At 56.7% G+C, this 276,089-nt stretch overlaps 9 protein-coding genes and 3 long non-coding RNA genes across 24 annotated transcripts in view; 8 read left to right on the top strand and 4 right to left on the bottom strand.

The window, feature by feature from the left end:
- Nucleotides 1-1,251: 1,251 nt before the first annotated feature.
- LRRC47 (leucine rich repeat containing 47) lies at nucleotides 1,252-16,624 on the top strand. Its single transcript, XM_007980843.3, has 7 exons — nucleotides 1,252-1,890; nucleotides 9,566-10,027; nucleotides 11,673-11,789; nucleotides 13,086-13,201; nucleotides 14,411-14,513; nucleotides 15,254-15,343; nucleotides 15,518-16,624. Exons 1-7 carry the CDS (start codon nucleotides 1,276-1,278, stop codon nucleotides 15,764-15,766), a joined length of 1,752 nt encoding a protein of 583 aa, XP_007979034.1. The 5' UTR covers nucleotides 1,252-1,275; the 3' UTR covers nucleotides 15,767-16,624.
- Nucleotides 16,625-20,880: 4,256 nt separating this feature from the next.
- Nucleotides 20,881-24,067, bottom strand: SMIM1 (small integral membrane protein 1 (Vel blood group)). 4 transcript variants are annotated; one of them, XM_007980848.3, is made up of 4 exons: nucleotides 23,958-24,067; nucleotides 23,583-23,700; nucleotides 21,368-21,552; nucleotides 20,881-21,049 (listed from the first exon to the last, which is right to left on the bottom strand). In XM_007980848.3, exons 3-4 carry the CDS (start codon nucleotides 21,475-21,477, stop codon nucleotides 20,923-20,925), a joined length of 237 nt encoding a protein of 78 aa, XP_007979039.1. In that variant the 5' UTR covers nucleotides 21,478-21,552; nucleotides 23,583-23,700; nucleotides 23,958-24,067; the 3' UTR covers nucleotides 20,881-20,922. The 4 variants fall into 4 exon arrangements, with proteins under 4 accessions (XP_007979039.1, XP_007979040.1, XP_037841075.1 ...); XM_007980849.3 differs by having other exon boundaries at nucleotides 23,904-24,014; XM_037985147.2 differs by lacking the exons at nucleotides 23,583-23,700; nucleotides 23,958-24,067 and adding an exon at nucleotides 22,932-23,174.
- Nucleotides 24,068-24,488: 421 nt separating this feature from the next.
- CCDC27 (coiled-coil domain containing 27) lies at nucleotides 24,489-44,953 on the bottom strand. The gene is given in 13 exon segments (XM_007980845.3): nucleotides 24,489-25,378; nucleotides 26,900-27,004; nucleotides 29,673-29,885; nucleotides 30,513-30,590; nucleotides 33,957-34,087; nucleotides 34,314-34,680; nucleotides 35,076-35,165; nucleotides 36,349-36,498; nucleotides 40,544-40,701; nucleotides 41,872-41,982; nucleotides 43,202-43,328; nucleotides 44,647-44,911; nucleotides 44,913-44,953. Coding segments are annotated over 13 exon segments (1,959 nt in total). The 3' UTR covers nucleotides 24,489-25,255.
- A 4,842-nt stretch (nucleotides 44,954-49,795) lies between these two features.
- LOC103225732 (putative TP73 antisense gene protein 1) lies at nucleotides 49,796-56,829 on the top strand. Its single transcript, XM_073008032.1, is given in 5 exon segments — nucleotides 49,796-51,278; nucleotides 51,280-51,487; nucleotides 51,490-51,548; nucleotides 56,677-56,711; nucleotides 56,793-56,829. Coding segments are annotated over 5 exon segments (669 nt in total). The 5' UTR covers nucleotides 49,796-50,948.
- Nucleotides 51,440-82,481, top strand: LOC119619344 (myo-inositol 2-dehydrogenase-like). 3 transcript variants are annotated; one of them, XM_073007907.1, is made up of 6 exons: nucleotides 51,440-51,548; nucleotides 74,570-74,685; nucleotides 74,949-76,650; nucleotides 77,504-77,622; nucleotides 78,879-79,035; nucleotides 79,582-82,481. In XM_073007907.1, exons 4-6 carry the CDS (start codon nucleotides 77,506-77,508, stop codon nucleotides 79,728-79,730), a joined length of 423 nt encoding a protein of 140 aa, XP_072864008.1. In that variant the 5' UTR covers nucleotides 51,440-51,548; nucleotides 74,570-74,685; nucleotides 74,949-76,650; nucleotides 77,504-77,505; the 3' UTR covers nucleotides 79,731-82,481. The 3 variants fall into 3 exon arrangements, with proteins under 3 accessions (XP_072864008.1, XP_037841076.2, XP_072864009.1); XM_037985148.2 differs by lacking the exon at nucleotides 74,949-76,650 and having other exon boundaries at nucleotides 77,489-77,622; XM_073007908.1 differs by lacking the exon at nucleotides 74,949-76,650.
- Nucleotides 82,482-85,021: 2,540 nt separating this feature from the next.
- On the bottom strand, nucleotides 85,022-167,129 carry TP73 (tumor protein p73). Of its 2 annotated transcripts, XM_007980854.3 has the most exons (14): nucleotides 167,028-167,129; nucleotides 139,637-139,734; nucleotides 138,890-139,010; nucleotides 109,216-109,458; nucleotides 94,942-95,128; nucleotides 94,162-94,277; nucleotides 91,369-91,478; nucleotides 90,820-90,962; nucleotides 90,414-90,502; nucleotides 89,186-89,307; nucleotides 88,485-88,633; nucleotides 87,114-87,252; nucleotides 86,635-86,728; nucleotides 85,022-85,462 (listed from the first exon to the last, which is right to left on the bottom strand). In XM_007980854.3, the coding sequence occupies exons 2-14, from the start codon at nucleotides 139,699-139,701 to the stop codon at nucleotides 85,127-85,129; spliced, it is 1,914 nt and encodes a 637-aa protein (XP_007979045.2). In that variant the 5' UTR covers nucleotides 139,702-139,734; nucleotides 167,028-167,129; the 3' UTR covers nucleotides 85,022-85,126. The 2 variants fall into 2 exon arrangements, with proteins under 2 accessions (XP_007979045.2, XP_007979051.2); XM_007980860.3 differs by lacking the exon at nucleotides 86,635-86,728 and having other exon boundaries at nucleotides 85,346-85,462.
- LOC119619345 (uncharacterized) lies at nucleotides 124,239-127,884 on the top strand. The gene is made up of 4 exons (XR_005235750.2): nucleotides 124,239-124,521; nucleotides 124,628-124,779; nucleotides 124,991-125,046; nucleotides 126,007-127,884. It is a non-coding gene; the product is annotated as an uncharacterized lncRNA (long non-coding RNA).
- LOC140709306 (uncharacterized) lies at nucleotides 152,349-157,507 on the top strand. Its single transcript, XR_012089802.1, has 3 exons — nucleotides 152,349-152,453; nucleotides 153,402-153,554; nucleotides 157,344-157,507. It is a non-coding gene; the product is annotated as an uncharacterized lncRNA (long non-coding RNA).
- LOC140709305 (uncharacterized) lies at nucleotides 158,188-160,992 on the top strand. Its single transcript, XR_012089801.1, has 3 exons — nucleotides 158,188-158,292; nucleotides 159,243-159,388; nucleotides 160,896-160,992. It is a non-coding gene; the product is annotated as an uncharacterized lncRNA (long non-coding RNA).
- A 2,473-nt stretch (nucleotides 167,130-169,602) lies between the features above and the next one.
- On the top strand, nucleotides 169,603-190,701 carry WRAP73 (WD repeat containing, antisense to TP73). Its single transcript, XM_007980866.3, has 12 exons — nucleotides 169,603-169,780; nucleotides 172,259-172,411; nucleotides 173,226-173,342; nucleotides 180,808-180,880; nucleotides 183,060-183,163; nucleotides 183,965-184,051; nucleotides 184,701-184,835; nucleotides 184,921-184,998; nucleotides 186,546-186,651; nucleotides 187,683-187,808; nucleotides 188,338-188,529; nucleotides 188,857-190,701. The coding sequence occupies exons 1-12, from the start codon at nucleotides 169,712-169,714 to the stop codon at nucleotides 188,997-188,999; spliced, it is 1,383 nt and encodes a 460-aa protein (XP_007979057.1). The 5' UTR covers nucleotides 169,603-169,711; the 3' UTR covers nucleotides 189,000-190,701.
- Nucleotides 189,855-194,785, bottom strand: TPRG1L (tumor protein p63 regulated 1 like). The gene is made up of 5 exons (XM_007980867.2): nucleotides 194,484-194,785; nucleotides 194,248-194,339; nucleotides 193,874-194,050; nucleotides 192,326-192,479; nucleotides 189,855-191,554 (listed from the first exon to the last, which is right to left on the bottom strand). The coding sequence occupies exons 1-5, from the start codon at nucleotides 194,682-194,684 to the stop codon at nucleotides 191,360-191,362; spliced, it is 819 nt and encodes a 272-aa protein (XP_007979058.1). The 5' UTR covers nucleotides 194,685-194,785; the 3' UTR covers nucleotides 189,855-191,359.
- Nucleotides 194,786-194,893: 108 nt separating this feature from the next.
- LOC103225737 (uncharacterized) overlaps nucleotides 194,894-276,089 on the top strand; it is a 133,178-nt gene continuing 51,982 nt past the window's right edge. For 5 of the 7 annotated variants that reach the window (XM_037985154.2, XM_007980871.3, XM_037985150.2 and 2 more), the window contains exons 1-4: nucleotides 207,594-207,984; nucleotides 216,576-216,710; nucleotides 224,031-224,140; nucleotides 238,089-238,193. In XM_037985154.2, the coding sequence (XP_037841082.2) occupies nucleotides 207,854-207,984; nucleotides 216,576-216,710; nucleotides 224,031-224,140; nucleotides 238,089-238,193 (481 nt within the window). In that variant the 5' untranslated portion in view covers nucleotides 207,594-207,853. Of the gene's footprint in view, nucleotides 195,613-207,593; nucleotides 207,985-216,575; nucleotides 216,711-224,030; nucleotides 224,141-238,088; nucleotides 238,194-276,089 lie in introns of those variants that run through there. The other 2 variants (XM_037985151.2, XM_037985152.2) reach the window with 2 other exon arrangements.

The following is a 276,089-nucleotide window of genomic DNA, read 5'->3' on the forward strand; positions in this document are numbered from 1 at the left end:
AGATCGCGCCACTGCACTCCAGCCTGGGTGACAGAGTGAGACTCCGTCTCAAAAAAAAAAAAAAAAAAAAAAAAAAAATTAACCGGGCATGGTGGCGCGCACCTGTAGTCCCAGAGGGAGGCTGAGGCAGGAGAACTGCTTGAACTCAGGAGGCGGAGGTTGCAGTGAGCCAAGATGACATCACTGCACTCCAACCTGGGTGACATAGTGAGACTCTGTCTCAAGAAAAAAAAAAAGAATTTTGGTTTTGGTTTACACCACTCAAAAGCGCAGAAATTCCAAAACAAGCCGGCCAGGGCACAGTGGAGGACAGGCTGGCTCTTCAATCTGCCCGCATCCCACCCTGTGAAAGGAAAATAAATCTCAAAACCCCACAATCACTAAGTCAAAGGAAAAAGTCAAGTTGGGAACTGCTTCAGGCAAATCGGCCTCCCATCTTATTCCTAAATAAGATAGTTACAAATATATATATTTAAAGCTACACACCTCCCTCACAATTTGCCCACAGAGAAATTCCCTGTGGGCCTCAAGATCTTTACCCTAAAACAGTTGTGTTGAATTCCACCCTGGCAATGCAAATTGCTAGCTTCCCTTCACAGATGCGGGACAAAGGACTGAACTCAAAGTCATTCCTCTGCTCACCTGGACAGAAGCATTTCTGATCGCTTCCTTTGTTCTATCGTTTATGTAGAAATGCAGACTCAATGAGCCAGACTAAAGCATAAGCGACTATTCCCCTACCTGCGTCTCACACGTATAATAAATTGCGTAGTCAGTGAAAGGCTGATCAAAGACTCAAAAGAATTCACCCTCCGGTCTCTTCTGTACCTGTGACCTGGAAGCCCTCTCCTGGAATTGTCCTGCCTTACTGGACCGAACCAAGGTACACTTGCAAGTGTTGATTGATGTCTCACGTCTCCCTAAAATGTACAAAACCAAGCTGCACCCCATCTTCCCTGGGCACCATCGTCATGACCTCCTAGGGCTGTGACAATGGCGTGTCCTTAACCTTGGAAAAATAAACTTTTTACATTTCATTGAGTCCTGTCTCTGATACTGTTGGGTTCATAGCCCCCACCCTCACCCCGCTCGCGGGCCTCTCCCCAGCCTCTCCCCGGCTCCACGCAGGACACGCCCCTCCCCGAGATGGCACGCGCGGCGGCACTCTAGCAGCCAGGCGACTTCTCTATGGGCTTTCTCGGCACAGGCCGGAAGTGGCGCGTGCTGCCCCGGAAGCACCTTGGTGGGTGGGTGCCTGCCAGTAGCTGAGGCGCCATGGCGGCGGCGGCGGTGTCCGAGGCCTGGCCGGAGCTGGAGCTGGCTGAGCGGGAGCGGCGGCGGGAGCTGTTGCTGACGGGGCCCGGGCTGGAGGAGCGAGTGCGGGCGGCGGGTGGGCAGCTGCCGCCGCGGCTTTTCACCCTGCCGCTGCTGCACTACTTGGAAGTGAGCGGCTGCGGGAGCCTGCGCGCGCCGGGGCCTGGCCTGGCGCAGGGCCTGCCGCAGCTGCACAGCCTCGTGCTCCGGCGCAACGCGCTGGGGCCCGGCCTGAGCCCCGAGCTCGGGCCGCTGCCTGCCCTTCGGGTACTCGACCTGTCGGGCAACGCGCTGGAAGCGCTGCCGCCGGGCCAAGGCTTGGGCCCCGCCGAGCCGCCGGGCCTTCCGCAGCTGCAGAGCCTCAACCTCAGCGGCAACCGGCTGCGCGAGCTGCCAGCCGACCTGGCGCGCTGCGCCCCGCGCCTGCAGAGCCTCAACCTTACCGGCAATTGCCTCGACTCCTTCCCCGCCGAGCTCTTTCGCCCCGGCGCGCTGCCCCTCCTCAGTGAACTGGCGGCTGCTGACAACTGCCTCCGAGAACTCAGCCCCGACATCGCCCACCTGGCCTCGCTCAAGGTCAGCGGGAGCTGCCCGGGCGGGGCGGGATGGGGCCTTGGAGTAGCCCTGGAGAAGGAACCCCTTTCGGGACCGAGCCCTTCCTAGTGACGCCCCCTGGGGCAGTGGGCACAGGGAATTCCTGCAAGGCTGAAAGGAGCCAACTGCGGGGGCATCACCCCTGGGAAGTAGTTGCCGCCTTCCAACTCCCCCTTCTCCTGGCCACACCAGCATACTAGGTGGTCTCTGAACTCCCCTCATTCTGTTAACAACTGGACTTTTACACGTGGTACGCTATTTTGTAATTGTTAGCAAACTTGGCTTCTCCCGTAGGTCGGGCGTCGAAACCTGTCTTTTTTGTATCTAATACTTGTGAAGTGACTGGAGTCTTGTGGTGAAGGGGGCACCCTGGATTTTGCATAATGCTACATGCTGTGATCTCAAAGATTGTATTTCACTTCATCCTAATAGCATCATCCTAATAGCAGCTTTCCAAGGTAGGGGTGGTTATTGCTGTTTTACAGAAAGTCAAAGGGCTTGCGCAAAGTAAGCAAGTAACTTGGGTTTTTCTCCAGACTAGATTGTCCAAGGTCTGTTTACCAATTAATCTGGGATCCCCAGGCCCCGGGATAATACTTGGCCTATAACAGGTTCCCGTTAAATCTGTTGCCTAAAAGATAGTGGGGAAGCCACATGGCAGAACCACAACCTAAACCCAGCCGGATGGTCTCTGCATCTCTGCATCTTCTCTTTTGGTTTCATCCTTAAGGCAGTCCTGCATTTCTTCCTCCATTTTTCATCTTTGAATTTATGAAGACATTTCCTTTTTTTTTTTTTTTTTTTTTTTTGAGATGAAGTCTCTCCCAGGCTGGAGTGCAGTGGCGCAATCTCAGCTCCCTTCAACCTCCGCCTCCTGGGTTCACGCCATTCTCCTGCCTCAGCCTCCTGAGTAACCGGGACTACAGGCGCTGCCACCATGCCTGGCTAATTTTTTGTATTTTTAGTAGAGATGGAGTTTCACCATGTTAGCCAGGATGGTCTCGATCTCCTGACCTCATAATCTGCCTATCTCAGCCTCCAAAGTGCTGGGATTACAGGCATGAGCCACCACGTCCGGCTGAGTTTTATTACTAAACCAGTTTCCCCAAAAATTTGGAGGCTGGGGTTTTTCAAGGATAGTTTGGGGGAAGGGGAGGGTGGCTAGGCAATGGGTGCTTACTGCTGATTGGTTGAAGTGCAATCATAGAGGTGTGGGAAATGGTCCTCCTGCTCACTGAGTCACTTCTGGGTGGGGCCACAGGAGCTCATTTTGGTTTCAGGTAGTGCCATTGATCAGACATGCAAAAAACCTGAAAAAGACAGCTCCGAAGGCCAATCTTAGGTTCTACAGTACCGTGATGTTATCTGCAGGAGTAATTGGGGAGGTCACATATCTTGTCATCTCCAGAATAATGACTGACAGTCATACATGTTTGCACTTTAGCAGAATTCAGGCTCCTCCATCCTCCTAGCCTGGTGGACCCTCATTAGCTTTACAAAGGCAGTTGAGTTTTACAGAAGGACTATTATCATTTAAACTATAAATGTCTCCCAAAGTTAGCTTGGCCCAAGCCCAGGAATAATTAAAGGTAGTTTGAAGGGCCAGGCCTGCTGGCTCATGCCTATAGTCCCAGCACTTTGGGAGGCTAAGGCAGGCAGATCATCTGAGGTCGGGAGTTGTAGACCAGCCTGACCAACATGGAGAAACCCTGTCTCTAGCTGGGCGTGGTGGCACATGCCTGTAATCCCAGCTACTCGGGAGGCTGAGGCAGGAGAATCGCTTAAACCCGGGAGGCGGAGGTTGCGGTGAATCAAGATCATGTCACTGCACTCCAGCCTGGGAAACAAGAGTGAAACTCTGTCTAAAAATAAAAATTTAAAAAAAAAAAGGTAGTTTGAAGGCTGAAGATGGGGATTGGTTAGATCAGATCTTTTCCACCACCGTAATTTTGTCACTGTTACAGGTTTTGCAAAGGTGGTTTCATTGGCATTTCCTGGAAGAGGCGAGTTCACTGGCATTTTCCTTGGTCCTCGGGGCTGTAGGCATCCCTCTAGGACAAAGGTGTGATGTTGGGTACAACACGGTCTACCCCCACTTTCCCACCTGACAGATACTTTTGGTTTTCCAGAGTGTTGATGTAGGCCTGTATCTTAATATTGTACCTTACATCATGTAAGCACCCAGTCAGTTACAATATTTCTTTTCAAATTCATAGATGTCTTTCAGTATTCAAGCTCTTAAAGTGTTGTGGGCTGGGCATGGTGGCTCACGCTTGTAATCCCAGCACTTTAGGAGGCCGAGGCGGGCAGATCATGAGGTCAAGAGATCGAGATCATTCTGGCCAACAAGGTGAAACCCTGTCTCTACTAAAAAATACAAAAATCAGCTGGGTGTGGTGGTGCATGCCTGTAGTCCCAGCTACACGGGAGGCTGAGGCAGGAGAATCGCTTAAACCCAGGAGGCGGAGGTTGCAATGAGCGGAGATTGCGCCACTGCACTCCAACCTGGGTGACAAACTGAGACTGCGTCTCAAAAAAAAAAAAAAAAAAAATTGTGTTTACAGCTCTCTCTAGCACCTGCCCAATAAAGCAGTACTCTTTGTGGTGCCCAAAACAATGTCATTCAAGTCAAAGAGTGTGTCTTGTTTTCTAAATCCCAAAAGAGGTGACCAAGTGCCCTTTCCCCTGGGCCATTCTGTTCCTAAATTTTAGGCTTCCAGTGGCTAACAGGAGACCTGTTTCTTGGAGGGTCATGCAAGAGCTATTGGAATCCTTGTTGGACTCAGATGTCCTTTTGGGGACCTTTCTGAGGAGTGGCTACCAGAACTGTGCCCAGCAAGTAGCTACGCACACTGGAGTTTTGCACACAAAGGCGAATGCATTTGATGTCCTTCCTGGTGCTGTGGGGAGATGGGGAGTGTAGAAAACCAAAAAACTGAGCTCAGAAACGGAAGGCAGGCTGGGTGCAGTGGTTCATGCCTGGCATCCCAGCCCTTCAGGAGGCTGAAGCGGGCAGATCACTTGAGCCCAGGAGTTTGAGACCAGCCTGGGCAACGTGGCAAAAACCTGTCTCTACAAAAAATAGAAAAATTAGCTGGGTGTGGTGGTGTGCCCCTGTGGTCCCAGCTACTCAGGAGGCTGAGGTGGGATGAACGCTTAAACCCGGGAGGTTGAAGCTGCAGTGAGCTATGATCACACCACTGCACTCCAGCCTGGGCAACAGAGCTAGACCCTGTCTTAAAGAAAGAGAAAGGCCAGGCACTGTGGCTCACGCCTGTTATCCCAGCACTTTGGGAGGCTGAGGCAGGTGGACCACCTGAGGTCGGGAGTTCAACACCGTCTCTGCTAAAAATACAAAATTAGCTGGGCATGGTGGCGCGTGCCTGTAATGCCAGCTACTTGGGAGGCTGAGGCAGAAGAATCACTTGAACCTGGGAGGCAGAGCTTGCAGTGAGCCGAGATGGCGCCGCTGCACTCCAGTCTGGTCAACGAGAGCAAAACTTCGTCTCAAAAAAAAGGAGAGAGAAAGAAGGGGGAGGAAAGGAATAAAAACAGAAGGCATGGGCTCCAGCCCTGCCTCTCTGTGACTGCGTGCCGTTGGCTCTTGAAAGCTCTTTGCTCCTCGGTAGGAAGACTGGGAGGGTAATGCAGTACACGAAGAGGGAGGGAGACCGGAGGTGGTGCTGGTCATCGTGGCTGCTTGACTCTGAAACCATGAGGCTTAAAGCAGCAGCAGCCCTGCACCCTGGGCTGGCTCCGCTGGACAGTGGACGGTGCTGCAGCTCTTGCTGCTGGTCGCTTGTGTGGCTGTGCTCAGCTGGCATGGGCTCAGCGCTGGGCTGCCGGGGTGGGTGGGCTTCTCCATGTGTCATCTCGGGGCCTCTCCCTCCCTTTCTGTCGCAGGGCTCAGGGCTGCTCAGCACAAAAGCAGCAGCTGCCAGCTCTTCAGGCATTGACCTGGAACGTGCCTCCTGCCACTTTCCTGCGTTTTGTGGGTTAACTGAGTGCAAGCCCAGTTCCGGTTCATTGGGAGGGCTGGCTCTTTAGAGGCCGCCAGAATAACAGCACAGAGGCTTCTGCCTGTCCTTCCCCCGCCCAGAGGGACGAGACTGCAAGTGGAAGCAGCTCAGCCTGGTTCCTAGTGCTCATCCCCACACCCATTCCCCAGGGAGCACCCCCAAGCCTGGGCTGGGACCTGCAGTGCAAAGGCTCTGATCCTCTTTCCTCCCAGCCACTGGGGACGAGGCCTCTGCTGTCCTGTGGCCTCACCTGTAGCTCTGCCTGCGTGGGAGCCTGGCTTCCCCAGCGTGCTGGCCTCAGAGCCACGTGACTTGCTGAGCTCTGAGAGCACCTGGCTGGCCCTCCCCGGCTGCTTCCCGCTGCTGTGGCCTGTGGGGTTCAGCTGCCAGCGCTGTGGTGAGCCAGGGATGGGGGCACGTCACACCTCTCCTGGCTGCATTGTAAGTGGCCATCACGCAGGCCTGTGGTGCTGTCCGTGTGGGAATGAGGGATGGGTGGGACAGATGTTACCTGAACAGCTGATGTGGGCGGGACGGTGCCTTAGTAAAGATGTCCTTTCAGGCCCTGGGCCACTCCCCTCCCAAGTTCAAGCTGCACAGGAAGTTCAGCCTCAACGCGAACCCTCCTGAAGCCAGACGCTCTCCCCTCAGCTTCCGAGTTTCTCAGTTGCTGCCGGAGGGAGTGGGGCTCACTCAGGGACTGGCGCTCTTTGTTGGATTGGTTTATGTAAGCCTGTCACCACCATGAAGTTAGGATCCTTCCCCAGCAGCAGGTCCCCTGCAAAAGCCATGGGCCCGGAAGGCAGCCAGTGTGCCAGGCCAGAGTCAGGCCCCATGTTGCTGCCATCAGCTTAGCCCCTGCGGGGGTTGTGTTTCCTGCAGAAGAGTGTCAGCTCCAGGTGACAGGTGATGGCAGTTCGTCCCATCGGGTGTCAGGACGACCCCCAGCCACCCCGTGTAACTCATCCTCTCTGGAGCCAGTGTGCACCTCACATCCTTGTGGGCGCTCCTGCTTACTCCCTCGCACAATTGAAAACTGACGCTACCCTCATCCCACCCTTCATATGTGAAACCTCTGGCTTCATTTCCTGCTGAGGCTGCCACTGGGTGCCCAGCGCTGGGCTGAGGGGCCAGCGTGTGACCTCGTCAGCAGGGCTTCGCATTTCTGACAAGGACCCCCCAACATCTGCGGCTTTGCACCCCACCCAGATGGTGACTCTCTTGCCCTCCCTCTTGCTTTCCTTCCCCCGCTTCCCTTCCTGTCCCCCAACTCCCACAGAGCCTCCAGGCAGGTCCTGAGCTGCTCAGATGCCCTTTCTCTGACGGTCTTTGCCTGGAAGGAAGACCCTTCTCCGAGTGCCCGCCATTGTCATTTTGGGGACTTACTGCAGGCTGTGGGCTGAACCTGGCTGTGGCTGCAATGGGCGCCTCAGTGGGGCCCTGCCTGCCTCCTTTGCCTCTGCTGCTGGTCCTGGGTCTTAAGGAACTTGCTCTTCGTCAGCTGGGGGAGAGGCTCCACTGCGTGTTTGCAGGCAGTAAGGAGGTTTCACTTGAGGGGAACTCTCAAGCTTTTTGACCAGAGCCCCTTAGGGCAGTGCAGAAGCCCACAGAGCAGAACCTCAGGTGCCCGCACCCACGACCTTCCAACCTGAGAGCTTCCCGTGGCCTCTGCCAGGCGAGCTGTGCCCTGGGCTGCTGGCCCAGGCTGGTTCTAACACTGGAGCCAGGGCTCTTGACAGGGAGGTGAGGAGCTCTAGAAGCCTGAGCTCACGGCCGCGCTGTTCCTGCTGCTGCAGGCTGGCAACAGTGTTGGCGATACGGCTCCTGGTACTTTGTGAGACCACCTGGATTCCAGGGGTAGATTGTCTCCCGTCCCATGTGGGGCTGGAAGGGAGGTCTGGGCTGGAGTCACCAGTACAACCAGTCCACACCAGCCCAGCCCATCCTGTCCTGTCTGGAGAAGCACAAAATTGTGGCAGTTCTGTTAGAGCCGATGGACGCGTAGCTCAGGTAGTGCTCAGCAGCTGAGCTTGGTCTCAGCCCCCGCCTCCTGTTCTTCCCCAGCAGGCACCACTGCTGCTTAGACTGCCCCTTCTCTCCTGGAGGGCACTTGATCCCTTTTATTTTACACACGCTGTTCCTCCTTGACTGTTAAGTTGTCCACTTCCTCCCTGGGTCTCTGCTCTCCCTGTGGGAACTCGTCCAGTGCACCCTCCCACGTCTGAGCCGTGCCGCCCTTCCCGCTTGTGAGCACCGTCGCATTTCTGAGCCATGCTGCCCTTACCTGCCGCTGAGCAGCTTGAGCCAGAGGATTCCGGCAGGTTCCTTTTTTCATTTCCTTCACAACTTGGGGCTTGAGAAATTCCATCACCCCTGCCGTCCATTCCAGGCGAAGCAGAAGGTGTCCTCTGGGTAATCAGCCCCTCCCATCTCTGTTCAGAGTCAATCAGGTCCAGCCCCACCTGTCTCCTCTACACACAGTGTGACTGGGACTCACCAGCCACACCAGCCAAGGGTGAGTGCTGGCTTCTGGGGGCCCACATGCTGTTGCCTCCTCTCTGGGGGCAGAGCCGGCACCCAGGCTGCCAGAGACCCCCGAGGGTCAGGCCTTACATCCCAAGCAGGGTCTTCCTCCAGCCCTAGAGGAAGCTGGGACAGAAGAGTTTGCTGGCAGTGCCTGCTCCTCCACCCCGGTGAGGCTGTGGGGCCTGGGTACCAAGCCAGGAAGGAGCAGAGTGGAGGCGGATGGGCCCCTTTTGCCTGAACCCGCAGCGGCAGCCTCATGTCATGGAGGTGGCTGCCCTCACACACACGTTCCCTGCACTGCCCAGACCCTGGGAGAGACATCCTAAGAGTGCATCAGGTGCCACTGTACCCCACTGTACCCCTTCCATCCTTTCAGTGAGGTCACCTGCACGTTTTGCCAAAGTCTGATAAGTCATGGTCATAGAAAGAGCTTTCCCGTGTGCCACAGGGCTTCCTGGGCATCTGTGTGGCACACAGTGGTGGCCCCGATGCACCTGCCCTGGGTCAGACGAAGGCTGAGAACCCATCGCCATTGAAGTCGGCTTTCCCCTTTCCTTCCCCCTGAGAGCACTGTGTGTGTCACTGCGGGCAATTTTGTACTTCAATATGAAGAAGAATGCTCTTGAGAGATTTTGCTGTATTTTTTTTTTTTAGCTCATTTAATTAAAAAAAAAAAAAAAACACCACTTTGGGGAACCCGCTTCTCACCTGAGCAGTCCTGGCTAGGTCCTGACACGAGGTCACGTTTCACAGCCAGACATTCCTCATCCCTTGTCGCCTTTCTGTTCTCTAACCTGATGATTGATCTGCAGTGCTGCTGTAGTTGTTGAAGACGGTAACATGTTTGAGTCAGAAACTTTTGCAGAGATCACTGTTAACCATGGCTGACAGCTTCCCCTCGGAGGGGCTCCTTGGATAGTGCCTTTGATGTGGGGGTGTACAGCTGGGGAAACGACTCATAGGTGAATAACTTGTGGTTCCCCAGGGACTTCCCCACAGACAGGCCAGTGGTGGCTCTTGTGAGTGATGAGTGGTCCCCCTGCCTCTGGAGCTGACCCTGGACTCTTTTCCCAGAGTCTGGAGCTCTGACGCATCCTCATTTCTCTTTGCAGACGTTGGACCTTTCCAACAACCAGCTGAGCGAGATCCCTGCGGAGCTTGCGGACTGCCCCAAGCTTAAGGAGATTAATTTCCGCGGGAACAAGCTGAGAGACAAGCGCCTGGAGAAGATGGTCAGCGGCTGCCAGACAAGATCCATCCTGGAGTACCTGCGCGTCGGAGGCCGTGGTGGCGGGAAGGGCAAGGGCCGTGCTGAGGGCTCGGAGAAGGAAGACAGCCGGAAGAAGAGGAGGGAGAGGAAGCAGAGGCGGGAGGGCGGCGATGGGGAGGAGCAGGACGTGGGAGATGCCGGCCGGCTGCTGCTCAGGGTCCTGCACGTCTCTGAAAACCCCGCACCCCTAACAGTCAGAGTGAGCCCCGAGGTCCGGGATGTGCGGCCCTACATTGTGGGGGCCGTGGTGCGAGGCATGGACCTGCAGCCAGGGAATGCGCTCAAGCGCTTCCTCACCTCACAGGTGGGTGCCCATGGGGTCCTCAGATGACGAGGACAGAGGTGTGGGATGCCGCAGGCTGGGACACATCCTGGGGCGAGTGTGTCCGAAGGAGCAGCAGTGGAGTGTGGAGCCCAGCCAGATATATGTGTGCCTCAGTTTCCTCAGCTCCAAAGAGGGAATAGAGCAGGTTCTGGCTCAGGTGTTGCTGAGGAAGGGGTGAGGCCTCAGTCCCCTCCAGGAGGCAGGTGTCCCCAGCTTGGAGATGGCCTCTTCCCAGATGCCCGCAGCCTGGCCTGGTTAGTCCTAGTCACTGGGCCTATCCCTTGCTCCTCCACATATGGGGTTAATGGTTTATCCTAATTTTTTTTTTTTTTCCCAGGAGTCTCGCTTTGTCTCCACTGCTGGAGTGCAGTGGCACAGTCTAATCTCACTGCAGCCTCTGCCTCCCGGGTTCAAGTGATTCTCCTGCCTCAGCCTCCTGAGTAGCTGACATTACAGGCGCCCGCTATCATGTCCGGGTAATTTTTTTGTATTTTTAAAAGAGATAGGGTTTCACCATGTTGGCCAGGTTGGTCTTGAACTCCTGACCTCAAGGAGTCCACTCGCCTCAGCCTCCCAAAGTGTGGGGATTATGGGCGTGAGCCACCACACCTGGCCTATCCTGATTCCTGGATAGCTTTATTGTAGTTAAAAATCAGGGTTCCAGCTGGTGCGGTGGCTCATGCCTGTAATCCCAGCACTCTGGGAGGCTGCAGTGGGTGGATCACCTGTCAGGAGTTCGAGACCAGCCTGGCCAACATCATGAAACCCCATCTCTAATTAAAAACACAAAAATGAGCCCGGCGTGGTGGCGAGCGCCTGTAATCCCAGCTACTGGGGAAGCTGAGGCAGGAGAATCACTTGAACCTGGGAGGTGGAGGTTGCAGTGAGCTGCGATCATACCACTGCACTCCAGCCTGGCTGACACAGCAAGACTTCATCTCAAAAGAAAAAAAAAAAAGGAAAAGAAATCAGGATTCCTTGATTTTTTGATATTTTGGTGGGTCTTCTGACTTCTGCAGTAAATGACACATTTTGTTTTATGTAAGATAGTATTAAAGTCATCAACTCTTGCCAGCACATTCTTCTGTGAATTGTTTAGGTTTTGGCAAGACTAACTTCCCAGTTTGTTGTTTTTCTGTGACACCTGACCAACTTTTAAAATATAAACCACATCTGTGCCCAGGGGAAAGTCCCGTGTGCCCCTCAGTGGCAGTGACGGTGCATGGCGGGCCGAGAGTGACTGTCATGAGAGTCCTTCTGCCTGCAGTTTAGGGAGGAAGGGAACAGGCACCACAGCCAGGGCTTTAAAACTTAAAGCTTAGCCTTTATTTAAAGTTCAAGATGGATTCTTTGAAATCTCAAATATTACGTCTAGAATTAGAGAGGGAAGAAAGTCTGCTGATTGATAGGCTAAGATAGTTTTCCTGATGGTGATTCCACAGTGAGTGCCTGGCTGGCCGGGTGGAGAGGAGTTGGAGGGGAGCCCCGTCTCGGAAAGGGGTGTGGCGGGGTTTTGAAGACCTTGGACTGGGAGGGTTTCCTGGTGCACAGCCCGGCTGAGGGTCAAGCGTGAACCCCTCGCTGGGCACAAAAGACCTCGCTCATCACTGCTCCTGTGTTGCAGACCAAGCTCCACGAAGATCTCTGTGAGAAGAGGACGGCCGCCACCCTTGCCACCCACGAGCTCCGTGCTGTCAAAGGGCCCCTGCTGTACTGCGCCCGGCCCCCGCAGGACCTCAAGGTGTTACAGCCTCCTTTGCAGGGTCTGCTCAAGGGTCTCCTTGGTGTCGAAAGACGCTGTGCTGATACTGGAGCCCGAACCTTTTCTTTTCTTTTTTTTTTTTTTGGAGATGGAGTTTCGTTCTTGTCACCCACGCTGGAGTGCAATGGCATAATCTCAGCTCACCGCAGCCTCTACCTCCTGAGTCCAAGTGATTCTCCTGCCTCAGCCTCCCGAGTAGCTGAGTTTACAGGCATGCGCCACCACGCCCAGCTAATTTTGTACTTTTAGTAGAGATGGGGTTTCTCCATGTTGGTCAGGCTGGTCTCGAACTCCAGACCTCAGATGATCCACCCACCTCAGCCTCTCAAAGTGCTGGAATTACAGGCGTAAGCCACCGTGCCTGGCCTGAACATTTTCTTTCTTTTTTGTTTTGAGACGGAGTTTCACTCTTGTTGCCCAAGCTGGAGTGCAATGGCACAATCTCGGCTCAGCACAACCTCTGCCTCCCTCGTTCCAGCGATTCTCCTGCCTCACCCTCCCAAGTAGTTGGGATTACAGGCATGCACACCACGTCCAGCTAAATTTGTGTTTTTAGTAAAGACAGGGTTTCTCCATGTTGGCCAGGCTAGTCTCGAACTCCTGACCTCAGGTGATCCACCCTTCTCTGCCTCCCACCGTGCTGGGATTACAGGCATAAGCCACCGCGCCTGGCCTGAACATTTTCTTTAGAGTAGAATCCGATGCTGTTCTTGCAAAGACATGAAATAATGAAACAGGCCACGTTTGCAGTTACTGGAAGCGGTGCACAGCTGTGAGAGGACTCGGTGGAGGAGCAGTCGTGGGAAAATGGTTTCCTTCACTCGCTCGCTACCCTTTAATCAGAAATCTTGGTCTTTGTCCCGACTGTAAAACCCCGTGCTTGGGGTTGGCAGTAGTGTGAGTGGCTGTATCGTGGTGCCATCCTGGATGTTGAATTCTGTGCAGTGCATGCGGTCCCGGCTGCTCAGGCTTTCTCTCCTCATTTGGCCTTGTGAGGATGGCAGACCTCTGGAAACGGTTGTGCATGGCTGGGTTTGAGGTCAAGCCCTGCCTCGGTAGGATCAGTGTGTTTGGGCGCCAGGTCTCCCAGGGATGCTGCGACCGCAGCCTGCAGGCAGCTTCTTGCTGCGTGGTCCCGTGGATGCTCCTGCCTGCTGTAGAGATGAATGAGGGTGGCAGTCGGGAGGGCTCGTGGAGGCTTAAGGCTGTAATCGACAGGACGGGCGAGTTCTGTGGCTGTGACCCTAGTGGAGTTTATGGGTTTCTGCCCGATAGATTGTTCCCCTGGGGCGGAAGGAAGCCAAGGCCAAGGAGCTGGTGCGGCAGCTGCAGCTGGAGGCCGAGGAGCAGAGGAAGCAGAAGAAGCGGCAGAGTGTGTCGGGCCTGCACAGGTGGGCAGCGCGCCTGGTGGGGTGGGGCCGGGCGTGGGGGGTGCAGCATGCCAGCCTCCACTGAGTGAGTTTGTGCTCCTCAGGAACACCTAATGCTACCAGAGCCGGAAGCTTCTTACAGGGTAAACAGAAAAAAAGAAAGCATTCTCTGCTGAAAGGAGACGTTGTGGAACCAGTCTGTCATCTAGATGGCCCTGACGTGAGGGAAGTGGAAGGTGTTAGGAGCGGAGGTATTGGCCATTCCGCAGGAGGCGGGTCGCCCTCGGGATGGGACAGGACAGGATAGAATAGAAAGTAGCCATTAGGAAACGGACACCCCGCGCTGCTGGGTGTCCAAGTCGGGGTCCTTGGCGCTGCTCTAAGCAAGATGATCATCTATAACTAGCCCAGCGATTTCTGTAAGCACAGGCTGCAGAATACTTTGTTCTCTGAGGCTTGTTATGCTTTGGCCCTTGATATTACACTTCATTTGTGGAAAGAACTTTTTGATTCGTCCAGTTTACCCTTTAGGTATGTTTTCAGGTGTGTGCCTTTTTTTTTTTTTTTTTTTTTTGAGATAGAGTCTCACTCTTGTCGCCCAGGCTGGAGTGCAATGGCACGATCTCAGCTCGCTGCAACCTCCACCTCCTGGGTTCAAGCGATTCTCCTGCCTCAGCCTCCTGAGTAGCTGGGATTACAGGCGCCTGCCACCACACCTCGCTAATTTTTGTGTTTACTTAGTAGAGACAGGGTTTTGCCATGTTTGCCAGGCTGGTCTTGAACTCCTGACCTCAGGTGATCTGCCTGCCTTGGCCTCCCAAACTGCTAGGATTACAGGAGTGAGCCACTGCGCCCAGCTGTGCCTTTTTTCTTTTTTGTTTTTAAGATGGGGTCGCGCCATGTTGCCCAGGCTGGAGTGAGGTGGCCAATCATAGGCACAATCCCACTACTGATCAGTACCGGAGCTTTTTGTCCTGCTCTGTTTCTGACGTGGGCTGGTTCACTCCTTCTTAGGCAGCCTGGTGGTCCTCCGCTCCCAGGAGCTCAACATAGTGATGACGGACTTAGTGTAGACACGCCATGGGCGCAGCACAGCCCAGCACACTCCTGGGCCCATGCAGCCCTCCTGTTTCAGCCTCCCGAGTGCTGGGACCACAGGCACATGCCACCACACCCTGCACAATATATCTTTCATAGTTAGGCCTATCATTTGTATTTCTTCCCACACAGATACCTTCATTTGCTGGATGGAAATGAAAATTACCCGTGTCTTGTGGATGCAGACGGTGATGTGATTTCCTTCCCACCAATAACCAACAGTGAGAAGACAAAGGTAGGGTGGCATGTGTGTGAACTTGGTGTGTCTTCTAGGTTGTTCCCTGTAGAATTAACACAAGTCTGCTAGGTGTGGTGGCTCACACCTGTAATCCTAGTGTTTTGGGAGACCGAGGTGGGCGGATCACCTGAGGTTGGGAGTTCAAGACCAGCCTGACCAAAACGGAGAAACCCTGTCTTTACTAAAAATACAAAATTAGCCGGGCGTGGTGGTGCATGCCTGTAATGCCAGCTGCTTGGGAGGCTGAGGCAGGAGAATCGCTTGAACCCAGAAGGTGGAGGTTACAGTGAGCTGAGATTGCGCCCTTGCACTCCAGCCTGGGCAACAAGAGCGAAACTCTGTCTCCAAAAAAAAAAAAAAGAAAGAAAAAGAATTAACACACACAAGTGTCTGCTGCATTGTGAGGTCTCCTTGTGTACAATAGAAAACGCAGCCCGGAGGGGACAAAGGCCCTGGCTTCTCAGAGCCGTGGCTCACTGTTCATTGCTCATGCTCGGTGCTGCGCAACGTCCTGGGATGTATATTTTTGTAGAGATGGGGTCTCGCTGTGTTGCCCAGGCTGGTCTTGAACTCCTGAGTTCAAGAGATCCTCCCACATCCACCTCCCAAAGTGCTGGGTTTACAGGTGTGAGCCACTTTGCCTGGCCACATAGTTTTGTAGATTTTTCCTCAGAACAAATGATGCAGTTGCTGATGTGTACATTTGATAACTGTCTTTTCTGAAATCTTTCTTTAAGGTTAAGAAAACGACCTCTGATTTGTTTTTGGAAGTAACAAGTGCCACCAGTCTGCAGATTTGCAAGGATGTCATGGATGCCCTCATTCTGGTGAGTGCCTGGTGGCTCCTCCTGAGAAACGCGTTTTGAGCGTGAGTGGTGCTCTGCTCTGACTTACCACCCGTCCTGATTGTCTCTTTCTTGCGTACTGCATTGGCTGACAGCAGCGTGTCTTCCCTGGGTCACCTCTCATCTCCAGGTTAAAGAGGTATTTTTCATTTGCAGAAAATGGCAGAAATGAACAAGTACACTTTAGAAAATAAAGAGGAAGGATCACTCTCAGATACCGAAGCTGATGCAGTCTCTGGACAACTTCCAGATCCCAGAACGAATCCCAGTGCTGGAAAGGACGGGCCCTCCCCGCTGGTGGTGGAGCAGGTCCGGGTGGTGGACCTGGAAGGGAGCCTGAAGGTGGTGTACCCGTCCAAGGCCGACCTGGCCACCGCCCCTCCCCATGTGACTGTCGTGCGCTGACGCTGGGGCCGCCTGTCCAGCCTGTCCGCGTTTGTTTGGCCTGTTTTACTGAGGTTTCTATGTGGCAATGCTGAATTATCCATTAGATTTTCACCCGTTTTTTTTTGGTTGGTTGGTTTGAGATGGAGTCTCACTCTGTCGCCAGGCTGGAGTGCAGTGGCATGATCTGGAATCACTGCAACCTCTGTCTCCCGGGTTCAAGCGATTCTCCTGCCTCAGCCTCCCGAGTAGCTGGGACTACAGGTGTGTGCCACTAGCCCAGCTAATTTTTGTATTTTTAGTAGAGACGGGGTTTCACTATTTTGGTCAGGATGGTCGTGATCTCTTGACCTCATGATCTGCCTGCCTCTGCCGCCCCAAAGTGCTGGGATTACATGATCCTCCTGCCTCAGCCTCCCAGAGTGCTGGGATTACAGGTGTGAGCCACTGTGCGTGGCCCACCCCAGCATTTTTTAAGATGTATGTATTCGTTGTTCTGTTTTTCCAGGTGATTCTGTCGTAAAGTGATGCTATGTTGTTGTTACAACACCAAACTGATTTTACGGTTTTTATGGAATTATTCAGATGTCAAAATTAACTGTTCAAAATGTTCTGAATCATGTAGCTACGTGGCAGGTAACTGTCTATGGGAGAAAACACTGTACAGTCATGCACCACATAACAGCGTCTGGGTCAGTGATGGACACTTCCCTGACAGCGGGCCCACGACATTCTTGTGCAGTGTTTGGAAGCCTGGCCTGGGCTCTTGGCGTTGGCCTCTTGTAGATCAAGTAGGGGAAGTGATTGATGTTCAGTCATGCTGCTGGGACACTTGCTTTTCCAGATGAAAAACACATAAATAAAACTACACGCACCATTGAGGCTTGTGTAAGGACACTCTATGATCACACAGCAGCGGCTGAGCACACATTTCTCATGTCACTAAGCAACACATGACTGTCACTGGTTTGGAGACCCGAAAACTTAGGAAGCTAACCAATGTGCATTTCCTTGAATGGCACAGTCAGTTTCTATGACGCAGCATCTTTTAAAACCATATCATGTCAGGATGCAGCTTGGCTGGGCAAGGACATTGGGTTTTTCAGCTGGCAGTGATCATCATCTTGGGGGAAAGTTTTAATGTGACCTTAGAATTGGCAGAGTTGCATCTCTTCATAGTGCTGCTGGATTGCCTTGTGGGGGTGGAGATGTGGAGACCCCTCCAGGCGAGCAGCCCGTAGGCCGAAGGCAGTGGCAGCCCCTCACGCTGGCTCAGCGGGGCCGAGCAGAGGAGCGCGGCGTCAGTGGGCTTTTCATCGTATGCACGCTAGTGCCACAGTGACAGGCAGTTGGAGCCCCATGAGTGGACCGGACAGCTCTGCTTGGGAAGCATCAGCAGTCGTCAGCTGAGGGACAGATGGTAGCAGTAGCTGGAGGACGCTTAGGTTTTTGAGCCAAAAATCTTCGTTTGTGCACCAGATGGATGGGTCCTGGGCACCTTCTGTTGTAGACATTTCCGTCATGAATGTCCAGGTCAGACCCCCATGTCCACGTCTTCATGTATGTCCAGGCACATGTGCGTGCACACCACTCCCGGGAGTCAGTGTGCTTGGCTCACAAGGACCCGGCCAGCCACTGCGATGGCTTTCACAGACCCTACTGCTTTACGGTCTGGGTGCCATGTGAGAAGCGGACTCATCAGCTTTATCGAACGACACCATTTGTTCTCTGTTCAGTGTCTTGATTTCTGTGTCTGTAGAAATGACTGGCGATTTTGGGGAGCATCTGCAAGAGCCCCACAGCCCACACACCTGTAGTCGTCAGAACCAGAGAGGCCCAGGGCCCTGTGCAGTGGGCAGACTAACAGCTGGGGGACTCTTCAGAGCCTTGCAGGATGCGGGCCAGGCTGCCTTGAGACCTGGACCCACTTATCTGGTCACTGCCAGGCCTTCCTGTCTGGCCCACTGTGGGAGGGAGGGGACTCCAGACAGGATGAGGCCCACACAGTGCCAGCCGGACTGCTGTGGGTGTGTCAGACTACTGCCTTGCCTTGTGTCCCCCAAAACCGAATTTCCTGCTGCTCTGGGTAGTCAAGGCAGATGCCACAGTTGGCCAGGAGCCTGCCTTGTTGGAGGCTTGAGGTGGCACGGGGGCTTCCCCAGGCCAGGACTCTGCTGGGGCTCTGGGGCTGGGGACCCCACACAGTTGCTCGGAGAGGTGATTTTGGGCTGCCATGGCAGAGGCTGCCCTTTCTCTGTATGGCCCGGCCCAGTCCGGGAGGGAGGGAGGGGAGGGAGGGATGCTGGAGCTGCTATCTTGGCTCCCAGGGGCTTGGTGTCCATGCTGTAGCACATCTGTCACTGTGTGGACAGATGAGGATGAGGCTGCCACGTGCTGTGCCCTTTCCTGATGCAGCTCGTGATGCGCGAGATGCTGGAAATGTATTTAACTCGCAGCGCAGGTGTCTCTGATGTTTTCTTCACCCCATCCCACCCCCCCACTCACTAATAAAAACAGCTCCGCTCCTGGCCCAGCAGATCCTTTCCCACCGGCGTTGCCAGAGGCTGTTGCTCAAAGTGTCACAAACTCACTCTAGCCCAGTGGTGGCTTCCATGTGGGGAGGCTGAGGGCCTCCTGTGCCCACCCAGATCTTGCCAGCAGGGAGCACGAGGCACCTGCCACTGTCACGGGGAAGCTAGTACCCTTGACCAGGGGTCCTGGGAACCGGCCCCACCCTGCTGGGTCCCTGCCTGGAGCACGAGATGGACCAGAGGTGTCAGGCTGCCTGGATACGTCAGGTGCACACTCAGAGGAGCCCAGGCCTCAGACGCACCCACAGCAGATCCTCCTGTTCACAAGTCTCTGGGAGGGGAAGCTAGGCGGCCACTTAGCAGGGTCCTGTCCCATTGTCTCCCCAACCCTCCCAGAGCTGTAAGGACACTGCCCAGTTCAGCCTAGGTCCATGACCCTGGGATCCTGGGGCCGGAGCTGCTGTTTCCACCATGGCCACTTAGGGGACAAGTAGTGTGCCTGAGAGGCAGCTGTGGGTAACTTGAGTGCCCGGCCCAGTGAGCACCCGTGGGTGTCTGCCTGCAGCCTCCCCTGCTGGGGCTGGCAGGGCTGCTGGTGGAGCCCCTGGCTGAAGATGCTGGGCCCCTGCCAGGGTGGAGCCAGACGCAGCCAGCCAGATCTGGGGCAGACCCTGACATCCGCCCGTGCCATCTGCTGCTGGCCCCTGACAGGGCGGGGAGGAGCATTTGTGGGGGTGCGTGGGCATCACTGGCGTGTGGGACCCATGGCAGAAGCACCAGGGCCACTAGAACTGGGACAACTCCCGTCCCCATCCTGTACCCTCGCCTGGCTCCTGGGCCGCACCAGTTCTTGGGGACGCCCAGCCCCAGGACCCCCAGATCAGAATGCTGCCTTCTGGGGCCCATGCAGCCAAACTGCAGCAGCCCCAGGGCAGTGCTGTCCTGTGAAGCTGGGCTCCAGGGAGGGCACCAGCTGGCCACTCCCCTCCCTCCTTGGGAGTGGCAGGTCAGAGGTAGGGATCTCTTTTTGAAGACTTGTGCTGAGATCCAGGCTGTCATGGCTGGGGCAGACAGCAGCCCATCCAACAACAGGCTCCCAGGAAAGCATCATTGCCTCACACCCCAGCCCAGGACAGGCCCTTGGGCTTCCTCCTCAGGTTTGGAGCCAGGAGGCTTGGGGCAGTGTGCAATCAGCCTTGCAGCTCCACCTGCCACCGTTCTAGCCCCAGGCAGACCTCAAGTGGGCCTGCTCGCCCAAAAGGCGGATGGTGTGGAGTCTGCCTCCCCACCAAGACTGGCCCAGCCCCTCCTGTTTACCTGACTTGATGCGTTCTGTGGGACCTGACCTGGGGCAGGCGCAGCCTCAACCCTCTGATAACCTCATCTGGCCCTGTGGCCCCCTTCCCTGTGCCCGTGAGGATAGTGGTGCCCGTGTCTCCCACCCCCAGCCCTGTGGTGAGGACCCCTTTCCCAAGATGTTTCTGGCAAGGCTTTTTGGGGTCTTTTGTGGTAGGTGAGAGCTGAATACATGACTCGGGAAAGACCTACAAAGAGAATGGAGGTTGGGACCAGAGGCTGAGACTGGAGGCCAGGATGGGGGTGGAGGGGAAATGGGACTGAAGTCCCTGGGACATAGCTGAGGTCCAGCCACATCCGGGTCCCCAGGCCTGCTGTGTGTCCTCGCCAGAGGGCCCAGTTGGGAGGGGTGCATTCCTACAGCCACATGGGAGGGGGCCTGCCCTGGGGACACAAGCCGTTCCCACAGCCTTCCTGGATGTTACGCCTGGTCGGGCAACTATGGCAAAGGCTGTCGTCCACCGTTCATTCAACAGACGCTTAATGCCTCTGTACACAGGCTTTCGGCCCACAAGGAGTACTTGGAGGGGCCAGGCCCGTCCCTGGGGAAGGGAGGGTAGACCTGGGTCCTCCCTGGCAGCCACCAGCCCTAAGAGGATGTACCCAGCCCCTGCGTATGGTGGACTGCCTAGGAAGAACTGTGCCCACTTTACTAAGGAAGACACGGTACATCTGAGACAAGGGCAGAGGACACATAGCCCTTATTGGAGCCATCCTTACAAAACCAGGAGTCAGAAAGGCCCAGAGAGGACAGGGGCCTGCCCAGGCCACACAGCTCTGCACAGTGCTGCCATGGAGGAAAGCAGCAGGGAGGATCCCACCCTGGGGGGCTGCCAGGGAGGTGGGCTCAGTTTGTCTGCCCAAGGAACCCCTCATCCTGGCCTTGACAAGGGAAGGGGCTGAGCCCTGGGTGAAGGGAGGCTGTGGTTGGGGGCTCCAGGCCGCAGGGCCCAGCGTGGGTGTGTCCTGCAGCTCCTGCTGAGGCTGGACCCAGGCCTCCTTGCCACGTGTGCCCAGCTGTTTGTCTGTAGGTCCTTTGAAGGACTGTGTGCCAGGTGTGTGGTACGCCCTCGTGTGGGGCCTGTGACAGCTGTGCACCTGGTGTCTTCGTGCGCGTAGCTGCCAGCGCCTGTGCTGTTTGCTGTGTGTGCCGTGGGGTCCATGTCTATGTGGGGGTCCATATCTATGTGGGGTCCATGTCTATGTGGGGGTCCATGTGGACAGGGATGTCTCTCCAGGCCTGTGCTCTCACATGTGCAGCCAGCCCCCAGCATGCACGCGGGGCAGCATTTATTTGCACTTGTGCACATAGTAGCCAGTGAGGTAGCCCAGGATGAAGATGATCCAGAAGAGGGCCACGCCGCCCAGCACTTTCATGGCGATGCCCAGCTTGCCCGTGCACAGCTTCTGGGAGATCCTGGGGTGAGAACCAACTGGAGGTGAGCCCCAGGCCAGGGCCGCGTGAGGGGCCCCTAAGTGGACTGTGGCCATTGGTGTGGGTCAGGGGGAGGGGCCTGGCGCTCTGCTGGAGTGAAGAGGAAGCTCTCCCCACCCACAGCCAACCAGAGGGAAGGCCAAGGGCTGCGGTTTGCTGAGCCGCTGGACCGTGGGCTCCCTGCCAGGATGGGGTGGAGGGTGATGGGGCTGGCGGCAGGGGTTAGGGCAGGCGTCTCTGTGGTTGGGCAGGTTAGGCACCGGCCTACTGTGGCTGGCAGGCCGCCCCCAGGCCCCTTACCTGCGGCAGCATGAGGCCTCTTCTGTGCTGGACACAGCCCCTAGGCTGACTCCATCCCTGCTGCCGTCCTCCCACCTACTATAGTGGACTTGGCTCTCCTGGGGCTGCATGCTGTGGGGCTGCAGCAGGAGACGTGGGGCCTTCACAGTGGTGAGATCAAGACAGGTGGCAAGGCTGTGACTTCACTGTAAAACAACCGAATGGAAGGCAGTAGTCAAGACCCCCTCTGGGGCTGCTGTTAGGGGAGGGGCACTAAGGGCCAGGGCCTGGCTCCCTCACCGGCTCTGTCACCTGACTTAACAGGCGACCTAGACACAGAGTGGTTGAGTCATTTGCTCAGGGTCACACCGGGAGGATGGGACCAAGCCGCTGGAATTCCATCTCAGGCCAAGCCCTAACCTCAGGCATGTGGGAGGCCAGTGTTTCCTTCCAGCACGCTCCAGGGGCCTCCCTTCCTGGGTGCTTTTATCAGAGAGCCTGCACAGCCCGCCACCCTCAAGAGACAAGGACATTGTGGCCCAACCCAGGATGCAGCCCCTGATAACTGTCCCCCTCCTTAACCCTGCCCGATAAGGCGCCTGCTGACCTCTGGGGAGGCTGGCCTGGGGAGGGTGGGATGGGGCAGGGCAGCAGGTCCAGGGCAGCAGGTCTGGAGCAGTGGCTACAGCTAGACCGGTCCCTGCCTGGGGAGGGCAGTGGCAGCAGTTGTGTCCTTGGCCTCTGTGGGTTGCAGGCCCTCCCCCACCCACACCTCTGGGAGGGCTGGAGCTTGGGGGGCACGATGCACTGAGCACAGGGCCGGGGTGGATTCAAGGCCTCAAGGAGTCCCTAGAGAGACAGGAGGGTCGTGGGCTGGGTGGCTGCAGGACTGCCCAGCACTCAGCTCAGTGCCTGGCAGCCCAAGTGCCCACAGAGACCAGGAGACCGCAGGGACTGAGAGGAACTCCAAGCACTAGCACAGCTGCCCGGCCAGCCTGAGCCAGCCCAGACTCTAATCACCTCCTTTACCCTCTGGCCTCTGCTTCGACCTCCTATTTACCTAAGGGGAAGGGGGTACAGGGGTTGGAGGGGGTGCCAGAAATTGACAACCCACCCAGGCTGTGGGACTGGGGTTAGCTCTCCGGTCTGCTGGGCCCCCAGTGTCTCTTCTCAGCATCTGGCCCCCAGGAGTGGGGTCCTTGGGCAGGCAGTGGCAGGCCCCTCATTCTAGGGGCTGAGGCTTTGCTGGGCCCCCTCCAGCAGGGAAGGCTGACCTTCCTCCCAGGTCATCCGCACAGAGGTCTAAAGACACAAGAGCCACTCCCCTGCAAGAAGCCAGCTCAGAAATTCAGGCCCCAGGCAGTTCTGAGACTCCTGGGGCACTTCCGTGTCTGCCCTTCCCCAAAGCCCAAAGAGGCAGAGGGAGCTGTCTCAAAGCCATAAAGTGTGCCTTCAGTGGGAGCCCGGGCTCAGTGCAGCCTGGCACTCAGGCCCGGGGAGGCCCAGCCTCTACTGGAGTATGGGTGCTGTTTTCCCGGAGCATGTGGAGGCGTCAGCCGCCTACCCAAGGTTCACGCCCTCTTACCTGGTGTGCAGAATTCCAGTCTGGTCCCAGCAGCAATGTGCCAGCCCCAGTTAACAGCCATAACCGGGGTAAGACAAGCTTAATACCGCCACCCCTGCTTTCCCAAGTCACCCAGCTGTGGGCCAGGAGCCAGGGTGCAGCAGGGGATGGGGAAGCTTTTGCTTCTGTGAAAGAAGCAGCAGCCACCTCCTTCTTCTAGCCTTGACGGGATGGCTGGAGCTGCAGCAGCCACCTTGCAACCTGACATCCACGCAGCATTAGTCCCAGGAGTGCTGAGTCTCCAAGTCCACTGCAGCAGCCCATCATGGGCCTCCCGGTGGGAGGGGTCAAGCCCAGTGTATTCAACTCTGGGATCCTGGGTTCCTGTCTTGCTGACCTAGATCGCGTGGTTCCCAAGTCACCCCGGTGGACAAAGCCACCAGAGCCGGCCCTTGAGGCTGGCCTCCCTCACTTGCCCAGTAAACGTCTCTCCACACTCACGTGAGAGTCACAGCTGTGGCGGCACAAACCCATCAGGGACGCCCCTCCAGGCCCTGGGAGCCTCCCAGGTCCTGGCACCTCCTGGGGGTTTGTGAGTGCAGGAAGATCCTAGGTACACAGCGGCCCCTGCATAGACCTCTTCACCACAGCGCCTCAGGGCCCCACACTTACCCGGACAATCTTGCCTGAGGGCCGGGGCCTCTGTGCCAGGTTGAGGTCAGAGCCTGGCCGCGGCCCGCACCTCCCAGAGGGGCAGGTCGTGGGCTGAGGTTCGGTAGACGCCTCGAGCCTAAAAAAATAACCGGAGAAGCAGCCTTGCTAAGGGCTGGGAAGGGAAAGTGGCTGGGGTCGGGGGTCCCCAGCGGCCACCAGGAGCCGGGCGGGCAGTTCCGGGCCTGGCCCCGCTCCGCGGATTAGGCCGGTGGGGGTCAGTCCAAGGCACGCCCCCAGCCCCCGCCAATTCTCAGCCAGCAAGGCCGCGCACAGGCCCACCTGCCCACTGTGGCCGCACCGGGAAGCTGCAGCCCGGACCCCAGCGCGCCTCACCTGCGTCCGCGCGTCTCTGGGCTCCGCAGGGGCCGGGCCTGGGCAGGGGGCGAGGGCGGGGGCGGGGCCACGCGAGGAAGGGCTAGAGCCAGCAGCCGGGAGGCACCTGGTCCGGAAGGGGGCGTGGCTAGAGTGGTGGGCGGGGCCATGCGGGGAAGGGCTGGAGCCAGCGGCAGGGAGATGTCTAGTCCAGAAGGGGTCGGGGGCGGGGCGAGAGGGGGCGGGGTCATGCGGGGAAGGGCTGGAGCCAGCAGCGGGGAGGTGCCTGGTTCAGAAGGGGCCGGGGACGGGGCGAGAGGGGGCGGGGTCATGCGGGGAAGGGCTGGAGCCAGCAGCGCGGAGGTGCGTAGTCCAGAAGTGGCAGGGTGCTGGGCGAGTGGGGCTGGGGCCTGAGGCCGCCCAGCCCCGGGGCCTGGAGGTGCAGGGGGCCGGACAGGGTCTGAGGGCTACACTTCCCGCCCGCAGACGGCCCGCCCTCGGGGCCTCCAGGGTCCCCGACTTCCTTCACCCCTGCTGGAGCCGCTACGATGCCACGAGCCCCCCAGCCCCGCGGGGACCCGGCTGCAGCGCCGACGAGACTACGGGAGGCTCTGGGCGCGTCTGGGTCTGAATCTTGGGTATGGAAGACTCGGTCGCGGGGACCGTCCCCCTCCGGGGCCTAAGGGGCATGGCGCCCGCACGTGGCCCACGCTCGGTGCTCGCGGCGGGAAGGGAAGCGGGTGTGGGTGGGGAGCAGAGAAGGGCGATGGGGAGAGCCCCTTCCGATTGTGTTCAGGCGCCCAGAGCCTGCGAGGCGCCGGGGAAGCGTCAGGGACCACAGACACCGTTGCCGTCCGTAAAACTTTCCTTCCAGGACCAGGGGGATGGGAACAGAGCCCCCCACCCTCACCATCTTCCAATCCTCCTGCAAGAGAGTGCCCCAACCAGGAGAGGGCCAGGACAGGAGGTCACAGACCCCCTCTGTTCAGTAGGTGTGTGGTCTGTGCTGAGTGCTGGCTGGACACCCCGGCTGAGGCGTCTGGCAGCCTGGGGCCTCATGGGGACCTGTTAGGAGCTAGGGGCACAGGCTGGTGTGCTGACCCCCAGTGAGTGAGCTTTGGAATGGGGAGTGTCGTAGTAGTTCAAGGTCGCAGAGGAGAATAGGCCCCCACGTGGATCCCAGAGAAGAAAAAGGTGGGACAGTGCCAACGCCGGGTTTAATTCTAAGTCTGAGAACAGGACTCATGGTGGGGGCGGGTGGTTCTGGAGCTGGGCCCTGGCCTCTGCTGGGCTGACCGTATTTGGGCGCCTGGCTGGGCCTACTTGGAGGTCCCCTTCTTGGTTTTGCTGGGCAGGAAGGCCTCTGACTGTTGAAGCGGGGGCACTTTGACGCCTTTCTGCTTCAGCTGATTGTGGTAGTCGCTTCTCTCTGAGATAATTCTCTACACAAGAAACACAACCGTGGAGGTGGCCTTCGCAGTTCCTCACCTTGGCCTTGAGGCTGGTCTGCCCAGTTCATGCCAGCTGCCCGGGACACCACCCTCTCGTCCTCTAGAGGGGCTCGCTGCAGCAGGGGTGTGCTGGTGAATACTTACAACCGGCTCTCCAGCGGGGAGGAAAAAGCAAAACTACGCTCGGCTTTGTGGCGTTGCCAATTTCTGAGGTGGGAATACTCCCACGGCGGCTGATTTTCAGCCACGGAAGTGAAGCCACAGAACGCGGAGCCGGGGCAGGTGCACACCACCAGCCCACAGAAGCCTGCACTAAGTCCCCTCCTCAGCCCTCTTAGAGTTGTGAGGAACCCCAAACTCCTAGAGACCTTTGAGGTCGTCACATCTGTCCCTCAAGTCCTTTCTGTCCTGTGCATAGGGAACGTTGTCCCCACCCCTCTTCCAGTCTCCTCTCTGGGCCGTTGCTGGTTTGTGTCAGGTTATGGCAAACAAGCAAAGGTGCTCTTCCCTGGCTGCTGTGCAGTGGGAATCCTCCCTCCATCCTCTGTCTTCCCTCTTCTCTTCCTCTTTCCCTCCCCTTCCTCCTCCCCTCCCCCAGACAACAGTACCAAGGCCACAGAGATCTCTGCCCACATTACAGCTCTGCTGGAAAGGCACTGTGTGGGGCCCACCTGCTCTGCAGAGGAAGGGAACCAGGCCCCAGGAACGTGGGTGCTGGAAGGTCATGGGCACACACTGGGGTTTAAGGGCAGCCCCAGAGGGCAAAGTGTGGGTCTTGGGACCAGAAGCAGTTGCTGGTGAGAGGTGACCCCTGTGTAGCACATGGCCCCACACAGAGCCACAGCCGGTGCCTGACGCCCAGATCTCTGAGTCTCACGACACCTTGCAGGTAAGCATGCGCTGTCCGTCACAGAGGGAGGCATCTATGACTCAGAGAAGTGACTGTGTGGCCCACAGCTGGTGGGTGGTGACCCCCTCATGCCCAGTGACCCCAAGGCCTGAATTATTTCTCCTATACCCCTCTACTTCTCCGAGGCCCCTGCTTGGGGACCCCTGGTCAGGAAGGAGCCCAGGAGGCTGTAGCCAGGGTGGGAAGAGTCTGCGCCAGGGCCCTGGATCAGTGGGTGGGGATACCAGCGGTGGGACCAAACTGGACAAAGCGGGGGCTGGGCTCCTGCTGCGGGAGAGTCTTCATGACCCGAGCGGCTTGTTCCCTGTCCACAGCGCTCAGGATGGGTTGTGGTGGTTACTGCTGGTCTCTGATGCCCCTCCCCCTTTTTGCTGAGAGTGGGTAAGACTCCCATGCCATGTCCCCACCCACCTTAGGATGATTTGGTCCCCTCTGCCTGAGCAGAGAGAAAGGGGGGTCCTGGGGTCCGGGTGAATAGGTGACACAGCTAGGATGAGAACACAGTCCCTTGAATCTAACCTAGGCCCCCGCCCCACCCCCTACCCCAGTTGTGGCCTAGGGGGATGGGGCCCGGATGGAGGCAGCAGAGCTCAGGGGTGTACCTGCAGGGCTTCCAGGATGTCATTGTCAGAGATCTCGTTGGCCAAGGACTTGGTCCCGGTGATGCTAAAGGTGGCCTGGATGATCTTATTCCTTAGCCTCTCGAGCTATGAGCAAAGGGACAACATTGTCACTCATCTTTGCCCACGAAGGCACCTGGCCAGTGGGCTGCACCCCCCAGCACCTTATTTTTTATAGGCCAGGAAGGAACTTTTCATGGCTTTAGAAACTGGAAACGGGGGCCGGAGGAGTCAATGTGGGCTGCCTGAGAGCTAGGAGGTGCCGGATCCAACCCCTGACCCTGCGCGGCCCAGCCCCAAAGCCCAAAGGCTCTTTCACACCACCTGGGCTTTTCTAATTGGAAAGTAAAACCTACCCACACACACACACACACACACACACACACACGCACACACACTTTTTTTTTTTTTTTTTTTTTGGAGACGGAGTCTCGCTCTGTCGCCCAGGCTGGAGTGCAGTGGCCGGATCTCAGCTCACTGCAAGCTCCGCCTCCCGGGTTTACGCCATTCTCCTGCCTCAGCCTCCCGAGTAGCTGGGATTACAGGCATCCGCCACCTCGCCCGGCTAGTTTTTTGGTATTTTTTAATAGAGACGGGGTTTCACCGGGTTAGCCAGGATGGTCTCGATCTCCTGACCTTGTGATCCACCCGTCTCGGCCTCCCAAAGTGCTGGGATTACAGGCTTGAGCCACCGCGCCCGGCCCACACACATATTTTTAAACCAAGAAACCAAAATAGTACAGAAGCTGCACGTAACCCCTGGACCTTCCTCCACTGCCCAGGGGAGCTGCAGTGAGTGGACTTCCTGGCCCTTGGCGACACACTCACTTTAGGCATTTAACAGTGTGCTGCTGGCCCTTCCTCCTTTCCATGCTGACTAGGAGGCGTCTGTGCCACGGACAGCAGCATTGAACCTGGCCCCTGCGCACAGACCCGGAAGGCGTTCCAGTCTTTTGCTGCCATGAAGATCCTTGTCTGCCTGTACACTGCAGCCACCTCCCCAGAGGTAGCTAATCATGCCTCCCAGGAAGCTACAGAGGAAATCCCTCCAATCTGCACCCCAGGAGCCTCAGAAAGAAACCCCTGGAGTTATGCAGCACGATCAGCACCCGTTCCTCGTCCAGAAACCCTGACGACGCAGAGGTGCCCAACGGGAGCCAGGCCCGAAAGGCTCAGCTTTGCCTCCGAGTGGAAGCACATCCACACTGTCACTTGGACAGGTTTAAGTAACAGCAGGAATGTCATGGGCCCCTGGCCTGTGTGAGGAGTGGATTCCTTTCCTTCTTTCCAGAATTTATTGAGTGCCCACTTTGTACAAACATCGTGCCAAGTGCTGGAGGTCCTGAGGCCACAAGGGACTGGGCCTCTGTTCTGGGGGTGCCTCCCCAGGGTAGAGGTTGGCAGCTACCCAGGGTGTCCAGCCTCACTTCCCCACATCCGTGGGGCCTCACCATCAGGCTTGGCGCTAGTTCCTGCTCACCCGGACTTAGCTTCAGAGTTTTTCTCAGCTCAGCTTTCCAGGCTCTACCAGGTCAGTGCACGCTGGTGCACAAATGGACACACCTAGACCGCCTCTGGTCTAATGCTTTCACCAGGACTACGGCTGGATCCCAGACTGTTTTATCAAGGGATACCAGGGGTGGGTGCCACAGTCTGACCCAGCCGGAAGGAGGCAGGCTCAGGCAGGAAAAAGAACACAGTTGAGCTGCTGTTGGCATTCCTGGTGGGAACATGACTTCAAAAGCCTCCATACATGACCTTGACCTTTGCTTAATTTTGGATTCTAAATCAAGGTCAGGGCCAGGCATGGTGGCTGACACCTGTATTCCCAACACTTCAGGAGGCCAAGGCAGGCAGACTGCTGGAGCCCAGGAGTTCGAGACCAGTCTGGACAACACAGTGAGACCGTTGCTACAAAAAGTTTCTAAAATTAGCTGGGTATGATGGCACAGGTCTGTGGTCCCAGCTACTCAGGAGGTTGAGGTGGGATGGTGATGGCTTGAGCCTGGGAGGCCGAGGCTGCAGTGAGCTGTTGTTCCCCCACTGCACTCCGGACTGGATGATAGAGAAAGACCCTGCCTCAAAAAAGAAAAAAAAAAAGGTCAGCTCTTTATTGATTTCCTTTTTGGCATGGGGCCTTCACAAGCAGGGTGCGCTCTGGCCTTGCTCACGTTTAATGTGACGCCCCAGTGGGGTCCTGCAGTTAAGACTGCCTGGTCCAAATCCCAGCACCACCGCAAAGCAGGTCTGGGGTCCAGGGGGACTGTTCATCCTTTCCTGCTTGTCTGTTAAGTGAGGATCATGATAACTACTTCATAGTTTGGTTAAAGGAGCCACATGACTTTGATACCAAGAAGGTACTTAGAATGGTGCCTGGCCCAGCAAGCACACTATGACTCAGAGAGGGGTTGATAACACCATTCCTCTCAATCCAGGAGCCCTCCTCCTTTCCAACCAGTGAGCCATCCCCTTCACAATGCAAGCCAAGACCCGCAGCCCTGCCTGCGGGGCTCCGCCCACCACTGCCATTGACGAATGCTTCTAGGGTGATCCGTCGCACCCTCACTCCATCCTCTACCCACGCTTCTTGAGCGTCAACTCTGTGTGGGTGCTGGTGTACATGGCAGAACCAGCCCAAGCCCCCGTGTACTCAGAGCCCAGTTCTACCTCGGTGGGCAGTGGGCAATGGGCAGGGGCCCGGGTGCTTGGCCACCAGCTGCTGGGACAGACCCTCAGGAGGAGGGGCTGGGCATACCCTGGACTGGGAACTTTCCAGGGCCACGCGGACCTGCTGCTCCGCCTCCTGAATCATCTCCTTCTTGCTCTGCAAATCCTCCTGCAGCTGCTTCCACCTCTGCAGGTGGTTCTGGTCCAGCTCCACCTGCTCCTGCAGCTGGCTGACTTTGCTGTCCAACTCGGAGATGACGCGGTCCCGCTTGGTGAGCTTTCTCTCCAGTTTCGACACTTGCTGGGGACATCCGGGGAGGACAAAGAGGCGGGGTCATTTCATCCAACCTGAGTACATGTGATACCCGTCCACTTTTTCCTAAAAGATGGCCGGCAGCCAGGTACAGTGGCTCACGTCTGTAATCTGTAATCCCAGCACTTTGGGAAGCTGAGGCGGGTGGATCATGAGGTTAAGAGATCGAGACCAGCCTGACTAAGATGGTGAAACACCGTCTCTACTAAAAATACAAAAAATTAGCTGGGCGTGGTGACACATGCTGGTAGTCCCAGCTACTCGGGAGGTTGAGGCAGGAGAATTGCTTGAACCCGGGAGACGGAGGTTGCAGTGAGCTGAGATCACACCACTGCACTCCAGCCTGGTGACAGAGCAGGACTCTGTCCAAAAAAAAAAAAAAAAAAGGCCGGCAACTCTTGCTGGGTCCCTCCAGTCCAGTCTGGGCCCAGCGATTGCGAGGAGCTTTCTGTGCAGACGTGGGGCCCAGAGACATGTCGAGTGGCATGCTACCTAAGTTAAGGGACTCTGGCTGGGCTGTGAAGATGCTCCAGCCCCGTCTTGCCCTTCACTGTGTTGGGACTTACAGCAAGAACAGTGGCCTGGCTGGCCATGTAACGACACCCAGGCTGTCACCTGTCGGAGGAGCTGGTTGTCCTTCTCAATGAGCCCCATCATCTCTTGGTGTTTCTTATCTTCTCGGAGGTTGGAGAACTGGAAGGAGACAGAGGGGTTGGCATGGAGGTCTCCCAGGTTGAAATAACAGACTGAACACTGGCATCTAACTTTTTCCCTTCCCCAAAGCTCCCTAAAATAATAGCAGCGGGATTTCTATTGAAGGCAGGGAGAAGAGGAGAAGAAAGAGGACTAAAAATATTTTGGAGAGTTTGAAGATGGCTGAGTGGTATCTGACATCCCAGATCCAAAAAAGCCAAGTAGCTGGCAGTAGGGAAAGCAGAAAACAAGCCCAATTCACACTTGAGTTCCTTAAAGTCTCAGACATTGTTGGCCCAGGTTCTTCTAAAGATGGAGACTAAAATGAGGATGACTGGTGGAATGTTACTTCAGAAGTGAAGAGCCCTAGGCCATGGTGCAGTGGCTCACACCTGTAATCCCAGCACTCTAGAAGGCTGAGGTGGGTGGATCACTTGAGCTCAAGAATTTGAGAGAAGCATGGGCAACATAGATCCTGTCTCTACAAAAAATAAAAACATTGGTTGGGCGTGGTGGCGTGTGCCTGTGGTCCCAGCTCCTCAGGAGGCTGAGATGAGAGGATCACCTGACCCTGGAGAGGCTGAGGCTGCATTAAGCTGTGATCACACTACTGAACTCCAGCCTGGATGACAGAGTGAGAACCCATCTCAGAAAAATAAAAATAATAAAGGAAACAAAAGAAACTGTCCATTAAAATGCCAAAGCAAAGCACACTGCTCTGCCCAGGGAGCATGGAGTGGTCACCTGTGTGCTCAGAGTCCAGTCAACTTGAACATTGGAGCAAAGCTCCCAGATGAATGAGAGACCAAAAGCCAACTTCAAAAGGGAGCTTGTGACCAGGCGCGGTGGCTCACACCTGTAGTCCCAGCACTTTGGGAGGCAGAGGTGGGCAGATCATGAGGTCAGGAGATAGAGACCATCCTGGCTAATGTGGTGGAACCCTGTCTCTACCAAAAATACAAAAAATTAGCTGGGTGTGGTGGCGGACGCCTGTAGTCCCAGCTACTCAGGAGGCTGAGGCAGGAGAATGGCGTGAACCCCGGAGGCGGAGCTTGCAGTGAGCCAAGATTGCACCACTGCACTCCAGCCTGGGTGACAGAGCAAGACTCTGTCTCCAAAAAAAAATAAAAATAAAATAAAAGGGCCGGGCGCGGTGGCTCAAGCCTGTAATCCCAGCACTTTGGGAGGCCGAGACGGGCGGATCACGAGGTCAGGAGATCGAGACCATCCTGGCTAACACGGTGAAACCCCGTCTCCACTAAAAAATACAAAAAATTAGCCGGGCGAAGTGGTGGGCGCCTGTAGTCCCAGCTACTCGGGAGGCTGAGGCAGGAGAATGGCGTGAACCCGGGAGGCGGAGCTTGCAGTGAGCTGAGATCCGGCCACTGCACTCCAGCCTGGGCGACAGAGCGAGACTCTGTCTCGGGGAAAAAAAAAAAATAAAATAAAATAAAATAAAATAAAATAAAATAAAAGGGAACTTGTAGGAAATAGGAGTGGTGCAAGAAGTTAGAAAACTAACAGTATGATGAACGCTGTCATCGAGGGAAGAGAAGATACTGCAATTGTGAATCCAAACATGAGTGAGCTTCGAAAAATGAAAAATGGAACATTCAGGGAACATCAGAGTAAAATATTATAACAAAATGAAAACTCAAGAGCCGTTGATAAAGTTAAGGAAATCTTCAGAAAGTATCTGTAAAAGACAAGGAGACAAAAAGGAGGAGATAACAGATAAAACAAGAGCAGGACAGGAGGTCCAATCGCCAAATAATTGAGAGAAGGACATGAAAAAACAATAAAACCAAATAAAATTCCAGAACTAAAGGACATGAGTTTCCAGATGGCCCCTGAGTGCTCGGTACAACAGATGAAAATACGTCCTCAATAAAGCATAACTCTGGGTGGTTTCAGATCACCCGGGACAAATACAGATCTTACAACTCTCCAGAGAGGAACAACCATCCCACAAAGAACCATGAACGTCTTTGGACCTCTCATCAGCAAACCTGAAAACTGTAAGACAACAGAGGAATGCCTCTGTGATGCTGAAGGAAAATGGTTTTCAGACGGGAATGCTATATCCAACCCAGATGTTGCAAGGGTGTACAGTAAGGACATTTGCCAACATATCGTGTCCCCAAAACTTTACCCCCTTTCATCCTTTTTTTTTTTTTTTGAGATGGAATTTTGTTCTTGTCGCCCAGACTGGAGTGCAATGGCACAATCTCGGCTCACTGCAACCTCCTTCTCCTGGGTTCAAATGATTCTCCTGCCTTGGCCTCCTGAGTAGCTGGGATTACAGGCACCCACCACCACACCCGGTTAATTTTTGTATTTTTAGTAGAGCCGGGGTTTCACCATGTTGGCCAGCCTGGTCTTGAACTCCTGACCTGAGGTGATCCACCTGCCTCAGCCTCCCAAAGTGCTCAGATTACAGGTGTGAACCATCGCGCCTGGTCTCAGTCATCCTTTTTGATAAAACTACTGGAGGATGTGCTCCACCAGAAATAAGTGAACTGGGCAAGAAAGCAAAAGATATGGGATGCAGCCGTTTTCAAGTTGTGGTTTATGAATCTTAGTACTGTTCTGTAAAACTTATTTGAGTGTGTGTGTGAGACAAATAACTGTCCCGATGATGTCAGTGCAACATGGTTGTGAGAGGATGATATGGGGAGCAGGGTGGATGGAAAGGCTGCCCTTGTGTGTGCTGGGGGGTGACAGGGGAGGAAAAAAGGAAGCATTAAATAATGTTAAGATGGAGAAAAATCTAGAACGGGCATTATGAGCATGCTATTTAGAGATATGGAGATAGATTCATAAAGAATGTGCTGGAAGAATTTAAAATGATGCCTTAGGAGAGGGCAGATGACAGGGAGGAGGTCAGAGGCTCCTGGTTTTCATGACAGGCCTCGTGGAACTATTTGATCCTTTAAGCGATGTGCATCAATAACTTTGATAAGAATAAAAACTTAAAACACTTAACAAAAACGACAAGAGTGGGCTCAGTGGAGTAGCAGTCTCTCTAAGCACAGAGAGCGCCTTCTCACCCCCAGGACTCAGGGGCCAGGAGATGCTTGAGGAGAGGCCAAGAGCACAGTGGCTCAGGAGACAGCAACACATGCTTCCAGCCCAGGGGCAGGGCAGAGCTGTGGCTGGACACATGGGCTCCAGCCTCCCACACACCTGGGGGAATCCTGGCGGGGCCGCTATCAGCCACACAACCCTGGGCCAGCTGCCTGGACGCCCCAGGCTCAAAGTCTCCATCAGTAGATGGGACGGGTGGCGCCTGCCCCGAGCTGCTGGGGGTTAATGAAGTCTGGCCCGTGCTCACGGAGCGGAGGCCGGTACTAAGCGCACGGCCACCTTGTCGGTCATGGCTTGTAGCTGCTGCTTCCGCTCTCGAAGCTCCTTCTGCAGCGTCTCATTTTCCCTATTGATCTTCCGCAGTTGGGATTCTTGGAAATCCAGTTGTTGTTGTAAAGACGCAATCACTCCTGGGCGCAGAGGCAGAGGCGGTGAACAAGAGCAAGCAGGGGCAATGAGGGACCGGAGAGGGCCGGGCCACCACGCCAGCTGGGAGGGCTCTGCGAGCCTGGGTGAGGCTGCTGACACCTGCCCCTGCTCCAGCTCACTGACCAGAGCAGGCAGCGTCTGGGCGTCCCAGCTCCTGGGCCAGGACCCGCTGAGTGGCCAAAGCCCAGTCCCCTGCCAAGGCCCTACCTGTTGCGAGGGAATATCTGGTCCTGGTGGCCTCCAGGTTGAACTGGAAGTCCAGGATGACCTGCTCGTACTCCTCCAGCTGGGCCAGGAGCTCCTCCTCAAACGACTCGGCCAGGGAGGAAGCACTTCTCCTGGGGATCTCCTCTTCCTCTGGCAGCTCCCTTTCCTCGGAGTCCTCATCCCTGTCCCCTTCCTCCTCTTCCTCCTCCTTGCGTCCCTCCTCATGTACAGCCCCCATCTGGCTCACACCTCCCCTGGCACCCGTGTCCTCCACCCCCTTGGGCTCCCCTTCCAGGCCCTCGTCCTCCTCGCCACCTCCCAGGTCCAGCTCCTTGCCCCTCTCCGGTGCTGCAGACTCCTCCTGCATCTGCGAGATGGGTAGGGCAGGGGCTGGCCAGGGCTGCGGGGCACCCCCAGGGTGGGGGACTCTAATGCTCATGGCGGGGGCACCGGGGAGGACGCCTCCTTCCAGGCTGCTGCAGGGTCCAGGGAGCGGGGGAGCATCCGCCTGGCAAGGTCACCAACAATGGCCCAGGCACTGTGGCCTCAGTCATGGGTCCTCCCTCTGTCAGGAGACTGCACCTGACCTGTGACTTCAAGGCGTTAACAACCCACCCACCTCACCTGCTCCCCTGGAGTGGGGGCACCCCAGGTCAGGGCTGCAGTAGGGACACTTGGGGCCTGGGCCTCTTAGCTGAGCAGCCTGGGTGGCTTCTGGGCCAGGGTCCCCCACTGCGTGCCCGCTCTCCAGGCAGCCCGCACCTGCTGCCAGTGCTGCAGCTCCTCATCTCTGGAGAAGGCCTTCAGGAGGCTCAGCCTGCCCAGCTTCAGCGAAGCATCTGAGAGCCGCTCCTGCAAGATGCCCCGGGGACCCTCAGCTTTCCAGCCCCTCCTGCAGCACCCGAGGAACGGACCACTGCCTGTCCTGGAAGGGACAGTGGCCTTTCATGTCTGGGGAGGGGACCTGCATCCTCCTGCCAAGGGGCTGGGGGATGTGGGTGCTGTGGCAGTGGAGGGCACAGGAACCTGTGGATGGGCAACCCTGGGGGGCAGAGGCGCTCTAGGCAGCCCCAGAGCAGCCCCCGGCAAGTGGCCTTGCAGTAAAAGACAAGGCCTTGGAAGTCAGGGAGCCAGCCTTAGACATGCCCACAGTGCATGTCGTTGCCTGGGTGCCCCACCCTCAGACACCCACCAGTAGCCTGGGGAGGACAGAGAGTGGAAGCCCCTGGCTGACCACCTTTCCCTGCCCCTGCCCTGTGTGTCTAGGCAGCCTTCCCTTGAGGCATTTAGGGCATTTGGGATGGTCAGAGGCCTTCCCCCTGGTCCCTGCTTCATCTCTGGCCCTCAGCATAAACTCAGGCTGTCTCCTCAGGTATGAAAGAAATCAGGTCTTGGGAAGATCAGGTGACCACCGCTGGGCACAACACAGACCTGCCACATCCAGTCCTCTGCCCAGACCTAGAGGTGGAGTAGCATTCCCACCCCCACCCCAACCCCATCCCCAACCTCACAGCGGGGCTCACAGCCAGAGAGTAGGGAGAAGGGATTCCTGGCCAGGGCAGGGTAGTCCAAGCTACCACTGCCCACGATGCACACGGCCAGGCCTGGGGAATCTGCCTGCAGGGTGGCCTCCATGACCCAGGATTTCAGAGGTTAGCTCAACCCTCATTTCATAGATAAGGACTCTGAGCCCAGACAGCGCCATGCCTTGCCCCAGGCAGAAAGCAAGACAGAAACCAGGTGCAGGTGCCTAGACATCCGCTCACAGCTCTCATTTGTCATTTTGCGCCTCTGTTTGCCTCTCCCCTGCCTGTTGCATTGGCTCACGGCTCTCATTTGTCATTTCATGCCTCTGTTTGCTTCTGCCCTGCCTGTTGATCAGAACCCTGAGAACTGGTCCATGTTCCAGCGAGGACCTGGTAGGATCCAGGGGGCCTGGGGGTTTGCCAGGGGTCTGTGTGTCACCAGCAGTTTTGGATGCTTTGGAAATGACTGTCTTAGAGCTCTGCACTGTGCCCCGCTGGGGCTGGCTCACCCTCCTGCCTGGAGACATGGATGCCTCTTGGCCTTTGCCTTTGAGGAGGCATTTCAGCTGCGTCTTCAGGGCCTCCCTCTCCTCCTGGAGCAGCAGGATCTCCTCGTCTTTCTTCTGAACCTGTATCTCCAGCTCGGACAGGCAGTGATCCTGGGCAGAAAACCAGGGGCAGTCCCCATGGGCCATGCAGCCACACAATCTTCCCCCAACCTGCCTCCAGCCCCCCCAGAAGGAGCAGATCTGCTGTCCTGGGACCCCAAAACCCCATGGTCCCAGGGATTTCAAGATGTGTACTGCAGTAAAGAGCTAGCACTACACATCTGGAGACCAAGATGTGCCAGCTCTTTGCTGCAGCCATGCCTGGCACCTCCAGCGCCTCTGCACCCATCCTAAGAGCAGATCCTAAATCCTCCTCCCAGGAGTTGCAAGGCAGCTTCCCTTTCAGACCTGGCCCGTGGTCTGTCCTTGCACCCCGCTATACCACAGGACGCCAGTCTTCTTTGCAGTCCCCACGCTTAACCGGTAATACCCTCCAAGCTTCCCTAGGGGCTTGTTGGGGAGCTCCTCAAACTTTTGTTCTCAGAATTTCAACTCCCTCAATTCTTCAAACTTAAAGACAAAAATAAAGATGTTTTCAGGCAAACAGAAATTGAAAGAATCTGTCACCAGCAGATCTGAACTTAGAGAAATACTAAAGGGAGTTCTTCAGGTGGAAGGAAAATGATCCTAACAGAATATTCTGGAAGGAAAGATAACTAGAAGTTCCCCTAAATGTTTGGAAAGTAAGTGATAGGCTTCTGTGTCGCCAGTGGGTCAAAAAAGAAGTTACAAACAAAGCTAGAAACATTTTAAACTGAATGAAAATGAACATCAGGACACATCAAAGCTCGTGGGATGCAGTTAAAGTTGTGATTAACGACAAATTTACAGCCTTAAAATGCATATACCGGGAGAGCAATGGAAAATCATTGATCCAAGTATCTATCTTGGGAATTCAGAAAAAGAACTAAAAATTAATCCTACAGAAAGTAGAAGAAAAGGAATAAAGTTAGGTGTGAAAATTTATGATATAGGGAGGGAGAGAGGAGCAAGGGGGAGAGAGAGGAGAGAAGGATAAAGCAAACGTGGCCACATTTAACATCCGGGGAATGGAAAGGTACATGGGAATCTTTATAGTATGGATTCTTACCCCTTTATGCCTGCAATACAAAGTTAAAGGGAAAAAATGTGCAGAAATCACATTTTATCACCCTGGTCATGGTCACCTGAGACACTCTCACGTCTCAAAATAATTCAAGGACTGCTGGAAAGGAGATCTGATTTCCTGTTGGAGCTGCCGAGTTTACACAATGCCAGCTGCAAACTTGTGGCAGGTGGCTCTCTTGCCACCAAATGAGAAGAGTTCATCTATGACAGCCCAGATGAAGGCAGAGATGAGATAAAGGAAAGCCTGACGAGCCCCTTGGAGCTTCTGGAGGCAGCCAAGCCTGCAGCCCTTCCCTTGGATGGTTCATGCACATGACCTGGTAAATCCCCTCCCTGCTGCCTGCATGAATAACAACAGCGTATCTGCCTGACTTTTGTCTAATGGTACACTCAGGCCATGTCTCAGAAATGAAGTTGCTTGATTAAAGGGTAGGAACACTTTTAAAGCAGTGAAATCTCTAATAATGTACAGGTAGAGTAGGGGGAGTAAACAAAATGAATATCATGGACCCACAGGAGCAGGAGCTGGGACTGTCAAGCCCCCTTGTGTCTCCATGCAATTATATGACCCCTCCCCCCCAGGTCTCTGTGCCCTGCACCAACTCGCCAACATTTTGTGACTCATGTCCATAATTTTCATCAAAACTTTACCAGCTTCAAAAGAATGCAGAGAAAGGAAACAGACACTAGAGAAAAATCAACAAAATCTAAAGCTGATTCTAAGAGAAGGTTATTAACATTGATAAAACTCCAGCAAGACCAATGGGGAAAAAGAGAAAGGAGGCACAAGGCAGCCACGTTGGAAATGAGACAGGCTGTCCTTACGCTGCCCACGCTGCTGCATAAAGGATAGTAATTATCCTTGTACTATGTACAGCCTTAGGCTGATAAATTAAAAAATTTATATGAAATAGATGCATTCATAGAAAGACACAGAGCACAAAACTGAAATGAGGAAAAAGAAAATCTGGATATGTTTCAAAGGAATTGAATTTGTGATTTCTTTTTTTTTTTTTTTTTTTTTTTTTGAGATGGAGTCTCACACTGTCGCCCAGGCTGGTTGATCTCAGCTCACTGAAACCTCCTTTTCCTGGGTTCACACGATTCTCCTGCCTCAGCCTCCCAAGTAGCTGGGATTACTGGCACCTGCCACCATGCCCAGCTAATTTTTTTTTTTTTTTTTTTTTTTTGTATTTTTAGTAGAGATGGGGGTTTCACTATGTTGGCCAGGCTGGTCTTGAACTCCTGACCTTGTGATCCGCCCGCCTCAGCCTCCCAAAGTGCTGGGATTACAAGGGTGAGCCACTGTGCCTGGCCTAATTTGTGAGTTTTAAAAGTGCTCCTGCGGGGGCCCAGTGCGGTGGCTCACACCTGCTATCCCAGCACTTTAGGAGGCCAAGGCAAGAGGATCACTTGAGCTCAGGAGTTCGAGGCAAACTCGAGCAACATGGAGAGACCTCGTCTCTACAAAAAAAAAGGAAAAAAGTTAATGGGCATGGTGGCATGTGCCTGTGGTCCCTGCTATTCGAGAGGCTGAGGTGGGAAGAGTGCTTGAACCCTAGGAGGTCAAGGCTGCAGTAAGCTGGGATCACTCCACTGCACTCCAACCTGGGTGACAAAGTAAGACCTTATCTCATAATAAATAAAATAAATGAAAACTAAAAGTGCCCCTTTAGATGGAGCCTGCAGTGAGCTCTGATCGTGCCATTGCACTGCAGCCTGGGCAACAGAATGAGACCCTTTCTCTAAATAAATAAAGGCCAGGCGCAGCGGCTCACCCTGTCATCCCAGCACTGTGGGAGGCCAAGGCGGGCAGATCACGAGGTCAAGAGATTGAGACCATCCTGGCCGACATGCTGAAACCCCGTCTCTACTAGAAATACAAAAATTAGCTGGGTGCAGTGGCGCGTGCCTGTAATCCCAGCTACTTGGGAGGCTGAGGCAGGAGAACTGCTTGAACCCGGGAGGCAGAGGTACCAGCGAGCTGAGATGGCGCCCCTGCACTCCAGCCTGGCGACAGAGCGAGACTCCGTCTCAAAAATAAATAAATTAATTAATAAAATAAGAGTGCTCCTGTGAGGAGTCTCCGGACACAGACTCCTTCAATGGCGAATTCTTCAGAATTTAAGGAAGAAACGGCATCAATCTTATACAAACTCTTACAGAGAATAGAAAAAGAAACAAGGTGCCGGGTGCAGTGGTGCTCCCAGCACTTTGGGGGGCCATGACGGGTGGATCACTTGAGCCCAGGAGTTCCAGACCTGCCTGGGCAACACGGGGAAACCCCATTTCTACAAAATACAAAAGTAGCCAGGTGTGGTGGTGCACACCTGTAGTCCCAGCTACTTGGGAGGCTGAAGTGGGAGGACTGCTTGGGCTCAGGGAGGTCAAGGCTGCAGTGAGCCAGGATCACACCACCACACTCCAGCCTGGGTGACAGAGCGAGACCCTGTCTCAAATAATAATAATAAAGAAAAGAAATAAAAAGAAGAAAAGTAACTGTTTTCCAGCCTTTTCTTTCATTTTAATGAAGCCAGAATAACTGTGATACTAAGATTTGATAAGGGAATTACAAGACAGTGAAAATATAGGTCAGTCTTTCTTATAAATATAGATTTAAAAAGTGACACTACAATGAATCAACTTGTACAGAAATCAAGCTGGTTATTCCTGTTATGATTTTTATTTAGAATACATTCTCTGAAGTAGAGTCTGTGGGTGCAAAGATGTGTGAATGGCTGGAGGTCATGCGTGCCAGTGAGTCTGAGTTCCATGCCGGCATAACTGCCACCCACTGGGGTGAGGATGGACAGGAGTGAGGAGCTTTGTCAAAGCAGGGGGTCTGGAGGTCATTTTCAGCCATGGGGACCTGCTTGATGCAGCTAACCAGATACTAGAACCAGAGCCTGTCAGGGGGCAGGGCTGTCCTCCCAGCCGGAAGCAGAGCGAGGGAGTAGGGAACTGGGATTTGCACCCTCTCCGCCAGTACCTTCTCATGGATGACTGAGAGGTACCAGGGCATCCTCCTTCTCGAGCAGCTCTGGGATGCGACTGAGCTGCTGGTGACCGGACTCAAAGTCTGGGATTTGCTCTTCTTCCTCAAGTAATTGAACTCGCAGGCGCTCTTACTGAAGGGAAGGAGGCGCCCTGTGGCGACAGCAGGGGCCGAATGAGAAGCCAGACCCTTCCCTGCCGAGCCCCTCTGGCGTCCTGGACGACAATGTCCACCCTTCTGAGACTTCCCTCGGAAACCCCCGTCTGCCCAGACGGACTCCCATCTGTCTCCTAGCTCTTGTCACCTCACTTTGAGGACACAGTGTGATGCTGCTGTGAACACGATGGGGCGCCCACACCCAGCCCAGTGCATGTGCTGAGGGAGTGAAGGAAGGTGTGGAAGCTCCGGCCAGGACACCCAGGACAGAGGAGCCAGAGCTGGGAGTCAGGACAAGGGGGTCATCCTGATGCTGTCCCTGCATACCTGGTTGCTTGTCCCCTCCTGGGGCCTTAGTTTCCCCCCCTTTTTTTTTCTTTTTCTGAGATGGAGTCTCACTCTATCTCCCAAGCTGGAGTGCAGTGGCACGATTTCAACTCACTGTAACCTCTGCCTAACAAATTCAAGCAATTCTCTGCCTCAGCCTCCCAAGTAGCTGGGATTACAGGTGCCCGCCACCATGCCCAGCTAATTTTTTTTTTTTTTTTTGTATTTTTAGTAGAGGCGGGGTTTCACCAGCTTGGCCAGGCAGGTCTTGAACTCCTGACCTCGTGATCCACCCGCCTCGGCCTCCCAAAGTGTTGGGATTACAGGCGTGAGCCACTGTGCCCAGCCCAGTTTCTCCATCTTTAAACTGAGGGGAGGGAGGGGATTCTCCACCTTCCTGAGCCTGAGGGCATCTGGTCACTGCAGACTCTAGGTTTCCTCCAATTAAGGCAAGAAAGGAAACACGGTGCTGTGAATTTCCTCTTGGTAAATGGAAACACGCACTCCTGTCTGCCGGAACAGTGTCCTGAGGGGTCTCTACCCACAGTGAGGGATGCACCCATCAGCCTCTGGGTAAGGGCCGAGGGGACAAAACTTTCAACTACGATTTTTCCTAAAGACAAGGGGCCATGGTCCTGGGGGGAACTGCAGCCTAAGCTGTCAGGCAAGGCAGGGCTAGTTCTGCATAAGGGAGCCCGGGGGCCTTTCTGTGTGACTCCTCAGGAGGCAGGCAGTCCTGGAAGGGAATTCCACATGGCATGAGCAGCGACCCTGCAAGAAGCAGGCCTCGAGCTCAGGGGCCCAGCAGGTGCAGGCAGAGGTCCTAGGGGCTCCCTCACCATCCAGGTTCATGTCCGAACCCCGCCTGGCCAAGAGCAGGTCCCGGGTGCCCCTCCAGGTCTCTGAGCTGTTGTCAATCTCCCAGGACAAATCGGTCTCGGTGGGTGAACCTGCAGAGTGTTAAAGATGCCATCTGGTGACTGCTGTGGTCTCATCTCCCCAAGAACTCCAGGGCGGACTCTTATTTATCCTTAAGCACCAGGTAGGGGCACAGGTAGCTTTTTTTAATGGATGCATGGGACTGAGCAAGGGGCTGAACCAAAGGGTGGGCTTCATCCTCCTGCCTGCCCTGGTGTCTCTGCCTCAACAGACCCAAGTGTGGCTGAATTTCTCTAGCTGATGCCCCCTGTCCCCTGGAGGGCAGACCCCATTTTCCTTCAGTAAAAACGTGCCCTCCTAAAAGTCGAACAGAAGCTCCCTCACCTCCAGACCAGCCCATCCAAGGCAGACCCTGTTTCCCCTAAACCATCACAAAGCACCCCAGTGGCAACTGCCTACGAGCAGTATGTAGACGCAGACCCCATGCCCAGGACACCGTGTGGCCCCTCAGCCTCCCCAGAGGCCTGCCCACAACAATCCCTGGTCCTGGAGCCCTGGCCGCTGTGGAGACCCCCTTGCTGAGGCGGGGGGGGAGGGGCATGAAGCCTAGAAAGGTGGGGGCCCTGCTTCTGCCTGGTGCTGGCTGAGATTCGTGGATAGCACGGGACCCCCTCCCCACAACCCCCACCTTGGCCTGGCTACTGGTCACAGGAATTAAGCTCAAGCTCGCCACCCCTAAGAATGGTGCCTTGTGTGGGGACATGGAACCAGTCCAGGTCCAGGAGCAGATGATGGGATAAAGCCTTGGCTCTGGGCAGCGTCCCCCAGGTGACCACGGAGCTTGGCAGCTGCCTGCTCTGAGCCTCCTGTTCTCATCAGAGCAGTGAGGGGTTGGACTGGAGAGCTGCTGGGGCTCCGCAGGGGCACTGTCCCTAATGAGCTATCTGGCTTTATGGGATTCTTTCCTGAAGCTTCCAGAATCTTCAACCATCTCCACTCCCCTAGCCCCTGACCCTACTGAATTTTTAGTGGGTGAGACAATAGAAAAGCAAGAAGTCTGGGGAGACAAATCATAATCACAGTGGCCAGGAGAAGCGGGCCTCCCTCCCCTGCAACCTCACTGCTGCCCTGGCTCCCTGCGCACAGGGCGGATTTCCAAAGCAGCAGCTGGGGCCACCGTGGAGGCCAACTCTGGTGGCTGCTCGCAGACTGAAGGGTGCAGCAAGTCCTCCCCAGGCCCCTCAACTCTGATAGGCAGTTTCACAGGCGGCCCTGGTGGGGGGCTCTTACCACAGCGGGACATAGATGTGGCCCTGGTGCTGAACTGGGGGCAGTGAGGACGCCTGGGGAAGACCCTTCGAAGTTCCTCCATTTTGGACATGAAGCTGGTGAGGCTGGTGGCATCCTTGGGTTCACTCTGGCAAAGCGGGGAGAATAAGACAGGTGCAGAAGGCCCCTGACTCTAGGCCAGCCCATCCAAGGGCAGACCCTGCTTCCCTAAACCATCACAAATCACCCCAATGGCAGGTGCCTATGAGCAGTATGTGGACACAGATCCCACACCCAGGACACCGTGCTGCCCCTCAGGCCTCCCCAGAGACCTCCCCACAACCACCCGCTGGTGCGGGAGCTCTGGCTGCCCACTGAGAGCCTCTTGGGGACCCTGAGGCCTAGATAGATGGGGGCTCTGCTTCTGCCTGACTGACAGCTGAGATTCACAGACAGGCTCCCCTACACCCACATATGCTGCTGGTCACGGGCACTAAGCTACTGTCCCACTGAGGTTGAAAGGGCCTGCGTGTGTGCAGGCTGCAGCGGTGTGTCCCCTCCGTTCCCTCTCCAGCACACTGGATACTCAGCAAGAGCCACGCAGACCCACTTTAGAGACCATAACCTGGCCGGGTGCGGTGGCTCACGCCTGGAATCCCAGCACTTTGGGAGGCCAAGGTGGGCGGATCACCTGAGGTTGGGAGTTCGAGACCAGCCTGACCAACATGGAGAAACCCCGTCTCTATCAAAAATACAAAAAAAAAAAAAAAAAAAAAAAATAGCCGGGTGTCGTGGCACGTGCTTGTAATTCCAGCCACTTGAGAGGCTGAGACTGGAGAATCACTTGAACCCGGGAGGCGGAGGTTGTGGTGAGCTGAGATCGCGCCATTGCACTCCAGCCTGGGCGATAAGATTGAAACTCCATCTCAAAAAAAAGAAAAAAAGAAAAAAGAAAAAAAGAAACCACAGTCCACTAGGTCCAGGCAATGCATTCAGCCAGGAAGCTGCCAGGAACTGGGGTGACCATCTCGGGCTCCCCTAATACACGGTGGCACAGTGTACCTGTCCGGCTGAGGTCCCCTTCCACATTTTCTCCCCTTCACTCTCCTTTTCAAGATGCACGTCGGGAGTCTTGGGGCAAACTGTGCATCTTCTCCCCTTGGCCAACCAGAGACACCGGGAGCCAAGGTCTGCAAGAGGGGAGGACTGGCCCAAAGCAGCTAACCCAGAAGAAGCCAGTGGCACGTGGGGACTAAGGCACCAGGCCCTTCAGAAACGGAGAGGACCTCAGGGCTCTTTCCACCACTAGCGCTCAATTCGTTGCCTGCCTGGAATCCCCCTTTGGTAACCCATCACCAGAAGGCCTGTGGAATGCTTTGTGGGCTGACGGCTCCATGGGTCCTTGGGGAGGAGGAGAAGCAGGTCACCTCAAGGCCCGTGGCAGCCCTCCTCCCAGGACCCCATACCGTCTTCCTGTAGTAGCGGCTGATGGTCTGGACTGACTTGCTGAGCGTGTGTGGCTTTTGGCGCAGTTTCCATTCTGGGCACTGGGCGTCCCGGCTGGCCACGCTCTGGAGGAGCGCCAGGCCCCTGGCCATCGAGCTGGACATCAAACTGTGCCTCTCAGATGGGCTGGCCTCCTTAGGTAACATGAGGCAAAGACCAAGTGAGCTTTGCTGCCTGAATGTGGACCTGAATGAGGACAGGCCCAGCTCTTCCCGTGGATCTCTTCAGCCTGGCTTGGGGTATTGAGGGGAAAATGGCCTCGAACATGAACCTGCTAGCTGGTCCAGTGGGAGGAGATCAGCTTCCAGAGCTCCAGGTCCTGTAGGCTCCTGGGAGCAGTGGTGGCATCACAGATGTCTCCATAGAAACCGTTATGCAGCAAAAGGGCCCCACGGCTGGATGTGCTGGAGGCCAGTGCTGTGACATCAGGTTTTTGAGAAGAGCAAAGCTCAGTACTGAAGGTTGGCTTCTGGGCTGGGTGCGGTGGCTCACTCCTGTAATCCCAGCACTTTGGGAGGCCCAGGTGGGAGGAATGCTTGAACCCAGGAGTTATTTATTTATTTTTTTAATTAGCCAGGCATGGTGGCACGCACCTGTAGTCCCAGCTCCTCAGGAGGCTGAGGTGAGAGGATCACCTGAGCCTGGGGAGGTTGCGGTTGCAGTGAGCTGTGTTCGCGTCACTGCACTCCAGCCTGGGCTACAGAGTGAGACCCTATCTCAAAAAAAAAAAAAAAAAAAAAAAGTAAAGAAAAGAAAAAAGGAAAAGTCAGCTCCCAAGGACAGAGGAGTCCAGCTCAAATCTGTCTCCACGTGCTGGCTTGAAGACAGTAATTGTATTAGAAAAGGTTTAGGGGGTGGGTTCTGGGATTAGAACCATTTGGTGAAGAAATTCCTGGAAGAGAGAGAGAGAAGTCTGGCTCCCTGGGAATGATTTTCCAGGCTTCAAATGCCTACCTCAGGACATCTCTTAAGGAGAGAAAGACAAAACCCCTACTTGCAGAAGCCTTGATTGGGGTCTGAGTGGGAAGAAAGCCTTCTCTGCTTGCTGACTGAAGGAAATTTGAAGGGAACCTGCCCCTCCACGCCTGTGGGTATTTCTCGTCAGGTGAAGATGAGAGACTGAGAAAAGAAATAAGACACAGAGACAAAGTATAGAGAAAGAACAGTGAGCCCAGGGGACCGGCACACTCAGCATGCGAGGCCCTGCACTGGCGCCGGCCTCTGAGTTCCCTCAGTATTTATGGATCACTGTTTTTACTATCTGGGTGAGGGGGGTGTAGCAGGACAACAGGGTGATGGTGAGGAGAAGGTCAGCAGGGAAACGTGAGCAAAGGAATCTGTGTCATGAATAAGTTCAAGGAAAGGTACTGTGCCCGGATGTGCATGTAGGCCAGATTTATGTTTCACTTTACACAAACATCTCAGTGTAGCAAAGAGTAACAGAGCAGTATCGCCGCCAGCATATCTCGCCTCCAGCCACAGGTCGGTTTTCTCCTACCTCAGAATAGAACGAATGGTCAGTTTTCCATTGAGACATTCCATTCCCAGGGACGAGCAGGAGATAGAAACCTCCCTCTTTCTCTCCTCCTCCTCAGCACAGACCCTTCATGGGTGTTGGACTGGGGGATGTAGGGTCTTTCCTTTCCCACGAGGCCGTATCTCAGGCTGTCTCAGTGGGGGCAAACCATGGACAATACCCGGCTTTCTCGGGCAGAGGTCCCTGCGGCTTTCCACAGTGCATTGTGCCCCTGGTTAACAGAGAATGGAGAATGGCGATGACTTTTACCAGGCATACTGCCTGCAAACATATTGTTAACAAGGCACATCCTGCACAGCCCTAAATCCATTAAACCTTGATTCAATACAGCACATGTTTCTGTGAGCACAGGGTTGGGTCTAAAGTTACAGATTAACAGCATCTCAAAGCAGAACAATTTTTCTTAGTACAGATCAAAATGGAGTTTCTTGTGTCTTCGTTTTCTACGTAGACACAGTTACAATCTAATCTCTTTTCCCCATAGAAATTCATGACCCCATCCTTTCCAATATGACTTTATAAAAAATATTTACCATCCAAAAATCTCTTTCAGTTTTTTGCATCTAAATATAAAAGTACAAAACAGGCCTAGTATATATTTGAATTTTTTACCTACAGTCATATACCAAATAATGAAATTTTGGTCAATGATAGACCAAATGACAGACCAATACAATGGCAGTGTCTTAGGCATCTAATACTGTATTTTGGCCGGGTGCGGTGGCTCACGCCTGTAATCCCAGCACTTTGGGAGGCCGAGGCGGGCGGATCACAAGGTCAGGAGATTGAGACCATCCTGGCTAATACGGTGAAACCCCATCTCTACTAAAAATACAAAAATTAGCTGGGCATGGTGGTGGGCGCCTGTAGTCCCAGCTACTCGGGAGGCTGAGGCAGGAGAATGGTGTTAGCCGGAGAGGCGGAGCTTACAGTGAGCCCAGATTGCACCACTGCACTCCAGCCTGGGCGACAGAGTTAAGACTCCGTATCAAAAAAAAAAAAAAAAAAAAAAAGAATCTGATAGTGTATTTTCACTGTACCTTTTCTGTGTTTGGGCATGTGTAGTACACACATACCATTGTGTTCCAACTGCCTACAATACTCAGGAACATGCTGTACAGGTTTGCAGCCTAAGCAACAGGTATAGCATATAGCCTAGGGGTGGACTAGGCTGTAAACCACCTAGGTTTGTGTGAGCACACAGTATGATGTCTGCAGGATGATGAAATTGCCTAATGATGCACTTCTCAAAACATATCCCTGTTATTAAGTGACACATACTGTGTTTTAATAAGAAATAAAGCACTCTTAACCAGCCTCAAATACTGAGAAAGAATTCTTGCTTTGCCAATTTCTCTTTTGGCGATTATTTTGTAGTCTTCCACATGCAATTTCTAATTGTTTTGGGGACTTGGACCATACGAAATGTTGTCACATTGGCCTGAGGTCCAGCGTGTTTGAAAATCACATGTATTGTGCTTTGTTTTTACATTGGTCTCTGAAATGCTGTTCAGCAGACTCCTCGTCTATTAAACCACTCAAGTCGATTTCTGGTTCAGTTACCAGAAACTCATGGTGACAGTTTGATCGATAGAGAAGCCAATATTAAATAGAAAGCTTATCTTGGGACCGACATTCAATCTATACAAACAAATCAAAGCCTCTAGTCTTGTCACTTCGTGTGAAAATGGCTAGATTTCCCCCAGATCTAGAAGGTATGTTTGGAGCTGGCTTAAATGCAGGCCAGTGGCTGTGGGCGGAGGATTACCTAGGTGCTGAGGCAAGAAACTGAAGGCACAAACTGTTTCAGTATAATAAAGAAAATAGAATAAGAATAGTCATAATATAAATTAGATATAGAGATGATCATGAACAATTATCAATCATTATTATAAACATTTTAATCATTAGCTTTTAATATTACTCTTTGTTGCATTACTAACATAACCTAGAAGTAACCGGCAGGTATAGAGTCAGGTGCTGAAGGGACATTGTGAGAAGTGACCTAGAAGGCAAGAGGTGAGCCTTCTGTTACGCCTGCAATAAAGGCCGCTTGAGGGCTCCTTGGTCAAGCGGTAGCGCCAGTGTCTGGGAAGGCACCTGTTACTTAGCAGATCACGAAAGGAAGTCTCCTTTCCTTGGAGGAGTCAGGGAACACTCTGTACCCCCAGCTTCTTGTGGAAGGCTGGATATCATCCAAGCCTGTCCGCAGTCACCCAGAGGCCTAAACCCCTCCCTGTGGTGCTGTGCTTCAATGGTCACACTCCTTGTCCACTTTCATGCTCCTCCCGTACTCCTGGTTCCTCTTTGAAGTTCGTAGTAGATAGAGGTAGAAGAAATAGTGAAAATCTTAAAGTCTTTGATCTCTCTTGTAAGTGCAGAGAAGAAAACGCTGACGTATGCTGTCTTATCTCTCTGCTTAGGCTACCTAAAAGGGAAGGGCCCCCTATCCTGTAATCATGTGACTTGCTTCACCTTATCAATCACTTATAAGATTCACGCTCCTTACCCTGCCCCCTTGTCTTGTGTGCGATAAATATCAGTGAGCCCAGCCATTTGGGGCCACTACCGGTCTCCGCGTCTTCATGATAGTGGTCCCCCGGGCCCAGCTGCTTTCTCTTTATCTCTTTGTCTTGTGCCTTTATTTATTACAATCTCTCGTCTCTGCACACGGGGAGAACACCCGCTAAGCCCCATAGGGCTGGACCCTACAAGTGGCACCCGAAAATGTATCTCAGAAGCGAGGCAGCCCTGGAAGTTTGGCCATTGCAGGGGGCAGAGTGTGTGTGTGTTAGCTACAGGTATCTCCTGCTGCGTCCTCATTTCCCAGAGCAAGGAGTGGGTGGGCCAGTGTGAAGTGAAGGTGGAGTGTGAAAGGCACATGTGCGTCTATTTGCTACCTAGGCCTAGGGGTCGTGTGAGCTCGGCATCCCTCGCCTGGACCCACACCTCCCACAGGTGTTGTGTCCTTGTACTAACGGAAAAGCAGCCTGGGCCTTCAACTTGCGCCTGTAGTCCCAGCTACTCGGGAGGTTGAGGCAGAAGAATCGCTTGAACCTGGAAGGCAGAGGTTGCAGTGAGCCGAGATAACGCCACTGCACTCCCACCTGGGTGATAGAAGGAGACTAGGTCTCAAAAAAACCCAAAAACCAAGAACCAAAAACACAACAACAAAAACTAAGTGGAAAGTCAAACACTAACAAGCCTAAGATTTTTGGTTACTGTAAAAAAAAAAAAAAAAGTTGTAAATTGCAAAGTCAATTTTATTTTCTTAATAAGAAAATAAAACCCTCTTGCCAATCGGGAAAATCCTGTGGGGAGAGCGACTCCACTTGGAGATAATGGGCCCAGAGAAACCGCCTAAGGTGGGGCGGTGAGCACCTGGGTGCAGGTGCATCTGAGACCCGTCAGATCTCCACGCCCCGCGCAGGCTCCGCCCCCACGCCCAAGACCCCGCCCCTCGGTCGGAGCCCCGCCCCGCTTGAACCTCCTTCGACTTGGCCCCGGCTCTGCACCGAAGGTCCCACCCCTGTCCTCGCCCTGCTCTGCCCCCGCGCTTCCGCATCCGGGTTGTTGCGGGATCTCACGGGCTTTAAACTGCGGCGCCGCGGCGCGCGGGTGCGGATCCCCAGATGGGAGCTGGGGATGGGCCGGTTGCCCGGCGGGTGGCACGTTGCCGCCTGGGGCCCCGGAGACCTTCACCCGGCCGCCTACCCAGGCGGGCCGGCCCTGCCCGTCCACTGGCCGCCGAGAGTCCCCGGCCTTGGGCCCCCAGGGCCGCTGACTGGCCTCGGTCACCTCTCGGGGAAGACTCCCGCGTCTCCATCTGCCCCCGCAGGAAGGGACCCTCTTCTCGCCCGCGAGGCTTCTCCAGGTGGGATCGCCCTGGCCCCTGGCCCTAAGGGACCCGCCCCCTCGGAGACCACTCCAGCTCGGAGGGACCCACTCCAGCCACCGCTGCACGCGGGAGCGCTCATCCTTCCCACCTGCTCAGTCCCTCCTCCTTCTCCTGTGGGACCACCAGAGACCCCAGCTCCCCGCTCCCCAAGTGTGGGGCCTCCGACGCGAACGCCTCTGCTCGCAGGGCGGTGAGCGCAGATCCCACGGGGCCCTCGGTCGGGGGTCAAGGCTGCCTCCGTTTCCATCCCGGACCCGACAATGGGCCGGAAAAAGAAGACTTTGCACGACTGCGCGGCGGAGTTCACCGACCTGGTGGTGAAGCAGCCCCTGACTGAGCACAGCGACTCTGGGGACATGTCTGTGGTGGAGACCCTTTCCTGCAGGGCCTGCGAGCTGCCTATGCGCGTGCCCAGGGACCGCATCCTGGAGCACCTGTCCTCGGACAGGCACTGCAGGAACCGCAGACTCATCCGCAGCACGGCCTGCGGACGCCCATTCTCGTGTAAGTGTCAGTGCCAATGCTGGTATTTCAGGAGACATCCCAGCGGGCAGCCGGCTATTTTAGGATTCTCTGCCCTGCAAAAGTTTCCAAAGTATGTGGACAGGCCGCCTGATGACACGACGTTTACAGGATCTGCTAGTGGCTTGCCCACCTGGGGAGTAACCCTGTGAAGTCTTGCAGTTTTGTTAAAGTGTGCGTGGCCACCCGCATGCTGCCTTATCACAAGCCAGATACATACTGGTCTGCAGGGTGACTCCCCACTCTTGATCCTCTGAGATGATTGTGGACTGGGTGCTGTGAGTCCTACCACTTTGTTTAAATGAATGTGTCTTTTGTCCAGCTCAGCCGCCTCGGATCTCATTGCCACCGGCCTTCCCGCACACCCTTGCCACCCGCCTTTGCTCCCTCAGCCTCAGCCTCAGCTCATTCTCTCAAGCAGTCCCAGCACTGGCATGGTACCTCCTCCCGCCGTGGGCCGCACGTCTCTGCTCCCTGTCAACCCTACTGCCATCAGCATCACCACAAGTGACTTGTCTGCCCAGGAGGATGCAACACCAACTACCTCCACCGGCCACCTTTCAGTGTTTTCTGCTTTCCAAGTAAAGACACCAGCAGTGCCCTCAGAGCGGACCAGCCGGAGATTTTCCGAAACCTCCCTCCCATAGGGTGCTCCGTGGAGGAGGCCTGAGATGCTCTCACGACTTTGGAGCCAGGGTGGCCGACCACCTTGGCCTGGCCATCTTTGGGGTGGGCTTTGGGAGCCCAGCACTGCTGCCGAGTGTGGTGGATGAGAACGGCTGCTGCTTGCTGTACGTGGTGGAGGACCAGCTGTGTGGCGTGGAGCGAGCCTTCAGGGCTGAGCATTTGGGCAACACCAGAGTGGTTCAGGAACAGGATGCGGACATTGTCCTCAACGACCAGCGGTACGGTTTCAGTTGTCAGCAGAGGTTCACTGAACACCTGCTGTGTGCCGGGGCACCGTCCTGGGGGCTGGAGAAATGGCTCTGAATGCTGCAAAACCCCCATCCTTGTGCTGCTGAATTGGGTGCAGAGGCAGCTGAGTAGATCTCAGTACATCAGTAGCAATAAACTCTGTGGAGAGAACTTGCGCCGTCGGGAGAGGGAGGCTGGTGGGAGTGCTGTTTTAGGTGAGGTGGCTGGGGAAGACTGAGGAGGGGGCATTGGAGCAGGGACCTAGGTGGGTCAGTGAGATGGCCATGGGGGTATCTGGGGATGAGCACACTCTACAAAGAGGACACTGAGTCTTCTCCAGGCCTTGATGTAGCCGAGTGGCTGTACCGGCAGGAATGGAGTGAACTCAGGGTGAGGGCTGGGCAACAAGGTCCCAGGCTCAAGGAGCCTGGGGGCGACCCAGAGGCTTTGAAAGCCACCAGGGGTTGGTTTGGTTTGAAAGCCACTCAGGGGGCGGAGGAGAAGGACGCAGGGACACCAGTGAGGGGTATTGTGGGGCCAATGAGGCATGTTGGGCTTGGACCAGGGCATCAGTGTGGCTGGATTTGGGATATTTTGAATGTACAACCTTTGCGATGGGGTCCTGGCTTGCTCCCTTCACTGGAGCAGCTGGGTGTGACATGTCCACCCTGTTCAGGAGCAGTGTCTCCAGCAGCTGGAGCAACATCTCTACTTGCTGCTCACAGGGTGTAGACGGGCCCACAGCAAGTAGATGGGCTCCCGGGCAGCCACCCAGCCCTGGGGTCAGGTGCAGCCCCTGTGTTGAGGCCTGGGCTGGGCACTGCCTGGTGTTTCGCAGAGCTGACCAGTGCTGCTCACAGGACAGGCCTGGCTCACCTTTGGCATGTCCAGGTTTGGACCTGCTCTTAATAGCGTAGTAAGGGGAGCATTTGACCCCAGCTTGTTAACGTACGTGGAGGGCTCTGAGCGTATCAGCTGGGCAGTGTTGTATCTCAGCAAAGCCTGTTGTCACTGTAGAAGAATGTTCGTGAATGTTATCGCTTTGTGTGTGTTTTTGGAAAGTTGGCAAGTTTTATTTTATTTATTTATTTTATTTATTTTTTGAGACAGAGTCTCACTCTGTCGCCCAGGCTGGAGTGCAGTGGCACAATCTCGGCTCACTGCAAGCTCCGCCTCCCGGGTTCAAGCGATTCTCCTGCCTCAGCCTCCAGAGTAGCTGGGACTACAGGCGTGCGCCACCACGCCTGGCTAATTTGTTTTTTTTTTTTTTTTTTTTTTTTTTGAGATGGAGTCTCGCTCTGTGGCCTAGGCTGGAGTGCAGTGGCCAGATCTCAGCTCACTGCAAGCTCCGCCTCCCGGGTTCACGCCATTCTCCTGCCTCAGCTTCCCGAGTAGCTGGGACTACAGGCACCCGCCACCTCGCCCGGCTAGTTTTTTGTATTTTTTAGTAGAGACGGGGTTTCACCGTGTTAGCCAGGATGGTCTCGATCTCCTGACCTCGTGATCCGCCCGTCTCGGCCTCCCAAAGTGCTGGGATTACAGGCTTGAGCCACCGCACCCAGCCGCTAATTTGTATTTTTAGTAGAGATGGGGTTTCACCGTGTTAGCCAGGATGGTCTCGATCTCCTGACCTCGTGATCTGCCTGCCTCAGCCTCCCAAAGTGCTGGGACTATAGGCGTGAGCCGCTGCACCCGGCCTGCAAATTTTAGTTTCAGTTATCTTGTGTGGCATCTGCTTTAGGCAGGTTTGCACACTTCACTCGGGTATCACATTCACAGAGTGCGCATATTCACACATGAGACACACAGCAAAGTGCCCGAGTTAGTGTGTTTTTACGAACTGCATGCACCTGTGTGGCCAGCCTGGAGATCACAGTCCTTGGAAATCCCTGGGCTCCTGTCCAGCCCACACCTGAGACTGACCTCTGTAGGCTGAGGAAGGGGAGATAGACTCATTCTGAGGATCGTTTTTTTGAAAGAGTCTTGCTTTGTCACCTAGGCTGGAGTGCAGTGGCGCGATCACAGCTCACTGCAGCCTCAACCTCCTGCGCTCAAGTGATCCTCCCACCTCAGCCTCCTGAGTAGCTGGGACTACAGGTGTGTGACACCAAGCTTGGCTAATTTTTTTTAGTATTTTTTTCTAGAGACTGGTTTTTGCCATGTTTCCCAGGCTGGTCTTGAACTCCTGGGCTCAAGGGATCCTCCTGCCTCAGCCAAACCTCAAAGTGCTGGGATTACAGGTGTGAGCCCCTGCATCTGACCCTGAGGATCTTAATAGAATTTGACTCACGGAAGCCTATTCTGTGACTTGGCTGGAATCTGTATTTTATTCCTCAAAATTAGCAAGTTAAATTCTGAAGTAAGTCATACTGGAAATGTTTTCACAATTTACTTTGTTGAGGCCTTTTTCTTGTGTTATTCTCGTGCCTGAGATGGTTTATAGAGTGGTGTTAGCAGCATGGATTTTGAAATGTTCTAGGTCTCAAAGCACGCTCTTAACATTCCGCTTTATTCCTGCAGCGTCTCTGGAGTAGTTGTGTGCTCCCCGCCGGAGGCAGCTTCTGAAATCGTGATGCGTGCTCTCCGAGCAGTACGGGCCAGGCCACTCTGTCCACCCTCATGGTCACACACTTGTGTTTCTAGTGGGCAGTACCTGTCCGCTGATGTGGCCCTGTGTCTGGTGGGTTTGCATGAAAGGAAAAACTACTGGGAAGTCTGGGAAGGGCCCTGTGGTCTGGTTAGCATTCCTGGATTGTGTTCTTGAAGATGTGGGCTCCTGGGAATGCTAATTGGTATCATACTGGGGAAGGGAGAGTTTGTTCTTCAGGACATTTGGGGAATAAAAACAAGAAGTTAAGTAGAAAAGGTAACTAACATGGCCTCCCCAACTTTATATGTTATATTTTTATACACCTAGAATCTGGCGTCTCCCAATCTCTGATGGAGTCTCACTCTGTCCCCCAGGCTGGAATGCAGTGGTGCAATCTCGGCTCACTGCAACCTCCACCGCCGGGTTCAAGCGATTCTCCTGCCTCAGCCTCCGGAGTAGCTGGGACTACAGGCGCGTGCCAGCACGCCAATCATTTTGTGTGTCTGTTATCTGTTACTGTTTTGGTTTAATTGTGGTAAAATCCACATAAAATGTACTTTTTTTTTTTTCGGAAATGAGGTCTTGCTCTGTCACCCAGGCTAGAGTGCAGCGGCACAATCTCAGCTCATTGTAGCCTCAACCTCCCAGGTTCAGGCAATCCTCCTGCCTCAGCCGCCCCAAATAGCTGGGACTGCAGGCGTGTGCCACCACGCCTGGCAAATTTTTATTTTTTTTGTAAAGATGGGGTTTCATCATGTTGCCCAGGCTGATCTCAAACTCCTGAGCATAAGTGATCCTGAAGGAGGCCTGCCCCTCCACACCTGTGGGTATTTCTTGCAAGGTGGAGACGAGAGACTGAGAAATGGAAATAAGACACAGAGACAAAAGTATAGAGGAAGAAAAGTGGGTTCAGGGGACCGGTGCTCAGCAAGTGAGGACCTGCACTGGCGCTGCTGGTCTCTAAGTTCCCTCAGTATTTGTTGATCACTATCTTTACTATTTTGGTGAGGGGAATGTGGTGTGACTATAGGGTGATGGTGGGGAGAGGGTCAGTAGGAAAATGTGTGAACAAAAGACTCTGTCATAAATAAGTTTAAGGAAAGGTGCTGTGCCTGGATGTGCACGTAGGCCAGATTTATGTTTAACTTTACACAAACATCTCAGTGCAGTAAAGAGCAGCAGAACAGTATTGCCGCCAGCATGTCTCCCCTCCAGCCATAGGGCGGTTTTCTCCTATTTTAGTAAAAAGAATGTATGGTCGGGTTTTACACCGAGACATTCCATTCCCAGGGACAAGCAGGAGGTAGATGCCTTCCTCTTATCTCAACTGCACAGAGGCCTTCCTCTTGCACTACTCCTTCTCAGCACAGACCATTTATGGGTGTCAGACTGGGGGACTGTAAGGTCTTTCCCTTCCCATGAGGCCATATCTTAGGCTGTCTCAGTGTGGGGGAACCTGGACAATACCCAGGCTTTCTTGGGCAGGGGTCCCTGTGGCCTTGCACAGTGCATTGTGTCTCTGGTTAATAGAGAATGGAGAATGGCGATGACTTTCACAAAGCATACTACCTGCAAACACATTTTTAACAAAGCACATCCTGCATGGCCCTAAATCCCTTAAACCTTGATTCCATACAGGATATGCTTTTGTGAGCACAGGGTTGGGACAAGAGTTACAGATTAACAGCATCTCAAAGCAGAACAATTTTTCTTAGTACAGATCAAAATGGAGTTTCTTATGTCTTCATTTTTCTACACAGACACAGTTACAATCTGATCTCTCTTTTCCCCACATGATCCACCTGCCTTGGCCTCCCCAAATGCTGAGATTACAGGTGTGAGCCATCACGCCCGGCCTAATATACCATGTTTGAGCGTAGAGTTCCGGACATCACGCGGGCCTAATGTACCATTTTTAAGCGTAGAATTTCCAGCCATCACGCCAGCCTAATGTACCATTTTTAAGCATAGAGTTTCCATGGCATTAAGTTCACACTGTTGTGCAGCCATCACCACCCCGTCCATCTTCCCAAGATGGAGTTTCACTCTTGTTGCCCAGGCTGGAGTGCAATGGCACAATCTCAGCTCACCACAACCTCTGCCTCCCGGGTTTAAGCGATTCTCCTGCTTCACCCTCCCAAGTAGCTGAGATTACAGGCATGCGCCACCATGCCCAGATAATATTTTGTATTTTTAGTAGAGATGAGGTTTCTCCATGTTGGTCAGGCTGCTCTTGAACTCCCGACCTCAGATGATCCCCCTGCCTTGGCCTCCCAAAGTGCTGGGATTACAGGCATGAGCCACCGCGCCCAGCCTCTACTTTCTGACTCTGGATTTGACTGACCCAGGGACCCCACAGAAAAGGAATTGTGCGATTGTTGTCCTTTTGTGACTGGCTTATTTCACTCAGCACAGTGCCCTCAGGGTTCATCTGTGTGGTGGTGTGTGGCGGCATTTCCTACCTCTCTAAGGCTGAAGAGTCATCGTGCTGTGGACATAGCACACTTTGTACCTCCACTCGTCTGTAGGTGGACGCCGGGGTTGCTTCCGCTGTTTGGCTTGTGTGAGTAATGCTGTGAATGCAGGCGTGCAGCTCTGTCTCTTGGAGACTTCCCATGCTGTTTGACCTTTGTGTCGGTTCCAGGGCGCAGCAGTGTGGGAAGCAGAAGCTGCTGAGGTGAACCACTGCAGAGAGGATCATTGGAAGGACCGGTGACGGGGCTGTAGGTGGGGTGGCCACAGAATGCACCTCTACTGTGTCCAGGAACGCAGGCAGCAGGAGGCTGCTGCCGGGACTGTTGGTTTTGAGAGCCACAGCCCGGGGCCAGGACAGCACAGCTGCTTTGAGGGCAGTTGGTTACAGACACTGGGGTGCTGTGGAGGTGACTCCATCCTCCTCAGAGCTGCCTTGGCACTTGTGTCCAGAATCAGCCTCTTGTTCCTCCACGGAGCCCTCTGCCCTCTCACCAGTTCCACCTCCACTTGATTGCCGTTGCTGTCTGCTGGGTCTGGAATGAGGTTGCGGGAGTCCTCCAGCTTGTTCAAAATTGTTTTGGCTATTCTAGAACTTTTGCCCTTCCATATATGTTTTCGAGTCCCCTTGTTGGTTTCTACAACTAACATCCTGCTAGGATTTCAGCTGGGGTTGCATTGGATCTGTAGAATTGCCTGGGAAGAATGGACATCTTCACAGAGTTGCCACATCTCTGCATTTATTGAGGTCGTCTTTGGTTTCTGTGATTAGTGTTTTGTACTTTTCAGTGTCCAGATCTTATGTTTGTTATTTTGATGCTTTTTTAAAAATTTTTTTGAGATGGATCCACCCACCTCGGCCTCCCAAAGTGCTGGGATTACAGGCGTGAGCCACCGTGCCCGGCTAATTTTGTATTTTTAGTAGAGACAGGGTTTCTCCACGTTGGTCAGGCTAATCTCGAACTCCTAACCTTAGGTGATCTGCCCGCCTCGGCCTCCCAAAGTGCTGGATTACAGGTGTGAGCCACCACACCTGGCCTATTTTGGTGCTTTTAAAAGTGGTACTGTTTTAATTTTCTGTTTCCAGTTGTTTAGTGCTACTATCTAGAAATATGATTGACTTTTATATACTGACCTTGGGTTCTGTGACCTCACTAAGCTCATTTATTAGATTTCTTACATTGTCATAGACTTATGATCTATGTTGGTGGTCATCTTTCCTGTGAATAGTGACTACTTTCTTACTTTTACTCTCTCTCTCACCTGCCTGTCCTTCCTCCCTCCCTCCATCCGTCCTTTCTTCCTTCCCTCCCTCTTGCCCTCCCCTTCCTTCCTTCCCAGTGTGGCTTTCTCTTTCTTGCCTAATTGTACTGGTGAGGACCTGCCATGTGATGTTGAATTAGAGTTATAAGAGCCTTGTCTTGTTCTCAATCTTAGGGCGGAAGCATTCAGCCTTTCATTATAGGTCTGAGTTAACATACGTTCTATTAGGTTGAGGAACTCACTTTCTGTTTCTAATTTGCCAAAAGTTTTTTTTTTTTAATTATGAATAGATGTTGACTTCAGTGAGTGCATTTTCTGCATCTGTTGAGATGATAAATGATTGATCTTCTGATGTTGAACCAACCTTGCATTCCTGTGATAAGCCCCACTTGATCATATTGTCTTATTTTTTTTCTACATTGTTGGATTTGGTCTGCTAATTGTCATGTGCGTCCGTGTGAAGAGACCACCAAACAGGCTTTGTGTGAGCAATAAAGCTTTTTAATCACCTGGGTGCAGGCGGGCTGAGTCTGAAAAGAGAGTCAGGGAAGGGAGATAAGGGTGGGGCCGTTTTATAGGATTTGGGTAGGTAAAGGAAAATTACAGTCAAAGGGGGGTTCTCTGGCGGGCAGGAGTGGGGGTCACAAGGTGCTCAGTGGGGAACTTTTTGAGCCAGGATGAGCCAGAAAAGGAATTTCACAAGATAATATCATTGCTTAAGGCAAGGACCGGCCATTTTCACTTCTTTTGTGGTGGAATGTCATCAGTTAAGGTGAGGCAGGGCATTTGCACTTCTTTTGTGATTCTTCAGTTACTTCAGGCCATCTGGGCTTATATGAGCAAGTCGCAAGTCACAGGGGATGCGATGGCATGGCTTGGGCTCAGAGGCCTGACATTCCCGCCTTCTTATATTAATAAGAAAAATAAAGTGAAAATTTTTTGGGGGGTGGTATGGAGAGAGAATGGGCGATGTTTCTCAGGGCTGCTTCAAGTGGGATTAGGGGCGGCGTGGGAACCTAGAGTGGGAGGATGAAGCTGAAGGGAGATTTTGTGGTCAGGGGTGACATTGTGGGGTCATTAGAAGACACGTTTGTCGTATAGAATGATTGGCGATGGCCTGGATGCGGTTTTGGATGAATTGAGAAACTAAACAGAAGATACAAGGTTCGAATAAAACAAGGAGAAAAATGGGTATTAAAGGACTAAGAATTGGGAGGGCCCAGGACGTCCAATTAGAGAGTGCCCAAGGGGGTTCAGCATAATGACTTGCTTGGTTGGCAAGTTTTTGGGCTCTATCCTTCAGTTTTTTTGTGTTGTCATACACCAGGCCAGATCAATTTAGGTAAAAACAACACTCTTCATTTAAGAATATACAGAGTCCTCCTTTTTCAGCAGTGAGTAAGTCTAGGCCTCGGCGGTTTTGGAGGACAACTGCAGCTAAAGAGTCAACTTGGGCCTGGAGAACTGATAAAGTTTGTGATATTTCTGTGATACTAGCAGAGAAGTCATTAGACAGGCTACGGAAGGTCATGACAGAGGTTGAAATGCCTGCTATTCCGGTACCGAGAGCAATAGTGGAGGCAGAAAGTCCTAAACTGACCAGCAAGGGAATTAGTGGAATAACCTTTTTTTGTTGTGTTGGTGTCATGAGGGGAACAGGGAGCTCTTTGGTTCCATTTGCCAATTGAATTTTGGGAGTAAGGAAAACTAGTGTGTATGCGCCTGTCCAATTAGCAGGTAGACACATGTAGGTAGGGGATCCACAGAGGAAGAGAAGACCCTGTGTGAGGGAAAACTGGCCAAACCGAGGAATTATGTCTGACAGAAGGGAAGAAATGACCGCAGTGGCCTTCTCAGACCCTGTGGGAAAGGCCTCTACTTATCCAGTGGAAATGTCTACCTAGACTAAGAGGTATTTTAGTTTTCTGACATGTGAGTAAAGTCAATTTGCCCGTCCTGGGCAGGGGCAAATCCCCGAGCTTGATGTTTAGGAAAGGGAGGGGGTCTGAACAATCCCTGAGGGGTAGTAGAATAGCAGATGGAACACTGAGGAGTGATCTCCTTTAGGATAGATTTCCATGATGGAAAGGAAATGAGAGGTTCTAAGAGATGGGCTAGCGGCTTGTAACCTACATGGAAGAGGTTATGAAATGACGACAGAATAGAATGGGCCTGTGAGGCTGGAAGGAGATATTTTCCTTGGTCTAAGAACTATTTGCCTTGTGTGGGAAGAGATTGATAGGTGGAAGTTTCAGCGGGGGAGTAGGTGGGAGTGGCTGATGTGAAGGAGGAAAACTACCTTGAGGGATAGAAGTTGGAACGCTAGCTGCTTTTTTTAGCTAATTTATCAGCATAAGCATTGTCCTGAGCGGTGGGATCTGATGCCTTTTGATGGCTGCTTTTTTAGCTATCTTATCAGCATAAGCATTGTCCTAAGCAATCGTTGGGGGAAGAAAATAGATTTTGGAAGTTATGGAAGTGTAGAGAGTTGAGCATAGTTTGTGATTTTTAGGGCCTCTAACAGTATTAAAGCAGTGGCAGCCTCTGCGTGCAGACGTGAGGGCTAGGCTAAAACAGTAAGGTGGTTTGGACAGAAAGGCTATAGGATATGGTCCTGGCTCTTGTGTAAGAATTCTGACTGCACTAACGATGCCTAGGAAGGAAAGGAGTTGTAGGTGGTTTGGACAGAAAGGCTATAGGATATGGTCCTGGCTCTTGTGTAAGAATTCTGACTGCACTAACGATGCCTAGGAAGGAAAGGAGTTGTTGTTTTGTAGAAGGGATTGGGATTTGGGAGATTAGCCGGACACGATCAGCAGGGAGAGTAAGTGTGTATTTATGAGAATTATGCTGAGATAGGTAACAGATGAGGAAGAAATTTGGGCTTGACTGAAGTAGTGGGGGCTGTCCGTGAGGCCTTGCAGCAGTACAGCCTAGGTAATTTGCTGAGCCTGATGGGTGTCAGGGTCAGTCTAAGTGAAAGCAAAGAGAGGCTGGGATGAAGGGTGTAAAGGATTAGTAACGAAAAGTATGTTTGAGATCCAGAACAGAATACTGGGTTGTGGAGGGAGGTATTGAGGATAGGAGAGTATATGGGTTTGGCGCTACGGGGTGGATAGGCAAGACAATTTGGTTGATGAGGTACAGATCTTGAACTAACCTGTAAGCCTTGTCTGGTTTTAGGACAGGTAAAATGGGGAAATTGTAAGGGGAATTTACAGGCTTTAAAAGGCCATGCTATAGCAGGCGAGTGGTAACAGGCTTTAATCCTTTTAAAGCGTGCTGTGGGATGGGATATTGGCGTTGAGCAGGGTAAGGGTGATTGGGTTTTAATGGGATAGTAATGGGCATGTGTTTGGTTGCCAGGGAAGGAGTAGAGATGTCCTATACTTGTGGGTTAAGGTGGGGGGATATGAGAGGAAGATGCAAAGGAGGCTTTGAACTGGGGGAAAAGGCAGCAATGAGGTGTGGCTGTAGCCTAGGAATAGTCAGGGAAGCAGATAATTCAGTTAAAATGTCTCGGCCTAATAAGGGAACTGGACAGGTGAGGATAACTAAAAAGGAGTGCATAAAAGAATGTTGTCCAAGTTGGCACTAGAGTTGGGGAATTTTAAGAGGTTTAGAAGCCTGGCCGCCAATACCCACAACAGTTATGGAAGCAAGGAAAACAGGCCCTTGAAAAGAAGGTAATGTGGAGTGAGTAGCCTCCGTATTGATTAAGAAGGGGACGGACTTACCCTCCACTGTAAGAGTTACCCAAAGCGTCTGTGGTGGTCCAGGAGGCTTCTGAGGAGATGCGGCAGCGTCGATCTTCAGCCGCTAAACTGAGAAGGTCTTGTTATGCCCAGACCGTTTATTCCCCGAAGAAGACCACCAGAGTCCAGAGTCAAAGCTAAGCAGCAAGGATCTTTATTACAGGTTCGAACCTGGAACTCTCCCTCGCTCGCGAAACGAGACGGGCAGGAGAGCTCCCCCACTGAGCTCCAAGCAGTGTTATATAGTCTAAGAAAAGTGGGCATAGAATTATTATACAAATCAGATATATGATTGGCTAGTGTTTGAACAAGGCGATTTGGCTAACTATGATTGGTTCCCGCCATTTCTGATATTTCGGTTCAACCTTTGAGGCAGGAGAGCAGGTTTATGGCAGCAATAGTTTATCTTACTTAAAACACATCTTGTGACCTTGCCTCAGAACTTACAAAATTTCTGGTACATGCAGAAAAACAGGTACTCACGAAATCTCTGGTATGTGCAAAACAAAATCTCTGGTATGTGCAAAACAAAATCTCTGGTACGTGCAGAAAAACAGGTACTCACAGAACTTATGAAATCTCTGGTATGTGCAAAGATTAGAGAGCAGAACAAAAGGGTGTAGCGGGGGGTGGGCGAGTACACATCTATCTTTGTGTCCTTTCATTTCCCCCTCGCATAAGTAACTGGATGTCCAATCTTGGATTTCCAGAGTTTTATTATGTAGCCTCACTTTCTGGGTGCAGGAGAGGCTGGTGATGGCTACGGAGGACCATTAGTTGGATGGTATCAAACCTTTCTCTGACAAATTGTAAAATTTTATTTATCACACAGGGGCCTATAGTGAATAGAAGTAGTAAAGACATTAGGGGGCCTAAAAGGGGTGCCAGAAGGGAAAACATTGAAGAGCTCCACCAATTGTTAGCGGCTGTAGTGAATTGTTGCTTTTTCATTTCTAAGCTTAGTTTGTGTAGGCGTTGGACTCTTTCCTCAACTAACCCTGACTCATTTATATAGAAACAGCATTCTTCCCTGAGGAACATACAGGTACCTCCTTTTTCAGCCGTGAGTAAGTCTAAGGCTCTGCGGTTTTGAAGGGTGACTTGTGCTAGGGAGGTGAGCTGCCACTGAAGGGAGGCTAGGGAATAGGCGGAGTCTTCCATAGCAACAGAGAATTGTTGTAACAGCTTGTCGTTTTCTATCATGGAGTGTTGTAGGGCCCCTCCTGCTAACCCCGCTGCGACGACAGAGGTGGTTAAGGATATTCCGGCAATTAGTGGTAGAAAAACTGCTCGTCTATGTCGCGCAGTTTCAGTTGGGGCAGTCCCTGCCCAGCCTATGAACTCTGCCGGAGTTAGCAGGGTCAGTCGGGGGACTAGTGTAACAGGGATGCACAACTGTCCATCAGAGATGCTTTTGGACAGAGTTTTTAACAGAGTCATATTACACCATAAGAACACACCAGGGGGAGCATATATGGGGCTATTAGGGTATGTAGCCGATTGGTTGCAGAAGCTGTTGCTAAGTGCAGAATAACAGTAGGGATATTTCTCTTGGTATGGGTCACGGTACAGGGCCACATCGGGTATTGTGACTGTTCATGAATTAAAATCTGTATAGTTTGTGGGTGGGGAGGAAAGGGGAACAGCGGTTAATGGTGGTCTTCCTAAGGTTGCACACATAAAGCAAGAGGACAGATCGCCTAAACCGGTGAGGTTGGCGAATGCTAGCCCTTCTTGTAATAGGGTTAGCCAGGAGAAGGGCTGCAAGTCTTGTGATAGCTTGGTTTCCTGTCTGTGGATTTGTGTATGGATTAAGGGTTGAATCTGGACTAGACTCCGCCACAAGTACACGTGGCTACTAGGCCAGCTACTACTGGAATCATAGTAGACTGCCCCATGTTGGGGCGATGTCCACCGGGAGTGCCCTGGATCTGTTATTATCCAAGTGTATATGTTAGGAGTCCCTGTCGGGTAGCGAGTCCTGAGGTTAGACTTTCTCGGGTATTCGTCCCATACCCTGGCTGAATGCATTTTACAATAGTGGTATGGGCAACCTGCATTCTGGTGCCACCAATAATTCTTACAATTATATTCAGTCTGATCATATTCAAAACAGATCATGGGTATCCCCGGTTGGGCAATTTGGAACTTAGTGAAATTGAGGTAAATTGGAGTATTGCACCCGGAGGGGGGGCAGTCTGCACTAGCTAGCAGTTTACCCACCTGGGGGGTTTCCCCGGGGTGAGTTTTGTTCTCATAGAGCCAGAACCTCCAGACATAGGGATTAGACGGCGCAGTAGTGAGGAGAGTCAGATGCATAAGGCATAAAAGCATAGGTAAGCTAGACATGGTTACGGCTATGGGGATGACGGTGCAGGGTTAGCTTTAAGGGATTGTTCTTAGCTTTGTCTACAGTCCATGTAACCGGTGCTCCAGACAGCTCGAGAAGGTCGGATGATGGGTCCACTGGCTTGACGTGTGTATAGTGGATCCACGAAGCGATGCCTTCTACCTTGAGAGCGGTGGGAGTAGTTAGGAGTACTTGCAGTGGTCCTTTCCACCGGGGTTGAAGAGTTTCTTGCCGGTGGCGCTTGACTAGGACCCAGTCTCCCGGCTGGAACGGATGGGGTGTCGGCGGAGGTCCTGTTTTGTACAGTTCTCGTAGTCTGGGCCAAATTTCCTGGTGAATTTTCTGTAAGGCTTGTAAGGAGAACAAGAGCTCAGAGACATTTTCAGTTTCAGGTTTGAGTAAGTCATCTTTTAGACTGGGGACCAGGGGTGGGGGTCTGCCATACATGATTTCATATGGTGTGAGGCCCAGTCTGTAAGGAGTATTTCGGGCCCGGAACAGAGCGTAGGGGAGAAGTACTACCCAATTAGCGCCAGTCTCCATGGTCAATTTAGTTAAGGTCTCCTTTAGAGTCCGATTCATCCTTTCTACCTGTCCTGAGCTTTGGGGCCTATAAGCACAATGTAATTTCCAATTTGCCCCAAGAATGGAAGCCAAATCCTGACTTACCTTAGCAATGAAGGCTGGTCCATTGTCTGACCCAATTTGGACGGGAAAGCCATACCTGGGAAGGATTTCTTCCAAAATTTTCTTTGCTACAACCTGAGCAGTTTCTCTCTTAGTTGGGAACGCTTCTGTCCACCCTGAAAAAGTGTCTACAAAGACAAGTAAGTACTGATACCCATATTTTCCAGGCTTTATCTCAGTAAAGTCTATTTCCCAATAGATACCAGGCCTAGTTCCTCTACACCTAATTCCTGCGGCGGTCTGGGTTTGGGGGCAAGCGTTGTTCAGTTGGCAGGCTTTGCAATTTGTTGTGACATCGCTGGCCAGTTCAGCTATGCGCCTGATTCTGAACTTGGCGTGCTTGATTAAGTCTATCATTCCCGGGCACCCAGGTGAGTTGTGCGATGGATGTGTTCCAACACCTGCCGTCCTAATTTCTCTGGCAGGATAGTTTGGTCATTTATATCAGTCCACCACCCATTTTTAACCTGTTTTAGGGGAAGCGTGTCCATCCATTTGCGATCCTGTTCGGTATAGTCGGGAAAACATGGCAAATTTTGCGGGCCAGGATCGGGGAGCTGGAGCGCGAGGAGCTGACTGGGAGCTTTTGCTATGCTCCTTGCGGTTTGGTCGGCTAAGAAGTTGCCTCGAGCAATTGGCGTAGTTGGTTTCTGATGCCCAGGGCAATGTACGATAGCCAATTTCTTTGGTTTCCACAAAGCAGTTAATAGAGCTAGGATCTCTTGCTTGTTTTTTCTTTGCCTTCGGCTGTTAATAGTCCCCTCTCTCTGTAGATGGCCCCATCTATGTGCGCAGTAGCAAAAGCATAGCGGCTATCCGTGTATACTGTTAGTTTTTTCTCTGCCCCTAGGGTGAGGGCCTATGTGAGTGCTATCAGTTTGGCTCTTTGGGCCGATGTCCCTGGAGGCAAGGGTTCTGCCCAGATTACCTCAGTCTCTGATGTTACAGCCGCTCCTGCATACCGCTGGCCTTGGTGGACGTAGCTGCTGCCATCAGTGAACCAGATGAGTTCTGTGTCGGGGAGCGGACGATCTTGCAGGTCCTCTCGCACCCCATGCACCTGAGCCAGTATCTCAGTGCACTCATGGGACAGGGCGTCCAAGTCTGGATTTGGCAGCAGTGAAGCAGGGTTTAAAGAGGTTGGGGGCAGAAAAGTTATTCTGAGGGGGTTTAACAGCAGTCCTTGATAGTGGGTGAGCCGGGCGTTACTCATCCATCGGTCCGGCGGCTGCCGGAGGACGCCTTCAATGGCATGCGGGGTTATAACACGCAACTCTTGCCCCATGATAAGTTTATCAGCGTCTCGGACCATTAGGGCAGTCGCCGCGATTATCCGCAGGCAGGGTGGCCAGCCAGCAGCCACTGAATCTAATTTTTTTGACAAATAGGCAACTGGCCTCTGCCAGGGGCCTAGGTACTGTGTTAACACGGCTTTTGCAACACCCTTACTTTCATCCACGTATAAGTGGAAGGGCTTGGAGACATCAGGGAGCCCCAGCGCGGGAGCTGATAACAAGGCAGTTTTGATTTGTTGAAAGGCCAGCTCAGCCTCTTCTGTCCAATTGAAGGGCTGCCGTTCCTTTGTTGCCTGGTATAGGGGCTTGGCTAACTCAGCAAATCCGGGTATCCATAACCTACAGAACCCTGCCGACCCCAGGAATTCTCTCACTTGCCGTGTCGACTGGGGTCTAGGGATGCGTAGGACTGTTTCCTTTCGGGCTTTGGTTAGCCAGCGTTGCCCCCCTTTTAATAGGTACCCCAGGTAAGTTACCTCCGACTTGCAGATCTGAGCCTTTGTTGCTGAGGCTCGGTAGCCTAGCTCCCCCAGAGTCTTCAAGAGGTCCTCAGTCCCTTGAACACAAGTTTCCGGGGATCTGGCCGCTATTAAGAGATCATCAACATATTGCAAAAGAGTTATTTCAGGGTGTTGCCACCGGTACTCACCCAGATCTTCATGAAGGGCTTCATCGAACAGGGTTGGCGAGTTCTTGAACCCTTGTGGCAGCCTGGTCCATGTTAGCTGACCGTTGATGCCCCTCTCAGGATCCGTCCATTGAAATGCGAAGAGTTCTTGACTTTTGGGAGCCAGAGGAAGGCTGAAGAAAGCATCTTTTAGATCAAGAATGGTATACCACTGTTTTTCGGGATGTAAAGCACTCAGAAGGGTGTATGGGTTGGGCACAGTGGGATGTATGTCCATGACCCTTTTATTAACTTCTCTTAAATCCTGTACTGGCCTGTAGTCCGTACTGCTGGGTTTACGAACAGGTTAACAGTGGAGTATTCCAGGATGAGTGGCAAGCCCGTAGGACTCCCTGGTCTAGGAGTCGGCGGATATGGGGCGTAATTCCTTCTCTTGCCTCCAGGGGCATAGGATATTGCCGAACGCGAACCGGGTCCGTCCCTGGCTTAACTTCCACAAATATGGCAGGTCGATGTTTAGCTAGCCCTAAGCCCCCAGTTTCTGCCCACACTTCAGGGAAACGCTGGCGCCAAGAGTCAATTTCCTGATCGGGGGGCCTTTGCTCTTGATGGAGTCTGTACTCATCTTCTAAGGTGACAGTCAGGATAGATATTGGCCTGTTTTGGGAATCAGTTATCTTGGGCCCTTCTGGCTCAAAGTGGATTTGGGCCCCCATTTTTGTCAGCAAGTCCCTCCCTAGCAGAGGGCAGGGGCTCTCTGGGATGACTAGGAAGGAATGGGAGACTTTTCCCGTTCCTAAGTCTACAGTCCTCTGGGTTGTCCAGGGGTATTTTTTGATGCCTGTGGCCCCGTGCACCCAGGATGTTTTCTTAGACATTTTTCCAATTGGTTTGGTTAGGACTGAGCGTTCCGCCCCAGTATCGACCAAGAAGCGAACTGGGGACCCCTCCACTTGCAAAGTTACCCTGGGTTCGGGGAGGGGGTCCGAACCCCGTTCCCCCAGTCAGAGTCCTGGGTAACGAGTACGGAGGTAGGGTTAGCTGGTCTCCGTTTCTTTGGGCAGTCTTTAATCCAGTGACCACGTTCCTTGCAATAAGCACACTGATCCTTTTCTAATCCTTGCCTAGAGCCTTGCTTTTTCTGCTTTCTGCTTTGGCCATTCCCTGCCTGGGGGAAAGCTGCTACTAAGACTTTGGTCATTTCTTTGGTTGCCTTGAACTGTTTTTCTTCTGGAGTATCCCTATTATTATAAACTCGCTGGGCCATCTGAAGGAGGTCCTGAATCTGCTTTCCCTCTAAACCTTCTAATTTCTGGAGTTTTCTTTTAATATCTGGTGCTGCCTGGTTTACAAAGGACATTACTACTGTAGCCTGATTTTCCGGTGCTTCCGGGTCCATAGGGGTAAACTTTCTGAAAGCTTCCATTAATCTCTCTAAATACACAGTGGGGCTTTCTGTCTTACCTTGTAACACAGAATATACTTTAGCCAAATTGGTGGGCTTGCGAGCTGCAGCCCGGAGACCCGCCATTAGAGTCTGGTGATAAATGAGCAGTCGTCCCCTACCTTCTGCCGTGTTGTAGTCCCATCTGGGCTGGGTCAAAGGAAAAGCTGCGTTAATGAGGTCAGGATTTGCAGTTGGCTGGCCGTCATCTCCTGGAACCAGCTTTCTGGCCTCAACTTGGATTCTTTCCCGCTCCTCCGTTGTGAACAGGATTCGGAGGAGCTGTTGACAGTCATCCCAGGTCGGCTGGTGAGTAAACATGACACTGTCTAACAACGAGGTTAGATCTTTGGGATTATTGGAGAACCGAGCATTTTGGGACTTCCAATTGTATAAATCACTAGTGGAAAAAGGCCAATACATGAGACGGGAGAGCCCGGTATCATCGAGCGATCCTATTTCTCTGAGAGGCAGGGCTACGGTGGAGTCAGGGAGTCGAGAAACTTGGTCCCACAGTACGCGGCCTCGCGTTCGGCTGGCCGGCCCCCCCGTGTTACTTTCGCTCTCGGCTGCTTCCGCTTCTCGGTTTCCCCCTACGGAAGCACCACCCTGGGGGACTGGGTCCTGCGGGATAAGGTGCGGATATGGTGGGGGAAGTGTGGGTTCTAACGTTAGGGGGTCCTGGCTGTCTGGCAGCACAGGGGCCGAGGGAGCAGAGGGAGTCCTTTGTCTTGTAGGTCGCATTACTAGGACCTTGCAGGGCTCAGCGATGAATGGAGTTACCCAGGGCGGTGGGTTTTCCACAAGATCCTGCCACACTAGAATATAAGGAATTTGATCAGGATGTCCTGACTGCCCTGGCAGGAAAATCTTAGTTTTTACCTTAGTAGTAATAGAGAGACAGAAAGTTCCTTCGGAAGGCCACCCTAAGCCGAAAGAGGGCCACTCCGAACGGCAGAAAGTAACTAGCTTTCCCTTCTTTAGTTCTACGCTTAAGTTACGCCCCCAAGCCTTCACATCCTTAAAATTGGTAACAAGGAGTGAGAGCAGCGTGCTCTGGTTGTTGCCCATCTTTGGACTGCTCCTACAAAGAGAAGGAGGGACGAAAATGAGTGTGAAGCAGAGGGGAGTATCTGACAGGTCCGGTCCTGGAAGGGGAAGAAAAGGTTTTATGTTTCGTTTTGGACTTACACTTAACAATAACGGACAGACAGTGAGAAACGATGAGCCTTCGCGAGCGCGTGTCGGACTTCCGACCTGAGTCAGACGGGACAACCAAGGATGGAGGCCCCCAGATGGGCACTGGGGGACGTCTCCCACCAGTCCCGAGTGGCTGTCTTTTAGCGCGTCCGCCAAGACCGTGCCACTTACAAAACAGACCAATACAGATTACAGATTACGGATTTCGCGAAATTTCAGGGAGACAGACAGAGACAAAGACAGAGACAGTGACAAAGCCGGCTTACCTACAGATTAAGATCCATTGACTTGGGGGTCTGGTGGGCTTGGGGGAAATCCCGGATGAGCCCCCATTTGTTATGCCCAGACCGTTTATTCCCCGAAGAAGACCACCAGAGTCCAGAGTCAAAGCTAAGCAGCAAGGATCTTTATTACAGGTTCGAACCTGGAACTCTCCCTCGCTCGCGAAACGAGACGGGCAGGAGAGCTCCCCCACTGAGCTCCGAGCAGTGTTATATAGTCTAAGAAAAGTGGGCATAGAATTATTATACAAATCAGATATATGATTGGCTAGTGTTTGAACAAGGCGATTTGGCTAACTATGATTGGTTCCCACCATTTCTGATATTTCGGTTCAACCTTTGAGGCAGGAGAGCAGGTTTATGGCAGCAATAGTTTATCTTACTTAAAACACATCTTGTGACCTTGCCTCAGAACTTACAAAATTTCTGGTACGTGCAGAAAAACAGGTACTCACAAAATCTCTGGTATGTGCAAAACAAAATCTCTGGTATGTGCAAAACAAAATCTCTGGTACATGCAGAAAAACAGGTACTCACAGAACTTATGAAATCTCTGGTATGTGCAAAGATTAGAGAGCAGAACAAAAGGGTGTAGCGGGGGGGGGGGGGGGCGGGTACACATCTATCTTTGTGTCCTTTCAGTCTGGAAAGGAGTCAGTCAGAGAGCCTTCGGCCAGAGCTCCGGGGGCTCTGGGAGTGGCTGCCTGGCGAGTTGAACAGTCTGATTTCCAGTGGGGTCCTGCTCAGATGGGACACGGCTTAGGAGGAATCCCGGGCTGTGGGCATTCCTTGGCCCAGTGGCCAGATTTCCGGCACTTGTAGCAAGCTCCATGGGGAGGAGGTTCTGGAGGAAGCCCTGGCAGCTGCAGTTCAGGCGTTCGGAGTTGTGTGCTGGAGATGTGACTGGGGTTTGTCTCACAGTGGAGGCAAGGAATTGCAACTCAGAAGTAAGTTGCTACTTGGCTGCCTCTATTATTGTACACCTTGAAGGCGAGGTTCATTAAGTCCTGTTGTGGGGTTTGAGGGCCGGAATTTAATTGTTGGAGCTTTATTTAATGTCAGGAGCAGATTGGGTAATAAAATAAAATGCTTTTTAAGAATAAGACCGCCTTCTGACCTTTCAGGGTCTAGGGCTGAAAAGTGTCTCAGGGTTGCTGCTAAACGTGCCATGAACTGGGCTGGGTTTTTTATATTTGATGAAAAAGAGCCTAAACACTAACTGATTTGGAAGAGGTCGGATAAAGAAAAAGGAACATTAACCTTGACTATGCCTTTAGTTCTAGCCACTTTTTTAAGAGGAAATGTCTGGGCAGGTAGGGGAGGGCTAGTCTCGGAAGGAAACTGTAAGCCAGACCGGGTGTGAGGAGGGGAGGTGATAAAAGGATTACAGGGTGAGGGAGTGGAGGCTGAGGAAAAATTGGGACCTAGCTCGGCCTGGAGAGGAGGGGAGAGGTTGGATGGGTCTGTAGAAAAGGAAGATTAGAAAGACTCAGCAACGCTTGGGGTTGGGGCTAAGGGGACAGGCGGGAGGGAAAAAAGGAAGATTTGGGACGAGTCGCATTGGGAACAGACACTAGGGAGGGACCGATGTGTAAAAGAATGCCTGGACGTCAGGCACCTCAGACTGTTTGCCCATTTTATGATAAGAATTATCTAGATCTTGTAGGATGGAAAAAATCGAAAGTGCCATTTTCTGGCTATTTGGAACTACTGTCGAGTTTGTATTGGGGTTAAGCGGCATTGAAGAAGAAAATAAGGCATTTAGGTTTTAGATCAGGTGTGAGTCAAAGAGGTTTAAGTTCTTGAGAACACAGGTTACGGAGAAGAAGAATGGAGGGTGGAAGGTTGCCCATGGTGAAGGAGGCAAGCCCAGAGAAAAGAGAGTAGAGACACAGAGAGAAGGAGTTCAGGGGTTCTTGCCCTCCAGAAAAGCAGGAAAGGGGTTGGGGAGCAGAAATAAAGTATTGGGGCACAAAAATATGAGGGGGCGCAAAAATAAGAGGTCGGGGTACTTGCCCCTCCCCCAGAAAAGCAGAGAAGGGGTAGAAACAGGGAGGGTCGGGGTTGGGGTGCTTGCCCCTCCCGCAGAAAAGCAGGACTTGCTGCTTAGGGTGAAGGACCAAGGCAGGCGTCCCTGCAGCGTGGTCAGACACCCCTGAAACGTGGGTGAGTAATCAGAGAGGCATCCCTGCAATGATTAAACACCAAGGGAAGGCTGCCTTCTCCAGTCCGTGACCGGCGCCGGTGTTTTGAGTCCACGGATAAAATGTGTCTCCTTTGTCTCTACCAGAAAATGAGAGGAACTGAAATTAAGAGAAGGGAGAGATTGAAGAGTGGCGCCAAGATTGAAAGGAGAAAGAGGTTGAGGGATAGTGAGAGAGGTTGGAGAAGACAGTAAAAAAGGGCCGCTTACCCAATTTAAAATTGGTGAGATGTTCCTTGGGCTGGTTGGTCTAAGGACTAGAGGTCGTAGGTGGATCTTTCTCACGGAGCAAAGAGCAGGAGGACAGGGGATTGATCTCCCAAAGGAAGTCCCCTGATCCGAGTCACAGCACCAAAATGTCATGCGCGTCCGTGTGAAGAGACCACCAAACAGGCTTTGTGTGAGCAATAAAGCTTTTTAATCACCTGGGTGCAGGTGGGCTGAGTCCGAAAAGAGAGTCAGGGAAGGGAGATAAGGGTGGGGCCATTTTATAGGATTTGGGTAGGTAAAGGAAAATTACAGTCAAAGGGGGGTTGTTCTCTGGCGGGCAGGAGTGAGGGTCACAAGGTGCTCAGTGGGGGAGTTTTTGAGCCAGGATGAGCCAGGAAAAGGAATTTCACAAGATAGTATCATTGCTTAAGGCAAGGACCGGCCATTTTCACTTCTTTTGTGGTGGAATGTCATCAGTTAAGGCGAGGCAGGGCATTTGCACTTCTTTTGTGATTCTTCAGTTACTTCAGGCCATCCGGGCTTATAGGAGCAAGTCACAGGGGATGCAATGGCTTGGCTTGGGCTTAGAGGCCTGACACTAATTTTTTATTAAAAATTTTTGTGTTTGTGTTCATGAAGGATATTGGTCTGTAGTTTTTTTTGTAATGGCCTTACCTGGTTTTGGTTTCAAAGAAATGCTTGCCTCACAGACTGAGTCGGGAAGCATTTTCCTCCTTGAGTTTTCTGGAACTGTCTGTGCAGAATAAGAACTGATTCTTAAAACTTTGAAAACCTTTCTTAGCTCCCCAGAATGTACAGAAACAGACCTGGCTCTGGTTTGCTGACCTGGGATCTGGCTTCCTGAGGTAGAAGCTTAGGTCATTGCAACTTATTTTTATCTTAAGCAAAATATTGCAATATTCCATAAAAGGAACTTTGCTTAGGCTCCTAAGTAATAACCTATTTAGGAACTACAGGCTGACAGTTACTTGTGGGAAAGAATTTTTGGAAATGATTCAGGAGATCCTTCCACAAGGCCGCAGATAGGTTTGTGTTGCACAAGCAGGGAAAATTACTTGACATCACTTCCTCTGAAGGTGCCGCCACCTCTAGTGACTTATCTCTTGGCTGATTAGGGACAGGAAGGCTTAAATACAAAATGGGACGTGGCGTTTCTCAAATGGATGTTGACGGCCTCCAAGACATTGATGGTGTCCTTTGAGATCTGTTAAGTTCTCAACAAACAGGTCATAATTTGGCATTTCCATCTGGTAATCTAAAAGAAAGAAACTAGGCACATATTTTGGTCATTTGAATGGAGCCATCTAGACTAGAGATACTGGGACCCAGCCCTGGCTCCCCTCCACGCCCCTACTTCCCACTCAGTGTCTGGGTTCACGGAGCATGCTCAGTTACAGGCCCTGGCTCTCCTCTCCCCAGGTCCCCGCTTGGTACCTGGGTTCACGGAGCACACTCAGTCACAGACCCTGGCTTTCCTCTGCTCCCCAGGTCCCCACTTGGTCCCTATGTTCATGGAGCGTGGTCAGTTACACTTCACAGCCAGTGAATTACACGGCTGTGAAGTGTAACTGAGCCACTTCACAGCCAGCAGAGCCATGTAATTCAGTGACCAAAGCGGTGTCTGTTGACCCACCTGTATCAAGTAATACACTTTCATTGTCTTGGGCTTGTGTTGTGAGTGATGCCCTGAAGCCCAGGAAGGCATCTGCGGCAATTTGAATAGGGAAGCGTGAGGGGGGATCAGAGTCCTCTGCGGGGTCCATGGTCTCCGAAACAACTACGTGGAGGCTGTTGGGGGCACAGATGCTCTGCTGGGGCTGGTTAGTTGCAGCAGAACATCATCTTCACTTCAAAAAAGCATGGATTTGGATTTACTTGGTTTTGTGGTTTTATTCTTAATCTAATACATGATTTTTGGTTTAATAGTTATATAAAAGGAATTGATACCTGATTTTATGTTTATACATAGTTAAGTAGCACTATGTTCAAAATAATTGAAGTCAACACTGGGGAACCATGAGAATTTTGCTTTCCTTTAAAAGGTATCTGTATATTATTCAAGTTCGAGGAATACTGATAGGAATTACATCTGGGCTGGGCGCAGTGGTTCACACCTGTAGTCCCAGCGTTTTAAGAGGCTAAGGCAGGAGGATCAGTTAAAATCAGGAGTTTGAGAACAGCTTGGGCAGCATAGGGAGACCCTGTCTCTACAAAAAATAAGTAAATTGGGCGTGGTGGTGCGCACTGTAGTCCCAGCTATTCAGGGGGCTGAGGTAGGCAGACGTGGTGGTGCGCGCTGTGGTCCCAGATATGCGGCGGGCTGAGGTAGGCAGGAGGATCACTGGAGCCGGGAGCCTGAGGCTGCAGTGTGAGTGATCATCGCACGCCTGCACTCCAGCCTGGGCAACAGAGCAAGACCATGTCAAAAAAAAAAAAAATTATATCTGTAGTTACAGGTTTGAGATGAACGTGTTCCTGTTAGTGTGCCTGACTCATTGTGTCACCAGGAATCAGAATCTGAATGGCAGCTACCAGGCTTAGGGGCAAGTTGGGACTTTTGTTCTGTGATGCTCTCTTCTCGGAGCTGTGACCTCTTGGTTTTCATTTTACAGTTTCCAGGGAAGGGGGTGCTTTGCGAGAGGCTGCCGAGTTTGAATTGTCAGGCTGCCCAGTCCTGCATCGACGAAGCCGACAGACGTGGAAAGCCTTTGGTCTGTGGATTTTACAAGTAAGGACAGTTTCCTTGTGATTTTTTTCCTTCATTTTCAAATAAAACTATGCAAAATACTCAGGGTACTTTGTTTTTAAAAAAAAAGCTAACCCGCAATCTCTAAATGAGATTCTCATTTCCAGAAGAGGGAAATAGGTATTGCCACTGATTTTTCTCATTTGCTGGTCTTGTTCTAAAGCCCTGGTGACAGCGGGGTGTGCAGGGGTGCAGATTTTGAGTGGGTCCTGCTGGTTCTCAGTTATGTCTCTGCCAACTGCCAGCTTGGTGATGTGGGCGCCTTGGAGAACTCCTGAGCAGTTCCATCGTTTGCAAACCGCAGATTACATGGGTGACATTACTGGCCACTGACCGGAGTCTGGGTGGCCCCTGGTTGCTGGCACCTTGTTGGGTTGGCATCTGTTGGTGAGTAAGGCCGCGTGGCCTTTGCCGCATGGAGCTTACCGTCTGGAGAGGAGGACAGATGAGAAACGAGTAAATAGATAGGTCATCGCGGCAGGGCTGGTGTTTGAAGGGCTCTCGGTGGCGCTGATTGCTTCCTGCTCTGGCTCCTGCCCAGGGCACAATGGCTGTCGTGAGCATCAGTTTACCTGCTTTCAAAAGGGCTTTGAGGGACGTGGCCCAGAAGGGACTTTGGTGTCAAATTTGGCTTCAGGAGCTCAGCTGGCTGCCCCCGTGCCCACGCGTCTCAGGGAGAATGGGCTTCGGGGAATGGGCTCGCCTGCTTCGTTTCCCAGCTCCTCTCCCAGGCGCTTTGATCCGGCTTTCCAGTTCTTGCACAAGCAAGTTTGTGTCGGCCACGCCCTGGGGAGGATCCACAGGATCACCGCCATCAGCAGCCTGTTCCCAGCAGCCTCTCCGGCTTCCCTAAAGAGGGCAGGTGGGCATCCGCGTTGTGGGGAGGATCCACGGCATCACCGCGGTGGGCTTGGCTGGAGTCCCTCTTTTGGTCTGCCCAGTGGTCACTCATGTGACTACAGCCAGGTGGTCAGCGGCCTGCCTGGAACAGGCCCACCAGGGTCACAGGGCCAGGCCCTGCTGTCACCTGGGTTCTCTTCTGTGTCGTCCCCATGCCTCCTCAGGTCCCCACAGCAGCGTGGCCACACATTTGATGGCCTCAGGGCACCAAAGCGGAAACACTCAGACGTCCTGAGGCTTGGACCAGGACTGACGTGGTACCCTTTACACCACCCTTTGTGTACTTGGGCAAGTCCAGGCCCAGCGGTGCCAGCGCTGACTCCTCTCAGCACCCGCTTCACTCTGTCTCGTCAGCACCCCCTTTTGGCACCACCTCCCCCATCCGCCCAAAGTTCACCCACCCACCCTGCTCCACTGGCCACCACTCCGATCCCAGCCATGTCCTCATCCTGGCTGTGGCCATCTGCCTGCAATCTCTTCTCTGTAAGACCTCAGTTGGACCAGGTGCCTGCCTGCTCTGAGCTCTCCAGAGCACAGGTGGAGGCCGTGGTCTCCACCGACCCCGTGGGCCTGTCACTGGTCGAGGGTCTTGACTGTACATTGTCCAGGTTCTTGGTGTTTTGAACAAAGAATTGGACAAAACACCCAGCAAAGCAAAGAAAGGATGAAGCAACAAAATAACAAAAGCAGGTATTTATTGAAAATGAAACACACTCCACAGTGTAGGAGTGGCCCGAGCAGCAGCTCTAGGACCTGGATATGGAATCTTCTGGGACCCAAATACCCGCTAGAAGTTTCCCATTGGCCACTTCGTGCTCACCTCATGTCAGTGAAGTGGTTGCAAAAAGCAACCAGTCAGAGGCTAGGGTGAAGTTACAAAGTTATCCTTGTTCGCAAACTAGAACTCAGCCTGCAGTCAGTCTGATTGGTGTGGACCGGGACCATTCAGAGGCTGAACTGAAGTCACAAAGTTGCAAACGAAGACTTGACCCACAGTCAGTCTGATTTGTTGCAGACAGCCAGTTTCCCATCTGCCAGGCAGAAGAGGTGAGGGGGTTTGCAAAGGCAGTAGCCTCTGGTCCTTTTGTTACTTAGGAGTGTAAAGTTAGGGTTTTCCCTTCAATATAGTTCAAATAAGTTTTGGGAAACAGCCTTAGGTTCCCTGCCTCCAGACCCTCATCTCCCGCCTCAGGCCTACAGGTGCCGCCCCCCGCAACCCCACTGTCCTCTTGTCCACTTCTCGCTCTTCCTCAGAAGGCCAGACAAGTACCCGTCTGGGGCCTGCTCCCCAGGTGGGGACATGGGGACTGGCTCTGCTAGGCTCATGGCTGTACCTCCAGGGTCCAGAAGGTGCCTGGGCCCGGGACTGCCGGTGCCGTAGAAGCTTAGCAAACACGGAACTGGACCGCTTGCTGGGCAGCGTCCCCATGCCTCTCAGGGACCCATTTTGGAACAATTTAGAGTTAATTTTCTATTAAGGACCAGTTTCTGTGAAACTGCTTGGCTATGCCTTTCGTCCACTGCTTCAGTTAAAGCAGTGAGTTCAGGCCAGATGTGGTAGTAATCCTAGCACTGTAATCCCAGCACTTTGGGAGGCCGAGGCTGCGGGATCACTTGAGGTCATGAGTTCGAAACCAGCCTGGCCAATATGGTGAAACCCCTACTGAAAATACAAAAAAATCAGCTGGGTGTGATAGTGGACGCCTGTAATCCCAGCTACTTGGGAGGCTGAGGCAGGAGAATTGCTTGAACCCGGGAGGCAGAGGTTGCAGTGAGCCACGATCGTGCCACTGCACTCCAGCCTGGGCGACAGAACAAGACTCTCTCAAAAAACCAAACAAAGCAGTTTATAATTTGCCTAAATTAATTTTTGTATCATCTAAAGTTTTCTTCTGCTTAGATATGGCTGCCTTAAAAGATGCAGACACTGTTATGATCAGCATGAAGTTTCCCTGTGGGGCTGTGGTCAGCGTGGACATCAGCCAGCACCATACAGACAGCTGTGACCAGAGATTGGAGGTGACCCCCTGCCCTTTTCCACCCCTCGCCAGTCCACTGTGAAAAGCTGGGTTCGTTCTATGGGTTAGATGGAGGTCGTCAGCCGGGTTGATTGTGCGGGTTAGAGAGAGGTCGTCACCCGGCCACCCTCAGCTGGGTCGATTGTGCGGGTTAGATAGGGGTCGTCACCCGGCCACCCTCAGCTGGGTCGATTGTGCGGGTTAGAGAGGGGTCGTCACCCGGCCACCCTCAGCTGGGTCGATTGTGCGGGTTAGAGAGGGGTCGTCACCCGGCCACCCTCAGCTGGGTCGATTGTGCGGGTTAGAGAGGGGTCGTCACCCGGCCACCCTCAGCTGGGTCGATTGTGCGGGTTAGAGAGGGGTCGTCACCCGGCCACCCTCAGCTGGGTCGATTGTGCGGGTTAGAGAGGGGTCGTCACCCGGCCACCCTCAGCTGGGTCGATTGTGCGGGTTAGAGAGGGGTCGTCACCCGGCCACCCTCAGCTGGGTCGATTGTGCGGGTTAGAGAGGGGTCGTCACCCGGCCACCCTCAGCTGGGTCGATTGTGTGGGTTAGAGAGGGGTCGTCACCCGGCCACCCTCAGCTGGGTCGATTGTGCGGGTTAGAGAGGGGTCGTCACCCGGCCACCCTCAGCTGGGTCAATTGTGCGGGTTAGATGGAGGTTGTCACTCGGCCACCCTCAGTTGGGTTGATTGTGCGGGTTAGAGAGAAGTTGTCACCTGGCCACCCTCAGCTGGGTTGATTGTGCGGGTTAGAGAGAGGTTGTCACCCGGCCACCCTCAGCTGGGTCGATTGTGCGGGTTAGATAGGGGTCGTCAGCCGGGTTGATCCTGCTGGTTAAATAGAGGTCATCACCTGGCCATCCCCAGTCGGAGCACATGCAGCACACCTTGTGCACAGTCAGTGCTCAGTAAATATTTGTTTTAATTTTCTGGTGAGAGCCATGTCTTCCAGGTTTTGAAGAGAGTTCATTCTCTGGCCTCTGGGCCTCCAGGAGCTGTTTTGTGACGGTGGCTTTCCTTTACATTGGCTGTTGCTCTATAGAAGCCTGTGCTTCCTTGGCCGTTACACGGAAAGCCGGTGTTGGTCACGGTGTGCCATGGGAAGTGATAATGACGGTCCTGGAAGGCCTGCGTCATGTGTCACCTGCCCGCCCCACCCCCACCAGCAAAAGCCCTGGTGGTGTTCAGTCATCCCCTTCCCCTCCCCACTTCCCGTGCTCGGCCTGGTTAACTCCTGTCTTGCAATGGCTCCCAGGTGCGTGGGTCCCAAGGCGCGCTGCAGATGGAGAATCAGAATCCCTTGGGCATCACCGGGTGGGGCACGTCCCTGTCCCTCGGCTCCCAGACCCAGGCTAGCCGCTACCAGGACTCGTATCGAGAGCTCTTCAGACACTTTGTCAGAACCCTTAAAGGTGGGTGACGTTCTCAGGAGGAACCTGGGATGTCCCGATGCTCAACGGGTAGATGCCTTCCAGGCTGCAGTCAGTGCAGATGATATGCCAATTTCAGGTGGAAAATTGCATTCCAGATGCTGGGTTCAGATTTGAAATTGTCCATCTCAGTGATCATTTGCGTTGCTTGTACTTTAGGAAGATTCTGAGAGATGCTCCTTTGGGGTTCCGTGCATGTAGTATGTTGCCTGATACGTCCTAAGAAATCTTCTAGAACTCCGAGGTTTATAAAATGATGACTACTTCTGAACTCCTGAGAGCTAGTGGATACCACGTGTCCTGGAAGATAGGACGCCTTCTACCCTCTGTCAGTCCTGGGGGTGACTGGGAACCAGGGAGGTGGAACAGAATTCCGGGACCTGGGTCGGGCTTGTCCAAGAGGGGCTGGTGGGTCTCTCTAGGACCAGTGTCCCACCCCGAGGCCAGTGGCCCCTTCACATGTCCCAAGAGGAATACTGTCTGGCTCCGATGTGTTGGGTTTTATCCTGAATCTGTGCACATGTGCAGGGAAGGAACCTCCTGAAATCACCAAAGAGCAGTTCCTCAGGGCCTTCCGGGCGGCCGCGGCCGCGGAGCAGTCGTGGTGGAGCCGGTCAGCTGTGGCCCTGCCCTGCGAATCGGCAGAGGCCTCCGTGGTGAAGACAGAAGCTCCATGAACCAACCCGAGGCTGGAGCCAAGATCCTGCCCAATATCCAGTTGCCTGTTTCTCTTCTCACTGTTACTGAGAGAGGGAGATAGAACCTTCTGGCGATCTTGTCCTCACTGGAGACTCAGAACGGGAAGCATTGGGAAACCATGTGTGTTTCATTTCTGGTGTGACCAGGCTTTTCAGGATGTGACTTCAGACCGAGGACACAAGTTGGGCTTGCTTAGCTGTTTTGTGTTGCGCACCGGCCGCAGAGATGCTCTTCCGGTCAGAGTTCCCTTGGCAGGGCCTCGGAGGCCTCTGGTTGGCTGTCTCAGGAAGAGGGCAGGTCAGGGATTGGACAGTGTAAATTGACCCAGAAAGCTGCGGTATCAGCTTTTCTGTGGCAAACAGGGCCGAGGGCTGGTGAAGCTGTTAAGACTAAATGTTGCATGCATGAGGCAGACTGCAGGCCTCCTTAGGCCTTTTTTGGGGTAATTACATCAGTATTTAAAAATATTTTTTTTTGTTTGTTTTGAGATGGAGTCTCGCCCTGTCACCCAGGCTGGAGTGCAGTGGTGCAATCTCGGCTCACTGCAACCTCCGCCTCCCGGGTTCAAGTGATTCATCTACCTCAGCCTTCTGAGTAGCTGGGATTACAGGCATGCGCCACCATGCCCGGCTAATTTTTGTATTTTTAGTAGAGACGGGGTTTCACCATGTTGGCCAGGCTGGTCTCGAACTACTGACCTCGTGATCTACCTGCCACAGCCTCCCAAAGTGCTGGGATTACAGGCGTGAGCCACCGTGCTCGGCCTAAAAACAATTTTCTTGAAGAATCTGATTTTGTGCATAGTGATGACACAGCACCATTTCAGAGAAATAGGAAATAGACGTGTGTGGTATGAGAAGCCCATATTCTGTTCTTGTCGCCTGAATCTAGGCTTCCTCTCTGGATGTGAGCGCAGGAATGAACGGCGGCTGTTTTCTGCCCAAAGGGGTGTGGAGACCTTTTGGAAACAGGCCTTCTCCTTTCCGTTTTGCAGCCAGGCGGTAGAAACCTTCCTTCGAAGGGTAGTGCCCTGGGGAGCAGCAGACCTGCTCCGAGTCCAGCTTAGCTTTCCAAAATTCTGTGTGGAACCTACTGGAGATGTTTTTATATATTTGAAAATAATGGCGTGTATTTCTCATGCTATAGTTAAGAAAAATAACCTTTTAAACAAAGATATTCAAACTCACCCTTGTGCCAAAAGCGCTCACGTTTCTGTGTCCATTCCTGAAAGGGCGTTTTAGAGTCCCCGTTTCTACGTTCTACATGGCACCCTCTTGCCGAGGGAACATCCCCAATCCCTCCACTTCCCGTCTAGTTTGAGGCCTCAGCACTTTGGTGATCAGAGTTCTGTGGCTGTGAGGGGCTGGGTCCACCGCCGCCCATCCCTCCTTGGTGGATGTGGGGACAGGTAGGAGCCTAGGGAAAGGGGTGAGCGCTAGCCAGGAAGGTGGGGCCAAGGCCAGGCATGGCGCCTCACCTGCACCTCACCTCACCTGCACCTCACCTCACCTGCACCTCACCTGTGGGGAAACTCAGCGGAGCTTCCTGGCGGCATCTTTCCCTTTTGCCTTGGTCTTTTCTGTCTTTGTTTAAGGCCAATTTCTAAAAAGACTGAGGCCTCCTTCGAGGTTGAAGAGATTTCTAGAGCCTTATTTTTGCTGTGACAGGACCCTAGTCACTGTTCACAAGTCTGAAACCAAGAAACCTGAGAACCAAGAGAACTGAAATGAAGCCTCTGGTCTCTTGAGCCAGCACGAGGCTCTCTGCTGCCTTTTGTTTTCTTAGGTTTTGCTGAGAAACGAGAGTGCGTTCTGTGTGGGTGTCTGTGACACCTGGAGACCCTGCTTGGCCTAGCTGAAGTCCAGAAAGCCTGGGCCCCACAGGGCTTGGATGAGGGCTCAGGGGCCTGCACTTCAGGAGGCCCGAGAGGCCCGGTCAGTCCCATGAGGCTACTCGGCTTGGCCCGCAGGTCCTCCGAGGCACAGGGCAGAGGGACACCCCAGGGACCCATCAGACTCACGACACAGAGAAACTCAGGTGGGCTACCAGGGCCGGCCACAGAGGCCACAGGCTTCCCGCCTGTGAGGAGCCGCCCTGTATGTCTGAGCCCCTCGGAGATGGAGGTTTAGTCATGAGAACCAGTCATTGGAACATAACACTTTATTATGTTACAAAAACAAAAATCCCCACCGAAACACAGCTAAAAAAATAACACATTTTCCCAAGATTACATTACCAAAAACAGTTGTTACGTCATTGGAGGGCGTCCGTTAATACTGCTCGGGGAAGCACCAGCCTACACGGACACACAGATGGGGTCGCGTGTCCACCCTAAAGCATTAAAGTGCTTTAACTGGTAACAGAGGAGTGGATGTTTGTGCATTGGAGACACTGACTGTTCCGAGTGACAGGTGTCTCTGTGCCAGGATACTGCGAGTTGGGCCCCTGGGTACAGCAAGGGCTTCCCAGCAGCCCAGGCCTGGTGGGAACGCTGGGGGGATGGGGGAGAGTCGCTGTTTCTGACCAGAGTGACTCGGACGGACGTGAGCTGACCTGCCTGGTGAGCTCCTCCTGCCTGGCCTCTCTGAGCAGACTCAGGACCACTGCCCGTCCCCCTCAGCTCCAGGAGTGCCGGCAGCCTCCCTCCTACCCCTGCACTGCCGGGAAAACCATCTGCCTTCAAGATTTATTTGTTGATTTGTTTAGTTGTATAAAAAACATTGCTTAAAGGATTCTTGTTCCTGGGAATTTGCATTTTCTCCTAACCACGGCAAAGTCTCGACTGTGTTTACTTTCACAGCTGCTTCTCCAGCACAAGGAGGCTGCGCGGGCTCGCTCTACAGGTGCAGCTGGGGCCATCTGGCTGCTCCGTGTTCTGACCAGCTTCTTGGACGTCTGGCTGAGGTTCCAGTGACAGCTGCCCCTGGGCCTCTCCCTGCTCTGTGCCACCCACCCCCCCAGCAGCACACTACAGGGGCTCTTGGGACAGCCTCACTGGACTCAGGGTGCACAGGGAACATGCCTAAGAAACAAATCAACAACCCCCTGGAATTGAAGCGCATCTGTGCTGGGCTCGGGAACCCCGAGTGTCGGGATGGGCCCCCGCGGCTCTAGAAGCAGAGCATGGGGCAGAGTGGGGCTTCAGGAGGTGGACTCGGGTAGCAGGTGCCCAGCCCCCAGGAGATGGGCGTGATGCCTGGGGCACGGGTCTTAGCCTTTCTGGCCTCAGCTTCCTCATCTACGAAATGGCAGTAAGATGGAGAGCTGAGGTGACATGCAGCTGGGGTGGCTGCGCCACCCTGGGAAAGCCCTGAGTCCGCTGCTGCTGCCCCTACTGACTGATGCCCTGGGTGTGGGCACCTTTCTAGGGAGATGGAACCCCAGAAGCTGAGCAGCCAGAGCCTGCCCTTCGGCTAGAAGGAGCTAGAAGGAAGGGCCGGGCTCTCGCCCTGGCTGCAGCCAGATCCCCTGAGAGGCGGCAGCCCCGTTCTCGCTGCCCCCACAAACGTGCACCCAGGCGGCTGTGCCGTCAGTGGCCCCCGGGGCGGTGGACAGTGTGGGAGAGGGACGTCTGCATCTTCGTACACCAGGCACCTGTGGCAACACCAGTCGCTGCTTTTAAATAAGGGGAGGCTGGTGACAGTGATGCCACTCAGCAAGATGGAGTCCTGATCTGGGGATGGGGGCTGTGTCTAACCTTGCCGTGCCCTGGGGGGCTTAACTGCTTCTGGGAGATGTTAGTGGGGGAAGCTCCTAGCCCTTAGGAGCTGATGCCACACATACCCTAGGCAGAGGTGCGGAGCTGGCCGTGTCAGAAGGGGCCAGGCAGCCTGCACTCTGGGTGGTGTCTCAGCTTACGTGAGTGAGGCGGTCCTGCAGAATAGTGTGCTGGGAGCAGAGGCCACTCCCAAGTCCAGCAGAGAGAGTCCCCAGCCCCCGGCACAGGCAAGATGCAGTTAGGGACATTCCCTGAAAATACATGGTGTTTCAGACGCAGTCACTTGGCTGCTCACCACTCTCCACTGGCCCACCTGCCTGGAATGAAGGGCCTTGTCACACCTGTGAGGCTTCCCAGGGGCTCCGGTTCCTTGTCCTGGAGCTGTGCTCCGGGATGGTCAAGCTCCAGCCACCAAGGCTCAGGCTGCTCCTCGTGGATGGAGGTGGCCGCAGCAGGGGCCTGTGCAGACACTGCCTCCCTGGGGCCCACTAACTCCCTGGGGTGCTCCACGAAGGCCTAGACGCCCCCTGCACCTACCTCAGTCTGTTCCCTGACCGCCGCCGCCGCCCCCTGGAAAAGAAAGCAGCACCCTCTGGACCTGGCAGTGGTAGAGAAGGTGGCCGCGGCAAGGCAGGAGCTGCCCCCACGGCAGAGCGTTCCTGTGAATTTGCCCTTCCCAGCGTTCCCTCTAGGCTTCCTCCCTGCCCGGCCTTCCTGGGGACAAGTCCCGCCCACCTGGCTTCTCACTCAGCTTCCGTAGCCTGGCTCACGGGCGCTAGGTTGAGCTGGAAAGGGAATGTTGAGAAAGTTTAAAAAAAAAAAAAAAAAAAAAAAAAAAGCTGACCCACCATGTAGAAAAGGGTATCATTTTATCAAATATTGACAATTTCCGGTCCTCTAAGGACAGGCTGTCCCTTTCTGCCCAGGGTTCCCCAAGGAGAGGTGACTGTGGCCAGGCTGAGGGGCACTGGCTGAGGCGGTACCAGATGCTTCCCGCACCTGGGAGGGGTTGCGCCTTCCCCAGTTTTCTCCAATTTCAGCAACACTTTGGTGGTTGTTAGGGGCAGGAAGGAGGCGGTCCCGCAGAATACAGTGTGCTGGGGGCAAAGGCCACTCCCAAGTCCAGCAGAGAGAGTCCCCAGCCCGTTAGGGACATTCCCTGAAAATGCACGGTGTTTCAGACACAGTCGCTTGGCTGCTCACCGCTCTCCAGAACCAAAAGATGTCGCAAAATACTTTTTGGCAGTCCACCAGCGAAGAGGATTCTTTCCTCTGGAAGGACCTTGCTTGATCGGCAGATGACAGAGTCTCTAGGATGAGGCCTGGAGGTCGGAGCTGACACTGCGGTCCCCACCCACGCCTGCCATGGAGCACGCCCGGCAGTGGCAGGGCTGAGAGTGGGCCGGCCCCTGCCCCGCAAGCCCAGCATTAGGGCAGCTCCAGAAGGTTCTGCAGGTGACTCAGGCTGTCCGCAGGCGGCTTTGGTGGCTGGGCCTCTCCTGGGGCCGGTGAGGTGCCGGGGCATGGGCCGGACCTTGCCTTTCCCCGGGCACAGCCTGGAGGCCCTGCCTCCGGAGGCAGTTTTGGACACAGGAAGGAGAGCGAGGCGGCCTGGGTCTCTGGGCGGTGGCACAGGCTCTGGCTGGGCCCGGCCCCTCAGTGGATCTCGGCCTCCGTGAACTCCTCCTTGATGGGCTGCTTGCGGGCCTTGCAGTCGGGCAGGTCGAAGCCGAAGTCCGCCCACTCGTCGGGGCCGGCGCCGGGGCCGCCGCGGTTGGGGATGGTGATGGTGTGGCGCACGCGGAAGTGCACGGCCTCCATGACCCGCTGGCGCTGCAGCTCCCCGGAGCCGCCGATGGAGATGGCGGCCGCGTTGCTGGAGCGGAGCAGCTGCTGCGCGGCGGCGCCGTAGTCGTGGCCCTGCTTCAGGTCCTGCAGGCCCCGCCAGATGGTCATGCGATACTGCTCGGGGATCTTCAGGGCCCCCAGGTCCTGCGAGAGGCCGGCGCGTTAGGGGCAGGGGGCAGTGGGGACAGGGAGAGCAGGGAGGGCCGCCCTGGGCCTGGAGGTCTGGCCACACCACACCCCGGCCCCCACACCCCTAACCAGAGTAGGCAGGAGAGGGGACGTGGGGGAGGGGGAGAGCCCACCAGGGCCCCTCCTGGCCTGTGTGGGGCCTGGGCCCTGACCTCGGAGCATTAGACATGGAGCTCCCTGAGCATCTACCTACCTGGCCCTGGGGGAGGAACTGCCTCCCAGCCTCAGGGCAGGGCCCTCCTTGGTCTCCATGTCCCTGCCCCTCGGAGCAGATCCCCAGCTCATCCGTGAGCTCCCAGCACCCTCTAGGCACCACACGAAGCACACACATGCAGGGGAGGCAAGGGTTAACACGTGACCTGGAGCTGGCTCAGCGTACTGGGGACAGGCTGCAGGGAGGGCGGTTAGTGGACACAGACGAGGCCACCCTCTGCACGACGGACAGTTAGGCTGAGCAGCTGGCCCCAGCTCGCACTGACCCTCATCTGTCTGCAGCCCTGGGCTGGGGATGGTCTGGGACGGGCCTTGGACCTGGGCTGCGGCACTGGCTGGGGGCGGGTTCCCAGCAGAGGGCTTGCTCTCCCTTGACTGACAGTGTCCTGTGGTTCGCACTGTCCTAGGCTACGAGCAGGCTTTGTACACCGCTAGTCTCACTTAACCCAAAGACAAGCCGTGGCTGTTTAATCATGGTGCCTGCGATCAGCTCCCACAAGTGCCAAGAGCTATGTGGCCTCAGGTCAGGCGCTTGCCTTCCCCGGGTCCCCTTTCCTCTGGGTGTAAATGGCACTGAACTGGACTGACTCCCTCGGGGCCTTACATTCTTCTGTTTGTGCCTTGGAAACAGCCCATCCCCTAAAATCAAAGGCACACTGGCTGCTGGGAGTCCGAAAAGGCCCAAATGACCAGTTCAGCATCCAGAGGCCTGGGCCTGTGTCCCGCGCCGCCAGCTGCCCGCCTGGCTGCGCCTGCCCGAGCTCTCTAGAGTCGAGTCATCACATCCACTTGCCCGTGGGAGAGGGTTTCCAAGTTTCCCAGCCACGAGAGCAAGGAAGAGAAGGCTCTTTGCCCTCTGTTCAGGGGCCCCTCCAGCTACTGCCTGTGCGGAGCGGGGGTCGCCCGGGCGTTACCTCGATGGTCAGGTTCTGCAGGTGGTAAATGCTCTGTAACCCCTGGGACGTGAAATACTCGATGCAGTTTGGACACCCCAATCCTGTTAAAAAACTGCAGAGAGAATTTGAGAAAGGAAGCAGCATTAGCTTCCGAGCACAGGGCTGTGCGATCCCTCATCTCTGGGAGTGGCCTGGCTGGGGTGGAGACTGTCACTCTCTCCCTCCAGCCCACAGGTGGCCATGGCATCCCTCAGGGAGGGGACGTGCTCAGCTGGGGACAGGTCAGTGAAGACCCGGCTTTTGGTATTTTTCCTCTAAGTGGACCATTTCCCCAGCATCGTTGATGCTCCTAGCCTGACTGCCCTCGCCCGCCTGTCTGATCTGGGGTTGCGAGTGGTGAGCACACAGGGTGGGGCAGGGCAGCTGACATGGCCAGAAGGACAGAGGTGAACGGACAGGGTGACAGCGCATGCTCAGGCCCTCGGCAGCCCACACACCTGACGAGGCTGGGGTCGGCGTGGTAGGGGGGTGGCGGAGTGCAGTGGGACCCCGAGACCATGGACTGGGTGCCGTGGCTGCTGGTCATCTCGCCGTTGGCTGGCACTGCGTGGCCGTGGTTGTTGAGCATCCCAGAGCCTGGGTGAGAGGCAGGTGGGGCATTCAGGGAAGCCAGGCCAGGCGTCCAGGTGCAGGCTCCACCCAGGCTCCAGACACCTCTGGACACCAGGGGAGCCACCCCAAGGCCTGGCGATGTGATGCTTGGCATCGCCCCAGCCAGCTGGAGGCTTGAGCAAGGGCTGAACACCTGGGGCCCTGTCTCCTTGCCCCACCTAGTAGGGACGGCGATGACTGTGCGCACAAGGCACTGGGTCGTAAGGGCAATCACGGCTGGCACTGGAGTGCTCCCCACATCCCGGGGCCTCAGGAGACACCCAGGGGGACTGGAGTGCTCCCGCATCCCGGGGCCTCAGGAGACACCCAGGGGGACTGGAGTGCTCCCGCATCCCGGGGCCTCAGGAGACACCGGGGAGGACTGGAGTGCTCCCGCATCCCGGGGTCTCAGGAGACACCCGGGGGGAACTGGAGTGCTCCCGCATCCCGGGGTCTCAGGAGACACCCGGGGGGGACTGGAGTGCTCCCGCATCCCGGGGCCTCAGGAGACACCCAGGGGGACTGGAGTGCTCCCGCATCCCAGGGTCTCAGGAGACACCCAGGGGGACTGGAGTGCTCCCACATCCCGGGGCCTCAGGAAACACCGGGGAGGACTGGAGTGCTCCCGCATCCCGGGGCCTCAGGAGACACCCGGGGGACTGGAGTGCTCCCGCATCCTGGGGCCTCAGGAAACACCGGGGAGGACTGGAGTGCTCCCACATCCCGGGGCCTCAGGAGACACCTGGGGTGCTTGCTCGCAGCACTGGGAACATGCCTGGTCCTGCCCACATGAGGACCTTCCAGGGGAAGGGGGCCCAAACTCTATTCAGTGGAGCCCCCAGCTTGTGCTGGGGTCCCTGAGGAGGTCTTGCACCATTTAATCCCCACAAGGAGTGAGCCTGGTACTTCTGTGGCCATTTGTCGATGGGGAAACAGGCTGTGTAATGTTAAGAGACTTCCGCAAGCTTCCTTGCCTGCCAAGAGGTGGTGCAGGCGTGTGGGTTCCACGCTCTTAACCATGCCCCCTCCACCTCCCACAGTCAGGAGTGGGCAGAGAGGGCTGTCCGTGGCTGCTGCCCAGAGGGTAGAACTGCTGGAAGGAGCCAGCCACAGACACACCTGCCCTGCGTCCGGAGCTGGGTGGAGTGCCCTGAGCCAGGCGCCCCCAGTGGGCCTCCCCGCCCTGCCCATGGGCCCCCACTGCCCAAGGGACTCACCCACAGGTCCCAGGTTGGGTGTAGCTGCCGAGCTGTGCGGGGGAGGCTGGCCCACCAGCTGGTTGACGGAGGGCAGCTTGTTCATGCCCCCGTGCACCTTGTTCATGGGCGAGAGGACCGGCCCGTAGGATGGGGGCTGTAGGTGACTCCTGCTCAGAAGCAATGGCTTGCATGGGTGGGAAGCAAGGCAGCCTCGTGCCCACCAACCACCCACGCCCGTGATGCCCCCATGCTGCGAATGGGTGGAGACTGAGGTCAGAGAGTGGCTTTGTCCTCCTCTGATGTCAGAGAGTGGCTGGAGGATGGCCATGCACAGCCACTGGGCCTGCTCCTGAGAAGGACACTGGCCATGGCGGGGCCGGTAGGCAGGGGGATGACCTGTGCCACTGGAATTGGCCTCTGGTCTTGGTGGGTCATGGTCACTCTGGCCACCCCTCCTGGCCTTTCCACCCAGCAGACATTTACAAGACCCCTCAGTGGCAGAGGCATAGCAAGGGCCATGGCCTAGGGTCCCAGGGCAGCCCCAAGTCCCACCAGGCTTCCTGGAGGAGGAGATGTGGGGTGGGCCCCTGAGCTCTGGACCCTGCTGCCTGTCCCTGGCAGATGATGCCTTCTGGAGGGGTGTCTGGTCCTCCTGGCCTTCTCCTGCGGGGTTGAGCCATGAGCTTCCCCACACCGATGGTGGGCTGGGGTTGACTCACGGCCTCTGTAGGAGCTGCTGCTGCTGCCGATAGGAGTCTACCAGCGGCTGCGGCACCAACTCCATCAGCTCCAGGCTCTCCTTCAGCTTCATCAGGATCTCGAAGTTCTCACGGCCTCGCACCTGAGCACAGAGGAGCAGATGCTCTGCCCACATGCCCCAGACCCCCGTGGGAGGGAGGCGGGCGGCCGTAGCCTCAGGAGGACCTGGGCTTGGCAAAGCATCTGTCCTTTGTGGGGGTTCCCCGGCACCCCAGAGGCTCAGGATCCCCTGACCTTCTTTCCTCTTCCCAAGAAGCAGCTCTAATTAGAGCCCATGACTCGGTGGGCAGGTCTGTCCCCAAGAACCATGCCTGCTCCTTGTGGTCCCTAAGCCTCCCTCTTCCTCCCCCACCAACAGATACTGTTTTTTATTTTATTTTTTTAAAAAAAACAAGTATCTCTCTCTCTTCCTTTCTTTAGACAGAGTCTTGCTCTGTTGCCCAGGCTAGAGTGCAGTGCAGTGGCATCATCATAGCTCACTGCAGCCTCGGACTCCTGGGCTCAGGCAATCCTCCTGCCCTCAGGTGATCCTTCTGCCTCAGTCTTCTGAGTAGCTGGGACTACAGGTGCATGCCACCACCACACCCAGCTAATGTTTGTAGAGATGGGGTTCTCGCTATGTTGCCCACTTTGGTCTCAAACTCCTGGGCTCAAGTGATCCACCCGCCTTGGCCTCCCAAGATGCTGGAATTACAGGCATGAGCCACCACCCCCAACTGGGGCTCATTCTGGAGCTCAAAGACCTGAAAGCTCACATCACGGAAGATGAATCCTAGCCAAGCCTGTGCCGATTTAATTCACCTGTTGCAGGCCACATGTGAGAGGCACACTCAGGGGGTCTATGGCCACGGGTCCTGGCCAATGTTAGGGTCCTGGATTCCTGCTGAACTTCTACCCCGGTGGACTCCGCACCACCCCACCTGTGCTATGTACACATGGCTTCATTGTAAATGGCATGACACTGGGTTTTTGGGACTGAGGGGACTCTCAGGGATGCCCTGCAGTTGGGCCCTGCTGGTCTGGCTCTTGCAGGCAGGTTCTGCCCTCTGGACCCTCTCACGCAGGGCTGGGTGCCTCCCGCCCCCTCCACCATGGTCTCCAGGGTGTCTCCCCATGGCCCAGCCTGGGTTCAGCAGACGACAGAGGTGAGGCAGGTCTCCCAGCCGCTGTACGGGAGCACACACTCACCTGCAGGTAGTACGTGTCCTCGTCTCCGTGCCGCCGCTTCTTCACACCCGGGCCCAGGGCGGGGACAGCAGGGGGACTCTGCTTGAAGGCTGGAAGGCCAGGCAGGGGGGGTGGGGTGAGGCCACCCTCCGGGAGGAGGGAGACCTGCCCCACCCTTGGGGCCAATAGATTCTTCAGGTGGGTCCAGTGGTGAGCAGCCCACAGGGATGGGCAAACCTGCAGTGCCCCCCAGGCCTGGACAGGTGACTTATTTGGGGGCTGCTCTCAGGCTCCGTCAGGGAGGATTCTGGGTCTGGGGGGCCGTTCGGGGGCTGGCCCTGTCCCTGGGGCACGGGCTCGCACTGTGTCCTGCCAGCGTGTCCCGTACCCCTCCCACAGCATCCAGCTCCCCCCGCCGGCTGCTCACCGCGCTTGCTGGCAGCCCCGTTCTTGGCGGAGCTCTCATTCAAGGCCTGCTGCTCCCGGTAGTGGTCCTCATCGGCTTTTCGGTCGCGGCCAGGACAGGCGCAGATGCGGCCCTCGAAGGACCGGCGGCCCAGCACCTGCCCACTGTCGGGTGGGCACAGCCAGAATTGTGAGCTCAGTCCTGCCCACCCTCAACCTGCCCACCTTCCCTGCCCACCTCGGAGCCTGCAGGACCAGCCTTTCGAGCCCTGAGTCACCGTGGAGCACCCAGTGCTGGCAGTGAGTGTTCCCACCAGAGGGAGCCAGAGGCTCAAAGCTGGGAGGCTGCCCTGAGACCTTGCCCGCCCGGGACTCCCGCCTCCCTCCAGAGGCCCAGCTCCTGCCCAGGCAGGCCCTTCAGGCCAGAGGGCAGTCCCTTCCTCCAGCAGCACAGCCCAGTCTCTTCCCCGAGCTGGCCTCGGCATACAGGTCTCCATGATAGCTCCCCTTCTCCCGCTAGCCGTGCTTGCCCAGCCCTGTCCCACCTCCACCCCATGTGCCTGGGACTCACTCCCGCGTCTCCAGGGTGATGATGATGAGGATGGGCCGTCGGTTCATGCCCCCCACACAGCTGCTGTTACACATGAAGTTGTACAGGATGGTGGTGAATTCTGTCCCCACCTGCACACGGGGGAGCAGGGAGAGGGAGGGGCTAGCATCAGCACGCATCCCCAATCCACTAAGGTGGCAGCCCCCAGCTCCATGTCTGGTTCTGGCTCAAGGTAGGCAGGGGGATGCCCTGCTCTATAGTTTTTGCCCTCTGTATATCTGTCCACTCATCCATCCATCTACCCACCCACCCCATCTATCTATCCATCCATCCATCCATCCATCCATCCATCTATCCATCTATCCACCCATCCATCCATCCACCAACTCCATCCATCCACCCACCCCATTCATCCATCCATCCATCCATCCATCCACTCATCCATCTATCCACCCATCCATCCATTTACCCATCTGTCTATTCATTCATCTATCCATCCATCCATCCACCCACCCACCCACCCCATCCATCCATCCATCCATCCACTCCCCATTTATTATCTATCCATCCATCCAACCATGCATCCATCCACTCATCCATTCAATATCAATCTATACATCCATCCAGCCACCCACCCCATCTACCCATCCCTCTACCCACCCATCCATTCAACATCCCTCTACCCAACCATCCATTCACTTACCCACCCACCCCATCCATCCATCCATCCACCCACCCACCCACCCACCCCATTCATCCATCCGTTCACCCATCCATTCACCCATTCACCACCCCATCCATCCACCCACTCACTCACCCCATTTATCCATCCATCCGTCCACCCACTTACCTACCCATCCATCCATCCATCCATCCATCCATCCATCCATCCACCCCAACCACCCCCATCCATCCACCCATTCATGAAGATCACTAAACACCAAGCACTGGGCTGGTTCTGGGTTCTGGGAGGGCTCAGACCTGGTCTCTGCTCTCAGAGCAGCACAGAGTCCTGCGGTCTGTTTGCCCCAAGCTTCTCCCCTGACACAGGCTGGAGGTCAAGCCCAGATGCTGGGTGTGAGTGTGTGTGCCTGCACAGATTTTGGGGGCCTATGTGTGTGTTGCATGCTGTGGGCTCATCTGGCCAGAAGGAGGAACCAGAGCTGTCCCCAGCGAACCCACCCCCAGCACACTCCCGTTTCCCAGGGATTTTGCAGTACAGCTGAGACATGAACCAAAAATCTGTTGTTTTGTTTTTTGTTTTTTGTTTTTTTTTTGAGACGGAGTCTCATTCCGTTGCCCAGACTGGAGTGTGGTGGCACAATCTAGGCTCACTGCAAGCTCCACTTCCCAGGTTCACACCATTCTCCTGCCTCAGCCTCCCGAGTAGCTGGGACTACAGGTGCCTGCCACCACACCTGGCTAATTTTTTGTGTGTTTTTTTAGTAGAGATGGGGTTTTACCATGTTAGCCAGGATGGTCTCGATCTCATGACCTTGTGAGCTGCCCACCTCGGCCTCCCAAAATGCTGGGATTACAGGCGTGAGCCACCACACCCAGCCGTGAACCAAAACTCTTGATCTGAGTATCCCCAGACCACAGTGTGGGCAGTTTTCACATCACCCTGGGGACAAATACATAAGCCATTCGGGGTTTGGGAAAATCTTGGCCTTTCTCAGAACTGCTGTCACACGGCAGCCACCAGGGGGCGAGAGAGCTCTGCCTTCCTGGCAGGCCGGGGCAGGTGAGGGTGGGACATGGGTTTCAGGGAGCCCTCCTGGGCCCTGGTTCTGCTGTCATAAGGGGCTGCTCTTAGAGGATGGTGGGATGGGGACCTCAAAGGGGGCCTAGGTACAGGGTAGAGGGTTGTGGAGGACCTGGAGACTGGGTACAGGGACAGGAGCCTGGGGTGTCCTGGGGGCCTGGTACAGGGATGGGACCTGGTGAGGGAGGCTGGGGCTGGGTACAGCGTGGAGCCTGGTCTCAGAACCAGGTACAGGGAAGGTGGAGGCCTGCCATTGCCTGCCTTTCCCTGGGGGCCTGGTACCCACTCCTCACCTGTTCTGCCTCTGCCCCACCATCCTGCAGCAACTTCAAACCCTCTGTTTCCCCCTACCCCAGCCTTTCACACCAGTTGGGCCCCACATCAGCTCCAGAATGGTGTCCCAGAAACTGCTGCTGCCTTTGGGCCAAAGGTCAAACCCCCCAGCCTCTCCGTGTCCCCCTCCCTCCAGCCTGCATGCCCCCCAGTTCCCTGCCGCCCCCACCCACATGGTGTCCAGCGGGGCCTCCTGGCTCTCCGCCCTGCTGACCAGCCTCAGCCTCCTGCAGGCCGCCTCTCCTGGGCCCCTGGCCTGGCCTAGGAGTCTTTCCACCATCCCTCAACGCCCTTCGTAGAATCTGCCACCTCTTCAGGCACTGTTGCTGGTTCGGTTCTGTCCCAGCCAGTCCAGGGTCTAAATGGGCAGGGACCTCCCATCTCCTGAATCCGTGTCTGGGAGCCCCAAGCCAGAAGCAGTGTTGGGCACCAACAGAGGGCAAGGCTGAAGACCCACTCCCCACTATGGAGCTGGGCACACTGAGGCCCTGAGAGGGCCCGAGGCGGATGCGGGGCCAGAGCACCAGTGTGCACAGTGGGGCCTGTGTGGGTGAGGGAGTCCCTGACGCACACTTAACACAGAGCAGGGAGCCCCGGACAGACGCCGTGGGATGGGCAGATCAGCCAACTGAGGAGGGACAGGGGCTGCCTCAGGGGACCCCACACCCCGTACGGCTGACTGCAGGGCCCTGGGCACAGCCTGGCTCCCGGCCTACCTGTGGTGGCTCATAGGGCACCACGACGCTCTGCCTGCCGGTGACAGGGTCGTCCACATACTGCGAGAGATTATTGCCTTCCACACGGATGAGGTGGCTGGCTGGGGCAGACTGTCCTGCCGGGAGGGGGCAACACTTCAGAGAGGTGCACAGAGGTGCCCACCCAATGCCAGGTGCAGAGAGGTGCCCAGCCCTGTACCAGGCAGAGAGGTGTCCACCCCTGTCAGGTGCAGAGAGGTGCCCAGCCCGGTGCCAGGTTCAAAGAGGTGCCTGGCTCCATGCCAGGCACAGAGAGGTGCCCACCCGTGCCAGGTAGAGAGGTGCCCAGCACTGTGCCAGGTGCATCGCAGCAGAACTGAGACCACCAGGCCCAGTCCATGGGCTTCCAGATGAGGCTCAGGCCGGCTGGCAGCCCTTGTGCCTGGGGATGCCTGCCCAGTGGCTCTGCTCCCTGATTCTCCTGCTAATCCATGGGGTAGCCCATAGGCCTTGCCAGGCACACTGGAGAGAGGGGCTATGGCACATAGGATCTCTGGGGCCCCAGAAGGCCGCTGCCCCTCAGACTCTGCCCAGACCACTTGCCCCTGCCCAGGAGCATGGGACCCCCAGGCCCCAGTCAGAACTGGGAAAAAGGGGGCTGGGGGAGGCACTGAAAGCCCTCCCAGGGGAATGCTAAGCCCATGCCATCAGCCCCACTCTCTCCCAGTTAGGCAGCCCCCAGCTGTGCTGTGCAGGATGCTGGGCAAAGTGCCACCGGAGGGGAGGAGCTGGGGGCCTCACCTTCGTTGAAGTCCCTCCCGAGCTCGTGGTTGGGGCAGCGCTTCACGATGTCGGTCACGTGCTCCGCCTTCTTGTAGACAGGCATGGCCCGGATGGCGGTGCCCGGGGGCGGTGGGGCGGACACCTTGATCTGGATGGGGCATGTCTTGGCGATCTGGCAGTAGAGTTTCTTCAAGAGTGGGGAGTACTGGGGTGGGGGAGAGGGAGCAGGTGAGACTGGTGGTCCCTACTGCACCCCTGTCCAGGCCACCCCCCATCGGGAGCCACGTTCTCCCCACGGGAGCCCCCTCCACAAACCCCCGATGAAGACTGCCCCGAGCAGCCCCTCTGCTGAATCCCTGCAGGTGTCTGTCCTTCAAGGTGCGAATCCAGGCACGGCTGCCCTGGCACCCACTCCACAGCCATCGGGTCATTTGGGCTCCATGACAGCAGGGGTGTGAGTGCCGGTGGCAGCCAGGTGGAGAGGCTCTAGGTTTATGGATGGGGACAAGAAAGGCCGGGAGAGCAAGGAGGGGCTGCTGGAGAGCGAGAGCGGGAATGGGGGCTGGGAGCCAGGCCTGCAGAAGCCATGTCCCCGACTGCAGTGCTTTGAAGAGGTAGGTTTGCAGCATTGAATCTGTTTTTAAGACCAGAGCTAGGCTTCTCTGGCATTTGCACAGAGCAGGTGGTTAATGTGTGATGGGCTGGGTGCCCACGATGCATTCAGGCTTCCATAGAGAGCTCCCTGGGTTGGTGTGTGAGTGAAGGCCTGTGAAGGTGTGAAGGCCTCTTATGGCCTCAGCAGCCCTGGTGACTCTGACGCCCTCTCCACCACGTCTGAGCAGCCGAGCCAAGCCCCGGTATCCCCAGCTTGGGACTCAAGGAGCTAAGAGGTCCGTCCGGGGCCGACATGGGTCCTGCTGTGGGAGGACTGGATGACATCCTTCCTGATCCAGCCCCTGCAGAGGCCTCCAGCATCCTTGCCCCACAGGGCCTGGCTGCCCATCTGAGGACCCAGGCCGGCCCTCATGAGTTCTAAAAGGGATCCCGCTGAGGCTGCTGCAGGGGCGTCCACTCACTTCCAAGCTGGCTGATTTGCCAAGTGTCTGGCTCCTGGGCACCTGCTGGGAGTCCTCATGCCCTCTCCCCACAGGGCCATCAGGAATGCTCCCCGGTCTCAGGTTCAGAGAATGACTTCTGCTCCCACCCCGTGCCCTCTGCGCCCCTCACCAGCCCCCGATGACTCAGAATCACAAGTCATTGCAGCCGCAGGTGCCCTGGAGAATGTCCCATCGCACTCCACCATGGAACAGTTGGGGAAACTGAGGTCAGACACAGGGAGCTACTGGCAGAACCAGGGAAGCCCTTTGCCAAGGAAGATAGGGAGCCCTGACCCCCTGACCCCCACTGACCACCCGTGCTGCCTCTCAGGCCATCAAGGGACACGAGGGGCTCTCAGGAGCCACATAGGTCCTTGGCAGGTGCAGGCACACAAAAAGCGAGGAAGGAAAAAGGAGGAAAGAGACAGGGGAGATGGCGCTGATGGAGCCTGCGAGCCATGGTGGGTGGGGCCTGGGTCCGCAGCACCCTCAGCGCCCCTGTCTCTGCGCAGTAGGATCAGTCCCCTCTTTGATGAGTTACTTGGGATCCCCGAATGGGACCCAGCCAGGAACGCTGGCCTGTCCCTGCCGTGGGTGTGAGGGGACTGGAGGGACAAGTGGAAGGGGGTCTTTCAGTGGTCTCCTCAGGATGGGAATTGGATACCAAAGGGCTGGCCCCTCCTAGATCCTCCATCCATCTGGAGCCCCTGGAGCTAGAGTGGCTCCACTGCCCCTGCCTGCGACCCCCGCTTTGGGCACAGGGCCTTAGGCAGGAAGCTGCCCATCCCCAGTCCTGTTAAAAATGCAGAAAGGAACCATCATGCACAACCCTGCAGGCGAGGCTGGGCGCTGTTTAGAAAAGCAGGAAACAGGCCGGGCGCGGTGGCTCACGCCTGTAATCCCAGCACTTTGGGAGGCCAGGGCAGGCAGCTGAGGTCAGGAGTTTGAGACCAGCCTGGCCAATACGATGAAACCCTGTCTCTACCAAAAATACAAATATTAGCCAGGCAAGGTGGCGGGCGCCTGTAGTCCCAGCTACTCAGGAAGCTGAGGCAGGAGAATTGCTTGAACCTGTGAGGCGGAGGTTGCAGTGGGCCACGATCTCATCATTTCACTCCAACCTGGGTGACAAAGCGAGACTCCATCACAGGAAAAAAAGAAAAAAAAAAAAAAGAAAGAAAAGGAAAGCAGAATCAGCCTTGCAGAGCCAGCAACCCTCAGCCTCAGCCCTGTGTGGGCGACTGCCCTGGACAATTGGAGCTGCAGCCTTGGGCACGGCAGGAAGGACGGCAGTCCCCTTGTTGTGGGGTCAGTCTGGCTTCCCTGGAGGTGACTGCTGACGTACAGTGTCCCCACCATTACAAATGCCTCCTGTGCTCCCCACAGCATCACTTGGGAGGATAAGCGGGTAGCCCTGTCCCCAGGGCACATGGGAACGGCTCACAGTTTAGATCCTCTGAGACTTAGACCCACAGGAGACTCAGACAGGGCTCTCAGCCCGACCTTGGAGTGGACTGTGTCCAGACACTGGTCTCTTGGACAAAGGCCCTGCCTGAAGCCACACACCACGCGTGGTCTCCATCTGTGCTGGTTGGGGACAGAAAGAGGAGGGGCCATGTGGTGGCAGGCTCTTGTCTGCCAGTGTCCCGAGCAGGGGAGAGGAACACAGGGCCTGCAGCTGTGTCGCCAGGCTTCTCTGAGGCCAGGGCAGCCTGCAGGGCAAGCTGCCCATCGCTGAGCATTTATGGAGCACCTCTTGTGTGCAGAGAACACAGGCCCCCCTGGAGTTCAGGCACCTGGCTCTGTCCCCCGCGTCTCCTCAGTAACGTGTAGCAGCTGGAGGTATGCAGTTGGTACTCAATAAATGCCATCCATCCTAGCCGCTCCCTAGGGAAACCGCAGACCAGGGAGGGGGTGACAGACCCCCCCTTGAAGCAGACCCTGGCTGGGGTGGCTCAGGTTAGAGTCTCAGGGGCATCAAAAGGAGAAGAGCCTCTGAGGTCTGGCCTTGTGGGTGGCAGTTTTGGCTCTGTGCTCTTCTGCTGGGACGCCTCGAGCCCCTGCACAAGCCTCTCCGCCTGCATCTGTGACTCACTGCGTGTCCCCTGGGAACACAGTGGCCTGCAGGTGTCAGTGGCTACTGCACCCTTGTCATTCTCAGCACCAGGTGAGGAGGTGTTGGTTGTGGGGGGCTGGAGCTACACATGCCCCGCTCCCCTGCAGTTCCCTTTCTGGGGCTGAGTCTCCCGAGGCGTCTTCCACCCTGGTGCCCCAGTCCACGGCCTGAGGTGGGGGTCATTAGATCCACCAAGGAGCCCCAGACACTCAGGGGGAGGGGAGGCCGCCTGGGCTCCTCAGTCGGTTGGACAGAGATGGAGTAAGGCTCTGGGTGCAACCAAGCCTGAGGGCAGAGGCCCCGGCAGCCCCCACTCCCTGACAGCCCCGTGGAGTCTCCACAGCGTGGGGGGTTTCACAGCTCCTGCCTGGCCCCTGCAGCCCTTCCCCTAGGCCCCTGCCCCAGCACCCCCGGCCATAGTCCTCTGTGGAGCCTTAGCTCCCGCCCACCCGCCTGGGCCTCAGGGTCAACCGTGCTCCCATTTCGCAGACCTACGCAGCAGCGGTCTCTTGGCAGCGCCCTGCTGAGCCCGCCCCGCTCCCTCTGGGGCTCCAGGCAGGGTGAAGTGGCGATTCCTGCTCTGGAAGCTGAGTGGTGGGGCGTCCCAGGGCCAGGGCGCACGAAGTGGGTGCAGGGTCCAGTGCGTGCTTCTGTCTGCACTGTCTGAGGGACTCCCGTCTGCATGAGGTCTTGGGGGCCCAGGCGCGGGGAGCACTATGGACGCCCCGCCCCGGGGAGGGGCTTGGGCGCGCCGGGAGCTGTCCCTGGTACCTGGTGCAGGCGGCGCCGGACCACCCACCCCGTGAAGTGGGGGCTGGGACTGGAGTGTGGAGTGACCTAGCGCGGGCAGGTCTTCCACCTGGGCCAGTGGTGGAGGGAGGCCCAGGCCTCAGGGTGGACAACAAGGAGGCCACTGCCCTCAGGCGATGTGAGCACCTCTCCTCCCCTCTGGCCAGTAAGGCCACCAAGGTCCTGGGCCTGGCTCTCCTCCCCACAGGGGTGTCCCCAGTGCAGTGCTCACATGGCCTTCGGGGCACACATGCCTGGCAGACCTCACCCTGGCACCAACTGGACCCCAGGTGCCCAGCCTGGCCAGAATTGGGTGACCTCGGGGAGGGATGTCTGTGATGTCCCCTGTCCTGGCAGCATCTGGGGATGGGACACAGGTGGCCACAGGAAGGAAGGGAGCCCTGAGAGATCCAGGTCCTTCCAGAGGGTGGGTGAGCCCAGGACGGCTTGAGCGCTCCCCCAGCTCCTTCCTCCTATCTCCCCAGCAGGCCTCTGGGCTTCAGGCCTGGGATTGGCCCTGTGGAAAACGGGCAGGGGAGGAGGACTCCGGTGGAGCCTATTCTATAGGAAAGGTCACGTGGAGACGCTCCCTCTCTGCCGCCCCCCTCCTACCTTCTCCTTCCCTAGAACCGCTAGATGGATGTGTTTCAACAGATTCTGAGCTGATAAAATCGTATTTATCTTCGGCTGTTGACACGGAGCCGCCTGGACTTGCCTGCCCAGGGTGCATGCGCCGTCCTGCTTGCAGGAAAGGGTTTGCCCAAACGCCACTGCACCCGTCCCTCCCCACGCTGCCGGCTCCTCTCCGACCCTCCTCTCCTTCCCCTCCTCCCCCGCCCCAGTCCAACATGGGCCCGGCCTGGCTGGGAGCCCTGGGCCTGGCAGGGCTGGTGCGGGGGTGGGCGAGGGGCGGGTGCGGCGCGGGGCTGCTAATTTCCTCATGCCCGCTCCTCGCTCCCCGGCAGCTGGGTGCCCGGCACGGGCAGGTTTGGGCAGGAGGACAGCGGAGAGGTGATAATAACTTGTCTGTCATTTTCCCGGGACGTGTAGCATCTTGCAAACCGCAAATACCGTTAACCAGTGTGGGTGAATCTGTTGCGACAGATTCTGGAAGATGGGGCCTGCGGTGGGGGCTTTTATTTTTTAAATGATTTTTTTTATTGCCCACTTTTATCCACTTTCGTTGCTTGTGTGTGCATGTGTGTGTTTAGGGGCGCGTTGCTCTCCTCTCTAGGGTTACAGGCCTCTTTGAGTCCACCCTCTGCCAAGGCCATGGACCCTTCCTCTCCCTAGAAAAGCTCTTGGAGCTAAGCCACAGAACCCTTGCCATTAAATTCATGGGTTCACAGATGGACCCCCCAAAACACGTGCACGAGCCAGGGTCAACAGCCTGTGGATTAGGGTCCTCCTGGGTCCCTTTCTCCTTCTGAGAGAGGAAGCATATCCTCGGGTGGCAGCCACAGGGCCCCCTCGGTGACAGCCCCCTTCATGGGAGGCTGTGGCCTTCACTGGTGCACAATGTCACTGTCACCCTCAGAGAGCTGCTGGGAGCACAGGCTGGGCTCTGACAGATGTCACAGGGCTGGTCCCTCCCTGCCCCAGGGAAGCCAGCAGCCTGGGGAGGGGGAAAGGACACATGTGGCAATCGCCCCTGTTTCAGGACACCCTGGTGTGAAGCTGGGGCTCCCATGGTCAAGGCAGTGACAACTCACTCACCAGGACACCCACAGCCCACAGGCCAGGCAGATGAGAGGCTCAAGCTAGCTTCAGAATGCCTGTGAGGCCACAGCCAGGGCCAGGCCCAGCACTGCCCAAGAAAACAGGCTGCTGTGAAAGAGCTCCTGGCTGGGGGCTGCCGGCGACAGATGTGTCTGCTGCCAGCCGGGGCTCCCAGGCCAAGAGCTCTGTGGAGGATGAACCAGAGGCAGAAACATCCTCTGCAGATGCCAAGTGATCCTCAGCCATGACGGAGGCCTGGTAGAGCCCCAGAGGCTGTGGACAAGAAACCGCTCCCTGGGGACGGCAGGCCAGGGGCTAGAGGGACCCTCAGGAGCAGGCAGCCTGCCCCACCGTGACCTTGAGCCATGTCCTAAACAGGTGAGCAGCAGCCACACGGGGGACTCTCACGGCCTGGAAGCGCAGCTCCCTGGGAGACACTGAGTGCACCCGCTTCAGCCAAGGCCCAGAGGCCACGAGCCCCCAGACCACAGGAGCTGAAGCCAGCTCGGCCCTCATCCCATGTACAGCTGCCTCTAGGGATCTCTGTCCTGGGCTATGATCAGGGTAGGGGAGGGAAGCAGGTATGTGCTGAGCCCAGGACAGACTTGGTGGCTTTGTCTCCAGTGCATAGTGAAGGCCCAGGAGTCCAGTAGGGGACGAGGGCCACAGCCAGAGGAGGTAAGAGGGGTCTAGTGTGAGGGGAGGCTGGGAGGCAGCATTTGCCCCAGGCATCTGCCTCTGCTGGTGTGGAGACCTGGGGAGACGGTGAGCGCTACCCACCTGCTGGGGAATGGGGCACAGCTACGCTGCCTTCTCCATGGGGCACCCAGGTCCACCCTCATGGCCACATCCACTGCCCATTGGTGCCTGCGCTGTGCGGGACCCTCATCCGACCTTGGCCCTGGGAGGTCAGGCACTGTCACTCCGTTTAGCGACCCAAACCTGCCTGCTAAGCTGGGGTGAACCGGCACCCAGACCAGAGCTGTCTGACCTCCAAGCTCCATCTCCCAGCCCTTTGTCACTGCCAGGCTTGACTTGGGGCCTGGGTTCGGCGTCTGGGCAGAGACCTGCCTTAAGCACCCCTGGGTTCCAGAAAGACTGGGCACTACAGAGGTGTCAGGTGGGACACAGGCTTCATACCCCGTGGCTGGGCCTAAGCTCCTCAGGAGTAAGGGGAACAACAGCCAGGGGCCTCACTTGCCCTGGTCCTGCTGGGGAGGGGTCTCCATGGACAATAGAGACTGAGACTCACACAGACTTCCTTGTGTCTGGCTGGGATTGGGTGGCCCGGCCTGGACAGCTCCAGCCTCTGCTTTGCTGCCGAGATGCTGTGTGAGGAGCTCAGGGCCCAGTCCACACCCGGTCGCCGCTGTCCTGATTCACAGCCGCGGGTGCCCGGGTGGGTGCTATTATCACTGTCACTCTGCCCAAGCCCAGGAAGGAATGAGCTGCCCAGGCAGGGTGAGGAACTCCATCTGCTCTTATTCCAGGACCCAGGTACCCCCTCTGGGGCCTTGGGGACAGAGGGGGTGGCAGGACAGTGCCCTGGGACCATGGAGACAAAAGCTGGGCTTGCAGAGGGCCCTGGAACGCCCACCAGCAGCTGCCTCTCTGCTCTGAAGACCCAGAGTGTTCAAAGCACTGCACTCAGCCTCTGCCCCCAGCCGGGACCAAGCACAGGGTCCTCTGCCCACAACTTGCTTTTTGACAGCGCCATCCTGTTGCCTGGCCTCTCCTCTGGCCTCTGGTAAGGACCTAGCTAGCGGGGCTGTGGGCCAGGCCCTGGAGCTGTCCCGCACTGTCCTGCAAGAGGCCCAGCAGGTTGGCAGCAGACCTGCTCTGCTCACTGCAGAGAGGGCCCCTTAACTGCTGGGGAGGAAACCCCGCCATCCTCGCCTCCACCCTGACTTGTGGCTTTGAGGAGAAGCCAGGATTAACCCAGCCTTTTGAGGCCCGGCTTTGTCAGCTGTGGGGATTGGAAGGGTGCCCCAGGGTCAGTGGGTGCCCTCTGCTCACAGGACACCCACTCTGGTCGCAGCTTCCTGGGACAGCCTTGGGGGCTGGAATTGGTAGCAGCTGGAGATGGCCGGGGACAGTGGAGGGAGGGGAGTAAGCTGTGGACATGGTGGTAGGGCGGTCCCTCTTCAGTTTTTAAGGTAATAGTTGGCTAGAATCTAGGTTTTGCTAAACTTTGTAACTCTTCAGAGTTACAAATGCCAGGGGCAAGGAGAATTTTGGCCTCTAAATCTCTGACCCCCTGCAGAGAGTGGTGTCTCCCCAATGCCAGGTGCAAGGAGTTGGGTGCCTCACTCCAGTGGCATGGCTGGGGGAGGGGTGGGTTTTCAACCCTTGGGGTGGCCCTGGGCTTTAGGGAACTCCCCTGTGCGGTTTCCCCATGGGATCTGACTTCTGCTTCACTGAAGCCTGGAGTGCTGTTTGCTTCTCCACAAGAGTCTTTCTGCCCTAAAATGCGCTGCACCGCTCACAGCCTCTGCAGCCCCGTCACAGCCCCCAGCTGTGGACACCAGCCTCGGCCGCCACGTTGTCTCTGAGCCTCACACTGTCCGCCTGGAGTGCAGAGAAGATGCTTTCCTTTCCAGCCAGGACACTCTGGAATTGTCTGACCCCCTCTTCCTGGGGCCCTTGGAAAAGGGACAGAAAGTCTGGAGGTGGCTCAGGGGCTTCTCTACCCAGAGGCAGGGGCTGGGCCTCCAGGGTCCTTCCAAATACCTTGAGTGTAGCTTCTACTTTTGGAATCTCAGAAAATCCCAGAAGTGACCACTGGCCTGGGGTAGCAGAAACCCACCAGACCGGGAAGCAAAACTTTAACTCACTGCCCAGCTGAGCCCCTCACCTTGCCCCGAGTCCCACGCGGCCCGAGATCCAGGTCACCCAGGACCGCATCTTGGTGTCAGCACTAGGTCCAGGAGAAGCCGGGGACAGTCCTGCCCTGAGGGCCTCTCTTTCTCCCTTTCAACGGGAGCTAGTGGTACTGAGGTCAGGCCTGGGAGGGGCGAAGGAAGAGGGGGCAGGGAGGCACCAGGAGAGGCCGGTCCCCAAGCCTAGCTGCCTGGCTTCTCGCCCGTGAGGCTGGCCAGCCTCGGAGCAGTCCAGTGATAGAGTGTTCCCGAGGGATTTTCCTTTGTCAATAAAACCAAGCAGTGAAAGCAGACAGGGATGGACTCTCCACCCCCAGTCCCAGTTTGATTCACTGGCAAACAGCAGTGGAAGGCTCACGGAGGCCGAGGCACAGCCTGGGCTCCCCCCACACCCTGCTTGGTCCAAAACTTTCTCCCCTAGGGACAGGCAGGTCCCTCTGAGGGGTCAGCACCTCCTTATCGCTGGTTCCCCTGGGGGCCCTGACGGTCATACAGACCTGCCTATGGTCCCTAGGGAAGTAGAGGGTTGGACAGGGGGCAGGGGCTGCTCATGGGGACCTGTCCAGGGACATGCAAGGGCCGGGGGAGCCACCACATGGGCTGCAAGGGCAAGGTTAGGGGTCTGGCTGCTGGGGCCAGGCCCAGCTCCGCCCTCTGCTGACAGGTGACCTTGGTGTGCCCTCTGGGAGCCTCAGTTTCCTCATCTGTAAAATGGGGAGCGTGGGAGGCCCTGCACACAGGGGCAATGTTGCTGCCAATGCTACTAATCAGATGTGCTGGGTCCACAGGGCTGTGGACTGGAAACAAGTCCTAGAAAATAGATGATTCTTCCTGAAACGTAAATTGGATCATGCCTCTCCCACAACAGTCTCACGCCTATGGAAGGGAATCCTGTTCCCTGAGGGGTTCTCTCTCTGTCTCTTCCAAGAACCAGGCAGTGTGGGGTGGGGCAGCAGGACCCAGGGTCTCAGAGCTGGGGCCTCCGCAGCCTCACTCGGGGCCTCCAAGGCTAAGTTCTGTGCCCTCCAGGGCCCAGGAGTGAGTTCCTCTGGCTGCTCCAGAAAGTGGAGAGAGAAGAGCCGACCGGCCCCGGAGGCACCGACCGCAACCCGAGCGGGCCTGCTGGAAGCTCCGTCCCTGCCGCAGATCCCTGCACCGCACGATGTGAACAATTGCTGCAATCTCACCCTAAGTACTCTTGTTTCCCCTAATAATCCACGTTTCATCTCCACAATAAACATTGTTAGAACTCTTCCCTCAGCTTTACGCACATATAATTGCTTCTGGTGCCAGTAAAAGGTATTAATTCCACTCATGCATTCCATAAACTTTTAGGATAACGCAATTGATACCACGATCGTGTTGGGACACCTCCGCTATTATTCTCCCGCTTGCAAGCCTCTGAGGCGCTGGGAAGGTTGCTCCAGACCCATTAGTGTTGACTCAGCCTCATTCTCCCCAGGAATCCTGAGCAAAGCCTTTATGCTTCCCTGAGCATCCTTCCATACGTCCCTCCTGGGGGGGGCTTTCCTAGACGTGGAGTCAGCTCTCCCCCAAGACGAACATGTGCGCGCACGCACACACACACGCACACACACACGCACACACACACGCTGAGTCTGAGAGCAGCTGGAGGGCACTCAGGGGGCTGTGTCCAGTCCCCTGTGTCCATCTCTCTGTCTGGAGGGATACTGGGGCAGCTGGCCATCGCACCTGTGTGTGTCCTCATCATCCTGCCGCAGCAGCCTGCCTCGTGGGCTGTGGGTGGTGTCACTCAGCATGCCCTGAGGTGCCCATAGATGCTGTGCTGGGCCAGGGCTTCCAACCCCACAATGCTTTCCTGCCTCACCTCAGAACCCTGTCCCCAAACTTCCCAAATACCAAGGACAGCCACCTTCCCCGATGAGGCTGAGCTGGGGGCAGAACGGCTGAGCTGGGGTGTCACAGCATCCGATGCCCATCGCCTTGGGCTGTTCCAACAGCTAGAGGAACTCCTGTTCATTCTCCTCCCTGAGGGCCTCCTGGAATCAGCTGTCTGAGCCACTGCCAACCTGCAGGGCTCCCAGGACAGGAGTAGCCAGCAGGGCTCAGAGGCCAGGCCACACCCTGCTGAGAGCTCTGCCCATGCTCTGACCCCACACTGTCCCACAGAGGGTGTTGAACTGGGAGAAGGGTACTGGTGTCACCATCAGCACTGCACTCACAAAGAGCACACGTGTGTGGAGCGCTCCCCAGGCACCCTGCCCTGCCCTAAGAAGTCCCAAGAGCCAGCTCCTTTGTCCCTACCATGGCTGGCAGGCCACACTCTCTCTGCAGGTGAGGATGCCAGGGTAGAGGGGCGAAGGAGCAAGTGCTCCCAGGCAGACCTGGGATCAGGACCCCAGCAGGTGCCAGCTCCACCCTGCAGGGTCCCTCTCACCAAACGCCAGCCTTGCCCTGTCACTGGTCACTGGTTACACTCTCGTGGCTAAACACAAATCCTTCCTCTGGCTCTCGGTTACCCATGACCCGCCTCCTCCTCTGGCTTTCCATGGGTGGGAGCTCTAGAACCCTGGGCAGCGACGGGGGGAGGCCTATGCATGTACATGCATGGCTGTGTGTTTCCATGTGCCTGCATATGCATAATGGACTTGTGTATCCATGCGTGTGCATGCATGTGGGAGGGTGCCATGTCTGTGTGTGTATTCACACATATGCACAGGCCTGTGAGCCGCAGCCTCCAGACCCCTCAGTGCCCAAGGAGATCTGAAGTCTGAGGGAAGCTGCTTAGGACAGATGGACACCCCCGGGGCTGGGGAGACCCATCGTGGGCCTCAGCAAAGCTGAGGTCAAAGACCCCAGTAGCAGCTGTGGTCACCTGGGGACTGGTGAGGGTGATTTTCCTGACTGGGGAGAAAGGAGGGCAGCAGCCAATGTGGAACTGTACTCGAGAAAAATAAGAATTATCCATCAGTTACCAGCCGGCTGGTGTGCTGGGAGCCCAGGGAGCCACGATGCAGAGGCCAGACGCAAGCCCAGGCAGCAGGTCTGGGCAGTGCCCGCATGGTGGGACCCCAGAGCTGGGAGCAAGTGGGCTGCCTGGAGGCCCTGTCCCACACTGTGAGCCGACCACCTGCCTGCCCCTTCCTGGGCAAGGGAAGAAGCCCTGGTGGAGGGGGTTCTGCCCCCAGAGAGCTGAGGTGCCAAAAATCTCATTATCAATGTGTGTTCCACCTCTACCCCCTGGATCCACAGGGCTTCGGAGGAGGAGCCCTGGGTGCAGGCGACAGCATCTTCTTCCCCAGCTCGTGCCCCGACCCCCAGCCCCAGCATCCACAAAGCCCAGCAAGGAGGGAGCGAGGAGGCGTCGCTGCTCCTCTCCTGGGCACCAGGCAGAGCCTTCCCCTCCCCCGGGTGCAACTGACCAGCCAGTCCCGCAGGGCAAGGCCACCCCGTCCTGCAGAACAAGGCAATTGAGACAAAACCATGAAGTCCCTTGAACCTGATGCCACACACCTGGCAGACACCAGGTGTGTGGCAGACGCCCCAGGTGGGGGAAGTCAGCCAGCAGAGGGGTTTGCTCCTGTCCTTCCAGGAAGATCAGCGCAGACCACATGCAGTGCATCCCAAGTACAGTGGAGACCCCACCAGCATCCCCAGACCATGGGAGGAAGGGAGGCAGAGCTCCCACAAGCTGCCTGCCAGGACTTCAAGGGGACACTCTCTGGAAACCACCAGCATCGTAAACCCCAGGGCAGGAGGTCAGTGTCCTTAGAGGGGAGAGAGTGGACTTGGGCAACAAGCCTGAGCGTGGGAGAGAAGCAGTGGAAAGGCTCCCGCTGCTGGAGTGTGCAGGTGAGGATGCCTTGGGGCCTTCTGACCTGGCTTCAGGTGGCCTCACCGGACCTTCAAGTGGGGTGGAGGGATAGTCCTGGTCTCCCTTGCCCCACAGGCAGGTGCAGCTGCCACAGAACCACTCATTTGGGAGGCCCAGGCCAGCATGCCCACCACCACCACAATGAAGACAACACATGGGCCTCCTGCTGCGAGCTAAGCGCTGTGCTGACCACGGCCCCAGCCCGGTCTTCCCATCCTTATCTCCACCGTGCAGTAAGGAGCGTGGAGGGGTAATTTCCAAATGGAGAAAACGGGGCGTTAGGGCTGGGGTCGGCATTCCCTGCCAGATGGGGGTGGGAGGCCCTAGAGGAGGTGCCAGGTCCTCTGCCCCTTGGCCCAACAGCCCACGGAGCCCCTTCCCATCAAGCCCAGGGAGTCTGGCCTGAGCCTTCTCTTAGCCTGGAGCCAGCAGTTGGGGAAGCCCATGGCTGGAGTGAGAATCAGAAACAACCGCAGGTGGGGGCGGGCGGGGCCTGGAACCCAGACCCCAGACCAGCCCAGCAGGACTGTCCAGCTACCTGCAGAGCCTGACAGGCTACCTTAGGCTCCGCCCTGCCCCTCGGCCCTCCAGGAGCGTGGGAAAACCGCAGCTATGGCCGGCAGCGTAGTGGGACCTGATTCTTAAAGCGGAAAAACCCGAGGGGCCCTTTCTCAGCACTCCCCACAGTGGGTGGGAATGCAGCCGCCCTGCACGGACTTCAGGGGACCAGCATTGAGCTGTGCCCAGGGGAGGCGGGGCCTCGTGGGGGAGGGGACGTTGCCCAGTGGGCCGGACCAACCATGTGTCCCATAGAGCCCCTCCTGCAGCCATGGCCCAGGTGTCCGGGCAGGACTCACTTGCCCCCTCCTCGGTGCGGGAGGGGAAACCCAGAGAGCTCTTGGGGCTGCTCTTCCCGCCCAACCCCTGCGTGCCCTCCACTCCTGGCTGGGGTCATGCAGCCTTCACCTTGCCCCTCCCGACAGACCCCCGCCCCGGAAGCCGTCTGGGCAGGGCAGCTCAGTGGGTAGGAATACAGATGCAGAGGTGCTTGCCCCTACTTACTATGAGCAGAACTCTGGGCGAACCACTTCCCTCCCCACGCCTCAGCCTCCTTGGCTGTAAAAGGGAGCAGTGATGGAGTCAGCCCCGTGCGTTGTTGGTGGGTGCAGGAGTTAGCTCAACTCAAAGCCCTGAGCACGGTGCCTGGCTCGAGGAGAGTGGCCGTGTGCACAGGTGATGTTATCAGAGTTAGCAAGATCCCCACCGTGGGCCAGGCTGTCCCCAGGGGCATCGCAGTGAGGACCTGAGTCCTCGGCATGGTGGTTCCACCCCATCTCCTCGGCGCATGCCAATTCCTGGAAATGACACCCCAGAGACAGTGCTGGCAAAGCCCAAATCCACCCACCCGCAGATGCGTCTCGCTGCCTGGAGGAGGCAGGTTCTGCAGACCCTAGGCTGTGGGCCTGTCTTGGACAGACAACTCTTGGCAGCAGAGCCCCTGCCTCTGCCCAGGAGAGGATTTCAAACCAAAGCCCCTACCTGAGCATGCGGAAGCCGCTGGCCAGTCTTGGCGGAGACCTCAGCAGCCGGGCCAAGCCCGTCCCCTCTGGGGCCCTTTGGAGGCTAGCTTTCTCTGGCCACTCACGTCCAGAGGAGTGGGCACACCCAGACTGCCCGGCCCTGAGACCCGCCTCCTGCCCGAAGCTCCTCCCGGCCCGGGCCAGGTGGGAGCCCCGAGCAGACAGTGGGGCGAGCTCGGACCTCTTGAGGTGCGGGGAACGCAGCCACCTCCTTTCCAGCCTGCAGCCCACAGCCCGCAGGGAGCAGGGGACTCACCGTCCAGGTGGCTGACTTGGCCGTGCTGGACTGCTGGAAAGTGACCTCGAAGTGGTGGGGTCCGGGATAGTCGGTGTTGGAGGGGATGACAGGCGCGGGCGACATGGTGTCGAAGGTGGAGCTGGGCTGTGCGTAGGGTGAATGGGTGGGTACGCTGGCGGCGTGCTCCGGGGTGTACGGGCTGGCCGAGGCAGCGCGGCTGCTCATCTGGTCCATGGTGCTGCTCAGCAAATTGAACTGGGCCTGGCGCGGGAAAGGGGAGGAGGGAGGGGAAACACACACAGTCAGTCGTCCTGTCCCGTCTAGGAGGTGTCCTGTTACAAGAGCCTTAAAGGGCCAGCGGCTCCAGTCATCCCAAATATTTCCCCGGGTCTCTCCCCCATCCCAACAGGCCACTACTTGTGTTGGGATAAACTGACATATTCACCTCGCCCTCCCCTCCATCAGCCTCCCGGTGCCAGGGTTTCTGGGGATCCACCCAGCCGTTGATGAGGCGGAATAGACTCTCTGCACACCTGGAGGGGAGGCGTTGGGTGGGGGAGGCTCCCAGGCCCTGATGCCCACATGGGCTTCGCTGCACGCTCTGGGCAGCACGCTCTGGGCAGCATCGGGGTCTGGACCTCACAGCTCAAAGTGGGGAGATCCAGCCCCAGGGAGCCAGGCAGCAGTGAGGTGGGCCAGGCACAAGTGGGCCCTGAGTGCAGGGTGCGCACACCTGGGCTTGGGTGCGTGGGTGCCCCTGAGGTGCTGGAGACCAGATTCGGGCCCCCACTAGGCCTGGCCCTCCAGGTGGTGGGATAGGGTGGGGGCTGCTGTTCAATGGCTGAGCCCAGTTTTCCCAGGTGGGCGGCCTCGTCTCCCGGTGAACGGCCTCACCCCCACTGGAAAGGCCGCTCCGCGCTCAGGGGCCGGCGAAGCCCCCCCCCGCTGCCCCCTGGCCCGGGGTTCTCTCGCTGGGCCCCTACCCACAGCTCCCCCGCCAGGACCACACACCAAGAAACGGGAACCCCTGTGAGTGCGTCCCCTGCGCCACCCTCTGTGGGCCGCCGGGACCCCAGCACGGATCAGCCTCTGCCAGGAGCTTAAGGGAGGCCCCAGCTGAGGGAGGGGGTGCTGGCCCGGCCTCAGTGTCTCAGATCCAGGGCAGGGCTGACCTCACTTGGTGGGCCGCCGAGGAAGACCCTCTTTCCAAACCCGGAGGTGGGTACTGGAGGAAGACTGCAGACGCATAAACAGCTTTCCCGTGACCCCCGAGGTTCAACGCAAACAAACTCCTTTACCCCTCTCCCCGGGCCTACGGTGGGCACCGTGACTGTCCCCATTTTACAGGTGAGGAACCTGAGCTATGGGGCTGGAGACACGATTGGCCCCAGGGATCCAGTGGCCCCAGCCGATGGCACAAAGGTCACCAGCAGCCAGCAAGGTGCAGGCTGAGACCCCTAGACCGTGAACTGGGACTGCAGAGCAGGAAGGGGCAGAGCCAGGCATAGGCGGGCGGGGGGGGTCCTTCAACCTGTGCTCCTCTTTAGAGAAGCTGTGGCGTGCTGTGAGCGCACTCCCCCCTCCCACCAGCCTGCCCCCACCAAGCCAAAAAATAAAAGGTGCATCCCCCGCACACGAGGGTTTAGGGGCCTGGCCAGGACTCCCAGGCTCAGCCCCTTCCTGCACCTCAGCCTTCTCCATCAGAGGCGGTTACGTTTAGTGACCCAGAGGCCCTCGGCTCTGCAGGTCCTAGGACACACATCCACTGAGGTCCCTGATGAGGGCCACAGCCCCCGGCCCCTCCAGCATCCGATGGAGAAGGATACCGGGCAAGTCCAGAGTTTGCGTCCTCTCTGAGTCCTCTACTGAGTCCTTCACTGAGTGCTGTCCAACATGGAGGCAGCTCAGCCTGGGACGCTGGAGGGGCAGGAGACAGGGAACTGGTGCTCACCAGAGCCATCACCACTGTTCCCAGGGCCACCAAAGGCCAGGCAGGCACTTTCCCTGGGTGCTCCAGCCCAGGACAGCTAACAGCCCCCAGTAGGCCTGAGCCACCAGGTCCGACCTGTGTCCTAGCTCCAATGCAAGGGTCTTGGCACGAGGCCTCGGCTGAAGCTGCCATCATCTGGCACCATTAAGCTGGCTGTGAGCTGTCAACCTGGGGAGCCCACCCATCAATGGAACGGGAACCCCTGCAGCACGGGTCCTGCCCACCTCTCTGGCACCAGCGCAGCCTCCTTCCTGGTCTGTCACACCCCCACAGCCTTGCTACCTTCCTGCACCACAGGTCCTTCCCGGGAGCCCAGGGTCCACTGAATGGCCAATGGATAAAGAAACTGTGTGTCTGGACAGTGGCCTCTTCCTCGGCCATAAAGACAGAAGGAAGCTCCCACACGCTGCCACGTGGACGAGCCTTGGAAACATGGTGTCACGTTAAAACCATCACGGGGGGACGCCTGTAATCCCAGCACTCTGGGGGCCGAGGTGGGAGGATCTCTTGAGCCTAGGAGTCTGAGGCTGCAGAGAGCTACATCACGCCACTGCCCTCCAGCCTGGGAGACAGGGCAAGACTTTGTCTCAAAAAACAAAACAAAACATAATATCCCAGGGAAGGGTGACCCTCACCTCTCCCGGCTCCTGGGCTATCGTGAGGGGGTCTGGGGAAGCAGCCACCGCCCTGCTCAGAGAACGGTGTAGAAAGGCCACTCCTGCTCCTCCTGGTGTCTGGCTTGGGGAACCTGCCACCCTGTGCACCAGTGAGCTGCCAGTAGGCTCCTGGCAGACAGGATGGACCCCTGCCTCAGCCCCACACATGGGAGGTTGGGTGATGGTGGGGGTGACACAGGGCAGTGCCAAGCTCCGGCTGCACAGCACAGGCCCCGCCCCAGAGTCCTTGGTTCCCAGACTCCTCACCAAGGCCCAAGAGGTCTCCGAGGTGTCTGAGACCTGCTCCTGACTACAGGCCCAGGCCCTGCCTGGAAGCCTCCACTTGTGGTCTGCACACGAATCCTCACCAGCCCTGTCTGGGCTCAGAGGTCACTGTTCTGAGGGGTCAGCCCTGGCCACACTGGCAGGAGCAGCCCCCAGGCCTCGGGTGTTCTCTCGTCACCCAGTTTGAGCATCTTAACAGCCACTCTCTGGAAGGCCAGGCTCGCTTGTCCCCCACGGCTTCTGCCTTCCCTACTTGAGCGTGAACCCACGAGGACCCTGGATATGGTGGCCACTGGTCACACAGCGTTGGGGTGTGTGAAATGTGGATGGAGCCGAGCCCAGTGTGTGAGTGCACCCCGATTCCAAGGGCTCAGGGCCACGGAAAGAACGGAAAACTCCTCACTCACCATTTCCTATTAATTACAAGCTGAAACCATCACAGTTAGGGGTGAATACAGGAAATAATTAAATGACTTCTGTCAGTTCCTTTCCATCTTTTTGAATGCGGCTACTAGAAAACGCAGAATTACACACGTGGCTCAGAGCCAACACCGTCAATCAGTGCTCCATTAGAGCGGCTGCTTGAGAGGCTCGCTGAACAAGTGAGCTGGTAGAACGAACGAACGAACGCAGGACGGCTCCCCCAGTCTAGCTGCCCAGGAGTGAGTACGGGACACGAGCCGGCCCCTCCCACCACTGGGTACTGGGTGCCAGCCTGCCCACCACCCCCATGGTGCCCTCTCTCTTCCAAGCAACCAGCGGTGGCCTTCCTGGAAGGGTCTTTCCTGTTTTGGGCCCTGGGATGGCCTCAGGGATGCAGGACTTCCCCACTCCTGACTCATGTGAGTCCCCTGGGCAAGAACATCCCGGGACTCGAGGGCTGCCCAGCTGAGCCTTCTCAGGTCAGGAAGGCAGGCAAGGGCAGGCCCCAGGGTCCCCCCCAACCGCCGACTCCCATTCCTGCTCCATCCCTGAGAACAGGACAGCCAGTGGGGCAAAGAGCCTGCGCCTCCCTTGTTTGGGAGAAGCAGGACGCAGACCCACGGCAACGTGGTTCATATTTTAACTTGTCCACATTCTTGAATGATCTGAGGAAGGTGCCAAGGAATTAGTCATTGAGGCAAGAGGAGAAGAGCTGATAGGATCTCTGCACCCAGCACAGCCCAGCGGGAGTGAGCCGGGCCCTTGCAGCAGGCAGCCCCACGCGGGAATTCTAATTAGTGGATAAGTGTCCGGACAGCAGGCCTGAAGCCCTCTCAGCGCCGTTCTCTGGCCGGGAGCCCCAGGCAGGCTCCCTTAGCAGGGCTTCTCCAGGCAGGGCCCCGATATCGGTCTCTCTCTCTGGTCCTCTCTGATCCTCAGGCTCAGTGACACCGGCGGGGGCCTCTGAAGCCCCCTCCTCTCCAGGGTTACTGGGCCTGTCCTCGTGCCCAGGGGACACTGTCCTCTCCTCCTGCTTCCAGGGGACCTTGCTCCCTGCACGCTGGCCCTGCCTGTGGTCACCGCCCCTGTCGCGTCCCCAGTGGGTGGCAGAGGCTTTGCAGCTGCAGCTTTGAGTGCAGCTGGGAACGCAGCGTCTGGGGAGTGTGGGCGGCTTTCTGGGTCACTGACCTCCCCCTTAGGCCTCCCCAGACCCTCCACAGGCCCCTCCACCTGGCTCGGAGGATTCTGGTTTTCCCTTTTGCTTCCTGCCTGGCAGCAAGGAGCTTTGCCTGGGGCCTGGCTCCTGCCCGGGGTCAAGCTGCTGAAACAGGCAACCCTGACCCTAACACAGGCCTGCACGGGAGCCCAGGGTCTCCCAAAACCAGAGGGCCCCCGGAAACCGCAGGGAGGAACCCGGGCAAAACCAGGACTTTTTTGGTTTGTTTTGCTTTCAACAAGAGCTCCCAAGATAGTGGGCTAATTAGGACACGCCCGGCCCGCGGCGGCCACAAGTGCCTACATGTGTGTGCAGGGCTCCTGGGCCTGACCCAAGGAGTGCGCGGGAGCCAGGGAGCCAGCGGGTGGCCTTCCCGCCTGCCTCCAGGCCTCGGACGCACCAGGCCCTGCTGGGGCCCCAGGGCCTTGTTGCGGGGCAGGAGTGCTCTGCCAGGGCAAATCCGGCAGCCCCCATTCACCCACCCAGGGGACCTCGTCTCTCCTTCCTGCAGATGGGCTGGACACCTCCCTGGGTGCACCTGCACTCGAGATGAGCTCTGGGCTGGGGGCTGGGGGCCAGGGCCGGGGCGTGGGCAGCAGGCAGTGGTAAACGGAGCTGCTCTCTAGCCTTGGCCAGTCACAGGCATCAACACAGTTCCCAGACCTCACTGGTTTGACCCACCCATGCCCCTGGGGTGGCAGCAGCCTGGTGACCTTGCTCCAAAATGAGGCATCAGAGAATGAGGCCACCCAGTATCTGGGCCCCCTCCAGGAGGAATGTGGAGGGTCCCACCTGCCCCTGGCCTGCCTGTCTGAGAGCAGACAAGAGCAGTGTGGGGGAGGCCAGAGGTCAGCCCAGCCCTGAAGCCCCGTCCTGCTGGCTGGACACCCCAATCCAAGCCCCGGCACTTAACGTCAGCCAAGCTGGGGATGGTGATGGCTGAGGTCTGCAGGTTCTCACAAGGTGGGCAGGAAGTGGTGGCCAGGGCTGCCCATCCCAGAAGAGCAGGTTCTTCTGGGTCTACTGATGCCCCCGTGCCACCACCCTGGGAACCAGGCTTCTCTGTCCATCCAGGAGAGGGGCAGGAGAGACCTCCCAGGGACCCAAGGGGGCCAAGCAGGGCTCTGAGGTCAGGAGTCCTGGGGCCAAGTCTCAGCTCCACCTGTGTGTCCACTTGGCCCATCACTCCACCTCCCTAGGACTTCGTTTTCTCATCTGCAAAGTGGGGATGAAATCAACGTGTACTGGCCAGGCACAGTAGCTCATGCCTATCATCCCAGCACTTTGGGAGGTCGAAGTGGGCGGATCACCTGAGGTCAGGAGTTTGAGACTGGCCTGGCCAACATGGTGAAACCCTGTTTCTACTAAAAATACAAAAAAAAAAAAAAAAAAAAAAAAAAAAAATTAGCTGGGCGTGGTGGTGTGTGCCTGTAATCCCAGCTACTTGGGAGGATGAGCAAGGAGAATTGCTTGAACCTGGGAGGCAGAGGTTGCAGTGAGCCGAGATCATGCCACTGCACTCCAGCCTGGGTGACAGAGCAAGACTCTGTCTTGAAAAAAAACCAAGAAGAAATCAACATGGACTTCATAGGATGGTTGTGGGAATCAAGAGGGTCCAGAAATACAGTAACCTGAGACTTTTCATCAGAAGTGACTCTCACCCGGGAGGCCTCCTGGAACCAGCGTCCAGGAAGCTCCCGTGCACGAGGCGTGACCTTCACACCTTGGCACAAAAATCCAGCTAGGAGGAACTGCGGCTGGGCAGGCTCCGCTGAGGAACAGGGACGGGAATCCAGATTCACTACTCAGAGGACGGTCGCTAAGCCCCGGGCACAGGCATGGATGGGGAAGAGCAGGTGCTCTCAGGGGTCAGGGTCTCTCCTGTTCCCTGAGGTGTCCAGGCAGCCAGCACCGAGAGGACGCCCAGAAACTCTTGGTTGGATGAAACAAACCCTGAAATCCACGCGGGCCGTGCAACTGGGGAAGTGGCCATGGTGTGCTACTGCCCGCCATGTCAGCCAGAGCCCCAAGCCCAGACAGTGCCCAGGGTCCAGGCTGCCTTCCCCAGAATGTGGAGGGTGGGGACAGCCCCTTGAAAGACTCATTGTCCTCACCGGCCAGGAGCTGGAGGGGAGCTGGGCCCCATCGTCACCCTCCTGCCCCATGGGTTCCATCCTATTTCAGATTAAGTTGGATTTTGTGGTTTTGTTAAAAGATTCCCATTGCACCTGTTGACTGTTTAAAATGTGTAAACCGTCTCAAGTGATTTTTTTTTTTTTTTTTTTTTTTTGAGACAGAGTCTCGCTGTGTCACCCAGGCTGGAGTGCAGTGGTGCGATCTCGGCTCACTGCAACTTCCACCTCCTGGATTCAAGAGATTATCTTGCCTCAGCCTCCCCAGTGCTGGGATTACAGGTGTTAATTTTTGTATTTTTAGTAGAGACGGGGTTTCACCATGTTGGCCAGGCTGGTTTCGACCTCCTGATCTCAAGTGATCCGCCCGCCTCAGCCTCCCAAATCCCAAAGTGCTGGGATTACAGGCGTGGGGCACTTGAGTGATTTTATTTACACGTAGATGGGAAATACATTTTTTTCAAGTTTGTGTCCCTGTTCCCCCCCAGTCCGCTCCTCTCGCTTCCCGGTATCTACAGCGCCTTTTATCAGGGCCCAAGATATTAAGACAGAATGCAAAGCAAGGGCATGGGCGGTCACGGCTGTGCCGTGGGATGACAAAGGACAGATGTGGTACTGTCCAGAATGGAACGTATTTTTTAGTGGAAATGATAACAGAGAAACCTGCCAGCAAAATTCACAATGACTCTGGCCACGTCTCCAAAGGCCATGATTTCAGCTGACTCCTCTGGCGGAGATGTGGGGCGAAGGCACCTCCAACCTGGTCCCTGCACTGGGTCCAGCAGGGGTGGGGGGGGGAGGGCGGGAAACAAATGCTCATTCGGAAACCATTGTCTCTGCCACAAGTACAGAGGCACGAAAGATAGAGCTGCTGCCCTCAGACAATAACAGCTTCCTGAGGGATCCCATCCTGTGGGGGAACCGAGGCCAGGTCTGCTGCCAAGGATGGGGCCGCTTCCTGGGGCCCTGGGCTTGGCGGGAATCAGGAGACTGGGACCTGAGCCCACGGTCTGTCCATGCAGTCTCCTTTCTCTGTGGAAATGGAGATTCCTCTGATCCTAATCAGTTAGGATCGCAGTCAGAGAGGGAGGCATGTGAAAAAGCATAGTAGGGACGTCAGCTGAAATCCTGATGCCCCGCTGGCCCCTCCCCACCTCCATCTCTGCCTCCCTGGCTCCTGTCACCTCTCTAGCTCCTGCACTAGCGAGAGCATCCCTGCTCCCCGCCCGGCATTTATCCCGCACACTCTTGGTCCGTTTTGTTCAACCGGGACGGGAGCTCTAGACAGGGCAGAGACACGCTCTGCTTCATCCACCACTGGCAGCCACAGTGTGGTGCATGGTGGACCCGCAACAGACATTTCCAGAAGGCAGCATGTTTGAGGGCTGGAGTCTGGCATCGGGGTCTGCCTGGAGTCTCCTGAGGGGTCAGCTGGCCTCCCTCTGGCCTCCTGGCCTTCTCCCTCCAGCCTGGACGGGGCTCTGAGCTGTGACCCCAGCCCCTGTAGAACAAGGAGGTCCGTGTCCCCGCTCCCTGGAGAATATTGAGACCAGACTGTTGTGGTTTTTGAGAGTATGCAGCTCCTCAAACTCCCTGATCTCTCGCGGGCATGTCTGAACTTGGGCCCCAACCTCGCCCAGGGGTGAGTGACTGACAAGCAGCCTGGGCTTCGGAGGGAGAGAGCCCATCCCACCGAGGCAAGACCTCCATCCTGCCGGTACTTCCCACAGCATCTCCCGGAGCCCGTGATTAAACGGATGGAAATGCCAACAAGATTCGACATGCGCCTGGGGGGAAGCCTCCCTCTCCTGACAGTGCACACAGCACCCTCTGCTCTCACCCGGGGCTGAGGTAAGGCCTTGCCCAATCCCGTGCCAGGGCCATGTGGAACTTTCCACACCTCACACCGGAGAAACGCGCCCCCAGAAGCCCCGCACGGCTGCCCAGACGTGTGTCTGCAGGACTGCGAGGCCTAGGGCCACCGCTGCTCTCCTGCCTGCACCTGCCTGCAGCGGTGGAGCCCGTCTGTGGCACCCACTCTGTGTTTAGCGCCACCCGCGGGCCTTGCAGATGCGTCTCCCTCCACACCCCCAGGTGACTTCAGATGACTCCAGGGTAGCCTGGTGCCCCCTGGGCCTCCAGGGACCCACATTTGAGCCGCCCACTGTGGCCTGGTGCAAGGGCCTCGCCCCATCCTCTCCTCAACCCTCACTGCCTTCCACCTGCTAACCACCCTGGAGTCCCCTCACGGTGCCTCCACCTCCTCCCCCAGACCCTTTTCCACACCCCTCAGCTTCTGCCCCCTGCCTCCCAGATCCTGCTCAGAGCCCACCTCCCCTGAGAAGCCTCCTCCAGAGGCCTAGCCCAGCAGCCCCTCCCTTCCAGGTCGCAGCGAAGGGCAGCCTGGACCCTGAGTGTCTGTGGGAGGCCCCAGTGGGGTATGCAGGCCACACCCCCTCAAGGCCCTGTGCTGCTGCCTATGCGAGGCAGGCGGCCCACAGGATGCACAGACTTTATTTAACCACCTGAACGGGCTGGTCCAGGGCCTCCCACCCAGAGTGCCGAGTGCCTGGGAAGACAAGGGGGAAGGTACAGCTCACACAGGCTTCTCTCCCCTCTCCAAACCCTGCTGCCAGCACCCCGGAGCCCAACCCAGGTGTCAGCCCTGACATCCTATGTCCTTGAACACACGCCCGTGCCCATCCACCTGTCCATCCATCCAACCGTCCTGCAGATGTGAATCAGGCCCCACCTGTAACAGCCTCCTGCCGTGCTGGAGACGCTGACAGGTGCTTAGCAGGGCTTCCTGGACCCCTCCCAGCACACATTAGTGGCTGAGCCGAGAATTTGAATTGTGACAAGTACAGTGCAGGGCGCAGGGAGGGGAGGCAGTTACAGGGCGCAGTGCAGGGCACGGGGAAGGGGGGGCAGTTACGGGGCACACTGCAGGGCGCAGGGAGGGGAGGTAGTTACAGGGTTCAGTGCAGGGCACGGGGAAGGGGGGGCAGTTACGGGGCGCACTGCAGGGTGCAGGGAGGGGAGGTAGTTACAGGGTTCAGTGCAGGGCGCGGGGAGGGGAGGCAGCTACAGGGCGCAGTGCAGAGTGCGGGGAGGGGAGGCAGTTACAGGGCGCAGTGCAGGGCGCGGGGAGGGGAGGCAGTTACAGGGCGAAGTGCAGGGTGCAGGGAAGGAGAGGCAGTTACGGGGTGTGCCACCTCCGATGGCCCTAGGTGACAAGGGGACATTGGAGCAGGAGCCCAAAGATGGAGAAGACAGTCCAGGACGGCTGTGGGGGGCCATTGAGGCAGAGGGCAGAGGCCCCGGAGCCAGAGACAGCAGCATGCTTGCTCAGGAATCTCCCAGCCCTGCTCTGCCTGTCCCCTCCCCAGTTAGTGGGCTCAGGAGTGACAGATGGTCCCACCCAGTGTGCTGGCCTCGGTCAGTTCCCACAAAGGCAAGTCAGCTCTTCACACCCATTTCCTAGGCTTGACATCCTGGCACCCTCGCAGGTGCAGGGAGACGGCAGCTGACACGAGATGCGGCCCCGGCCCTCCATGCTGACAACAATAAATAAACCAGGCAGCGAACGTGCAGGGGCTCAGGATCAAAAGTGGTCTCGGAAACAGAGTTGGCCACAGGGGCCAGGGCTGGCGTCCAGGCAAGGACGGGCTCAGGAAAAGGTGAAGGCGGTCCTGCAGGAAGGGAAAGATCTGCCCCAGGTACTGAGCGGGCCTGGAGTGTTTTCAGGCTGGGGACCAGCAGGGCAGAGAGCCTGCAGCCAGAGGAAGGGCCGAGGGCCCGTGCAGGGAGAGTCGGAGCCCTGGAGGACAGTGGGAGAGGCGGTCGGAACTGAGCAGAGACGTGCGGGTCTGCAAAGGGCTCCCTCTGGCTCTGGTGTTGAGAACACAGGGCGGGTATCAGCAAAGGCAGCAACTGTGAGATGTGTCTGAGCAGTGGGTGTGAGGTGGGCTGCGGGTGCGCGGTGGGCCGCGGGTGCGAGGTGGGGTGCGCGGTGGGCCGCGGGTGCGAGGTGGGGTGCGCGGTGGGCCGCACAGGGGCCCTGGCTATGTTTGCAGGCAGGATTCACAGGACCTCAGGTGTGTCGAGAGTGCCTCCAGGGCTCTGGCCTGAGCAAAGGGGAGAGTGGATTTCCAGCTAGCTGAGATGCGGCACCGTCCCCCATCAGGGGAAGATAAGGAGTTCAGTTTGGGTCTAGCAAGTTGAGGTCCAACTAGGCTGGTGATTGCGGGGAGGCCCAATGGGGGATAGAACGACGGAGACAGAAATAGCAGCTGGAGGAGGGTGGCAGGGGGGCCGGAGGCGGGCGTGCACTAGGCACAGCTGGCAGGTGAGCAGGGTGGCTCCTCTGATCCCTGGATCTCCAGCTAGGACAACTGGTCCCTCCCCTGGCCCCAGGTGGCCCGAGCCCCACCGCTGCTTGGGGTCTTCCAGGACACAAGTCCTGGAGAGGATGCTGGGGGCTCCCTGGGCCATGCTCAGCTCTCTCTTGGGAGGACGCCGGGGGCTGCTGAGGCTGCACTCAGCAATCCCATGAGCCGTTCCCAGTCGGGCCCTGCCCTCTCCAACCATGGGAACTCAGCAGCCTCTGGGTTGCCAAGCCCAGTCCCTTTTCTGTTCTCCCAGCTGGCCCCTCGTGCCTGGTCTCTCCTGGCCTTCCAGGCTGCCCCTCCGCATCTCCCCCTCTGCTCGGTGTCTCGGATATCGGAGTGCCCAGTGCTCGGCTCCAGCCGCTGTCTCTCCCTGCCTCCGTGCAGATCCCCCAGAGCCCTGACTGTAAGCACCCATGCCCAGGACTCCCTGGAGGTCGTCTCCACAGCCTGCCTGCCCACAACAGCAACTGAGTGTACACGTGGCCGCTCCTGCAAGTGTGGCCCCAACTCCTTACCCACCTCCCATCTGGACCCTGCCAGCCTTTCCTGCCTTGGGGAGCAGTAGAGCCCCCTGCAAGGCTGCAAACAGAACCTCAGCGTCTTTCTGGAATCCTCCCCTGTTCTTCCTCTAAGGTCACCTTCAAACACGACCCTACACCTGACCACCACCCACCACCTCCTCTGACGCACACAGGTCTGAGCCACCAGGTGGTCACACTTCTCAGGCCCCTGCCCTGCTGCAGTTCTGCCCATCTCAGGGCAGAAAACTTGGGATCCCCCCACCCCTCCCCTCATATCCAGCCCACCAGCAAATCTTGCCCAGAATCCCACAGCGTTGCACCACCTGGCCAGTGGGCTGCCCCTCCTCTGGATGGCCCCAGCTTGTGAGCGGCTCCTGGCCTCGGCCCTGCCCCCCTGTGGTCTATCCCCAGCACTGCAGCTGGGGGCCCTCCCAGAACGTCTGCCAGCTGCATCCCTCGACTCCATAGCCCCACGTACACAGTAGGCGCCTAGTAACTTTGCTGCACTGATTGGCTTCCCCTGGCCCCAGGGCCCTGTCCTGCCCAGAGGCTTCACTTTCTGCAGGAACACAGCGGGCACCGGCTCCATGGGGCACACAGGGGGTCCAAAGCTCTGGACCCGTCCATGCTGCTCCTTGGCACAGGGGCGGCCACGTTCCCGCAACGGATGGATGCCCGCCATGCGGAGGGGCAGGGTGAGAACAGGCCGAGTCCAAGGGTGGACAGCCCAGGCGCTGCAGCGAGACAGGCTGGAGCCCCTCCATACAGAGGGTGCAGGAGAGCCAGGGGTGTCTCCCATCACCCCGGCTAACCTCCTGAGACCCTAAAGCAGAAGAATAGAGGCCCCAGGTGGAAGTGGGGGGCAAGGGGCCATGAGCTGGAAATCTGGGAAGTCAGGGAGACTCCCAGGTGTGGGTGGACAGCGCCCAGCTCCGACGTCTTCAGCGCTCAGCCTCCTCTAGAGGGGCCCCACGCGTCCAGCTGTTGGCTCCTTCCTTGCTACAGGCAGGAGAAGTGGGCAACGTCTCTGTGTCCACCTCAGGGTTGGGCATTGATCAACCCCAGTGTGTGGGAGCCGCAGACTCAGAACGTGGCCTTGTTTGGCCAGAGCCACCATGGGATTATCCAGTCCCCCATGCGGAAGGACGGTGTGGAAAGCAAGTGAAGAGCATGGCTGGGATTGCGGGAGGAGGGGCTGAGGCTGCATGGCTGCGATTGCGGGAGGAGGGGCTGAGGCTGCAGCTCTCCAGGCCAGGCCTCCCTGCACCCCCATCTGCAGCAAGTAACCAGTGGCTCCCATTGGTCCCCATAGCCGAGCGGCTATGGTCAACTCTGTCCCAATCACAGAGGAGATTGAGGCTCAGAAAGAGGTGTCACTGTCCAAAGACTCAGCTTGCAGGTGCCAGAGAGACAGACTCCGAGCCCACACCTGGAATCCTGTGCCAGGTTGGGGGCAATTGGTGGGACCAGTTGAGGGCTCAGATAGTGTCCTGCAACCCAGACGCCTCTTCCCAGGGCCAGGCTGGCCCAGCGGGCTCCAGAGCAGCCGCTGTACTTTGATAGGAATGACCAGGGCCGCACAAAACCACCAACTCCAATACAACTCTATCCGCTCACTTTGGGTTTAAAACCCTTTGGGCAGAATACCATTTTCTCTCTCAAAACATGTTCCTGCAGTACGATGAGGTCATGAATACTCTCTCTGGCACAGAAACAGGGAAACTGAGTCACCACCCAGCCCATTAGGATGGCCCCGCCTAGCCTGCCTCCCCCGAGAAGGAAGAGGTGTTGGAGATACGGCTGGCTCTGGGTACTGCCTCCACCTGCTCCTGGCACTCAGCCTCACACACAAAGGTGCCCAGTTGACACTTGCTGATGGGACAGATCAACAAATGAACAAACGAACCACAGTAGTCCTCAGTCTAAAAAGAAACACAGTGATGGCACAGCTGGCCATTGCTGACGCCCAGGGCACTGGGCAGCAGCAGCCGAGTGGACACCAGCAGCTCCTGCAGGCAGAGAAGATCTGCAGGCCAGTGCAGCAGGGTTCCACCTCCCCACCCCTCCCGGGAATGGAGTCTGCGTGGCCGCATACTCAACCTTGGTGGAGTCCCCCAGAGAGTGAGTCACATGGCGACATCTGCTCCATTCAAGGGAAAAGATTGTACCAGAGTCCCCCCAGGTCCCCAGGCTTCTCGGCTGGCCAGGCAGTGACACTGGCCTCTCCACCCGAGGCTGTTCCAGGTGGTCCAGCAGCCAGGAGACAGCCCCTCCCAGCTCACACACCTCCTGAATCAAGAGTCTGGGGGTACAAGTCTGCCCCCCCAGGAGCCCCAGGCCTGCTGTGTGTTTCTAATAGCAATGTGTTGGTGGATACACATATCAGTGAACAAGTGGGTGACAGCCAGACAAGGGAGAGAGGGACACCCCATGCCCGATGTAGCCGTTGCCTGCTCTGGGCTGCAGTCCCAGCTCTGGGTTTCAGATAAAAAGATCACACAGGCAGGTGGAGAGGCCATGGTGCCACCAGACTCGCATGCATGGAGCCAGCATCCGGGCATGCTGTGGAGCTGGGTCACCCACACCCTCACCCACCCTCTGGGCCACACACACATTGCCTCTCTTCTCAAAGCCTTGCCTGGGAACACACAGCCACAGGCACGAACATACATGTACCCATCACAACACACACACAGAAACACATGAGCACCTACCCACCTAAATCACACAATCACCCCTGCAGTACCAATCCGCACACACGAACACACACCACAACACATATGCAAACAAGTGTACACACACACACACACCCCCCAGCCTGTACACACACCCATAACACACACACATCTGCACATATCCTCACCTGCGTATTGCATGCACATCCACACTGAGACACACACATGCACGCACACCAATACCCACCTGCCGCATGCACACTGGTGTGCACACTCACACACATTGCTGTCACACACACCCTGGTCACACTGCCTGGAGCCCACGGCTCCAAAGGCCTCCGTCCCTAGATCTTTGTGCCTCTGCATCCTGGTGCCAGCAGAGCTTGGGGGCACTTGGACTCTGCCTGCCCGCCCACTGTCCCCCGCCCATGGCTGAGTTTCCCATGTGGCAGAGGTCCCCACGGCCCCAGCTGTCTGCTTCCCTGGGAGGAGGAGCGGCCCTGCATGGAGCAGCTGTACCCAGCCTTCCACCTTCTCAATTAGCAGCTGGTGCCTGCCTGGCAGCAGGGACCTGGCAAATCTGGAAGTGAGGCCAGGTCCCCAGGGCTCAGGCTGCAGGGGCCAACCACAAGCTGCAGGCCCTTCCCTCCCCTCTGCCAGGCCAGCTGCCCACTGCACGGGGGACGGCGCGTGAGAGGCCTCGAGCCCAGTTTGCCACAGGTCCTGGCCCTGCAGCTCAGACCCACGCGGAGAAGAGTCCGTGAGGCTGACAAGAAGCCCCGTCTGCCACTGCTGTCAAATGAGCACATTCCCAGGTGAGGGTGGGGCAGCCTCACACCCAAGCCCAGGAGAAAGGTGACTTCCAGGGCGCACTGAGCTCCTGGCGGCTGCAGCAGAGCAGCGCAGCTCGGAAGCTCTGAGCCCGGACCGAAGCCAAGGAGCATCAGAGACCCCCAAGCACAAGGCAGAAGCATCAGCAGCCCCATCGGCACAGACCCGGCCTCCTCTCCCTAGCTGTGGGTCCCTGCCCAGCAGGTGGGCACAGGCTGTTGGAGCCCGAATCTTCCCTGCCTCCATGCCTGGGACCTGCCTCTAGCCCCTCAACGCCTCCCTTCCTACCTCTGCTCTCCCCAACCGGCAGCAGACACCGGGCCAGGAAGGCAGGCAGAAGGATGCCCCTTTGAACACCCCACCGCAGCAAAATCCCCTGCAAAGTCCCTGAAGAGGTCCTGTGAAGGGCACGTCACACCTACCGTGGCGAGGTGCCGTGCGGGGTCACCGACGTACAGCATGGTAGGCGCCGGGGGGTCTGCACACGCCGGGGAACTGGTGTCCCGTGGGACGAGGCATGGGTCTGGGCGGCCCGAGGGGAAGGGTCAGGGTCGTGGCCGCCCGGCAGCGTGGACCGAGGGGGAGAGACTCGGCAGCTAGGGAGGCGGGAGCCGAGGATGCTCGGGAACATGCGGGCCGTTTGTTGGCATTTTCGCTTTTCCCATCTCCTCAGTTCTGTCAACTGGCTGAATCCAACAACAAAACCCGCGGCCCACCCCTTTATTCCTCGTGAGTATTCATCCAAGTCCGGGGCAGGCCTCAGCTTGCCCAGTGATGTGTTGGACCGCACCAAGGAGGCTGCGCGGGGAGGGCGAGGACGCCGGTCAGCGCCGGCTCCATAATTAAACCCACCAGGGCTCCTTCCGAGATGCTGCCTGCCTGGGGAAGGCTCGGGGGGCCCCAGGCCCTCACCCAGCAAAGCAGCCTCTGTTCCCAGGCATGAGGGCTGAGCCCTGGCCCTGGAGATCATGGTAGGCAAGGCTGGGCTACCCCAAGGGGGAGAGATGGTGTCACCTCCCTTGGCGACCCAGGTGGGGCGCATCTCCCCCCTGCATGGGGAACTCGGTGGTCCGCCGGGACAGTCCAAGGCCTGCATGGAGAGGAGGGGCTCTCAGGAGGCTGCAACCCTAGACCCCCGAGGGACACAGGTGACAGGAGTGAGCAGCCCTTGTGGGGCCTGCCTTCCACCGCCTGCCCAAAGCAGGGGTGAGTCTAAGAGCCCAGAGCCGTGTGTTTGGAGCCCACCCTGGCACTGGTCAAGCCCCTAGGAAACAGGGACAAGCCACTGCTGCCAAAGAAAAGCCCGGCTGTGGGGCCCACTGTGGGCGTGGACGGCCTTGGCACAGCCAGTGAGGTGCAGTGGCTCTGCAGTGGTGCCCCACACCCGACTAGTGGGGCCTTTAAGGTGACTGCCACTCCCTGTCAGGCTGTCTGAATTTCCATTGTATTTCAGCTGTCTTTGGTACAAAGTTGCCCCTGGCAGAGGGGCCCGAGTCCCCCTGGAAGTAAGCAGGGCATCCATGCCCAGACAAACCCGGGGACTGGGGCCTGCGGACTCGCACTTCCAGTCCCCAGGGCGCCATGGCTCCCACGCGGGCTGAGAAATCCATGCGGAGACCCTTTCCTTCCAACCTTTCCTGCCAAATTCCCAAATCACCTGCCTCCTTTCTCTTATCTCCATCTCCCCAGCTTCCTTCCTCCCTGTCGTCCCCAGCGATAGCCGCAGGGGCCTCCATCGCTCCCCACCCCCACCTCTAGGAGACCGGAGAGAGCTGGAGGAGGGCAGGGGAGGCTTGGACTGCAGCTGCCTGAGGAGCCCTGAGGACCCGCCCTGCCCCACCAGCAGGCCGGGCTGAGGACGAAAGGACGATTCCGGGTACTGTGCCCCAAGGGGCTGGGGCCTGGAGAGCCCAGCAGCGGGCGAGTCTTGGACGCCCACCTCTTCCTGTGGCCGAGGATCTCAGCCCCCAACAGGCAAGGCGGCAGCACTCAGGAGGAGAGAATCGAGAAAAAGACAGTTTTGTTTGGTAGACCAGGTTCAGGAAGGGCGTCTCTGGGAAGGCCCCTGCAGGGGATCGGCTGGGGCCCAGGCTGGAGGTTCTGGGGAAAGCAGCAGCCTCCTTGCAGGAGAGCCCAGGGCGAGCCCCCGGAGACTCCTGCTGGGATGGGAGATGCCCTGGGGGTGGGGGTATCTTCTGCTTCTGAGCCTGGGACCCTTCTTGGGTTCGGGGTGGGCTCCCCAGGGATGGAGAGACACTCAGAGCCGGGCGGAGGCGGGGCCTGGGTTCCGCTCCCCACCCACGGGGCACAGTCCCAGCCTCTGCAGGCAGTGCCCTCAGCTGCCACAGGGAACGATGGATTGAAAAGGAGACTCAGGCCAGTCCCGTGCGCAGGACCAGACGAATGGTTTTATAAATAGGCAAAAGGAGAGTGCCAAGGGGAAGGACATGAGGAGGGAAGACGGCCTGGCTGCCTTCAGCAGGAGCCCCACCCATGCCCAGGGCACCGTGCCTGAGACCCCGCATCTCCCCACCCTCACCGTCTGGGCTGCAGTGGTCACAGCGTGGCTGAGCTACATGTTTCCAACTCGAAAGCACCCCAAACCACTGGCCTCTGCCCCCGAGGAGCACCCAGCTTTCTGCAAATGTTCCCAAGGCCCAGCCTTGCAGACGACAGGGACAGGGGACCTGGGGCCACCCTCCCTTGGCTTGGCCCTTAGCGCCTCCTCTAGGTTCCCTCCCAGCTGGATCCTCCATTCCGCTTTCATTCTGCTTCTGACTCACTAGGGATTCTGCCCCGCTGTTTCCGCGGGACCCTGGGCCGCAGGACAGGTGGGGAGCCACGCTGCCGCAGCCCACGGTACTCTCCAGGTACCGCATCCGTGCCAGAAGGGATGGGGGACTTTGTTTTCTGGTGCCTGCGATGTGTCAGTTCAAGGCCAAACTCGTAGAACAGCGTCCCCTGGGCAGCTGGCTTCATCCCACCCACGGAAGAGGCCGTGGAAGCTTCCAGGCTCTGAGACCCCGGTGTAGGGGGGTCCCACTTCTGCGCAGACCCAAAGTGCTTTGTCATGAAAGCTCACCGAAGGAAAGCTGCGTGGGGGCTCTCTGTGAGGGGGTAATGGGTGGGCTGGGGTCTCAGAGCTGACCCTGGCGAGCTGAGCCCCCTCCCTACTCCCACGCCTGACCCCACCCTTCCTCTGGCTACAGATCCCCCTTGGAAGGGAGGGGTGTCCTTCTCCCTCTGTCCACCTGCCCCTTCCTGGGGGCCACACGCGCACAGGGCCCGTGCTCTTCCTTCTCCTGCGCATGGGGGGAATGCCTCTCCCTAAAGTCACCAAGGCCTATCTGGGGTGACCTCTGGGGTCTCAAGCCTCCAAGTGTCCGAAGGGTCTGACCCCAGGCGTCTGTCCTACTGCTGGTTCCCGGGGCCCCGGGGATAGATCGGCCCGCCTTCTGCCCCACCAGCTGTAGACCCTGCTCTGTGGCCCACCTGCCCACAACAGCTGTCACCAGAGAAAGGCGCCAGGAGAGGCGGGAAGGGGCACGGGGGAGGGGCCAGGCCTGGAGGAGGCTCTAGGGAGGAGAGGGGAGGGGAGGGGAGAAGAGTGAAGGGGAGGGGAGGGAGGAGACACCTGCCTCCCTCCTCTTTTCTCCCCTCCTGTGTCCTCCCTCCTTGTGAAGCATCCTGAGAGCCAGCAGGGGCCACAGGTCTCTCATTGCCCTGCGCTGGTTTTGTCCGAGGGGACGCTGGCGCTCAGAGGGGCAGGGATTCGCCCCCAAGCCTAGACCCAGCACTGCAGAGACTCCTCGGGTGGGTCCGGGTGAGGATGAGGACCCCCGCTCCCACAGTCATGCCCACACTGCCTCCTCCCACCCTGTGAGCACAGGAGAGAGCTTCATCCTCTGCAGCTCTTCCCAGACGGTGTGGGGGTGGCCAGGGGAGGCCCCACCCACGTGGCATCCAGAACTACATCAAGTCTTCCTCACTCAGGGAACCAGCCGGGACACTGAGAGGGCAGGGGCTGGGCCAGTTTTAGCTGTGGCTCCTCGGCCCGCCCTCCCCAGCCCACGGGGAGGCCGGGGCCACCGGCTTCCCCCTGCTCTCCTCTTGCAGAAGGGGGACCTGTTGTAGAGTGAGGTCCCTGTGAGCCACGTAGGGTCTTCAGGGACAGCCAGAGCCTAAGGCACAGAACAGCTTAGGCAGGAACCGTGCCGGGCAAGGGCAGCAGGCCCTGGTCCCAGATCCTATCCTAGGCCCTCCTGGCTCTGCTGTTCTGGTCTCCAAGGGAGTAGCTTTCTTAAACACAGGGCCTTCCCTGCCCTCACCCTCACACCTAGCGTTTGTCACATGCTCCCGATGGGCCCGGCACCACTGGACATCCTCAAACCGGTGGGTGACTTGGAGCCTCTCAGTAGCGCCATTTGTAGACAGGAAACTGAGGCCCAGAGGGCTACGTCATTCTTTAAGGGTTGCCCAGCTCAGAAGGGAAGGGGTGGGTCCTGAGCTCAGCGAATCTGGCCTCGGAGCCCCCAGTCACACCCGCCTCAGCCTCCTGGACTTTCTGGGCCATCTCAGTCAGATGGCCACAGTGACCACGGGGTCTGCTTCCTGCTGTGGCCACACAGAGTTCACAGTCTCCCCAGTAAGTCTGTGGCCTGGGACTCCTCTAAGGCCCACTGAGGGTTCGACTGCTCTTGTCCATGCCCCACTCTCCTGAACTGCCTAAACTCAGCCTCCTCTGCAGGGACCAGCGTGGCAGGAGTGTTGTCCGAGGCCCACAGGGTTGGGCAGAGCCAGCATCCAGCACCTGGCACCCCAGAGGCTATGCCACCTCCCGAAGGACTCTCTGCTCTGGGCTCCTGCTGAGAGAAGAGAGACAGACCCTCTCATATTGTTTTACACTCAGTAAAAAAAAAGAAAAGCGAAACTAAAGTCAGGTAGCCCGGCGCCTAGGAACCAGACCCGAAACCAAAGAACCAGACCAGAAACCAGGCCTGGGCCTGCCTGACCTAAGCCTGGTAGTTAAAATTCGACCCCTGACCTAGCAACTGATATTATCTACAGATTATAGAAAGACATTGTAAAACTTCCCAGTCTGTTCTGTTTCACTGTGACCACTGATGCTCGCAGCCCCTGCCACGTACTCGCTCTTGCTCAATCGATCACAACCCTCTCACGCAGACCCCCTCAGAGCTGTGAGCTCTTAAAAGGGACAGAAATTGCTTCCTCGAGGAGTTCGGCTTTTGAGACAGGAGTCCTGCTGATGCTCCCAGTTGAATAAACCTCTTCCTTCTTTAACTCGGTGTCTGAGGAGTTTTGTCTGTGGCTTGTCCTGCTACATTTCTTGGTTACCTGACTGGGAAGTGAGGTGATTGGCGGATGGTCGAGGCAGCTCCTTCGGCAGCTTAAGTCTGCCCTGTGGAACATCCCTGTGGGGGGGACTCCGACCAACCCGAGCAACACAGATCCTAAGCGTGCTCCCAGGTAGGCATTTGCCCTGGTGGGACACCTCCCCAGAGCAGTGTGTGGCAGGCCTCCGTGGAGGATCAACGCAGTGGCTGAACACCGGGAAAGAACTGGTACTTGGAATCTGGACATCTGAAATATGGTAAGGCCAGTCTTGAGAAGTTGCCCACTCCATTTGGGTGGAAGCATGGCCTGATCACCCACGGCGTGCCTTTATCGGCACTTTGGTTTTGGTTTTGGTTTTGACTTGGTTTGAATTGCTTGACAGGATTGGTTTTGGGAACTTGCCTACTCCATTTGAGTGGAAGTGTGGTCTGATCGCCCACCGTGTGCCTGTACCAGCACTTTGGTTTTTGTTTTTGACTTGACTTGGATTGTTTGATGTTTTGGTTTTGGTTTTGACCTGGCTTGGATTTCTGAATATTCTGATTTTGGTTTTGATTTCGGTTTAGTATAAACTGCAAAAGTGTGCATGTGCCCTTTTTACCTGTTCCTTGTTTTGCAGGGTGTGTGTGGTGTGTGTGTGGTGTGAACGTGGTGTTTTGTCTTGAAGAAGCATGGGTCACGCACAAATAAGCCCACCCTACTAGGAACTATGTTGAAAAATTTCAAAAACGGATTTAAGAGACTATGGAGTACTACGACACCAAGAAAACTTAAAACTTTGTGTAAGATAGACTGGCCAGCATTAGAGGTAGGTTGGTCATTAGAAGGAAACCTGGACAGGTCCCTTGTTTCAAAGGTATGGCACAAGGTAACCTGCAAGCCAGGGCATCCAGACCAGCTCCTGTATATAGACACTTGGTTACAGCTGGTTTTCGACCCACCGCCCCCAACACACAGTGGTTGAGAGAACAGCAGCATAAGCAGCTGGCAAAGGCAAGGAAAGACCAGCAGAGAGAGAGAAAAGAAAGAGACAGAGAGAAAAAGAGGCAAAGAGAAAAAGAAAGAGACAGAGAGGAAGAGACAGACAAAGAAGGAGTCAAGGAGGGAGAGAGACAGAAAGAGAGGCAGAGAGAGAGAGGAAGAGACAGAGGCAAAAGGGAAGTCAAAGAGAGAGACGAAGTCAAAGAGGAAAAAGAAGAAAGAGATATACAAGTAGTGAAGAAAAAAAAAAAGTCATCTATACCAATTCTAAGTTAATTTGGACAAAACAAGGTCTTACTAATAGCAAAGGATAATTAAAATCCCCAACTTACAAGGTTTTCAACAAAAGTAAAGTTTGCTAAAAGTTAACAGTGTAACATGTATTATAGTAACTTCTATTTTTGTGGCCTTAGACAGTCTAGTCCACAGACATAAAAAAAAGTTCGCTTTGGAAAAGAATGGTTATCGTCTTCGAAAAAAAAGCCGGGGGGGGGGGGGGTGGAACTTATATAAAAAGAGTGTTATATGGTAAATTCTTGTCCTGAAATAAAATAAATTAACTGGTTGTTTAAAGAAAGAAATGTTTGTAATAAGTCAGAAAGTTAAGGCATGTCGAAAAATTGCCTGTAAAAGTTGTGAAACAAAAACAAAAGTTATTAAAAAAAGTGTGTTAAAAAAGAATTTATGCAAGAAATGTTGTATAATTTAAAAGTAACTAGGCCTCCTGAATGTAAAACTTAAAAAAAAAACAGTTTATGTGCAAGATATATAAGAAAAGTAAAATATACCTTTGGTAAAAGAATTATAAGGAGGCATAAGAATATACATTTTTACCTACATTGAAAGGTTAAAAATATGTATATTTTGTTTTAAAGGTTTAATCAAGTTTTAAAATGTTAACTGGAAAAAAATTATGTGTGTAAACATTGCTTAAATTAAAGAAGTATCATCCAGTTTTTCTGTAAACTGGACATTAAAATAAAAGCATAGCAGGTTTTTCTTAAAGTACCAACCTGCTCTTTAGCAAAAACTATAAAAGGTTAAAAAGAGTCTATAAAATCTTACCTTATGGTCAGACATTAAAAATTAGATAAATATGTCTAAAAGGTTTTATTAAAATTAGGTTTAACATTAATAACAAACTAATATAAAGATAAAATTTAACTTATCTGGTATAAAAATCAAACAAAAAGCATTATTAAATATAAAATAGTGTTTAGCTTTCTTTGGTCTAAAAATTAACAAAAATAGGTGCTAAAGGAGATTTCTCAGTAAAAAGGCACTAAGGACTATAAAGTCCACTGCCAAGGTCTCCACATTTAAAACAAACAGTCAATTTCTTAGAAATTATATACTTGGTTTATCTTCCACTTTCCCTCAAAACTAAAAGTCTTTTAGCACATATACCACTCCTAGAATTTCCGGTAAATCAGCATGAGCCTGAAGATCATATTCTCATTGAAAGGTAGAAGAAAATCTCGAGCCAGCCTGGGGAAGGGCCCTACCTTGTGCTGCTAACCACCAAGACTGCTGTTCGTATAGCACAAAAGGATGGACTCATCACACCCGAGTCGAGAAAGCGCCACCCCCTTCAGAGTCGTGGGTCATAGTCCTGGGGAAAACCCTACCAAACTAAAGCTAAGAAAAATCTAACTCTTTTCATCTATTCTATTACTCTTTCTTCTTTCCTCGTTCTATTGCTGACCATCTAGTTATTAACATACCAAGTCAATTTTGCCTCAAACTATTGCATTTAATGCTTGCTTTGTTATATCCTGTGAGGACCTGCCAAGTCAAAGACAGCTTTCTACTTCAGAAAAGTACTTCTGTGCCTCCTGACTCTCTTCAGACTAGGCATTAGTGAACTAGGACTGTTTAATCCAGGAGATTTCGATAAAGACCCCAGTGCTAACCAGGAGTCTTGTCCCCCGATGTAGAAGTTTCATGCCATAGTTGGTACAACATTCTGTGGACCACTAAAGAGAAAGGATGGACTGCCCCAACTGTTTTTTGTAATTTCCTAAAACCATATATTCATTTTACCAGAGGATCATAGAAGTTAAAGACTTAAAACAAACTTTAGCAACTAAGACAGGATACCAAGATGCAAATGCCTGGTTAAAATGGATCAAATATTCCATCTGCATGTTAAACAAAAGCAATTGTTATGCTGGTGCATATGGCAGGCCAGAGGCCCAGATTGTCCTCCTTCCACTAAGGTGGTCCTTCAGTCGACCAGGTGTAGGCTGCATGGTAGCTCTTTTCCAGGATTCTACAGCCTGGAATAATAAGTCATGCCAAGCTCTCTCTGCTACATCCTGAAGTCCAGCACCCTGCAGGTCAGCCCCCAAAGGCCATCCAGCCTCTGTCTCCCAACACTAAGTTCACTTCATGTCTCTCACAACAGGGAGGAGACTTAGCACTCCTTGGAGACCTGAAAGGATGCAGTGAGCTTATCAAGAGCTTATCAATCAGTCAGCCCTTGTTCATCCCCGAGCAGATGTGTGGTGGTGTTGTGGTGGACCTTTACTGGGCACTCTGCCGAATAACTGGAGTGGCACTTGTGCTTTAGTCCATTTGGCTATCCCTTTCACCCTGGCATTTCATCAACCAGAAGGAGAAAAAATAAGACATCATAAAACGAGAGAAGCCCCTTATGGGTCTTTCAACTCTCACATCTATTTAGATGCAATTGGAGCCCCGCAAGGAATACTAGATCATTTTAAAGCTTGAAATCAAATAGCTACAGGATTTAAGTCAATATTTTAGTGGGTGACAGTTAATAAAAATGTAGATTAGAAAAACTACATCTATTACAACCAACAGCAACAAGCTTTTCATGAGTTAAAGAAAAACTCATGTCGGCCCCAGCCCTGGGGCTACCTGACCTGACAAAACCCTTTACACCCTATATGTCAAAAAAAAAAAAAAAAAAAAAAAAAAGGCAGTTGGAGTTTTAACCCAGACTGTAGGGCCCTGGCCAAGGCCAGTGGCCTATCTCTCAAAACAACTAGATGGGGTTTCCAAAGGCTGGCCCCCATGTCTAACGACCCTGGCAGCAACAGCCCTGTTAGCACAAGAAGCAGATAAGCTAACTCTCAGGCAAAACCTAAACATAAAGTGCCCCCATGCTGTGGTGACTTTAACAACTACCAAAAGACATCATTAGCTAACGAATGCTAGACTAACTAGATACCAAAGCTTGCTCTGTGAAAAATCCCCCCATAACCATTGGAGTTCACAACAACCTAAACCCCGCCACCTTGCTCCCGATATCAGAGAGCCCAGTTAAACATAACTATGTAGAGGTGTTGGACTCAGTTTAAACTAGTGGGCCCAACCTCCGAGGCCATCCTGAAACATCAGTAGACTGGGAGCTATACGTGGATAGAAGCAGCTTTTCCAACTCCTGCAAAGTGACTCTGAAGAAGACGACAAACCCTGCCCCAGTCACACCCGGAAGCTGACTGTTCCACGCACGGCTGAAGCATGAGGAAACTCATTGCGGGACTCGTTTTCCTTAAAATTTGGACTTGTAGAGTAAGGACTTCAACTGACCTTCCTCAGACAGAGGGCTGCTCGCAGTGTATACATCAAGTCACTGAAGTAGGACAAAAAGTTGCGATGGTCCTATTATTTTATGGTCATTATAGGTGTACTGGAACTCTAAAAAGAACTTGTTTGTATAATGTTATTCTATACAGGGTATGTAGCCCAGGAAATGACCAACCCGATGTATGTTATGCCCCATCTGAGCCTCCCATGATCACAGTTTTTAAAATAAGATTAAGAACTGAAGACTGGTGGGGCCTCTTGAATGATACGATTAAAGCGTTAGCCAAAACAAAACGAAAAAAGTAGGTGCCCAAACAAGTCACCTTAAAATTTGATGCCTGTGCTGTCATTAATAATAATAAATTAAAAATAGGATGTGGTTCTCTTAATTAAAAAAGAGATTATATGGCAAAAATAAGTACATTTATCATGAATTAAGACTATGTGAAAATAAATGTAGATACTGGTCTTGTGTCATTTAGGCTACTTGAATTAAAAAAAAAAAGAAAAAATCCTGTCCACCTTCAGCAAGGGAAAAGTGGCCCTTCTTATACCAGTGGTCCATGTAACACCTCAGAACTAGTAATAACCAACTCCCTTAATCCTCGCTAGAAAAAAGAGAATGTGTAACCCTAAAAACTGATGGAGCTGGACTAGGTCTTCAGGTAAACATCGTGGTTTGAGAAAACGTTTACAAACACTCTCCTGAGCCAGTATATCAAACCTTCTATGATGAATTGAATGTGCCAGTACCAGAAATTCCAGGAAAAACAAGAAATTTGTTTCTGCAATTAGCTGAGCACACAACCCAGTACTCAATGTCACTGCATGTTACGTATCAGCACAAGTGTACTATATGAATCAGTATCGATCTGCACATTATCAATATTGCACAGGAAGACAAAAGTAGCGACAATAAGAGTGAGAACTCCCACTAATGAAAAGTGAGAGTCTCAAAGGGGGGAAATGAAGGAAGAGAGACAGACCCTCTCATATTGTTTTATACTCAGAAAAAAAAAAAAAAAAGAAAAGAAAAGCGAAACTAAAGGCAGGTAGCCCAGCGCTTAGGAACCAGACCCAAAACCAGGCCTGGGCCTGCCTGACCTAAGCCTGGTAGTTAGAATTCGACCCCTGACCTAGCAACTGATATTATCTATAGATTATAGAAAGACATTGTAAAACTTCCCGGTCTGTTCTGTTTCACTCTGACCACTGATGCTCGCAGCCCCTGTCACATACCCCCTGCTTGCTCAATAGATCATGACCCTCTCACACACACCCCCTTAGAGTTGTGAGCTCTTAAAAGGGACAGGAATTGCTCACTCGAGGAGCTCGGCTCTTGAGACAGGAGTCCTGCCGATGCTCCCGGCCAAATAAACCTCTTCCTTCTTTAACTTGGTGTCTGAGGAGTTTTGTCTGCAGCTCGTCCTGCTACACTACCCCCTGTCACCCCAACTTCACCAGCAAGGACATGGAGGCTCAGAGAATTGTGGGAGCTTGAAACCACCCATTCTGCCTGTCTCCCACAGCTGCTAAGCCGGTGGCTAAGGCATCCCTCAGACACCCTGTGTACAGTGGGAACCAATCTGCCCACTCGTGGTGCGGGGAGACCCACGTCCCCCAGATGTGGAAGGCACACCCCACTGCAGAGGACAGGCGTTCTGCACTCAAGCACTGTGCCCGCCCGAGCTGAGGCTCCTTTGCTGGATGAGTCCCAGACCCACCCCCAAGTATGGGAGCGGCCAGATGCCACCAATACACAGGGACAAGTGGCCAGAGGGAGCCGCCAGGGGCAGGTGGGGGCGGGTGCACATGCAGCCACTTCCACAAGCAGGTCTCCCACCTGAGCCACGAACTCAGGACTGTCAAAAGCCCCAGAAACATCCAGCACCAGAACCATCTGTCTGACCCCCGGCTGGGCCTGTGTGGTGTTTCTTGTTCAAGGTCACCAACCTCGTGGTGGGGCTAGAACTGGGCCCCTGAGCTGCAGATGGCAGTTTTCTGGGGGGCACTCAGAGTCCCACATGCCTGCATCCGCACTGAGCCAGGTCCAGGTCCCTGGCCCTGGCAGCACAACAGCTTCCCTGAGCTCCCGGGCTGAACTTTAAAACAATGCCTTCCAGTTCAGCTCCAGCCCCACTCTGGGATCCCTGGACTTAGCGGACCAGGGGCCATTCTTAGGGCAGCTAAGCCCTGGGCTCTGTGCCAGGCTGCCCGAGCTGGCCAGTTGGCACCCCTTGGAGTCACCCTGTTCTTTGCACCTGGCGCTCCCATGGGGGTCAGGGGTAGGGGACAGCATGCTCTTGGCCCAGCAGCCACTGTCGTGAGGGGGCTGGGCCCTGGGGTCAGAATGAGGCTTGGCTCTCCCCACGCAGGCCTGGGCCAGTCTTTGTTCCAGGGAATCCCCCATCTCCGTGAGCCGAGCTGTGCACCTAGGAATTTCATACGTGGCTTTGGGAGGAGGCGTGTCACTGCCTGACAGATCCGGCCACCTTGCTGTTTGTGGAGATTCAAGGCCCACCGTCACCCCGTGGCTGGGGAGTAGCACGTTCCAGCAGGCGGAGGCTCGGACCAGATCCTGATGTGGAGCTCAGGGAACCCTCCAGGGCTGTGGGGGGACAAGCATTTCCCACCCACAGGAATGCAGAACTGCTCCTTCTGCCTCCCTGAGCCCAGGTCCTCCTCCTGACGCAGGGCGGGTCTGTGCCATCTTAGGGGCCTTCTGCCCTCTGCAGGGGGAGTGGGGGCTGAGCAACCTGGGGTCGGGAGGCTTCCAGATCTCAGGGGACAATCTTATGGGTCTTCCTCCCTCCCTCCCTGGGATCCAGCGGCCAGTTCTTGCCCCTCCCCAGATTGGAGGACATGGATGTCCAGAAGGGGACCTGGAGGGGGTGGGGTCAGGACCCTTGTCCCCAGAGAGCAGCTGACAGAATTGTTCCAAAGGGAGAGAGGGGAGAGGTCACAGTCTCACTTTCTTGCACTACCCAGCCCCATCCCCAGCCCTCCCTTTCCCAGCATCTGCCTCAGTTTCCTCGCCTGTAACATGGGACTAGACACGTGCGGAACACTGTCGAGCGTTTCCACTGGGACGGTTTCCTGAGCAGGGGTGGGAGGGCAGGGGCGGGCGGTCGAACCCTCAGATCTAGGCTGAGCAGGGGTGGGAGGGCAGGGGCGGGTGGTCGAACCCTCAGATCCAGGCTGAGGGGCTCCTCGGAGGAATGGACCCCCCTGGCGCTGTGGCCTTCCAGAAACCCCCCACCCTGGGGCTGCGGCTGCCCAAGGAGGTGACTTCTCTGGCCCCACATGGCTCTGTGCCAGCCTAGCATCCGCGATGGAGACGGAACGGGCAACATGGCACCTCCACCTCCCCCACCCCACTTCCCTCTGCTCCTTCCGACTGGAGCCCCACGGCCCCCACTCCCTCCAGTGCTCAGGGTGGCCTGTGCCTCAGACAGTCATGCGCAGGGGCAAGGGAGGGGCTCCAGCTCCTGGAATGGGGACTTGAGGGAGGAGGAGGGTCAAGCTGGGTGCCCTCAGGCCCCCAGAGGACCAGCACTGCCTCCCTCCCTTGCAGGCTGAGCCTAAGTGAGGGAAGACCGACCCTGCCCCAGAGGTGCGGTTCCGGGTACATGTGTCTCCCCGTAGTTCACGTAGTTCGGGCTGTTTTTCCCGTAGCCGCGCACAACTTCCCTACCTAGGAATCCCTGGGCGGGGCCGAGCAGCCGACGAGTCCAGCAGGACAGGCCAGGGATCGGGATCTTTGCCCTCTCCTCGTGTGTGGTGCCCACCTGCCATCCACCTCCTGGCAGAGTCGATGCCTTGCTACGGGCGGCCGGAGAGATAGGCAGGAGCGTGGCTCCCACCAGCTCCCACAGCCTGGTCTTTTCCCCCAGAGGAGCAGCCAATGGGGCAGGGCTTGAGACTCCCAGGAATGGGGGAGCCTGCCAAGATGGGATGCCGGAGGCCTCACTGACCCTGTCTACCCCCTATCCAGTCCTCTTCGACTGGAAACAGCACCTCCATCTTCCTTTGGGGGTTCCTGTGTGGGGAGGCCCGCCCCACTCCATTCCATCCTCACCCTGTTCCAGGGATGGTGGAGCCCAGGCCCATCAGAGGCACAGAGCTGGCTCAGAGATGGGCTCCTGACCACATTCAGATCAACCAGAGGCAGGACTGCTAGACTATGGGAAAAGAGGGATCTCCTCTCCACAGGGATAGGGCATGCTGGAGCAGCCTGGTTCTCTTTACCATGAGTGGAGAGGCAGCCTAAAAACAAAGCCACTGCAGGGGAAAGCAGGCCAAGAGACTGAGCGAGGCAGCCGTGAAGCACCTGGACCCAATTGTGCCCGAAGTCCTTTTTATACCTGGATCCAGCTGTAGAAGCCCTTCTTACATCTGGACCCACCCATGTCCAAAGCCCTTCCTACACCTGGATCTAGCCATGCCTGAAGCCCTTCCTACACCTGGATCCAGCCATGCCTGAATCCATTCCTATCTCTGGATTGACAGTTACATGAGCGGATACATTTTCTCCTTTGCAATCTGAAGTGTACTGAGTAAGGCACAGGGGAAGCTGTACAACCAAGAGGCTATCTCCTGGTTCTGCCAGGCTCCCAAGACAGGACAGGCCACATTTTCTGCCCCCACTCCAGTCCTCTACAGAGGGCAGTCCCCCACTTACCATGACAGATGTGGTCATGCCCTCTAGGTGGAAGACGTCCATGCTGGAATCCGTGCCACCCACCACCTCATTATTCCCCCGGCTTGACTGGGGAAGGTCGAAGTAGGTGCTGTCTGGTTCCCTGGGGCAGGGAGAGGAAAATAGAAGCTGTCAGTCCCCAGTTTGGGCGTCACCCCCATACCTCCCAGGCCCAGAGCTCAAGGATAGCCCAAGACTCCTGGTGAGGCCTATGTCTCCTGCCCTTCCCATTCCCTCTCATGCCATCTCTGGCCTCCACCTGCCCCTCCAGGGCTGCTGTGAGTGCCAGAGAGGCAGAGCCAGTCATGGCCTCTGTTATTCTGGGCCTCTGCTGGCCATGGGTCCTTTCCAAACCTGGGAAAAGAGTCTGAATTTTGGTCCTGTGTCCCCAGGGAAGGCCTAGGGCAGTGGTCTCCCTTCCCTGCCCCTCTGACCCAGCCCTGTCCCCAAGTTGATGAGGGTGGCCAAGGTTAGCTGACGACCAGTGTGGAGCCACCTCTTCTGCTCTGGTCCAGTCAGCCCAGCGAGGGTGGTCAAGGCTAGCCCAGAATCCCAGAGAAGGTTGCCAAGGTTAGCCCAGAGTCCCAGTGAGGGTGGCTGGGGCTAGTCCAGAGTCCTCCCGGGGCCACCCCTCCTGCTCTGGCCCAGTTAGCCCAGTGAGGGTGGCTGAGGCTAGCCCAGAGTGCCTCCCAGGGGAGCCCCCAGGTCTGGCCAGCCGAGCGCACTCACAGAGAGCTCCAGAGGTGCTCAAACGTGGTGCCCCCATCGGGGGAGGTGGTGGTGGACTGGGCCATCTTCCTCACACCGGCCTCCGAGGGCAGCTCGCTCTGCAGGAAGGAAAGAGTGACACCTGAGCGCCCTGGGAACTTCTGCTCTGTCCTCCTGTGACAGCCTCGGCGGGGGCGAGGGTGGGGTGGGCAGCAGGCAGGTGGGCCTGCCTGGGACATCCCTCGAGCACTGGCAGGTGCCCCCGCCTCACCCTCCCTGTGCCCTCTCCACTGTCATTTCGTCCACCCCGCTCCCTGCGGCTGGAAACCGAGGGCCAGGTGGGCAGCTCTGCCTTGGAGGTGGCGGGCCTGGATCAGACCTGTATCCGCGGGGGCGCCCTGGGCAGACAGGTGCTTCTCAGAGCCGCCGCCTCGGAAGAGGGGGTGACAGCAGCACCCGCTCCTGGGGCTGCCTTGAGGGCCTTCGGGAGAGCAGACTCTTTGAGATGCTTGGGCTGGGACAAGCGTGTGAGGCCTGTGGTCTGTTATGATCCACTGTGTCTAGGTTTGGCCTGGAGGATGCAGCCAGGTTTGGGGTCTCCCTGATGCCTGGGACCTGGAGGTGGTTCAGGTTCCAATCGCCCCATCTGGGGAACAGCATGTGCGAGGGATGCCCTGGAGGCTGCAGCCGAGCCCCAGGCCAGAGCTTTGCTGTGCCAACTGCTGGGGGACACAGACGTCCCCTCACCTTCTGAGCCAGGTTCCTCCCTGCACCCCAGCCCCACAGGGAAGGCTGGCAAGGCTGGGAATGCGAAGCTGCCCTGTCCTGGAGCCAGCCATTGCCTGGGTGGTCACGCCTTGAGAAGGAGACACCCAGGGAATGGGGAGCCCTGGCCCAGCGCCCATCCGCTGGTCTTCATCTCTACCATTGCTCCCTGAGAGCCCCCGTGCCCAGCTCCCAGTGGCCCTGGACACCCATGAGGAGGTAGCAGTGTCCAGGTGGGGCACAGCTGGGGTCCCTTTTCTATGCTGAGGGGGAGGGGACAGGGAAACCCTAGCCCGCCCTGCCCATAGCCCCCAGCCCTAACTGAGGTGACCTCTCCCCTGGGCCAGCCTCCTAGGTTCTCGGTGAGGTGCCATGGGACAGGCTTGGCACTGCCCTGCAGTGCTCAGGCAGGCAGGCCTGGACCTGCCCACGGCCAGCGGGGGTGCAGGCCATGGCCTGGAACCTGTCGCTTTTGTCCTTCCCCAGGCAGGCGGGAGCTGATAGAAGCCCGTGGCACGCTCCTGGGCCACCACATGCCAGGCCCTGGAGAAATGGCACGGGCCAGGCTGGGGTGTGGCCAGTGAGCCATGATGGCCTGGGACAAGCAGCTTAGAGGGTACTGGCCCACGCCACCTCCCCCCAGGTGGGCGTGACCACTCCACCCACTTTTCAGGAGCCCCAAGGCTCAGAGGGGTTAAGTGACTTGCTTGAGGTCACACAGTTGGTGATGAATGTCCCAGGGGCTCTTTCTCAGAATTGGAAGTTAATTTGGTTGCCCTGCCCCACCCCCCTTCACCATCACGTGGCCAGGCAGGTGCGCCCTTGCAGGCCTCCGATCCTGGGCTGGGCTGGGCTGTCTAACACCCCAGTGGAGCTGATGGTGTGCATGGGGACTGCACCATCCTGTTCATTTAAAATGGGAGGACGTGACAGGAAGCAGAACCGCAGGCCCAGCTGAGGCTGGCACAGGGCCCCGGGGGAGGGCAGAACCTGCCCATGCCCCATGGTGGGTCCGTTTGGGCTGAGCAGTATGAGTGGGGTAGCCTCTTGGTGCAGGTGTGTGGGCCAAGGCTGGGTGGGAACAAGTGAGGGGCCCCAGGCACGTGTCCCGAAGGACAGGAGCACTGGAGGGGCTGGACTGGGAGGAAAGAAATTCCCTCAGATCCAAGAGGACAAGCTGGGAAGGTTTTGCTGCCAGAGGCCACTGGGTCGCATCCCCTTCATTTTGCAGATGGGCCACCTGAGCCCAGAGACGGAAATGGACTTGCCATCCACAGTAGGTGGGTGACAAAATCCCACCTCCCTTCACAGCAGCACCATTCCCGGTAGCTGAACGGTGCACGTAGCCCAGATGCCCATCAGCAGAGGGCCGGCCACGTGAGACGTGGTGCCAGCAAACAATGGAACACTGAAAAGCAACAAAGCTCTGACGTCCTACAGTGTGGGTGAGACCTGAAAACCTCATGCTCAGGACACACGACCTCATCTGTCAGCCTGTGAGCTGTCCCCTCCCAAAGGCTAAAGTGGGACAAAGACAGAGAGAGACAGAGAAAGAGAGACAGAGAGACAGAGAGAAGCAAGGACAAAGAGAGACAGTCGCAGTGGCAGCCCGGTGCCAGCTCCACGCCTGGGGACGTGCAACGCGGTAAACAGATACCCCTGGCCCACTGGAGGCAAATCATGTATGTCTGCGAGGCCCTCAGAGGCTGGGTATGGGGAGTGCGGGTGGTGGAAGAGGAGCCTCCACCGCAGCCCCAGCTTGCTTGCACCTTGGAGTGGGCGGTGCTCCTGGGGGTAAGCAGGTCAGGAGAGTTTGGAGGTGGGGGTCAGAGGCACGAGCGGCCTGATGGGCTGAGCGTCCTCTAAGAAAGGGGCGGAAGGGGTGGGCAGGGACATGGCCCTTGGGGGGATGAGGTTGGCGGCGGGAGGGAACTGAGCAGGGCCAAGTCAGGGCACTGGGGCTGTGAGCTTGGCGATGCTTCCTGCCAGGAGCCCACCTGTTAGAGGAAGGGCCACCCCGGCAGGGGCGGTGGGAGCAGACCTGTCACAGGGAGGTTCAGACCAGCACGGTGAGCACAGGAAGAAGACCCAGGGGACCGACTGCCAAGGACGGGGTGTGGGAGGTCCAGGGCTGGGACAGAGCGGAGCTTCTGGCCAGAGTGGGTGTCTGAGTCGATACCTGTGTTCACAGGTGGTGAGAACAGCGCTGCCCTCAGCAGGGCAGGTGACTGACGGGGCCACAGCTGCCTTCGCTGGAGCTGCCACAGCCTTGCTCTGCTCAGACACGTCCCTGTCCCCTGCCCCCTCCAATCCTCCTCTCCCACCCCCTTTCTACCCCGAGGATCACACCGGGGGTCACAGCCCTTGTGTGGCCAGTGGCCATGTTGGAAGTGCCTGTGTTGTCCTCCAGAATCTTCTTTCTCTCCCTGGACAAGCATTTCCGCTCCTCCAACCAAGCAAGGATGACCCTTCCCAAGCTGCTGTCCCCACCTGGCCACTCTCCTCTGGACACCCCTCGGCGGGGATGCTCCACTCTGAAACGTCCCCACCCTGCACAGACCCCTCACCCCTGGCTCTGGGCTTTTCTCTAAGGGGTCTGGGATGCGCCCGCCGCACCCGTGGCCATGTCTCCCTGATGACCACTCCCCACCCTGCGGTCGGAGCGGACGTGCCCTTCCGGACAGCTGTCAACCCCCTGAACTTGCCATGCATCCCGCTGAGTCCCACCCTGACTCAATGCGCAACACTCGCTCCTGCCGTGCTCCCTTCCTGTTCTGGAGTCAGCTGCTCAGCCCTGTGACCTCCCTCGCGCGGCAGTGACGGGGTCCACCTGCCCCTCACTCCTTCCAGAGGCAGCCTCTATTCTTCCTCAGAGTGGCTGTCCGCTGGCCCTCAGGATTGCCTTTCTGATACTGCCGCCCAGCATCCCCTGAGCCCTCACCCTGTGCCAAACCCTCCATATTTTCAAGCTCATTCAATCCTCAGAGGAACTCAGGAGGAGGTCTCCAGGTGTTCCCAGAGGCCCCGAGAGGCCGAGCAGCCTGCCCAGGGCTACACAGCTCGGAAGCGCCAAGGCTGGCTTGGACTGGGCTCTGGTGAGCTCCACCTTCCCGCCAGGCAGCCCGTCCTCTGGAGGCCCCGGCTCCTGCAGGGCAGACAACGACCCAGCCTTTGACCCCAGCGTGAAGGGGGCTCCAGACGATGGCAGGGTTAGCCCAAGAGCCGCCAAGGCCCTGGGCAGGGCTGTGATCTTGTAAGACTCACAAGCAAACGGAGGGGCGCTGGCCATGGTGGAGCTCGGCCAAGGGGCAGCCTGGGCAGCCCGTAGGTCAGGGAGAGGCGGGAACAGCAACCTGGGGCTGGACAGGGTACAGGGCCACCTAGGTCACATGGCTCGTAGCCTCCATGCTACTCCAGGTCTAAGGGGGCTGCCTCCTGCCGCACTCCCGGCTCTCATACCCCACGCCTCTCCAGGGACAGGCCCACTCCTGGCCATCCCTGAGGCAGTTCCAGAACCCTGAAACCTGGACAGGTGCCAGCCGACCTGTGCTCTCAGCCCAGCCCTGAGGGAGGCTGTGCAGCCAGACCCCACTCTGACCAACATGGCACCACGAAGGACGGCTGTCAGGAAGCCTCACTTCTCAGGCCCTGCACCCCCATTTAAGAGACGCTGGTCTCCCTCGGACCTGCCAGGCCTCCTCTCTCTCAGTACCCACCGCATGGGGAGACATTCGCTTACTGACTCTTTGCGGGCCAGACCACCAAGCCCCGCCTGCTGTGCTCTGCAGCCCCAGCACCCGCCTGGCACACGGTGCTCTGCACTGCAGCCCCAGCACCCGCCTGGCACACGGTGCTCTGCACTGCAGCCCCAGCACCCGCCTGGCACACAGTAGATGCTCCGTGAAGAAGCGATGACAGAATCAATGAGTTGGTTTGAGCTACTGGAGCCCAGCAGGTCAGGTCAGGACAGGACTAGGGTAACTGCTAGAGAAGCACCATGTGGGGTTAAACTGCTTGACTTCCTCCTCATTCCTCCTCACTTTTCTCTTTTTCTTTTTTTTTTTTTTTTTTGAGATAGCATCTCGCTCTGTCCCCCAGGCTGGAGTGTAATGGTACGATCTCAGCTCACTGCAACCTCCGCCCTCCGGGTTCAAATGATTCTCCTGACTCGGCCTCCCCAGTAGCTGGGATTACAGCTGGGCGCCATCACGCCCAGCTAATTTTTTTTTTTTTTTTGAGACGGAGTCTCGCTTTGTCGCCCAGGCTGGAGTGCAGTGGCCGGATCTCAGCTCACTGCAAGCTCCGCCTCCCGGGTTCACGCCATTCTCCTGCCTCAGCCTCCCGAGTAGCTGGGACTACAGGCGCCCGCCACCTCGCCCGGCTAGTTTTTTGTATTTTTTGGTAGAGACGGGGTTTCACCAAGTTAGCCAGGATGGTCTCGATCTCCTGACCTCGTGATCCGCCCGTCTCGGCCTCCCAAAGTGCTGGGATTACAGGCTTGAGCCACCGCGCCCGGTCTAATTTTTGTATTTTTAGTAGAAACAGGGTTTCACCATGTTGGCCAGGTTGCTCTCGAACTCCTAACCTCAGGTGATCCGCCCACCTCGGCCTCCCAGAGTGCTAGGATTACCGATGTGAGCCACCACACCTAGCCTTCTTCCCCACTTCTAAGGGGCTCCTGTATATCCCCCACCTGGACATGGGGCTCTTGAATAAGTTCAGTCTGCCGGACCCCAGGGAGATGACACCGGCATTCCAGAAGCCTGTGCCGGTGTGGTCCCCCTGGCCCCATCATCCCTGCCTTCAGGATGGGCAAAGAGATCCTCAGAGCGGAGTGAAACGAACCCAGAGCAACACAGCAAGCCAGGAAGAGCCCACGGTCTCGCCCCCGAGCCACATGTCCATCCAGGAGGCCAGGCTGGAGTCTTTGCTAAGAGCCAAGGGAACAGGATCCAGAGGCCCTGGCCCCTCGGATATTCCCCCAAAACTTCAGGGAGGAGCCGGTCACTCAGTTTCCCTACCCACCGTCTCACCTCCAGCATCGCACTTGCACACACAGGCACACGCACACACCTATTCACATATGCGCACACGTATGTGTCCATAGGCATCGCCACGTACACCCTCTGCCCTCCTCACAGCAGATGCCCACAAGCCCCTTCCCTGTCCTCCAGTTTGATGGGTCCCTGAGGATTCCCCAGCCTGGGAGTCCAGCCCTGGAAGCAGGACCCAGGCAGAAGGAACAGGACAAGCCCAGCCCCTTCCTGCCATCCAGGTCTGGGTCAGGCTTGGGAGCAGCTGCGTGAGTGCCAGGGAGGCCAGGGCATGGCTTGCTGTTGCTCGAGAGGCTCCGGGACCACAAGAGAGTGAGAGGGCTGGGGAGAACTGGGAGGCTCTGGATCAGCTGTGTGAGGCTGAGGATGGCGGCCCCCAGCCGGGAAGCCCCTGGACGTGCCAGGCTGGGGCAGTCACTCTGCGCCTCCTTGGCAGGAAGTGGAAAGAGCTCCTGGCGGGTCCAAGGGGTGGAGGTGGCAGTACCAGAGCCACTTCTGCCCCCAGCCCAGGGTCACACGAGGAGCCCTGATGTGCCACTTGGGGCAGATGGCTCCCCAGAGCTGTGGCTTGTCCCGTCAGGAGAACCATGGGCAAGGCCTCCCCACCCTGGCCTGAACAGTACGGTTTCCTGGCTGCCTCCTGGGAGGCAGTAGGAAGGGGCTCTGTGCACCCCAGGGTGGGCCCCTGGAGCCAGTGCACCCACGGTGGCGAGGGGACTCCCCCCGACTCAGGCTGAGAGGAGGGCGAGCCAAGCCCAAGCCTACCTTGGCTAAGCCTGGGCCCCGGAGGGTCGGTGGGGCCAGGTGGAAGTGGCCCTCGGCTGGCTCCTGGCTCCCGCAGGCGGGCGGTGGCAGCAGCGTCCCTGTCACCTAGGTGATGACATTGGAGCTGCGAAACTAGGCGGCAGCGTGGCTGGCCTGGAGCTGCAGGGCAGCTGGGGGCGGAGCATGGCCTGGAGCCCTGGGGCTGGAGATGGGCTTGCTGCTGCCCGCCACCCGGCATGCGCGTGCCACCCTGCACCCCTGCTCCCCCCGACCCTCCTCAAGGCGACCGACAGGGCAGAGCTCAGGGCAGCCAGGACAGGGCTGTCTCCACCCAGCTTTGCACTGGTTTCTACTCCTCATTGTGGACACTTCCAAGCACACTCAGAACTAAAGGGAACGGCCCAGGAACTCATCCGCCCGTCCCCAGTTCTCGTCACTCTGACCTGCGGGTTTTTGTTTCCTGGGGCATTTCACAGCAAATTCCACCTGTGAGACCATCTCATCGGTAATACGCCAGTACATGCTTCCAGCAGGTAAGAACCTCTCTTAAAATATTAGGTAAAACCATGAAATGGCTGATAATCAACGGTTTTGGTCCTACCAACAACACACACACACATACATGCAGCAAGTTCAGATAATTCAACATTGTATGCAGCCATAATATCAAATTCTGAATCTTTAACGCTGGTCAGAGGATTTTGAGGAGCCCTACCCCAATTCTGGAGAAAGGAATGTGTGTCGCTGCCACTGTGCCACCTTCCTCCCCCGCCCACTGCAGCAGCACGGAGCGGACAGGATGAAAGGGACTTGGCCGACAGGATGAAGGTACGGATCTCAAGATGGAGAGATGACTCGGGATATTCCAAATGGCCCGATGTAACTACTGTGTCCGTATAAGAGGGAGGAGCAAGGACAGGGAGGAGAGAAGGCGCCACGTCGCTGGCTTCAAAGATGGAGGAAGGGGCCAAAGGTGAGGGATGCAGGTGGCCTCTAAGCCTAGAGAAGGCAAGGAACAGGCTCTCCCCAGGGCCTCCAGAGGGAGTGCAGGCAGCTCCACCACACCTTGACCTCAGCCCAGCGAGCCTGACCTCAGGTATCTAAACTCCAGAACCAAAAGAAGATAAACCTTGATCGCTATAAGCCACTAAGTGTGTCTAATTGGTCATAGCAGCCACAGGAGACTAATCAAATGCCACAAAACTCCAGCTTGGGAAACCTCTCTTGCAAGGATGTCCCCATTGCCTGGGGGCCCTGGAACAGGCCTAGAACCAAATTCCATCTGAGCAGAAACTCTGCAGGTGCAGGCGGCTTTGCTGGGTCATGTGCACAGCTCACACCGCCCCACCCAGGGACCAAGGGGCTGGCGTCTCTTGTTGGCACAGTCCCAAGGGATGCCTGGTGCTTTTCTCCGCTTCCTGGGCAGGCAGGGGAGGGCCTGCATCTGTGCCCCACACACAGCAGGAACACAGCAGGCTGTGCGCTTGGGAAAGTGGCTCTCAGATCAGTGGCTGTTCCAGGTGAAGTGGCATCGTGGCAGCTGAGGCTCCCCCACTCCCACTGTCCCGGGGGACACGTGCTGAATGCGGGCACATTGCTGCAGAGCGGTGTGTCTGTGTGCAGTGTGTGCGTCCGTGAGATACAGCGCAATGGGGGATGTATGAGTCATGGAAAGTCAGTGCATTTCTGCCTATGTGTTGCACAGATGTGTGTGTGACCGCTACTCATGGGTGCTGGCTCCCGTTGGGGAGATGGCCCCTCATTGCAGCTAGGTGACTCACTGGAAAGTGTGCCCATGGTTCATTCTCAAGTGCACCAATCTGGGTTCCTTGGCTGCGGTGACCTCCTAGCATGCACCCCTCCTCCCCCACCCCCAGTTCATAGGAAAGGGAGGGGAAAGACCCACACCCAGCGAGGTTGGTGCCTGGCTCCTCTCAACATCCTTGTTGGGGACAGAAGGTGGGTGGGTGACAGGAGGAGTGATAGCAGCTGGACCCTGGCCACAGCCACGGCCAAGTCTGTTCCCTGGTCTGAAGAGCAACTAACACAGAGTGACAGTGGCCACGGGCTCTGGGGGGACACTCAAGGGGGAGTTCAAGGAGAATTTTTGCACACCTGTGCACCGTAACACAAGGGTCGGAAAGCTATTCCCTAACTCTCCTACCTTATTTTAAGCTGGGTGGTCCAGATGTGAACTACAGGGCAAGCCCTTGTTTATTTCTCTCTCTGTCTCTTTTTTTTTTTTTTTTTTTGAGACAGTCTCACTCAGTCACCAAGCTGGAGTGCAGTGGCGTGATCTCAGCTCACTGCAACCTCTGCCTCCCAGCTTCAATGATTCTTCAGTGATTCTCCTGCCTCAGCCTCCCGAGTAGCTGGGAATACCGGCATGCACTACCACGCCCGGCTAATTCTTTGTATTTTTAGTAGAGACGGGGTTTCACCATTTGGGCCAGGATGGTCTCGATCTTCTGACCTCATGATTCGCCCGCCTCGGCCTCCCAAAGTGCTGGGATTACAGGTGTGAGCCATCGTGCCCAGCCGCCCTTGTTTATTCCTATCAGGCAAGAGCTGGAGAGGGGACTGTGCAGATGTGAGCACTGTCTGTTTTCCGCAGCTGCTGTAACCAGTGACCACACAGTGAGCAGCATAGAACGAGACAAATTTACACTCTTACAGTTCTATAGGTCAGAGTCTGAGATGGGTCCCAGGGAGCTAAAACCAAGCTGTGGGCAGGGGTGGCTGCTTCTGGAGACCCTGGGAGAATACATTTTCCCCTCTTCCTGTCTTTGGGGGGCCCTAGGAGAATCCCTACTTCCCCGTCTTCTCCCGCTTCTGGAGGCCCTGGGACAATCCCTACCTCCTCGTCCCCTCCAGCTTCAGGAGGCTGCTGGCATTCCTTGGCACGTGACCCTTTCCTCCATCTCTGAAATGCATCCCTCCAACCTCTGCCTCCATCATCAGCTCCTTCTCTGACCCCTCTTGTGGGGCCCCCTGATGCCACTGGACCCACCTGGATCCTGCCAGATGGGCTCCCCATCTCAACATACCTGAATCACGGTCCCCTTTGCTGTGGGAAATAACATAGACACGGTTCTGGGGATTGGGACACGAAGACCTTTGGGGAGCCACTTTTTTCACCAGCCATAAATGTCCCTCATTGAAAAACATGTGGCCGGGCGCGGTGGCTCAAGCCTGTAATCCCAGCACTTTGGGAGGCCGAGACGGGCGGATCACGAGGTCAGGAGATCGAGACCATCCTGGCTAACACGGTGAAACCCTGTCTCTACTAAAAATACAAAAAATTAGCCGGGCGAGGTGGCGGGCGCCTGTAGTCCCAGCTACTCGGGAGGCTGAGGCAAGAGACTGGCGTAAACCGGGGAGGCGGAGCTTGCAGTGAGCTGACATTCGGCCACTGCACTCCAGCCCAGGTGACAGAGCAAGACTCCGTCTCAAAAAACAAAAAAGAAAAACATGTTTTCTGAGCCCTCTGTTTGGGGGTCAGTCTCAAACTTGCCCCGGGAGAGACACCCACACGGCACCGAGTTGCGTCTGCTCAGATGGGCACTATCCCTACCACCAATGCTTACCCATTTCTGACCTGAAGGGCTTCTGGGACGGTCTGTTCCTGCTCAGTGAGACACACAGGACAGACCTCTCTGAGGTCAAAGGGCACCGCAGCCTGCAGCCAAGCCCAGGGAGGTGGGCAGGCGGTGGCGGGGAGGGAGCCAGCAGAGGGGCCATTAAAAGTCCCCTGCCCACGTACCCACCTTCACCGTCAGACCCCTTCCTTTCTCCCCACAACTCTTCAGTATTTACCAGCAGCCGCCTGTGTGCAACAATGAGTTCTTGAGGGCATGCACAGAAGTGAAACTGTCACTGTGACCCGTAAGCTATGCCCCACCCAACACAAAGCTTACTCTGCACCAGGCACCATTTAAGATTTTACATTTGTTAGTGTGGGAGACACAGCCAGACCCTGTCTCTAAAAGTAAGAAACAACAAAAAATAACTGGATGTGGTGGTGTGCGCCTGTGGTCACAGCTACTCAGGACACAGGCAAGAGGATGGTGGCCTGAGCCCAGCAGTTGGAGGCTGTAGTGGTCAGCCATGACTGCACCGCTGCACACCAGCCGAGGCTGCAGATGCAGATTCTGTGTCTTTTTTTTTTTTGAGATGGAGTTTTGCTCTTGTTGCCCAGGCTGGAGTGCAATGGCACGATCTCGGCCCATTGCAACCTCTGCCTCCTGGGTTCAAAAGTGATTCTCCTGCTTCAGCCTCCCAAGCAGCCGGGATTATAGGCATCTGCCACCACACCCAGCTAATTTTTGTATTTTTAGTAGAGACGGAGTTTCACTATATGTTGGCCAGGTTGGTCTCAAACCCTTGACCTGGTGACCCACGTGCCTTGGCCTCCCAAAGTGCTGGGATTATAGGAGTGAGCCACCACGCCTGGTGATTCTGTCTCTTAAAAAAAAAAAAAAAAGGCTGGGCATGGTGGTTCACACCTGTAGTCCCAGCCACTCAGGAGGCTGAGGCAGGAGAATTGCTTGAACCTGGGAGGTGGAGGTTTCAGTGAGCCGAAATCACACCACTGCACTCCAGCCTAGTGGCAGAGTGAGACTCTGTCTAAAAAAAGAGAGGCCAGGCGCGGTGACTCACGCCTGTAATCCCAGCACTTTGGGAGGCTGAGGTGGGTGGATCACGAGGTCAGGAGATCGAGACCATCCTGGCCAACACGGTGAAACCCCGTCTCTACTAAAAATACAAAAAAACTAGCTGGGTGAGGTGGCGGGCACCTGTACTCCCAGCTACTCATGAGGCTGAGGCAGGAGAATGGCGTGAACCCGGGAGGTGGAACTTGCAGTGAGCCGAGATCACGCCACTGCACTCCAGCCTGGGCGACAGAGCGAGACTCTGTCTCAAAAAAAAAAAATAAAAAATAAAAAAAAAAAAAGAGAGACGAATCAAAGGATCCAAAGGATCCAAATGATCCAGGGATCAGAGAGCTATGAAACTTCAGAATAGGAATGATTTACATAATCCCACTCATATCAAGTCCTTCTGGTTTTAAAGTTCTGTTTTGCATAAATCTTGTACACTTCATTGCCAAGAATAGACTCTTCCTGTTATACTAATATTTTCAAATATCAGATCAACCAGTGGAACATTAGACAATGTTCTTGGAGTTCTATTGGCCTCAATCTTACAACGGTGTATTTTGCTATTTTTATCAGAATTCATTATTTTCATATTAATCCAGTTAGCATCCTGTTTACCAATACCTCGTGTTTTAATTTGCAGCTTCCTTCTAAAAGCTTGGGGGGACTTTCACAACTCGACTATCCTCCCTCATTACTGCCAAATAATTAGTCAAGGAGCTGTCCCTGATCAAAAATTAAGAACCCAGAAGCAAGTTGGAGCATGCCTCACTCCAGAAGAAAACATGACAGGAGACTCATGCAATCATGAGGGGACTGGTTGGTGGTCATGATGGCAGCTGGCAAAGACTGTGATAGCAGGAAGGGGAGACATGCACTGACCGAATCATGAGCATGGTAGACCGCAGCTCATTAACTAGATCGGAGTTTGCATCTCCTGTTTAACTGACAATGACTGCAGAGCCTCTTGCCTGTAATTTGCGGGCTGACTCCACCCTGCATTGCGCACGGTGCAAACTGCAAGGACCAAAAAGAGAGGATGGTGAGTTGCCTTATCCGCTAAATCGTGCACCTTATCTGGGTCATTGGATTCACAGGAATCACCTGCCTCTAAAGAGGGAGCACGACTTCCCTTTGTAGCCTGACTGCATCTGGCAGGAGTGGCTGGGTTTTCTGCAGAAGACAGACCCCTCTCTGGCCCAGCCAAGGCCTCCCGCAGACTCAACAACCCCTGTTCCCCAACCGTCTCACAGTCAGGGAGGACCCACACTGGAGCAAGGCTGCTCCCCTGTCCCCAAACAACCAGGCCCCGGTCCGGCCAGTGGGCACCAGCCAGGTGGACCCTGAGGCCAGGAGGCCGTGGAAGAGAAAGCTGCAGGTCTGGCTTACGTGTTCAGGCTGGTGGAGAAAATGGAGCCAGGAAGTCATTGCTAAGATCACAGGAAATGGTGCAGTACAGGCGAGCGGGAGCTTCCCTGCCCTCTCCAAAGGACCCAGCGAAACATGGCACTTCTCCTGCAGGAGGGGCAGCCTGCCCCCTCAGCCCAGGCTTCCCCAGGTGCCATCCCCACCCTGCCTGACACCTCGGAGCAGCAGGTGAGCTATTAGAGCCCCCACCCCTCCTCACAGGCGCCCTGAGCCACGCGGGGCCTGGCAGCTGGTACTGGGCAGGGAAACAGGTGGGTCCTTCCTGTCCAGTGCAGCGCCCCTGGCAGGGGGATACACCCTGGGCTGGGTGGGAGCCCTGCTAGCTCAGGTCCCGCATCTGGGCTGGTAGGAGGGTAGGAGTCGCAATGCCCAGGTGCCTGTGCCTGGGCTGGCAGGGCAGAGGGGCTGCACCAGCCTCACCTGGGCACCTCAAGTCTGCCAGTGGCACCCTTGGGGGTTCTCAGGTCCCACAGGCAACTCAAATCGAGCTCACAGTGGGGACACAGCAGTGGCCTCCCCAGAGAGCCCGTGGCATGGAGGCAGGTGGGCCGGCCACTGACTGGGGTCAGGACATACCACTACCCCAAAATCTGGCCTGTAGAGGTCCCTCGAGGCCCCCTTGTGACGTCCCCTCCACAGCCCTGACACCTGCATTGGGGCTCAGGACACACCACCCCACCCCAAAACATGGCTGGAGGGGGCAGAATGTGCCACCCCAAACATGCCTTGGGCATATCGATTATTTCGAGAAACTGCAGACACAGGAGTGGCTCTGCCCAGCTGCCCGTCTGGGAGAGAAATGAAAGACATTTCCATTCATAAAGGTCGCTATGTTGGGAGGAGAGCGACTCCAGGCAACTCTGATCACCTGAGAGACGCATGTCCGCATGACGAGCACCTTCATTCACCAGGCAACTCCCCTGCTACAGCTGGTCCACACCAGCCTGCAGCAGCCCCACGGCCCTGTATCTTCCTGCAGCTCAGGATGACACAGATGCCTCTGCCATCTGGCCCCTTCCCCCAGTTTCATCTTCGTGTGGGACTCCCATTTGTGGACATATCATTAAAATGGGTTTTCTCATGTTAATGTCTGATGTCACTTTTCCTCCCCTGCAGCTTGGTGACATGAAAGGATCTCCGTGGCTGGCCTTACTCCCTGTGGATGCCACAGCTGCAGGATACTGGTGCCCCAACAGAAGCCAGTGAAGGAAGAATTCCTGCTCCAGCAGGTGCCTGGTCTCCACCTTCGGGGGCTGCTCAAGGAGAGCGGTAATTTGGGGCAGCAGGAGGAAACATGGGTGTGAACTAGTTCTTTCTTTTTTTTTTTTTTTGAGACAGGGTCTCACTCTGTTACCCAGGCTAGAGTGCAGTGGTACAATCATAGTTCATCGCAGCCTCGACTCCTCAGCCTCCTGAGTAGCTGGGAGACAGGTGAGCACCACTACACCCAGCTAATTAAAAAAAAAATATATATATATATATACACACACACACACACAGAGTGTGTGTGTATATAATACATATATGTATTATGTGTGTGTATATATATAAAATGCGTGTGTGTATTTACACTTTGTTGCTCAGGCTGGAGTATAATGGTGCGATCTCAGCTCACTGCGGCATGAATCTCCCTGGGCTCAAGGGATCCTCCTAGCTCAGCTTCCTGAGTGGCTGAGATTACAGGAATGCGCCACCATGCCTGGCTAATTTTTGTATTTTTTGTAGAGACGGGGTTTTACCATGTTGCCCAGGCTGGTCTCGAACTCCTGGGCTCAAGCCATCTGCTGGCGTCGGCCTCTCAAAGTGCTGGAATTACAGGCGTGACCCATTGCGTCCGGCCAGATCTAAGATTATTTTAAACTATCTGACTTTCTGCATTTCTCTTTGAATATTTCATGGTTACTTTGATTACATGAGAATTAAGTATTATTTCATGATGACCTGGGATTCCATCTAATCAAGTGCTTTAAACCTTTTGACATTTTGACAACTTTCCAAAATCACACTCTAAATTAAGTCTTTTTGACCCTGAATTAACGTTTGGGATTTCCCTGGAATATCTCAAAAGGTTTCTTTTCTCTCCTTATAAAAAGATAGATTATTTTGCCAATGTTAAAGGGAAAATTTTGTTAAATAAAATAAAAAGATATTAAATAAATTGGGCTTATTTGATCAACTAAATTTGCATAGAAGCACTGTAAAATATGAGGTGGTGATTAAGCTCCTCTGAGTGAGTTATATTTGCATGGATAAATATTAATATAAGAGTTTCAGACATTTTATGAAACTCTTAGAAATCTGATACTTTCTATACTAATTGTAATTCCAGTTATTATCTAAAAGTATAGGCCGGGCACGGTGGCTCACACCTGTAATCCCAGCATTTTGGGAGGCCGAGACGGGCGGATCACGAGGTCAGGAGATCAAGACCATCCTGGCTAACACGGTGAAACCCCGTCTCTACTAAAAATACAAAAAAAAAAAATTTAGCCGGGCATGGTGGTGGGCGCCTGTGGTCCCAGCTACTCGGGAGGCTGAGGCAGGAGAATGGCGTGAAGCCAGGAAGCAGAGCTTGCAGTGAGCTGAGGTCAGGCCACTGCACTCCAGCCTGGGCGACAGAGCGAGACTCCGTCTCAAAAAAAAAAAAAAAAAAAAAAAAGGCCGGGCTCGGTGGCTCAAGCGTGTAATCCCAGCACTTTGGGAGGCTGAGACGGCTGGATCACGAGGTCAGGAGATCGAGACCATCCTGGCTAACACGGTGAAACCCCGTCTCTACTAAAAAAATACAAAAAACTAGCCGGGCGAGGTGGCGGGCGCCTGTTGTCCCAGCTACTCCGGAGGCTGAGGCAGGAGAATGGCATAAAACCGGGAGGAGGAGGTTGCAGTGAGTGAGATCCGGCCACTGCACTCCAGCCTAGGCGACAGAGCGAGACTCCGTCTCAAAAAAAAAAAAAAAAGTTATGCACCACAGGAATAACCAAACTTCCTCATCAGTTACATTATAGTGACCTCATCATATCTTTAGCCAAGGCCATTTTAAGCCTTTCTGTCATACACAGTTAATTGTTTCGCTCTGATGGTTTCCTGAAAGCTTTTGCAAGCAACTGTAATCCTAAAGTCTTGTGTCTTCAAGAAGATTTCATGGGGCAGACTTTGACCAGTACAGGTTTCTGATACATTAAGATCACACCGGCCGGGCGCAGTGGCTCAAGCCTGTAATCCCAGCACTTTGGGAGGCCGAGACGGGCGGATCACGAGATCAGAAGATCGAGACCATCCTGGCTAACACGGTGAAACCCCGTCTCTACTACAAAATACAAAAAAAACCTAGCCGGGTGAGGTGGCGGGTGCCTGTAGTCCCAGCTACTCGGGAGGCTGAGGCAGGAGAATGGCGTGAACCCGGGAGGCGGAGCTTGCAGTGAGCTGAGATCCGGCCACTGCACTCCAGTCTGGGCGACAGAGCGAGACTCCGTCTCAAAAAAAAAAAAAAAAAAAAAAAAAAAAAAAAAAAAGGCCGGGCGCGGTGGCTCAAGCCTGTAATCCCAGCACTTTGGGAGGCCGAGACGGGCGGATCATGAGGTCAGGAGATCGAGACCATCCTGGCTAACACGGTGAAACCCCGTCTCTACTAAAAAATACAAAAAACTAGCCGGGCGAGGTGGCGGGCGCCTGTAGTCCCAGCTACTCGGGAGGCTGAGGCAGGAGAATGGCGTGAACCCGGGAGGTGGAGCAGTGAGCCGAGATCCGGCCACTGCACTCCAGCATGGGCGGCAGAGCGAGACTCCGTCTCAAAAAAAAAAAAAAAAAAAAAAAAAAAAAAGATCACACCACTGCATGGCAAGAATTTCCAGAACCTAAGTGAAGAAACTACTTATAACTTACAGCATTCCGGTACATTATACTTTTGTAAGCAAAATTGAAACGATGACTTTTCTCCCTACCTGATCTCTCTAGAATTTGGAAACTATTAGCAATTTTGTTGTTATGGCCATAGAGTTATTTGCTTAAGTTCAGTATGAATCTGCTCCCTTGGAATAGGAAACAATTGGAAATATTGGTTAGCTTACCAAGTGTTTGACTGGAATATCATATTTGAGAGTGATGTGCATAAAATCAGATGTGAGTAGCTTTAAGGAACTAGGGTTGACTTTATGGAGCTAATGAAACCCCTTGGAGGAAAACAAAATTGCCCTTGTACCTGAATTAAAGGGCTTCTGTGGCCTCACAGGTTGAGGAAAGACTGTCCTTTTTTGGCAGTATTTCTCAAGAATATGTCGGGAACCTTGAGAAAGAGGAATCCACCCAAATCTATAGGTATTCCAGGTAAAGTCTGATATCAAGTCCTTGGCTTGACTTCTTAGCTTCAAGAGACCTTTGAAAGCCTAACCTGAGATTTCTTATTAAAAGTTCCAGCAGCCGGGCGCGGTGGCTCATGCCTGTGATCCCAGCACTTTGGGAGGCTGAGGCGGGTGGATCACGAGGTCAGGAGATTGAGACCATCCTGGCTAACATGGTGAAACATGGTGAAACCCCGTCTCTACTAAAAATGCAAAAAATTAGCCGGGCGTGGTGGCGGGCGCCTGTAGTCCCAGCTACTTGGGAGAAGAATGGCGTGAACCCGGGAGGTGGAGCTTGCAGTGAGCTGAGATCGCACCACTGCACTCCAGCCTGGGTGAAACAGCAAGACTCTGTCTCAAAAAAAAAAAAAAAAAAAAAAAAAAAAAAGAGAGAGAGACAAACCAAAGGATCCAGGGGTCAGAGAGTTATGAAACTTCAGAATATGAATGATTTACATAATCCCACTCATATCAAGTCCTTCTGGTTTTAAAGTTCTGTTTTGCATAGATCTTGTACACTTCATTGCCAAGAATAGACTCTTCCTGTTATTCTAATACTTTCAAATATCAAATCAACCAGCGGAACATTAGACAACGTTCTTGGAGTTCTATTGGCCTCAATCTTACAACGGTGTATTTTGCTATTTTTATCAGAATTCATCATTTTCATATTAATCCAGTTAGCATCCTGTTTACCAATACCTCGTGTTTTAATTTGCAGCTTCCTTCTAAAAGCTTGGGGGGACTTTCACAACTCGACTGTCCTCCCTCATTACTGCCAAATAATTAGTCAAGGAGCTGTCCCTGATCAAAAATTAAGAACCCAGAAGCAAGTTGGAGCACGCCTCACTCCAGAAGAAAACATGACAGGAGACTCGTGCAATCATGAGGGGACTGGTTGGTGGTCATGATGGCAGCTGGCAAAGACTGTGATAGCAGGAAGGGGAGACATGCACCGAATCGTGACCATGGTAGACCGCAGCTCATTAACTAGATCGGAGTTTGCATCTCCTGTTTAACTGACAATGACTGCAGAGCCTCTTGCCTGTAATTTGCGGGCTGACTCCACCCTGCATTGCGCACGGTGCAAACTGCAAGGACCAAAAAGAGAGGATGGTGAGTTGCCTTATCCGCTAAATCGTGCACCTTATCTGGGTCATTGGATTCACAGGAATCACCTGCCTCTAAAGAGGGAGCACAACTTCCCTTTGTAGCCTGACTGCATCTGGCAGGAGTGGCTGGGTTTTCTGCAGAAGACAGACCCCTCTCTGGCCCAGCCAAGGCCTCCCGCAGACTCAACAACCCCTGTTCCCCAACCGTCTCACAGTCAGGGAGGACCCACACTGGAGCAAGGCTGCTCCCCTGTCCCCAAACAACCAGGCCCCGGTCCGGCCAGTGGGCACCAGCCAGGTGGACCCTGAGGCCAGGAGGCCGTGGAAGAGAAAGCTGCAGGTCTGGCTTACGTGTTCAGGCTGGTGGAGAAAATGGAGCCAGGAAGTCATTGCTAAGATCACAGGAAATGGTGCAGTACAGGCGAGCGGGAGCTTCCCTGCCCTCTCCAAAGGACCCAGCGAAACATGGCACTTCTCCTGCAGGAGGGGCAGCCTGCCCCCTCAGCCCAGGCTTCCCCAGGTGCCATCCCCACCCTGCCTGACACCTCGGAGCAGCAGGTGAGCTATTAGAGCCCCCACCCCTCCTCACAGGCGCCCTGAGCCACGCGGGGCCTGGCAGCTGGTACTGGGCAGGGAAACAGGTGGGTCCTTCCTGTCCAGTGCAGCGCCCCTGGCAGGGGGATACACCCTGGGCTGGGTGGGAGCCCTGCTAGCTCAGGTCCCGCATCTGGGCTGGTAGGAGGGTAGGAGTCGCAATGCCCAGGTGCCTGTGCCCAGGCTGGCAGGGCGGAGGGGCTGCACCAGCCTCACCTGGGCACCTCAAGTCTGCCAGTGGCACCCTTGGGGGTTCTCAGGTCCCACAGGCAGCTCAAATCGAGCTCACAGTGGGGACACAGCAGTGGCCTCCCCAGAGAGCCCGTGGCATGGAGGCAGGTGGGCCGGCCACTGACTGGGGTCAGGACATACCACTACCCCAAAATCTGGCCTGTAGAGGTCCCTCAAGGCCCCCTTGTGACGTCCCCTCCACAGCCCTGACACCTGCGTTGGGGCTTAGGACACACCACCCCACCCCAAAACATGGCTGGAGGGGGCAGAATGTGCCACCCCAAACATGCCTTGGGCATATCGATTATTTCGAGAAACTGCAGACACAGGAGTGGCTCTGCCCAGCTGCCCGTCTGGGAGAGAAATGAAGGACATTTCCATTCATAAAGGTCGCTATGTTGGGAGGAGAGCGACTCCAGGCAACTCTGATCACCTGAGAGACGCATGTCCGCATGACGAGCACCTTCATTCACCAGGCAACTCCCCTGCTACAGCTGGTCCACACCAGCCTGCAGCAGCCCCACGGCCCTGTATCTTCCTGCAGCTCAGGATGACACAGATGCCTCTGCCATCTGGCCCCTTCCCCCAGTTTCATCTTCGTGTGGGACTCCCATTTGTGGACATATCATTAAAATGGGTTTTCTCCTGTTAATCTGTCTGATGTCACTTTTCCTCCCCTGCAGCTTGGTGACATGAAAGGATCTCCGTGGCTGGCCTTACTCCCTGTGGATGCCACAGCTGCAGGATACTGGTGCCCCAACAGAAGCCAGTGAATTCCTGCTCCAGCAGGTGCCTGGTCTCCACCTTCAGGGGCTGCTCAAGGAGAGCGGTAATTTGGGGCAGCAGGAGGAAACACGGGTGTGAACTAGTTCTTTCTTTTTTTTTTTTTTGAGACAGGGTCTCACTCTGTTACCCAGGCTAGAGTGCAGTGGTACAATCATAGTTCATCGCAGCCTCGACTCCTCAGCCTCCTGAGTAGCTGGGAGACAGGTGAGCACCACTACACCCAGCTAATAAAAAAAAAAAAATATATATATATATATATACACACACACACACACACACAGAGTGTGTGTGTATATAATACATATATGTATTATGTGTGTGTATATATATAAAATGCGTGTGTGTATTTACACTTTGTTGCTCAGGCTGGAGTATAATGGTGCGATCTCAGCTCACTGCGGCATGAATCTCCCTGGGCTCAAGGGATCCTCCTATCTCAGCTTCCTGAGTGGCTGAGATTACAGGAATGCACCACCATGCCTGGCTAATTTTTGTATTTTTTGTAGAGACGGGGTTTTACCATGTTGCCCAGGCTGGTCTCGAACTCCTGGGCTCAAGCCATCTGCTGGCGTCGGCCTCTCAAAGTGCTGGAATTACAGGCGTGACCCATTGCGTCCGGCCAGATCTAAGATTATTTTAAACTATCTGACTTTCTGCATTTCTCTTTGAATATTTCATGGTTACTTTGATTACATGAGAATTAAGTATTATTTCATGATGACCTGGGATTCCATTTAATCAAGTGCTTTAGACCTTTTGACATTTTGACAACTTTCCAAAATCACACTCTAAATTAAGTCTTTTTGACCCCGAATTAACGTTTGGGATTTCCTTGGAATATCTCAAAAGGATTCTTTTCTCTCCTTATAAAAAGATAGATTATTTTGCCAATGTTAAAGGGAAAATTTTGTTAAATAAAATAAAAAGATATTAAATAAATTGGGCTTATTTGATCAACTAAATTTGCATAGAAGCACTGTAAAATATAAGGTGATGATTAAGCTTCTGTGAGTGAGCCACTTTGGGAGGCCAAGGTGGGTGGATCCTGTGAGGTCAGGAGTTCAAGACCAGCCTGGTCAACATGTCAAAACCCTGTCTCTACTAAAAAAAATAATAAAAATACAAACAATAGCTGGCCGTGGTGGTGCGTGCCTGTAACCCCAGCTACTCAGGAGGTTAAGGCAGGAGAATCACTTAAACCCGAGAGGCAGAGGTTGCACTGAGCCGAGATCGTGCCACTACACTCTAGCCTTGAGCGACAGAGTGAAACTCCATCTCAATAATAATAATAATAATAATAATAATATTACTGAGATTATTTTTAGTAGAAAGGGAGGTGATGTAGAGAGAACATATATTTCAGTAGAAAGCCATATTGCGTGCCCCATATTAGATTCTCATCCTGTTTAATTTCTTTGGGGTTTTGTTATCTATTGATGTCTATAAACTGGACTGGTTCCTGATGTTTCTAATTTCCTTCAGTATCTTGCTGCAACTCTCCAAATTAACACTTTCAATTTTCTCCCACCCTTCTTATTGGAATGATGAAGAACAAAACTGCCCTTTGCCCAGAAATCCTGCAAACTGAAGCTGGACGACTTGAAATAAACATCAGTGAGATGAGCACGAAGCCCAGGTGTGAAGGGCCCTCATGCCTGTTGCTGTGTGGGCCTCCCAGACATCACCAGAGACCAAACCGCAGAGGACGCTCGGAGCCCAGGATCTACAAACCGGCCCTGCCACAGCCCCCACACCCAGAAATGAGTTTTTAGTCAGCTCCAATGATTAGCATTTTTTTTCTATTGTTTTTAAGAAATGCCTCTTCAAAGCATTACGAGACAATACAGCAACCCAGTTTCTGTACCATGGAGCTTCTTGGGGAAGTTTCAGACTAGGAAACAATGGGACTCAGGACACATCACCCCAAAATATGACTGTAAGAGACCAGAATATGCCACACCAAAATGTGACTGTAGGAGACCAGAATACGTCACCCCAAAATATGACTGTAGGAAACCAGAATATGCCACCCCAAAAAATGACTGTAGGAGACCAGAATATGTCACCCCAAAATATGCCATGTTGACATGTTGATTACTTTGAGCTAAAAGAAACTGAGAACCAGCCAACAGATAAAAGCTCTTCAACTCCCTAAAATAAAGGGTAAAACTCTCTTTTCTAAAGGAAATTGACATCTATAAAGGACATTTTCATTAGTAATGATATGTGCGCCAGGAAGAGAGCCGCGCCAGGACACATTTTCTCACCAAGAGACTGATAGCTTCACCATGATGCAGCCTTTATACCCAGATGTTTCCTCCCTCACCCTCTCCTCGTTTGTCTCCACCGCTCCCCAGAAGCCCAGGCCCCCTTTCCTTTCTGTCGCTGAGGACGTACATCTGCACTGCTCCCATCTGGCTACTGCTGAGTCTCCTGTTTTTATGGCACTTCCAGGCGTAGGTACAGCCTTAAAACTGTTGTCTCTTGTGAGTCTGTGTTTTGTCAATCGTTTATTGGCAGTCTTAAGAATCCAGTTGGGAAGAGGGAGGCAACTTTCCCCTCTCCACAGCTTGTTCTTTGGGGAACCTGATTTAATCTCCACGGCCCATGGAATCTTCCGGCCACTGTCCATCTAGTGTCCCCCATGTCCCCTCCATGGTCCCTGCTCCATGAGACCTGCCTTCTGTGCCCTCACTCTGGCCCCAGCAAGGCCCTTCCTGCCATCTGGTCTCTCCAGGCCTCATTGGAGGTCACCACTGGGACGGCGTCTCCTCTCTGTCCCAACTCCCTGAGAGGTGCCTCTCCAGACCCTTCAGTGCAGGCCGATGCCCCTGACCCTCTGTAGTACCCACGGCCAGGTCCAGGGCTGGGGCCCAGGTCTCGCCTCTCCTGGTGGGGCTTCTTGTTCAATATGTGTCTGGTTTCTCTCCCTAACTGGGGGCTATATGGCCCAAGCAGTTCCCAGGTAGAGGAGCTGCTGGAGTGTGTGGAACGGCCTGTTTTCCAGGATGCAGAGGCTGTGGAGGAGGCGCCAGGCAGGAGGTGCTGGGGGAGAGGGGGGCTGCCCATCTTCGGCTGTGCCCAACCCTGACCTTCAGTGTCCGGGTTCCTGATCCTCTTCCTAAAAAGACGGGTGTGGCTTAAACCTGGCTTCTTCCCTATTTGCACCACGGCCCCTCTGGCAGCCTGGGGAATCTCAGACGCCTTGTCTGGGAGAATGTTTTAAATACATGAAACAAAATACACAGGATGGCGAGTTACTGAAATTCAGCCGCTCTAGTGGGTTGGATGCAGCCTCCCGGAACGAGCCTCAGAATGTGATGTTATTTGAAATCAGGGTCTTTGCAGACGCCACTTAGGTAAAGGTCTCAAGATAAGATCATTCTGCATTTTCCAGGTAGGCCCCCGATCCAAGGACAGGTGTCCATCTAAGGGACAGAAATGGAGAGACACACAGGGACACAGAGGAGAAGGCCATGGGAAGACGGTGGCAGAGACTGGATGGCACCTCTGCACGCCCGGGAACCACAGGATGGCCGGCAGCCCCCCAGATCCTAGGAGGGAGGCAGCCCCCTCTCAAAGCCTCCGAGGGAACCCGACCCAGCCCCCACCTGGCTTCAGATTTCCTGCCTCCACAACTGTGAGACAAGCACTCTCCATTGTTTCCAGCCACTTACTTTGTGGTCATTTGTAACGGCAGCCTGCGAAAACTAAAAAAGTGACCCTAATATTTAAAAAGCAAAATTGGGAGGTGATTGTATGTGTGTTTCTTTGTTCATACATTAAGTCATAAGCCTGAGAGCAGATCTAATCACTGCCGTAATTGCAACTGAGCAACAAGCACGAACTACTTTTTAAGATGCTGCAGCAGTCACCGGACACCATGAAAATATCAATGGTTCCCACTGGTGAGGTCACAGGTACTGCTATGACTAGTTTGCTGACTACATTCAAAACTGGAGGAAATGCTGAAATTTGAAGTGAATACAAGGTGCCGTTTTTCCCCATCCAGGCTCACAGCACCTTGGACTCTCTACCCCTGGCTTAGATGGTCTGGAAGGGCCCTTCTGGGATGAATGTTCCACAGTTCTAGGTGTCTGGGGGACGTGTCTTGTATTTGCAGTGGGCCTGAGCCAATGGCAGACTCAGGTGAAGGATGGTTTGGCAGCCCCAGGCCCAGCTTCATGGTCATAGCTGGAGTCCTCACTCCCATACTTTGCAGCTGTGTGACCTTGTGCAAGTAGAATAGCCAGCTGAAGCCTCAGTTTCCTCATCTGTAAATGGGCATAATTATAGTATCTACCTCAACGGGCTATTGTGGGGATTACAGGGATTACCAGCGCACAGCCACCATGGGCTAAATGTGAGTTATTACAGACATTCAAAAACAAGAGTTGGGCTGGATTATCATTTTCTTCTTTGGGTCTCTGATGTGCAGCTTGTCCAGGAAAAGAAAGCACTTTGGATGAGCGAGTGTTCAGCCTGCAAAGAAATACTGAGCACAGAGTGGTCAGGCAGAGGGCAGGCAGGAAGTCTGTGAGCACAGGCGTATGTCCATCCGAGCCCACTTTGGTATAAACTGTCTTAACTCAAACGCCAATGAGCAGAGGGATTTTTTTTTTTTTTTTTTTTTTTTAAGACGGAGCCTCACTCTGTCACCCAGGCTGGAGTGCAGTGTGCAATCTCGGCTCACTGCAAGCTCTGCCTCCCGAGTTCATGCCATTCTCCTGCCTCAGCCTCCCAGGTAGCTGGGACTACAGGCACCTGCCACCATACCCGGCTAATGTTTTTTGTATTTTTAGTAGAGACGGGGTTTCACGGTATTAGCCAGGATGGTCTTGATCTCCTGACCTCGTGATCCACCCACCTCGGCCTCCCAAAGTGCTGGGATTCCAGGTGTGGGCCACCGTGCCCGGCCTTAAAGGATGTTTTGAAGACTTTTTCTGACTTTTTGCAAACCCAAGGTTCACCATGTTGCGATGTTACTTTGGTGTGCTCGGAATCTCAGGGTTAACACCGCTGTTGGGCGAGGGCAGGGCCTCGTCCACGTTCTGGAGTGGGTATGTGGCTCCTCTCTCGGACCTCAGCCTCTTCTCTTCTCTCTACTTTAGCTATGCCTTTCACATGTGCTCAGTGTTATCAATCCATTCTTGGACCTGGGTGGGGCATGCCCTATAAATAAATACTAAACCAGGCATCCTTGCCCCATGCATACTTCTGACAGATGCCATTGGCCTCCACTCATGCCTCAGGCAGACGCCTGCCTTGCTGCCATCCCTCCTGCCCTGGAGATAGCTACCAGCTACTAAAGAGCCAGGTCTCTCCCCAGGGCTCCTAGCTCTCCCAGCTCTGGAACAGAGCCTGGGACCCAAAGCCATCATATGTGGGGACACCGAGCTGGTGCCAGGCACTCTCCCAAGCCCTTCGGATGGCACCTCACTGACTGTTCTCCAAGCCTCTGAGGCAGGAACTATTACCCTACCCTGCAGATGGGTAACCTGAGGCTCCAAGTGGTTAAGTGACTTGCTGGAGTAAATAGGGAAGGGGAGATTTGAACTCTAGCATTCTGACTTCCACACTACTCCCTTAACCACTGTGCCAGACCAGCTTCTCCATGCGACTGGCCTTCGGGATTCGGAGACAGCTATCTGTTCGCCGTAGCCTTCACAAGAATGACTGCAAGGCAGGGCTCACATCCCTGGCCATTCTCGGGCGGCTGTGGTGCACAGACAAGCCCTGCTCAGGCCCTCCTTCTACTCACCCCAGGCAACCCCTGACTGACAACAGGCAGCTGCCACACTGCAGCCTCTGGCACCAACTTTTTATCTTATTTTATCTTTTTTTTTTTTTTTTGAGACGGCGTCTCGCTCTTTCGCCCAGGCTAGAGTGCAGTGGCGGGATCTTGGCTCACCGCAAGCTTCGCCTCCCGGGTTCACATCATTTTCCTGCCTCAGCCTCCCGAGTAGCTGGGACTATAGGTGCCCACCACCACACCTGGCTAATTTTTTGTATTTTTAATAGAGATGGGGTTTCACCGTGTTTGCCAGGATGGTCTCGATCTCCTGACCTTGTGATCCACCCGCCTCGGCCTCCCAAAGTGCTGGGATTACAGGTGTGAGCCACCACGCCCGGCCATTTTATCTTATTTTTTGAGACAGAGTCTTGCTCTGTTGCCCAGGCTGGAGTGCAGTGGCGTGGTATCAGCTCGTTGCAACCTCTCCATCCCAGGTTCAAGCAATTCTTGTGCCTCAGCCTCCTGAGTAGCTGGGAGTACAGGTGCCTGCCACCACACTCAGCTAATTTTTGTATTTTAAGTAGAGACTGGGTTTCACCATGTTGGCCAGGCTAGTCTCGAACTCCTGACCTCAGGTGATCAACCCACCTCAGCCTCCCAAAGTGCAGGGATGACAGGCGTGAGCCACTGTGCCCAGCCAACTTTTTATCTTATTTTAAAAACTACATACATAATGCATACATTCATATATGGCAACATTTCAAACACCATGTCCTGTTCTTAATGCAATGCTTTTTAATCTTTTCCCGAATAAATCCAAAGAGGGGTGGCTCAGCGCTCAGTAAGCGCCAGAGGCCATGCGTTTTGTTTTCTCCTCCCCCAGAGCTAATCCTGAACAAATAAACAGCAACGACAGCAACAAAAAACAAAACAACACAAACCAAAGCATTGTGTTAATGAGCCTGAACCATTTCCACACGTCCAGACAGTGGATAAACAGATGGCAGCACCTTCGGAAGCAAATGACCTCTGGTCAGAAGTTTGGGGTGCAATGCATTTCCCTGCACCCTTGCTAGTTGAAGATGGTCTACCTGTCCCCTGTTTATGTAGCAGACATGTGCATACTACGTGGGCTTGTTTCCTAGTGTCCAGACCAAAATACAAGCTGAATGAAGGTAATCATCGCTCCCCCAGTCCAAGCAGCAGCGGGAGAGGCAGGGGCTGCAGGAGGAGGCGGCCCAGGAGCTAAGGGGGCGGGAGGTGTCTCCCTCCAGGCCGGCCTGGACCGTTTCTTCCCGGGCTTTCCCTACCTGGGACCGATCCCGCGACAGGTCAGGAGCCCTCGACTGACAAACTCAGGGCCACAGGGAGCTGTTCCTCGGAAAACCATCGAAACCGCTCAGTAACCAACTCTCTGGGTCAAGGCCCCCGCCCAGATCCTTCTCCCTGTCCAGGGAGGGCCTGGCTCTGGCTCCTCGGGGGAACTAAGGCCTCGGGATTGGCACAGCCCTGCAGGTCGGAAGGAGCGCGGGGGCTGGGAGGAGCTTGCTGGCGATTTCCACCTGCACCCGCGCCCCGCACCCCTGCCTCTTCCCGGGGTTACCCTGCCAACGGCCCTCGGAGCCCGGGGTGGAGAGGGGACAGCAGGAGGAGGGCCCTCCCGGAACCCCTGCGGGGCTGTATTTGGCGCCAAAGGCGGCCGGAGCTGAGGGCAGGACCCGCATCTCCTCGCAGTCTCGACTCTGGCCGCTCCAGCCCCTCGCGAGCGCCAAGTCCCAGGGGCCGATCCAACTCCGAGGGAGCCCCTGTGTCGCCTTGTCCCAGCTCGTCCCCGATCGCCCTCCCCTCACCTCCCAGCTTCGGAGCTGCGAGCCCAGGTGCCTGCCCAGCCCTGCGCTCCAGCTCCTGCCTGCGGAGCCGAACCGCGCCCCGGCCCCGGCCCTCCTACCTGCAGCCGTCGCAGCTCCGGGCATCGGCGTCCGTCCCGGCCGGCCTGGCGCGGGCCCCGGCTTCGCTGCGTCCCCTTCGCAGGAGCACAGGCCTCGGGGCGGGTGCGCGGGCGGGGAGGCAGGGCGGGCGGCCCGGCCCCTAGGCGGGTTATATGGGCGCGGGGAGGGGAGGCGCCGCGGGGAGTAGGCGGCCGCCGGCGTTAGCGCCTTTTTAGCCCGGCGCGCGGGAAGGCAGCGCGGGCCACCGAGTCGCGGCGGGGCCAAGGTCTCCTCCCGGCGCTCCGCCTCCCCAGATGGCCGCGTCCGAGTCGGGGTCCCGGGCGCGCTCTGCCCCGCCTCCTTCCCGCCGCCGTTTGGCGCGCGTCGCCCCTGCCGAGCCCGGCGAGGCCGCCCACTCAGGGCCGAAGCAGGTCAGGCGCCAGGGCCCCTCCCGCGGGCCAGACCCGACCACGACCTTCGGCTGGGCTGGGGACGCCGGTGCAGACTCTGCGCCCGACGCCTGCGTTTCCCCCGGACTCCCTGCTGTCCCCCAGACGGCCCATCTTTCCCAACACCCGGATTCTCTCCGGGCCGCCGCCACTGGCGCTGGGCCCCTCGGCGCGCGGGGCGCTTGGAATCCAGGGGGCAGGGGATGTGGCCGGCGGGGAACAGGGGTGAGGGGCGGGGAACAGGGGTGAGGGGCCGGGAACAGGGGTGAGGGGCGCCGCCCCAGGGCCGGGAGGAGGGGAACGGCTGCAGTCCGCCAAGCAGGGCTTGCCACCCACTCCGCCTGTGGAGCCGCGGTCCCGCCCGGCAGAGGATCCCGCGGAGACCCTCTGGGGGCTGCTCTCCCAACCCCAGCCGGAGTTTGGGCCCCATGTCCTTCCAGGGGTCACTCAGGATGCGAACACTACCGGGCGGCGGCCAGCACCCTGCTCCCTCCCCCGGCCGCCTCCTGTGGGCTCTGGCTCTGGATCCCCTCCGGTGTTTGGAAGGAGCTCGCGGGCGTCGGTGCGCTTGGAGTTGCTCTCTGCGCGCACCAGACCCGCGCTAGGTCAGGCCGAGACTCCCTTCCGGCTGGCGGCACAGGCCGTCCCGCTTGCCTGCTCCTCCTAGGCCACTGGGGCTTCCAGGGCCCTAGACCACGTACACCAGGCCCTGGCTAGGGGACCGGACATGCTGGGCGAGTTCCGAGCGGCTCTCAGTGGCGGCACTGTTTATGGTCTGATGCTTATGGGGCCCGTGATCTGGCTCTGAACCGATGCCCTCTGCCCATGGTTACCCCCACGTCTTGGAAGGTGGCGTCACTGAAGCCCTAGGCGTCGCGAGCTAGCCGGGCTGGTGCAGACTGGGTTCTCTGGCCACAGCAGGTCCGCGCCTGACCGGGAGGGTCCGGCTGACTTCCGCACATCTTTATGGCTCACCCACTGTTTGCTGGGCGCACGGGGTGGGGACACAAAGACGAATCCCATGCAAGGGTTTGGGTCCAGTAGGGAATAGAAAAGGCCGGCACCGCCAGAGTAGGACGCGCGCGCACCACCATCCATTCCCCCGGGGAGGTTGGGGCGTCCGCGGGGAACAGACCCGAGGCTGGGCGCCCGAAGGTGCGAGCAAGACCCTGGCCGGCTCTCAGCTCCCAGAACCCAGGGCCAGGCGGGGATGACAGGGTCTGTGCGTCTGGGGGGCCCTAGAGGCGCCGGCGGGGCCTGGCGCGGACTACTAGCGGCCTGCGGGAGCCAGGGGTGGAGGGGGCCGCTGTCTAGGGAAGAGGACCGGGGTCCGGAGTAGGGGAGAGGACGAGGCACGGCCTTGAGCCTGCGAGACCTGCGGACCACTCGCCTGCGCAGGAGCTCGCTCTCCGGTGCCTGGGGCGGCTGCTGCTGGGCCCCCAGGTCCCGGACCCGCACGATTCTTCTCCCGGTGCCAGCCCAGATGCGCGCGGGTGAGGCACTGGCGGTGCCCGCGATCCACGCGCTCGCTCCGCCCAGTCAGCGGCAAATTCGTTCTCTCCTTGATCTCAGTGGCACTGGAGCGTGAGGCAAGGGCCAGGCGGCAGGTAGCGGGGCCGGACTCAGCAAAAGCAAACAAAACCCCAAGCAAACGAAATAAATACTTATACATTACATACACGATATAATATATGTGCGACAGACACCTTATTACATATTAAAGATATATTTGTATGCAAACATATATTTACATGTAAACATACATTTACATATAAATATAAATATATATGCATGTGTAGACACACGCAGACACACAGGTCGCCCAATTAAATTTGAATTTCAGATTAGCGAGTAATTTTTCCGTATTAGCATGTTCCGTGCAATATTTAGGAACATACCTATAACTAGAAAGCGATTTGCTGTTAATCTGAAATTCAAATTTTACTATGCTTTCTACATTTTTATCCGCAGCCCTAGCTGGAGAGGACCCCAAGGCCTCCCGGCCTTGAGGTAAGGTTCTCTGGTCAGAAATCCCGGGTCGGAAGAAACGTGGGCGTTTCCCTTACAGCCCTGCGCTACAAGAACTACAAGCCCCACAATGCTGTGCGGCCCCCTGCAGCGCTGATAGGCTGCAGCTCACTTCCACTTTCTGACTTCCGGCCTCGGAGGCCGGCGGAGGCGGTTGCGGACTCCAGCGCGTCCAGGGGTCCCGCGGGTTTTCGGGCGCAGGGTGGCGCCCGCGGCAGGCGGCGGCCATGAACTTCTCCGAGGTGTTCAAGCTCTCCAGCTTGCTCTGCAAGTTCTCCCCGGACGGCAAGTACCTGGTGAGCGGCGGGGACCTGGGCCGCGGGCAGGACATCCTCGGTGCCAGCGTCCCCGGCGGGCAGGGCCGGGGGCGGCCGCGTGGCCCAGGGGTGGAGGCAGCTCGGGGATCCTGCAGGTGCGGTGCCCGGACAGGTGCAGGGCCCGGGCAGGTACCCGGGGCAGGTGCAGGGCCTGAGCAAGTGTCCCAGACAGGTGGGGGACCCAGGAAGATACCCTAGGCAGGTGGGGGGTCTGGGGAGGTGCCCTTGGAAAGGTGGTTATCTGCAGTGCCGACTGCACACAGGTGAGGGTATAGGAGATGTCGGCTCTTTGTTGTTATTTTGTCACAAAAGGCAAATTGATCATTCTGTTGCCTGTAAACTGGTAAGTGGTGTGGCTACTTTGTCGTCTCTACTTCTCCTCTAATTCTCTTCTCCTCTACCACATGCCGAATAAATGATTTAAATACTAGTATTCTATCCCCAGGTAGGGAAACAGTTGTCCTCATGGCTGGGATTTGAGGTCTTTGTTCCATGGGTGGCAGAAAGGTGCTTAAATCACAGAGCTATAACTTTTAAGCTTCAAAACATACAGTCTATGTACCTGGATGCCTAGTAGTGTATATCCTCAGAAGAGGGGGATAACCCAGATGCCGAGTACATATGTCCTCAGAAGGGGGATAATTGGCATTGGAAAGCCACTAAGAAAAAACATGCCTCCTAAAAAGTGGGCTTCATTTTCTTTATCCACCTCCTCTGCTAACTGACTGATTCGTCAGGATGCTTTTTGAGGTTTTGCCTCCCCTGACAGTCCTGTGCTCTGTCTAGCCTTTGAGAGTTTAACTCTCAAATTACGTTTTTACCACTTCATGGAGGTTTAATCCAAATCACATAAAATATCATCAGCTACAAAACAGAAAACCTCATCAGTTTAAAAGGCACCTCAGCCTTGGTATATTTTTCAACGTGCCCCCTCCCCAATTAAATTAGAGGTTTGTTTTTTGTTTTTACCATTTGTGAAAATTTCAGTGAATTATAAGGAGAAAGAGTACATTTGCTTGCCTAACTTGGGTGTTTTTTCCGGCTCCTATGCTCTGGTCAAAATACCCTGAAACACTTGGTAATAATCTATTACTGGAATCTTCTTGAAAGCCCTGAGGACTGGGGAGAGCAGGTCCATGCTTCTTGTTTTAGTATCTTGCAGTCGAGTTTATATGGTTCCTCAAGGTGTTGGTAAAAATATTCCATGTCATAAGGAATTCACTGGAACTGATCACAGTTTTCAAAGCTACAGTGTGAGAAAGTAAGGGCTGCGATAGCTGCTTGTTCCAATCTGCAATCACCCGCCCGTCTCTCTTCTTTCCGATGGAAAACTAATGTGGCTTTCTCTTTTGGTATCAGTTCATAAAACACAAACTAGTTTGACCTTGATAAGTAAAACTAACGAAGCAGTTAACATTTAAAAATCAGTTCTTGATCTTTAAACTGTAGTATAATATACAATCAGCAGGTGAGTACTCAGGTGTTATTTATACTTGAAATTGTTTGCTTAGATAGGGACATAATCAACAAATATGGACATGAAAAAACTATCTTTAAGAAAATAGTGCTAACACTTAAACATTTCCTGTTTTGTATTAGGAATAGGTTAACGGAGATAAATGAGCATTATATGAAGTGTCTTTACTTGTACAGAAGTGAAAGCCTGTCTTTTGACCTTCTGTGTTTTGGCTCTGAGTTCAGCACTGCATAAGAGGATTGAGGCGTTCCTTGCCATTTTCCTTGTGAACTGGGAAGCCTTGATTCTTATCCTTTATAAATTTGAGGAAATTGCCTAAAAGTGTTTATAAAACTAGGAGAGGATTTTGGTTATTAGTTCACAGAAGAGCTTTTTCTCAATGCTACTTCCCATGTAAGTTTAGTTTTTGACATACAGTTAAGAAGGGACTTAAAAATGTCTTCAAGCTTTAAGTGGCGAGTTAAAACATACTCTTGGCCGGACGCGGTGGCTCACGCCTGTAATCCCAGCACTTTGGGAGGCCGAGGCGGGCGGATCACGAGGTCAGGAGATCAAGACCATCCTGGCAAACATGGTGAAACCCCGTCTCTACTAAAAATACAAAAAAAAAAATTAGCCGGGCGTGGTGGCGGGCGCCTGTAGTCTCAGCTGCTCGGGAGGCTGAGGCAGGAGAATAGCGTGAACCTGGGCGGCGGCGGAGCTTGCAGTGAGTGGCGATCATGCCACTGCACTCCAGCCTGGGCTACAGAGTGAGACTCCGTCTCAAAAAAAAAAAACAAAACAAAACCTGGTTTGTATGTTTCAACATTACTCTTGTAGGAACTGATCTTTAGGGGCTGGGGATGTCACTGATGATCTAGACGTGAAACCTCTGGCAGGAGACAAGGCCACAGTCACTGAAGGCCGGGGCGGTAGCGTTCCGAAGGCCCCTCGCTTTTGGAGTGGAGAATTTCAGGTGCCTGCTTTCTTGTATTTTTTAGGCTTCCTGTGTCCAGTACCGGTTAGTGGTCCGGGATGTGAACACCCTTCAGATCCTTCAGCTGTACACGTGCCTAGACCAGATCCAGCACATTGAGTGGTCGGCCGACTCACTCTTCATCCTGTGCGCCATGTACAAGCGAGGGCTGGTGCAGGTGTGTGCTGCTGCGTCGCCTAGAATGTGGACACCTTCTGAGTGCCACTTGGAAGGAGGGGTTTTGTTCTGTGCCTTTCTAGTTTGGAAAAAAAAGTCAGTGCAGCTCAAAGCAAGTTTGCAGCACTTTGGGAGGCCGAGACAGGCAGATCACGAGGTCAGGAGATCGAGACCATCCTGGCTAACACGGTGAAACCCTGTCTCTACTAAAAAATACAAAAAACTAGCCGGGCAAGGTGGCGGGTGTCTGTAGTCCCAGCTACTCGGGAGGCTGAGGCAGGAGAATGGCAGGAACCCAGGAGGCGGAGCTTGCAGTGAGCTGAGATCCAGCCACTGCACTCCAGCCTGGGCCACAGAGCGAGACTCCGTCTCAAAAAAAAAAAAAAAAAAAAATTATAATGTTCTCTGAAGTTCAAGAACACTTAAACTAAGGAAACTAATGTAGTCTTAATTTCTAAGCAGTATAGTTGAGAAACAGGAGGTGTTGACAGACAGCAGTCTAGCCACTCGGAGATGGTGTGTTTCAGGGAGTCCTAAGAAGTCATGTTTTCTTATGTGTCCAGAGCTTAACTAAATGAGGTCTTAGGAATGACAATGTGAATAAACTGTTTTAAAACGACAATGAAATGAAATCACCAAGAAGCGTGGCTTACTTTTACAGTGGAACCCAGTACCAGCCCTTCATCATGAAAGGCTGTAAGACACCCTGTGTGATTGGGTCTCCGCTGGTTTTAAGCCAGCTGTCTGTCGGCAAGGCCTTGCTGTCGAGTGCTGATGAGTTCGCACTTGTGTGTTTCTTTCTTCTCTCAATCCAGGTCTGGTCTTTAGAGCAGCCCGAATGGCACTGCAAAATAGACGAGGGCTCGGCCGGGCTGGTGGCCTCGTGCTGGAGCCCGGACGGACGCCACATTCTCAACACCACGGAATTCCATGTAAGTGTCAGCCTCAAGGCACCTCACTGGCCGTGTGATCCTGTCCTCTGCTCCCAAAACAGCTGGGGAGTGTGCGAGGGGATGTCTGGAGTGTGCTAGTCTCTGCTCATCCCCAGGGGATGCATTCTAAGACCACCAGGGGATTCAGATCATACCAAACCCTGTATTTCCTATGTTTTTTCCTCTACAGCATACCTGTGGTATATTTAATTTATAAATTAGATACAGTTAGAGATTAGCAGCAATAATCATATAGAACAAGGATGACAATATACTGTTTATAATTGCATGGATGGAAGATTTGGTCTTACTGAAGATCTTAGCGACAACCTCAGCATAGGATTGTTTTTTTCTTTCCTTGTTGCGTCAAGAACTTTCAGCTTCTCATTTAAAGGAAGCACTTTGGGGCTTTTCTTTGGCATATCCAGATGGCCAGCACCACTGCCCATGCTTTAGGCTGTTACTGAGTCAGATAAGGGTGTCGTGAACACAGGCACTGTCTGCTGCCCTGGGTCTGATGACCAAGGTGGCTCCTGAGTGGCTGATAGATTGGGGGGGTGGAGGGGGGCCAGGAGCGTATATAGTGGTGTGTATATTTTAGGTCAGAACATTATAAGCCATTAAGTATTATTGTCTGATCTTTTGTCCAGTTTTAAAGAAAAAATTTTTAAAATCTTAATTTAGACTTTTTAGGATTTTGGCAGTCCCTATTCAGCGATAGAAAATGCCCTGTGATATGAGCCGGCTCACACTTTTCCTTCAGGAGCCTGGTCTTGGGGGCGGCTCGGGGCGTCGGCAGCTGCTGATTCACCTGCTGTAGGTACCTCACACCAGCCTCCGTGCTGAGCTCAGCGTGGAGGCGAATGTTGATATCCGAGAGTAAATCAGAGGGATCTGGGATAGGAAACTGCATTTAAGTTAAAATTAGGCATATGTCAAGTGTTTAGATACCAGGTCTTTGGTGCCTGCAGTGTCTTTTTAAGATACAAAAAAATGCACGAATCTCTTTAATAATGTGCTTTTCTGATGGGGTTAGATCCCAGTGTTTGGGCCCAAGTCCACTGAGTGCTCATCGCCGTCTGGGCTGCTGGCTGCACCTCGGCAACCCTCCGTCCTGCTGCGCCGCGCACACCGCGCGGAAACCCGCCCTTTCTGCTGTGCGGCGCACGCCGCTCGGAAACCCGCCGTCCCAATGTGCTGCGCACACCGCGTAGCTGATGGCACGTGGGCGGATTTCTCCCAGCGTGAGGCTGCAGACGCCCTGTAGGGTTTCATTCGACTTTTTTCAAGCTGGCATCGGCTGGGATAAAGTTTTATCTGGCCATGGTGTTGCTGAATCAACTGCTTCAGATGGCTGGATGGGTTTACATCTTTTTCAGTTTAAATTTTAAAAAACATTCTAAATCTGATGTCTGCTATTATGGGCTGTCAGAGAATAAGACAGGAACCAAAGGCCCACCAGCGTCTCCGCACTATGTATTGACATTGGAAGACACTTTCAGCCCGAGTGTTTCAGAGGATGATTTGAGCTTTTCATGCAGCTGAGTCTAACAGTCTTCAGGCCTGTAATGCTTTGGGCCCAAATCTGTCCTCCAGAAGGCTCACGGCATGGGCTCAGCCTTGTTGTATTCTCTTATTAAATGGCCCAGAAGGAAAACTACCATCTATGGAGTTTAGAAACCTTAAAAGATGTATGAAAACCTGCTTTTGTTGAGCCTCCCATGTCACACACACCAATATTGAAAACACCTTTGCTACAGGCAAACTGATTTTTCGTAGAGTACATTTAGATGACATTGTTCCACCTAAGAGTAAGGTCATGACCACATTGCTGGTGGCCTCAGAGGAAACGTTAAGACCAGGTGGTGGACGAGGACTGGTAACCTCATCGCACGGGGCAGCTTGATCAAGATATCAAAATGTGTCTCCAACTTTGCATGCAAACTTAAATGACTGCAAGTGAGGAAACAAAACCGGAATTCCAGACGTGTCTGCTGGCCAGGAAGTGAGCCTGCAGGCACCATCCATCAGTCTCACTCACAAGAGTGAGGACCAGGCCCGTTCTCTGAGGCTTAGCGGGGCCACTGGGTCCCCTTCCGAAGGCACCACCCCATGTCCGGAGATTAGCGGGGTCACTGGGTCCCCTTCCGAAGGCACCACCCCATGTCCGGAGATTAGCGGGGCCACTGGGTCCCCTTCTGAAGGCACCACCCCATGTCCGGAGATTAGCGGGGCCACTGGGTCCCCTTCCGAAGGCACCACCCCATGTCCGGAGATTAGCGGGGCCACTGGGTCCCCTTCCGAAGGCACCACCCCATGTCCGGAGATTAGCGGGGCCACTGGGTCCCCTTCTGAAGGCACCACCCCATGTCCGGAGATTAGCGGGGTCACTGGGTCCCCTTCTGAAGGCACCACCCCACATGAGGGTGCTGTAGAGCATGAGAGACATCCCTGCCTCTTGCACTTTAACGTGAAAAGGCAAGCTTGCACCCTTTACACAAGGTTCAGTGAGTCATCAAAAGCAGCTCACCCCTAGGCCTGCAGTGGAACACCGCCATGCTTTCAGAGCCCTGCTCTCCCTCATAGCAATGCCCTCCCCACCCGAGGGCACCTTTGTCCTGCATCTTGTGTGAGTCACATCCTCACTGTTCTTGAGTCTCACTGTATAGATGTGTCTAAACACCACATTGCTTGGTGTGCAGTGTAAAGCTGATTTATAGGGGCTCGTACTTTGCAGTCTCTGCTGTTGCTTATTCACGTCACTGTTTTTAGACTCCTCCGTGTTGACAGGCATCGCTGGGCCTTCCCTTCCTTGTGAGGAACGCCATTCAGTCCTTCCCTGCTGGATGTGTGCGTCTCCACGGACTGTGTGGCTGTGAATGTGTTGTCCACGTCTCCTGGGTACATATCCAGAGAGCCCCTCTAGGAGAGCCTTGCTTGGCTGTAGCAGATGGAGAGGTTTCATTTGCCAAAGCTTTTGTGGCAGGATTACAATGATTCCATCCAGGCGACTAAATGATACTGCCGTTTGGATTTAGTTTGCATTTCCCTAATTATTGGTGAGGTTGAGTGCTTTCCTATCTTGTTTCATTACACACATGCTCACACACATGCTCACGTGCTCACACACGCGCTCACACATGAGCTCACACATGCGCTCACACATGCTCTCACATGTGTGCTCACACACTCACGTGCTCATACATGCGCTCACACACACGTGCTCACTCACACGTGCACTCACACGCGCTCACTCTCACATGTGTGCTGACACGCTCACACGTGCTCATGATCACACATGCACTCACACGCACCCTCACGTGCTCTCACACATGTGCTCACATACTCGCACTCACACATGCACTCACACACACACATGCTCCATTTAAATGAAGCAGGTTCACATGGAGTTTATGGTGGGGCACAGTGTGGGGTCTGAATCCATTTCTACCTTTTCCCGGCAGCATTTTTTTTTTTTTTTGAGATGGAGTTTCATTCTTGTACCACAGGCTGGAGTTCAGTGGTGCGATCCAGGCTCACTGCAACCTCCGCCTCCCAGGTTCAAGCAATTTTCCTGTCTCAGCCTCCCAAGTAGCTGGGATTACAGGTGTGTGCCACCATGCCTGGCTAATTTTATACTTTTAGTAGAGATAGGGTTTCTCATGTTGGTCAGGCTGGTCTCAAACTCTCGACCTCAGTTGATCTGCCCACCTTGGCCTCCCAACGTGCTGGGATTACAGGTGGGAGCCACCGCGCCTGGCTCCCAGCAGCATTTATTTAGAAGACTATCTTCACCAGCTATAGCAGGAACTCAATTCCGTTATACCTGCAGGATCATTTCTGGTTTTCCATTCCGGTCCACTGTTGGTCCATATATGTGCCAACGCCACACTGTCTACATTATTGAGGTTCTGTAGTATGTTTGAATATCTGCTAGGACAGATTTCTCTTTATTGTTCTTGTAGTCCGTCAGGTTTAAAAAAAAATTTTTTTTTGTAGAGTTGGGGGTCTCCCTTTGTTTCCCAGGCTGGTCTTGAACAACTAAACTCAAGCAATCCTTCCTTCCCAGCCTCCTGTATAGCTGGGATTACAGGTGCACAACAGTACACCCAGCTCTGCCAGATTTTTAAATGTATTTTTGAGACTTTGTTGTTAGCTGCATACAAACTTTTAACTGTTTGTAAACCGATTTCCTAGTGAAGCAGTTTTCATGCTTTCACAGTGGCCCAAGCCTTTTGTTGTAAAGTATTCCTCTTTCTGTCTCATGGTTCTTTTTGTTTCAGAGTCTGATTTTTCCAGTACGAATGCGGCAGTGCCACCTTTCTCTGGGTTAGGATTTTCATGAAATGTCTTTTTCTATCCTATTACTTTCTACATTTCTACATCCTTAAACTCGAGTGTGTTGTAAATAGCCTATAGTCAGCTTTAAAAATACATCCAGACTGAAAACTTTTTCTTATATCTGAATAAAGGCAATTAAAACAATTTATAAGCAATAAAATTCACCCACTTTAAGAGGATAGTTGAGTGAGTCACTTTGCACATTGTTGCCACCACGATCAGGACTGAGGCTGTTCACTCCATGGTGCGGGGCTGCTCGTGCCCCTTGTGCTCAGTCCGTCTCCCACCTGTGCCCGGCAGTGGGTACCTGCTGCAGGGTGAGCAGCACTGCCTCCTTGGAATCCCATCTGCACAGAGCCGTGGTGCATGGAGCTGTGCATCTGCTTCCTTTCCCCTGGCGCCTGGCTGGTTTTGAGTGTGCTGGGTCGTGGCGTGGATCGGTGGCACGTTCCTCCATCTTGAGAGTGCTGGGTTGTGGCATGGATCAGTGGCCTGTTCTTCCCATCTTGAGTGTGCTGGGTCGTGGCCTGGATCCGTGGCCCATTTCTCTCACCCCGAGCATGCTGAGTTGTGGTGTGGATCCGTGGCCCGTTCCCCTCACCCCGAGCATGCTGAGTTGTGGTGTGGATCCGTGGCCCGTTCCTCTCACCCCGAGCATGCTGAGTTGTGGTGTGGATCTGTGGCCCGTTCCCCTCACCCCGAGCATGCTGAGTTGTGGTGTGGATCCGTGGCCCGTTCCTCTCACCCCGAGCATGCTGAGTTGTGGTGTGGATCCGTGGCCCGTTCCTCTCACCCCGAGCATGCTGAGTTGTGGTGTGGATCCGTGGCCCGTTCCTCTCACCCCGAGCATGCTGAGTTGTGGTGTGGATCCGTGGCCCGTTCCCTCCGTCTTCAGCACACTGGGTCGTAGCATGGATCAGCAGCCCATTTCTTCCCTCCTGAGCGCACTGGGTCGTGGTGTGGATCCCTGGTTCTCTCTTCCTGCTGCTGGGCGCTGTGGAGCCCATCCCATGAGTCTCTGCTGGCTTCTCCAGTGCTCAGGGGAAGGTAACAGTGCTGATGAAGGTGTATATTTAACCACCTTTTTTTCTCACTGGGTTTTTAAAAGTTGCAAACAGTTATCTTTGAAAGTTTTTTTGTTTGTTTTTGTGGGAGATGAAGGTAAAAATGAGGCTTAAAGTGCTCCGTGCGTTTCCTAAGATGTGCCTGAGTGGGCAGCCTTGGCCAGGCTCACCCCACGGGGATGCAGGGCCATGAGTGGGAGATGTGCTTTTCTCCTGTGACTCTGCAGTGGGCTCTGGAGGTGGGTCTCTGCCCTGGGTGGCACAAGGACGCTCCTGATGCCCAGAGGCTCGGGCGCTCCACCCTGCCCTGCTGATGCTGAGCGGCTTGGGCAGGGTTTCAGCCTCAGACAGGCTGGTGGGAAGTAGCACACTTCCTCGCTCAGGCCCCAGCACCCTCCTTGGCCTCAGCTTGCGGAGCTGTTAGAGGAGCAAGTGCTCTGTCCAGCTGGAGTTCCGAGGCGCCGGTCCCCAGAAGGGCCAGTGTGTTTTGGGTTCAGCATCAGCACTGGAGCCCTGCCGTGCTGCCACGGTGACCCCTGGAGCTCGTGGATCCACTACCTGTGTGTTCAGGAATTTTCTCCTGAACGCCGTGTATGTTGTTTGGAGACACAGTTACAGACATCGGATTTTCTTTTCTCTTGTAAGAAGAGATGATGCGTAGACATTTAAATTAATTCATTTGTTAATATCCTATACTGAAAACCTGGCAGCGTTTGGAGGAGTGACATTGTGGACACGCGATGCTACACGCTGCGTGTGGCTCCAGTTACTGCTGGAGGCGGTCCCCACCCCGGGCCTCATCCTCACCGAGGGCCCCTGCCTGACACACACGGAGCTGGTGGTCAGCACCCCACCCCGCACGGAGCCGCGCAGCCCTGTGTCCCCCCACCCCCTCGCACATGGAGCTGGCGGTCAGCACCCCACCCTGCACGGAGCCACGCAGCCCTGTGTCCCCGCCCCCCGCACACGGAGCTGGCGGTCAGCACCCCACCCCGCACGGAGCCGCGCAGCCCTGTGTCCCCCTACCCCCTCGCACACGGAGCTGGCGGTCAGCACCCCATCCCGCACGGAGCCGCGCAGCCCTGTGTCCCCCCACCCCCTCGCACACGGAGCTGGCGGTCAGCACCCCACCCTGCACGGAGCTGCGCAGCCCTGTGTCCCTGCACCTTGTGTCCCCACACCTTGTGTCCCCACACCTTGTGTCTCCACACCTGGGCCACATTTCAGTTAACTACCAGATTCATCAGTGGGCCGGCTATGTGGGAAGCATGATGACTCCCTGGTGGGCTCCACAGCGTCTCAGTGGGAAATGCAGGTGGAGGGAGCGGCAGCCCTGTAAGTCCCGCGGCACTGCCACGGGGAGGGCCGGACCACCTACTGCGGTGCCTCTCCCCCAGCAGGTACGGCCTCATTGGCCTGGTTAGGAAATCATCTTTTGGCCTCACCGTGCCAGTCTAGTCGGCTCTCAGCTCCCTGAGTCAGGGAAAGGGGTGGAAAGGTGGATAGTCCAGCAGTGCATGTTCTAGAACCCTCTGCAGATGCAGCCGGGCCAGCAAGCATGTGCAGGAGGTGGGCGGCCACCTTCTTGGGTGTTGAGTGACTGCTCCTGCCTCAGGGCTGCAGATGCAGGGTCACAGCCCCCTGGTGAGCCCCGGAGCAGGCAGCATCCAATTTCCACATCCTCTGTCTTCCCATAAAGGAGACCTAACGTGGTAGTTTCTAGATCAAGATTTTTCTCTAAGTAACTCAGGGTTATTTTAACCTGCAACCTGTGGTCACTTTGAAAAAGCTAATGAAAATGCACTTTGATTTAACTTTGTGTCACTCAATATGGGTATAAAACAACAACAACAGAAAACCAAGAGCACTAAAGTTACCTTAACCACAGTAAAATATGCATTTGAATATTCCGGTAGGAGGGTAGGAATCCCCCAGGTCCTGACAGATCCACTCCAGCAGTCAGGCCTGTACTTGGGGATGCTTGGGCAGGTTGAGGATTGAGACAGTCTCTAATGATGCTAAAGAAGTGTTTCCTTTCTCTTTCCCTTTTCCCCCAACAGCTGCGGATAACCGTCTGGTCCTTGTGCACAAAATCCGTATCTTACATCAAATACCCAAAAGCTTGTCTGCAGGGTGAGTCGATCGGAGCTACGCAAAAGCCATTTCTTTGCAGCTGTTTGATTTTTTGTCACGGGAAGTTTCAAGTAGGCAGAATTAGCTTAAACAGCATATCAACGCATAGCCCGTCTGTTTGTCTCTATACCCACCCCACCGACAGCATATCAACGCATAGCCCGTCTGTTTTTCTCTCTCTACCCACCGCACCGACAGCATATCAACGCATAGCCCGTCTGTTTGTCTCTATACCCACCGCACCGACAGCATATCAACGCATAGCCCGTCTGTTTCTCTCTCTACCCACCGCACCGACAGCATATCAACGCATAGCCCGTCTGTTTCTCTCTCTACCCACCGCACCGACAGCATATCAACGCATAGCCCGTCTATTTGTCTCTCTACCCACCGCACCGACAGCATATCAACGCATAGCCCGTCTGTTTGTCTCTCTACCCACCGCACCGACAGCATATCAACGCATAGCCCATCTGTTTGTCTCTATACCCACCGCACCGACAGCATATCAACGCATAGCCCGTCTGTCTCTCTACCCACCCCACCGACAGCATATCAACGCATAGCCCATCTGTTTCTCCCTATATCCACCCACCCCTTGGGCTCTTTTGAAGTAGGTCTTAGGTCTCCTCATGCTTCATCTGTAAATATTTCCATGCGTGTCTCAGAAAGGCAAGAGTCCCCTTTTAAAACATGACCACAGGGACTCAAGAGAGTGTGGCTTAAGACGTGGAAGAACAGTGGCGTTGATGCCGGTCTCCTTGACCTTGGTGGCAGAGCTGGGCGTTCAGACCCCTTCCAGCCGATGCCTGTCGAGAGGCCCACCTCAGACATTCAGTTCTGAGCTTTCTCTCTTCTGTGGACTAAATATGATCTCTGCGAAGGCAGGAGGTCTTGCCGTCATCTCTGGGCATCCCGGAGGGATATGTGACCAGTGTCCCTTCCTTGTGGAAGTCTGTGAGCCATCTGGAAGAAAGGGGGCCAGCTGAGGGTGGCCCACCACCAGCGCGTCTAACTGGACAGTGCAGAGCTAGTGGGAGGCGCCACTCCTGAGTCCTGAACAACACACGGTGTCTTTCACGGGATGAAATGCTACATGGTTGAAATGATGCTTTCATTCTTCTCTGTTGCTGCCAGCGGTTTGGAAATTGCATTTGAATGAAATGCAATCACACTCTTGTTTTTCGTTTTTATAGTTGGAATATTAGCGTCCCTCCAGATGAGACACACATTTCTTGAGTGGACACCATATTAGCACCCCTCCAGATGAGACACACACATTTCTTGAGTGGACACCACGGTTTTGTCATTTGAGGTATTCTCTTCACTCATGAATGATGAATTCTGGCCTGGGCTTTTTAAGCTAATACAGAACTGGCAAATAGAGTCTAACATTTTCAACTAGTTTCTTCCACATTTTCGTCTTATGATTATTTTTTTGAGACAGGGTCTTGCTCTGTCACCCAGGGTGGAGTGCAGTGACGCAATCACAGCTCAGTGCCGCCTTGACCTCCTGGGCTTAAGTGATCCTCTCACCTCAGCCTCCTGAGTAGCTGGGACTACAGGCACACACCACCACACCCGGCTGATACTTTGTAGAGACGGGGTTTCGCCAAGTTGTCCAGGCTCCTTTCAAACTCCTGGGCTCAAGCGATCCACCTGCTTCAGCCTCCCAAAGTGCTGGGATTATAGGCGTGAGCCACCATGCCTGGCCACACATTTTCATCTTTAGTTTACTTCTGCCAAATAATTAAATTCAAAGGTAAAATAAACATGACAGGAAACAGCCACCTTTTGCCTAGCTGGAGGTACCCCTGGGTGTCCTGCAGCTTAGCCATGGGGGAATTCGAAGGCCTTGTGTTTCTCAGTCACATTTGTGATTAATCAGAGGTCACATCACTTGGTATTTTTCACAGAGCCTTGCAAAGCAGTTCCTGTGTGTGTACAACCCTCCCCCAGCACGCACTGTGTTGTGAGGGGTGAAGCCACAGTGCCTTGGGGTTTCTCCTCTGCGCTAGAATGTTCTCGCCTGTCTGAGGAGCAGTGCTCGGCGTTGTGCCATTTCCCTTCTTTTCACTTCTGCTTTCTCTTCCTCCTCCTTCCTTCTGAATTACTACTGTGGTTTCTCTTCCTTGATTTTGTGGCCGCTTGATTTCAATGCATTTTCTTCTTCCCGCAGGAATCACCTTCACGAGGGACGGCCGCTACATGGCGCTGGCAGAACGGCGCGACTGCAAAGATTACGTGAGCATCTTCGTCTGCAGTGACTGGCAGCTCCTGCGGGTAAGGCGTCCCCCAGACTGGAATGAAGTTGTCCTGGTTGACTGTGGAGGGACTGAGTGAAGTAGATTCTTTTCCAGATTCCAGGGGATGTTTGGTAGGATATGGAGCAAGGTGGTGGTGTATTAACAAAGGGCAGGTGCACTGTGAATCGCTGCCAGCGGCACCCGGTTGTGTGTTCAGGAGACTTGGTGAAAAGGACACATGCCCGGGTGTTTTTAAAGTGAAGACGCTGTCACATTTGAGCCCTTTTCCTCGTCCTGTGTGATGGTGTTTGCGCATGTGGGTGTCACGTCGGGAGTGGGGAGGACATGGAAGTCCACCTTGGCTGAGGGCTGGCGCTAGGCAGGGCGCTCTGCCAGGTGCCCAGGTGCCCCCACAGCAGACATGTGAACACGATTCCAGCACAGTCCATCGTTAAGGTACAGCAAGCTCTGGAATGCTGTCGGAGCACAGAACCCAGGACCCAGGCAGTGCTCTGGAAGGGACTTGTCTGAGCTGGGTCTAAAGGAGTGAGCCTGGCCAGGCAAGGAAAGGTGAGCGGGGAGAATGCACGCGAGTGCAGGTGCGGGGAGACCAAGCCGCCATCGTGGGCTGGCCAGGCACCGATGCTGGCACCTGTGGGGGGTGCAGCCCTAGCAGCAGCTCCACAGGGATTTCCTGCATTTCCAGGATAGAGATGTTGAGATTTTGTCCGTTTCTATATAAGAAAATTAAGTGCATTAAGAACATAAGTTATAAATGCAATTATTTCTTTACGAAAATATTTTCCAAATTTAATGTTGCCCCCACTTCCTTTGGAAGCATTTTGATACGGACACCCAGGATCTCACAGGGATCGAGTGGGCTCCAAACGGCTGTGTGCTGGCAGTGTGGGACACCTGCTTGGAGGTATGAAGATGGCCAGGTGACGTGTTTGCTTTTGAGAGCTTTTCCCAGAATTTCATGCTTTCTGACTGCTGCAATATAGTTAGCTTTATCTTATTTCAGATAACAAGTTGAGCTTTGTTTTAAAAGACAGGGTTTTGCTCTGTCACCCAGGCGGGAGTGCAGTGGTGTGATCACAGCCCACTGCAGCCTTGACCTCCTGGGCTCAAGTGATCCTCCCACCTCAGCCTCCCCAGTAGCTGGGACCACAAGCGTGCACCACCATGCCCGGCTAATTTTTGTATTCTTTGTAGAGATGGGGTTTCACCATGTTGCCCAGACTGCTCTTGAACTTCTGTGTTCAAGTGATCTGCCAGCTTCAGCCTCCCGAAGTGCTGGGATTACAGGCGTGAGCCACGGTGCCCAGCCAAGTTGAACTTTTATCAGCGAGCCATTAGGTTGACCTCCCAATTTCCCCTTTTTCTCATGCTCTCACTGCCTCTGCAGTGACTGTCTCAGTTCTAGCTGGCAGTTCCAGCTTTTCCGCGGCCATGCGGACAGTCCTGCCAGCTTTGTGCTGTCTGCACCAGCGTCACTCTGCAGCACCCACCTCTGTGGCGTGTTCCCGGCGAATGGGACGTATTAATCATTAACGGAAATGTCTCGTCTGCAGTACAAGATTCTGCTGTACTCACTGGACGGCCGGTTGTTGTCCGCGTACAGCGCTTACGAGTGGTCCCTGGGCATCAAGTCTGTGGCCTGGAGCCCCAGCAGTCAGTTCCTGGCGGTTGGGAGCTACGATGGAAAGGTGGGAACCAGTGCAGGGCACTCAGGAAGTCCGACTGCCCAGCCGGCCGGGCCCTGCCTCACCTGTGCGTGGCTTCTTTCCTCAGGTGCGCATCCTTAATCACGTGACTTGGAAAATGATCACGGAGTTTGGGCATCCTGCAACCATTAATAATCCCAAGATAGTAAGTCTGGAACACGTGTTTCTGCCGGAGCAGGCTGCTGGGGAGGGCGGTGGGAAACCGCTCCTTTGCTTTTGCTTTCTTGATTGTGGTTTATTACTTAAACCAGGCACTTCCATCACCGTAAACTTGCTACTGTGACATTTCACATGTCTGGCCCTGCCCTGGCCTTTGTTCTTCCTCCTCCACACTGTCCAGAGGGTCTGAAGTGGGTCTTGCCCTGGCCTGTCCTCTGCCACTGCCACCCCAGCCCGGGTGTCTCCTTCGTGGTCTGTCTGGATGCAGATCCCTGTGCTGTACAGAGTGGTCGGGGTCTCCTGCCCCCAAACACTGAGCATCTGCTGTCATGCCAGGCACTGTGCTCTGGGCCGCAGCCAGAGGAGAACAGACACCTGCACCTGCAGAGTGCGGCTGGAGAGACAGGGAAGGGGCTGGAGAGCTGGGTGTTTCCATGGGGTGGCAGGGAGTGGCCACCAGCGAGGGATCAGGCACAGATGCTGAACCAATGTTCAGGGGTTCGGGGAGGGAGCGTTCCAGGCCAAGGGAATAGGAAGTGCAAGGGCCCCGAGGAGTGGGCCACTCATCCACGTGTGCAGTGGGCACTTGCCGCGCCTCTGTGTGCGGTGGGCACTGCCCTGGAAGACAGTTGGGGGCCAGAGACAAATGCTGCCCTCCTGGTGTTGACCTGCAACCGGCAGAGCTGAGTGAAAGGCGGCTTGGATTTGATGAAGAGGCCAGTGAGTGGCTGGGGCTGGGCGTTCCAGACCAACCACAGATGGGGATGCATCCCAGAGGGTGTTTAAGTGCAGACCAGGAGGAGGAGCTGAGGAGCCGCGCAGTGTCTGGGCAGAAAGGGTGTCTCAGGCAGAGGGGCCTCCTGACGTGGCCAGTGGTTTGTGTGGCTGGAGGCCAGGGCATCTGGACAGATGAGCCAGAGCAGAGCTGGCCGAACAGGTCCTGAAGGTTTGCCTGCGATTCTGGCATTCTCCAAATCCCTTCGCCACATAGCAGCAGAGCGCGCCAAGCTTGAAAGGCACGAACCAGGCCAGGTGACTCCCTTACCTGGGGCTCTTCAGGGGCGCGGGGGCTGCCCGCTTTCCACTGAGCCTGGGCCGCTGTCCTTTGCTTGCCAGGCTCTGGGGCACAGATGCCCCCACCTCAGGTCTGTGTCTGCTGCTCCTGGGGCCTCCGCTGTCTTGGCGCAAGTGTTCTGTGTATCCCCTTATCACGGGGAGAAGGCCAAGCCCGTTCCCTTGCTGGATGATGGTGGCTGCAGTGGCCTCCCGTCTATAATCACAGGGCACACATTTGCTGCCTGTGTCTCGTAAGGGTGGGCTCCCCAGCAAGACACGAGCGAGGGTGGCTGGGTGATCTCAGCTCTCGGGACTGCGGGATTCGTATTTCCGTCTCTTTCTCCCAGTGGCAGCAGGACCAGGCGTCATGGCAGGTGCACGCCTGTTGACCATGTGCTGTCACAGGCATTTGCCACATCTATCCTCGTCTTCCGGGTACCTGTCCTGAGCTGGGCGTGGCCACCTTGTGTCTTTCAGGTGGTGTATAAGGAGGCCGAGAAGAGCCCGCAACTGGGGCTGGGCTGCCTCTCCTTCCCGCCCCCCGGGGCCGGGGCTGGCCCTCTCCTAAGCTCGGAGAGTAAATGTAAGTAGCACATGTGATGACATTTGTTTTCCTTTTTAATGCAAGATTCCTCATTGTCCAGATAAACTTCGGATGTTCCTTATGTTTAAAAAAAAATTTTTTTTCCTTTCCGTGCTTCCGGCCAGCGTGCCCCTCAGCCTGTTGGCTGGAGGTTGACTGAGGTCTGAATTGCGTAGTGGGCCATGAATGCGCAGCTTCTGTTACTGAATATGAGCCCTGGAGACCAGGATCTGACAGCGGGAGCTCCGAGGGGGATGTTTTTCAAAGAAACACTTTTCTGTGGGTGGTGCTCAGAGCAGGTCTGGAGGCCGGCGGTGCTCCCGAGCGGTGTCTCCAGCTTGAGGCCCGGTTCTGATGCAGCCTCTTGACTCCGGGCATTTCCTATGTATCTGTTTCCGCATCACTGAAATGGGCACAGAAAAAGCACTCACCTCACAGGGGCACGAGGGCATGTGAAGGTTGCAGGTAGAGGAAACGGTGCCCCGAGGGCTGATGGACCCAGCCCGGGGCTCGGGGTGTGCTCAGGACAGGGGTCAGGACAGGTGCAGCCTGGCACGCAGGAGGCGCTCCCCAGGAGCCCAGGGGCGTCCTTGTTCCATAGCCCCTGCCTCTGCTGTGGCGATGGTTTTCCCACAGCCGGAAAGTCTAAGGGTACTGACGCTGAGGTGGAAGGGATTGGGAACTCAGATGCTGGTAGTTGACAGAAAAGTGCCGAGGAGTTGGAGCTGCTGACATTGCAGCTGGGACCTGTCCATGCTCCTCTCCAGTCAGCCCCCGGCACGTGGGGTCCACCCCCCACCTAGTCGGGCCTGGCAGGTGATGGTGCCACTCTTATCCGGGGCACTTGCAGGCAGGCCCCTTGCTGCAGCTGCCAGGCTCTGCTCAGCTCTTCCTGCCCTCGGGCTGCACTTTCCTCCCCTTTGAACAGAGGAGCTGGGTTCGTGATGCCTGATGCAGGCACAGCAGCCTCTCAGCCGCGTGCGTACTTCCTGAAAGGGTGATGATGGCGTGTTCTTCTGTTGGTGTTCTAGATGAGATCGCCTCTGTCCCAGTCTCCTTACAGACACTGAAACCTGTTACCGACAGAGCAAACCCGAAAATCGGCATAGGAATGCTGGCATTTAGTCCTGACAGCTACTTCCTGGCGACAAGGAATGGTCAGTTGTGCTGACGCGGGTGCTGTCTCACCCCTTACTGTGTCCTGTGGCCCCAGGTGTAGAAGCAACTGGACACAGCACCTCCTTCCAAGTTTCTGCAGTAGCCGAGGTGCTGGGCCTGCTGTCCTGTGGCAGCTGCAGGCCCACACATGAGCCAGGAGGCCTCCGCCTCGCTCACTTGCTCCGCTCTGCTGAGTAGAAAGCAGGGCTGGGCACACTGCAGCCCGTCTTTTGTTAGAGGTTTCTCCATTTGTAAAGGGCTGAAAAAACAAAACAACAACAACAAAAAAACAAAGAAACCCATTTGGGCCCTTTACAGCCCGTGATGGCCATCCTGGCCCTAGCCAGGAGCCCTGCAGGGCCCAACTGAACCCAGACTGCAGGGTGGAGCCGCCCCACCCCACCCCACCGGTTCTTCCCCTCCCCTCCTGTGGTGTCAACAGCAGAGCAGAGGGGCAGGGCCTGAGGGCAGGGTGACACAGAGGAGTCAGGCAGGGATGACACCGGTGCCTTGTCCTTCCTTCCTCAGACAACATCCCCAATGCCGTCTGGGTCTGGGACATTCAGAAGCTGAGGCTGTTCGCGGTGCTCGAGCAGCTGTCCCCAGTGCGCACGTTTCAGTGGGACCCACAGCAGCCGCGGCTGGCCATCTGCACGGGAGGCAGCAGGCTCTACCTGTGGTCCCCAGCGGGCTGCATGTCGGTGCAGGTGCCTGGGGAAGGTGAGCACATCCCCAAGGCCATGGACGTGGCAGGCTTGCTCTGTGCAGTCTGGCGTCACACGGGCGGAACTGTTGAAGCCCAGTTGCTGTCTCCAGCCCTCAGAGTCTGCATAAACCTCAAGGCTGGCACACAGGGGACCTGCTGCCCTCAGCTTTATGGGCTAGAAGCAGCCTCTCCCTGACTTGAGGCAGCTCTGGGGCTCCACCCTGGCTCTGCCTATGTGGGTCACTCCAGGCACTGTGCTGGCCTGCAGGACAACGGGGTGCCCATCCCCCAGAATCTGGGCCTCTCCTGCTCTAATCCTCTGGCCACCTCTCTCTCTCTAGGCGACTTTGCAGTGCTTTCTCTGTGCTGGCATTTAAGCGGAGACTCGATGGCCCTCCTCAGCAAGGATCACGTCTGCCTCTGCTTCCTGGAGACGGAGGCATCGGTCAGCACAGCCTGCAGACAGCTGGGCGGCCACACGTAGCAGTGGTGCAGTAACGTGTGTGCAGAAACAGGGGCTGCTCTGCATGTTTCCAGTGTGGGAAAAAACACAGAGCTTCACCAGGAAGTTCTCCACCTGTGATGGTCTGGATTCAGTGATTGATTCTATTTTTCTAAAGCAAAGCATTTTTGTAAGTATGTATGGTATAAAACTGTAGTTATTATTTGAGGTAAATACTTGCTGATTCATACAACTGCTTCTTTTCTTGAAACATTTAGGTCACAGGCAGGTTTTCTAGGTTCGAGTTTCTGGTCAGTCTTAGGGAAGATGGACAGCCCTACAGTAACTGAGCCCTGGGCCACTGAGCTCCCGCCAGACACCCGGCCTGCTCTGGGTTTTCTATTTGGATGTGTTAGGACAAGGGGGGATCTCTGTGGGGCACATCCAGCCTCCCCACAGTGGGTTTGCTTTGAAGTGTGGGAAGGGAGCCTTGGCACCTGAGCGCAGCGCCACCCGCAGGTCCAGTCCCCTCAGGACAGAGCTGCAGGTCTCTGATCCACTGAGTCAGTTCCTCAGGAAGTCTCACGTCTACTCTGGTTTGAGAACCAGGGTGTGTGGGTCTCCACCCTGGCTATTTGCAGAAGTGCCTAGAACTACCCAGAACCATTCCATCAGTCTCTCCAGCTGATGCTCGGCAGGCAGCCGGGCTTGCCTGGCACCACAGGTGGGGGGCTCAGAGTTGCAAACCTAGGTTGTTGCGTACCGTCATCTCTTTCTGCAGAGACCCATACTCAGCACTGCTATGAGGCAGTCCTCGTGGCACAGGCAGAGCAGGCCCACAGGCCCACAGAGCCGGCAGAGATGGGGCAGGCTTTCAAAGAGGGAAGAGACACTCACTTGGTTGTTGCACCTACTTTAATACCAACTTCAGAAAAGGAAAAACATCCGTCCACTTCTAAATGTCTTTATGAACACAGAGGCTGGAGTCCCCAGCCAGCTTCCGAGGCAGCCCTGCACATCCCGCAGGTGGCCACACTCAACCCACACCACACCGTTCGCTTAAAGCTACAAGTCTAGAGACGAAGAGCTGGCAAGCCAGCACGTGAAACTTATCAACAGTGCTTCCAGCCACATGAGCAAGCTGTGTAGATACGGGGAGGTGCGTGGGTCCCTGTGGGGAAATCCTCCAGGCACATCAAAGCCCAGGCATGTTTAGTGCGAGACTTGGACAAAGCCCCGAGTCTATGCTGGAGCTGTTGAGGAATCAAGGCAGGCATCAGCTGCTTCATAAGGATCTGAGAGACGGAGTCTTGCTCTGTTGCCCGGGCTGGAATGCAGTCAGTGGCGCCATCTCAGCTCACTGCAACCTCCGCCCTCCTGGGCTCAAGCAATCCTTCTGGCTCAGCCTCCTGAGTAGCTGGGACCACAGACGCGCCACCACGCCCGGCTGTTTTTTGTATATTTGGTAGAGACGGGGTTTCACCGTGTTGCCCAGGCTGCTCTGCAACTTCTAAGCTAGAGCGATCTGCCTGCCTCAGTCTCCCAAAATGCTGGGATTACAGGCGTGAGCCACTGTGCTGGCCTGACACGGTTCCTTGTTTTAAAGTGCATTATTCAAAAAGCAAACTACCCAATTCCCTTTTAAATATGAACACAATCCAAACTCAGAATCCAGAGCTGTAAAGCCTGTGTGCAAAGAACCGTCAAGGTGACTTTCTCAAATTAATAAATTGTCTGAAAATGATTTTCTGTAAAGCTTTCTGGGTCTGGGAAACAGACCTGAAGTATTAACACAACTTGGGTTAATCGTGGAAAAAGTGTGACTTCAGGTCACCCATTTCCAAAAGAGCAGCGGGTCACCAAGGGGCCCACAGGTACAGACCGGTCTTAGTCAACCGGTCTGCTGGCTGCTTTCAGATGAGCTGAAGTACAAATGGAACATTTTAAAATACAAAACTGGACACTAAGTGTAAACATACTTGCAACTGCCGGCACTCGAGGTACCAGGTGCCTCCGTTTTCAGCAGCTTATGCGAGCGCTGAGGGGCGTGCTGTGGGTCCCGCGTGCTGGGCCAGCGGGGGTGGGAAAAACCGCAAGAAGCCAAGTAGATACTTGAGGAAAACACCAGAAGTGCAGTTACAGAGGATGAAATACCAGCAGCACAGAGACAGCGACAGTCTTTTGGCTTCTGTCTGTAGCCTGTATTAGCAGAGTCCAATATCCAATTAAATAGATAGAATTCACTTTACTATTCTAATTGTGCTGAGGTCCCTAAAAGTAAAAGACCCCCATGCTTCCAGCCGGCAGCAGGGCAGCATGAAGACTGCCAAGCCTCCCAGTCCCCCAGCCCCCACATCCCTTGGCCTTCTCGGGAGGGGGAGGAGCTCCCAGAATGCAGCCAGCTAAAAGCCTATTTTGCCCCTGGTCATGGAGTAGCCTAGTTTAGCCTCGTTGTTAATGAAGGACATGAGTCCCACGTAGGTCTCGATGAGCAGGGGACGCTCCAGGATCAGCACGCCATTCGCCTGTCCTGGCAAAGGGCTTTCTTTTTGGGCTTTTTTGACAGCTTGAATTAACAGAGCCTTGAAGCTTTCCAACTTTAAAGAGAGAAAAAATGGAGCTTTAACTGGCAGGCAAGATAAGAGCATCTATTACTTGAAAAAATTAGCATTCTGAGACACTTAAATCCCTCCAAATGCCACCGATCTCTTCGTCCCTTCACTTGAAAGGGCTGCCTCTGCCACATCCTGGCAGTCCCTCAACTCTCATCCCCATGGAGCTCTCTAGGTGTGTGGAAATCTCACCACCCTGCTCTTCTGTAGCCAATGGCAGCTGGCACCTGCAGAACCCTTCCTGTATACAGGGGCTGAGTGGCTTTGCCCTCACCCAACCTACCAGGTCAGTAAATAGGCCGAGGCACAGAGCTGGGGAAGTGCAGGACCCCCGCCAGGCTCTGGGCTCTGCTCTAACCCCAGCCCCGAGGCCTCCTCTCCTGGTGTGCATCTGCACTGGTCATCTGGCACGGCTGGGTCTGCTGCCGCCCTCTGAAGCCCAGTGGGGGCCCTTCTCCACCCAGATCACCATCAGGAGGTCACATAACGGAGCTAGGCTGACCAGCAGCCACTGGCCGCACAGGGCTACTTTAACATAAATTAACCAGAATTTCTGAAAATGTAGGGAATAAACTCTAAAATGAGAGTTTCCTCTCTGACTGTTCCTAGCCTCGTCTCAAGTGCCCAGCAGCTCCGCGTGGCCGCCGGACAGTGCAGACCTGAGTGTCTCCGTGGCTGGGGAGGGTGTTTCTGTCACTGTGGGGGGAGGTGTCAGTCACTGTGGGGGGTGTGGCTATTACATGCCTGTCTTCTTACCTGGCACAGAGATGCTGTCTTCTCATCTGCGCCAGCCATCGGGTGTTCTGTGAAAGTGGCATAGGGCACGTTGGTAGACCAGGGATTCCATCTGTTTATGAAGGAAGGACGACTTTGCTTGTCCCACTGAATTCGAATCCCAAAACCTTCTCGCCTGAAAAGTCAGAAGAAATAGCCAGACTTAGCATGGCAGGCCACAGTGCTCCCACGGACAATCTGACAATCTCATCAGGAGAGTATGACAGCAAAAAGCACTTTCACGTTTACAGAAAAGACCTATGACATATCACAATGGAAAATGGCTAGTGGTTTTTAATAGTAACTTCAATCTCAACAATTGCTTTAAATACTGTACTTATAAATATGACAAATTAAATATATTTTGGTTATTAAATGTATCATTTTAGTAATCTTTACATGATTAAAAACTAATAAACAGGAATACTGGCTGGGCACACTGGCTGATGTCTATAATCCCAGCACTTTGGGAGGCCAAGATGGCAGATCTCTTGAGCCCAGGAGTTTGAGACCAGCCGGGGCAACCTAGCAAAACTCCATCTCTACAAAAATTACAAAAATTAGCTGGGCTTGGTGGCAGGCACCTGTAGTCCTAGCTACTTGGGAGGCAGAGGTGGGAGGATCACTTAAGCCTAGAAGGTGGAGGATACAGTGAGCCAAGACTATACCACTGGTGCTTGGGTGACAGAGTGGGACTCTGTCTCAAAAAAAAAAAAAAAAAAAAAAAGGGAATAATGATAGATAGGCTATTCAAATGAGTGAAAAGCAAGTGTAACCTTCCTTTTCCTTATGTCATATTAAATGTTCCTTAAAATAAAATTTTAAATAAAATTTTAACCAACATTTAATAAAAATAACATTTTATTTTTAAATATAAATTTATTTTTATTTATTTTTAAAATAAAAATGTTAACCAAAAGCTAAAATTTTTATTTTAGCTTCCTGAATTCCCCACCCAAATCTCTCCATCAAAAATCTAAGTTCTACAGCTTAACTGACTGTAGTAATGTCTAGGTTCCTCACATTTCAGAAAATTATCCTACAGCGAAAAGATCAACTCCTTAAAGTTGGTCATTAAATATTTCCAAATTTGTCTAACTTTTAATGGTATCTATAAATTAAAATGGGACCCTCCTTTTCTCTTTAAAAAATTAGCCAGAGCAAGACTTGATGTGTCATGCATCTGTCCCTGGCTGGAGAAAAAATGCAGAGTTTGGCCTTTACGTGAAGAACATCCAAGTTCCTTTTTATCACATTGGGCTCTACTTCAGTGCATCTTGAACTCATGTAAATCTTTTTACTACAAGCCTAATAGCTGCCTTCTGTGCCAGATTTCCTTTTAATACACTCAATTGCCCAGAAGTCGCTTCTTTTTAAGGAACTTCCCATTGATATTTGGAGCTGGGGCCTTTATGCTTATAGATAATAGCAGAGAAGATACACCACTTGGGGGGCTGATTTAAAAGGGCTGAATTGTAAGGTCCACTCTGGCACTTACGTCCAGGGATACCGGACTCTGAACAGACTTACTTGTTGAGCGATTTCGGGGGAAACTGGAATTCTCCGTAGGAAATGGTATCTACTGCGTTGAGCGCTATCCGGACCACCTGCTGGCACTGGAGACTGATGAAGTCGTATTTACAGATAAGCAGTGACTGCTCCGTGACCAGCACCAGCCGCTCCTTCTCATTGTTCCAGTGATCCACCCTGCAAGCAGAGGAAGGGCCTCAGTCCACACTAGACGCGACTGTCTCGACTTAGGCAAAGCCAGCCCGCCTGGAAGGGCAGCAGGGGCGGCGCGGGGCGCCTGAGCGTGGCACGAGCACCCCGGGAGGTCCTCGCAAGGTGCTGCGCGGCGGCTCGGGGCGACTCCCCCCAGAGAGGAGCGCGCAGCCCCGGCTTACTCGGTCAGCAGCCACACTCCCTGGATCTCGCCGTCCTCCACGGGCCGCACCACCACGCGGATCTCCTCCACGGCCTGCTCGATGCTGCCGGGCTGGGCGGGAGGGCGGGGCGGGGGCAAAGATCACAGGTCACAGGTCGCTCCCTGCGGGACCGCCTGGCGCCCGCCTCCGCCACCACCCGCCACCATCCCGCCCCGCGCCCTCGGCCCCGGCCCCGGCCCCGGCCCCCGCCTCACCCGGAACACGAAGTACTCCTTGACGCGGGCGCGGCGCGTGGGGTCGTGGATGCTGAGAGGCCAGAGTGTCTGGCGCAGCGGCGTCCCCGTCCCCGGCCGCCCCCCGCCCGGGCCGCCGCCTGTCCCCACCTCCTCGCCGGCCGCCAGCACCGCCGTGGGGCTAGTGCTGGTAGAGTCCACCGAGTCCCGCAGCTGCAGCATCGCCGCGCCTCTTACCGACCCCAACCCTGACGCCGACGCGGCCGCTGTCGCCGCAGCCACCGCCACTGCCACAGCCCGGCCGCGCCCCGGCCCCGCCCCGCGGACCTTTGCGATTGGCTCCGCCTTGCCGGCCCCGCTTCTGGCTCCGCCCCTTCCCGCGCCCGCTGACCCTCGGGATTGGTTCTCCTTCTGCCGTTTTCCGCGATTGGCTCCGCCTTGCCGCCCTTCACAATAGCTCCCGCCCCTCCCCGCGCCGGAAGCGACCGTCACGCGCAGGCTCACTTCCTGTTTACAGGACTAGAAGGGGCGGGGCCGAAGCCGGTTGCCCGGGTGTCTCGGAGCGGCCCGGAAGGAGGGTCTGGGAATCCTGGAGCCCCTTGGCCCGCGGGGAAAGCGGGTGACCCGCCCTGCAAGTGGCATGCCCCCTTTGGCCTTCTGGAGCGTAGGCGGGAACTCACACTGCACGGAGGGTCGCGGTGCCCGGGAGTTGAGGTTGGAGGATGCGGAGCGGTGGCCCCGGTGCACCGAAGGGGAGTTCGCACGCCGGGCAGCGGTCTCCTGCCGGGACCCGGCGTTCGTCACACACGGCGCATTCGTGACTGATCAACAGCACAGTACACTCTGAGGCGGGAGGGTAGAAAGTGCTGGAGTGCGCGCCCAGGCCCTGGCTGTCGCAGCTCCCAGGCTGTCGCGAGCCTTCAGCGAGCCAGTGCGCACAGAAGGCTGCCCAGAGCTCCGGGTCTGCGCTCGCAGTTCGAGGTGGAACGTGTGTGTGCCCTGCGCTAGCCCCAGTTCTCGGAGGTGCCCCCAGCGCCTGTGGAGGGGGCGATGAACGGACCTGCAATCTGGAGGAGGCTGCGGGAAGGAGGTGCGGAGTCCAGGGGTCAGGGTTACCTTCGGGCAGGAGAACAGATCCCTCTGCTCGGAGGTGAGGAAGACACACGAGGCGGGGTGCACGCAGGAGAGGAGAGTGAGGTGGGGGGAGAATGAGTTCAGGGTACATCTGTTTCCTTCAGTCAAGGAGTGGGTATGGAGCGGAGTGTTGGTAAAGATGGACAGTTTAGAATCGCCGGAATGAGAAACGGGTAGAGAGAGCTGATCAGGGAAGGGCATGGGGATCTCTGAGCAGCTGCGAGACCCCAGGGAAGTTTGCAGTGGCGCCTCCCACGCGGCATCTGGGGCAGGGGGAGAAACCAATGCTGGGCTGGTCTAGACGGAGGAGTTTGCTGGTTAGCAGTGGTCAAAGACCAGGGAGAAAAGGGAGGCCAAGATCCTCGAGGGAGTGTTTACCCAAGAATGGTGTAGTGCAGGGATTCTGCCCCACTTGCCAGCAGACAGGCCAGCCTGCCAGAGTTGCGTGGACGCTGGCAGAAACACGCAATACCTCCGAGTCAGAGAGGAAAGACTACAATGGGAAATGGGCGACGCTGATGTGCCCAGACACATGTTGCAGCACAGTGGGTACGCTACAAAACGGGACTCGAGAGCTTGTGGACCAATGTGGTCTTTGTCCCACAGGGAGGCTGTCTCCCCGGCAAGGGTGCCCACTGCAAGTACAGGCCTGAGAAATGACCCAGAAAAGAGTGGTCAGGGCAATGTGTTCTTGGCACGCCCAGCAAGACTGGCCAGAGGGACTTACAGACGAGTGTGTCTCCCAGCTACCTCCCCAGCGGGGACCTTGAGGTCCAAGTGTCCAGTCTGGTTAGAAATGGCCGCAGATCCAATAGGCGCTGGTGAGTGGGAGAATACCCCTGAGGGAGGAAGAACAGAGGTGAGGAGGGAGCTGAGTGAATGTAGATGAGAAATACCTGGACACTGCAAGCTGTGGTCAGTGGTGAGCAACTAGAACCAGAGGTTCCAGAGAGAGGGAGTGAGAAAGAGGGAGGGAAAGGGAGAAAGAGAGGGAGAGAGAATGGGGGTGAGAGAGAGGGAGAATGACGGAGAGTTCTGAACAGACGCCAAGGATGGAGCTGTGGTCCTGGAACCAGCTGCCCAGGGAGTGGGATGAAGAACCCTGGGCATGGGAGCCCAGGGCCAGTGACACTGGCTGGGGCCGAGGCTGCAGGCTGCTGGCGGGAGCTGGCAGGACAATGAGGATTATGAACCAGGTGCCTGAGCCTTCTGTGGATATGGGGAGTGACTTGGATGTCTATACATAAATTCCAGAAATGACAGGAGGGATAGATGATGGAGGGACTGTGTTTTAGACAATAAACACATTTCAGTCAGTATGGATGAGTTTCCTGGGCTTCTGTCACAGTGCACCACAATGCATCACAAACTGGTTTGTTTTAAAAACAACAGAAACGTGTTTCCTCACAGCTCTGGAGGCCAGAAGTCCAAAATCAAGGGGTGGGCAGGGCCGTGCTCCCTCTGCAGCCCTGAGGGTTGAGGCATGCCTTACTCTGCCAGTGTCTTGTGTTGCCAGCCATGCTTGGCATCCTGGGCTTGCTCATGCACTGCTGCCATCCCTGCCTCCATCTTCATATGACCTTCTCCCAGTGGGTCTCTTCTGCAAGATCCCTATTGGATTAGGGAGCACCCTAGTGACCTCATCTTTAGTTGATCATCAGCATCTTTGACCAAATAAGGTCACTGTGTTTGTTTGTTTTCACACTGCTATTAATGTGAAGAACTTACCTGAAGCTGGGTAATTTATAAAGAAAAGGTTTCATTGACTCACAGTTACATATGACTGGAAAGACCTCAGGAAACTTACAATAATGGCGGAAGGCAAAGGGGAAGCAAGGCACATCTTACATGGCGGCAGGGGTAGCGGGATGTGCCACACTTAAACCATCAGATCTCGTGAGAATTATGACAAGAACAGCATGGGGGAAATCGCTCCCATGCTCCAATCACCTCCCCCCAGGCCCCTCCCTTGACATGTGGGGATTACAATTCAAGATGAGATTTGGGTGGGGACACAGCCAAACCATATCATATTCTACTCCTGGCCCCTCCTAAATCTCATGTCCTTTTTACATTTCAAAACCAATCATGAGGCCGGGCGCGGTGGCTCAAGCCTGTAATTCCAGCACTTTGGGAGGCCGAGACGGGCGGATCACGAGGTCAGGAGATCGAGACCATCCTGGCGAACACGGTGAAACCCCGTCTCTACTAAAAATACAAAAAAAAAAAACTAGCCGGGCGAGGTGGCGGGCGCCTGTAGTCCCAGCTACTCCGGAGGCTGAGGCAGGAGAATGGCGTAAACCCGGGAGGCGGAGCTTGCAGTGAGCTGAGATCCGGCCACTGCACTCCAGCCTGGGCGACAGAGCCAGACTCCGTCTCAAAAAAAAAAAAAAAAAAAAAAAAAACAAAACCAATCATGCCTTCCCAACAGTCCCCCAAAGTCTTATTACAGCATTAAAAGTCCACAGTCCAAAGTCTCATCTGAGACAAAGTCCCTTCTGCCTATGAACCTGTAAAATCAAAAACAAGTTAGTGACTTCCAAGATACAATGGAGGTACTGGCACTGGGTAAATGATCCCATTCCAAAAGGGAGAAATTGGCCGAAACAAAGGGGCTAAAGGCACCATGCAAGTCCAGAATCCAGTGGGGCAGTCATTAAATCTTAAAGCTCCAAAATAATTTCCTTTGACTGCATGTCTCACATCCGGGGCCACACTGATGCAAGGGGTGGGCTTCCAAGGCCTTGGGAAGCTCTGGCCGAGTGCCTGTGGCTTTTCCAGGCGCAGGGTGCAAGCTGTTGATCTACCATTCTGGGGTCTGGAGGACAGTGTCCCCCTTCTCACAGCTCCACTAGTCAGTGTCCCAGTGGGGACTCTGTGGGGGCTCCCACCCCGCATTTCCCCTCTGCATTGCCCTAGCAGAGGTTCTCCATGAGAGAGGGCTCTGCCCCTGCAGCAGACTTCAGCCTGGACATCCAGGCGTTTCCATACATCCTCTGAAATCTAAGCAAAGGCTCCCAAAGTTCAACTCTTGTCTTCTGCACACATACAGGCTCCGTCTGGGCTGTACCTTGACCCCTTTTGACCCTGACTGGAGCTGATTTTGCCTCCAAGGTCTCTGAGCCTGTAATGGGAAGGTCTGCTGTGGTGCTCTCTGAAATGCCCTGGAGACACTTCTACAGCTCATGGCTTGAATTTCTCCCCAGAAGATGGGTTTTCTACCACATAGTCAGGCTGTAAATTCTCCAAACTTTTATGTACTGCTTTGCTTTTAAACCTAAGTTCCAATTTCAGATCATCTCCTTGTGAATGCACATGACTGTACGCTTTCAGAAAAAGCCAGCTCACATCTCGAATGCTTTGCCGCTTAGAAATTGCTTCTGCCAGGTACCCTAAACCATCTGTCTCCAATTCAAATTTCCACGGATCTCTAGGACAGGGACAAAATGCTCCTAGTCTCTTTGCTAAAGCATAGCTTTGCTCCAGCTCCCGGTAATTTCCTCATCTTCATCTGAGACCACATCAGCCTGGACATTGTCCATATCACTATTAGCATTTTGGTCAGTACCATTCAACAAGTCTTTAGGAAGTTCCAAACTTTCCCACATCTTCCTGTCTTCTGAGCCCTCCAGACTGTTCCAACCTCTGCCCATTACCCAGTTCCAAAGTCACTTCCACATTTTCAGGTATCTTTGTATCAGTGCCCCACCCTCCTGATACTAATTTTCTGTATTAGTCCATTTTCACACTGCTCTAAAGAACTATCTGAGACTGGGTCATTTATAAAGGAAAGAGGTTCCATTGACTCACAGTTACACCTGGCTGGGGAGACCTCAGGAAACTTACAGTCATGGTGGAAAACGAAGGGGAAGCAAGGTACGTCTTACATGGTGGCAGGGGTGGGGGACAGGAAGTGTCACACATTTAAACCATCAGATCTCCTGAGAACTCACTATCACGAGAACAGCAAGGGAGAAATATGCCCCCATGATCCAATCTCTTCCCACCAGGCCCTCGACACGTGGGGAATTACAATTTGAGATGAGATTGGGGTGGGGGCATAGAGCCAAACCATACCCGTCATATTCACAGGCATTGGGGTTAAGACGGGACTGTGCCTTTCTGGGGGACACACGTAATGATGTGTCACACATGTGCATGATGGAACGTCCAGCCAGATGGCCGCTCTCTCCACACACACTGCTGGTGGGGTAGGGAAGATGGTTTGTGATTGGGGTCTGGCTGTGAGGTCCCGGGAGGGGAGCCCCTGAGTTTGTCTATTTCTTGGGGCTTTGAAGAAGCTATTTCCATTTCTGTCAGCAGGTGGCAGCATCAACCATATGAGGCCTTCCAATCAGAGGGCACAGCTTTGCACTGGGTGTGTATGCAAGCTCTAGATGAAATCATTATTTAGCTTCCTGCCACTGGAAATCTCAGCTGGGAAGTGTGGGTTCTTATCTTAATTTCCATATGTTATGGTTTTGCATTTTACAAAATCAGTGGGTCCTGCCTTTGCCCTCATTCTCTGATGGATGCGGGAGTCGGGGGGCCAAGTGCCAAAGGGCAGCCCAAGGGTGGGGTCCTCTAGGTGCCTGCACCAGCTCCCCCAGGCTGGAGGTCAGTGCGCAGCCTGGAGGCGCTTCCTGCATGCAGGGTCCTTGGCTTCCAGAGACAGCTGTGCTTTGGGGGATGCACTTTGAGCTGAGGAGTGTTTCCCAGCCTCTCCCTTCTCCATGGGGCCAGGGCTGGGGCTTGGCGGGTCCCAGGGCTGTGTGCGAGGCTTGGGAGCGCTTGGGGCAATCATGAGCGCTCAGGTGGTGTCTTGCAGACACGGCTTTTACTCTTTGGCAAGGCATGACAGAAGCCGAAGCAACTTCCACAAATAAATGCCTCTCCAGGCAGGCGGGGAAGGGGCCTTTCGGATGGGTTTGAGGATCAGGAGCAGGCTGCGGGGGAGTAGCAGGGGTGTCATTCTCATGCAGTTCTCAAAGGCTGAGTCGCGTTGATGGTCATTTTCTCCATCCCTGCACCCCAGCAGGAAGACGGTTTTGCACTGCTTCCCACCTGCCCCTCGCCGTGTGGGGCCCAGGGTCCCCAGGTGTTCTCTCCGCCGTGGATCCAGTGGGAAGGCCTGGTCTCAAGGGATGGGCTTCCTTTGGGTGAGTGGGACCCAGGAGGAGGCTGGAGACTTCAGGTTAACTTGGGGGCCAGAAGGTCTTAAACAGAATGTTGCTGGGGACTGGGTGTCGGTTCTGGTTCTGGTCAGTGTGGCAGGCAGGGTGGGTCCCACACCGCTCTGACCCTGAGAAATGCAAGGGCTCCACTGCACAAAGCCTGCTGGACAGCAGAGCGCCCTGCCTTCCAGGCTCGGACTAGATGGGGACGGTGCCAGGGTGACGGGGGAGTCTCTGTTCCTGTGTGTAGGTGCCGCTAAGGTGGCCAGGGCCAGGGGTCTGCAGGGCGTCGCTGCCCCAGGGCCGGGAAGGGCAGCATCCTCTCTGGAGGCCCTTCTCCTCTCTGGGTGGGGGGCTCCCCAGGGACAGGGCCTGAGGCGCCTTACTCAGGAGTTTCCTGCAGTGCTGTAACAAGTGACCGAAGACTGGGCTGGCCTGTCTCTCTCCCAGCTTCTGGCAACTCCAGCAACCCCTGGTTCCCTTGGCCTGTGGACACATCACCTCGGTCTCTGCCCCTGGCTTCACGTTGTGCTCTCCCTGTGGCTCTGTCTGAAACCTCCCTCTGCTTTCTCTTACAAGGACACCTGTCCGAGGATTTAGAGCCTGCCTGGAAAATCCAAGACGCCCTCATCTGGAGATCCTTTACTTGATTATATCTGCAAACACCTTTTTTCTTTCCCAGTTTAATTTATTTTTTCTTCAACTTTTGTTTTAAGTTCAGGGGTCCGTGTGCAGGATGCGCAGGCTTGTGACACAGGTAAATGTGTGCCGTGGTAGTTTGCTGCAGAGGTCAGCCATCACCTGGTTATTAAGCCCAGCATCTATTAGCTCTTCTTCCTGATGCTCTCCCTCCTCACTGCCCCTCCACAGGCCCCAGCGAGTGCTGTTCCCCACATGCGTCCATGTGTTCTCATCATTCAGCTCCCACTCATAAGCGAGAACGTGGGGCAAACACCCTTTTTTCAAATAAGGTCACATGCACAGGAGCCGGTGGCAGGGGAGGATGTGGGCCGATGTCTTCGGAGGCACTAGGCTGTGTCCTGAGCTGCTAGCAAGGTGGCGGGAGTGGGTGCGGTTTTCCATCTGAGTGTCAGCGCCTGGTCTGAAACACCTTCACATTTCCAGACCTAGCTCCATCCTGATGCTGCCCCCAGCGTTGGAGGAAGGGATGGCAGAAGCTGGGGGGGGGGATGGGGGGGGCGCAGGCAGCTGATGGGGCCTGCATGGCACAGCCCAGGCCTGTGTGTCTGGGGTGGAGGGTTGGAGGGTTGGAGGGAGGGACGGCGGGAGCGGGGCGTAGAGGGGGAAGCCTGCACGCTGCCGCCCAGGCCTATGTGTCTGGACACCGTCTAGTCCTCAGAACAGCAGCTGTGCTTCTGGTACCATGGTTCAAACGCTGAGCAGGAACCGGAACCGGAACCGGAACCGGAACCGGAGGCTGCCTCTCTGCTGTCTCCATTGTAACCCAGGAGGACACAGGCACAGAACCAGGAAGGAAGGCAGCCCAGCCAGGCAGCAGTTGGGAAACGGGGGTTCTGACCGGGCCATCTGCTCTGGGATTCCCGTTCTCGCCCGCCGCACTTGGGGCCACATCACGCAGCCCACGTTAGGTATGCCACAGATTGGCCTTTTCATTTTACTTTCTCTTTTGGGGCAAATTCAGAGGCTCAGAAATGAACTTCAGAGTCGGCTAGCCTAAGGCTGGCCATAAACTCAGTTACATATTTGGTGGAGGGTTTCTGGTGCGATCCTTTGCTATCTGGAGAGCCTCCCACCCTGTCTCTCATCCCCGTCTCTGGTCATCGCCTGCACGTGCTGGATTGTGCTGGATTTTGTGGTCCTCTCACACGGGGGGGTGCTGGCAGAGACCGGCGCAGTGCGGGGCTGTCGTTGGTGTTGACGTGAGGACTGGTGCAGGCGCCTTGCATCTGAGGTCAGAAAACGCCTTTAGCATCAATGACTTTGCTCACTCTCCTGTCAGGAGAATTGTCTGTGAAAATTCAGAAACGATGCTGGATTATTTTCTTGGACTGACAGAAATGTTCGTTCAGGGAGCTTTCAGGGATGTTTTGCATTTCTCTCTGTGGGACTCTCAGCTCTGGAAGGATTAAAGTCAGGCTGCGCGGAAGGAGCGTGCGGCCACCAGCCCGCGGACCAGTCACGGGGAGCAGTTTGCTTTGGAAATTAGCGCCTGGAGTTATCCACCGAGCTGGTGGTTTGATTCTTCTTTCTCCCTATGTTATCTCTCCTCCATCCAAAGGTTGTTTTTATTATTTCCAGCAGAGAATGAGACGAAAACATTGAAAGGTAGTGTCTTTTAGTCATGCTTTTCAGGCAAGCTAGAGGAATTCTTTACCAGATTTAAAAATGGAAGAAATGGAAGCATATCCACCCCTTGTGTCTGTTGGGGAGAGGCTCTGAGCCAAGCCCAATTCCACGTGTAACGCAGGAGTGGTGGCCTGGGTGCCCCACCAGGCCTGAGGCGTTCGAGGCCAGGTGGGATAAAGAGGGCTGAGGCCCCTGGATAAGGCGGTGGGTGGGGAGGCTAGGGCCAGGTGGGTGGGGCCCACACCCAGGCTTCCACGCCAGGTGCCGCGGCTCAGGGCCCTCTTGCAGGCCCAGGTGAGGGCATCTACATTTGGGATCTAATATAGACCTCCATTCGGCCTGCTTCCCACCTGGTGCCTTCCCAAGAACACGCAGGGCTGTAATGACCCATTGGGTCTGTACCTCCTAAGTAGAGTTAGCAAACCTAACAGTGGAATTGGGATGTTTGGCTACGATTTCCTGAAAGATTTTTAGGATGGAACTTGTTCTGGGAGCTGAGGCCTGAGCTGCAGCTGTAACCCAATGGGTCTCTGAAGCCATGGGAAGCCCCCACTTGGAAAGAGGACCAGAGGGAGGCCAGTGGGTCCAGCCACGGGACCAGTTGGTTCTAATACCTGTGTTCCGCACCAGGGGGCAGTGCCCCGCAACAGTCTCTGCAGCTGCCTTATCCTGCCTTATTCGCCTCCTTGGGGGTCAGAAAGTGCACCCCTGCTGCAGTCCCTGCCCTTCCCAAAGTGTGATGACTCTGAAAATGTCCATTTTTCTCCATGCATACATTTAAGGCAACTGCAATGAGAAGTCCAAAGCAACTTTGAAGGGACTGGGCAAAGTGACTCCAAAATTCATTTGGAAGAATGATGGATGGGAATTACCAGTATAATTTTCAGGGGAAAGATGAGAGTAGTGGGGAGGTATTGGCTGTGCCATCGTTTAGACGTGTTCCCAATAAGCTGTCATGAGAATCAACATGGCGGGCCCTTCTGTCTCGTCCTGGGCACGCAGGGCAAGGAGGTAAAACAGTCTGGGGCTGAGCTAAGACCCAGTGGAAATACCCAGAGATAGAGTCTGTTTATGATGAGTTCAGGATGAAGAAGCTGCGTCACATCAGTGGAAGGAGCTGGGCTGGCTGATGGTACCTGAACCACTGGCTAACCAGGGAGATTCCTCCTTCACAGCGGACAGCTGAATAAATGCCGAGGGAAATACATAAATAAGTGCAACGGAAGCAACAAAAAAGAACAAACATTAGTGAACCTTCTAAGCTTAGTGCTTACTTGTAAGCAATGGAGGGAACTGCAGAGAAAAAACTACATACATCTTAGTACATGAAATTCGAAGCTTATATAGTCTGACAACCTCAGTAACCATATTAAAACCAAAACTACAGACTGGGAAAATGTTTGCAGTAACTGTCCCACAGACTGTCACTTTATTATGAAAATGGACAAAGATCATTCTTGGAGAACATTTACTGTGCTCTGTGTAGTTTATTTTTTGCTACAAAAGAAACCTTGTCTACCATGAGTTAAATCTGCATGTAGAAGTATATTAAACACACACGCCAGGCTGATGCCTTTTTTCATATATCAAGTCTAGGCACCCTCTTTGGCGTTCGGCTGTCTTGTGGGCAGGAAGACACACTTTGGGACTGACACGGTCACATGTCTGAGTGACACCCATGCCCTCCAGTACCAGGCTGGGCAGAAGACCTGGGCTTAGGGTGGAGGCGGTGAGATGTAAGGGCACAGACAGCCCCAGGGGCCTGCCTGTCAGAGAAGTGAGCTCCCTTCTGTGCCTGAGAATGAGGGCTCTGTCTAGGGACAAGCGAGCGAGAGCAGTGGGGTAAGACCACAGACCGCCCCAGTGGATTGCCCCCATCACCCTGAAAAAGCTAGGCATGGCCTGGGAGGGCGCAGCAGGTGTCCTGGTCACAGGGATTTCCAGCAGGAAGGACATGTCCCCTTCCTGCCTGTTTCCCCACCTGGGGCCTGCCCAGGACTCTTACCCGCACCCCCCCAGCCACTCAGCGCAGTGCCTGGGACAGGGGAGCGTGTAGCGGCAGGGTTCTGCGGGGCCAGCAGAGGTCATGCTTCAGGGTCCTAGAAATGCACACACGAGGTCAAGTATTTTCGTAAAATAACTTACTTTTGTATGATTTTACTTCCAGAGGGCCCCTCATTTTATACATTTCAGGCTGCTCAAAACCTGAACCCTCCCCTGCCCGGAGACCTGCTTTTGAACCCACAGGATCCATCCAAATTCTTTCCTTCTTCCTCTGATAAACTGGAGAATGTTCTCAGTGAGTCATCCTCCTCCACCCCCGTCCCAGGGCCAGCTGGAATTCAGCAGAGAAGCTGGTGAACTTTTTCAAGGTGTTAATTCATTCACTTGACACACACTTGTTGACCACCTGTGTATGCCAAGCCAGCTCTCAAAGAGCAGGGATCAGATGTAAAGATGGGGGAGTCATTCCACAGTTCTCAGGGCTGGGGAGACACTCACGGGTTTGCACCTCCACCCGAGGACAGGGGCCCAGCGCAGAAATGGCGCACTGGGGAGGTTTCTTGGGTGCAGGCTCTTGGGAGACAAGGAGGAAAGTAGCCCCAAACCCAGGCTTGGGGCAGCCCCTGCAGCTGAGATCCCGGGAAGGGTGGTCAGTGGGTGTGGGTGAGGGGCAGAATCGACAGCCCCATAGGACAGACTGGGGCAGCATTTGGAGCATCAGCAATGGGGGTACCAGCTGGTAGTTGGGGTTTCAGCAGTGAACTAACTCACCTCTTGGGGACTCCCGGCTATTTTGTGCCTGTCAATGTTTGTTGTTGTTGTTGTTGTTTATAAGTAGCAGATTACAGGGTTAGGCAAAGGTCCCCAGAGCCGGACACCTGTGTTCAGTTCCTGGATCTGCAGTTCACAAGCTGGGTGATTTGGGGTGCTCCTCAGTCTCCCCTTCTGTAAAGCTGGGGTGACAGTGAGGCTGGCCAGACGGCCACCCACCCCCAGAGGACTGTAGCCTCCAGGTGGTGTGGAGGCACACACAGCCTGTGTGTGTTGGGGGTACTGTTGTCCCTCTTATCGGGACAGTCAGGGGGTGCTCCCTTCCCAAGGCCCTCCCAGCCAGGGCTCCCTCCAGTGTTCCCTATTAGAAGTTCCTCCCCCAGACCACACGAAGCCTTGGAGGGGGAAGGTTCCAAGGAACAGGGCCTGGCCAGGCTTCAGTGGCTGAGCTGATGGCCAGCACACCTCTCTAGCAGGGACCAGCAGGGCTGGCTCTTTGTGTGGCTAATGAGGGGGCCACATCTGGCCCCCATCTGGTCCCACCCAGATTGCACCTCCCTCCACTATTCAAAAAGACTCTCCTGAGTGATAGCTCTGACCCCAGAGACTCCATCTCCATCCCTGAGACTACCTGGTCCTGGCCCCTGGAGTCAGTCAATTTCCAACCAAAACCAGGTTTCAAAGGAGACAAGTGAATCTTGCTTCACAGAAGCCTCACCCCAGACAGTGCCTCTGTGCCCATGGGCATCCTAGAAGTAAGCACCTCCTCCGGCCTGCGGCTGCCGGGACCCCACGCCCACCCACTCCAGGCCACCGCCTCCTCCGGCCTGCGGCTGCTGGGACCCCACGCCCACCCACTCCAGGCCACCGCCTCCTCCGGCCTGCGGCTGCTGGGACCCCACGCCCACCCACTCCAGGCCACCGCCTCCTCCGGCCTGCGGCTGCTGGGACCCCACGCCCACCCACTCCAGGCCACCGCCTCCTCCGGTCTGTGGCTGCTGGGACCCCACGCCCACCCACACCAGGCCACTGTCCAAGAACACGCAGCACAGAAAGAGGAACGGGGATGCCCAGAAGGTGGTTGGGAACCAACAATGCAGGTCCCCGAAGCAGGGGTGTCCAGGGTGCAGGCGGGCTGCAGAGGTTGGCCACGCCCTCCTCAAGCCCTTCCCCGACCCCTGCCCTGCGGGAAGCGGGTGAGGTGTCAGGGCGAAGGTGGACGGAGCGTCCACGGGCAGGACAAGCCCAGACTGGCTCCCCGTGGGACTTGAGAAGTGAGGGAGGCTGAGGGCTGTCTGCTGAGGTCGAGGTCTGGGGTCCGGGACCCCAGAGAGCTGCCTTTGCGGGGTGTGGCCCCCTGGCGCCTGGCCCCTCCTGGATTGGTCACCGGAGTCGGTTAGGACTTGGACTTTCCGCGTGAGACGAGCAAGGAGCGCAAAGGGGCTGCGCCAGCCCCGCGGGGGTCTGGGGCGGGACTCGGGGAAGGCTGTGGGCGGGGCCGGGACCGGAGAAGGGAGGGGATAGGGGCGGGGCTGGAAGCAGGAGCCTGGGCTGGGGTGAGGGATCCGGGCAAGTCCAGGAGCCGTGCCGGGGGCGGGGTGGTGGTGGGGTAGGAGAGGGGGAGGGGAAGGGGCGGGGCCGAGGGCGCACGGGGCGGGGGAGCTGGGGGCGGGGTCGGGACTGGGGTCCGCGCTGGGGGCGGGCCGGGGGCGTGGCGGCCTTCCAGGCTCTGGGTCTGGGGCGCCGTGTTCACCGCGCTGGGGCGAGTGTCTGCAGGGTGGACCCGGCGACCAGGTCTCCGCATTGCCGCTTCGGGCGCGGGCGGGAAGCCGGACGCTCCGCACCTGCAGCGACTTTGGGCTCCGCGGATCCGGCGCGGGCACCTGTGGCTGCGTCCTATGGCGCACGTGGAGGCGGAGGCTCCGGGGAGCCGCCGGAGCCGCCTGTGAGCCGGGAGCGGAGGAGGCACCGGCGCGCACGATGTCTTTCCTTGAAGAGGCGAGCGCAGCGGGGCGCACGGTGGCCCTGGCGCTGGTGCTGCTGCTGCTCCTCGCCGTGCCTGTGGGCACCAGCGTTCCGCCACGGCCCCTGATCCCGCTGCAGCCCAGCATGTGAGTAGTAGGAGCTGGGAAGGCTCGGAGGGTCGTCCAGAGATCGCGGGGCCCGCGGTGGACCGAGCTCCGAGGCTTTGTCCCTGGGGCTCCAGAACAATAGGCTGTTTGCGTTAACTGGGGAGGAGGTGGCTGAGACCCAGGGCTCCTGGGTCGAGTCTGGAGCCCTTCTGTGGCAGGGCCCCTCGCCGTGTCCCCTCCTCCTCTCCCACTCTCCCCTTCTTTTGCTCGGTGATGTGGGTCCTGCAGGCTCAGGCAGATACTGTACTTGGAAAGCGGTGAGGAATCTGGGCCCCTTTCCGGGCAGGGTCTGGCCCCAGAGCCCGGCTGGGAGAAGGCAGAGAGGAAGCCGCCTGTTCCCGTTTCCCTCCAAAGCTTGTCTCCTGGGGTCTGGGGGCCTTCGCAGGGGCGAGCCGTGCCCAGACGGGGGAGCTGAATGGAGTTGGTCTGTGTGTTAAACACGTGTGCTTTGGGCTGTTGAAGAAGGAATTTAGTGCCAGAATGGGCAGGAAGAGAGGGTCAGGGAGCCAGCCGAGATGAATTTAATTTTGAAAGATGATTCCCTAACGGGCTGTTTAGCGGTCTCTCTTGAACAGCAAATCAATCCTTGTGTTGGCCTCAAAGGAAAAGTGGTGCTGCAGTGGCGAAGGAGGAGGAGGAGGGGAGTCGCTGGCGCCGCCACCCAGCAGCACTCCGTGGCCTTGCTGGGCAGGGGCGGTGGGCGAGGGCCAGGCCCAGGTGAAGGCCTCCTGTCCGACCGCCTCTCCCTCCAGGGACCACACAGGGGCTCTCAGGCTGTTCCTGTCCAGCACTCCCCCGCAGGGCCTGGTGCTCGAGGGCCCACCACAAACCTGGCCGTACAGGACCGACCAAGCTGCAACTGGCTGGGGACTGAGAGAAGAAGCTGCCACGTCAAGCTGGTGGAGGGGAGGGGGTCCAAGCTCCCAAGATCCCACCCTGGGTCTGGCTTTACTCCAAGAAGGAGGCCTTTTCAAAGCCGTGCGGTCCCTGGGTGGGGGCCTTGCCATCCGCAATGTGAACAGCCCTAGTCCTGCCTCCACATGACGACGGAACATTCCTCTTTCCTGTGATTCCAATGCCTTTGTCTGAGGAGAGCTGCAGGCTCAGAAGGGACACCACAGTGGCCTTCGCTGCTCAGCCAGCCATCTCCTCGCAGGACCAGCCAGGGGCTTCCAGGGGCATAGGCTCCCCGGAGTCCCAGGGCTGGGCTGCTGCTCGGCGGATGGCCTGCTGTCTCTGCTCGGATGTCCCTGCTCTTGCGAGGGGCCTCTGCCACCAGTGCCCTGCGGAGACTGTCGGCGGCCTTCCTGGGCCCCTGCCGGACTCAGACTTGCTGGGGTCTCCAGGAGAGGAGTGGAGGGTCTGCTTCCTGTGTTCTGTCTGTGCACCTGGGCTCGGAAGGCCCTTCGCGAGCCTGGGGCAAAGCCGTTTGAAATGGTGGAAATGGGTTGCAGAAAGAGTTGGCCGTCTTTGCTCATCCTTTCTCCAAACCTCCCCTCCTCTCCCTTCTCTATCCTTCACATCCTACGCTTCTCCTTGGGAGCCTCCCTGGCTGCAATAAGTGGCGATGGCTACGCTGGAGGCCTGTGCCCCTGGTTTATCTTCTTGGTCCAGGCATATCCACTGGGAGCCTCTGCTCACTCTGCTCACAGATCGTCCACCAGCGAGAGTCTGAGTTCTGTGACAGTGGCAGGCATGCCTTCCACAGGCCAGTTGTCCTGTAAGCACCTGGCACGTGCCTGGACATGCAGCCAGGCCACACTGGGCCGCAGTGTGCCGAAGTTGGCCGGCTGAGTGAGTGCGGGGACCCTGAGCTGGACCCTGGAGAGGTCCCCACTGGGCTGTGGAGAGCAGGGCCTGTTCTGAGGCTCACTCTGTGGGGCAGAAAGGAGGAGGGAGCTGTGGGCTCTGGCATGGGGGTGGGGCAGGGGCGCTCTTGGCTCCCTTACCCCAGAGGAGCAGGCCGGTCCCAGACAGTGCTCAGTCCCTACCGATCCTGTCCTCCCCAGCACCCTTTCCTCCTGGGAATCTGATGAGCAGGCAGAGCCTGGCATGGGGCAGTGGCACCCCCTCTGGCTGAGTTTTCCTGAACCACTGGCTGCTGAGTTGAAGCCTTCCTGCCAACCTCCTGTTCATGCTAGAAGCCGGGGCCTCTGGGAGACGCTGTTGGGGGCAGTGAGGGGGGTGTGCCTCACTCGCAGACCCAGGTGCTTTGCCCCATCTCTGGAGCGGGCAGAGCTGATCTATGTGCTGATTCAGGTCACTCTGAAGTGAGTTTCTGCTGCGAGGAAGGATGGCTGGCCTCTTTCCTGGGGCCTCATGCAGGACGCCCTAGGCTGCTGGCTGGGCGTCTGGGAACAGGGTCTGGGAGAAGGGGGCCGATTGCCCACCTGCTAAGGCATGGACCCACAGGGCTTGGACCAGCCATGGTTGGAAGTTCCACATTTTGGAGACCCTGAGAGGCGCTGCTGGGCTGCAGAGAGCTCAGGTTCTCTCTGATGGGCCCCTCTGGGCAGCTGTGCTGCAAAAATGGCCAGTGCTCTGGAACCAGCTAATGATGCGATGCCTCCTCTCCTGGACGGGTCGGGCCTGCAAGCTCAAATCCAATCTTGCAAGTAGCTCTTTGGAACCACTGGCGCCAGGGGCTCCAAGGGCCCCATTTCTGAGCCTGAGGCCTGCACGTTGTCAGCAGGTCTGCTCCCCAACCCCAGGGTGTAGAAAGCAGCTGTTCTTAGCCTCCCCTTAGGGCCCTGAGTTTCACAGCACAGTGACATGGAGGAGAAGGAGCTCTCTGTGAGCTGCTGCCTTTGGGGCTTCAAGTGACATTGTTCGTTGTCTCCTTGTCTTTGGGAAGGCACCTGAGGGTCTGAGGGGCCCCAGGGCAGGAGCTGGGCTCCCCCAACCCCAGGGCCTTGAGGTTCCCCCCATGCTGGCTGCGTGGGGGGCAGGGAAGCATAAGCAGAGGAGAACCGTGGGGGTAAAAACGAGCCTTTAAAAATAAATGTGAGGACCGCAGTCCTGAGCGACCCCCCCAACTCCCCCCCCAGCCCCCGCTGCCCACAGGGGTTTGTTCAGGGGCTATATTCAGCCAGGCTGGGGAGCTGAGCCAGGCTGACTGCCCGGTTTCTGGATCCCCCGTCCCCAATCTGGTGATGCCGTCGCTGGGCCCAGACTGTCGCTGCCCGCCCTGGAGGGACCCTGCGGCATGCCCATCTCTTGCCAGTGGAACCCCAGCTCTGCTCGGGAGCAGATGGCCCGCCAGCTGGAACGCATTCCGCCTCCGACTGCGCCCGGTCCACTTTGTAGTTTGGGAATTCCTGTTCCACCCCCCAGATGGGAGGCAGGCTCCAGCCGCAAGGAACAGTGAGGCCTGGGACTCTGGTCCTGTCTAAGGTCACCAGACGTTTTATTATTGGGTTCTCCTCAGACCCATGTGCAGCAGTGGGCAGGTTTCTTTTTGTCCGCTCCTCTGCCTGCCCTCCCCCGCCACCTTCTCCATCCTCCCAGGCGGGAAGGCCTCTGGGGCCGCGTGTGGGGTGCGGGGTGCGGGAAGGCTGCTATGGCTGTGTGTGTGGTGCTGAAGTCCCCAGAGGAGACAGTCGTTCCCACACTCACCCCTCCATCCTTGAAGGCTGGCTTGATGGATGATCAATCAATCTTGTTGGGGGTCACTGCAAGAGCCACCCAGGAACCGTTTTCAGGGACCACAGCCTGGCTGGGCAGGGCAAGGGCCCTCTGGCCTTGGGGAGAGCCGTGAGGGGGAGAAGTTACTGGGGAGACAGAGGGCGCAGCAGGTGGGCAGGGGCTGGGGAGTGGCGGGTGTGATGTGCGGGAGGGGCTGCTGGGTGGTTGAGGGTGGGTTGGCGAGGGGTCTTGGTGAGTCCTTCAGCATTGTCATCTTGCTGAGTAGTGGCAGCTGAGATTGCTGAGGTTTGAGGAGGGCCAGGAGGGACAAGAAGGCCCTTCAGAAGGGAGCACCCAACCCCTCAGGACCCCCAGCCCCGGCTGTGTCCCCGATGTCTCCAAGCCCCAGGGGCCCGAGCTGTCATCACATCTGTTTTCCAGATGCTGAATTGAGGGCTCAGAGATGGTCAGTGATTCCTCAGGCTGCACAGCAAGCCCCAGGCCTGGGGTGTCTGCTGAAAACCTAGGCTCGCAGCTCTGCCCTCTCTGTGTCATCTCCATCCTGAGATGGTGACAGAGTCCCTTCACAGTGGCTACCCTCAGCACAGGGGCCATAGCAGAGTCAGGGGCTGGACCCTGTAGCCCAGAAGCTCGGGGATCATCGGCCTACCCCCACCCTGCCCCCCACTTCTGTTTTTTTATGGCAAGGAATTCAGGGCCACTTGTGCCCAGGGCTCGCCGTGGGTAAGTGCGTTGCAAGGCACAGGGGCAGCAAAAGCATTCAATGCCTGTAGCAGTTCCTATGGGCCCACTTTTGAGGTATGAGTGACACTTTTTCTGGAATAAACAGTCCCAGCATCTGCAATAACACTAGCTCACACCTCCTGAGGGCTGTCAGGAGCCCTTTTCTGTGCGGGCTCATCTAACCCTCATGATAACCTGGCAAGGTCAGTGCTGCGAATCCTCATTTTACAGGTGAGGAAACTGAGGCAGAGGTTCAGTAACCTGCATGTCTTAAAGACGGGCTGTGGGGAGCTGAGAGTCAAACCCAGGCTGCCTGGCAGTGAGACCTTGCTTCAAACCGCTAGGCCTGGGGTTACAAGCTTGAGTGTGCTCCGGCATCCCCTGGTGGGCTTGGGCAAACACACGCAATCCTTCCCTCCCCAAGGATTGCTGGGCCCCACCCCCAGCATCCTGGATTCGGTGGACCAGGGTGGCACCCAGGAGTGTGCATTTCTGCAGGTTCCCAGGAGGGGCTGCTGGTCCCGGCCGGGGGATCCCACTTTGAGAACCACTGCATGATGCTTTGCATCCCTAGAGCCTGACGGTTGGTGGGGTGGGTGCATTCATCACGAGTTCTGCCCTCCAAGATGCACTAGTGCTTTAAAACACCCATCTCTGATCCCAAATTTGACACTGTTAAATGAAAGCGTGGCTTTTTGAGTTTCAGAGGGACAGTGTATCTGTTAGTAGGAGGAGGACGGGGTGGCACTGTCCCAGGAGGGGTTGGGGAGGGGTGTTCACAAAGGGGTGCATGCTGTGTGGAAGGTGCATGGGTGAGGAAGCACGGGGGTGCCACCGTGGAGCCAAGGCCATCCCTTGGGTGGGGGCTGGGTCCTGGAACCTGGAGAGAGGGGGTGCGGTCCCTGCCCCTGACAGGAGGGCCAAACCCCAGTGCCCCTCTCACATCTCTTGCTGGTCCTCTCATTGACTAAATGCACCCTGCAGCCAGAGGGCAAAGTGTGTAAGTGTGTGCCTGTGTGTGTATCTGTGAGTGTGTGTGTGAATGGGAGTTTGAGAGTGCATATGTGTGTGTGAGTGTGTGAGCTTCCATGCGTGACAGTACAGAAGTGTGTGTGTTCATGAGTGTGTGTATGAGATTGTGTGTGTGTGTCATTGTATAAGTGTGTGTGTGATTGCGAATGTGTGTGTATGTGAGTGTGAGAGTGTGTATGAGTATGTGTGATTGTGTTTGAGTGTGAATGTGTATGTGTGTGATTGTGTGTGAATGTGTATATATGTAATTGTGTGTATGTGTGTGTGGGTGAGTGTGTGTATGAGGGTGTGTGATTTTGAGTGTGAATGTGTGATTGTGAGTTTGTGTGTACGTGATTGTATGTGGGTGTGATAGTGTGATTGAGTGTGTGTGAACATGTATGAGTGTATGAGCATGTTGAGTGTGTGAGCATGCATGTGAGTGTGAATGTGTGTGATTGAGTGTTCTTGTGAATGTGTGTGACTGTGTATGATTGTGTGTGTGAGTGTGTGAGAGTATGTGTGAGTGCATTGTGTGTTAGCGTGAGTGTGTTCGAGTCTGTGTAAAGTATGTGTGACTGTGTGTGGGTGTGAGATTGAGTATGAGTAAGGGTGTATGTGATTGCGAGTGTGTGATTCTGTGGGTATCAGTGGTTGTGAATGTGTGTGAGTGTGAGTTTGTGTGTGATTGAGAGTGAGTGTGAGAGAGACAGTGTGTGTATGTGCAGGTGCTGGGAGGATGTGATCCACAGAGGTCAGCCTTGGGTCACAGCAGGATGGGGTGGGGCAGTGGCCCTGGGGGCTGTGAGACCATCCCCCATGGGTGCTGTAGTCTGGGGGTCATGAATGAGGTCAGGACCCAGCCCCAGGGAGGCTGAGGAGGGACCTCCCTGGAGACTTGACCCTCTGTCCCTGATCCAACCTCTGGCCCTGCCCCCTCACCTATTCTCACGCTGGGATCTGTGGCTCTTGGGACACAGAGGCCAAACAGTGCTGGCGGAAGGTGGGAGTGGCCTGGCCCTTAGTCCTGTCTGTACCTCTCATTAGCTGGTGACCTTGAGCAGATCAGGGGGTCACTGTCACCTCCTCCCTGGGAGGGGAGAGATTCAATGATGTAACATCGGGAAAGGACCTGGTGCTGGGCACGGAGGAGGCACTCCTGAGCGGGTCACCTCTTCTCCGGCTCGCAGGTAGAAATAGGGTTTTTGGAAGTCTCACTCCCTGCCCAGGAGGGAGTTGTCTTCCTGGTGCAGGAAGAGGCAATGGCAGAGCCTTTCCATCTGCCCTGAGTTCCTGCAGCTGATTCCACCTGACTGGAGGGTCCCCATGGCTGTGGAGGCTTCTTGGCTGCAGCTGCAGGTCTGTCTGGGAGTTGGTGGGGATCCTGGACTCTGCTCATGGCCAGGAGGAGCTCTGCCCTGCCTCTCACTCTGCCTTGTGCCCCTGCCCTGCAGTCACCTGAGCTCGGACTCCAGGGATCAATGCTGCCTTGGGTGGGCAAGCCTCAGCCCTGGGATGGGCAGTTTGGGAAACTTCAGGAGAGTGTGGGCAAAACCTCTCAGCAGGAGGTCACAGGCAGGACGTGTCCAGTGGCAGCCCCAGCCCCTCTCAGACTGGACTGGAGATCTGGAGCTGGACTCTGGTCCCAGCCTTCGTCTGCCCCTTCGTGGGTGGGCAGCTGGAGGCCGGGGTCCCTCCTCTGTGCCACAGCTGCCTGGTGGAGCCCCTGCTGTCCCAGCTGGTGAGGCCCTGCCATTTGCTGCTCTCAGCTTGGTGCCACTGTGCTGGGTCTGTGCTTTCTGGATTTGTTCAGCACAAGGGGGTGGACTGAAGTCAGAGGGGACACAGGGCTTCCCACACAGCACGAGCCCCAGGAAAGAGGAAAAATATAGTCCTCCATCGCCAGAGCCTCCATCTGGGGGTGGCTGGCCTGGGGCCAGGGTGGCTGGACGGGGCGGGCAGTCTCTGAGTGCTGAGCCAGGGTCCGGCCCACCAGGCGGCAGCGGGTTAGGGGCTCCTGGCAAGGCCTGGGCAGAGGGCGGTACCGAGCCTGGACAATATTCCTGGTGGAGTGGGGACCTCTGATGAGGGGCTGGGGAACCCCTGCCACCTGCTTGCCCCCAGGAGGTGGGAGGGTTCTGGCGGGATCTGCCAGGCTTGCTGCACCTGAGGCTGGAGGGGAGACACCGGCTCACACCAGGTGTGCCTGGCCCTGGTTCTAGGTAGCAAGTCCAGAGCTGGGAGAGCAGGACAAACCTCTTCTTTCCACTGAGGCCCCCCAGACATAACCTGACTCAGTGGGACATGAGCGTTGGAGCCTTGTCCTCTCCCCTCAAATTTGCCTCTGTGGAGGGAGCCCGCCTCACCCCTCGGTCAGGGTAGGCCAAGGGTGAACCCCTGCTCGGGGGGTGCTGGCCCGTGTGGCCGTCTTTGGAGGGCCCCTCCCTCTGACCCTTCCCCCTGAAGGTTCTGAGTTCTTTCTCCACCTGCTCCGAGCCCGGTGGGGTCCGGATGGCTGGCTTAGGGCACCTGTCCCTGGCGTGTTCCCCTCCCCTGGTTTATGCAGGCTCTGGGCTGGAGAGGCCTTGGAGGGGACCTGAAGGAGCTTGGCGGGGATGGGCCTGGGGTTTTCACCTCCTCCTCTGAGAGTAAACACTCACCAGTGTGGGTAATATGATGCTGGGGAGCCGCTGACTTCACAGCGAATGGGCCCGTGTTCACCCCACCTTGCCGTGGGCGAATTCCCGCTCAGCCGCGTGCCCCAGCAGCATCAGGCCTTGGGACATCTCTGAAGCAAGGCGGGGAGGGCTGCGGTGGAGAGGACAGATGGGCCCGGGCTTGGTCCTGGATTCTGGACCAGGCGTGACTGTGCCTTGAGGCTACAGTTCCTGTCTGTTGAGGCAGCGTCGGTGGTGGTTGTGTCCTGGGGTCTTGGAGGACCAGGAGCCACGCTGTAGCCCGTGTGTGGGGATGTGTTGGTCATCTTGCCTTTTCCCCTGAGCTCCTGTGCCCTCAAGCCTGGGTCCCACGGTCGGCCTGGGGCACTGGCATGGGCACTGTGCTGTGGAGGCCTGGCCATGGGTCTGGACCTCACTCCAGATGAGCTGGCACCCAAAGCTGGGGGTGCAGGAGGAGTGGGTGCTGCCGGCTAGGGGTGGCCGAGGCGCTGACTCTCTGTGTCTCTGTTCCAGGCCCCACGTGTGTGCTGAGCAGGAGCTGACGCTGGTGGGCCGCCGCCAGCCGTGCGTGCAGGCCTTCAGCCACACGGTGCCAGTGTGGAAGGCTGGCTGCGGGTGGCAGGCGTGGTGCGTGGGCCATGAGCGGAGGTAGGTGCAGGGGCCCCAGGGGCCATGTTGGGGGAGGGGCTCTGCTCACACGGGCAGCACTGACCACCTGGGAGCTGGGCAGCTGAGGCTGGGACTCCGTCCTGGTCCCGGGGCCACGCGGACCCCTGCCTGAAGCTCTCATCTGAACCTGAGGCCTCTCCCACCCTCCGGGTGAGGCTGCCATGGGGCTACTCAGATGCTGTAGCCCTCACCTGTTTAGCCAAGCACCTGGCCCAGGAGGATGCTGGCCACGCAGGAGGGGGAGGGTGGTCTCAGCCTGCCAGGGGCCCGGCGGGAGGCGGCTGCTGCTTGGCCCTAGGGCCTTGTTCCCAAACACACGTGAAACTTTTTATTGCTCAAGATTTTATTTCAACACCGAACTTGAGTGCCTGTGCACACCTCTCCCCTTTTGTAGACTCAGGCTCTGCAGAGCCAGCCCCACTGCAAAGTGGGTTGTGTGGGGAACTGGCAGCCACCCCATGTCAGGTGGAGGGCTTCCGTGTGTCTGGGGGAGGGAAGGCAGGAACGCGTTCTCAGATAAGAGTGTGGCTTGGCTTCTCAGCCTGGGATCTGTGGAGGAGCTGAGGCCCTGCTCTGTGCTGCTCTCGTGGGTGTGAGGTCCACGCAGGACACCTGCATCTGCTGTGCCCGCTCGAGGGGCCCCAGCAGCTTTCCCGTCAATGTGTGTTTGCTGTGCAATTCAGATGTGTTCAGAGTAGAGGAGAAAAGAACTGTTAGGCAATAATGGTGGTTTTCACTCAGGGACGGTTCTGTCTTGCTACCCCGGGACAGTGGAGATGTGGTCAGGTTTGGTGACAGGTGAGCTGGGCAGGCTGAGGGGCCAGGGATGCTGCTCAGCATCTGCAACATGCAGGACAAGCCCCCAGACAGATGACCCAGCCCAGTGCAGCAGGGCTGAGGTTCAGGGACCCTGAGACTCCAAACAAGACATCTCAGGAGGGCTGAGGTTCATTGGCCCTGAGCAAAAAGAAGAAGAAAGCTCCTCTCATTGTTTTCCCCAAAATAGCAGCTTTCAGTCTATCCTGACTGTCATCTGTGCATGGATGCGGGCCCGTCCCGTGGGTGTAACACGTGCATGAACGCGGGCCCGTCCCGTGGGTATAACGCGTGCGTGGACGCGGGCCCGTCCCGTGGGTGTAACACGTGCATGAACGCGGGCCCGTCCCGTGGGTGTAACGCGTGCGTGGACACGGGCCCGTCCCGTGGGTGTAACACGTGCATGAACGCGGGCCCGTCCCGTGGGTGTAACACGTGCATGGACGCGGGCCCGTCCTGTGGGTGTAACACGTGCATGAACGCGGGCCCATCCCGTGGGTGTAACACGTGCATGAACGTGGGCCCGTCCTGTGGGTGTAACGTGCGTGGACATGGGCCTGTCCCGTGGATGTAATGCGTGCGTGGACACGGGCCTGTCCCGTGGATGTAATGCGTGCATGGACGTGGGCCTGTCCCGTGGATGTAACGTGCGTGGATGTGGGCCTGTCCCGTGGATGTAATGCGTGCGTGGATGTGGGCCCGTCCCGTGGATGTAATGCGTGCGTGGATGTGGGCCTGTCCCGTGGATGTAATGAGTGCGTGGATGTGGGCCTGTCCCGTGGATGTAACGTGCGTGGATGTGGGCCTGACCCGTGGATGTAATGTGTGCGTGGACGCGGGCCCGTCCCGTGGATGTAATGTGTGCGTGGACGCGGGCCTGTCCCGTGGATGTAATATGTGTGTGGACGTGGGCCCATCCTGTGGATGTAACGTGTGCGTGGATGCCGGTGGATTTACCTGTGGGAATTTGGTCTCCTCAGCCAGGTCTCCCATCAACAGCTCATGGTAGAAGAGCTCCGTTTCTGGAAGCAGCCAGAAGCCACCTGAGCGCAGGGCTGGAGAGAGTCCTGGTGGCCCGGCTGAGGAAGTCCCCCTTCCATGGGGGTGGGATGTCTCTGTCGTGGTCTCCAGCTGGCCTCAAGGCGGGGTGGGAGCAGTGTTGCTGATGTACCAAGTTCCTCAGCCTCCTGGCAGGGCACTGGGGGCAGCCGTGGACAAAGTCCCCCTGCCTGGGGGCCACCGGCAGGGGATCCCCTCCTGGCATCACCCAATGCAGGGTGTCTGGGCCTCTTCGCCAACGCTCCCTCCCGAAAGGTGGCCGTTCTGCCCCAAGGTCCCAGGCTTGTCACTGGGGAGGGGCCGAGGTCCACCCCCGAGGACTCTGGGCTGTTCTCACCTGGCCCCCACTCCTGGGGGAACCAGAGGCCTCTTCCCACCCTGGTGCCGAGGGGATGGGCGTCTCGTGTGCTTTACTGGAACCAGCCCCAAGTGAAGTGGTGACACACGGCCCGGGCCCCTGTCCCTTTGGGATGCTCCTGGGGCTGTTCATGCGCACAGGGTGCTCCCAAATCCCACGTTTCCTCTTTGTGTCCCCTCCAAGCCTCTGGGGGCTGAATCCAGCTGTGCAATCTTGGGGGAGTCTCCTCAGATGCCCGGTCCAGACGTCACTCCATGCGGCGAGACTTTGGGTCGAGACCGGCCTGGGGTCTGCTCCCTTCATCCCTCCCAAGAGCCAGCCCTATCTCCCAACCTCCGGCTCCCGCCTGTCCTCTTTCAGAGTGTTGCTTCTCCTCCTCTGGCATCAGGAGTCCCTGTCCCTAACCCTGAGCCCTTGCTCGTTTGCCCTCGAGCCCCCAGTGCTTACGACCAGATTCCCAACTCGCTGTGGAACTGGTGGGGACCCCAGCATCCCAGCTGGGCTCTGGGTGGCATCATGGAGGTGGACACAGGCCAGTCTTCCTGCGCCCACGGGGACAGCTTTGCCACACAGCGGACGCCTGGGTATGTGTGACTGGGCTCAGCAAGGGCAGGGCTGCTCGTTGGCTTGGCCACCATTCAGCCGGGGCACTGAGCAGTCGAGGCCCCTGGATTCTGGGAAATGCAGGGAAGGAGGCCCGGGCTGCCCTTAGGAGGACGCAGAGGGGCGAGGGCTGGGCAGGCCTCTGGCATTGCAGCCCAGGCCAGGGTAGCTGAGGCAGGACCCCAGAGCACCGTGGCACTGAGGGGTGACTCAGGGGTTAGCTGGTGTCATGGGAGGCTCGTGGTTTCATCACTGGCTCCACCCCTACCAGCGTGGCGACCTCAGCCTCCTTTTTCTCACCCGTGAACTGAGCTGACAGTGTCTCCTGTACCTGGGGTCGTGCCTGTCACAGCCTCACCCTTTCTGGGCTGCCTGGCACAGACTGGGGCTCAGAAATAGGGTGCCCATGTGCAGAACAGCCCCAGCAGGGCAGGGGTCAGGGACTGGCCTGGGCTTCCTCAGGCCCTGGAGTGAGGAGCAAGCATGAGTGCTGGCAGGCAGGGCACCACGCTCGCCCCTCAGCCTCTACACATCTCCATCTGCCTCCTCGCCAGCTGGCCGAGACTGCCACCAAGTCCTCCACCATCACGTGGCTGGTGACTCGGGCTGTAAGGCCACAGCTGGGCTTGGCGGCGGGCACCCTACCCAGGCCTGAAGGGCACCACGTGTGGCTCTGGATGTCCAGCTTTGCCTGCGGTGTGCCCGTGCCAGGTCGTTGGGGCCTCGTTGTCAGGGCCGTGTCCCCGAGGGCTTGGCTTCTGGCCTTCTCTTTCTGTAGCGATTCTTCTCCACTGGTAATTCCCAGGTGGTTGGAGCAGGGTGCAGGGTGGCTGAGAGCCGAGGGCGAGAGGCAGCAACTGCGCACCCCACAGCCTGAGGGCATCCTGGCTTGCCTGGTGCAGGGTCACCGTCCTGCCCTGGACAGACAAGGAGATCCTGAGTTCTGGGGGGAGAGGCCAGCAGGCTGGATGAGCCCTAGTAGGGTGGGAACCTGCTGTAGCCTCAGTTTCCCCACCTGGCTCACAGCAGTAGTGAGGATCAGATGAGCCCCCTCCCCGGGCTGGCCCCGAAGTGGCTGTGTTGTGGTAGCTGCAGTCAGAAGGGCAGCGGGCATCGGCCCCTCGTCTGCCTTGTGGGCTGTGGAGCCTGCTGCCAGCCTCAGGCAGGGCTGCAGGGTGATGGGTGCTCCGGCCCGGCCCAGAGTAGGTGAGGCTGTGAGTACAGCTGAGAGAGCGCCTGGGTGTTCGGGGTCTTGCTCTCAGCCCCCTCAGTGGTACTTCCCCGATAAACCCAGCCGGGGGGCCCTGTGAATAAAGGGGCTCCCGCCCTCTGAGGAGCAAGGTCCCTGAGAGGGAAGGGGTGGGGGAGGGGCTCTGAGGGTGGAGCTGCCGCTCAGGTCCCTCCGGCCAGGCCCACACTCCCTGAGCCGTGGCCTCCACTGTGAGCTGGTAGCGCCAGAAGGCAGAGAAGTGGGCACCTGGGGGCGGCCTCATTACCACGACGACCCCTGCCCTGTGGGCACCAGCTCCCCAGCGTTGGAGCCCATGTGAGCTGGTGCTGGCTGCAGGGGAATGAAGGGCTGGTCTTCACGGGGGCTGCAGGGGAAGGAAGATCTGGTCTTCACGGGGGCTGTAGGGGCAGCAAGGGTCATTCCCTTTCGGGGGGATGGAGGGGGTGGTCAGTGGCCCGAGGAAGCAGCACGTAGCCCGGCACCATTGCAGCCCGGGAGAGGGAATAAATATTTACCATGCACAGGCCCAAACACTCTCAGCTCTGCCAAATATCGTTCACTGCGGTGGTCGGTTTCTGTCCGGGCAAGTGGTTTCATGTCCTGCCAAGACGGGGTTTGCGAGGCGCTCCCAGAGCGTCTCTGCAGTGCGTGTGCATGAGCCCACGCTTCCGGGAAGCGGCCGCCCGCCGGACCCTGGCCCCGCTTGTTTGTTGGGTCACGGTTCCCAGGGCCCACCTCCAGCCTCCCATGCAGCAGCCCCGGCAAGCTGCGGGTGTTTTGTTACCCAGAGACGGCAGCCTGGCTGCCCCGGCCGCTCCCAGAGGCTCAAGGGCCCTTGATCCCAGGCTGTTGGCTGGGCCCCTGGTCACCGCCCCTGCAGACAGCGGCAGAGATGGGGGAGGGTGGCTGGCTGTGGGGTCTGCAGACTGCGGGACAGGCCCGGGGCGGCTGCATCTTCTACTCCTTCGCTTTCTCTTCCTGTGTCTGTCTGCCTCGCCTCTGTCCCTCTCTGCCTCTCTCTCCATCCTCCCGATGCGCACATCCACGTGAGCAGTTGTCCTTGCAAACACAAAGGCCTCAGAGCCCTGGGACCCGTGGGCCTGTGCCACGCGGAGAGCTGTACGAGAGTCTCCTGCCACTGCTGCAGTGAGCCCTGGAACCAGATGGCTTCAAAGCAGCAGGGCTTTGTTCTCTCCCAGCTCCAGAGGCCGGAAGTCTGAGATCAAGGTGCGGGCAGCCTGGACCCCTGCAGGGGCTCTGAGGGGGCGTCTGTCACAGCCCCCAGCTTCTGCTGCCGGCGTCTGGGAGTGCCTTGGCTTGTGGCCACCACTTCTGTCTCTGCCTTCCTCTTCACACAGCCATCCCCTGTGCCTGCGTCCAAATTTCCCTCTTCTTATAAGGACGCCAGTCACTGAATTAGGGCCTCCCATCCCCTGTGAATGACCTCATCTTAACTTGATTGCGGGTGAAGCAAAGACCTGATTTCCAAGAAGTAAGGTCACATCTGGGTGGGTCTGAATTTGTGTGGACATTAGTCACTGCAGAACAAGCAGCGGGAGACAGGGCGTCCGGGTGGGCAGGTGGCACAGGTGGCTGTCTGTCTTGCTGGTCCTTGCTAGAGTGAGGGTGGAGGCTGCTTGGGCAGCGGAGGGGTGAGGACCCAGGCGTCAGGGTGGCTCCCCGGGGAAGGACGGCAGGGTTGGTGGGCAGGTCCTGGGGTTGATGTGGCCCATGCTCTGAGGAAGCAGGAAAGGAGCTTCTTCGAGAGGCAGCAAACCTTCCAGAAGGCAGAGGAGTAGGCACCCGTGTGGCAGAGGCCTTGTTCCCCTGATGACCCCAGCCCTGCATGAACGATCTCTGTGGTGGCAGTGGAGCCTGTGTGAGCTGGTGGTGGCTGCAGGGCAATGAGGGGTTGGTCCTCACAGGGGCTGTGGGGTCTGCAGGCCCACCGGTCCTCTCCAAGGGTCGTTCACTTTAGGGGGCATGGAGCGGGTGGTTGGCGACCTGTGGGGGCAGCTCGAGGTGGAAGAGTCCCAGGCAAGGAGGAATTGAGACTTAGCCCCAGGCCAGGGGTGTGATGTTGGGAGGCTTGCTGGGGCTGCGTGGGCTGGGGTGCCCCCACCTCCCACCCTCCCTCTGCTCAGGGCGAGTCCCAGAGTGGGACAGGCAGGCCCCTTGCCAAATGCTCTGCCAAGACTTCCCGTGCAGGGGGCTGGTGATGCCTGCAGGAGCAGGGTGGAGACAGGGGCTGGGCAGGGGATGGCGCAGGGTGTCCTGGGGTGACCGGGCTTTGTGGGCTGCACGGTGTTGGCGGCCTGGGGCAGCCTCTGGACTTGGGGAGGGGGACGGCGTGTCCTCTGGGTAGCTGGCGTCTCTCTGGCTGTGGGCACCTTCTCACGCTGGCCGGATCGGGCTGCCCATTCCCAGGAGGACACTGGCATCTCCCAGGGAGCCCTGCCATTGTCTGCTCAGCCTTAGTGACAGCCCCAGCCCGTCCCGTCCGAGCAGGAGGCAGCCTGTGGACCAAGGCTGCCCTGGCCACACTGCCCCCGGGAAGCCCTCCCTGCCTGCCCGCTATGGCATCTCCTCTCTGACCTGGGCCCACACAAGTCCTGCTGCTGCTCCCCATAACCACTTCCTCCAGGGCCCCCCTGTCTCCCCAGCTCAGCTTTGTCCTCCTAGGTGTAGGGGTCGGTGGCCATGGCACCTGTGTGTGGGGCTCCTACTGGGGCCATCTGCTTCACTGGTGGACTGAGAGTATGGAGTCTGAACTGGCACCTCCCCTGTCTGGCACAGCCCACCCGGCCCCGGGCACCACAGGCCCACTTGGCTCATCCCAGAAGCCATTCTGGCTCCAGGGCTAGGCGCTCTCTAGGCACTGAGAGCCTGGTGAGCGGTGAGATGCACATCCCAATGCCAGCCTGGAGCCAGGACCACTGTGGGGAGGGAAGGGGCCGGGCAGAGGCAGTGGGGTAGTGTGTTCCCGGGTTGCACACAGCACAAGGCCACTGTTGCTGGCTCCAGCACGGCCCCTGCTGCCTCCATGCTGCCCCCTGATTCAGAGGAACCTGGCTGGGCATTGGCGTCAGCCACCCCACTCGAGAACCTTGGTTCCACAGCCTGTGCAGCTGGGAACCCGGCTGACGCAGAGTCAGTCTCCCCAGGGGTGAGTGAGAGCCAAGTACAGCCGGTCCTGCGATGGTAAGCACTTCCCTTCTCTCTTTCTTTCTAGAACTGTCTACTACATGGGCTACAGGCAGGTGTATACCACAGAGACCCGGACCGTGCTCAGGTGCTGCCGAGGGTGGACGCAGCAGCCTGGCGAGCAGGGCTGCCTCTCGGGTGAGTGCCGCCTGCGCCTCCCTGCCCTCCCCTGCACCTCCACCGCAGATGACTCAGCAGAGTCATGAATCTGCGCCCGCCTGGTGGGGATCGCCCTTCCACGGCAACACGAGCGACGCAGGGGCCACTCGCTCAGCAACACCACTTGCCAAAAGCTGCAAAAGCGACCTCAGCTGAGGCTGGCAGAGCTGTGGAAAGAGAGCTGGGACTGGGTGGGGTCAGTCCACTTTGCTGGCTCTTCCAGAGGACGGGAGCCTGCCATTGGCAGGGTGTCTGAGGGTGTCCTGGGGCTACGCATTGGTGTCTGTGGGTTCATGTACCCCTGAGCCTAGTTCGGGGTTCACCTGCCACCCCACGCTCACCCCCGGCTCCCTGAGTCCCTCTCCCTGCCCCGTTTCCCTATACCATGTTCTCCCAAGGCCAATCTGGGCCGGGTGGCAGGCCTCAGCCTCCGTGGGTGCGAGGGAACCGCTCCTTCCTCTCTCTGTATGTAACCAGCACAATTCGAGAGGCCCGTGCTGCATACAGCCTGACCCGGGCAGGTGCTGGGGTGCTGGGGCTCGGAGGTGCGGGCCCAGGATTGGAGTTGGGTGGTGTGAGCTGAGCGGGTGGCTCTCAAGCCTCTGGTTTGTGAAGGGACCGGGGCTCACAGCTACAGAGGTGTTTGGGAAGAGTTTCCGGCATGGGGACAGGAGTCCCGCAGGTGAAGCTGCCTGGGCAAAGGGGTCAGTGTCCCTTGCTGGGAAGGGTCGGCACAGAGGTCGTGGGACCCTGTCCCATAAAGCCGGCCTCCGCTAAAACATTGAGGTGGCGTCCTGCCAGTGAGGGACAGGCTGTGCCATGGAGTGTGGCTGAGAGTCACACACTCCCCACATTTTTATTTTTTACTTTTTATGTTTGTTTATTTTATTTTATTTTATTTTATTTTTTTGAGAAGGAGTCTCGCTCTGTCACCCAGGCTGGAGTGCAGTGGCCAGATCTCAGCTCACTGCAAGCTCTGCCTCCCAGGTTCACGCCATTCTCCTGCCTCAGCCTCCCGAGTAGCTGGGACTACAGGCGCCCGCCACCTCGCCCGGCTAGTTTTTTGTAGTTTTTAGTAGAGACGGGGTTTCACCGTGTCAGCCAGGATGGTCTCGATCTCCTGACCTCGTGATCTGCCCGTCTCGGCCTCCCAAAGTGCTGGGATTACAGGCTTGAGCCCCCGCGCCCGGCCTTATGTTTATTTTTTAGAGGCAGCGTCTCACTCTGTCAACCAGGCTGGAGTGCAGTGGCACCATCACAGCTCACTGTAGCCTCAAAATCCTGAGATCAAGCGATCCTCCCACCTTAGCCTCCTGAGTAGCTGAGACTGCAGGTGTGCACCACCACGCTGAATAATTATTGTATTTTTTGTAGAGACAGGGTCTCACCATGTCGCCCAGGCTGGTCTTGAGCTCCTAGGCTCAAGCAATCTTTCCACCTCGGCCTTCCAAAGTGCTGGGACTACAGGTGTGAGCCGCCATGTCCGGCCAACACTCCCCACATCGAGGGTTAACGGGCAGCGGGCTCCCCCGGACTCCGGTGACAGGAACAGAACCCAGCTGTAGGGGTCTTTGTGGCAGGTAGTTGCCTGGAGCCGCAGGGGCTCCTCTCACACAGGAAGCGTGCACATTGCAAACCTGGGCTGAAGTTGCCTGTTCTGGCTTGAGCTCCGGCAGGAAAAGGGGAACAGAAGGGATGATGGCCGTGTTTTTCCATTAGAGGAAGTGGATAATTCTCTCCAGGAAGGGAGGAGAGTAACAAGGAAGAAGGAGGCGACGGGGCCTCTGCTGGCAGCAGGGAGGGGGTTGCTGGCCAGGCGCCCCTCGGAGGGGGTCCCAGCCTCCATCGTCACTGTTGGCACCTGAGCTGTGCCCTGTTTCTCTGCTCCTGTCGTCTGGGAGGAACAAAGGGGTCTTTTTAGTGGGGAGGGGGCAGACATCAAAGCCAAGGTTCCCCTGAGTTTCCACTCTGAGGCAGGGATTCTGGGGCCTGCCCAAGGGGATTCTAATAATGGGGCGAAACAACAGGCAGCTTGGAGCAGGGCGGGGGCGGGGAGGGGAAGAGGGGCTGCCAGCCCGAGTCCCCAGGGTTTACGGGGGGAGAGCGGGCTTTTTGCTCCCGGGGGGGCTTAAAGGCCCAGTTGCATGGATGGCTGGGGCGGGGCTGGGGGTGTCCCTGGGCCTGGGGTCCTAGGTGGGACAGGGGCGGAGAGCCCGGGCAGGGAAGGCAACTGCAGGTAGACGTGTCCGTGGCCGTGTTCCCCCGATGCCGTCCCCTCTGAGCCCCGAGCTGGGCTCTGGCTATCCTCATGTACACCTTGTATTCACCTCCGTCGGCAGTGATCATCTCAGAGTCAGGCTCGAGGGCAGGGGCTGGGCCAGTCCCCTGAGGCTGCTTCAGCCTCTACCTGCTGTGGGGACCTCAGGGTCTCGATGGTCCCAGCAGGGCCTAGTGAGTGTGCCCATCTCCATCACCAGCCTGGCCCGAGGTGAGCTTTGGGCCTGTCCTGCCAGCTCCGTCTGCCTGTGCCGTGGCCAGGCCCTAGGCTGCCATCCGCATATGGGACCCTAGGCTGCCATCCGCATATGGGACCCTGGGGCCCTAGGAGAACATGGTGGCTCTGCCCTGGCCGGGCTCTGCTGGCTGGAGTGGGGTGGAGGGCGTCTTGGCTGAGACCCTCACCAGGGCAGCCCGGGCTGGGCTGTGTGGAGGAGCTGGGCTGAGGCCGGGGGCGGGGGGCAGGGGAGGGTGGGGGTCCTGGTTGTCACATCGGCGAGGTCCCCACATAGATCCTGGACTTGAGCTTTTCTTATTGTTTTTAAAAATTCGTTTTTAGCGCAGGATTTGCTTGTTTGTGTGTTTTACTTTTATTTGCTTGTTTTCATGGCCCCGGGAAGCCCTGTGATCTCCTTCTCCGGCCGCTCTGTTCACCCCCACGGCTGGGTCCCAGCAAGTGAGGGGGGCGGTGGGTGGGTGGGAGTCAGTGTTCACAGGGGCTCTGCCTGAGCTCCAAGGGTTGGAGGGGTGCTGCCTGGCGTGTCCCGTGCTAGCCACGGAGTCATTCGTTTATTTGATCACTCCATTGTTTGCTGGGTTTTGGCTCAGCTGCTGCTGAGTACTGGGGGTTTGAGGACGCTGGCCGCGGATGCCCACCCACGTGGAGCCCATGGCTGGGAGGCTGACCGTGAGCAGATGCTTCTCATGTGGCCAGGGTGTGACGAGGCCTGCAGAAGTGAGGATGGGCAGATGAGGGCCAGCGGGGGTCTGGGGGGTGGTGCTGGGGACTGTAGGAATGTCTGGGGGGCAGCCCGGGAGCCTGGGACGTCAGAAAGGGAGCAGTGAGTCAGGGTCAGCGGGCGGCCTGGCCAAGGCTTTTTGGACCTCCCCCACCATGAGGCCTCCAGTCCAGGCAGGGAAGCCTGCAGGCCCTTCCTCAAGCTGCCCCTCTCAGGGGAGTGGGCTGCACGCCGGGACCCGCAGGCCTGGGGGCACCGTGCCAGCCTCTCTCTGGACCGGCTGCTCTCCCAGGGCCACTGTGTGAGGTGGTTGGGCCGGCCGGGGCTGGGGGCTTCTCTGCATCCCACAGGAGCGCCCTGGCAGGGCAGAATGGGTGGCCTTGGGGACCCTGGCCTGGCCTGAGCCCGGATGTGGAGCAAGTGTTTGTTGATGGGCTAGATGCCGATGCCCGTCCAGGCAGCCAAGAGTGGAAAACATGGCTCAGTCCTGGGCTCAGTTCCCCCAGGTACCTGGTGAGCTCTGAGACCTGGTAGCAGCTCCCACCAGCCCCCTCACCAGAGGCCCCATCAGGCCTCGAGCTCCAGGACGTGGGTGTGACAACGTCCACCTGAAAACCTGGGATTAAATGAGTCACTTCATGTGGAGCCTTTGCTTGGTGCCTGTATACAGTAAGCGCTCAAGCAATGCCAGCTCTTGTGCTTAGAGGAGGAGGCCTGGGTGAAGCCTGCTTGGCCTGTGGTGACTCCTGTTAGCAGCAGTGACCGTGGCAGTGGCACACACGGTGATCGGGCACCTCGGTCATGGAATCACTTGGCCAAGGGCTTGGGTGCAGGGGCTTGTGGGCAGAGCTCTCTGGTGACGGAGCCCAGGGCCTTACCCGCTGCTCAGTGGTTCTGGGACGTCTCTTCCTGCCTCCCCATGCTCCGCTGAGGCTCTGCCTTCCTGCCCCGGGTGAGCCGAGCGTTTCCGACACCACATTCCAGCTCTGTTGTGCGCTTCCCATCTCTGCCGGCGCATACAAGGAGGGCAGGGCGCAGCTGCTGGCGGGGTCAGGGGACTGTGTTGGGTGGGAGTCTCAGGGTCCCTGCAGGTGCCAAAGCCTCTCAGCCCCTGGGAGGCTCTCCCTCTGTGGGGTCAGCTGAGAGTCACACGTGGCTGCTCACGGTCTTCCCAGCCAGTGTGCCTGTGGGCATTGGGGCCGCACCCAACCAGGGTCCTCCCTGCTCCCCAGCCCAGGGCACCGCTGTGCTTGAGAGCCGGAGGATGGCAGTGGGGTGCACACCTCCGTGCAGGACAGACGCTCACTCTTTAGAGGGCCCTGTGGGTCAGGGCTTGGCTCTGCCTCTGCCTTCCCTTTTCTCACCCTTTGCCCCTTCCTCGTTTCTCTGTCGCCCTTCAGCCCCTGCTGGCAGGGGAAGCACAGGGGAGGCCCCTGAGCCGATGATGTCCCCCCACCCCCAGTCATTGTGAGATTTCCTTGCTTCCGTGTGACCTGGACACCCGGCCATGGAGGACAATGTCAGGACCTGGGAGCCCTGCCGTGTTTGTGTAGGAGCGAGCAGTAGGCTAACGCCCGTGAGAGACTGGCCGGAAACTGCTAATCGTGTTATGATTTCCCTGAGAGCCACTTACTTAGTGCCGGGTGGGGCAGCGAGGCCTCATGACTGGGGCTTGCAAAGCCCATGAGGCCCTGCAGAGCCTGTGGCCCGGGTGCAGTGGGGTTCGGAACTACTTCTCTTGCTGGGGTGTGTCCTTCCTGCTCAGGGTTTCTCTGAATTCCACTTTTATCACAGCTCGGTGCCAGATTTTTCCCAGACCCTGACAATGTTTCAGCCGGAGTCCCCCTAGTCCTGGCAGCACCAGTTACCTTGGGCACCCCTCCTCCAAGTCGGGCTCCCAGGTGGGCAGAGTGGCAGATGAGTGCCAGCCTAGAGCAGCCGACGCGCCGGTCCTTCCACGCGTGCACCCTGAGATGGAACTGTGGAGGAATGGGGCCCAGGAAGACCCTGCCTGCAGCCCCCCATCCCCCGCAACTCTTCATATGGGCTGTGCTGGCCCGGCCTGGGGGAGGGGAGGCCACTGGATGGAGAGGCAGGGCCTCAGCATGGAGCTAGGAGCTGCACCAGCTCCGTGGGCTGTGACGGGCACTGGGAAGGGATTCTGTGTTCCAGTAAGCGCTTCCTAAACCAGAGTTCAGCAGATTTCTTGTTTTGCAGGAATTCTCAGAGCCTTTAATATGTGAATGTGCTCTGTGAATTCCTGAGACAGACTATACAGGCTTTTCCAAACTAATTGCACCTTGAATCTAGAGGCCGTCTTAGAAAGGAAACAAAGAAGCCACAAAGTCACAGAGATGAAACAGTACCCTAAAGTCTGTGTTGAACAGGGCTGATGCAGGCGATTTGCTTGACACACGGTCATGGAGGCCTGGCAGCGGCTGGCACGGTGCTCAGGACCCAGAGGGTAGCAGTGAGCAGAAACCTGCACCTGCCCTGACCTCCTGGGGCTCCTGTCCTTGCAGGGGACACGCAGGAAAGGATGAAGCCGCCATGAGAAATGCTATGGAGAAAAGTGAGGCAGGAGGAAGGGGCAGAGGGTAGGGTGAACTACAGTTCACTCCATAGTCAGAGCCGAGTGGTGCTGGCTTGGATAGGGGTCCAGGAAGGCTCCTCTGTCCAGATGGTGGTGGTCTGCTGATGTGAGGGGTGGGCCTTGCACATGCCTGGGAAGAGATCCTAGAATAGGGAATAGAAGGTGTGGGGTCCTGAGGCAGGATCTTGTGTCTGGAGCAAATGGGACGGGCGTGAGGTGGGGGTGGGGGGTGCAGATATGGGCTCCTGGGGCTGCCGCAGCAAGGGACCACAAGCCAAGTGCTGAAACAACGTGAATGTCCTCTCTCTCAGTTCCGGAGGAGAGAAGCCTCAGATCAAGGTGTCAGCAAGGCCGTGCCCACTCCTGAGGCTCTGGGGGAGGGTCCTTCCTATCTCTTCCAGCCGCCGTGGTGTTCCGTGGTTGTAGACGCCTCATTCCCCGCTCTGCCTCCGTCTCTACATGGTCGTCTCCCCTCTGTGTGTCTCTGGGGTCTTTTCTGTAGGCCCTAGGGCCCACCCTAATCCAGCAGGGCCTCATCTCAGTCATGGTGTTCTTCACATCTGCAAAGATCCCATTTCCAAGCAGGGTCACATTTGGAGGTCACAGGAAGGCAGGAATATTTGGGGCATAGGCCTGGGGCCCTCATGAGGGCAGGGGCAAGATCTGTGCAAAGGAGAGGCTGGGCCTGCCTCACTTTTCTCCATAGCATTTCTCATGGCGGCTTCATCCTTTCCTGTGTGTCCCCTGCAAGGACAGGAGCCCCAGGAGGTCAGGGCAGGTGCAGGTTTCTGCTCACTGCTACCCTCTGGGTCCTGAGCACTGTGCCAGCCGCTGCCAGGCCTCCCTGACTGTGTGTCAAGCAGATCGCCTGCATCAGCCCTGTTCAACACAGACTTTAGGGTACTGTTTCATCTCTGTGACTTTGTGGCTTCTTTATGTTTCCTTTCTAAGACGGCCTCTAGATTCAAGGTGCAGTTAGTTTGGAAAAGGCAGTATAGTCTGTCTCAGGAATCCACAGAGCACATTCACCATGAAGCAGCCCTCACTGCCACTTCTACCGCTGCACAGCAGGCCCAGCTTCACGGTGGCCCTAGTGAGAGGTGACAGGGCTGAGTTCGGGGGGTCAGGAGGGGCGGAGAGAAGGGCTGGGATTCTGGATTTGCAGATGGAGCAAGAACTGAGTCTAGAGGGCTTGGACCTGGCTCTGCCTCTGTGAAGTCTGGGGTTGCAGGACCTTGGAGTCCCTTTCTGTGCCTAGCCTGCCTGGCCCTCGACTCTGGGGCAGACCCTCAGGCACCCACGACCCGGGGAGGATGCCTTAGTGCGACCACCCAGAGCTTCTTTCCAGGCTGTCCCACCCCCTCCTGGCCACTCCTATCGACTCCTGTCCCCTCCTGTCGACTCCTGTCCCCTCCTGTCGACTCCTGTCACCTCCTCTTCACTCCTGTCCCCTCCTGTCCCCTTCTGTCCCCTCCTGTCTCCTCCTGTCACCTCCTGGCCACTCCTGTCCACTCCTGTCCCCTCCTGGCCACTCCTGTCCCCTCCTGGTCACTCCTGTCCCCTCCTGTCCCCTCCTGTCCACTGCTGGCCACTCCTGTCCCCTCCTGTCCCCTCCTGGCCACTCCTATCCCCTCCTGTCCCCTCCTGTCCACTGCTGGCCACTCCTGTCCCCTCCTGTCCCCTCCTGGCCACTCCTGTCCCCTCCTGGTCACTCCTGTCTGCTCCTAGCCCCTTGCTACCTGGGGGATGCTGGGCTGTCCAGGGAAGACAAACATATTCTCAGGAAATCCACGGCCTGTGCAGGCTTTGACTCTGTAGGGAGGTGTTGTGATGGTTCGTCTCATGAGCAGTGCAGGCTCAGAGATAACCAGGTCCATGCACGATCGTGTCTTCCACAATGTCAGACTTTATTGATGCTGTTTCTATCAGAGGCCGTGAGCTCCATGGAGTTCCCGAGGAGGTGGTTCTCCTTCGTGCTTCTGGTTTACTCTGTAGTCAGAGCCACAGGCACACAGGCTCCCGCCACTCCACACGCCTGTCAACATTGCAAACTATATATCATAGTGTACTTAATATATAAATGCTATAGATTAAACATTTCACAACAAACAAAGTCACATTGAACCCTGGGAGAAAAAGAGATAGGAGAAAGGGTTAACGGGAGAAAAGACAAAAAAAGACAGAACAAAGACCAAAAGCATCTCCTGGTCTGGCCCTGGTGGCCTCCGTGGGCCTTGCAAGGAACTCGGATATGGCAGAGACTTCGGGGTGGATGCTGACTTCTTTCCACAGGGACAGCCCTTTTCAGCAGCTGAAGGCCTGCTCGTGTTATGACCACGGAGTCCTCAGTGAGGCCTGAGAGTGGAGCGTGCTTGTTTGTGTTACATGCAGTCTTTATTTTTAAAATTTGTTTATTAAGCAAAAGGCATCTTGTTCTTGTTGGCAAAGTGCCCTGTGAAATGTGAAATAGAGTCTGACTCTTAAGATGGAGTTATTTATGTCAAGGGTGCTATATACGGCTGTGTTGTTGCAGAAACCTGGGACAGGGTTGGTGCCCTTCCCCCTTGTACACAGGTGGGGTTGGCAGAATCGATGGGGGTCCAGGCCACTGGATACTGCCCTGGATCTGGGCTCTGGTGCACCTGCGACCTTGGCACCTACAGTTGGGGGTGCCCAGGGTGAGGCCTGGGTTTGGGGCCCTGTGTCCAGCTATTGGACCATCAGGCCGGCGGGCCCTGCAGTCTATCTCCCCTCCTTGGTTGTCCGGGCCCCACGGCCACTGCCCAGCTGGTTGGCCGGGCCTGCTGGGAAGGGTCTGCAGGGCCCTCTGTGGACCCCGGGCCGCCCTCCGCTTTCCTGCCTCTGCCGTTTTCTTTTCCTTTTGCGTTCTGGCCGCATGCCAGCCCTCAGTCCCAGCGTGGGAATTGGCGGAGCTGACACCCCAGGCTCTGCGCTCCCTTTTCCTCCATGCGGACACAGCACAGGCTTCACAAATGGCCTGGTGGGACCTGTTGTCCCACTGTGACCCCCACCCATGCTCCACAAATGGCCCGGCGGGACCTGTTGTCCCACTGTGACCTCCCCCCACACCCCAGGTCTCTCCTCCTGTGGAGTTGCATCCAGACTCACAGACCCCTGTGCCAGGCACACGTTTGCATCTGGACCTGCCACCCACCAGACGAAATCACTTATGCACCGCCTTGCACATATTGGCGTGCACACACACACACACACGTGCATGTGAACACACATTTGTGAGCAACTAGTCACGGTCATGCCCATATGTGCTCACTGGAGCATGCATAAGGCCACACGCCACATACATGCTTATGTGCAGACATATGCTCACACACCATGCTCAGTCATATGCACAGGACATGTGTCCTCGCTCACACACAGGACGTGTCCTCACACACACACAGGACATGTGTCCTCACACACAGGACGTGTCCTCGCACCCACACACAGGACATGTGACACACCCACACAGAGGATGTGTGTCACTCACACCTACACACGCTCCCATTCATGGCTGCAGCTCCATCCTCACACCTAGCCCAGAACTTCCTTCTCTTTCCCTCTTCAGCATTAGAGCTGCCCTGTAGGGTGGTGGGTGGGAAGCCCTGTGACGCCTTAGAGTCCCCAGGCATCTCCGGGCTGGGAGCCCCATCCAGGGGGTGTGCAGGGCAGCGACCTTACCACCTGCCCATGCCTCCCCGGTGCTCAGGGGCAGAGACCTACCCTGGATTCTGTCGTTACCATCTCAGATGCAGGCCTTGGGACTGCTCGGTGTCCTCAACAGAAGGGGCAGGAGTCCCTGATCCTCGGCTTCATCCCCGTTCCCTGGAGGGCTCTGCTGGTGCGTGGTGAGGGGACGTGGGCCTGCCCTCTGGTGCAGGGGGAGCACAGGCCATGAGGCACAGAGGTGGTGCCAGTCACCAGTGTCCGGAGTGATCCTTAGTGGCAGCCAGAGTTCCTCCTTCTGGAAGATTCTGGGTGCACTGCCCCTACTTCAGCGATCATCTTTGGAGAGCTGGGCTGGTGGGCGAGGAAGGATAGGATGGCTTGATCCGCCTGGTGGTCACCCCAACTTCCCATAAGATGGCTGGGTTATTCAAGGGACAGGAAGAAAAGTTGCCAAGGGCTCTGGCCAAGCGGCAGCTCCAGAGAAGTAGCTCAAGGTCTTCACCTGCAGGAACTGAGCCCCTGGAGGGGAATCCAGTCCCCTTTCCACAGTTAACCCGATTCCAGGAATGAGCTGCAGCCACTGCAAGAGGTGTTTGCTTGTGGTTCAGTTCAGTGTGAGAAAGTGGGGGTTGTTAAAGAGGCTACAGTCATGGACATGCCGCCATGCACTCCCCAAACCTGCCATCCTGTGCCGGTGGCACCCCAGATGCCTCTAAGGGCCCTCCCAACCTTTGGTCTAGGAATTTGAGGTAGACCCGCCCAATTTCACCCCAAAGTAGACGCCTGGGAAGCTGGGCAGCCGGCAAATGGCCACGGTCCTCACTGCCAGTTCCCATTCTTTGAATGAGGGAGAGGTGTGGCCCTTGACGGCTTTGGAGGCCGGGCTGCTGCATTGTCAGGTGGCTGTGCATCGTCAGGTGGCTGTGCATTGTCAGGTGGCTGTGCATTGTCAGGTGGCTGTGCATCGTCAGGTGGCTGTGCATCGTCAGGTGGCTGTGCATCGTCAGGTGGCTGTGCATCGTCAGGTGGCTGTGCATCGTCAGGTGGCTGTGCATCGTCAGGTGGCTGTGCATTGTCAGGTGGCTGTGCATTGTCAGCACATGCTGCAGTGGGGAGGGGATGTGGACGGCATGGGGCGTCTACCAGGAGCATCTGCTCTCGGTTTGGAGCGCTGCTTTGTGCATCTTTGTTTTGGGGCCTCCTGGTGTTTTTCCACCCCTTGGGAGGGAGCAATGCCTTGTGCAGCCCTCCTCCTCCATCCCCTTGTGCCCTCCCTTTCCCCAAGGAGCATCCACCACACCCGGCTGGCCTGGACATGCGGTGGTTTGTTCATTCATTCACTCCTTCATCAACAAGCTTGCTGGCGCACCTGCGTGTCGGAGCTGGGTGGGTGACGGTGATCAAGATGGAGTTCAGGGCTGCTCTCAGGGAGCCCGGGGCCTGGCGTGGGAAGTGAGTTGTCACCGCAACTGAATGCCTAATCATGGTTGAGAGGCACTAAAGGGGGCAAGAGCGGGGCTCTGTGGGCCCTGATTTGGAGATGGGGCTTAGGGAGCCTCCCTGTGGAAGTGACATTTGGGGAAGAGAAGAGTTGTCCATGCAGAGAGCAGCTTGTTCATGGGAGAACCCCAAGCAGGGAGAGCTGAGTCTAGGGGGAGGCCAGCAGTTGGACGGGGGTCGGATAGGGAGGATCTGGGGACCGTGGGTTTTGTGCCGAGTCAATGGAAAGCAAGTGAAGGGTTTTGCAACCGGGGAACCAAGATCTGAGTTATATTCTAAAAAGTCACTACGGCAGTGGGGTAGAGAATGGAAACTGAGTGAGCAGGAGAAGCTGGGGCCAGCTAAGAGGCGTCTGTGGAGGGCAGGAGATGATGGTGGCCTTGGTGTCATGGTGGAGACGAGGTGGAGAGATGTGGGTGTGTTCAAGGTACCCTGAGGGTGGACCCAACTGGACTGGCTTTGAACGGGATGTGGGTGAATGATCCAGTGTGTAAGGTGCTATCTCCCAGACCCCTGGTCTGAGCCGCTAGGTGAGCTGCTAGAAGGATTCGCTGTGTACTCATCCGAGTGACTGGCCCAGGGTCCAGGGAGCATCTTGTGGCCGTGCCCTTCCAGCCTGGGACAGACGTTAATCATTGGTCTCTGTGTCCTTTTTCTAGCCCAGGATGGAGACTAATGATTAATGTCTGTCCTGGACACTGAAGAGAGGGCAGCGGCTGCCCCGGGCCTGGTGCCCTGCTGGGTGCACATGTGGTAGGGTCCGTGTGCGCCCCTTTCCGTCGACAGAGAGTCAGCTCTGCCTGCCTTGAGAGATGGTGTCTTCATCCAGGGCAGCGGGGACTCTGGATCTGGCTGGGATTTTCAGAAGCACACTCCTTTTCCCCTTTGTTTCAGATTTAGGCAGATGCTTCCTGGGAGAGCAGGGAGGGAGGGAAGGGTGTGGAGTTTAGAGGAGGGTCACAGGGTGGTGGGCATGGGCTCCAGGAGAGGGGCCCTGAGAACAGGAGGGTGGGGCCCAGCCGGTGGGAAACAGGGTGGGAAGGAGGAGGCAGTGAGTGGCTGCTTTTCCCCGGGCTCAGAGATCCGGGCAGGTCCTGCCTTCCATCCTTCAGCAGAGCCCGGGGAGGGCAGCGTCCTAGGGGTAGACTCCGGGCCGGCACCTGCTCCCCACCCAAGGGTGACTGGTCTTGGCTCTTTGGGGCTGGAGGTCTTCAGGATGAGGAAAACCGGAACCTGCATGGTGGGAACTGAACACAGCTGGTTTGCTCTTGCAGCTGCGCATGTCAGCCGGCTTCAGGCCTCACACCTGGGACGCGGATGTTTCCTGTTGCTGGGCCCCAGGCTGGTCCCCTGTCCCTGGGGAATTTCCTGGGCTGCTTCCAGGGTCATGGCAACTTCCATCCGGCTTCCCTGCAGGCCCCCGGCCCCCACCCTGTCGAGTTCGGACACATCTTCCGGCTGCACGTGTTTGGCTGGAGGGAAGAGGCTGGTGGGGCCTGGATGTGGCCAGATGCGTGTGAGGGCCCAGGCGGGGAGGGGATGCCCCCATGCCCGGGGCAGCAGTGGTGGCCATGATTGCAGGAGGCGTGGGAGGAAGAAGCTTTCACAGGGACCCGTGTTTCTCTGTGCCAGCCCAAACCCAGGCCCGGTCGTCCTGATCCCAAGTCCAGGTTTGGGTGCTGGCCTTGGGCACATCTGTAAATGGGACGGCCACACAGGCCCTGAAGCCCAAGCCAGTCATGGCTCACTCTGTGGTCCAGGCCAGGTAATGAAGTCTCTGAGCCTTGGTTTCCCCACCGGGCACAGCCCCTGGTCCGGGGCTGCTTAGATGATGAGTGGCCAACTGTCCTCCTTCCTCTCAGCTGACCCAGCCCATGCCTGGGAATCCTGGGAGCCCTGGCGCAGCCACCACAGGGCCCACCTGGCTAGAGCTTCCCTCCCGACTCCTGGCAGGGGTGCCATGAGTGACACACAAACTCACTGAGCCCACAGGTCGCACAGGCTCTGGGTGGGGCAGGGAGTCCCAGGTCACTGCCCTGACCATGCAGTCACCCAGTGAGCACCCCTCAGGAGTGAGCGCAGCCCACGCACCTTGGTCCTGCCCTCCCAAGTAGTAACGTGAAGGGTAGGGGTTGCCCAGTGAAGGAACTTGGTACTGGAGTCCCCGGGGGGCACCTGGTCCAGCCTGGAGGGCACCTGCTGTGGAGGGGGCAGTGAGGCAGTGTGGGGCTGCCAGTAACGGGGCTGCCTGCCAAGCCGCACGGCACCCCCCTCTCTCCAGAGCCCCCGCCTGGCCTCTCAGGTCCAGCTGTGGCCTCCTCCACCCTCACACCCTGGCCTTGCTTTCCCCAGGGAGCCCCAGGGCAGCTGCTGTCAACACTTGGCTCCCCACCTGCCAGGACCTTACCTCGTCCCCTCCCTGGGGTCTGACTGGCCTGGGCCGGGGCCACCCCTCCCTGGGAATAGGGCCAACCTAGTAGATTCTACCATCAGGGCCTTGAGGGGGTTCCTCAGCTGGCCCTTGTAGCTGTGCAGTGCTGACCACTGGGCAGCCCACGCCTCCCCACTGCACCGCCACCTTCCCTCCTCCCAGCCCTCCCCAGCCCCCACTCCCTGCGCACCTTCCCCAGGAAATGCCCTTGGCTCCTCCCCATCTAGGTGAAGTGAGTTAGGGCTTTACTGCACTCTAGAGGGGTTCCGCCTAACCCCAACTGCATGCAGCCATGGCTGGGGGTTGGGGGACACTGCAGCCACCATTGGTGGCTGGGCAATGTGTGACCCAGGACAGAGAGAACAGGGCTGGGGACCTAGCAGGCTGGGTGGGCTGCCTGCCCGAGAGACCCTGAGGCCTCACCTCCCCCTGCCTCGCCCCTCCTTGCCCGTCTCACTGATTTGCTCCTTCCCTCCGCAGCTGAATGCAGTGCTGGCTTCTGTTTTCACGGTGGCCATTGTGCGCCAGGCTCAGCCCAGCCGTGCCAGTGTCCCTCCGGCTTCCAGGGACCCCGCTGTCAGTATGGTGAGTGGAGCCCCTGGGGCACCAAGGCCCTGGTCATGGCCAGCCTGTGGGCGAGGGGCGGAGATGTGTCGGCCACTGGCTGTCCCCAGCACAGCTGTGTAGGGCACACCCTGAGTGAACGGGCATTCTTCTGAGGACGTTCCACAATCCCTCCACCAGTTCCCTGCAGCCCCTCTGAGGGTGTTGAGGGGAGGGGTGACCCCGAGAGAGCCCCCTCAGTGGATGGTGCTGGAGCATATCATCTTGGCGCCCACCGCACCAGCCCTGCTGTTTATAAAAGGGGACGCTGGCCCCCTGGAAAGGCACAGGGTGGCCAGGTCCCAGGGTCTCCAGCTGTGCTGCCACCTTGCCGAACTGTGGTTGTCCTCAGTGTTAAAAGATGGGGGACACCCGGGGGTCCTAGCCGAGGCGACTGGTTGAGTAACCACAGCACAGCCTAGACAGGATTCCCTCACAGGCCCCAAAGACCAGGCTGAAGCAGAGCTGGCAGTGGGGAGATGCTTGCAGGGACTGGGGATGGGCTGAAAGCAAGCCATCGGGGTGACGGGATTTCTGTGAAGAAAAGTGCGTGCCAATGCGGGGGAAAGTGGCAAAGCCTCGTCCCGATTCCTTTGGGCCATAGGAAGCGGGAGTCTTCCCTTCCTCTGGGGTTTCCTGCTCTGTCCCGGGTTTCTTCATCCTAGCCTCACGCAGCCTAAGCCACAGCCGTCCCGATGGCATGAAACACTCCCGGTGGCCCTGGGGCTTTGAGACTGCTTCTGTGGTGGCCACCGGGGCTCCATGCCAGGCAGATGCCAGGGCAGAGTGAGAGATATGCTCCGGCGCCCAGGCAGACAGCAGGGGGAGACTCGAGGAAATCAGAGGAATCAGGAGGTCCCCACGTTTGTGAAGGGCACCCCTGCCCACTCCACGTTCCGCTGGGGGCCGGGCTGAGGAGGGGTTCTCGAGAGGTGCTGGGTCTCCCCAGAGTTCGGAGCTGGGTGCCAGCAGCCTGGGGCATTGGTCATTGTTGGAAAGGTGGACGGTTGGTGCTGGAGGGTTTATTGAATGTCCTCTGTTAGCTGGGACAGCCCCTGCCGAGTCACCGCGAGTGCCTGCTGCTTCCTGGATGTTCCTGGATGCCAGGCGGTTGGGAGGGCAGCTGCCCTGGCCATGGACTGAGATCCGGCTGTCTCGTTTGGACGAAAGGGCCCCCCCGGGTCCCCTGCCCTGTCACTGCCCTGCCACATCCAGGCTGCAGGCCTTGGCCAGGCCTCCCTGTGGTCAGAGGTGACCCGTCCCAGCTCCGAGGGCAGATGGGGGTCCACACATGATGGAGTGGGCTCTGACTGTCACGTTTGGGCTCTTGGGAACTGTAATTATGGCCACAGGTAGGAGTTGAGAAACGCCCCGAGGGGCTCCTTTCCGTCTCATTTGTCTAATCTTTTGGCGTGTGCGCCGCTTCATTTCGGTTTCACACAGAAATACCAGGGCTGACTGGGCTGGCTGGGGAGGTTTCCGGGACAGGGCTGTGGCTCACGGGTCAGCCAAGCAGAGCCTCCGGTGGTCTCTGTTCCTAGGGGAGGGCAAGGAGGAGGTGGCCTTGGGGGGTGCCTTTCCTGGTCGTGTCCTCTGGGAGGGGATGGAGGACACCTGACCTGCCCCCTCAGGGCTGGCCTCCTGCCCACCGTCAGTCGCCTCCTCCCACCTCATCTTTGTCAGGAGCCTGCTCGGAGCCCCCTGCTCCGTGAGACCCTGACACGCGGCCTGCGGGGCACCAGCAGGCACAGGGTTTGTAGGAGGCTCACTGGGGGCTGCACACTCCATGGGGGAACTCGGTGTCTTGTGGGGGCAGGGTGCACGCAGGTGCCCTGTGCCCCACCGGCCTCTTGGCTCTGACTTCTGCGTCACAGACTCTCACGGCGCCTGGGCTCCAGGCTCAGCCTCCAGAGCAGCAGCCCCATGTGCCGGTCACCGTGGGAATGCACTGCAGAGCGGGGAGGCTGGAGGCCGGGAGCTCCCTCCTGGCTCCGAGCCACTCTCTTCCTGTGTCACCTCATCAACTCCACACTTCATTTGCTTCCTGAAAGAGGAAACCAAGGTTGGGGAGACCCAGCAGCTGCTGGTGCTCAGCTCGCAAGTGGCCTCGCTGGGGCTGAAGCCAGGTCTGTCTGAGGGAGTGCCATGTACTCCCTTCTGGCCATGCTGCCACCTGGTGCAGGGACAAGCCTTGGTCCTGGGGGAGCTGCTGAGATTTGCTTTGGAGAAGAGGGGAGCAGGGTCCCCGGCAGGGCAGGAGCGTCCCTACCTGTGGCTGGCTTGTGGCCCTTGGGTAGTGGGCCTCCTGGGAGAGTGGCCAGTTAGGGCAGACGTGGCCTTCACAGGGGGCAGTTGACAAGCTGGAGGGTGGCTTCCTGGCCTCCTCCCTGGTCACTCTCTCTGGCAGGAAGGGGAGGGTGTGGAGGCTGGGCGTGCAGAGCCGAGGGCACAGGGCTGGATCATGCAGGCCTGGGCATCAGGATGGAGTGCGTAGAGCTGGGTGTGCAGGGCCAAGCCTGCAGGGTTGAATTGTACAGGGCCAGGTGTGCAGGGGTGGAGTGTGCAGGGCTGGGCATGCAGGGTGGAGTGTGCAGGGCTGAGTGTGTAGGCCGGATGTGCAGGGCCAGGTGTGCAGGACCAGGTGTGAGGGGGTGCTGCCTGCAGGTGTAGCCCCTGCCCTTAGCGCTCCCACCTAGACCTCTCACCGTCACCTTCCTGTCCCTGCTCCGCTCTGGGTCTGGACACTGTAGACCTGAGCTCAAACACAGTTGGGAATATTTAACTAACCCCCCAATTATAATTGATTCCAGTTTTGAAAATAAAAGCCATATTTTCTGGTTCCCCCAAATTATTTCATTTGAACAACAGAGTCGGGGAGGAAGACAGGAACTCTCTGGGCAGCTACGGAGGGCAGTTGTGGGAAGGAGCCCTCCCCGCTCCCCACAGCCCCAGCTCTCCCTCCTTGGCCCAGACGGGGTCAAGTCTTGGGTGTACAGCAGGCGGGTGCTTTGCAGCAGTTTCCCTGAGGCCCTGAGAGCCTTTCCACAGAAGCAGTGGGAGCTGTGGGAGCACAAAGCGGGCCTGTCTGCCCCGAAGGTGGAGGGCCTGGCCTGGGGCAGGGCCTGCAGTGAAATCTTCCCTGGCCCAGTGCAGGCCTCGGTGCCGTCAGAGTCAGGGCCAGCTGCTCATTTTGTCCAGGGCTGGCTTTGGTATTCCCCAGGCCTGTGCCTGTGTGACCACTCCACCTCTCGGACCACGGTCCCCCTTCTGTTCAGCAGGGAGGAGATTTGGCAGTGTTTTGTGCAGGTTGCATGAGTCCACGTAGGTGAGGCCCAGAGTGGGCCTGGCAGAAGGGTTGGGAAGTGGGGGTCGTGGCAGGGACAACCATTGTGATGGCTCAGGTGCAGACTTTGTCCCCAGCTGGTATGGTTCGGCTGTGTCCCCACCCAAATCTCACCTTGTATCTCCCATAATTGCCACGTGTCATTGGTTCGGCTGTGTCCCCATCCAAATCTCACCTTGTATCTCCCATAATTGCCACGTGTCATTGGTTCGGCTGTGTCCCCACCCAAATCTCACCTTGTATCTCCCATAATTGCCACGTGTCATTGGTTCGGCTGTGTCCCCACCCAAATCTCACCTTGTATCTCCCATAATTGCCACGTGTCATTGGTTTGGCTGTGTCCCCACCCAAATCTCACCTTGTATCTCCCATAATTGCCACGTGTCGTGGGAGGAACCCCGTGGGTGGTGGTTGAATCACGGAGGCAGGTCTTTCCTGTGCTGTTTTTGTGATAGTGAGTAAGTCTCGTGAGATCTGATGGTTTTATAAGGGGGAGTTTCCCTGCACAAGCTCTCTCTCTCGGCCTGCTGCCATCCATGCAAGACGTGACGTACTCCTCCTTAACTTCTGCCATGATTGTGAGGCCTCCCCAGCCACGTGGAACCGTGCGTCCATTAAACCTCTTTCTTCTGTGAATTGCCCAGTCTTGGGCGTGTCTTTACCAGCAGTTGGACAACGAACTAACACCCTGGCTCTTGGGTTAACTACACACTGAGCACCCAGCTGCCATGTGGAGTCTCCCGGAGTGGTCCAGGGTTCGGAAGACCCCCCAGGACTGCCAGTATCCTTGCCCTGTGGGTCTGCAAAGGAGGGAGGGAGACTCTAGAGACCCCCTTCCCTGTCCCTGGGAGGGCTTTGGGGTCCCATCAGAGCATCAGTTTCATCAGACCAACCAGGAACAATTTTCACAGCCAAAAACCCGGCCTCGTCCTGCCTTTGCACCCGGGTCCCACCTGTGTGTGCTGCTCTGGCAAGCGTGGGTGGACGCCCCCACCCCTTCCCCAACACCCACTGGTGACCTGGGCTTGGCACAGAATCTGTAATGAAAAGACCGGCAAGAAGAAGTTACTGAGGACAAATGACCTCCTAATAGATGTCTTTTGTACCACACAAGGTGACAGAAATCTCTACAAATCTACTAATCGCTTGATCTGGTCTCAGCTGACCTCGTGGGACAAGGGCAGGCTCTGAGAAATGAGGCCTGGGTCACCTCTGGGTACTTTCTTGGCTCAAGAACCTTTGGCTCAGGCCAGGCATGGTGGCTCACACCTGTAATCCCAGCACTTTGGGAGGCTGAGGCAGGCATGTCACTTGAGCCCAGGAGTTCAAGACCAGCCTGAGCAACGTGGTGAAACCCCGTCTCTACCAAAAATACAAAAATTAGCCAGGCGTGGTGGTGGGCGCCTCTAATCCCAGATACTCAGGAGGCTGAGGCAGGAGGATTGATTGAACCTGGGAGGTGGAGGTCGCAGTGAGCCAAGATTGTGCCCGATTGCGCCACTGGACTCCAGCGTAGGCAACAGAGCGAGACCCTGTCTCAATCAATCAATCAATCAGTCGATCAATCAATCAATGCCTTTGGCTCTGATTCCCTTCTGGGCCTCAGTTTCCCCCGTCAAAGGGGCAGGTCAGACAGGTCTCTGGCACCACCACACTAGAGTGTTGCCACCCTCACTCCTGGGTCCAAGTGAGTGGTCAGGGCTCCAGCGATGCCCAGCAGAGGCTTGGCTGCCTCAAGGACTTCCTGGAGGAGGTGGGCCTGTGGGCTGGGGAAGGGTTGGGAGGTGCAATTTGTTCTGGACAAGTTTCCAGACGGGAGAGAGACAGGAGCTGAGGAGCATAGTGGAGGAGAAAGTCATTTTGGCCCTGAGGTACAGGGTAGGGAACGAGGGACGCATCAGCCAAGCTTCTAGAGGGTCCTCGGCCTCTCTCGGTGAGATGGAGCCAGGCGTTGCCGGGGGCTGGCTGGCAGGTGCTCCCAGGTACCTGCTGTGTGCCTGCCGAGCCAGGAGAGACGTCAGTGGTCCTGCCTGGAGCCTCAGCACCCAGGCCCACTCTGAGTCCTGCTCCTTTGAAGGAACCTCAGTTTCCCCGCCTTGAGCAGGAGGCCCTCAGTGGGGGTCTCTCGGGTGTGGGCTGGAGGTGGCTCTGGCAGCTGTTGGGGCCCTGAGGCTATGCCAGGAAGCAGAACCCTGGAGAAGCTGGGGTGGCCAGGGCTGGGTGGGGTCCTGAGCCTGTTTAGCCCTTGGCGTTGGCTCGGGCGACTTTCTAAACTGGGATCATTGATTGATGGAGAGGAAGCGGCCCTCCCCGCTGCCCTTCAATGCTGCCCACTGTGTCTGAGGGTGGGAGTCTGACCCCTCGCCAGAGCTCCAGACGCCACCCAGGGCTGCTCTTGGTGACCAGCCACTGCCAGGCCTGGGAGCTGCCGCTGCTGGCCTCGGACTCTGTGCCCCAGGGAGTGGTGGGAGGGGAGGAAGGGGCTCCTGGAAGGGTGGGCTCTGGGGCAGGGATGTTCTTTTCACGGCCTCTCTCCATGTTGTGCACGGCCTGGCTGGAGCTGGAGCTGGGGCTGGGGCTGTCTCTGGTCGTGCTCCCTGCCATGGGACCCTGTCCAGAGGCCTGCAGCCTGCAGCAGCCCCAGCCTGGGCTGATTCCTGGGGAGGCATCTCGTCTTTGTCCTGTGGACGTGGCCTTGGGTTAAATTGACCCTGGTCCTGGGCTGTGGTTCCAGGCTCCCCGAACTGCTTCCCATGCTTACCTTTAGGTGTAGCCAAGCAGGAGGTTTCCATCTGGGCCTGGAGCTGGCTTAGCCAGGAGGCCACCCTGGGGGAGGCTTTTTGTGTCTGGTGTGAGAAATGATCCTAGCATGCCCTGGGAGGACTAGGGGTTACCTGGCGGGGGGATCCAGCACACCCGGAGGACCCAGCAAACCTGGGGGAACCCAGCACACCCAGGAGGACCCAGCACACGAGGGAGAACCCAGCACACACAGGAAGGACCCAGCACACCCAGGAGGACCCAGCACACCCAGCAGGACCCAGCACACACAGGAGGACCCAGCACACCAGGAAGGACCCAGCACACCCAGGAAGGACCCAGCACACCTGTGAGAACCCAGCATACCTGGGAGAACCTAATACACCCGGGAAAGACCCAGCACACACAGGAGGACCCAGCACACCAGGGAGGACCCAGCACACCAGGGAGGACCCAGCACACCCAGGCAGGGACCAAGGGAAGGGTCAGCCAGGCTTCTAGAGGGTCCTTGGCCTCCCTCAGCAAGATAGAGCCTGCCCAGGGCTGGCTGGCAGGTGCTCCCAGTACCTGCTGTGTGCCTGCCAATCTGGGAAGGAAGGACCCAGCACACCCAGGAGGACCCAGCACACCTGGAAAACACTCAGGACACCCAGGAGGACCCAGCACACCTGGAAAGGACCCAGGACACCCAGGAGGACCCAGCACACCTGGCAGGACTCAGCACACCCAGGAGGACCCAGCACACCTGGAAAACACTCAGGACACCCAGGAGGACCCAGAACATCAGGGAAGACCCAGCACACCCAGGAGGACCCAGCACACCTGGAAAGGACTCAGCACACGCAGGAGAACCCAGCACACCAGGAAGGACCCAGCATATGCAGGAAGGACCCAGCACACCAGGAAGGACCCAGCACACCTGAGGAGAACCCAGCTCACCCAGGAGGACCCAGCACACCCAGGAAGGACCCAGCACACCCAGGAGGACCCAGCACACTCAGGAGGACCCAGCACACCAGGAAGGACCCAGCATATACAGGAAGGACCCAGCACACCAGGAAGGACCCAGCACACCTGAGGAGAACCCAGCACACCCAGGAGGACCCAGCACACCCAGGAAGGACCCAGCACACCCAGGAGGACCCAGCACACCCAGGAGGACCCAGCACACCAGGAAGGACCAGCACACCCAGGAGGACCAGCATACCAGGAAATGACCCAGCATAGGCAGGAAGGACCCAACACACTTTGGGGGAGGATCCAGCACCCTTGGGGCGGACCCAGCGTGTCAGGGGAGACCCCCTCACCCAGGATCCTTGCTCCCTGGCCTTTGGGGCAGGGAGGACCCAGCATCCTTAGAGAGAACCCAGCCTGTCTGGGGCGACCTCCTCAGCCAGGAACCTTGCTCTCTGGTCTTTGGGGCAGGCTGGCCTTGGTCTAGGCGTTTTCCTGCTCTCTGCTCGGGGGTGGGAGTCCTCTGAGAGCAACACCAGGCTTCTGGCCTCCATGGTGGGGTCGTGTCCTTTGAGCGCCGGACACCGGACCGCTGGGCCGGGAGATGCCTCACTGACGCCCGCCCTGCCTGCCCTGCCTGTGGCTGCCCTGGGTTCCAGACTTGGAGGAGCACTCTGGTTTCTGGGCCATCAGAAAACCCAGCCGCCGGCCATGGCGGTCCTCTCTCTGTGGGATGGCCCAGGGCTGCCCCTGGTCCCCCAGACCCTCTCTCTGTGTCCTGCTCCCCAGGCTGATGGATGCCTGTGCCCACAGTTAATGGGGTCCCTGGAGGCCCCCAAGGAATATGGAGGTGTCGACCATGAAGACAAGCCGGTGCTGAGCCGGCTCAGAGTGGGAGGTAGGGCTGTGGTGTGTGTGTCCCCGTGTGTCACAGCCTCCCTGGGGCCCTGTCCCTGGGGATTGGTGGAGGGCGGAGACTCGGTGGCCCTGGGGATGGCTGGAGGGAGGGCTGAGCCTCTGCCATGTGAATGGGGAGGATGACTAGCCTCCTGGGCGGGCTCAGTGCCTGGTACCAGGCTGGGCGGTGGAGGGGACAGGATGAGCTGCTGCCAGGCCAGTTGTGGGCTTCACACCCTGCAGGCAGTGAGGGCCTGGCGCAGGGGCGGCCTCCTGTCCTCTCATTCCCGGCCCGCACGGTCTTTCTTGGAGGTGAGGTTGGTGGTGCGGTGGTTGTCCGCTGGGCAGGGCTGGAGCAGGTGTGCCCCGGTGGGTAGACAGAGCACCTGGCACCTGGGCCGGAAGATGCCTCCTTCACTCTCGCCCTGTCTGGCCGCTCTCGGGTCCCAGGCTTTAAGGAGCTCTGCCTAGTTCCTGGGTAATCAGAAAACCCCATGCCCAGCGGCCCGCCTGGCTATCCTTTCCTTGTGGCCTCCGGCTTTTCCACACCCCTTTAACTGCACTGAGCCCCTGGAAATCCCCTGAGTCCCGCTTCCCTGTGGGAGCCAGTGCCTGCCGGGCTGCCCCTTCCGCCTGCAGGGGGTTGAGCGGGCGGGGCAGGTGCCTGACTTTGGCTTCTCTGGCCTCAGTCCCTGTGTGACAGTTGGCTGGGACAGGTGTGGCCCCTCCAGGACCATCTTGCTATGCTCAGGCCGGGCCACCTCCTGGACAGGACAGCTGGGGAGACTGAGACCGCCTGCAGAATCCAGCCTGTCTTTCAAAGGGCTGACTCTGGGCAGGGGATTCCTGTTTGCCCAGTGAATTGTTTAATTACCAGGTTTGCTCTTCCCATCCCCTGCCACCCACAAAACGGCCTCTGTGTTTATCCTGGGATAACGCTATCCTCCCTGGCCTTGGCTCTGTGCACAATGGGACTGTGTGGCCTCTCCCAGGCTGGTTTCACAGACGGGGTGGTCTTTTAATGTCATACTTACAGCAGGAGACATTAAGGGGCAGACCCTCCCAGGCACTGCAGGACGGGGGGCTCTGTGGGCTCCCCCCACTGCCCCCGTGCTGCCTGGTGAGTGGGCACCTCCAGTCTCCCTGCCCGTAGCACGGACGGCTGTCCAGACAGCTGCCGAGCCCAGTGGCAGGCCACTCTGACACCGTTCAGAGGATGATCAGGCCTCTTGGCTCCCTGTGCCTGCTGCAGACTGGAGACCCTGTGGCCCCCCAGTCTCCTGGGTGGTCTTCTTGGACAGATCTTCCCACCAGCTGGGTGCATCAGGGACCTTCAGCCTCCAGGATCCTTTGAGTCCCCTGCTCCCTGCCTCAGCCATCCTGTCCCATGCAGACCCCCTGGACTTCAGGGCAGCACTGGGGCTGGCCGCAGCATCCGGGTGTGGGGCTGTGCCTGTTCTGTTTCACAGATGGGGATACTGAGCCCCTGGCAGTTCTTGAGTTGCTTGGAGTCAGTGGTGGACTTGGTATTGGCCTTTGCCCCTTGACCACCTGCCCAGGGCAAGGCTTAGGTCCTTTGGGGGCCCCGGCTGAGGGGCAGCTGGGTGGTGTCTGGGCACTGGTGTGGCCTGGGTGCCCTGCGCTGGGTCCCAGAGACTGTCCCTGCCTCTTTGGGTCCTGCATCGTTGAAGGAGCCTCTGTTTCCCCCACCTGAACAGGAGGCTGGTGTTGGGGGTGTCTCGGGCGTGGGCTGGAGGTGGCTTTGGCGGATGGAGTCGGCTGCAGGAGCTCCCTCCGGCAGTGTCTGGGGCTGTGGGTTGTGCCCGGGCCTCTGGCAGACCCGTACCGGGCAGCTGCCAGCTGAGTGAAGCCAGGCTCTGCCCACTCACCCAGAAGCTGGGTACCCAGCCTGACAGCTCTCATGGGCCACACTGAGGGTTTGCATGTTCTCTTCTGGGTGGAGAGGCTGGGCCAAGCTGCATGGAGCTGGGGTGCAGACCTACACCCTGTGAACACGCTCTGCAGGCCCTTGCGGGCTCAGGCGGTGTCTGGCTGGTGGAGGGAGCAGAGGGGCAAACGCCACCCACAGGGCTTCTGTAAAGTGCAGAGGACACAGGTGTCCCCTGCGGTGCTCATGGCCCATCCTGCTGATGTGGAGAAACCCACCGTCAGGAGGGGCTAAAGGGCTGGCTGGCAAGGTCACAGGGCACTGGCTGGCATCCAGGGCAGGGCATGGGGGCAACAGAGGTGGCTCGAAGAGGCCAGGCAGGGGACGGCATGTGGGTGTCCTTGCATTTGGGGGCTCTCAGCCTGAGCGCTGGGGAGAGCTGCTTGGGGTGCAGGTGATGGGCCCCCATCCTGAAGAAAGTGGTTGCGTGCTGGGATTCCTGAGGAGCCTGGCGGGCTGAGCTGCTGCCCGAGCCTCACTGTCCTGCTGTAGCCAAGGGGGTGGCCTCCGACCTCTACTGAAGTCCTCATACCCCTGCCGTGTTCCTGGAGGCCGGAGCCCTCCGGGCCTTGGTTTTTACCCAAGCACAGAGTGGGTGCGCTGAGGGCTGAGGCCCAGTGTGTCTATGTGTCTATGACACGTTCATGGCAGGTCCTGCACACCGTACCCGCTCATCACTCCAGGAATCTCTGGGAGCCTCTGCACCCCAGGCCTGGCTGCGGTAGACATGTTGATGAGTCAAATTGCAGCCTGTGGCTGAGCTGCGGAGGAGACTGGGTGCAAATTCCTGGGCAATTCCTGCAGGCAATCCTGCACAGGCCTCTCAGGTGTTTATGGGACGGGTTCTGCCTTCTCACCAGCTGGGCCCTGTGGCTGGGCCCGTCCCACAGCCTGGCAGACCCTTGGGAATGAAGGGTCCAGGGTGGTGGGCAGCAGCCTGGGGGAGCCCAAGGCTGGTTTCTGGGCTCCTGGCAGGTCTCAGCCTCCTAAGGGAGGAAAGAGGGGAGGGGCTCCTACATCGAGGTCCTGCCATGAAGGTGCCATAGAAACACAGGCCTGTCCTGCCTGCACCAGGTCCCGGAGGGCAGGTTGGTGGAGGGCTGTCTTCTTCGAGGTCCCTGCAGCCTCCCAGCCTGCCTCTGGGTGGACAACCCCGGCCTGCAGGGTGACGCTGTGTCACAGGTGCTCATAAGGACTGAGGGCCCATGGTGTGATGGCCAAGGAGCTGGGCCAGGCTGGCCGTGTCCCCGGCAACCGAGACCTGTGGTCAGAGCCTCCCCCTGCAGGGCTGCGCAGTGCTGGCTGGAAGGTGGCTTGTCCTGGGAGAGCCTCGGAGGGGCCATGTCCATGCTGGGGGTGCAGGAGGGATCCCTGCCACACGCAATCCATGTGCAGTCAGTAAACACGCAGGCCCCGCCTGACCTCTGGCAGTGCCAGTCCACTGAGAGCCCCGCTTTGGGGAGCTATGCCCGAGACAGGGGCCTTTGTGGGGAGGGAAGGGTCCCAGGAGAGGCGAGGAGGCAGAGCCTGGGCCTCCTGGAGCTGTAGCCTCAGGGGCAGGTCTGGACTAGGTGAGCCCTGGCGGGTAGGAAGGGAGGAAGCGTGTCCAGGCCCTGCCCGTGTCCAGTGCATCCCTGGGAGGGACCAGGACTCTGTCTTGCCCTGTGTCCTGGCTCCTGCTCACATCTTTGCCTCTAGCACTCTGGCAGCATAGGTGCAGTACTGCCCATCTGCCAGCACCGTGTGACCAGGGCTGGGGCCCTTCTGGTCACCACAGGGCAGCAGCAGGCCCCAAGTGCCCCTGCCACTGGGGTGTGGGGCCCTGGTGGGTTTGGGTGCTACACCTGGCCAGGACGGCATTGCTGTGTCTCAGTTTCCTCCCTGGGAATCCAGGTGTGGTAGTGAGGGCCGCTGTAGGGGGCCGTGGTGAGAGTCAGACGGGCACTCCACAGGGCACGCTTGGTCTATCACCCGGTTGTTTCTGAGGCTGGAGAAGAGAGGCGCCACTGCCTCCTGAGTCTGGGTGAGCTCTGGGGGCCACTGCTTTGCAGCACCGAGGACCCAGCCAGCCCAGGTGTCTCCTGGGAGCCCTGCAAAGCCCCCCTAGGGCGTGCCCTCATGTGCCTGGGCAGCTGACCTGGGCTCTGTGGCTTCTCCAGCCCCAGCCATTTCCAGCTGTTTGATGGGGTGCTGGGGGTCTCATAGCATGGAGTGCATTGGGGGAAGGGCCCCGGGGTCCCTCTGATGGGCCGAGCAGCTTGTCCTTGGGGTCTGCTTGGAACGCTGCCCAGAGACAGTGGGGCTTGCTGGCCCTGCGGGGTTCCTTCCAGCAAGGGAACACCCAGGTCTTCCAGAGCAGCCTGTGAGCAGCTCGGTTCTTGGCCTGGCCGCCAAAGTGGGCCCCAGGTTGGCCAGTGTCCTGTGCCCACCCTGCCTGAGTGCTGGCCGCCCAGTGCCAACCCTGTTCAGGGAGGCAGATGCCAGGACCTCTGCTGATTGCCCATTTTCAAGACTCCTGGGGCGGTGCATGCCCCCCTTCCCATGGAGTAATGAATGAGGCTCTGCAAGCGAGGGGCTGCGTGCTTCTGGAATCTGTTCTCTGACTTGGCTGCCCCAGGCATTCCAGAGCAGGGCCCGGCCCTCTGGCCCGGTCAAGCTGGGGGCCTGGGCAGCATCACTCAGGCCAGGCTGGCCAAGAACAGGACAGTGACTGCAGGAGGAGGAGGTGTCTGAGGTGCTGACAGCCTCCTAAAGTCTCCAGCCAGTGCTGGCCTCGGGAGTCTGCTACCCAGGTCAGCCTCACAGGCCAATGTCTTCTCTGCTGGGAGCGTTGGGGGAGGTCACCCACTGTGGTGGGATCAGGGCTGTATGAACCTGCAGGGTAGTGGTCCATGGTGGGTCCTACAGCGGCTGACCCTGTGGACTCAGGGAGGAGGAGGCTGGATCCCCACTGCACCCCGCGAGGGTCCCTGTGCTGCTGGGTGTCAGGGTCCACAGTGCCTGCCCCGGATGGAATGCTGAGTGTGGCTGGAGCAGAGTTGGAAGGCACCCGGACGTCCACGCACACTGCTGTTCTTGGTGACGTGGCCACGTCCACTTGGGGTCCTCTGCCCTCCTGGGAAACTGCGGTGTGCTTTGGCATACGCAGGCCCCTGAACCCCTGGGGCAGGGAAACCTGGACAGCCCTGTGCCACCCTGTTTAACTGGGCAATTCAGGAGATTCCTGGACACCGGGCACCCTGGTGCTGTGCCGCAAGTCCCACCATGGGGACCGTCCAGGGCCAGGCCAGGCAGCCCCACACAAAGCATCCGTCTCTCAAGCCAGGCACTGATAGGCTCCTGGTCCTGCTCCCTGGACCCCTCCTGGAAGGGGCCTTCGGCAGAGGAGGGGTCCCCACCTCCCTTCTCACCGAGTGCTCAGGGCGGGACACTGGCACCCCCTGGTGGTCATGAGAGGCCAGAGCAGGCGCAGGGACCCCGGGGGTTTAAGGTCCAGCTTGGAGGAACTTGGTGAACTCCGGGGCAGAGTGAGGTCTGAGGATGGGCTCTGCACGTGCGTTTTCTCACCCACTGCCGATGCCATCTCAGTGCCATGTCTGATAAACGAGGTGCCTGGGGACGCCCAACTGCCCAAGCCTCGGGGACACAGTGGGAGAGAGGATGAGACCCAGGCAGGGGGTTCCAGGGCAAGAAGGGGGTACCTAGGGGGCTTCATTCATGTGTCCATCGCTGGACCCCACTGCATGCCAGGCCCTGTGCTGGGAACCCACCAGCCAGTCCAGCAAAACCCCTGCCCTCCTGGGTCCGTGTCCCGGTGCCAGGATGGAATTGGAAGGAAGGAAAGGTGATAATTCAGCCGTGGTGCCTGCCGTGGAGAACGTCAGGATACGGGCTGGAGAATATCAGGATACGGGCTAGAGAATGCCTCGGCCAGAGCGGGGCCGTGGTAGTGAGGATGTCGGGGCCTCACAGGAGGGGAGGTCTGTCTGTGTGAGGACCCGGGCGGGCCTGGATGGGGGTGCCGGGGGCCCATTCCTGGGTTCTGACGAGCCTGGTGCAGGGTGGGTTTGTCCGGCGAGACCCTCACCCCTGTTGCATGGCTGAGGGTTTTAAGGAAGTGGGGGCCAGACCCCTGCCTTGGGGAGCTCCCTCTGGTCATTGGAGGTCGAGGAAGGCGGCCCAGTGAGGAGGTTGTGCGGCCACCAGGGGAGATGGTAGTTTATGCCAGGGCTGAGCTGGTGGCCAGGGCAACCTTAGACCAGCACAGTGGAGAGAGGAGGCTGGAGCTGGGCACAGGAGAGCAGAGGGAGGGGAAGCTTGGGCTCCAGTAGGTGTGAGGGAACGAACAGGAGTGTTAGGGTCACCCCGACCAGACTGTTCCCCCTCCCTTCCCGTGGGTCTTACAGTGCAGTCCTTTGTGACCTCCTCTGCTTTTGCCAGGAGGTAACCCGGCAGGATTTACAATAAATCAGCTTGCCCGAACATGGGTCTGCTGGCCTCTTTCCTTCCTCGGCTGTCCTTCCAATTATCCCTCACAACACGCAGTTGCTGTTTGTGCCTTTGCCCAGGAGGGGCTGGTCTGGCAGGACAAGTGCCCCCAGGTTGCAGGGCTTTGCCATGGCCTTGGGAAGTGGCGGGTTCTGGCCTTTGGGGTCACCTGGCAGGTCAGACTTCCCTCCCCAGATGCGCAGACACCACAGGGCCTGCGCCTTCCACACTTGGGGTGTCTGTGCCAGCCTCTCTGTCTCAGTGTTCCCATCTGTAGAATGGGAGCAGGACTTGCAGGCTGCAGGGCCTCCTTAATTCAAACAACATCAGCCTCATCTCTCTTTCTTGGGGATGTCTGGGGAGCTGGAGGGGGACTCTTTGCAGAAAGACATAGAACCGATGCCAAACCCAGCTCATGAGTGAAACATTCCTCACTGCATGTCCCATCAGCGAAGTGCATTCTTCCAAAATGTCTGCTGGCCTTTCCCAGGTGCCAGGCACGACTGGGGGCTGGCCAAACCCTGGTGGCTGAGCTGGCATGGCCCGTTTTCAGGGACCTATAGTCCAGTGGGGAGGCAGACACCCCCTGCCCAAGCCGTGACTCCAGCTACGATGAGGGGACGGACCTGTGGCTGGGGCATGGCCTGGTCCGCGGACAGGGCAGGTGCTCTGGGTGGCGGGAGGCTCAGTCCACCAAGCCCAGACATCTGGGGTGCTGTAGGTGCCAGGCAGGGGGCTTGACTCTGGGGCCTGCAGTGCCCAGCCTCGTGGCCATATGTGAGTGACAGGGAGACAGGCTCGGATCCTGGGAAACGATGGTCTTGATGAAGGTTTGGGCAGGTGGGACAGGCCACCCACAAGGTGCAGGTGCGGCGTGTGACTCACTGTGAGGGCCGGTGCTGGGCTCGCACGTAGGTGGTAGGGGGCAGGGCTGCTCAACAGCAGGCAGCCTCCAGGGAGGGACCCTTACTGGACCAAGAAGGGGTGTGGGCAGCACCAGCAAGGGGATGGCAGCACGTCAGGACGGGGGCTGCCTCAGTGGGTTCCCAGCGAGGCTGCAGCCCACCCCGGCAGGGGTCTAAGCTCTGCTTAAGGAAATACTAGAAAAGTGCTGAGCCCCGGATTCTGATTCTTCTTGCTCTGCACTCAGAGGCTGAGCCAGCGGCGCTGGGAGTGTCATAGCCTGTGTCCAGACTGAGGGGGACACTGAGGGGGATGCCCGGGGCCGGGCCCTCTAAGCCTCTGGGTTTCTTCCTGCGGGTATTGACTATGTGAGGGTTTGGGGGTCTGGGCAGACCCCATGTGAGTCAGAAATCAGTGCCCTTGGGGGAGAGACAACAACAGAGAGGGAGACACAAAGAGAGAGAGAGAGACACAAAGACAGAGAGACAGAGAAACAGATATTGAGAGGCAGAGACACAGTGAGAGACCGGGATGAAGAGAGACAAAGAGAAAAAGACAAAGACAAAAAGACACAGAGAGACAGAAAAAGATAGAGACAGAGAAAAAGAGACAAACAGAGAAATAGAGACACAGAGAAAGGACAGAGAGACCCAGAGGCAGAGACAGACATTGAGAGAGACACAAAAAGAGACAGAGACACGGAAATAGAGCGTGTCTGAGAGACACACGGAGGAGAGGGCAGAGAGCCTGCCGGGCTCGCCCACACCAGCCCCCTACCCCTACTCCTTACTTTTGCTTTGGGGCAGCCGCTAGGCATGGCGCTGGCCTCCCACCAGCACTGCCAGAGAATGAAACATCCCAGAACTCGGCCGTGGAGGGGAGTGAAGACCTGGATCTTTGGGGGAACCAAGGAATGTTCTTGGCTTCCTTCCCAGCCTTTGACATTTTGTCTCGTTTTCTGGGAAACAAATGGGAAAGAAAAACCCCCTCCCACATTTTGGAGGCTGGTTTGTAGAAACAGGACAAACCTGGTAACTTCGGAGTAAGCAGAGAAACTGCCAGAAGTCAGGAGAGCGAAGTGAGACGGGGCTGGCAGGACTGGCTTCCCTGCTGTGTGCCCCCTCACCCTAGCCTGCCACCCCACCCCGTGTTTCCTGTTGCTGCTTCTGCGTTTCTGGAAGAGGCAGGTTTCCTAGGGCACACCCAGGGTGTGGGCAGGACCAGTCTTTGTCATCAGCTGCACCTGACTTTGAATCCAGACCTGGCTCCTGGGCCTCCCACAAGCTCCCCCGGGCCTGTGACTCCGTCCCTGCAGGGTGCATGGTCCCCGACCATCCAGGCCGGGAGTCTGCAGAAAGGGCCTCTCCACTGGCAATGAAGGTGAGGGCGCTGGGTCTTGGGCTGATGGCAGAAGGTGATGGGGTCCTTCTGGTCCTGCGGGGTGACCCCACTTCTGGAAACAGTGTTAGTGACTTCTTCACCCTGGGGTCCTGCATGGGAACCTTCAGGGCCTCCCGTTGCCAACTTGCCGGCCCTTCCAGATGGCTGAGTCCCTCGTCCCTCTCCAGCTCGGGTCCCCTGGGGGCTCCTGGCTGGACAGGAAGCTCTGAGTCCCCCGTAGCCCTTGCTCCTCAGTTGAGTGTGAGGGGCCCTCCCTTGCCCATTCCCTGGAGCCCAGCTCAAAGCCTGCATCTCCCCCTTTCATCAGCCTCTGCTCGACCTGCCGCGCCATCTCCCCTTGGAAAGGCCGTCTTTCCCGCCAGCGGGTCCTTTCCCCTCATAGCATCTTCCGCCAGAGACCAGGGCAGACTTGGGGGAGAACCTTCAGCTTCATGTGACCCAGAGACTCCTGTGTGCCTGGCTGTGGGAGTACAGAAGGGCCTAGAGTTGACCCATGCCCTCCGAAGCCCCTGGGGCACTAGATGGATGTATGCCAGAGGGTAGTAGAGGCCCCGGAGGGTAGAGCCCAGCACCCCCTCCTGTAGAGACCTGGGGGAACAGCCCAGCAACCCCCTCGCGGCCAACCCCTGAGGCTGTTCCTGGCTGCTCTGGTGGCTGCCAGAGGGGACTGCCGGGTGACCCTGGAAATCCAGAGTGGGTGGGGCCTGTCTGACCGTTTCTAGGCGACCCACTCTTGGTTTCCAGGGTTGCCCTGGAAACCACAGATGGGGAGGGGTTGATGGCACCCAGCCTCCCCCAAGCCTGGGAAGGAACCTCGGAACCCCAGAGCCTTTCCCTGCCTATGGAGCTTTCCTCTTGGAGAACAGGGGAGCCTCTCAGCCCCTCAATGCAGATTGCTAGGTGAGGACAGCAGGCTAAGGCCACACACTGCTGGGAAAGGCCACAGCATAGACGGCAGAGATGAGGGGATGCCAGGGGTGAGGAAGGAGGGAGGGAGGGGTGAATAGGTGGAGCACGGAGGGTTTTAGGGCAGGAACTCCTCTGCGTGATCTTACAATGGTGGAGCCAAGCCACGAGCCACTTGTCCAAGTCCCTGGAATGCACAGCCCCAGCGAGCCCCGAAAGGAACCCTGGACTTCAGTTAATGACAATGTGTCAACTTGGGCTCATCCACCGTGTCATTCCAATGGAAGATTGAATGATACAGGAAATTATGTGTGTTGGGAGAAGGAAACTCTCTGTACTTTCTGTCCAGTTTTTCCATAAGCCTTAAAGTGCTTTAAAAAATAAAATCTATTAGTTAAAAAAAAAAAAACCAACCCAGCATTCTTTGCCTTCTGGGACTAACCTTGCCAGACCCTCTCCTGTCCCTAGAGCGCCTCCCTACTCCCAGGAGACAAGCTCATCGGTTTTTGTTTTTTTTTTTTTTTGAGACGGATTCTCACACTGCCGCCCAGGCTGGAGTGCAGTGGTGTGATCTCCACTCACTGCAACTTCTGCCTTCCGGGTTCAAACGATTCTCCTGCCTCAGCCCCCTGAGTAGCTGGAATTATAGGCACTTGCCACCATGCCCAGCTAATTTTTTGTGTTTTTAGTAGAGACGGGGTTTCACCATGTTGGCCAGATGGTCTGGATCTTCTGACCTCGTGATTTGCCCGCCTCGGCCTCCCAAAGTGTTGGGATTACAGGCATGAGCCACTGCACTGGCCAGGCCTGTTGTTTATTTTGGTGCTTTCTTGCTTGGTGCACGTTCAGATGCCTCCTTTCCTGTGTCTTCCACAGCGGGTGGCTCTGTGCTTTCGGTGTCTGGGCTGGATACTCCCACCGCCCCACTCCCAAGCCATTGGGTTTGTAATTGTGATTACACAAGTGTTTGCAAGTAGACTTCTTTTTTTTTTTTTTTTTTTTTTTTTTTTTTTTTTTAAGAGACAAGGTCTAGCCCTTTGTCAGGTTTGAGTGCAGTGGCACAATCATAGTTCACTGCAGCCTCGAACTCCTGGGCTCAAGTGATCCTCCTGTCTCAGCCTCCCAAAGCGCTGGGCTTATAGGTGTGTGCTACCTTGCCGGGCTGCAAATTGATGTTTGAGCGGTCAAATGTCGAGGTTCCTAGTGAAGTGAGGAAGCTCTTCTGTTGCAAGACCAGTAACCTAAATTAAGAGGAACCGCCCCGTGGAAGGCAGTAGTTTTGGAATGACTTTTCAGGGCCTGAGGCTTAATGACGGGGCAAGTGGCTGCCTTGCTGAATGGCCTTAGTGCACTGCAGAGGCCCCCAGGGTTCCTCCTCTACCCACCTTGCAGAGTGAGATGCATCCCAGAGCTCCCAATGCAGAGGGGTGGGATGAGGGATGGAGAAGAATCTTCTAAGATATGTGGTTTAATTTTTTATTTTTATTTTTGTTTGTTTTGTTTTGAGACAGGGTCTCACTATGTCACCCAGGCTGGAGTGCAGGGGCACAATCATGGCTCACTACAGCCTTGAACTCTTGGGCTCAAGTGATCCTCCCCCTCAGCCTCCTGAGTAGCTGGGACCACAGGCACCCCATTATGCCCAACCAATTTAAAAAAAATTGGTAGAGATAGGGTCTTGCTATGTAGCCCAGGCTTGTATTTGTTAGAAACGGGTGCTCGGTGCTGCAAACAAGAACCAGTACTCAGACCGAAAATTTCTCAGCAAGGCAACTTTACTTCTGCAGAAGCGTGCTGCTCGCATCCATCACGATCGCAAGGGCACACCGACCACAGAAAGGAAGGGGTTTTTATCCCTAACACAGTTCTGGTTTCTGTGTCTTTCCCCTATTGACTGGGGTTGGACCGCACAACCTAAGCTGATCCCAGTTGGCTTAGATCTAAACTTTTTCCAAATAGGGAAAACGTGTATCTTGTGAGCAAGAAAAAGGGAAGTGGGGGGATGAAGGGGGTAGGGTTGATTTACAACCTTACAACTTATGACCAGGAAGTTGAGTCTTTGAAGAGGAACTTAGTTGTCCCAACATACTGAACTCCTGGCCTCAAGTGATCCTCCTGCCTTGGCCTCCCAAAATGGTGGGGTTACAGATGTGAGCCACCGCACCAGACCTAGATATTCAGTTTTAGAAGAAAATTAGAAAGGAGGTCGACAGAGTCACATGTACATTTATGCATGACCAGTTGATGGAGTGAGAGAGAGAGGAGGGGACGAGAGAGGCAGGAATAGTGGCACTGCAGAGTCCTCAGAGGGAAGAAAGGAGAAAAGCTGGTCAGGCAGTTCCTGGAGCTGTCACCTGGGGGTGACATTGGACCAGGACAGCTGGGTGATGTGTGTCCTCCAGGCAGTGAGTGCTGAGGGTCTAAAGGAGACTCTGAAGTTAGCACATCCAGACCATGGCCACTGGCCCAGCTGAACCACTGCACAGAGCGGGGAGGGGAAGGCTGGCTGCACCGCAGAAGCCTGCTTCCTGTGCAGAGGGCTCTGCGTGGCTCCGTTAGACAGCAGACCACCCAAGAACACTCACGACAGGGCTGAGCTTTCAATGTGTTTCCTGAAAGCCCGTGGAGACACCCAGCCCTCTTGACTGCTGTGCCCGCCCAGACAGCGCCTCATAGATTAGATGGTTTTCTCTGAGCCTATGCAAGTGACATCTGCCCACAGGCTGCTTCTTCTGGGAGGTCTTCCCTGATGTGCCCTTTGACACTTTATCCCCTAAACTCCCCCGTCGCCAGTGCTTCCGGGATCCCCCGTCTCTCTTTGCCTGGTCTGGGCATCCCTCGGTACTCTGCAGTGCTGGCTGTGGGAGTGAGTGAGGGATGAGCGGGCCCCGTGTCCGGCTCTCTGTAGGCTGTGCCAAGGCGGGGCGGGGTCTGACGGGAATTGGGATTGGAATGTTCTGGCTACCGCAGGCTGGCAGGCCTTCTGAGCTGCAGGCGCAGAGATAACCGCCCAGCGAGGTGGGCACATAGCCTGGACGCCGGGCTTGCTTAGACAGTGGCTCCCCTTCAAGACCCCTCCAGGCCAGCCTGGCCGGGCAGGATGCCCCCGCCATCCTGGGAGCCAAGGGCAGCTGCAGCCGGGAGCAGCCTGCAGAACTCTTCGGGGGAAGCTGGGTTCTGTTTGTTTTTCATGGTAAAGGTTCAATTTTTCTTTTGCTGCCATGACAAATGGTTAGAAGTGTAATGCTTCAAACAGCACAGATCTGTGATCTCTAGTCATAGAGGGCAGAATCCCAGCTCGGGTCTCCCTGGACTTACGTCAAGGTCTTGTCAGGGCTAGTCCCTTCTGGGGACCCAGGGAGAGTCTTGCCGTCTCCCTGCCTTTTCCAGCTTTTGGGGAGCTCACACATTCCTTGGCTCGTGGCCCCTTCCCCCGTCTTCCAAGGCAGCAGCACCCGTCTCTCCTGGCTGCTGCAGCGTCCTTACCTCTCTCTCTGACTCCGACCTTCTCTCCTGCCTCCCCCGCACCCCCAGCACCCACAAAACTCCAGGTGATTCCACCGGTCCCCCTAGATAAGCCGGGATCGGCTCCCTAGGTCAGGTCAGCTGAGGGGCAGCCTTCGTTCTTTCCGCAGATCTGGCTCCCCTGGGCTGTGAGGCAGCCTAGCCATCCTCACCTGGCAGGCTCAGCAGTTTTTAACATTCTCCGGTCTGTGAACGCATGTGGTTGGGACAGGAACACGAAGTACCTGCCTCCTTGTGTTTTTACCGGGGCCTCTTCTGCTCTCCAGTGTCCTGTTTTGAAGGATAATTTATGTGCCACCCCCTGTCCACAATGGAGCTCTTAAGCTGCCTGGTCTTGCTTGGCGGTCAGTCCTGTTCGTCTCCAGCGTGTCCCAGCCTCAGGCAGTGGCCAGGTCCTCTGTCCTCTCATTTGCAGGGGCTGCAGGTAGCTCTGCTGCTGCAGCCTCCACGACCCGCTCCCGACTTGCTGGAGCAGGAAGCAGGCAGAAAACCGGGTGGGCGGCCGAGAGGAGGCCCAGGGCATCTCTTGCTTTGCCGAGGTTTCTCCTACCCCTGCTGGCTGTGGCTCTGCGAGGAGATCCCGGGCCAATTTGGTTCAGCCGGCCAGCGGTTTTGGATGTGCCACTTACCATGAAACTCGCATAATGAGTGTGATGTTATCACCTCCGGGAGCTCGTGGGGTGTCTTTGTGCCAAGATCATGGAGTTTGATTCTGACCCGGCCTGCTGACCTCACACAGAGCTCCAGGTTATGTGTGGGGACCCGTCCCACTCCCCCATCCTGGGAAATCCTGACGGGGCTGGGGGGGCAGAGCATGGACACACAGGGTGGTCACGCAACAGGGACATGGTTCACTCAGTGCCCGGGCCACGGAGGGCCACGTCTGCTGTAACAGGCGGAGCCCCACCTCCGAGGTCTCTGAACCCAGCCCACCTTGGAGAGGGGCTCCCCTGGCCACGGACTCCAGCTGGTTCCAGAGCCAGCCAGGATCCCGCGAATCCTGTGGGAGGGTGGGCAGACTGGAGATATAACTGGTCCTGAGTGGACTCGAAGCCACAGCCCCTCCCCCAGAGATGATGGGACAGCTTTTGAGTTGGAGACTCATTTGGGGCACTTTCTTCTTGGATAGATGCTCAGGAGGATGCCAGCTCAGCTCTTCCAGGATACCGCGCTTCCTCAGTTGGGGGCAGGGGTGAGCTCAGCCTTTGGATGTCGCCGTCAGCCCGGCTTTCCAGGTCTTGGCCTGAGACCCCAGGAGGAGCTTCTGGCAGGAGCGGCAGCAGGCGCCTGACCCAGTAGCCCTGCGGGGTGGGGTGGGTTGGAGTGGGCTGCACTCAGCCCTGTAGGTTCCTGCTGTCTTACTGACAGGTTCAGCTCCCTGGGGCCCCCTTTGCAGCCATGAGAACCACAGGGGTCTTGGAGCTCTGCCGCCTCCTGCCTTCATTTCTGACCCGCCCACATTAAACACAGCGCCCTCAGTGCTTACCGGAGTCTCCTTGCCCCAGCTCTCATCCTGCCTGTATTTTCCTGTCTCGTCTGGACATGGGGGGTGGAGGCCCAGAGTGGCTTGGGGATCAGCCACACCCAGCGGCCTGAGGCCATGCCAGCCTGAAACCTGGTCCTCAGGCCTCTGCCCTGCGTTTGGACACCTGGCTTCCAGCTGAGCATGGGTGGAGGTGCAGGGAGGGGCCTCCTGCAGTTCACACCCTCTTCGTGCCCAGCTCCTCCTGCTCGGTGTCTTTTTGGGCAGAAGATGCCCTTTCTCGGCCCTGATCCATAGCCCTGGGTGGATGGGTGGTGGGGACCACCTGTGGTTCTCTCTGCCCGGCAGGCCCCGGGCCTGGTGGGATCTGGGCCTTGGTCTCGCCTGCTTTCTCCCATTGCCCTGAATGAGAGGCTGTGGCTGGGTTCCAGGACAGGAGAGGGCCAGGCAGGGCCTGGGATCAGCCCTTGTCCCACTCCCCTGCCAGCCACCCTGTCTCTGCCCTGAGGGAGCTGGAAGAGGCCAACCCCCAAATCAGTGGCCCTCGCCTCCACACTGTGGTCTCCTAAATAATGGCCCCACGATGTCCACAGTCTAATCTCGGGGACCTGTGACCTTTACTTTGAATGGCAACGACTTTGTAGATGTGATCACGTTAAGGAATTTGAGATGGGGAGGTGGCCCTGGGTTGCCCAGGTGGACCCTGAATGCTGTCATACATGTCCTCGTGGAGGGAGAGAGGCTGGCACAGGAGAGGAGGGGCAGCGGGACCTCGGAGACGGAGGCTAGAGTGAGAGGATCTAGCTGTGGGAGAGGCTCTGGAGCACCTGCCCCAGGGGCCCAGTCATTCTGACTTTGGACTTATGGCCTCTAAAACTGTGAGAGACACTTCTGTTGTTTAAGCCACCTGGTTAGTGAGTGACACTCTGGTACATCAGGCCCAGGAAACGGATATAGCTGCCGCCTGTAGTAGCTGGGACCCTGGGGCCCTTACCTGACTCCAGGTGAATTACCTGCCCCTCTTCCCCCGGGTCGAGCCACCCTCCCCTCTCACCGGGACCCCTGGAGTTCCGTCCTCCTCCCGCCTGGCCCGGCTGGGTCCTCACCCCTCATTAGAACCCGCCAGCTTTTCCAGTGCCCCTGCCATCCCCCAGTGGCCCTCTCTGGGAGCCGCCTGGTCTGGGCGCTGGTTGATGCTCCCGGCCCAGTGTGGCAAGCCCGAGCCCCCACCGTCTCCTGCCGAGGTGTTGTCTTAATGCCCATGCCCACGGCATGCAGCAGGGTGCACGACAAGGGGGCCATGGTGGCTGCCGGGGGGCGGGATGGGGTGCATGTGCTCTGCCCCACCCCAAGTGGGCGTTCCGGAAGCAGGCGCCAAGCTTGTTCCCCACAGGATGCTGGGAGGCGTGTCGGCCCCACAGAGCAAGCTCGCACAGGGCCCCCCGCTTGTCCCTGCCCCTGAGGTGTCGGGGGGCCCAGCTGGGTTCCAGGCAGAACATTCCTGGGGAGGGAGACCAGGCAGGCCGCAGCTGTGCCACCCACCCACGTTGGCACTTTCTGGTGTGCTGGCCAACGGGGAGCTCCCGGGCCCACCTGTTCCCAGAGGTTGGACCTCTGGGGCACAGCAGGTGAAAGGCTGCCCACCCATCTTGGAGGGGGGCCTTTCCAGCACAGGCCCCCCTGTGAAGCCCCCGATGCCTGTCGCTCCCCTGCCTCTCCCCTGCCTCTCCTCTGCTGCTCCCCTGCCTCTCCCCTGCCTCTCCTCTGCCGCTCCCCTGCCTCTCCTCTGGAGCCACGCGCGGCGGACTCCGGGCCAGCTGGTTTTCGTCAGCGCTCCTGGCTGAGGTTTTGGGAGCAGCCCTGACCTGCCTGGGTGACACCGGGCTGCAGGCTGGGAAGATGTGTGGCCTCCTGGGCAGGCAGGGCCTCGTAAATCCTCCTCCTGCTGTAGCCCGAGGCCCAGTGGGCGGACTTGGCTCAGGGATCACCGTCTCTGAGGACAGCTCCCCTGCCTGGGGTGTGGGGCGGCCTCTCTCCCGTGGCTCCAGCCTCTATCCTGCATGGTGACTCTCCCCCTCCTCATTAGCTCTTTCTCCTGGGGCTGGCGGGGGGGTCTTTTGCCTGTGCCCCCGTTCCGCCTGTTCCTGAAGACTCTCAGGAAAAGACCCAGCACGCCCAGGGGTATGCAGCAGCAGTCCTGCTGGAGGCGCCAGGCTCACAGGGTACCCGGAGCACCCTGGGGTGGGGGGAGCTGGGCAGGCTGGGCCCCTGGTGGCAAAGCCGGTCGGCCGTGGATCCCCATCCTCAGGCTGGAGCCAGGGAGGGAAGGAAGAGGATGGGGGGATCAGTAGGGGGCGGGGCATGTGATGGGGTAGTCCGGCTCCAAGGCCCTGGTAGTTAGGCGGAGCTTGGGGCCTCCCTGTACCCTCGGAACAGAGCTGTGCATTCCCTTTGAGGTCCCTGCCCACCAGCCCTAGTGGCAGCTAGGTCTGTCTGGAGGAGATTAGGGACTGGGCACCTCGCAAGGTGTCCTTGGGGCCTGGTCAGGCCCTGAGCCTTGGACTGAGCCTGAGCTCTAGGGGGGAACCTGGGCAGCAGCATCTGATCTGTCCACTGGTGGGGCCTCGGGAAGAAGCAGCAGGCTTACCTGGTGGGGGACTGGAAGACCCAGCTGGGCTTTGGGGGCAAGGCAGCTGCCGAGAAAAGTGGGGGGTCTGGGCCCGGTGGGTGGGCACAGCTGCCCTTTCCCCTCAAGCCACCCTGGCAGGCTGTGGCCTCCCCACTTCTGAGGGGAGTCTCCCCGGGTTTCTTTTCTTTTTTTAGAGACAGGATCTTGCTTTGCTACCCAGGCTGGAGTGCAGCGGTGTGACCGTATCTCACGGCAGCCTTGAACTGGGCTGAGGCCATCGATCCTCCTGCCTTAGCCTCCGAGTAGCTGGGATGACAGGCATACGCCACCGCACCTGGCTAATTTTTAATTTTTTGTAGAGACAGGATCTCATATGTCAGAGACCAGGCTGGTCTCAAAGTCCTGGCCTCAACAGATCCTCCGGCCAGAGCCTCCCAGAGTGCTGGGATTACAGGCGTGAGCCGTCATATGTGACTTTACCAGGATGCCTCAACGCTTTCTTGGCTCTGTCCTCAACCCCATCCTGCTGCCCTCCTGGCATCAGGCACAGCCCCAGGCAGCTCGTGTTCCTGTGGGGGCCTGGACACCTGCTCTCACCATGTCCCCGCCATGCGTGGCCTTACCAGGATGCCTCAGCACTTTCTTGGCTCTGTCCTAGACCCCTGCTGCCCTCCTGGCATCGGGGGCAGCCCCAGGCAGCTTGTGTTCCTGTAGGGCCCTGGACACCTGCCCTCACCATGTCCCCACAGCCTGGAGCAGGGAGGTGGCCCTGCCTGGGAGGCTGGCCCTGGTGGGCGGGGTTGAGTGCTAAGGCTTCTTTGTGGCCATTTTGCATTCACGCCCATCGCTGTGCCCAGGGCTCAGGGGCCTCGGGAGGCTCCGTGCTCGTCGGTGGAGTGGCAATCCTGAGGGGAGCCACCGCTGGGGTCCCGAGGGCAGGGTGAGAAAATGCACCCAGAGTTGAGCCACAGTTCAGCGTGTCCAGAGCAGGAGTCCCCTCCGGTGCCTGGGCTGATGCTAACGTTGACTTGCGGACAAGTGTGGTTCAAGGGGCTGGGATTGCCAGATGTCTGAAACGGCCCACCTGGGAGCCCAGCAAGGCTTGGTCGAACACAGGCACTGGAGGGAGCTCAGCTCTCAGGCTCCTGCGTGGAAGCATGGATTGGGAGGTGACAAGGGTTTTACAATTGCCGGTGGCTCCCAGAGGGTGGCCTCGGGCAGGGGGATCACCCGAGTGGCTGGTTTTCCTGATGGAAGCCATAGCCCTGCTGGTTTCTGGATGCCCCCATCCAGCTCCTGACTCTCCGGCTGCCCTGCAGTGTGGTGTGTCTGGGCAGAGGGGTGTGTGGGGAGGGTTGGCAGGTTGCTGTCTCCTGTCCCCTGCGGCCGTGGCAATGTAAGTTAGAGCCAGCCTGTGACTGCTGAGAGGGCGAGAGCTGGCCCGCATCCTGGGAGCACGTGTTGGGTCTGTGTTGACCTTGTGTCTGGGAGGGAAGGTTTCCAGCCAGCCTGCTAAGGGGTTGTATTGGCCTCATGGCCAGTGCCTGGTCCTAGGGGAGACACAGCCCAGAGTGACGTGTGGAACTGGACTGGCTCAGGGCCTGATCCTGCCCCATTGACTCGGAATTTGGCGAGAGTTTCTCCTGGTGGAGGCTCCCCACATCCCACCCCTTTGGCACCTTGGGTCCTGTCATCCCCAGCAGCCTCTCTCAGAGTGATTCATGCTGGCTGAGACCCCTGGGGTCTGCACGCAGGAGCGGGTTGACACCAGCTGCTCCATCCCCAGGTGTGATCCTTGGAAACACTTTTGTCACCTGCATGGGGCGGGGCCACCCCCAAGCGGAGCCCCTGGTGTCTCGCCACCACGGGGGCTGGGTCTGACAGCCTCACATCTCTGGGGCATCTGGCCTGGTGTAGGCCAGGAGGCTGGCATCACTAGACGGGAGCTGCCCGGCCACATGGCCACACAGGTCCGGCTCTCGGAGCTGGGAGCCACGTCTTCTTCCTCACCTGCCTCACACTCGGGAGCCCCAAGGCGCACAGGGAGCTGCCCAGCCCCTGCCGGCTGAAGCCTCAGATCCTGGCCCTGTCCACACCTGGCAGCCGATCTGAGAGCCCCATTGTCACATCCGTTAGGGTCTCCTGCCAGTGGACTAGCACTGGGGGGACACTGGCTCCCCCATGGTGAGAGTGACCAGGTGGTGGGGGTGTGGGTCCCCTCTCGCTCCCCCTGGGTTCTCACTCTGCAGCCTGTGCTTGCTGGATCAGCTGCAAAGGCTGGGTCTTCGGAGCCCCTGCCCCAGCTGGGTGGCTGCTGGGTACTTGTGACATTGCAGTCACTGCTGCTGAGTTAGGCCCCTGACATGGGGCCAGATCTGGCATAGAGCACCCTGGAGGCCTGGGCACGCCTGCTTCCTTCTGTACCAAAACTGCTGGAGAAGTGAGGTGCAGCGTCCAGTCTTGAGATGCCATTTTTTTCTTTTTTCTTAAATGAAGGTGAAATTCACATTGCATAAAATAACCCCCTTTGCAATGTAGCAACCCTTCATGCATGCATCGTGCTGTGCAGCCATCACCTCTATCTCATTCCAAGACATTCTCCTCATCCTCCCAGGGGACCCCGGACCCGCCAGCAGGTACGCCCCATCCTACACTGTGTTACCTTTCGAGATGGGCTCCTTTCACGCAGCACGAGGTTCGAGGTTCCTCCTCGCTGTCGTCCTCCGTGTCTGTCCCCATCACCCGCTGGTGGCTTCCTCTTTCTGATGGTTGTGGACGAGGCTGCCGTGAGCGTGTGCACACACCGTGGTTTGAGTCCCTGTTTCTATTTATCTTGGGCAGGTGCCTAAGGGTGGGACTGCTGGGTCTACGGCGCCTCTGGGTTTAACTTGTGGAGGGAGCTGTTGCTTTCTGCTGGTAGAAAACTCCCAGGATGGGGAGGGCTGGGGGCGTGGAGCCTTCCCCTCACCACCCTTCAGGCTGGACTCACAAGGTGGCCTCCACCATCACTTGCAACTCTGGGGAGAGCGGGGACCCCTGGGTTGGGGCTGGCGAGAAGCAGTGAGGGCAACCTTTGTGAGTCTCCAGGTGAAGACCCAGAGCCCAGCCTGTTTCTGACCTTTGACTGCCCACCCGTGCACAGGCTTGGGTCATCTCTGGGAGAAGCTGGAGCAAGGGGCCTGTGCAGTGCCCATGTACTGGGCTTTGAGAGGTTCCTGCTCAAGACACCTTGTGCAGGAAGGCTGATCAGCCTCCGGGTGGTTCCCTGGGCTGCAGTGTTGCCCAGGTAATTCCAGGGCACAAATGACAGCCCATAGCCCGAGCTGGAGTCCTTGTGGGGCCAGAGAGCAGGGTGAGCTGTGGGGAGTGGCAGGGCCGGGTGGCCCTGGATGTCCCATGCCAGTGTCTTCAATGACTTGATGGACCCTTCTGCATGCAGTCAACCGATGGGGTGCCAGCCACCTGCCAGCCTATACCTGAGCCTGACCATGTGCCCCAGAAGCCCCCAGGCAACCTCCCATCTTCTCACCTAGACTGGAGCCCTGAACACCCTGGTCCTGGGGGTTTGGAGGAAACAGAGGCTTCTACCAGCTTTGGGGAGGAGCTGTCACCTGCTCCCAGAGCTGAGCTTCTCTCTCCTGGGCCCTGGTCTGCCTGTGGCCATGGGGCATCAGCCTGACTGGTGCCCAGAGCTCCAGCCCAAGCCTGGGGCAGGGGTTGGGGGAGGCCCGGCTGCCCTGGCAGGCTCTGGCTTTCCTCCTGGTGGCTGGTCCACCTGCAGCTTCTTCAGCATTCACCAAGGGTCTCCTGCAGCCCTTGTGGGCTTGTTCTGGGCTGAGCGTGGGGGCCCCGAGACTAGTGGGGCCAGTTCCCACCAGAGCTTGCGTGGTCCAGCTGGGGGCAGATCACCCATCGCAGAGCCATAGGCATGTTAGAGCTTAGCCCAGCCTGGGATGGAGGCGGCGCCCACAGGTACCCAAGGTGGGGGCCCAGCCAGCATGGAGATACTGGGGTTGGGGGCTTTGGGTGGATTAGGAGTGATTGCAGCCTCAGCGAGGGTGACCAGGCAGCGGTGACTGTCATGAGTGCCAGACCCTACAGCCCCCATGCCAGGCCAGGCTAAGGGGCTTTCCTGTGGGTGTGGGGAGTCCCTGAAGGTCCCCAGCTGTGGGCTTCTTTCTCCGTGGAGCATAGCAGCATTGGGGTGGGGCGCTGGGAGGCTGCCCCGGTGCTGGGGACCCGTGCTCACATGGCCAGCAGTGTTTCAGGCCTGGGCAGCTGGGGACCCAGCTGTGCCAGCAGCTGTGAGGAAGATCACCTGGCATCCAGCCCCACCTGCCTGGACACCGCCCTCCCAGCCACCTGGCCTAAGTGTCAGGACAGGTCCCAGAGCTTGAGTGCCTGCCTCACACCGGAGAAGGGGCTGCTGCTTGCCTGCCAGGGCAGGCTCTTGGGGCCAGGCAGACAGGGGACCCTGGGCACCCTGGCTCTGACCCTGGCCTTGGCCAGCCTCCGTCTCCCCCTGTGTAACTCTCTAGGAATTCCCAAAAAATTCCCACCGTGGACCTCCGCAGGGCTGTGCTGACAGCTGCATTCCAACAGTCCGGAGATGGCTGGCCTGCATTCCGCTCCGCCGTTCTCATGGGACTGTGCTCACCCTGAGGCCCTTGGCCCGACCCGGGGCTCTTCCAGGGCCTGTCCTAAGGAGGTGCCGAGAGAAATGCCCCTGGCGTTGGGGAACCTTGGGCCGGCTCAGGTCCGGAAAGGTCCTCACTGGGTTCTGTCTGTCTGGGTTGCTGGTGGGAAAGGTCGGCCTCATCTTCTGGGAACAGCACGCTGTGGGCTGGGCTGGCATCTGGCCATCTGTGTCCTCAGCATGCTGGGGGCTCCACTGGCTCTGAGCCTGCCTCCAGGTTCCGATCCCCATGCAGCTGGGGAGGGCCTGGCTTTGGCCTGTAGAGGCAGGACACAGGGGCTGAGCATTCCCAGAAGCTTGGATGGTGCAGCTCAGCAGGGGTGGATGGGCAGAGGCGCCTGGTCCCTGCGTCACCTCAAGTCGGGTCCAGTACCTTCTCAAGGCAGGTCACTTGGTCCCCTTCATCCCTCAATCCCCTACCAGCCCAGTCAACTTGTGTGGGGAGGCAGTAACGCAGCCTCTGCCCAGGACCAAGTCCCGGGGTGAGTCCTGCTGCCTGAACCAGGCAGAAGCACACCCCTGGAGAACCGCCACATTCCTGCACCCGCAAAGATGGAGTGCGGGCTAGAGCATGGGCTCTGGATCCTGGCAGGCTGGGCTCAGCAACATGGTGTGGTGTTCAGGGCTCCTAACCTGCTCTCCAGGCCCGACTCAGGTGCCACAAGATCCCCAGAGACGCACCAGGAAGGGAGGATGGGGCCTGGGGCTATCCGAGGCGGGGAGGGGGTGTTGCTGTGCAGGTGACGGTGGAACTCCCGGCCTCAGAGCCGAGGGAAGCCGGGTTTTTCCTGAAAACCCAAAGCTGTGGCAGACCGCTTGACCAGAACACGCACAGCGGCCGATCTCTGGGGACTCACAAAAAGGGTGTGGCTGTTTTACGGGAGCAGGGCCACTTCCTCTGCCAAGCCATACCCAAATGTTGCTCCTGCGAGTCACACCACACTGAAGGCCCGTGGAGCGGCCACTTTCCCTGGGAGCGAGGGAGGGACTCGTTTTGCAGTGTGGCTCCGCTGCTGCTCAGTTTACACACGCAGGCCTCCCTCCTGTGGGTCCTGTTCTGCTGGACAATGTCCCCTGTGCTGTGGGGAGCCCTGAGCCTCATTCATCTGAGGCCTCAGGTGGGCCGAGGCTGAAGGGAGGAGGTGGCCGCGTGGCTGGCACCACACCTGCTTCTCCCCTCGCAGACGTGGATGGGTGTGCTGTCGCCAGCGGGGGCTGTGCGGGTTGGTGCCGTGACACCGCGGGGGCTTCTACTGCCGCTGCCCCCCCGGACACCAGCTGCAGGGTGATGGCAAGACTTGCCAAGGTGGGGCACGGCCCAGCCCACTGCTACCCCACCTTGGCAGCCTCCCTGGCAACCCCCTTCCCAGCCCACTGCAACCCTGCCTCGGTGGCCTCCCTGGCACCCTCCTTCCCGGCCCACAGGCTGCTCCAAGGGCTCCAGTAGGGGTACTCCTCACCCAACTTGCTCTGTAATCCTGACATTGCCTCTAGGGGGGACTCAGAGGACCTGGTGTTGGTGGGAGCCACCTTGGGGGCCATGCAGGGGGAAGGAGGGGCAGGCAGGGATGGCTCAGCCAAGGCCCGGGGTTCGAAGAGTTTGCGAGCTCTGGGCAGACCCTGTAGCTCAGCCCCGCCATGGCTAGCAGGCTGTCGGCAAAGTCAAGAACAGACAGAAGGAAAATCCACTGGGAGAGATGGTAACAGATTAGAATTGAGGTGGGGGAGGAGGCCGAGGAGGGTGGCGGTGGGGGCCCTGAGCTGTCCCCATCTCCTACTCACACTCCTTTGCCTGCTCCAGCCTCTGCTCTGGCATCTGACCCTGGGTGAGTCTGGGCAGCCTGGCCCCTGGGAGAGAGTCCTCAGGCTTCTGCTCTGCTGTCCCGGGTCAGACACTTACTGTCATCATCTCCCAGAACTTCCCCTGCCAAACCCAATGCTGTCTCCAGCTGTCCAGCTGCGAGCCGTCTGGAGCAGGGCAGGGGCCAGCCTGCTGGACTTGGGGTCAGGGGAGGTGGGAGGGGCATCTGCTCTGTCTGGGATGTTCTAGAAACAGATTCTGTGTGCTCCTCTCCAGCCTGTGCTTGTGGCCAGCGTGAGGCTGGGGGAGGGGAGAAGTTGCTGTGACCCTTGGGGCCTGGGAGGCTCGGGAGCCCTGGCTTAGTGAGGAGGGAGGGTGGCTGCACCTGTGCACAGTCCCTGCCGGCTCCCGGACCCTGCTCCCTTCTGACTTTTGCTGTGGTTTCTGTGAAAGGGGCTCCACTGGGCTGGCAGAAAGTCCCAGAGGCTCCAGCACGAGCCAGGTGCAGGTGGAGTTGGGCAGGACAAGGGGAGGAGAACCCCCTCCTAGACCCGGGATGAGGAGGGGCCCGGCTGCCATGCCATCTCTCATGCAGGGCCCCCACCCTTGTCCACTCCAGGTGTGGGATGGCCCCGGGACTTGGCCACCTCCACACGTTGCAGCTGGAGGTTCCCAACCACCGAGGAGCCTGTCCCAGGTGGGATGCAGGAGGAGAGGGGCAGCTTACGTTTCCCCACCTGGGGCTGCCTGTGCAGTCCCTCAGAAGGGTCCACTCAGCCCCCACCCAGGGCTGCTCACCGGCGGGGACTGGGGTGTCAGGATTAAGACCAGACCCCGCTACCTGGCCTCTGGCATTATGGGGTGCCTGTGCTGAACCGATTTCACCTCAGCCCTGGGGAAGCAGTGCACCCCTCTCAGGCTGGTGTCCCTGGGGCTGGGAGTCCCTGCAGAGGCACCACCAAGACCCGCAATGGACACAGGCGCCCCCCGGCCCCTGAAACTCGCCTGCTGTAACGGATGGGGTGGGGGCCTGTGTGTCCTGGGGAGAGGGCTGGCCCCCTCGCCAAGCCATGGGACCCAGGCAACTTCCTTCTCCCCCAAGAGCCTTGTATATGCCCCCCTTTAAAGTGGGGGTGCTCACCCACCTAGGGTAGGGAGCAAAGGGAGGGTCACTGTCCAGTGACCCGAGTCATCCCCCCTCATCCGAGGTCAGCCTAGACCTGGCCCTGAGTGCCACCTGCCCCCTCACCACCCTGCCCCCAGCTCCAGGTGGGCTCCTCTGCCCCACTGTTCCTCGGCCGAAGACCGCTCATCTCCCCGGTTGCTGCATGGGGTCTGAAACCCCACTCCTTGATGGTGTGTGGGAAGCCATGGGTCTGCCAGGCCAGGGCTGGTGCCGGGCCTTGGTGGGGCGTGGTGTGGCTCCCAGGTGGCCTCAGTGCCCGTGGCTGGGAACACCAGGCAGAGCAGAGTAAGAGGCCCAAGACCCTGCTGGGGGCCTGGGCTGGGGGCTGCCTGGCAGGTTCCCAATGCTCCAGGGCTGTGGTTGTGTGGCACACTCCCCAGGCTGGCCAGCGTCTGCTGGTGTTGGGGCCTGTTCCAGCAACCCCTGCATGAGGGCAGGCTCATGCGGTGGCCCAGGCTGCTGCGTGGGGGGTCTCTCCTAGGAGGAGCTCCACTGACCCTGCCCAGGCTGGCCCAGGGAAGCCAACAGAGAGGCCCCAGGGCCCCGTGCACGAGGCTGTGCTCCGGGGTTGAGAGCACCTGTTATGGGGTGCAGATGGTGCTTGGGGGCAGAGGGGACGGATATTGCCCTGTAGCCCCAGGAGTCCCTATTCAGGTCTGTGGGCTCCAGAGCCTGGTCAGGCTGGCTGCTGTGATGCTGGCGGGAGAGGGTTAGCCTGATGCTTGGGCCTTTCATGTCTCTCTCAGCCTGGGGTGGTAGGAGGCCCCATAATGGGGTCCTTGGCAGGTGTGTGTCAGGCCCCGGAAAATAGAGTGACCACACTCCCCCTTCCTTTGTCACCAAGTGGTGTGTCGCTCAGAGGCCCTCCTGCAATACAGCGGCTCCAGGTGGTAAACGGGCTTCCCCCTCCCCGTGGCTAGAGCTCGGGGTCTCGTGATTCATGTTCTGGGGCTGCTGGCCTGTGTTTATGCCCCTCCAGGGCTGACGCGGGCTGGGCGTCCAGTCACGGCAGGTGGTGGGCCTCTGGAATGTCAACTCCATGACAGACGCTGCCGAACCCAGCACGGTGACGGCAAACACATTAGTCCCGGGCCTCGACCCGTATCCCTTCAGGAGGTGTTGGAATCTCTCTGCCAGGGGTCCCTACGGATGGGAAAGCTCTTTGCCATCTGGCAGAGCTGGACAGAGGCAGGGGCATGGACCGGATGACCTGGGGCCAGCCAGGAGACTAGACGGCATCTCGGCCAGGGACCGGGCCACAGACCCCGCCTGCCAGCAGCAATAATGCTTCCTCTCCTGCCCGATCCCTGGCCTCGCCCCCCTGTACCGTCTGAGGGTTCTCACCCCCAGCCCTGCGTGTTTGGGATGGCTGGGGCTCCGAGTCACCGTGTGGCCAAGGGGGCTCTGCCAGGGGCCAAGAGCCTGCTGTGTTTTCTCTGTCCCTCTGCCAGCCCAGCCTCCCCCGAAAACGAAGCCTTGCCAAGCGCGCGAGTGAGCACATGGCTCAGGGGGTGCGTGAGCACCAACGCAGGATTCGGGCCGTTCTGGAGCAGGGAAGGGCCGCGTTGCTTGGCCACTCGCAGGGCAGTGTGTGGCAGGTTGATGGGGTGGGCCCAGAACCCGCTCGCAGTGATGACTGGGCCCCGTGAAGCTCGGAGTGAGTGCTGGCACAGGAGCCTGGCCTCAGGGTGCCTTGGCCCTGGCCCTGGGAGCGTCTCCAGGCCAGTGTGTTTGTCATGTTCTGGGAGACTGGCCTGGGGCAGGAGCTGAGCTCTGCTCGGCTGGGCTGGGCAGTCCGGAGAGGGCTCATCTCCCAGGTGAGGCTGGATGCCTGCCGCCGCTTTTGCCATTTCCTGGGCAGGGCGCGGCTCTGACATGTGCCCACCCTCCTCCCAGGACTCTGGGCAGGTGGGCTCAGGCCTGTGCGTGACGGAGCTGGCAGGCCCTGGGGAGGAATTTGCACTCCACTGTAGAGCTCCTGCCTGGGCTGCCTGGCCCCGAGCTCACCTCCAGCATGGCCCGGGCTTTCCAGGGAAGCCCCTCTGAGGAGGCCACCGCAGAACCAGCCGTTGGTGTCAGCGAGGGCCAGGTTTGAGCTTCCCTAAGCTCCTTATTATGTGGCCTTGGGTGAGTCGCTCTGCCCCTCTGAACTCCAGTCTGTCTCTGTAAAATGCGCCAAGTAATGCTCTCAGCCCTTACAGCAATCTAAAGGATTTGGGGGAAATGCTCGAGGCCCATGGCCTGGGCTGCAGGGAAATGCCCAGTGCCCAGTCCCAGGCCTGGACAGAGAGAAGAGCCGCCCCACCTGTGTGGCCCATCCTCCCCTCGGCCTGGGCTCCCCACCCTCTCCACCTGCCTTCCTCTGCCTCCTCTCGACCATGGTCCTTGGGGACCAGGACCCACGTCAGGCTGAGTGGGGGTGGCCAGGACCCTACATCCAGGCCTGGGGACCCCTGGCAGGTCTCCGTAAGCAGCTTCCTCCCTCCACTGCCAGCTGAGTTGGAGTTCAGTCCTGTGAACATTCCACCTGTAAAATGGGTCCAGCCCTTGCATGAAGCCCATGGTTTGGCTGGAAGACATAGTGACAATGCACTGGGGAGAATTGTTCTCTGCTTTTCAGAAGGAGAAAGCAGTGCTGTGTTTGGCCTCCGGGGCTGGGTGGACCCCCCGTCCAGGCCCGAGGGCTGCCTTCGCACACTGGGGCTGGGTTCGGCCCCGAGACTGTGCTGCTCCCACCTCGGCTGACCCCTCCTTCCAGGAGATAAGGAGGGATTGTGGGAAAGGGGACAGCCAGGGGTGGGGGGGAGGTGGCCAGGTAGGGGCTGGGCGGAAGAAGATGCCTTCTCTAGTGAAAGTGGCAGCTCTTCCTTCTCTGTGCCAGACCCCGGCTCTCAGCTGCTCCTTGGCTGCGGGGGCTTCCAGGGTGGAGGTGGGTCTTCACTGGAGTGTCTGTGGGACGCCAGTGGGCTGTGTGGGATGCCACCCTTGTCAGGAGCAAAGGGACCTGCTGTAAGGGGGTGAGCTCAGGGTAGCACAGACCACCAAAGAGACTCCCCCGCAGTGCCCCCAGGGAGTCCCTGTGCCCGGGAGTCTGTCGCTCTGCCCTTCCCACCCATCCCTGCCCACTCTCTGCTGCCACTGTGGGCTCGGCCTTTCACACCCTTGCCTGCTGCCTGAGGGCACTGCCAGGTTCCCACTGTCCCGAGGGAGAGGAAGGCATGTGGGAAATGACCGAGGGCCACGGACTAGGAAGCCTGGGTGCTGACCGGCTGCCTCCCTCGGGCCAGCTGTGCCTCTCCCAGGGGGCCCAGGCAGGGGAGAAACGAGTGGGCAAGGGGCCCTGATTTGGACCCTGGTCCTGGCACCCAGGGCAGGTGCCCGCATGTCTGCCTGCACTCCACGAGCCCCTTGGTGCTGGAGCTTTTTCTCTGACCTTCCTGTGGGAGCAACACTTTGTCCCATCCATGGCAGGGCCTCTACCCAGGAGAACGGCATTTCCACGGGCGTCTCCCAGGGGGCTTTAGCACTTTCAGGACTTTGTCACTTCCTGGGACAGTGTACTCTTGCTGAACCGGAAGAGGGGCATGGTGGCCGAAAGCCCCCGCAAGCTCTGCTGACCCACCCTCCATGCCAAGTCTGGGCAGCAGCCCTGCTCCATGACGTTCAGTGCTGAGGCCCCCCACAGGGCAGTGCCATGGGGGATTTAAAGAGTGAAGCAAGAGGCCCAGGGAGCACAGGAGCATTTGCAGAGTCAGAGCTGGAGGGTGGTGGAGGGGATAGATGCCCAGAGCCCCTTGAAGTCCAGGGCAACCTCCAGGGCCCCATCCTGCACCTGGCCCCACCCAGCCCTGACGCCTGGGCTGCTGGCTGTTTGGCCCCAGGATGCCATCTGCCCTTTCTAGCTGGTGGCTTCTCTGGATGTGGAAGAGGTTTCTTACTCATTCCCAGTCCCCGTGCCAGCAGTGCCTGGCACTTAGTGGGTATTCCACAAACATCTGGTGCCATGACCTGAATATCGGTGTCCCTGCAAAATTCCTGCGTTCAGATGAACTCCCCAGTGTGATGGTGTGAAGAGGTGGGGCCTCGCAGACAGTTAGGAGGCCAGGAAGGCTTTGCCCTGGGGAATGGGATTACTGCCCCAGAAAAGGTCGGAGGGAGCGGTTCCCCTTCTGCCCTGTGAAGCTGCCCGGGAGGAGGCAGAGGGCTGGTCTGCTGTGCCTGGATCTTGGACTTCCCAGCCTCTGGAGCTGTAAGACAGACATCTAGGGGTTTGTAAATGACCCAGACTAAGGCGTCTTGTAGAAGCAGCAGGAGTGAACAAGCGAACGCAGTTGTGGGGCAGGCTGCCCTCGCAGGGAAAGAGATGGAGGCCGGAGGTGTGGCAAAGCCTCGGCGTCCCTCGCTCATGGGCCCTGCCCAGGCCTGAACCTGGGCCTTCTGGTTGCAAAGCTGGGGCCGCGTTCCTGCGGGTGGCTGCATCTGGGCCTCCCCAGGCCAACATTCTTCAGCCGGCTCTCTTCCCAATGCAGCGGGAAGCCCGGCTGCAAAGTGTGTTCCTTCCAGGCAGGATGGCAGCATTTCCGACAGGGCGTCTGTGGTCAGAGGCCTCCTCCGTCCGAGGCGCTGTGAGTGAAAAGCTTTCATTTCCTGACTCTAATGAGCAGACCCTGGCAGGCACGTTCTCAGTTAAGGCCAAGCTGGGAAAATAATAGCCTTCAACATCAGCGGTGAGAGCCAGCCCAGCAACAGAAAGACAAGAGGCTTTCTCTGACTGCCCAGAACCAGGACGCTGGGGCGGTTTCCCTGAGGACACCCCGAGCCGGGCAGCCTGCAGGCGTCTGTGGCTGTGCTTCAGATGAACACAGAGGGCTGAAGGGCCGTGGGTTTAGGCAGCAGCCCGGAAGGCCTGGGTTTGGATCCCAGCCCTGATGGTGGACAGGTGCGACCCCGGGGGCCTG

Source organism: Chlorocebus sabaeus, chromosome 20 (assembly GCF_047675955.1).
Source record: "Chlorocebus sabaeus isolate Y175 chromosome 20, mChlSab1.0.hap1, whole genome shotgun sequence".
NCBI classification, from domain to species: Eukaryota; Metazoa; Chordata; class Mammalia; order Primates; family Cercopithecidae; genus Chlorocebus; species Chlorocebus sabaeus.

What these genes read in the sequence shown, in the direction of transcription:
- TPRG1L (XM_007980867.2), bottom strand. Translation starts at nt 194,684, where the DNA reads ATGCTGCAGCTGCGGGACTCGGTGGACTCTACCAGCACTAGCCCCACG. An exon ending in AGGAGTACTTCGTGTTCCGG is followed by an intron (nt 194,340 to 194,483) that starts GTGAGGCGGGGG and finishes CCTCCCGCCCAG; the next exon opens with CCCGGCAGCATCGAGCAGGC. An exon ending in AGACAGCATCTCTGTGCCAG is followed by an intron (nt 191,555 to 192,325) that starts GTAAGAAGACAG and finishes CTCTCTTTAAAG; the next exon opens with TTGGAAAGCTTCAAGGCTCT.
- SMIM1 (XM_007980848.3), bottom strand. Translation starts at nt 21,477, where the DNA reads ATGCAGCCCCAGGAGAGCCAAGTCCACTATAGTAGGTGGGAGGACGGC. An exon ending in GAGGCCTCATGCTGCCGCAG is followed by an intron (nt 21,050 to 21,367) that starts GTAAGGGGCCTG and finishes TTCTCACCCCAG; the next exon opens with GATCTCCCAGAAGCTGTGCA.
- WRAP73 (XM_007980866.3), top strand. Translation starts at nt 169,712, where the DNA reads ATGAACTTCTCCGAGGTGTTCAAGCTCTCCAGCTTGCTCTGCAAGTTC. An exon ending in GTGACTGGCAGCTCCTGCGG is followed by an intron (nt 183,164 to 183,964) that starts GTAAGGCGTCCC and finishes TTCCTTTGGAAG; the next exon opens with CATTTTGATACGGACACCCA. An exon ending in CCTAAGCTCGGAGAGTAAAT is followed by an intron (nt 186,652 to 187,682) that starts GTAAGTAGCACA and finishes TTGGTGTTCTAG; the next exon opens with ATGAGATCGCCTCTGTCCCA.
- LOC119619344 (XM_073007907.1), top strand. Translation starts at nt 77,506, where the DNA reads ATGGCTGCCTTAAAAGATGCAGACACTGTTATGATCAGCATGAAGTTT. An exon ending in GCTGTGACCAGAGATTGGAG is followed by an intron (nt 77,623 to 78,878) that starts GTGACCCCCTGC and finishes AATGGCTCCCAG; the next exon opens with GTGCGTGGGTCCCAAGGCGC. An exon ending in CTTTGTCAGAACCCTTAAAG is followed by an intron (nt 79,036 to 79,581) that starts GTGGGTGACGTT and finishes GCACATGTGCAG; the next exon opens with GGAAGGAACCTCCTGAAATC.
- TP73 (XM_007980854.3), bottom strand. Translation starts at nt 139,701, where the DNA reads ATGGCCCAGTCCACCACCACCTCCCCCGATGGGGGCACCACGTTTGAG. An exon ending in CGGGGCTGCCAGCAAGCGCG is followed by an intron (nt 90,503 to 90,819) that starts GTGAGCAGCCGG and finishes CTGGCCTTCCAG; the next exon opens with CCTTCAAGCAGAGTCCCCCT. An exon ending in TGCAGAACCTGACCATCGAG is followed by an intron (nt 85,463 to 86,634) that starts GTAACGCCCGGG and finishes GGCCTCTCGCAG; the next exon opens with GACCTGGGGGCCCTGAAGAT.
- LRRC47 (XM_007980843.3), top strand. Translation starts at nt 1,276, where the DNA reads ATGGCGGCGGCGGCGGTGTCCGAGGCCTGGCCGGAGCTGGAGCTGGCT. An exon ending in GGCCCCCGCAGGACCTCAAG is followed by an intron (nt 11,790 to 13,085) that starts GTGTTACAGCCT and finishes TCTGCCCGATAG; the next exon opens with ATTGTTCCCCTGGGGCGGAA. An exon ending in CCAACAGTGAGAAGACAAAG is followed by an intron (nt 14,514 to 15,253) that starts GTAGGGTGGCAT and finishes TCTTTCTTTAAG; the next exon opens with GTTAAGAAAACGACCTCTGA.